Genomic DNA, 279,171 nt, shown 5'->3' with positions numbered 1-279,171 from the left:
GGTTCCTGATCCCTCAGAAACCCAGTGATCCTTCTGTGAGTCAGACACTGTACCATTCTATCTTTTTCAGTTATGGCATCCGGAATCGAGATGAGGTTTCCTTTATCAAGAAGCTTAGGCAGAAGTGAACCCCAGAGTGACCCAGCAAGATGGTGCCCTTCCCTTGTCCTAACAGGAAAAGATGTTGGGGTAGCTGCATTCCTGAATTGCCTGAGTGGGGTTGTCAGCAGGAGCCCAGAACACTTGAACATGGAAAGTTCCTCGGTCCCTCGCCTTCCTATAAATTCTGCCTGAAGATCCAATGTGGTTTTGTGCCTGGCCTCCAAAATAAACCTGTTTGCTTTGTACATGGACAAATCAAAAAGACACTCTATGTGGTTGAGCTGGATCTGTCCCATATTGGAGGGAGGTGAGGGCAGACACTGGTATTGGGAAGCGCCAAAGTCTCAGAGGCCACACCTAAGCTCTGGAACCATACTGCTACCTCTCTTGCCATGGCCTCATAGTATGGAGTGACACAGCTGAGCAGCTAGCTTTGTTTCTGCTGTGAAGAAACAGGAGCCTGCATCTCGGGGCCTGTGATAGGACCTAGCAGGTGACAAGGATGGAAGTGGAGGCCTCAGGCCTCCATCTAACAGGTTCCCTATAGCCATGTTTCTCCTGGGCTCAGTGAAAAAGACAGCATGGTGAGGAATGAGTTACAAGGGTGCAAGATGCTCCCCACTGTGGATATGCCTGTACTCCCCTAGGTCCATGTCCCAACACTGGCTACTAACCCCACTACAAGACTTCACAGAGAGGTGACAGCCAGTGATGTCTCTGACTTAGAGCAATGGTTCTCAACCTTCCTAATGCTGCAATGCTTTAATACAGTTCCTCATGTTGTAGTGACCCCCGACCATACAATTATTTTCATTGCTACTTCAAAACTGTAATTTTGCTACTGTTCTGAATCGAAATATAAATATTTTTGGAGATAGAGGTTTGACAAAGGGGTCGCAACCCATAGGTTGAGAACCGCTGACATCGGGAATTGTACGTCCAAGGTCTTTGTGGCCTCTCCCACATCCACGGCCAGAAATCAGGAAAAGAAAGAGCCCTGGTCAAGTTAGTGGCAGCTAAAACGCTCCCAGTCCATTTATTGGCCACATGAAGTGGTCGTCAAGGGGACTAGTTAGAAGGTTATCATGGGAACTCATGTAGTATAAGTGTCCAGCAGTAGAAGGGCTCAACAGGAGTGAGCAAGGCACAGAGGTCAGTCTTCAGGGAGCACCGTCTCTTCAGCCCCAGGGGGCTGGGTGTTCTGGGGTGCCTGCAGCTGCTTCAGTGGAGCTGAGCATCCAGCTCGTACTTCTCACAGAACTTGTCGGTGAAGGGGATGCAGGTGAGAAACTCACACCACTCACAGCGGACTGGGTAGACGTAGAAGAGAACCACCAGGCCAGCTAGCAGCCCCAGGAAGACGGCCTGGAAGATGATGATCTGGCAACGCTTGCGGTACAGGTCAAACTTGCCAAAGCTGATGTAAGGCAAGAAGGCAAAGGAAAGGAAGAGGCCACTGATGAAGCCTGAGATGTGGGCGAAGTTGTCGATCCAGGGCAGCAGGCCAAAGGCAAAGAGGAAAAGCACCACGGCCAAGAGCTTGAAGAAGGCACGCCAGGGTCGAGCCAGGATCTGCCAGCTCTGGAACAGCTCCACAAAGAGGCAGGCCAAGATACCAAACTGTGAGCCAGCGGGACCTACCTGATATTGGGGGTCAAAAGCTGTGAGCTAGTGGGGCTGCAGAAGCTCAGGCCCTCATCCTGCCATCCCATCTCTCCGAGCATACTTCATCTCAACACAGATGGGAGTCACACCAGCCATCGGAACACATAGAGGGTTCCCACCCTGAAGCCACCTCACCTCCGCCCGGTATGGCAGGAAGATGGCACTGGCTAGGTTGCCTGTGACACCACTCAGCAGGTAAATGATGGCTATGCGGTGCCAGCCTGCCAGCTTCTCCAGGTCCCGCAGGACTGTCATCTGGAAGCAGACGGATACCAAACAATGCAGGATCCTGTAGGCAGTGAGGGGCACTCAGCAAGAAGGTGGCTTCTCTTTCATCCCCAGTCCGCCACTCCTGGGGAATGAGGCCACCCGCCCAGCCCCCAGTCCCACTTGCCCAGCGTGCAGGAAGAGGGACAGCCACAGGCGGTAGAACTGGTCAGGCACCTCGGGATTGAGGAAAGGCAGGAGGCCACAGACGTCATCCATGCAGTGCACCTATGCAAAGTGGCCAGTCAGCCTCCACAGCAGTGGGGGGCAAAGAGGGGCATGCCCTCAAGGCCTACCTGAGAGCAGAGTGTGGCCTCCTCATGGAAGTAGCCCCTCATGAAGTCACAGTACTCCCGGGAAGTGATCTCACACCTAGAGGGTCATGCCAGGGTTTGGAGGGTGCCCAGCCTTGTAGATGAAGGCTGCTGAAGTCTACAGGCAGCTTCAGCCCCGCCCACCTTCACTGGCCTGGTCTTATTCCCTATGCTGAGACAGGTTACTGCAGGCTTCAGTGAGGGAGAACAGTACTGCCCCAGCCAGCTGCACATGCTCACTAACCTGCCTTTGGTGCCGATGCAGCAGGGCCGGCCCGTGATGACACAGTCCATATGAGGGTGGTTAGTGTGGTTCCCAGCACTGTTTTTGGTGCAGATCTAGGTAAGAAAGAAAAACAAGTGGGTTGGGGCCATTACTACACACACCCAACTCTTGGCCTAATACCCTTATTGGAGACTGAGACAAAGACAAGACTTAGAAACCAGGCCTCCCTTTGAAAGTCTGTATGAAACATGATTTCATCATCAGGAAACACCATCATCCAAGCTTGGCACATGCTTTAAGAAGGGGAAGTAGAAGACAGGGTGAGAACACCTGAATTTGGCACCAAAGTTTCCAATGATTTAATATGGAGGATCACTTTGATTCACCCTAGGAAGACTTGCCAGAAAGTAGCAGTTCCTGCTACACATTACAGTGCCTTCCAATAATGTTCTATGTGAATTGCATGCAATTTCATGTAACCCTGAAGTGTAACATGTATGTGCACGATGACCTGTCCAGAATGTGCAAAGCTAGGACTCAGCAGAAAGGGCCGAGCCCTATTGCTGACGGGTCAACAAGCTGCCAGAGTTGGACTTGTGACTTGGGCTTTCAGCCTTGGACCCCAGGGTTTGTACTAATGGCTTTGTCATCCAATCAGATCTGTCTCCCCTTTGGCTTCCTCTCCTACTTTCCTACTTTGCAGCTTTGCTGATTTTAACTGCTTCATTCTTCTGCTTCTTGGTATCTTTCTTTTGAAATAAAAAGACACAATACCCAATTCAAAAAAAAAAAAAAAAAGAAAGAAAGAAAAGAAAACCAGGCCTCCCTTGATTCAAGCAGATTAACACCCGAAGCCTGAGCTGAGCCACCTGCAAATAGAATACTATTTGGCCTCTCGAGTCTTCACCTAGTTCTCTTGCAAGCCTTGCTGGACAGGCTGGGCAAAGGCTAGGGCAGAAGACGTGGGTGATCCAACAATGAGTCTGCAGCACCATTAATGCTAGAGTGTGGCCTCCTCCCCCACTTGACAAGCATGAGACCCCAGCTCACCGGCCACTTGGTGATATCTTCTGGCCACTCATGAGGGTCCTCGGAGGAAGGCTCGTCACATACCCTGCATGAGCCCAATGGTTAGAGCCTTTGTCCCATGGTAATGTCACCCTTCTGCTCAAAACAAGGAATCCTCCACAACCCTCAGACATAGCCAAGGGTATTTGAAGAGAGTAATCAATGGTGCTCACCTGGGGTCCTGGTGGCAGACAGAACCAAACTGCCTCTTGTTGCCTGCAAGGTCTGGGGCACTGGGATGAATGGGCCACTTCACCCATACTGCCAACGTAGACTGTGGGGGACACAGGGCCAGCCCTAGTCAGATCCCATGATCTGTCTGCTCAGTTCAGAGCAATGTGCTGGCTCAGTCAGGAGTCAAAGGCAAGGCCCCATGAGTGCCTCCTGCCTCCACACAGCTGTTAGGTTAAAACCCCAGAAACCCATAGGGGAGTATTACAAAGTGCCCGATGCATAGTAGAGGCATAGAGACAGCCTCTGCCCTGAGGTAGGGAGACGGCATCAGCTATGTGTGGTGTCAAAGTTTGGGTGAGTCTTTTGCATTGTATTTTCTTTTGAGACCACGGAGTATAGTCCAGGCTGGCCTGGAACTTAAGTAGGAACATCCTCCTACTTCAGCATCTGAACTAATGTGCTTGCTGGCAGCATACACCATCAAATAAGGCAATATTCACTTAAGATATAATGCAAACAGGTGCTGAAAGAGCAGCCCAAACCAAGACCAAATTAAAGTCAAATGAGCATCTTCCACAGGAACTGAGTCAAGTGCGAGGATGAGAGGAGCCTAGTGAGGGTTCCACACACTGCCAAAAGCAGAGTAAAGAGCACTGTGGGGCCTGAATCTGGAAGTAAGAGTGGACAGCACAGGAAACCCACCGAGCACTCCTCCTTCGAAGTCTGCACACAGCCAGACCGGTCATTGCGTACACAGCAAGCTGAGTGCTTTTCACGCTCCCGGGCAGCAAGGATGAAGCTGTGCACCTGTGGGTCCTGGCGCATACAGGGTGAAAACTTGGCACCCAGGTGAATGAGGGCCTCCTGTGAAGAGGGAGACAGCAGCTATGGCCTCTGGCCCAGGACTGATGGGATACCTCCAAGCACCACCTCCAGCCCTGTCCTCACCGAGCTGGGGCCGATCCAGAAGTTCTCCTGCTGAACGTATTTGACATTCTCATAGACACCACGCTTCCGAAGTACCTAGAAATTAGGAAGTGAGATCAGATCAAGTCTCTGGGTCTAGAGCCTGGACTCCAGTTATCTGGGTGCAGGAATAGTTGCTGGGCTCACCGAGTCCACTGTCTCATGCTGCGAGAAGCCCACAGGAGCAATACCATAGATGCACACAGCCAGAATGGTGACCAGTGAGTGCACGAAGGTGAGCCAGTAAGTGAAGAAGGGCCTGTGAGACAGAGGTATGAGGAGCATCCCTGACTTGGATCCTAACCCCAGCCCAGCCTCTGTCCCAACACAACCTACCTGTGGTCATCCATGTCCTCGATCTGCCGCTTGACATAGCTGTCAATACGTTTCCGGTAGGTGCGGTTGGTGAGCCTTCCCACCATCCCCAAACCATAGGGCCGCTTTTCCCGGGCGAAGAGCTTTCGTACTGGCACAGCGATGCGCTGACCCCTCCTGGGTCCAGCCGCACTGACTACCTCCTGGCGAAGCCGCACCTTGGGCTGCGGGGCTAATGTGCTGCCCTCCTTCTGCTTCCGCCAGCCTCGCTCCAGGGGCCTAGAGGGGACCAGCATGTTCACTTCCTGCCTAGGACCTACAACTGCCTTCCCTCTTGGGCAGAATCAGAACATTGCTCTGTGTCTCTGCTGCCCTCCCAGGGGTGGAGACACCCAACAAGTCATCCCTCTTCTTTCTCCTCCTTACAGCAAGCCCCTGGTAGCTTGGGAGGCAGAGAATGGAGAGCCAAGACTGAGGCTCTACAGCTCAACAGTGTTTACTAGGCCATGACCTTCCTCCCATACAGACTCTAGCCCCTGGGCTCTGGAATTTATGTAGCTGGGCATCAAAGTCTAGGGTTGTGCCTATGCCTGGGTCCGTATACCCACAGTGGGCAGGCTATATTCCCAGTTCCCTAGTCAGTTCAAGCTATGACTACTGCAGCATCACACCCAAGGGCCCAGCTGCTCCCCATGAGGTACTCTCCCTGTGCACACACACACACACACACACACACACACACACGCCTGTACTCACAGCATCAAGTGGCTTCGTTCAAGTTCACTGCGGTCCAGGGCCCCACCCGTGAGGTCGGCCTGCTCTGGGGCTTTCTCCCAGTCCTTCAGCGCTGCCTCTGATGGGGACTCAAACACCTCATCTGGGTATGTGGACAGCTCCTCATGGAGGACACCTTCCTGAGCAAATATGTGAGGTCAGGGTGGATCCAAAGACAGAGGAGATGGGGCGACACTTCAGGCCCTTCTTACCCGGGCGAAGAAAGACGTATCCAACTCATCAGGGAAGTCCACCATGTCTTCCTCCAGGAAGCTGGCAGGCGTAAAGCTTCGACGCTGTCCCCTTCGTAAAGTGCCATCCCTAATAGACCGACCCTGAGGACAAGAAGGTGACTTTAGGACCTGGAAGTGGAAGTGAGCTCAGCTCCCACACCTCCAGCCGTGGGTCCCCTACACTTGCCTTCACCAGCGCTGCAGCAGCCCGGAAGCTCATCTTGGCCACTGATTCACGTTTGCGCCGCCTAGGGAGCCGATTAAAACCTGAGCGGGAGCTAGAGAAGGAGCAGAGGGAGGCAGCACCCGGTGTGACAGGGGTGTGGGGAGCACTCAGACCATCAGCGGTGTCATCAGCCATGCGGAAGGCCCGGCCACGGGCCAGAGGGTCTATGATCTGGGGGAGTCAAAGATGCTAGATCAGTATACAGACCCAGGCAAGCCTTCCATGAAGAGCACAGATGCTGCCTACCCACTAAGACACCTAGAGGGCCCCTCTCCCCCTTGACATTTGCTATCCAGAACCTGAGCTGGTAGAACCTTAGGACTCTTTTCCTCCTGGGAGTATCTCAGGAGCCTCTCTAAGACCGTGGCTGCTATCCCATCTGCAGGCTCGGACGAATACTCTCCCTCCCCACCCTTCCCCACCAGCTAGAGGAGCAGAATGAGGAGCCAGCGGCAATACCTTCTGCATGCCCAGCTGGCATGGCCCCACATAGAGTGGAGGTGGAGTCTCAGTGCTGGTCAGCGACACGTTGTCCTGGCTGGGCAGGTCCAGTTCCCGAATGACCTGAGGTTTTAGCTTCCCATACCGCTGGCTGCAGTGACGGATGCTCTTGCGCTGCCACTTCTGGGTGCTGTCACTGTCCTTGCTCACTCCAAACCAGTCTGCTGTCCCCCTGGCATGGGAAGGACTCAGCAAGGGGAAGCTATATCTCCTGTCCCCCTACCCCAGTCAGGGAGCCTCAAAGACTAACCCCCTGGGTAGATCTCCAGTCACTCCAAGAACTGGGTCTAGTTGACAACATCTAATTATAAGGACAAGAGTATGTTCCAACTCTGGCCACCCCAATTCCCACTACAGCATTCTGCATGCCTGTCAGCAGAAGGTTCTCATAGGCCCTCACCCAGCCCTGAGTCCAGAGACAGACCTTGGCCTCAAGCAGCCACCACCACCCCAGGCACAGTAGGAGCTATAGGGCGGCCATGGTCTTTGGACATGCAAATAAAAACACAGCCAGCCCCAGCCGTGAACAGTCAGGGAATGTCAAGTCAAGCACTCCAACAGCTCCAAGAGGCTACATAACGTGCATGTGCCAGAAAACACCAACACACTCAAGACCTGCATGAGGTACCTGAGTAAGGACCAAGAGAGAGACTGGCGCTGTGGAAGGGCCTTGCAAGCAGCCCGGGGCCCCAGGAGAGGCAGAGTGTGGACACGCCCAAAGCGTACCTGTCGGCTGTGAGGGGCCAGGCTATTAGGGTGGGGAGAAGGGAGAGTGCATGCCCAGGGAACAGAGGCAGAGGGAGTGACAGCCATAGGTCCCCAGAACAGGTAGATGATGAAGAGGTGCTGGGGTTAAGATGGAGGAGAAAGCTGAGAGAGAAGGGGCCTTTGCCCCTTTCCCATCCCCAGTACCTAAAGAGGATTCTGTATGACTATCTCTAGGCCCCCACCCTAGCCCCAGCCCGTGGAACAGCCAGGATGGTGCGGTACCTGCGGATGGTCTGTGTGATGGACGTTTGACGCTGGAGTACCAGCCGCCGAGACTCATGGTGGGGTGATGGGACACGGGCTGTCTCAGCTGGCATACTCACACTCCGCAAAAAAGCCTGACGCCGCAGAGGCTAGAAATAGAGTCATGGTGAGGAGCCTGGCGAGGGAATTCCCCAAACCCCCACTGGCTAGATAGAACCTACCTGCAAAAAGCTAGGCTCTTCTGGTGCTGGGGGCGCCACAGCTGGGATGTCCAATTTGAGCCACGGGGGCTTCTTGCGTTGCAGACTGCTAGTACTATCTCTTCGGGCCTCACTCATGGTTCCAGAGGCAGTGAGACAGGTCTGAGGTGGGAGGTTATGTTAAGTGACAACCCTGACAAGTCTCCAAGAACCCCATGGATCCAAACCCAGAAGAAGCAGTGCAAGCCCAACAGAGGTGCTCACAGCTCCTGCTATAATGCTGGCATGCTCTGTGCCTGATCTCACCACAGACAGGTCCCCCAACAATAGAAATCCATGGGACAACACTGCAGGCACTTACTATGAGCAAGACCAGATGCCTGGCACACGCCGGTAGAAAGCTCCCACACTCTTGAACTTAAAGCCTAGGTAAAAATAGCCTTATAAATGCTCGGTGTGTTGGGCAGAAAACAAACTACAGGTGCTTGGCAGGGGATAGTGAGGATTCCCTGCCAGCTGGACATGGGTGAAAACTGCACAGACAGCATGTGGAGCTGTGCACAAATGGAGCAGCAGGGCAAAGTCTGTGAGCACAGGACACCAGCCCATCTGTCCCAGGCTACCTTACCCACCATGACTTCCACTTCACACACACGGAAGACTCCCTACATTTAGACAAAGAGATGACTTCCTGGGGCTTCAGAGCAACAGCTAGGGCACCAGACTCCTGTGTGCAAAGGACTTTACAAAGAGAAGTCCCTTGGTGCTGGGTAATCTCAGTACTAAAGAGACAGCAGATCTCCATGAGTTCAAGGCCAGCCAGGGCTACACAGTGAGACCATGTCTAAAAACAAAACAAAAATCCCTTGGAGTAGAAAACACAATGAATGACCACCAGGTGGCACCAATTGCCAAAAAAGGCCATGATGTTACTAGGCAGGGACAGGTTGAGGAAAGCTCCTAGAATACCTAAGACCCTAAACCTAACACACAAGCAGGCCCTCCAGACAGCTCAGGTAAAAAAAAAAAAAAAGTTCTTGGTATGCAAGCCTGAGTTCAATCCCCAGAAACCACAAAAGAGGGAGAAGGGGATTAATCCACAAAGAAGTTGTTCTATAGCCTCTGATTTTATATACATTTTCGGGCATGGTGATACATGCCTTTAATCCCAGCCCTTGGGAGGCAGAGGCAGGCCCCTGTAAGTTGAAGGACAGCCTGGTCTACACAGTGAGTTCCAGAACAGACAGACAGAATTACATAGGAGACCCTGTCTTGAAATTGTGTATGTGTCTCTCTCTCTGTGTGTGTGTGTGTGTATTTGAGCCAGGCATACTACTGCACACCCCTAATCTTGGCACTCAGGAGGCAGAAGCAGACAGATACAGATATCTGTGATTTTGAGGCTAGCCAAGTTCCAACCAGGGCAAAAAGGCCTGCTCAAGACTGTCAGGTGAATCTTGGCCTCTGTGGGACTCTTACTTCCCCCTTTACAGGGACCATCACAGCAGATATACACCTGACCATGCTCCAAGTAAAGGGCCTCATGTGTCTGTAAAGCGAATTGGGCTCCCTGATATAGGTCTCAGGGGGCTGAGGATGCGGGCAAGGGCTCTCTGACATAGGACTCAGAGGGCAGAAGACACAAAATCCTAGACCTTCTAGTCTGCAGACCTGAACTGGCTTTGTAACCCACTTGTTGATGCTTCAATTTAGGACTCTCCCTCTCCATGCCCGGAAGAGACAGAAGCTCCACTCTCACTACACAAACGGGAAATGAGGCCTGGAAGGCAGGGAATTCCCAAAGCTGGACTGGGCCCTGTGAGACCCACTGGGTAAGGGACAGGTACCAGACAAGATGGAGAATGCCTTACATGTCCTGCCTGTGGTCCATCCTCAGGAGCCCCAGAAAGAACATGGTCAAGAGTGGTCCCAGGATCACAGAGAATGCTGAGTGCTGGGGATGGCCTTTCCAACAAGTTGGGTACCTGTGCCCGACTTTTCTAGGTGGCATTGAACTGGTGCCTTTCTCAGGAATACCAGATGCCATTTCCAACAGCTACTAATATCCATGGCTCCACCTCCCTGACCAAAGTCTGTCTTTGACCTCCATGTCTCCTACATCAAAGTCCTGCAACATGCTTTCTGCCGGCCTCCAGGGCTCTGTCCACTGGTGCTGCCTTACCTAAGCACAGGGTGGCGAGTGCCAGTTCTCCTGAGTGGAGTGTGGGGACTCTGGAAGGAGCCGATCCTTCAGCAGGACCTGGAGACAACAGCTAACCAGCTGAGCAGCTGACCAGTGCTGAGTGTGAGTGGGAAAAGCACAAGCTAAGAGGGCAGTATACAAGCACTGGGAACCTGACCCTACAACCAGCTCCTGCCCAGCATCAGGGTCTCCCGGGGCCCCCTTCTATAAACCCCCAACACTACAGTGAAAAGACCCCCACACACACAACACTAGGCCTGCAGTTTGGGGAAAGGACTCCCACCCTGCCCTAGTACTTCAGGCTACCCCAACTTGCCCCACCCTATGCTCTGTTACTAACAGGGCCTCAAGCTAGTGGGATTCACAAGTCCTGGGGGAGGGGCATACCAGGCTAGACAAAGAGTCTAGGCCAAGGAACAGCACACTGCTGGCCCACAGTGGCTCAGTGTCTAGATCTCCCCCAGGCACACAGTGGGCTCTTGTTCCCTGACAACCCTTTCTCTCTCCTCTGCTGGCCCCAGTGCAGTGGGAAACCATGGCCCATGGAGAGGCTGACTGCCTGGGGTCACACACCATGAGTCACCCCAGAAACATAAGGAGCCGCCCAAAAGGGAACTAGAGTAAGTGGGAAGTGTTGGAAAGCAAGCACTCAGTGGTTGGAGGTGGGATGGAGTCAAGTCGGGCAGCAGAACCTTGTCAGGGCTCCAAGCAGCTTGAGCGAGATTCCAGTTGAGGGTGAGGGACAGGGTGGACCAGGGAGCCTTGGAAGCGGCACACATCAGAAGCCTCTCTGTGGACACAGTGTAATGAGTAAGAGGGAGGTTGTAGAGGAGATAGGGGTCTGTCTTGCTGTGGGACAACTGGGGACCCTTCAGGCTACCCCTGTTCATCAGCACAGTTAGAGCCAGGAAGCCAGAAGGCAGGTAGAGCAATATGAGCCAAAAATCTATTCCCATACCACTGTCTCCACCACTTACAAGCATGAGTATCCCTGGACTTTTCTTGATTTTTTTTGAGACAGGGTCTCATGTAGCCCATGCTGGCCTCAGATTCACTATGTAGTTAGAGGAATGTCTTGAATTGATTCTCCTGCCTCCACTCCCTAAGTGCTGAGATTACAGATGTGCACCACCACACCTGGCAAGCCTCCATTTTCTCATCTGAAAAGGGGTGATGCAAGTGCCTGGCACACAGTAGGTACTCAGCAAGTAGCAGCTGAATCAACAGAAGGACGGGGTGCTTGCCTGAGTGGGAAGAAGGCAGTCAAAGCTGAAGTGCAGCCCCGATACGGTGTTAATACACCTGCAATCCCAGCACCCAGCTCAGGAAGGAAGACTCCGAGTTTGAAGCCTGTCCAGGCTACATTATGAAACCCTGTCTCAAACAAAAAACAAGATAGCAAAGCTGCGGGTGGGAGCTACAGGTGTGAGAGGGACCTGAGGATGCTCACTGCAAAGGAAGAGTATAGGAAGGAGCGGCTGCAGACACACATAAGGCACAGGCACTCAAGACACAGTGGCATAGGATGCTACAATGTCTCACACTCCGGCATCCCACTTGAAACCTGTTGCTTCAAACAGCTTTCTACAGCCTCTGTGCACCATCACGACATGCTACTGTGACTCCCCTGGCCTCATCTGTAAATGGCATCACTAATATTCAGTGTTTGCTGGGCCCTCTGTGGAACTCTGCGACCTCCACTCTGGCTCCTCCATTTTCAGCATGGGGCAGGGCAGGCCTTTGCAGTGCCCTCCCTCATCTCCAGGACACACTAGATTTTGTCCCCTCCCCATCACCTGCCAACATCTCAGGCAAGCATACACAAGAGCGCAGCGAACAAGGGATTCTCTGCTGCAGTCTGTGGGAAGCTACTAGGCCCTAGGGGTGCAGGAAGCCCTGGGACTCGAGAGACCAAGGGATGGTGGAGCTCATGGGAGGAAAGGGGTCATCCCTGGGGAGAGGCACCAGCCATAGCTCAAAAGCACACACAGACCCCTATCTCTGATTGCCAGCCAGTCATGAAGGGGCTTGGAGTAAAAAGTGAGCTGTAAATTAGACTCTGGATTAGTACCCACTAAGATGGACACTTCTGGTCCCAATCTTCAGTCCTGCTGAATGCCTGAATGGAAGGAGAAGGCACAGAGTTCCCCAGAATTGCTCTGACTGACTCCTGACATCCTACTGCGAAGAAATCCCTCCCAGGAACCTCAGGAAGGAGACAAAATTGGAGAGGCTTGGGGTGGGGGGTGGGGTAAACTGAGCCTGCAGCAACAGCTTCAGTCATCAAAAGCCTAGGACACCTGCCTCAGACCAGATCCTAACTAACCCTGTTTACAGTATAACCTATGGCAGGAAGGAGTCACTTATGTCCATTTTACAGATTAACTCAGCGAGGCTGTTCACAGCCTGAGGTCATGGGGCCTCAAGGGAGTTCAGCACCTCGGCCAGGTCTGCCAGGGAACTGGGAGGGAACCAGCAACTGCAGAACATCTGGGGCTAAGAGTGCTGTGACTCTCTGTATGACCCCATCTTCAGGTGAGGGAAAAGGGCGTCACCCCTAAACACAACAAACTCCAAAAAAAATGGTCAGAAGGCAGAGAATCTGATCCTATGACAGTGAGGCGAGGGAGCCTTCACATTCAGGGAAGGGGTACCTTGAGGACAGACAGAGCGCAGAGGGATGGCTGGGGCTAGGGTAATAGGAGGGAAGGGCTCTGATGGTCCTTTAACTGGAGAACCAAACCAGTGCCACTCACTACACTAGCTCCCCAGGAGAGGAGCCAAGGCTGGGTCACCCAAGTAGACCTCCCAGTAGGGCTCCTGCAGAGGAACTGGCCAGCCATGGAGGCTGCCTGGAGGTCTGTGGAGGGTGCAAGAACCTATACCTTCAGTCTAGACCTACCAGATAGACTTGCCCTCTTAGCAGATCTCTGCTAAGGACCCAGCTTGCACAGAGTGACCCTGGTAGCAGAGGACTCTGCCTCTGGAACCTCTTGAGAACCGGCCAGCTGCTGAGCCCCAGCATTCTCCAGGCTTAAGGGCGGGGGCAAGGGGCTGAGGCTCGCCCCGTGGAGGTGGGGAGCACCTAGCCTGGGACTGCCCCGACTTCTAGCTGGTCTAAACCTGAAAAGCCAGTTTCATCCTAGAATCTTCTCCTTGCTTCAACAGGAAGTGGGGAGGGGGGGCTTTCCCAGGACAGAGGGAGGGGGGCTCTAGATCCAGGCCCCGCCCACGCAGACAGGCACACTACCCCAAGAGGCTCACGGTGCAGGAACTCTGATTGGGACAAACTGAGCGGAAAGAAAGCCTAGGGAGAGTCCCCTGACAATTCTCCACCCAGCTCTACAAGCATGCTCCCAGCAGGACAGACAGGCCCTCTGCCTATCCCTGAGCACCTAGGGTCCGCGGTCACCCCACCGCGCCCAGGCCTACTCCAAGAACCCGACTGTGGCTTCGGGCTCGCCCTCGGGACCACTGCACAGGGCGGGAGCTGTCTTTGGAGGCAGTTCCCGGGTTTGCTGATGCGAGCCGGGCTGAAACGGGCCGAGCAGGCCCAGTCGAGCTCTTCAGCCCGCAGCAGCTGCTGTTACTCCCGTGAGCGGAGAGGACGCGGACCCGGTGGTCCGAAGTCGCGCGCTCTGCGCAGTTTGAGATGCCACTCTTGCGGGACCAGGGAAAGGGAGGGCATGGGGGAAGGGCTGGCAGCCGAGGCGCTGCTCCGGGAGGCTGCGGCCCTTGGACCTCCGGCCCCAAGGATCCGATGGGCCGCCCCGTCTGCCCCGCCCGCCAGGCCGCGCCGATCCGACCACGGGCTATTTCTGTGGGGCGCCGGGCTGGAATCCGGGCCGCGCCGCCTCCGCGGGCGCCCAGGAAACTCCGCGCACCGGTCTGGCAGCGATCGGCGGACACTTGCGCCAGAACGCAAGCCCCGCACCCGCCCGCCCTGAGCCCCGCGCCAAGATCCCAGCCGCCACTCACCGCCGCGGGGTTCTCGGAGGGGTCTGCACCGGCTGCCGCCGCCGGCCGGGAGGGCGCCCGCGCCTAGTCCCTGCCTGCGCCGCCCGCGCGCCGGCCCGGCCCGTCCGCCTGGGAATGCCACGGGCCGAGGGGCGTGCGCGCCGGGGGCGGGCCCGGCAAAGGGGCGGCCGCCTGACTCAGGGCTGAGGAATGCGCACCGCCCGCCGCCTGCCCCGGGCGCCTCCTCCGGGAAGACCGCCGGCTGCGCTCTGCCAGGCGTCCCGCAGAGACACCTGTGGCTGGGAGTGGGGGTCGCTGATGACCGCGATGATCAACGTCGGTCCTGGGCTCTCCTTTCCCTGACTACTAGGCTGTTCACCTTGCTCTTGTGCTGCCCCTAACTGTGCTTGGGAAGGGAGGGAAGGGAGCTCCAGAGAGCAAGAGGGTGAGGGTGGGAGGCACCTAAAAGGCCAGATTGGACGCCCCTTTGGAAGGCGCGCACTGGTAAATCTCTGAGGCTCCGGAAGCCCTCACTTCCCTCATGCACACACTCCTGATCCTTCATAGTAAACACTCATGCTTTCAACCGCTCACACACTTGTTTACACAGAAACGCGCGCGCACGTGCACTCCAAATGCACTTTCATGGGCTCATAGTCTTACCCTAACACATTTACACATGTGCACACTAACACTCATACACTGATACAGTGTCACAGGAACCCTAGCTCAGCAATTACCCCTTCCCCTACTTCTTTCCCAGCAGGTACAAGGGCCAGACTGCACCTGCCACTCCTTAAGCCATTGTGCAGAGTGACAGCAGCATTTTGTACATTGCCTCAGTGCTCAACGTCACCTTTGGTGCAGAAACTTGTTCCTCTGTAAGCTGGACACAACGTGTCCCTTTACCCTCAGCTGAGCTATGGCTGAGGGAAAAGGAGGCTGTCCTCATGCAGATGTTCTGGGCTCCTGTAGGCCACACATGCCAGGCCAGAGAAGCGGACAGTCTCCATACCTAGTATTCTTGACCCCTGCTAGGAATAGGCAGGGTCTGGATGCCCAGTCTGGGCTAGCTTGGGTGGTGTGCTATATGGAAAAAAGGGAACCAGCCAGAGCTGGGCATCTGCTATCTGTAGGTCCCTCCTCCTGCCATGGATGCTTCAGGGGTCCACCCAGATCTATGCTGAGACCTAGAAATCTTAAGAAACCCTACAGGAGATTCACAGGAAAGACATACCCTACTCCAGGCCCAGCCATCTTTTTAATACTAAAAAGAATTAGTATATATTTATTTATGTCTCTGTGCACATGGTTGCAGGTGCCTGCAGATGCACCCAGGCACTGTAGTTATAGACAGTTGTGAGTTGCCCAATGTGGGTGCTGGGAACTGAACTCCAGTCCTCCAGAAGAGCAGGCAGCAAGCACCCTTAACTGCTCCAGCCCCGGAGGCTGCCTGCACTCAGTGACAGAAAAACAAACGGCTTTCCAGGATTCATTGCTCCAGCAGCCATGCTGCTCTCACACTGCAGGGAGCCTACAGTGGCCCTCTTGCAAACCCTGCCATCTCCATCCACGTGCACAGGTGCTGTTCCCAAGAGCATGATCCCGGTGGATAAATACCCATCTCAGCACATAGGGGATCTCAAGATTCCCCAGACACAGCCCACCCTGACCTCCTGAGTGAGGGCATGAGGACAGTGTGAGCAGAGGAGTGGCCTGTATCCAGTCTCTCCAGTCCCAGTACCTTCTGCCTGCCCTATTGTCCTATGCTTTGGGTGGAAGAGACTAGTACTCAAAATCCCACCCCTGGCTTCTCTCATAATTTCATGGGCTACACAGAACAGGAAGTTGGTTGCAATTCCTTAACACTCTGGGAGCTGGTGAACACATGTCAGGTGACAGGCATCTACACTACACTACCTGGGTAGTGTAGTACTCTACCCAGCACCTGTGTGGATAGAATCCCTGAGCAGTAAGTGGACTCTCAGCAGCTGCTTCTTGAACCTTCAGCTTAGCTTCCAGGCCCTACACACAGAGAAGATGTAGGGATGCACCCAGGACCCTGGTTATTTGGGGGAAAAGGCTAGGCCAGGCTAGCCAAAGGCCTGAAGTCCCCAGCTACTTCTGAGACAACTCCCTCCCCATGGTCCTGGATTTGGCAAGGGGGGGGGTGTCTTATCTATAAGCTCCTGGCAGACTTGACAGTATACCTCCCCATGGTGTGCCTACTAGCTGCCCTTTCTGCCCAAGGAACACTCAAGGTTCTGTCCCACCCCCACTATAGAGAGCCACTGTGGCCTGTCAGGATGTCAGCCACTCTGCTGAGAAGCTGCTGGAAGGGCGCAAGTTCCCAAAACGAGGAGCCAGCTGGCTCCAACCCAGCTCCTGCTTTATCCATGTTAGAAAGGAGACTGAGCCAGTGTGTTGAGCCCCTGAGACAATGAAACTGAAGCCTGGCATCATTAGCCTATAGAGCTAGCAAGGACTGGCAGCCCATACATCCCTGCTACAAGCAACTCCAATCTTCCCACCACCTGTAGAGAATCAGAACAGCTCACATCAGTGCTAGCCCCAGCCTTGAGCCCTTTCAAAGAGTCTCCCAATGGCATCTTTGCCACCAACCAGCAGTAAGATACACTGGGAACAGAAGAAGTCTCAGGCACCTTCCTCTTGGACATTCCCTTACTCCTGGCCAGCCTGCTGGCAAAACACAGCAAGGAAACACAAACCCACACTTCCAGCCAGTAGTGGGAGTTTCACACCACAAACCAGGAAGTGGGGAGGAGGGGGCAGACATTGCGCAATGCAATCCCACAGTCAGGCCAGAACATCTGGAGAATAGGATGCTGGCAACCACTCCCATCTCCTCCTCAGGCAGAAGCCAGGCTGGCCACCAAACAGAGGAGCTTCTCATTCACCCAAAGATAGGGACGAGATAGTTCTCTAGGAGTCTTCAAAATGCCCTCTTCTTCTCCCTCCTATCGGGACAAGAACCCAACGGGGGTCTCAGTTTCCCTCCTAGATTCGGAAGGGGCATTATTCCCACAGGAAGGGAGAGTCATTGTTTGGACGGAATGGCTGTAGGGGATAAGGAGGAAGGGGGTGGGAGCCACATCCAGGCCAATCTCATTAGTTCAAATTTACAACATATTGCCCCTACCCCACCCCCGGAAACGGCACAGAGTGCCACAAACAGCTGGATGACTTCCAACAGGCAGCAGGCAGGCAGAGAGGCTGCCCCTCCCTCCCCAGGAAGTCCTGGTTGAGGCCCATGAGAGGGGATGGCTGAGTCCCAGCCTGAGCTGGCCAGAGGAGAGCATTTGGGGACCAGAATCCTGATGCATAGCCTAGCCTTGGGCTAAGTGCCTTGCTCATCTGCTGGTCACAGACACGTGGCCTGTCCCTCTGTCCTGTCTAGCATCTCCCATCCCACACCCAAGTTGCTCTTCCATGCTAGGGTCAAGGAATTCAAACACAGCTCTGACAAACCCTCAAGGGTTTTGGCAAGCAGGGGCAGAGTGTGAATGGGGAAGGTAGGATTGTGTCTGCCAAGAAACCCTTCAGACCCAGATTCCCCCCTCCCCAGATAGTAGAAGAGGGTGAGACAGTGGCTGTGCTGGGTGTGGGGGCTGCCACGGAGCTGATGCAGCAAGTTAGATCATGGAGCACCTTACTCTGTCTCAAAGACCTCCCTTCCCTTGACCATTCCTTCCTCTGGGCCAGTCATTTTCCACTGGAGGCTCAAGTGTCCTCCAGTGGTGCACAGTCTCATTTGAGAGGCAACAGATAGGGTGGGTAGCAGGCCTAGGTCCTGGAGAGGCAATCATTAGAGGTGCCGGGCAACTGTTTGGGGGATTTTTTTAACTTTGTTATTTAAATTAGAAACAATCTTATTTTACATATCAATCCCAGTTCACTCTCCCTTCCATCCTCCCCTGTCCCCCACCGACTCCCCTCCCCCCATCCACTCCCCAGGGAGAGTGAGGCCTTCCATGGGGGAATCATCAAAGTCTGTCACATCATTTGGGGCAGGGCCTAGGCCCTCCCCCGTGTATTTAAGCTGAGAGAGCATCCTTCCACGGGGAAATGGACTCCAAAAGCCCATTCGTGCTCTAGGAATAAATACTGGTTCCACCGCAAGAGGCCCCATAGACTGCCTAGGCCTCCCAACTGTCACCGAAGCTCAGGGGCCCTGGTTTGGTCCTATGCTGGTTCTCCAGCTGTCTGGGCAACTGTTATCCAGTTAGATGGGTATTCCCAGATCCCTGCAGCCTTGGTCCTGCCCTACAAGCTGGCTCAGCTTAAGTGGTGAGCCCTCTTCTCAACAATTCCAGGTGGGGGTGGGGGTGGAGGTGAAGGGTCTACTGCCAAGGCAGGATTCCCTTTCCTTTCTCGTATCAGCTGTGATGACCGAGGAGGCGCCTCCAGGTGGGGCAGACATCCACTTCCGTTCAGTTCCACCTCCCTGCCCCCCATAGGGTTGGGGAAGGAGAGTTCCAGGATCAGAGTTCGGTGTGAGGTTCCCAAGGCCTTGTTTGTTCTCCACAGCACCAACCACACCCGCTGTGACCCAGCCCGTCCCAGAGCAAGGCCTTTGGCCCGGGACCCTCGGAAATTCAGTCCAGGTTCAGGGAGGTGGGACTTGACAGCAGTAGGGACAGCAGGATAGCCCCGGACTAGGAAACGTGGGTTTCAGCCAAAGCGGTGAAAGTAAAGAAGGTTCCCTCACTAGCCTCGCCTCTCCAACTAGGCTCCGCCTCTTCGCTCCACCCCCGAGCTTCGTGCCTTCTGCGCAGGAGCAGGCTCCTGTCCCCTCCCTCCCCGCGCTTCCGGCGGCCCGGCGCATCCTGTCGGCGGCTGGATGCGCGCCCGTGGCCGGGCCGGTGTGTGTGCGCGCCTCGGCAGAGGGTCTCTAAAACCGATGTCTGTGAGCTTGCCTCCTGACACCAACCAGCCTCTATTTCCTGGACGAGCCCGCCGCCCAGGGCGTGCCAGAGCAGGATCCCGAGTGACCGGATGCCGTGAGGCGGGCCAGATGCCAGCGCCGGTGAGACGGGGCGCAGCGTCGCGGAGTCTGAGCCCACGGCGAGCTGGCACAGTGGGTCGGGCTGCAGAGACGGTCACGTCAGCATCCATTCCGGGCAGCCTGACATCCTCGGTCCAACCTGGACGTCAGCACAACAGATAAAAATAATGGGTCTTTATCCGAGCGTGGTGGCGCACGCCTGTATTTCCAGTACTTGGGAAGTGGATGGAAGCAGGAGGATCGGGAGTTCAATGCCAGCATGGTCTACATGGGACCTTGCCTTTAAAAAAAAAAAAGTAATCGCTCATTAACCAGCCACGGAGCCGTGGTTATAGCTGAAGCCCAGTTTGGGCTGAAAACAGGTCTTGGCCCTGGCCCCAGGTTCACTGCCCAGTTGTCCCTTTCATCCCCCTTCTGTTGTACCACAATAGTTGAAGGATGTAGTGAGATTTCCCTACTTTGTTTACCCGGCTTTTGATAGACTAAGGCCTGCTGTGTCTTACTGACCCATAGACTTTTTGTCCCAGTTCCTAGTTATTCTCATACCCAAGCAGTCAGGTCAGTTGGGGGCCCTAAGCACTTAGAATGGGACCAGGGAGGTGGTCGTCCCCTTGTGCACCCACTTATGTGTCAGGTCTTCTGTTCAACACTGAGAGGGCCTGGTGACCTATACTTTTGAGCAATGACAGGACAAATTCAGTCTGTTTCTCTGCTAGGCCCTGCCCAGGTTCTGACTGTCTTTTAATTCCTGGCCAGGATTAGGAGCAAAGAGCCAGGTTCCAGAAACAAGTTTTCTTGGAGATGGTGTCATATATGGGAAGCAGAAAATACTGGCTCTTATGTATCAGACTCAGGCACCCACCTCTCCTTTTGCCCATGACCCAAGTTTCTCCTATGTACAGCAGGTGTGGGCAGAGAATGCCCACCCACCCTGATACCACTAACAACCTATTATTACCCACACCATGTTCCAAGGTCCCCTGAGGCTGTATTAACTATAGCCTTCTGTTTATGTCTCTGGAATGACCCACACAATGGGCACCCCACTTTGCAGATAAAGATACTCAGGCAAGTGGGAAGACACTTGGTTTTGTTTTTTTCCTACTACAGCTTTCCCAAAAGATCGGACAAAAAAAACTGCAACTAGCAGAATCACAGCAGCAGCAGATCCCTAAAGACAGGCCACCCTCATCCCTGGGCCTACAGCGGAGCATCTACTTCTCCAGTCCAGAGGATCACCCTGCCCGGCTGGGACCAGAGTTTTTTGACCAGCCAGCGGTCACCCTGGCCCGTGCATTTCTGGGACAGGTAATATAAATGCAGGTGCAGGTTCCAGGAGCCCTAGTCCTGTCACTCACTACTTGTTCACATCTCTGATTCGCCTTTGTTGTGCTCACACAGGTAGCCATCTTGTCCACATTGGCCGCGGATAGTTTGGTTATTGTCTAGGATCACTGCAAAGAATAAGAATATTGATAGGGGTGTTCCTTGTGGCGGTAGCAGGGCCACTGGCAATAATGGTATTATGTATTGGCCCCAGCATCTCTAAGGAGCCACTTTTGCCAATGGCTGGGGCCAAGGATACCATTAAGTTGCCAGTGTCTGAATCACTTAAAAGAGCTGGTCTCCACTGCATGGCTCAGTATGGGTCCAGGATCTGGGCTGGGCCAGGCATGCCTGGCGTGGGAAGTGGGGACTACCCCAGACCCAACCTGGTGTGGCCTATAATATATGCACATGATGGAGCTGGCCGTGTTCGTTTACAGCACCCACTATTCCTAGGTGCCAGAGCTGGTTTTAGGAGGTTTCCTGGCCCACCTTTTTCTCCTAACAAGCTTCCCTTTAGGGTAGCATGGCCAAGGACATCCGGTTTCTCTAATGGAAGAACTGGTGCTAAGAGTTCCATGTTAACAGGAACAGACCCTGAACAGAAGGGACTTAATTCTGTTGTCAAGGATGTGTTCTTTCTAAAAGCCCCATAATAATCAACATCTATGATTATGACAAACAACATGGTTTTTTTTTTACGTTAGGTTTAGGTCAAGAGCCCAAGGATGGTCACCACCACCATACATCTGCCTCTGTTCAGCATCCTGGATATGTCAACGGGCTGGGCTCCCTGTCATGCCTGCTTGAGCCCATATTGGTAGACAAGATGATGTCTGGCAGGAAAAGGGGTATTTTTTAGCCTGTGCATTCCTTTGGTCAAGGAAAACCCAGGTGTGGGTCACAAGCTCAGTAAAGATTCACTGTAGTGAGTTGCTGGGACAGCAAACGGCTGTGGACTGAGGATCGTGTTGCCTTCCCAGGCCCTCCACCAGAAAAGTCCTGGGAGCTCCCTCCAGCTCAGCTGGGGTGCCCCAGTGTGCCCCTTGGAGATATGGGAGCATGCAAGTATAGTTAGTGAAGGAACACTCCCTGACCTTTTTCTCCTTCCAAAACATTCATTCCTGTCTTCAGTGTTTTGGGTTCTAGAAAGGATTTCCAGGCTTCCAAGACAAGCACTGACCCCTTCTTTTCCTCCACTCTGCCTGTTACATTGACCCTGAGGCACCATGGGTCAACCTGGACTGAGATGAAGGTGCCTTCTGACCAAATAACCCCTCAAACCTAAGGATGTGAGGTGCTGTTGACATGGCTGGATGCTGAAATCCTTCCATGAGCCCTAGTTAAGACAGCTGGCCATTCTTAGGATCATGGACCAGGCTAGGCACTACATGAGCTGGCCCCGCTGGTCCTGTTTCTCATTAAGGTCAGCACTAGTAGGCAGTCTCAGTGTAGATCCTTTGTGGCTATCCTAGTTTAACAAGCACATCACAGAATCTGAATATCCCAGGAAATGTGTAGGGACCCCTTGGGGCCACTGAACATTTAAGGCTCTCAAGGGAACGGTGGGAAGAGGATGTGGGAAAGCCAAGAACGCCACTGAGGGGAATTTGAGGTCAACCTGCACAGTGAATACAAGTAAATTCTCAAGATGTGGTCAGAACCCTTAGTGAACAACAACAACTATAGTTGGTCAAGAAGGGGTGGTGACCTTAATATCAGCATTCAGGCTCTGAGCAGGAGCAAAAGAAGAGGCAGAATGGAGGAACCAGGTGGCTGGGTCTCTCTGGGCTTGGGTTCCTGGTACATCCTGAGCTTAAGAGAGGAGGTCTAGGTGGGGATTTTTCAGCTTGGTTGACCCCCTTTCCTATGGTCTGAGCAGACTCACTGCCCACAGGTCCTTGTCCGGCGACTTGCTGATGGAACAGAACTCCGTGGACGCATTGTAGAGACTGAGGCATACTTGGGGCCAGAAGATGAAGCTGCTCACTCAAGGGGTGGCCGGCAGACTCCCCGAAACCGTGGCATGTTCATGAAACCTGGGACCCTGTATGTGTACATCATCTATGGCATGTACTTCTGCTTGAATGTCTCCAGTCAAGGTTAGTGGTGCTGGGCTTGGGGAAACAGGCAGGCTACCAGCTGGCCAACACCCTGGAAGACTGAGGTAGACAGGCGTTTGAGTAGGGAGGTGCCATTGTGGGCTAAATTGGGATTTCAGGGGTTTTGGCTGTTCTTGACAGGGCAAGCCTGGCTAAAGCAGCTGAGGCTACATAGCACGGAGGCGACAGGGCCAACCTGCATGCAGAGCAGTCAGGTTCTATGGCCAGAGTTCAGAATGATGATTTTGGTTCTGGGTTAGATTTGGAGTGGGCCAGGGGGTAGGAAAGTGGAAAGCAAGAAACTGGTTTGGGGTAAGCTGGGCTCATACAGGAACCTTGCCAAAAGTCCTATTCTGGGATCTGGTTCAGTTACTCTCATCCAGGAGCATCTCTGCTCCCTTAGGAGACATCAGGCAATGTTTGGTAGCATATCTGGTTATCATTACTGGCTAGCATCTGGCAGGTAAAGGCAGGGGTGCTGCTAGAAACCTGCAATGACCACACAGGACCTCCTGGCCCCATATAGCATTTGTGGAGGGATGTAGCTGCAGTGCTCCTGGGAGAAACTGAGTCTCCTGAGGTCCAACGCTGTCCTGACAAGCATGTAGCCTTGTGTTCTCAGTGGTTGAGCCTGACGAACCAGTACCATCCTACCAAAGCCACCACTGGTCCAAAGTGACCAACCAAATGCTCTTTGTTTGTTGGACAAATACTTGTGATGCAGGGAATTGTGGGTGCCCATAACAGAAAGCTGAGGGTGTCCAGTGCAGGGAACTTGGGAGCTGGAGGTGAGTGGACCACAAGACTGGCTCTGTGCTTACCACAAAGCTGATACTGAGTGACAGTATGGATGACTAGACATCAAAAGATCATGAGAGGCTGGAGAGGTAGTTCAATGCTTAAGAGCATTGGTTGCTCTTGCAGAGGAGCTGGGTTCCCTTCTCAGCCCCCTCAGTTTACAACCATAACTGTAACTCCAGTTCCAGGAGATCCAGTGCCCTCTTCTGGCATCTGTCAGCACCATGTGTACAAGTGGTGCAGACATACATACAGGCAAAACACCAGTATACCTCCTCTTCCTCTTCTCCTCCTCCTCCTCCTCTTCCTCATTCCCTTCTTCTCCCTTCCTCTTCTTCCTCCTCCTCCTTTTTTTTTTTTTAAATTAAAAAGAGAAGAGAGAAAGATGACAAGCCTTCCTGGACAGAACCAACCCTATTAGTATGGCTTAACTAAGGAATTAAAACCTAAGATGGTTAGTGCTGCAGTCTCTGAGGGAGAAAAACAATGCTGGTTCCTGGGGCATGGTGAGTAAGGCAGACGCAAGGATGACCAACTGAAAGGCCCCCAAGAACATCCAGGTTGGGGGCAAATTCCCACAAGGATGCACATGGTCCTGATGAGGGTCATCCATGTTGAGTAGAGGCTAAGGACATGGGTGTCACTGGCAGGCAGCCAGGTGTGACTGCTGAGAGTTTGGGAAGAGGATGAGGGTTTGAGGGCCAAGCAGGGCAGATGTCAGAATGCCAAGTTAAAGCAGATGTGTAGCAGAGTTAGGCAAGGACATGGAGGTCAAAGCTGTTTGCATGAAGATGAGAGGGAGCGAGGATAGCATGGGATGATAAAGTGGCCCTGGGAGCTGAGAGTAGGGATCATGTGCCCTACACTCACAGGACTATGTATCCTGCTTCTCTCTGAAATGACAGAAGTCCCAGGTGATGAGCTAGGTACAGCATGGGAGGAGGGATTCAAGGGACTGGACCTTCCAGGATTTCTGTATCATATTTGCATTAGGTCTGAGACTTACCATTTTCTAGTAGAGTGGCGTTCTACCCCAGAGGTGCTGGCTCTCTGGGGCTTTCTATACCATCCTTGTAGCCACTACCAGTCAAGACTAGAGGAAGCCAAAGACTCACCCACACTAGTTGATCATAGTTCTGGCTTTGAAGAGCAGTGGTGAGAGTCTGTCAGTCTTGCCTGGTAGAGGCTTCCCAAGGTTCTTAGGGAAGACTTAGCAGCCTAGTTGATGTTACAGGGAAGAGGGGGCAGAGGGGTCTGGATATCTGGATGTAATGAATACCAGTTTACATGTGCAGGAAGACAGCAGCACCCCTGCAACACTGGGTATGTGCAGGTCTGAAGTTTACTTCCAGGCTGTCTGTCTGTCCCACAGGGGCTGGGGCTTGTGTCCTGTTACGAGCACTAGAGCCCCTGGAGGGCCTGGACACCATGCGGCAGCTTCGCAGCACCCTCCGGAAAAGCACTGTCAGCCGTACCCTCAAGGACCGTGAGCTCTGTAGTGGCCCCTCCAAGCTGTGCCAGGCCCTGGCCATTGATAAGAGCTTTGACCAGCGAGACCTGACCCAAGATGAGGCTGTGTGGCTGGAGCATGGCCCCCTGGCGACAGGCAGCCCAGCTGTGGTGGCAGCAGCTCGCATAGGCATTGGTCATGCAGGGGAGTGGACCCAGAAGCCACTTCGCTTCTATGTCCAGGGCAGCCCATGGGTCAGTGTGGTAGACAGAGTGGCTGAACAGATGTGTCAGCCTCAGCAAACAGCCTGATGGGCTTTTTTATTGTTTAAAAGTAGAATAAAAATCTTATTTGTGGGGAACTGTCCAAGTCTCAGCCAGAATTTGTGTGCATGCAGTTAATTATTCATCTGGGTCAGGAAACCTGGGTACCCGATATGTATGGCACCAAAGAGGGGAGAGTCGTCAGTGTATGGGTATATACACCTAGGAGCAGGAATGAGTTAAATGAGTGTTTTGGACACTCCAGGGCAGCTGCATAAGGGGCAGGCTGGGGAAGGGATCAGAAAGACAGAACCTGTGTGTGTGTAAAGGGCTTAGACTTCAGAGACACATCTTGGAAGGCCTTCTCCACCTCAGCAATGTAAGGATGCTGTGAGGACCAGATTGAAGAGTAAGCCTAGTGGGGCTGGAGAGATGGCAATGGTTAGAAGTGCTTCCCGCTCTTCTCAAGTTCCCTTTCCCAGAGGCTCACAACCTCTGTAACTCTAGCTCCAGGGTATGCTTTCTTCTGACCTCTGAGGACACCCACACACACAAAAGCATTAATAAAAATAAATATACATATATTTTTTAAAGTAACATTGGTGGCTTATGTCTGTAATCCTAGCACATGGGGACAGAGGCAGGAAGATCAGTTCAGAGTCATCCTTGGCTACATAGAAAGTATAAGGTCTGGGCTACATAAGACTTGGTCTCAAAACAAAAAGTCCAGCAATGGTTGCACCATAGCTGTTTCTGATCAGACAGACAGCTGGAACAAGAACCGGTTCTGCCAGGCTGGGGTTGCCTATCTTCCTAAGGTCAGTCAGGAGCTCTGGGGCAGGGAGGGGGTAGGCTAGTTCCCATTCACACTGAGCATGCTGCCTGGGCTCATGTGAGCAGTGCCTGGAAGACAGCAATGACGGGGTCCTCATGGGTGGTCACCACCAGCACACTGCGGAACTTGTCAAAGAGCGTGAGCAGCTGGGAACGTCGTGTGTTCTCATTGTACATGATCTCCTCCAGATGGTGGCGGCCGCGGAAGTAGTGAAGGAGCCTGGAGGAGAGAGGGTGGCATGAGCCTAGCCCAAGGCCAGTGCTACTAAGGACTCCAACAGCCATTGGTGGGTGGATCTGTAAGCTGCCTGCAGGTTTGTGAAGAGCTGTGGGCTGGGCCAAGCATCACAGACCTTATGTCCACCAATCCCCCAGTGAGTGGTGGTAGGCCTGAAGTGAGTCCACACAGCGGCACAACTATGCAAACCTAGAGCCACTTCAGCATGCACCCTGATGAAGGGAGGAATGCTACTGGCTTCTTTCTATTCTCCCATGGCATTGGGTTCAGTCTGTGCCAGGGGGATTTCTGTAGTTGAGTCCAACACAAAGAAGGCCAGGGAACAGGAAAGGCCTGGACCAACATTTGGAAGAGTTGCAAATGGTCCTCTAGCAGTCTGCAGTGTGATTCTTAGAACACTGAACACCAACAACCTGACCTCTTCCATTATGCCCGTACAACACCTAAGTCAGGTTGGATATGACAGACATCAAGCTGCTATGACCCAGGGTCCTAAGGTTCCCCAGGACCAAGAATCTGGACATATTCCTGCCAAGCCCCCAGTGGGTCAGAACCTGAGAGCAGCTGCCTCTCAAGCAGTGGCAAGGAACACTCAGAAGTACGAGTAAGCAGCTAACTAGATCCAGGGGTGTGGCCAGAGGCCCACCTGGACAATAGCTCCTGCCCTTCACACACCAATCTTAGGAGAAGAAGAGCCCACCATGAGCTGTGGTAGTAGGTAGCTGTGCAAGGATACCAGCACTTCCCTGCAGTTATCCATATCACCTGTTATCAGTCACCTGCTCCCTACCTGGCAAACATGCGGAGGTCCTCCGGGTTTTGGGCTGCAGGTACACTGAGGATGGCAGCCCGCTCATGCTCTGAGAGGCTGGCCAGCAGATTCTCTGTCATCCTCTTGTTCAGTGGTGAGTCTCCACTGGGGAGCAGCTCTGCACTGGAGTTGTCCATACTGGGGCTGGTAAGGGTCATGTCATCACTGCTGGCTGTGGGTTGGAACAGCCAAGTGATGCCAAGTATGCCAAGATGCAGAGCATCAAAGGCACTGACAGCATCCAGATCCTGAGGTCACTGCCACACTCCCCTCTAAGCCTTCATGCAAGAACTTACTGCCATCCCACCTCCTAAGTGTGTAGTATGCCTCTTGTGTGGCTAACCTGGAACACAGGAGCTACCCTTATAAGAACAGAAGAACAGAACAGAAGAACGCTGCATGCCCACTATACCCTAAGGCAGGCACGGTGTCTTGTCCCACCTTAGCCAACATGGGGATGAAGCACATGGACCCCAACAGCAGATAGCTGTGTTCCCTGTGATGACAGTATGAGGTCCTGCTCTGAAGACGGGCTGGAGTGGGGGAAGTCTAGCTGTGCTGCAGTGGGCAAAGGCTTCTGACTACAGGCAGCTGCTTAGGGGCAAAGCCTCCCCTTCAGACCCACAGCAGCACAGGAAAGACAGGAGGAAGAGGTCTCCACAGGCAGGAACAGAGGCAGCTGAGTGTACAAACATGAAAAGACACCTCTTATCCCAACAGTGCCCAGGCTTCCTGGATGCCATCACCAAAGTCTCCCAGCCCCCCATTACCAGACAGGTGTCCTGGATGGGGATCCTACTTGGGGAGCCGAAGCTTAGGGCATTTGGTGTGCTGAGGCTGCGGCCACCAACTCGGGCAGTGAAGGGGACGTCATCCTCTCGAAGTCGGGGCTCCTCTTCACTGGGTGAGGCCATTAGGCAAACATAGGTGTGCAGTTGGATGAGGAGCCGGCGCTGCAGCATCCACACCACCATTTGGATGAGCTGGGTCTATGAATGAGCAGAGTAAGAAAGTGTGGGCTGATCCCCTGACTACAGTCTTGATCCTGTTCCTGGCCCTTAGCAGCCCCAATACCTAAGCAGGAAGGCCTCCTATCTGGAAGAAGGGACCCTCAACTGCAGGGTAGCCCTGCAAGGTCAGCTTACCCCAGGGAAAGCAATGGGGCCAGAACTCCCAGACCACATTTGTACTAGCCCCCATCACACACCTGGGCTTTTTCCCTCCTCTGAATTGACTTTCCCTACAGCCATGTGTGTTCTTGCAGCCCTCATTCCAGCCCACTGAGAACTGCTGCCATTAGACAGTCTACTGCTGGGCAAGCCCCACACTGTTAAGAGAAGCAACTGCCCTATGAGTCCTTGGCTCTACCTGAAAGTCTGCTCCAAGAACAGAAATGATTCCAGAAAGAAATGGGGAATGGATCTACTGCTCTAGTGTGGTAAGGCACAGTCAGGCCTTGCAAGCACTGGCCAGGCAGTAGCCAGCACCAATGGAAAAGCACCTCTCAGGCACAGATACCAAGCATTTGGTATGTGTAGACAATACCAATGTCCTCATCTTTGGGAGGCCCAGAAGAGCTGCTGTTCTGGTTACACATGGAAGGGGGTTGGATTACTGGGGAGGAAGATATACATACCAACCATGGTCAAAAACCAAATAAATTTCAATAGGAATTCAAGCTATTGAAACATAAAATGTAAAAAATAAAACACAAAAGCTTCATAAGCACTAGACAGTATGTCCCCGGGATGTGGCAAACCAAACAGCTCCACCCCAGTCCCCTGACAAGGCCTGAAACAGCTGCTCAGACATGGCCTGGAAGATCAGCCGTTATCCAGACAACTGGGAAGTTTCTGCTGGAATGGGAGCTCTGCCAGACCCTCCCCCAAGAACTGCCTGGGGGAGAGTAGGGAGGGTACAGATGCAAAGTGTATCTTTTCATCCCCCTGGCTCAGTTCCTGGAAACCAAGGGCTCTGTGAAAGGCAGCTTTAAACTCTGGCACACTCAGCATGTAAATGAGTTGAAAACCCAGGATCTTATTCCCATTCACAATTTGAGAAGGGGAAGTATTTGACTTTAAGGGCTGATTTTGCCCAGTGTATCTGGCACCTAACAAAACAAATACTTTGCTTTTGAAGATAAAGCATGGAGCCCACCCAGCTTGTCTCAGACACCTGTCCTTTCTCACTAGATCTCTCTTGGAGCTCAAAGCAGTTACTAGAGTGGAGGGGCAAAACCTCTCTGCTCCAAGTCACCATTTTATCCTCTCTTGAGCATGGGCCTGTGAACAGTGACTGACCCCTGTGGCCTACTGCACCTTCAAAAGCACCCCACCACAACTAGTACCCAACTGCCATCCTCTGCCCTGACCCAGGCCTACCAGGCAAGACACGGTCCTAGCCTGGTGTACTATAGATCTTAGGAAAAGGACTCTAGGCGCAGAGGCCCTAGGATTCCACACAAAGATCCCATGGTTCCTAAGCCCCCAGAGGAAGGGATACAGGAACTAAGCTGTCTTGGAAAGCAGGGCCCAGGCTTAGTGGAAACAAAGCTGTCTGCAGCCTCTGTCTGTGAGAAGCCCCTCGGTCCAGGAGGCAGCACAAGAGGATCCTGTCAGCCCAAGAATAGCCAGTAATACCCTTCTGGCAAATTTAACCCAGTCCTAGACCAGAGGATACCCATGGACCACAGGAAGCCTGCAGAATTTAACCACAAGTCTCCCCAAACCAAGGCAAAATGTCAACAGTGCTAAGGGCCTTTAAGTCAGGGGCCACCAGGCAGGAAGTTAGACCCAGTCCATCTCATAAGCCACACAGGGGCTCTAGTGACTTACCTCCTGTGCAGGGGGAGCCAGAGGGCTCCTGAACTCCGACAAAGAAACAGGCAAGGAGAACTTAGCCAGGATAGATGGCAGGTCATGGGACGGGAACTGTCGAGAGAACTGCTCAGCCAGTGGGGAGTACCTAGGGCAGACAACTGTGGTCACAGTGCAGTTTCCCAGGGTTACAGCAACCATCTGGGTAAGCATAATGACAACAGAATGAAGTATGGTGACCCAGCAGGCCTTCAGATGGACAGAGTTGCAGGCACTGTCCCTCAAGATGTGGCAGGAGCCACAGAACCCCTCTGATCTCAGCCAGGAAGAGATAGCCTTAACGTGGGCAACACCAAACCAGACTGGGATCTATACCTGAGCATGCCATTGGCAGCATCAGGATACAGTTAGAGCTGGCCTCAGGGCTTCAAAGCCTCTGGTACCTGGCCACTTCAGGTGCCACTAAGGGTCCTGCTGGGCTCTTTCTAGCTCTAGACTCTAGATTTGGCAGCCATGGTACTCACAGGCACACACTGGCATTGGGAGACAGGACATAGACGTTGTTCTCACACAATGGGTAGATGATGACGGCCTTGCCCCAGTATACCAGGTGAGCTGCGAGCTGGAAAACCTGCAGACCAAGGGGAGATGGAGGGACTGAACTTAGAAGCCATTGCCTTCCTACCTTTGGAACTCCTCCAACCTAAAGCAGCACGGTGCCACCCTGCCTCTGGGTCAGTGAGTACCACCAGCACTGTGTTGTGGAAAAATCTTTTTGTACACTAAGAGTATGTGTCACTCTGATTGCTTTAATAGAAAGCTGAATGGCCAATTGATAGGCAGGATTTTCAGGGCAGAGAGGACACTAGGAAGAAGGGAATCGCCAGCCAGAGAGAGAGAGAGAGAGAGAGAGAGAGAGAGAGCACAAGACAACAGGTAAATGCCATGAGTTACATAGCACCAGGTAGATGAACAGAAATGGGTTAATTTAAGTTATAAGAGCTAGTGGAACAAAGCATAGCTTTAGTCTTAAGCATTTATAATTAATAAGAAGTCTCTGTGTGGTTATTTGGGAGCTGGCAGGCAGATCAGAGACAGACTAGCTACAGTACTATTTCTGTATTCAGAGTTCCCTGTGCTGCTTGGGACCACTGTTTTGCTAGGCAGCAGGTGTATGAACACAGGGACACTAAATTGCTGGGGAACCTGATCAGCCTGCCTGGGCTAGATGTTCCAGCAAAAGCATAGTATTCCCATGTCGACCAGAACTCCAGCACCATTTTCTAAAGTAATGAAATATGGAGGCTCTCATTGTATTCACTCCTGCATACTCAAAGTCCCAACTCATCCCTATGCACTTTGCTTTCCCCAGAGACCATCCTGCTTCCTAGGCTCTCAAATACCAGAAAATACACAAAGACAACAGAAATCCTTTCTAGGGGTGGCCTCCATACACGCTAACTTCATGGGGGTAGCCAGACCTGAAAATACAACACCACAGCCCTTCATGAGAAGGAAGGTATGTGAAATCCCAAGCCATGATATTCTACCTAGATCACAAAGACCCCTTTCAACAGATGGGCCCATGGTGCTGAGTGCTCCTGCCTGAACACAGTGCCTGTTTCATTGCTGAGGGCAGGTATCTACCAACAACTAGCTCAAACATGGAGAAAACAGCCACCCCACTGTTACCCCCTTTGTTCTTATCCCAAGTGCCAGTGACATCAGCTCTCGGGCAAAGACATGTCCACTCTCTCTATTTTTGCTGACACTGTGATTTCCATTCCCACCCTCCCTCTACCTCTAAAACATTCTCCACTAGGCAGCCAGAATACCATTTTAGGGACTAAAAGTCCAAAATCAGCATGATAGGGCTGGAACCAAGGTGCCAGCAAATCTGTGCTCCCTTGGGGGTTCAAACAAAGAATCTGTCCTTGTCTATTCCAGTTGCTGGCATTCCTTGGCTTATAGCCTCATCAAGCCAATCTCTATTCTTACATCATCTCCTTCTCTTCTGCAGTCAACTCTCCTTCAACCCCCTTCTTAAAAATGTGTGTGTGTGTGTGTGTGTGTGTGTGTGTGTTCCTGCTAATGTACCTGCAGAAGGCTGTCAGATCCTCTGGAGTTGTTACAGGAGACAACAGGTGCTAAGAACCAAACTCAAGTCCTCTACAAGAGCAGCAAAGTGCTCTTAAACCTCTAAGGCAGTGTGGTTCTCAACTTTCCTCATGCTGTGACCCTTCAATACAATTCCTCATGTTGTGGTGACTCCCAACTATAAAATTATTTTGTCGCTACTTTCGTAACTGTAACTTTGCTACTGTTATGAATCATAACTTAAACATCTGATGTGTAGGTATCTGAAGCTTAGCAGTAGAGTGCTTGCCTAAGCAGTCATGAGGCCCTCAGTTCAATCTCTGGTACTGCCAAAAACGATGTGTGTATCTACATACACTAAAAACCTGAAGAGAACTGAGTATGATGTCACACCCAAGAGGTCAGGAGGCTGAGGCAGGAAAATTACAAGCATGAAAACAGCCAAGGCAGGCTGAGTGTTGCTGTTGCATGCCTTTAATCCCAGCACTTGGGAGATAGAGGCAGGCAGATCTCTGAGTTGAAGGTCAGCCTGGTTCTAATGAGTTTCAGGACAGCCAGGGCTATGCAGAGAAACCCTGTCTCTAAAAACCAAAAACCAAAACAGCCAAGGCTACGCAGAAGACATCCTATCTCAAAACAACAGAAGTCTGGAGAGGCTTCTATTCCAGTACTCAGGAGACAGAGACCAGCAGACCTCTCTGCTCTAGGCCAGCCAGAGCTATACACTAAGACACTGACACACTAAAACACTGACAGGATCTTCAGTGTTTATGTATGAAATATAGGATTGTGGGGACTTTCTGATCTGTAATTTATATTATATTTGAACTTTCAGTTAGTAATTTTTCTTTTATTTGTATTAATTATGTGTATATGTGTGTCTGTACAGGTGTGTACAGGTGCCCTTAGAAATCAAAGACATCAGATCCCCTCAAACTGCAGTTTCTGGGCAGGCTGCCTGATCTGGGTGCTGGGAATCCAGCTCAGGTCCTTTGCAAAAACAACACAATGAACCACCTTTCCAGCCCTATTTATTAGTAATTTTTTTAAAAGACAAAACTCCCAAAATTTTATGCTCTCTGGATTGATATGGTATGAATGCTTTTCTAATTTGTTTTGTCTTGCTTTTTGAAGACAAGGTCTTGCTTTGTAGCCCAGGCTAGCTTTGAACTCAGATCCGTCCACCTCAGCCTCCTGAGGGCTAGAATTACACATGTGCCACAAGGCCAATCAGTGTGATTATCTCATGTGTGACAATCACACCTGAGGCAGACGTTCCCCCAAAGGTCCAGTACCACCCTTGGACCACTGTACCCCACAGGGACATCTACAGGAAACAGCAGTCCCAGAGAATGGTGAGGTGAACCATCAGGGCTAGAACTCTATTTCTATCAGGTTCAGCAGGGAGTTAGTACGGAAGGAAACAACACCCTCCTCCCTGATCCCAGACAAGGCCAATGCAAGGAAATGGAGGAGACATCAAAGGTTGATCAAAGAGGACTGTGACAGTGAGGGGTCAGGCACGGTGCTAACTGACTCCATCAAAACAGCCTCTTAGTCTTTTCAAACTGTAAGTAGGAAGTGAAAATATACCACCATCCATGTAGCCCAATCTCTTTATAACAGCGGCACTGCCCCTCTGTGGTTGTTCAGGACAATGAATATATTCAAAGTTCTGTGTCTTACAGAGGGAAGCCCACCCAGGGATAGCCAGAGATAGAGAGAAGGGACGAACTTATCCTGAGAATATAAAGAGTTTTGGGAAAAGCAGCCCAATAGGCCCACAAAGCAAAAACTACCAGCAATGCCAACCCATTTCTCTGTCCACACTGAGCCAGGAGGGATCCAAGAGAGCCTGCCTCAGAACTGTGGCCACTACATCTCGCTGAGAAGTCTTGCCTTTTAGCAGAGGTACCAGGGTGGGCCTTTGCTGCCCCCTGTTGGCCACATGGTACACATCCCTACCAGATCAGGATATTGGCATTTATTTATTCATTTGGGCCTGCCCTTAGACTTGTCACCTAAAGCCCTGGCATAGGTAACCTGGTGAGTTTCTTCTGTGCTTTTCCTCCACCACACTTTAACCACAGCCACAAACAGGGTTCTACAAGAAGGTGGAACCCAGCACTGAATCTGTCCCTTTCCTGCTGCTCTGGGATACACAGTGCTACCCTTCCAGTAGAGCACAACCTGATCAGCTGTTTCCCACCTGCCTGTCTCTGCCACACCTCCTCCTTGAGAATGGGCTATTTTGATGACCCTGGGGCTGGGTTGGGAACAAAAAAGATGGGGGGGGGACAATGAAACAAAAGGAACACACATGGATCAGTAACTCATTTAGATACTAGTCCTTTGGGTATCAGAGATTGAATTAAAAATTAAACAAATTCTTGGTCCTACAGGGAAGGCTTTCTCTGATTGGACTTAACAGATCTCTCGAATAGGACTGAATCTCTGCATGTCTCACCATTAAAGACATGTATTTCATTAGAAGAAGGAAAGAAGGAAGGAGGGAGGGAGGGAGGGAGGGAGGGAGGGAGGGAGGGAGGGAGGAAGGAAGGAAGGAAGGAAGGAAGGAAGGAAGGAAGGAAGGAAGGAAGGAAGGAAGGAAGGGGTGGAAATGTGCAGGGACAGAAGCACATACAGTAGGGTAAGTTAGCAGCTCAAGTTCAAGCTCTCACTTCCCACATGCTTGTTCGTATGCCACTGTGACTGTCCTGAGCTGGTGTGTCTGCTGTGTGCTACTACCTCCCCCACCTGTCCTCCAGGCCTTTGCTGGGAACACTTCTCTCCTTTCTCTTATGGCTTGTCTCACCTCTGCTCAACAGAGACAGATTCAGACACCAGAACCCCAAGCCTCCCACCCACACTACCCTGATCTGTGGCAGGTCATGTAGTATCAACTTGTGTGCTAGACAAGGGCCCTAAACATTTAGCATGGCAGGCAGTCTGCTTTTCTCAGAATTTAGCATTTTCCCCCACAGACTACCTCCTTCTTCTTCCCACTTCCCCAGGTCCCCAGCCTACCTGCAGCAAGGCCAGGTCAGCATCCTGGGCTAGCTGCTGCAGGTTCTTCACAGCAGATGTGGTCTTGATGACCCGCACCAGAGCCGGAGAGCAGTCAATGGGAAGCTCACCCAGCAGAGACTTCTCATCACTGAGTAGTAGCAAGGCATGGTAGGGGCTGAAGGACAGAGGTACATGTCAGCAGAACATGAAGGGCCACAGGTCTTGTACCAGGTAAGTGCCTGGAACACCAAGGCACAGCCAGAGGTCATAAGCACTGCACTGTGGGCAGTAGAGGTTGAGGGAGAAATCAGAGAAAGCAGTCAGGGCTTTTACAAACTCTGCAAGGATTACTGTTGCCCTGCGGGAGGGGAAGGAGGTAGGGATTAGAACAAAACTAGGGAGCATCTGAATACCTGACTTCCCACCCCCTTCTGGGATTTTCCCAGTCCCCCCCCCCCCCGTGTGTGTGTGTGTGTGTTGTGTGTGTGTGTGTGTGTGTGTGTGTGTGTTGTGTGTGTGTGATGTGTGTGTGTGTGTGTGTGTGTGTGTGTGTGTGTGTGTAGGGAGGCTGTACGTGGGGGAACAGTTCATGAGCCTATTCAGCCCATTCATGTAAGTATGGAGGCATCAGAGGTCTTTATCACTCTCCACTTTTTTTTTTTTTTACATGTATATTGTATATGAATAAGGCACATGCATACAGTTCTCCTCTTCTACCATGTGGGTTCCATGGATTGAACTCAGGTCACATCTAGCCTGGAAGCAAGTGCCTTTACCTGCTGAGCCAGCTCATCAATCCTCAACTTTGTTTTATTTTATTTCTGAAACAGGCTCTCTCTACTTAGCTCAGGTTGTCCTGGAACTCATTCTGTAGACCAGGCTGACCTCAGACTTAGTGATCTCCTGCCTCTGCCTCCCAGGTGCTGGGATTAAAGGCGTGCACCATCATGCCGAGCTCTCTACCTTATTTTTTGCAATAGAACCTGAAGCTTGCCAATTTGGCTAGACTGGTTGGCCACCAAGCCTGTCACCTTATTCATGTGTACATACACATGCACACACACATATAAATAAATAACAGTTAAAAAAAGAGCATGGAGGTGCATGCCTTTACTCCCAACACCTGGGAGGCAGAAGCAGGTAAAGTCTTTGAGTTCAAGGCCAGCCTGGTCTTATATGGTAAGTTCCAAGACAATCAGGAAAGCAGAAAGACCCTGTCTCATGAGGGGAGAGGGGAGAAGTGTGTGTGTGTGTGTGTGTGTGTGTGTGTGTGTTATGTATGTATGTGTATGTATGTGTATGTGTACTCATGTAGTGGTAAAGTGCTTGCCTAACTTGTGCAAAGTGCTAGGTCCAACCATTAGTACCACAAAAAAGAAAAACAGGCAGGGGGAGGGGGGAGATCTTTCTAAAATAGGAAAATCAAAATATCCACTAACTATGAATAGAACTATGCAAATATGCAAGAAAGCCATTTGGCTTAGGGCACAGCTGTGGGAGGACTAGGCAATAAGTGCTCTGTTTCTGTCATTTCCAGTGTTAAGGAATGTGCCCAGGCCTTTTGTTTGTTTGTTTGTTTTCTTGAAACAGGGTTTCTCTGTGGCTTTGGAGGCTGTCCTGGAACTAGCTCTTGTAGACCACACTGGTCTCGAACTCAGAGAGATCCACCTGCCTCTGCCTCCTGAGTGCTGGGATTAAAGGCGTACGCCACCACCGCCTGGAGTACCCAGGCTTCTTTTCATCTCTTTTTTCTTCTTTGTAGTGCTGAGGCAGACCCCAGGGCCTAGAAAGTACTACACCACTGAGTTGTATTTCCAACCCAGCTTTTCCTTGCAGGAAATCAGTTAGTCTAAGAAATAACTTGGGTTCCCATGATTTCTGACTGAAATGCTGGTAATTACTGAGTGTACAGTACCATGAAGGCAATCTGCTAGAGTCCTAGCTTAGCCCCAGGCTGCCCTGCAGGCCTAGGTGGTGGGTGAGGCCCTTGGCAGGTTCTACTCACACAGACTATGCTGGGAGGGACCAGTAAAAACCTGGGATGGATCATTTCTGGGCAGAATTGGATGTAAAGTCATGTGTTTTTGCTAACAGCAAAGCCCTATCTGCCAACTTCTGTGGTGGGAGGAAGAGAATTTCTGGAACAAAGTAACCAGTAAAATAGCAGGCAGCCACTGACAGGAAAGGCATGATGGGGTTGGCTCTCACCGGATGGCTTTCAGACTCCGCTCAATAGCCTCAGGAGGGATCAGACTTGAAGCTGCATAGTGGATCTTGTGAGGCAAACAGAAGCTCACTTCCAGCCAGCTGTTAATGTGAAGCCGCACCACACCAGATGTGCAGAGGCTGTGAAGAGTGGGCTTGTTAGTTCAGCAGCCACCTGCCTATTTCCACTGGACAGCAACCTATTCACAGATGCTGGCCTCACACACTGCCCGTCTGGCTAGAGGAAAATGCAGATGGAGATCTCAGGAGTAAGAGAGCATCTCTTCCAATCTCAATATATGTAAGAACATGCGCGCACACGCGCGCGCGCACACACACACAGACACAGACACAGACACACACACACACACACAGACACACACACACACACACACACAGTTTCTTTTTCTCCGTCCCTCCCTCCCTGGAGTAGTGTATAATCCAATCAGCCTGTCAGGGCTAAAGGAAGCTGCTTCTGTCTCTCCTGGAAATTCAATGTAGCAGAGCCATTGGCTGCCTGCCTGGACCCAGCAGATAGATGCATCCTCTGTGAGAAGACCTGTCTTGAACACCTGATGCAGACCCAGGCCCAGGACAAGACCTATTCCAAAGAGAAGAGATGGATAGAAGAGGAAGCTGTCAAGTCCCACAGAACATTACTGTAAGAGGCACAAAGCTCCTACCTTCACGTACCTTGCTGGTGGTGAGTGCCACAGGCACATGTGTTGTGTAGCTTTCAATCAGAGGACACACAAGTGACTATCTGTCCCAGCCCCAACATTCTACCACAGCAAACCTTTTACCCCACATTCTCAGTGACTGACACATAGTTACAGCTTCAACATGTTCAGGTCACACATGGCACCACTGTCCCCAATCACTTATTTCATACAGCAGCTCAAACCATCAATAAATCCTATGAGTTCTACCTGCAAGGACATTAAAACTCCAGATCTCTTCAGCACTACCAGGCCAGAGCTGCCCAGATAACCAGCACCCGAGAAGGTACCCTGGTCCACTTTCCTCATAGCTTCTACCTGGGCAGTACCATCCAAGGTCTTCCAACACAGAGAACCCTGTGTCCTGCACACACTTTCTGTTCTCAATTCCTGCCCCCTCACTCAAGTCTAGCCATTCTCAGGACCCTGGCACTTAAATTTTGCCACAGACTGTCTTCCCAAATGCCTTATGGCTTTCTCATCACTTCAATCTCAACTGTCACATTCTCAGTGAGGTATTCTGACCCATGGCACCTGGTCCCACCTTCACTCTGACCCCTCACCCTGTACCCATGTACTCACGCCCACAGGATACTACCTGTCTGCTACCTAATGCTGCTGACACCATGTCCCTGCAAGGTTTGCACTGGCATACAAAGCACTCATGAGTAGCGGGGAGAACCCAGAGTCAGACAATAGTCTTCAGGTCTATATACAGTGTTGGCAAGAAGTATGTTAGCACATTGCTGCAGTTATACAAATGACACAAAGGAAGAAAAGCAACTGCGTAGGCAAAGCCCCTGCATGAGAAGGCTGCTTCTTGTCATCCGCCCCAACCCAATCAAGCTCACCAGGCAGGTAGCCTCCTTCATCCAATGTAGGAAATACAACCCAAAGCTTCATGGTAACTTCAGTTCTCAAACAAGTGCACAGGACACATCACTTGGGCTCTTTTTTTTTTTTTTTTAAGATTTATTTATGCTGGGCATGGGTGGTGCACACCTTTAATCCCAGCACTTGGGAAGCAGAGGCAGACAGATTTCTGTGAGTTAGGGGTCAACCTAGTTGGTCTACAAAGCGAGTTCCAGGACAGCCTCCAAAGCTACAGAGAAACCCTGTCTCAAAAAACCAAAAAAAAAAGAAAGATTTATTTATCTATCATGTATACAACATTCTGCCTCCATGCCAGAAGAGGGCACCAGATCTCATTATAGATGGCTGTGAGCCACCATGTAGTTGCTAGGAATTGAACTCAGGACCCCTGGAAGAGCAGTCAGTGCTCTTAACCTCTGAATTTCTATAGCACCTTCCCCCATCTTGTTTCCTTTGCAGCCTCCTACCCAGAAGATCAGCCAAGAAATACTTTCTCATCACCACCCACCCTGCTGCTATTCTCAGCTCCCAGTATGGGAAAGGCCAAGAATAGGGCAGGCCAGCAGTTCAAGAAGGTGTGGCAAGAGTTCTTCCTGCCCAGGTCAAAGGTGGAAATGTTTGGGTGGGAGAAACTGTGGGAGAAACTAGGTCCTTGCTCCAGGCCAGACAAAACACACTTTTCTTTTCTCTTTTCTCCTTATCCCCACTTGTTTTCCTGAGATAGGGTCTCTGAATGTAGCCCTGGCTGTAGGCTGGCTTCAAACTCACAGAGTCCACCCACCTGTCTCCCAAGAGCTGAAGTGAAGGTGTGCACTGCCATGCCCACTCCTTTTTTTGAGTCAAGCTGACCTCAAACATGTGATCCTCCTGCCTCTACTTCCAAAGTGCTGAGATTCTCAGCATGTATCACAATACACCTACGAGGACTATTATAGCCTCTGCCCTGAAGCCTCCAGCAATAAACCAAGAGCCCTAAGCTTCTGAATTTCCCCAGAGCGTTACCAGGAACTCTAGCCAACAGTTTCAAATGCAAAAATTAGTCTTTTCCTCCTTCAAGCAGGGACTGACTGGGCAGTAGGGAAAGGAGACATGGAAGAACACATCTGTGACTCCTCACTCCCCCAGGATCCCTGCAGCACTGACTGTTCACCATGGCTTCTAAACATCTACGTCTGCTTCTCCCAGGGCCTCAGTACCACTGAGGATAGGTGTAGGGATGGGCACCACGCTGTGGCTGAGTCTAGAGGGCAACAGTGGTTTATAGGCCCCCAGGGAGGAACAAACTAGATGGTTAATGAGTGTCAAGATGTGGGTCACAGACCCAGGCTCCCTGAGGAGGTCAACACTATTGGTCTCTTCTAGAAATGGGCCCTAACTAAGCATGTCTGAGTGCAGTTTCCAGAGCTGTACCCTTCTTTCGAATGGAAAGCTCACAACCAACCTTGAGAAACCACCTAAGGAAACACTGCATCATGATAAGCTCTCAGCATCCACACAAAGATGGGAAAAGAAGGGCAAGAGTGGAGAGGATTACAGTGTGCTGCATGGAGTCATTCCCATGCAGACACTAGCCAGGCTCCTCCAATCAGCTTAACTCATGGTCATAAAGGGAAGAAATAATAGGTCCTGTTTTTGAGCTCTCTTATTTAGGGTATAACACGGGGTAGCTGTTGGAATCAGAATTAAAAGCCAAGACTCCTATCATTTCAAACATAGCTGATTCTGCTCTACCAAGGATCTCAGTGATGCTGTGACAACCATCTATTAGGTGCAACTCTAAGTAAGTACTGTTTCAGGTTCCTAGGGTACAGCAAGAAAGGGCACAAATTACAACCTTGCACTTGGGAGAATCTTACTCTGGCTGGCACTGAGAAATACAACTTTTAGCAAATTGTATAAACCACAGAGTTATAGGGAAAGAGGCACATCAGAGACTTGTGTGACAGTATAGGCCAGGCTTAAATGCTAGCTATGGGCATGAGGGAAACTAGGGACACATTAAGGCCTCTATAATACCCTCACGGCTCAGGTGTCTCTGCCATCCACCATCCTCATGACAGCTGACTTCGAATCCCTAGCCGGTGGCTTTCCCTCTGAATACTTTATACTGAGCTGCAGCCTCTTTACAAACTAACCAAGCAATGGTGTGGAGACACTGGGCGCTGCCATTAGGAGTCCCCTGAGGACCAGATAAACTTGTGGACAAACCTCTGGAGTACACTGGGAGAATAGGTAGCATTAGAAATGTGCCTGCCCATCTTTAGCTTCTAGCTCTGGGGAAAGTCAGGTGAATCCTTCACAGCAAGAAGACAGACCAAGAAACACTAACATCTGCTAAGAGGAGGAAAGAAAAGGGACTGTCCCTACTTCTATAATCTGCATTTCAAGACAAAACCCAGGGTCTGCACCCAGAGAGGTTTCCTGCTAAGCTTGTATTTCTATTTGAAGGTATTTAACATTAATTATTTAGTCTGAAAACAGTCTGCAGACAAACACTGTCCCCAAGCTTATCCAGCCTTCACAGCACAAGAGCCCAGCCCTTTCTGCAACAGGAGATAATGCTCTGCTAGAGCCCTGCATATGCACACCATGACTGTACAGAGCACCAGGATTCTATGGTCCACACCCAAGATGAGCCCTACACAAGCTTATCTCACTCCCCCACTCCTCAGCATGAGAAAGAATGCCATCTCCTACCTTTAGCTAAGAACCTCACCTCAGCTTATCCTTTTCCTACTCTGAGACTCTGTCATGTGTGCTGTGTGTCCTCTGCCCCATGCAGTTATAGGTGGTAGGATGCTGCACAAACCAAGAGACAAGGGTGTGCTTCAAAAGTTCTACCTTGAGACTTCAAACAAAACTTTACATATAGGTTCATCTTTTATGAAATGTGGACTGTAACTCTCAGAATACTCAAGAGGCATCTACAGACTTGCTCAAACAAACTTTACATATAGGTGCATCTTTTTTGAAATATGGACTATAACTCTCAGAGTACTCAGGCAACTACAGGCTTGCTCTTGCTCTTGAGCCATCAGCAGGGCTGCCAGCACTACCTGCTTGGCCAGGCCTAAGACAGCATTGGCAAGAGCTAAGCCTCCTAGACTCTACCACGGTCCCTGTTAACTTCAGAGACTCACTCAACAAAACATTTCTTCACACCCCAAGGAATTTATACCATCATTTCTCCTACCATTACACACTCCTTTAACCATCAGTGGATGAGCTATGCAAATGGCTATGTATAGAGAGTGAAGGGACATCCTTGGCCTATTGAGGGATGTAACCCAGGGGTCACATGAGATCATGGAGTTCCATAAGGAGACACAGGTACTGAGGCAGTCAGGGTGACCTCCTAAGAGATTCCAACTTCCAGTCTATATTCACAGACACTTAGGGAACTCAACTATACCAGAACTCTGGCTTGGGTTAAAATAGTAAATCCAGAACAATTCTGTTGAAAAGATGCTCTCAAAGCTCTATACCAATTAAGCCCACAACTTCCTGTCTTTTAGGTCTTCTCTGAGAGACTTTTCTCAGGACTCTAGCAGAAACCTGCTGTCAGGAGACAGCTACCCAGCCAGCGTACACTCAGTCACACCTTTGTATTGCTGAGGAACAAGACCTCAAGGCCAACCACAGACCTTGTGGGATGAGGCTTAGGGGGAATCAGGCCAAGAGGGCTACTGGGCAATTACAGAACCGTGCCAATACTGGATAGGGGTGGGAACAGAGGAGGTTACAACTATCACATCTTGCTAGAGAACTGTGGTTCTCAGCCTCCCCAGAACAGGTTCTAGGACCCAGGACTGGCTGGTGTAGGAATTCACCTGGAGGAGTGAGACTCTGTGTACTAACAAACAGGGTATCTGGCTAGAAGAATCTTGAATAGCCTTTCTCAAATTCCTGTGCTCCAAATTGGTCCACTAGGTGGCGCTGTGATGCATCAAGCCCTGAACTCTGCCTAGCAGATGACAAAGCTATATAGTCTTACTTACTACAACTTTCCACCACAATCCCAGTCCACTCTTTTTTCTTTAGAAACCTGAAATCCCTGGTTTGTTTTTTACTTTGTTTTTTAGATGCCATGTAGCCCAGCCTTGTCTACATAAGTGAGTTGGTTCCAGACCAGCCAGGGTTATATAATGGAACCCTGTCAAAAAAAAAAAAAAAAAAAAAAAGAAAGAAAGAAAGAAAGAAAGAAAGAAAGAAAGAAAGAAAGAAAGAAAGAAAGCCAGACAGTGTCACACACATGCAATCTCAAACCAACCTAGACCATTTAGTGAGACACACACACACACACACACACACACACACACACACACACACACACGCATTTTAACAGAGTGTTCAGCCACCGATATAATCAAATCAACATGAGGCTTCCATTGTGTCCCCAATACTTGCTGACCCCATATAGTCAATGTCTCAAACTCCAGCTCTCCTGGAGCACAAACTATCACAGTCAACTCCAGTTCTACCCACTGAATCTTGATTTCCTCATATGTGAAGAGGGAGCTGTCAATGAGGCCCACCTCAATAAAGGTGACAAAGAACTTGGCAGTAGGTAAGCTCAATAAAATGTCAATTTTAATGGTTGAAAAATATTTTCGGGCTTTTGTGTATAATCTTGGGCCAAGCTTCTGTTTTTGTTGCTTTAATAATTTTATTTTTATTTTGTGTACATTGGTGTTTTCCCTGCATATATGTCTGTGTAAGGGTGCTGAATCCTGGAGTTACAGACCGTAGTGAGCCACCATATGGGTGCTGGGAATTGAACCCAGGTCCTCTGGAAGAGCAGTCAGTGCTCTTAACCACTGAGCCATATCTCCAGTCCCAAGCTTGTTTTAAAAGGAGTCTGGAGTGATGAGTCCCTGCTAAGTACACAACACTCAACGAAGGGGCTGCCATTTGAAAAATGGACACCAAGATGGTTTCCTGAAGAGTGACCACACAGCTGTCCCTTCCCTAACCTTCCTTGTCCCTGTCTCAGCAGAGCTCCACAACACACACCCCAGAGCATTACCCAGCCTATGGCAGCATTGTCTATAGAATGCTTCAGCACTGGAGGCTTAGGAAAGCTGACCCAGGAAGAAGAGATTCAACAAGCATGGCCGTCTTACCTGTCATAAGCTTCTTTGAGGTCCCTAGCCAGCTTGCACTTGGGCAGGATATGGTGGAACGGGGACTGAGGACCTTCGTTTGCTACAAGAATCACAACAGATAAGGATTTACAGCTTCCAAAGCAAGAAAACATGCACAAGCCAGAACAAGAATTATCTTTAGAACAAACTCAACATTAATAAGTAATGTTAAAGCAATGTTAAACTAACATCAAGAAACTCCTTGTAATCATCATCATCATCATCATCATCAATGTATCCCAGATTCCTGTAAAATAAAAGTGGACTCACACTGATTTGTGAAATTATTTCTATATAAGATACCTTTATTTAAACTTGTCACTGGCCTATACAACCTTGTAGTAACAGAAGCAACCCATTTCACTGCCTCCCATGGAAGGAATGTCTCTTGGCTCACTGGACTTCACCTTCTGTTGCAGTGACTGGGTAGGCCCATGCCATATCCCACTCCTCTTCCCATACTTGTATGCTAATGAGATTTGTTTTTATGACTGAATTGTCTTTTATTAATCTTCATGAATCCCTAACAAAATATGCATAATTAAATGAATGTGGGTTTTTTTAAATATTTAATTTTTTAGCAGATTATTGTTGGTTTTGGTTTGTTTCTTTCCTTTTGATATAAGGCCTCACTCTGTAGCCTTGGCTGGACTAGAACTCAGCTCTGTAGACCAGGCCTCAAACTCACAGGGATCCACCGGCCTCTTCCTCCCAAGTCCTGAGATTAAAAGTGAGTACCATCAAAGAAGAGGAAATAAAATTTCTGGATTGTTTACTATCATATTTATAATTAACTAAAATAGAAAATGTAAGTGTTTGGTTTTTTTTGTTGTCATTTTGTTTTTGGGTCCTGGAGCTGGAACCCAGAGCCTCACATGTACTAGGCAACCACTCTACAACCATTTCCAGGTCCACAATACAAGTGTTTTGTTTTGGAGACAGGGTATCTCTATATAACCCTAACTGACCTGGAACTCAGAGATCCACTGGTCTTTGCCTCTTAAGTGCCAGTATTAAAGGTACACACCATCTTAGCTGGGCAGTGATGGTATACAGCTTTAATCTCAGCACTCAGGAGGCAGAGGCAGACAGATCTCAGTGAGTTCTAGGCCAGCCTGCAGCCTGGTCTATAGAGTGAGTTCCAGGATAGCCAGAGCTACACAGCAAACTGTCTCCAAAAAAAAAAAAAAAAAAAAAAAAAAAAAAAAAAAAAAAAAAAAAAAAAGTGTATGCCACCATACCCAGCTAATTTTCAAAGAAAAAAGGTAAAATTTTTACTGAAAATATACTAGAACCAGGCGGGACTTTGTTAATTTGTTTTAACTTGATCTAACTTCTGTTCTTCATTCTTTATTCTATAGCTGCTAACCTTAGGGAAAGGAGGCCAAGGTTACCAGTTTCTCTCCTATGTTTGGTCCTTTGGGCACACTAAACACTACAGTGTCTGTCAGCAAAGATTATTTATTTCTTTTTTGTTGTTGCTGTTGTTTTGGTTTTTTTTGGTTTTTCGAGACAGGGTTTCTCTGTGGCTTTGGAGGCTGTCCTGGAACTAGCTCATGTAGACCAGGCTGATCTCGAACTCACAGAGATCCAACTGCCTCTGCCTCCCGAGTGCTGGGATTAAAGGCGTGTGCCACCACCACCCAGCAGATTATTTCTTATAACTGGTTAGGGGATAGTTAGATTCTTCTTCAATTTAAAAGCCAAGTATGGAAATCACCTATTTTACCAGCAGGATGATCTAAATACCCCTCCCTGAGTTTCCCACTCCAGGCAATCTGTCTAGCAGAACCAATGCCAGGCAGAGGCACCTGTCCTAGGTGAAAGATGATTATATAGTGTGGGGGGGCAGTATTTCCTATAGATATCATTTCAGACCCATCCATATATAAACCCCCGAGAAGAGCCTTCCTGTGACCAGCTCAATGTGAAGATCCTACAACTTCTCTGGCCAGTTTCTGCTTACTAGCTGTTGTAAAGACTTCCTCTCCAGTGTCCAGCTCACCAAATGCCAAAGCTTTGGTTAGCTTCTGACTGTTCCATTGTGATATGGGAGAGGCCCTTGGAGGCAGAAAGATTCTCTGTACTCTCAGCTTACCCCAAGTCCACAAAGAGAAATGCATGCGATCAAACCTGCAATCAGGCAGTAAGCCTGCCTTTCCTGCATAGAGGGTCTCTTTAATAGTGTCCTGAAACTAGAGGGCAAATTAGGAGCATTATCTGCAATTGCCTCAAAACAAAGCATAGTGACCAGCGGGTCCTCTGGAGAAGCCATCAGTCAGCCCAGACCCATGCTCACCAGGCTGCTTCACTTACCGTCAGCCATGGCTGACACCTCATCCTGAAGTGCTAGGATCAGCTTAGCCTCTCGAGTGAGGTACTGGCAGCGGCGCTCCTCATGCTGCAGGACAGTGGCAATGCGCCGGGACAAGTTATGTAGACAGTTTATCACTGATGGGTCAGCGTTGGCCTGCATGAGAGAGGCCAAACAGCCAAAATATGTATACAGAGACACACAATTTACAAGGAGCTAATACATGTGTACAGCAAAAGCACAGACCATGAAAAAGGCCCTCTCCATTCCTTTCCACTAGGTTCCTCCTCATAGAACTACCTTCCTGAAGTCCCTGTGTGTGTCTGCAGCCTACCTACATAAATGCTGGCTGACACCCCATCTTCCAGTCTTGGGAACAACTGTCTAGAGGGTTGCAGAGATGACGCTATGAGAGTCCTCTATAAGGGACACACATTCACATTATGCTAGGACTGTTCAGAAAAGCTAGGGACAGCTAAGGGCACAGATCCCACCCATCTGTTATGTGATCTGGGTCACAGGTCCTCATCTCAGGAAGGACAAGCAACTGAGCAGAGAAAACCAGTCAAACACATACAGCTCAGAACAGAGGCTGCCCTGAGCAAAACCTTGGAGGTATCTGTAATCATTGCTGTGCACTGACCATTTATGAACATGTCTGGTCTACAGTATAGAGGAATTCATTCACAACAGGCCATACTGTTACAGAACACATAATACAGAAGCATTGTGCTGTTTTCTAAACTTCTGTCAGGGATGAGTTCTTCCTAGCAAAGAAGACCCAAGTTAACCAGAGAGTACCAGTAGGCTCCAGGTCCATGTCCACCACTCCCCCCCCAACCCCCAGTGTCCATTGTGCACCCACAATGACTAGGTCAAAGCACCACACAGAAGGTTCTCAGGTTAGCAGTGTCCCTCATCCCTCTGGAACCTATCAGAGACCACAGTCAAACAGCAGGTGTACACACCCAGACCTAGGGTGGAGCAGGCCACTGTGGGATCTATGGAGATGCTTGAAGGAGCAGATAACTGAGCCAAACATGACTCAGTGTTCCTAGAGGCCACCAGGACTGCTGAGTAATACTTTGGGGTACAGGCTTAGAAGGGAGAGGGACAAATGGCAGTACTGATTAGGGCCTCTGATGCTGTTTTCCCATCCTGTGTATTTTCCAGGTGACCCTGTGCCTATTACCTTTAAGTTAAAATCTTACCCAGACAACACTCTGTTTACCTGGAGTTGGAGAGATTTTCTATATTCTCAGTAACTCCCATCTTTACAAAAGGAACTTGCAACTGACTCTGCAGGCCTAAGGCATCCCCTGAACATGTCCTAAATGGACTGTTTTATAGAGTATGCACAAATGCCTCAAAATAAAAATACACATTTAGAAAGAGTCTGAGTAAAAACATTTCCACTAGAAAAGAAGTGAAAAAATAATCTTAGACACAGGTTATTCCTCTGAGAAAGGACTGAAGTCACAGGTGCATCTTACCTTCTGCTGGAGGTGCCACTAGCTGAGGCATAAAAGCACCCTACATCAGCTGTTGGGGACCAACTGTTTGAGTTTCCCATTTGTGCAAAGTGGTTCTTACCTCCCCCCCTCCCCCGAATCCCTGTAAGGCTCAATGACATACACTGAAGGGATATCTGGTATCTCTTGTTTGCATGGGCTAACACCGAGGAAGCTGACACTACAACATGCCAGACTTTAATAGGAACGCTTACAAAGAGCATACTTGTAGCTAATGTGACAGTTTATCCCTATAATGCCAGCACTTGGGAGGCAGAGGTAGAAGGATCAAGTTCAAGTCTACATATGAAATTTGAGGCCAGCCCAGTCTATGTGACACTATCTCAAACAAACAAAGTGAACTTCCACAGTACAACATAGGAAGCAGCCCCAAAGTGACCATGTCATCATCACTCATGGGGCTTCCTGCCAAAAGCTTGTATTCAAATATAACACCTCCACAGTAACTTCCAGTCTGTAGGACACAGAAAGTCTACCCAATGAGACAAATCTGGATGTGGAAAATGTGATGGGACAATGGGCAGGACAGCTAAGACTAGTAGATACAGAGACACTACATACACTGAGTATGGTCTGCATCATGGCTCACACAGGCCAACTGGAAAACTATGTTCTCATTCAGGAAGTTTTAATGGACCAGGTAATGATTAATGTCAACTTATCGTGGTTAATTATTATCAGATTGAAAAAGGTATTAAGGCATAAGATAATAACCGTTACTTTATAGGTAAGTCTTGTAGTAATGGGATAATAAGTGGACATACAACAGGCATGGGCATATGCCTAAACTATAATCCTAGCATTTGTGAGGTGGAGGCAGAAGGATTAGGAGATCTAGGTCATTCTCAGATGCATAAGAGTTCATGGCCAGTCTGGGATACACAGACCATGTCTAAAAAAGAAACAAAACCAGGCAGATCTCTGGGTTCAAGCCCAGCCTTATCTACAAAGGGAGTTCTAGGACAGCAAGAACTACACAGAGAAACCCTGTCTGGGGGCAGGGCAGAAAGATGGCTCAGCAGTTAAGAGTACTTGCTGCTCTTCCAGAGGTCCTGACTTCTGTTCCTAGCATACCAGGTGGCTCACAACTGCTTGTAACTCCAGGTCCAAGGGATCTGACTCCTCTTCTGGCCTTGGACAGACACCCATGTACTCATGCACATAAATAAAAATAAATAAAAAACAAACAAATTGACATGAGGCCTAGGACTTGCTTTGAGATACAGAGGCATAAAAACTGCTACCAGGCTCCTCATGTTTCCTAATAAGAGGAATAAAATATGAATCTAGATAGCAGTGAATGACACATGGTAACATTACATTCTAAATGTATTAGGTATAATTAAATTCTGTGTCTCTATTATTTGGTAGTTTTTTGTTTGTTTGTTTGTTTTGGTTTTTTTTAAGAAAGGAAGGAAAGTAGTGTTTCTTTCCTTCTTTTTTTTTTTTTAAGATTTTATTTATTTCTAATGTATACAGTCTTCTGCCTGCAGGCCAGCAGAGGGCACAAAATCTTATTCAAGGTGGTTGTGAGCCACCATGTGGTTGCTGGGAATTGAACTCAGGACCTCTGGGAGAACAGTCAGTGCTCTTAACCTCTGAGCCATCTCTCCAGCCCCTTATTTGGTGTTTTAAGCCATGAGCTTACTATACAAAGACATGTGCCATCATGCCTGACTAAAATTGTATACTCTTTTGAGGGTTTCATTTGCCTACACTGACCTCAAACTCACTATGTAGCAGAAGCTGCTTTTCTCACCTCAGCTCCCCAAATTCTGGGATTATAGGAATGTACCTGGTCTAGCTGAATGTTCATCTGCCTGTTTTTAAACTAGGATCTCATCCTGTAACATAGGCTGGCCTCAAATTTGTGGCAATTCTGCTGCATCAACCTTACGAACACTGGGACTACAGGTGTGTGCCACCATACACTTTATTACTTTTTTTGTTAAATTTACTTAATTTTGTTTTGTGTGCATTGGTGTTTCGTGTGTGTGAGGTTGTTGGATCCCTTCGAACTGGAGTTACAGACAGTTGTGAGTTTCCATATGAGTTCTGGGAATTGAACTCTGGTCCTATGGAAGAGCAGTCAGTGCTCTTAACCTCTGAGCCATCTCTCCAGCCCAAAATTGTACATTTTAAAATGGAAAACATTCAGGACTAGGGATGTACCTTAGTAACAAGAGTGCTTGCCCAATATGCATGAGGCCCTGGATTCCATCACTACTATTAATAAAGTAAATAGTTATATGTATGTATTTTACAAAAAAGTTCAAGGAGGAAGAGAAGGAGGGAAAAACAATGAGCTATGCTCCACCTGCACATCATAAGAGTCAGTGTCATGCCCACAGTCTGAGCTCTGGGCCAATGAAAAACTCCCTGGAAACTGGCTCTCCTCCCTCAGACCCTACTTCCTGATCTGAGCACTCATACACTCATTCACTCACCCTCAGTACAAACACTCACCCTCAGTGCAAACACCACATTAAAAAGAATCATGGTGGGTGCTTCCCGCTTTGGAGATGGATCTGTTTTGGAGACCTGTAAAAGAGCATAATTCTAATAAATGAAAAGACAAGATGTCCTGTCTGTCTGTTTGTGACAGGCTATCACTAGAACTTCTTATGGATCCAAGCTGGTCTTGAACTCACAGTGATCCTACCTCAGGCTCCCAATACTGGAAATGGAGAAGTGCGATGCCACAGCCAGCAGAGAGCCATGACTTTCTAAAGAAAGTTGTTAGATCATTCTACGTCATGCATGGAGAGCTCTAGAGTGTGGTAAAATGAGAGAAAAGCATCCCCAGTCTTTGAGAAGCCATCAGTGCTTTTGCTCAGAGAAGAATCAACCATATAAACAGATGAACTGCATGTGTAGAAGGAGCAGAATGGCTGGTGCTCTGAGTTCCATGATGAAGGAATCAAGCTGACAATGTCCAAAAGTGACAGGAAAGAAAGAGATGCAAGTGGATGGAGAGCCCAGAAACCATGCCTCTGCTGCCACGGCAAGGGCTCAGAACATTTAGAGATGGGACAGTGTTTAGCAGCCCTGATGAAAAGGGACAGCCAGTCTTGCTACAAAGCCAAGTCGCTATGTCTTCCAGTTCTGGCATCTAGGCAGCTCCACTTACAAATACCAAAGCATTCAAAGGTACCACTCTGAGAGCCATCAGTTCTTTGAGCCTAAACACAAGTGTTGCCTAAAGAGGGAGTTAGAAGCTGGGCGTTGGTGTCGCACGCCTTTAATCCCAGCACTCGGGAGGCAGAGGCAGGTGGATCTCTGTGAGTTCGAGGCCAGCCTGGTCTTCAGAGCGAGTGCCAGGATAGGCTCCAAAGCTACACAGAGAAACCTGTCTTGAAAAACAAACAACAACAACAACAACAACAAAAAAAAAGACGGAGTTAGAACTCTCCCTATAACACCCAGGAAATGTACCCATCCCCATCTGTCACTGCAATTCTACAGGAAGTAACTGCCAGCTCTCCCCATCTCACCCACAGACAGGAACCCAAGCCCTGTCATTAAAGACCATTGTAAGGAGGCAGGGTATTATCAAAGGGGTAAGATATTTCCAATGACCTCAGAAGTTCCTCACGTAGATAAAGCTTGCAAGTCACAGCACAGCTCTTTATACAGGTTCTATATGGTACGGCATACTGAAACCCTTTTGAATCTAGGTGATGCTGTTTATAGATCCTGCCTGTATGCAAAGTTGACTGACTGGCTCTCGTGTACAAGTGTCTTTGGGTAATAGCACATTCCACCTAGCTAACACTCCTCAGTACCCAAATACTCATCTATCAGAAAAAAAGTATATATATATAGGTTAACACAATAATACATGCTAAAATATGCTGGCTATTACAAATCATTTAACAGGAAGTGCTTGCATCATTTTTTTTTAGAAAGTTCAGGAGTTAGACAATTAATAGTTAACTCGTTCTGTTACCTTCTCTGAAAGCAAATATTCTATATATAAGAGGAAAGGCCACCGTTAGTAGAGACACAGAATGTAGTCAGCAAAGGCTAGTAACAGAGAAGAAGCTCAGTGGGCCACCAACTGTGCAGCATGTGGAAAGCCTTGGGTTCCATCCATCACTGAATGAAAAAACAAAGCTAGTGGCAGGGACTATAGCACCTGGAGGCAAGTACCCCTGTCATCCTCTACTGGATCCCCAGGACCTATAAAGGTACACAATTCATGGCAAGTGGCTGATCAGGCCTGCTGCCCCTATGGCACACTCACCAGCATCAATGTTGGCACAGTTCTGGCCCTCAGAGCCAGAAGAGGCCATGCCCACCCACCCTAGAACATCCCTACCTGCAGAGGAGAGCCATACCTGCCCCAGAGCATGCTGCAGCAGGGTTGGGTGCCCAACAAACCGTACATTATCAATCTTCAGTTCAAATTTTTGGCCGCACATTTCAGACTTGGTTGCCAAAATTGTTGCCAGAATAACATCCGAGAACCTTAAAATTTTAAAAAGGTAGGATGGAAATACATTAACGAAAATCACAGCACCATGCCCAAGGACCCACAGGTGGGGAGTGGCTCAGGAAATGACAGTTCTGTGGAGTTACTTTGTCCCTAGTGGATGGCATTTCTATCAGTGGCTCTCTTGCAGCAATCCCAAGGTTAGGGATGTGAAATCACCAGAATTACAGGTAGAAGGAAGGAGAAGCACAGGCTGAAGGCACATGCTGTCATTTATTGCATGCTGTATGAAATTAGAAGAGAAACAGCTGCAGTTTGCATTTAAAAGGAAGATCAGCTGGGGCTGGCACTGCCCTCAGGAGCCACTCACTGAGGCTCACAGCCAGAAAGGCCTCTCCTTACTATACTTTGGTTTGTACAACTATTCCTCTCAAGCTCCATGAACCCAGGCCTTCCACAACAGGGCCACAAAAAGGACAGAGAGGACGGAGCTCAATGATGCATGCAGTATGCTAACTACATCCCTCTGGGTATAGCTGCCCAGCCCTTCCCTTATCCTGAACACTTGGACTTCTCAGTTCTTGTTGAGGGAATTTTGTACAATGCGTGCAGATGCACTGTGTTACAGGGACATGGGATGCAAAGAAACAAGTGTCATGGGAAGTGGGAATGGCTGGAGTGTGAGAGCTCACCCCTCCCAATAGGCATCTGTACATCTATCTGTCCCCCTACTGGCAAACCTAGTCCTCCCTGTCTGGAGATCTGGATAAGTGAGTTGCCTGCAGGGAGGAGAGCTCTGGGGCCTGGTATTGCCTCTTATCTCAGAGACCAGGGACTGAGGGCCTCCACTGTAGACACACACAGGCACTGTTTCTAATCTGGCCCTGAAGGGAGAGACCACCTATGCTCACCTATCTACTAAGGAAAGCTTTCTAATATCTAGGGAGGGTGGTTTTGAGATGACAGCTCCATAACTACCAGAAACATAGTCTGTCCTGGGCAGGGAGACCCTTACAGTCCTGAAAGAGACTATCTGGGGCAGACATTCCATTGACGGATGGGAGACAGACTCCCATAACTCCTCCATTACAAGATGGAAAAGGAAGGTCAACTTCAAACAGCTGGTGTGGCTCAACTCCAAAGTAGCAAATGACACTGGGATAAAAAGTATCTAGGAGGGGGCATTCATTCCAGGCCACTTTACACAAAGCAGGGTCGCAAGAAGAGTGACCTGGAGGTAGCAGGAACAGAAGCCTGGTTATAGTCAACATGTAAGACAAGCAGCTGTGCAATTCTCCCACTTCTACTCAGGCCAGCAAAAAAGCTCCAGGCTACTATGACCTGGGGGGCTTGCACTGGCTCCCTGTAGAACGAGCAGGATCCTCTAGCTGCCATGGGGCTCCTGGACCCCCAAATAAACCAGGCACAGAGAGTTGGTCAGAAAGGGCTTCCTTGACTTTGCAATAAGGATCTGGTCAAACCTTTTAACACCAGTCTTATCACTGACATTCTGGGACCTGCAGGACCCATAGCCAAGTCTTTAGTTTCTGCTTTCCTGGAACATTAATGTCTGGAGTGATTAAACAGATATGGAAGACTCCAGCATCTCAGACCAGGGCATTAGAGGTTTTCTTCAAAGTCTACATATCTCTTTCTGCCCTATTCCACCTGTCTGAAGGACACATCAGGATATTAAAACCCCATCAAACACTTGGGCTCTGATCCAGCCATCATTTCACATCACATCTAAACAGGCAAAAACCGAAATTCTACTATCCAATGATTTAATACACAAAAGTAGCAGATGGGAGAATGGCCTTAACCATTCTGCAACAATTCTTCCAAAAATCTCCATTAAAAAGCCTCGCTGTCATGAAGAGACATAGACATGCCTCAGCTCTGGCCATGGGACTCCCAGAAGCAAGAAGTGGTATCTCAGCTTCCATTCATAAATACCAAAATCCATATATGCCCTTGAAGGAACAAAATCAAATCTTTCTCCTTGTGAAGTTAATCCACAATGCCTAAAGTGGCTGTCCCGGAAGTCCCTATGTAGCTTACCATTCTGTTCATCTGAGGTCTGAGCTACAGGCAACCTCTTAACATTACACATTCATAATGAAAACATTTGCTTGGCTGTGAACTTCACATAGTGTTTAATGATATAATGTGCACAAAGATAAAGTCATCTTGAGACCAGGAAAGGGGTATAACTTATCCACAGCAAATTACAAGGGACAAGGTCTATTGTTTCCAAAATGTACAAAAACCTTTTGATGGTAAAAAACATGATAAATATAAGACAATAAAACAGGAGCTACAAAAACTAAAAATTTCTAACTTGAACATCTAAGGAAAAGCATATTTAGGAAGAGGTAACAGTCCAGTGAAAAAGCAGGCCAAGATTCTATTTTTAATCATTCTGGAGTAGGGCTACCCAAAAAGAGGGAGAGAGATTGGAAAGGACTCAACTCTACATCCTCAACCTGCCTCTTTTTTCTTTTTTAAAAATGTATATGAATGTTTTGCCTGCATGGATGTATGTGCACCAGGTGTGTCCCTGAGGCCTTTGGAGGACAGAAGAGGGTACCAGATTCCCTGAAACTGAAACTGAAGTTACAGACAGCTGTGAACTGCCATATGGATACTAGTAATTGAACCCAGGTCCTCTCAAGAGGAAGTGTTCTTAACCACTAGGCCTCTCTTCAGCCTCTCAACCTGCCTATTAATCTATTGATGGAAACTCACACATACTGTATGTATATCCACAGCCCACACAGGATGCACTGGGGGGGGGGGGCAGCCTACAAAAGCTCCATACCATCTTTATGGGGACATGTCTGTTACTTCTTGGTATAGTCAGTTCTATCTAAACCTGAGTATCTAACTAAACACTCAAATACTGTTAATAGTGTCTGTCTGTCTGTCTTTCTCTCTCTATCCCTCTCCCTCTCAAAACTAAAGGCAAAGAACAATGATCATGCGCCCCTGCTACGGCAGTAGGATAGGAGATGAGAAACCCAGACGTGTTGGCCCAACATCACAGGACTACTAGCTCCTATTTGGGGAGGAGGTTTGCACAGCACACCTGGTCCAGAAGTCTCTCTGGTACCAGTCAACCATGCTTTAGGTTCTCGGAGGGATATGAAATAGCTAAGTAATTCTGGATGCGAAAAGGGCAGAGGCTGTGGGAAAATCTGTGCTTTGAGAGGCAGGGAGGGTTCCAAGCTAGGGCCTATGCACCTCGTTAGTCATTCTTCAACATTGAGAGAAATTAGGCAGTAAGCACAATTACAAGAAGAAAAGGCAGCCGGAATCAAGTCAGAAAAAGGGTGGAGGGATCTTGGTCTTACCCTGCAACCAATTGCTCATCGGTTGGAGGACATGGCTTGCTGAAATGGGAACAGGACCATCAAGACCAAACAAAACATTGTTTCTTAAAAACCACAAAAAGTTACAAGGTTGCCTTATAAACACAGTACTAAAGTCTAGCAGAAGCACCATTATGAAGTATTAGCTGAATGAAGCCACTTACCGGATGAGAAAGAAGACATTCATACCCCAGGTGAACACTTACAAGGTATAGTTCTCACTAAAGCTCAAATACTCATAAATAAATACAGGCTAGAAGAGACTGAGAGTCACTGCTCAAAATTCAGGACACCAGAAGGACACTCATAGACCCTAGTGCCATGAGACTTAGCTGGACAGCTGGGTACAAGTATATAATCGTTCCAAGAGACCAAATAAGATGCCCAGACAGAAAAGCCTTCCGAACTGTGGTGTCATATGAGCATCTTTCAGCCCCAGTTATTGAAACACTGTGGACCACCTGCATACAGACCTCCCTGAGCCTCTACCCGAAGGTAAGGTCACGGTAGAACAAGCACGCCTTTGCCAGAAAACTGGGGTTTCTGTACTATCTGACTTAGAGTTTTAGTAATTTAGTATTTTATGTTCCTGTGAAGAGCATTTTATTCTAGAACATGGTGCTTTCCAAGCAACTATGGGAAGCTATATAAGGGCACTATCTGGACCACCCATAGCAACTCCCTGTCCAGTTTGCTCTTATCAACAAACATAATGGCTAAAGACCTGTGTAAGAGAAATACATACCAAAGGAGCCATTCCCTAGCAGCTCCAAACTTAAGCTCATCAGATTAGACAGCACTGAAGGGTGAGATGTTTAACAGACTAGCTAGCATCCTAGAAGCTCAAGCCTCACCAGCTTTATCTCCTACAACTAGACAAGTCACAATGGGCTCTCCGACAGAACTTTTTACTGTGATGGATAAATTCCAAATGTACATCTATAATTCAGTTGAGAACCTGAAGTAGGGGGGTGGTGATGACGCATGGGATGGAACACTAAAGAGCTAGATTTCTTTTTCTTAATTTCAGAGACATTTACTTATTGACTGGTTGGTTTTGTTTTTTGGTTCTATTTTGTGACAGGGTCTCCCATATCCCAAGTTAACCTCAAATCTATTACAAAGCCCAGGATGGTCTTGACCTTCTGATCTGCTTGCCTACACCTCTAAAATTCTGGGATTACAGGAATTCACCACCATGCCCAGTTTAGGAAGTGCTAGGAATCCAAGTATTTCTGTGTAAACTACCACACTGGCCAGTGCCCATGATCCTGACCGAACAGCACAGTTCTGGTCCTTGATCACAAAGGGCAGACAACACGACTCGGCTGTTTCGCCTAGAAAGCTGACAAGCAGGGATACCCTGCAGGTTCCCAAAAGGAAAGCACCTTTGGGAGCAGCTGAGGTAACAGCAGCACTGCTTCAGAAAGAAGCTCTGATCCTAGGGAGTTGGGAGAGGCCCCAAAGGGAATTAATCTGCATCTTGTAATCATGGGGCAAGGGTCAGCGGCTGCCATCAAGTATTACACCAACGAAACAATTCTCAAGTTCATTTGAAAAACTCAGACAAAAGCACTCTCCTCCCACTGTCCTTTTTATCATGCTAAATACGGATCCCTAGAAAACATCTTTGTAAATCCCAGACCTCAACTGCAGGAATTAGATGCTGCTGTCATCCCTAGGAAATGTCTCTGTCATAGTCTGTTCAAAGCCAGGCATAATAGCATGGTGTCCTTTAATCCCAGCACCCGGGAGGCAGAGGCAGGCGGATCTCTGTGAGTTCAAGACCAGCCTGGTCTACAAGAGCTAGTTCCAGGACAGCCTCCAAAGCCACAGAGAAACCCTGTCTTGAAAAAAAAAAGAAGAAAAAAAGAATAAAGAAAAAGCCTGGAAAAAAAGAAAACAAACAAACAAACAAAACAAAACAAAAACACAAAGAAGGCTGTTGAAACCTCCTTTCCAGTGAACTTGGGTGTGTGTGGGGGTGTGACAGTGAGGGCACATGGAGGTCTGTGGCATGTGTGGAAAACAAGACACACCTGTGCAGTAATGTAGAGGCAAAACAGTTTTGTTGTTTTGAAACTGTCTCATGTAGCTCAGGCTGGCCTCAAAACTTGCTAAGGATCTGAGGCTGGCCTTAAAATCTTGGTCCTCCCTGCATCCACCTTCCAAGTGCTATTATTACAGGCAAGTACCACCACAGCCAGCCAAGGCAAAAGCTATCTGTGTGCCTGTGACACATTTATTTCAAGCTACCATCCTTATAGGGGAAAAAACAAAGAAAAAACCCACAGATCTCTACATCAAGAACCTCCTCTAAAAGGATCAGCAATTTTCTACACCCCAAACCGTCCCCGTCCCCCCCCCACTCCTACGATGCTCACACTTTGGGAGCTGAGGATGTGGCTCACAGATCAATATGGTCGACTGTGGTGTTCATACCTAGCATGCATGAAGCCCTGGGTTTGATCCCCTGAACCACATAACAACTGGATATAGTAGCACATGTCTGTAATCCCAGCACTCAAGAGGTAAAGGCAGGAGAACCAGAAGGTCAAGGTCATTCTCAGTTGCACAGAGGCCAGCCTGAAACCTTGCCACAAAAACTAAAATGAAATAAAATAAAAACAAAAGCAAAGAGAAAACAGAATAAAAAACAAAACTGGCACACAGTGGTGGATTTGGTGCCTCCTCAGAGAATTGACAGGAAACATCACTGACTCACTACACAGTGAAGACCTAGTGTGGGAGTCTCAGCTCTTTCCTTGGGACAGTGGAGGTGCTATCCTTTACCCCACACAGGCTTTGTCTATGTTTCAGGGGTTCCAGTGCAAGTATATCACAATCCTCTCTCTGTTACCCAGACTTATCCTGTCTCTCACTAACCTTCAAAATGCACAGAAGAAGGCAGGAGTGGGGCTTATGACAGAGAGAAGGAACGAACATAGGGAGAAGGACTTGCCTTTCACCCAGCCTGAAGGAGTGTCAACCATGGTAGCCCCTGCTGCCACCGTCACCTGAGAAAGGATATGCCCAGGCTGCACTGTACCTGAGCACCTGCACCTGACTGGTCATGTGCTAAGGAATCAGGTCTGAGCCTCTCATTGGAGACAAATGTAGCACATGGAATATCTCATCCATCCCTTTATGAACCAACTAGCCATAGCTGGTGCATGGGCTGCATCTCTGAGCAAGTCAGGGACAGGCAGTGCAACCCCAGCTCTGCACTACCTAAAAGCACCCATTACATGGAGGAGAAGGGCACCAGGTTTCTCAGAGGGACAAACATGTGGGTCAGCAGGAGGGTAGAGCTCTGGCCAGGGCTAGGAAGAGAACCAGGCCTCCTGCCCAGAATGACTGGTGAGCCCTTACCTGGAGTCACCATCCTGGTCATCAATATGTTCGCCCGTGTTGTTGACAGCGTATCTGCTGCGTGGTTTATCTAAGTGAGGGCAAAAGAAGAATGGCTAAGAAAGTAGGACCTCTCCACATACAGGATTGTAGGGCGATTAACTAAAACCCATGGCTTCCATTGTCTACACAATTAATATACAGCTACAAAGAGGAACAAATCATACATTACATTCTGAAAATATTAGGCTGAATGAAATAAATCTGATATACAATGTCAATTACTACTTATATGAAAATGCTATAATAAGCAAATTCATAGGGATAAAAGTCAACTGGACATTAGCAAGGGCTGGGAACAAATCAATTATTACTTACCATTATAGAACTTCACTTCTGATGATGAAAGTTTTGGAAATACATAATGGTGATGGTTTCACAATGGAAAGAATGCAGCTGACAGTTAAAATGGCAGGTCTCATGTTACAATAAATGACCAGGGGTTAAGGATGCATGGAGCTCAGTGGTAGTACTCAGCTTGTGAGACTAGGTCCTATCTGGAGCAAGAAGTTATGACAACGTGGGGAAATGGTTTTGCTACTTTTTGGAGGAGGGGACTGAGATAGGATCTTACTATGTAGCCAGGGCCAGCCTCAATCTCTACATAGCTGAGTCTGAATTTGAACTCCTAATCTATCTCCTAAATGTTGGAGATTACAATGTTGGGATTATAGACATGGGCCACAAGGCCAACTATGGCTCTTAATCATCTTACGTAAAATTTTATGTATACATAATTATATGTGTATGGGACATGCCATATAAACACCCTCAATGTGAAATGGTGATCAGATAGGAAAGAGAAAAAAAATTTTAAATGTACATACTATAGCTTTCCTGCACATGAACACTTCTTTACTAGAGTACTATGGTTTAAAAACCTGTTTAAAATCCATATAATAAGCCGGGGGGTGACAGTCCATGTTTTTAATCCCAGCACTGGGGAGGCAGAGGCAGGCGAATCTCTGTGAGTTCCAGGACAGCCTGGTCTACAGTGAGTTCCAGTACAGCCAGGACTATACAGTGAGACCCTGTCTGGGCGCTAAGGAGGTGGCTCTGTGGGCAGTACCTACTATGCAAGTGTGGAAACCTGAGTTTGGATCCCCAGCATTCACATAAAAATGCCAGGTGTGACAGCATTTGGCCACAGCCTTAGTGCTGGTGGATACAGACAGATGAGTTCCAGGATCTCCAGGCAAGTTAGAACATTAACCTCCAGATTCAGTGTGAGCCCGTTTCAAAAAAAATAAATACATAAGCAAAGAAGTGACTGGGAAGCTATCCCAGTGTCACCCTCTGGGCTCTAAAAATGCCTACCTATGCACACACATGTACATGCGCATACACATACTATATATACCTTTATATATATTTTAATATACGCATATATTAAAAAACAGGCTTGGTAGAGTGTGCCTTTTTTGTTTGTTTGTTTTTCAAGACAGGGTTTCTCTGTTTAACAGTCCTAGCTGTTGTGGAACTTGCTTTGTAGACCAGGCTGGCCTCGAACTCACTGAGATCGACTTGCCTCTGCCTCCCAAGCACTGAGATAAAAGGTGTATGCCACCACCACAGTCCAGCGAATGAGCCTTTCTTTAATCTCAATTTTTAGGAGGCAGAGGCAGACAGATCTATGAGAGTCTGAAGTCAATCTGATCTACATAGTGAGTTCTAGGCCAACCAAAACATCGTGAGACACTGTCTCCAAAAATAAAAACAATAAAAACAAAACAAAACAAAAAAAGGACTGAATAGATGGCTTAGCTGTTAAGAGCACTGACTGCTCTTGCAGGGGACTTAGGTTAGAGTCCTAGCCCCTATACAGTGGCTCACAACTGTCTGTCACTCCAGTTCTAGGTGATCCAATGAACTCTTCTGGCAGAGGCAGGCGGATTTCTGAGCCCAAAGACAGCCTGGTCTATGGAATGAATAGCCAGAGAAACTCTGTCTCAAAACAAAACAAAACAAAAAAACAGTAAGTAAATAAATAAATAAATAGAATGGGACTCTAAAGAGAATACAAAATGATCATTAAGGAAAAAAGAAAATACTAGTAAGGGAGAAGAGAGAGAACAGAAGAGTTAGGATGCAGATCAGTGCTGGGCACTTAAAAGGCCGGGGTTCCATGCTCACCACTGAAAGAAAAATAGTGTGAAAGGATATAAAATTTCCTGAATGGGAATATCCAACAGAAAGATTTTTTTCTCTCCTATTAATCAGAACATTTCGAAAAGCTATTTCTGCCCTCTTTGGTCTCAGTGGCAGAAGCAAGATGATGAAAGAAACGTCATTATTTGCAAAGGGTCACAGTAGCACACATACTGCGCTGCCTTGTGAGGCCTACCTGTGGTAAACATGCCTATTTACCCTACCGAGCACAAGAGAAAGTCTAACTGGAGTGCTAACACTAAGAGACAAAATACAGCCAGGACAGGGCAATGACACACCTAAAAACGACGTTTTGCAGCCAGGCATGGTGGCCTCTGCCTTTATCCCAGCACTTGGAAGGCAGAGGCAGGCGGATCTCTGTGAATGTGAGGCCAGCCTGATGTAAAGAGATGCTTCCAGGTCAGATGCTTCCTTGTTTCAAAAAAAAAAAAAAAAAAATCTATTGCAGATTCAGGAATGAATTTTTCGAAGAAGCAACACCTTGAACCCAAGAAGGAAGCTGCTGCAGCATCCAGTTCACACTGAGAACTTCAACAGTCATATCATAAATGTTCTAGTTTTAAAAACTATGGGGAAAGAAAGCTACCTCTACCTCCACCTCCAACAAAACACCAACAGTTTGAGAGTAGAGCCTAATACATTGATACTAAGATTTCTGGTTAAAAAAAAAAAATAGTCAAAATTTCCCGGATAATACAAAGCAGGAAGAGGCAGTAAGTGATGAATCCTACCTGAAGGAAACATAACACAAAATGATGTGAGACCCACGTAGAAGCCATTAAAGAGAAAAGAAAGGGGCTGGGAGTGTAGTTCAGTTGGTACAGCACTTGCTTAGCATGTATGAAGCCTTGCTTGGTTCAATCCCAAGGACCACATAAAAGCATTTTACGGTACATGTCTGTAATCCCAGCACTCTGAAAGTGAAAGCTGGATGCATGGAGAGTTAGAGGTCATCTTCAACTACATGAGACTTTGTATTAAGGAATAAAACAAAACAAAAACAAAAAACACTGGAATTATGATAGAGGTGAGGTGAATTACTCATTAAGATCATACAGCCATATGGAAAATTGAATTATGTTGGCTTTTGAGGGCCAATATCCAAGGAAATCCAGCAACCAAATGGCCACATCCTGGCCTGTCACAACTTCCCTTCCACAGTATTCTAGAGGCAAGCAAGCAGCACACACTTAACTCTCAACAAGTACCCAGACTGTACTAGCTCTTAGGAGCCTCTCTCTACTTTATATCAAGATAAATAAACTTTAAGGTCAAGAGTGGTGGCTCACACCTTTAATCCCAGCATTCAGGAGGCAGAAGTAGGAGGATCTCTGTGAGTTCAAAACTAGTATGGTCTAACTCCAGGCAGCCAGGGATACATAGTAGGACCCTGTCTTAAGTAAATTAATTTTAAAGCAAGACAATAAATGTTCTAAAGAAAAACTCAGGAGAGTTTTCTCTTGTCAATAATATTGAAATGCTCACTTGCAATCCTAGCACTCCAAGGAAGGGTATCACCAGCTTAAGACTAGTCCAGTCTACATAGTAAATTCCAAGGCAGCCTGGAATACAGAGTTAAACCCTGCCTCAAAACAAACTGACATCATCCTCATCGTCTAGCAAAGCAGAAGGTCTTAGAGATAGCAAAACTCAGAAACCACAAGAAATTAGATTGAAAACCTGACTTCATAAAAATCAAAACAGAAAAAGCAAACTGGCTTCCTATTGTGATTTAAAAAAAAAGTTCCTTTTTGTTTTTTTGAGACAAGATCTTACCATGTAGCTCTGATTAATCAGGACCTCACTATAGAGACCAGACTGGCCTGGGACTCAAAGATACTGCCCAACTCTGCCTCTAGAGTGCTGGGATTAAAGGCATGCCCACCACTCCTGAACCAAAATTCTTACATTTTTGTTTTGTTTTTGTTTTTCAAGACAGGGTTGATCTCTCTGTAACCTTGGCTGTCCTGGAACTCACTATGTAAACCAGGCAGACCTCGAACTCACAGAAATCTGCCTGCCTCTGCCTCCCAAGTGCTGGGATTAAAGGCGTGTGCCACCAATGCCCAGAAAAATTCTTACTTTTTAACTCAATTATATAAATAATTATTTAACCTCTATAAGGAAAAATTAAGTATTCAAGAGGGAATCAGGCACAGGATAAGAATCCTCTGAAAAGTAAATTCATATGGCTAGGAAGACATGTTTGTTCTTAGTAAGACAAATGCACAGTAAAACTATCAGATACAGCCAGGTGGTGATGGCACATGCCTTTAATCCCAACACTCTGGAGGAAGAGGTTGGAGGATCTCTGTGAGTTCGAGGCCAGCCTGGTCTACAGAGTGAGTTACAGGGCAGTCAAGGTTATATAGAGAAACCCTGTCTAGAAAAACCAAAATCAAACAAAACACTACCAGAGGCAGCTTTTTATCATCAGACTAATAAAGACTGAAAATTAATCTGTTTAGAACATGACCATTAGCCCTCAGATTAAACCACATGACTCCAGATTTGTTAGCACAGATATTCTACAAAAGAAAAACATCCAGAATGGACATTGTGCAGTTTGTGGGTTTTTTTGTTGATGTCAGTGGCAATGTTGGGGCATGGGCATATGACGTATAAGCACAGGTGAAGGCCAGAGCAAAATGTCACGTGTCTTCCTTTACGGACATCTTACGGGGACTCTTAGCTGAACTAGAACATTCATTAGCCCTCCAGGCCAGGCTGGCTGTCCAGGGAGCTCTCAGGATCAGCCCATCTCTATCACACTGTAATGACATCATGCCAGGCTTTTTACACAGGTGCTGAGGATCCAAAGTGAGGTCCTCATGTTTGAAAGCAAGTGCTCTGACCCACTCAACCACCTGCCCAGCCCCCAAAGACTGAAAAACTGTAACAGAGGACTAGATGAACAATTCTTAATATGCTCATCTCATGGAATTCGCTGCAGCCATTAAATGAACAAGGCTTCTACAAAGGTTGATACTGTATTCGAGATAAAGACACAAGTACAAACAACAATGGGCAATCGGTATCTCCACTTCCACTTATCAGGAATGTGTGCTTATGCTTGTGTTTACACGAAAGGTTCTGGAAAACGGTAAAAGTGGTAGCCCCTATAGGGGATATGGAAGGGAGGGGGGTCCTGAGAGCATGATACCAACTTTGTTTTTGTAGCTTAAAAGCCTTTGTATCATCATTACCAAGCTTTAAGAATAATATTCACCCACAGAGGAAGGCTATGTTCTCACACAGCCGTGCACTACAATTAGGAGAGGATGTGTTCAGTAGATAGAAGAGGTTTCAAGGCTGATGATACAGCATAAAAAAACGTCCTGCGGTTCATTGGGGGTGTGGGGGGACAACGCAGTACTTTATTTTTCGGTGGACACACTTTTGGAGTTTATGTACTGGACAGTGGGAGCAAGAAGAATTCAAGTGCATTCAGACCTTACAGTAATTTATATTTTCTAAAATAATAAATTCGTGTCTGTGCGTAAAACCTGGTGTCTTTTTCTTTACATCTGGGGAAAAGGCAGGCCCTGAACTCATGGCAATACTCCCGCCTCGGCCTCTTGGGAGCTGGGATTACACATGTGCACCACTGCTAGCGCCTGCAATCCTTAGGTATTTTTAAACTGCTTCATAGGCTGGAGACTCCGGAGTCGTGCCGTGGCCCTCCTCCTCCTCCTCCTCTCCTCCTCCTCCTCGGCACTGTGCCCTGCGCGGCAGGGCGGGTGGCCGCCAGGCGCCACTTACTTGTCTGGGACGCGGGGTGCTCCTGGCTCCTCTGGAATGGGTACCTGAAGAGCAGCTTATTGCCCCTGCTGCCCGAGCTCACCAGGATCACGCTGATGGGGCTGGTGTTGTCCCCCATCCTGCGGGGACCTGAAGGGAACTCGCGTGGGGACCGCGGACACTTACAGTGGGAGCCAGAGCCAGGCGCCGGGCCCGCGAGGACACGGAGGAAGCCGGCGCCACGGCCCGGACACAAACGCGCGCGTCCTCACTCTCGCGAGACCTCACCAGTGCCGGGCGAAGAGCCCGAGAGCGCCACCATTCAGGGCCTCTGCGCAGGCGCGGACGGCCGGAAACGCGGGCTCGACACGTTTTCTGAGCTGTAGTGGCTCTCCAAAGGAGTGTGTCTGTAGTTTAAAGTCATACACTTGATCTGACCAGAGAGTACAAACTTAAAAATATGAGAAATATGGTCTATGCAGAGAAACTCTGAGAAAGAAAGAAAGAAAGGAAGAAAGAAAGAAAGAAAGAAAGAAAGAAAGAAAGAAAGAAAGAAAGGGAAGGAAGGGAAGGAAGGGAAGGAAGGAGAGAGAAAGAAAAGAAAAGAAAAAAAAAAGAAAGAGGTCGGGTTCATATCAGTCTGGGCATCACATAACAACAAGGAAGAATTCATAAGCATTCATTTATTTTATTTGTGTCCCAAAATTTATAAAGACAAAAAATAGTCTTATTGCATTTTTTCCCAACTATTACTCAAAGAGAAGGTATCATCTGAGTATTTGCCAGCGTCTGAGAATTGCACTTAGGTTGCCCTTTGATAGTTTGGATGTGTTACGTTAAAGGGATGGTATCCTCTTACTCATTTTGCAAGCCTTTATCCCAGTCTTGTTTAAGCGCTGCTGTATGTTACCACCAAGGTCTCCCATGTTTCCCAGCAGGGGTCCCTAGATTGGAGTCAGGGGTAGGGAGGGGAAGTGAGGCTGGGAGGGAAGCAGATGGGGATATGGACTGGGTGCCTGGGACGGGCTAGAAGAAGGTGGGGCCTTGGGCCAGGAAGGACTGTGGTCCAGGCTTTCCTCCACTAGCCAGGGCTTGGAACTCCAATGGTCATCTCTGAGATAGCAAGGGTCTAAAAGGGCCTAAATGAAGAAGCCCAGTGTTTGCCCCGTTACGATCTTTGGACCCGCTTTTCGCCAGCAACCTTCACAGGAGCAATCACAGTTTACTTTTCTATGTAATTGATAGTGGCACTCAAGCCTGGTGGTGGAGACCTGTATTTCCAGCTACTAGGGAGACCAAGGTAGGGGGAATGTTAAAGCCAGCCTGGACAACTCAGTGAGACCTTCTCAAGAAGGAAAGAGAAGTCTGCAGATGATTAGTTGTGAGCATGCAGAGCCGTAATGCATGAAACCCTGGGCGCAATCTTTTCTACCACCGCTCACTCTAAACTAGCGGTGGAAATGATGCTGCGTGCACGAAGTACCGGATCCCATTCTACAGCTGTCTGGTGTACTTTCCTCCCAGACTGCCTCACCCTGTACAGACAGCACGGATACAGAGCCCAGGACTTTAATGTGCTTCATCTCAGTCCCATCTCAGCATAATTGCTAAGAAACACCATCAGCTATTAAAGAAATCAGAACTTATGGTCACACTGTGGTCTATGGATCAGTGAACGCCACTGTGGACCCCGTTTTCCTCACCAGAAGTAGGATTTGAAACTGCTCTGTGAAGCACCAAGGCCAGACTAGCTAGCTATGCAGGGCATATCCTCAGAGACTCTGCTGTGTTAAAGTCCCATAGAAGTGAGGTTTTTTTGGTTTTTTTTTGTTTTTTTTAATGTGTGCTGGTATCTGGCCTACATGTCTCTGTGAGGTTGTCGGAACCACTGGAATTACACATAGTTGTGAGCTGCCATGTGGGTACTGGGAATTGAACTTGGGTCCTCTGGAAGAGCAGCCAATGTTCCCAACCGGTGAGCAATCCCTCCAGCCCCCGAGAGAGTGCTCATTTCAAATTTAAATAATGTGCCGGGTGTTGGTGGAGCATGTCTTTAATCCCAGCACTCGGGAGGCAGAGGCAGATAGATTTCTGTGAGTTCGAGGCCAGCCTGGTCTACAGAGCGAGTGCCAGGATAGGCTCCAAAACTACACAGAGAAACCCTGTCTCAAAAAACCAAAAAAAGAAAAAAGAAAAAAAAATTAAATAATGTGGTTGCATAACCTCCTTTATAGAAGAAATAGACTTTTGGAAACTAGAACTTTGGACCCTTGCTCCCCACCCCCAAGGGTCTCCTTTGTGTAGGAGTAGGAGACCATATGATGTCAGGCCTTATCAATCCTGTCACTTGGTCAGCCAGAGCACTGGGTGGGGCTCACAGACCCTATCTGGGAGCCACCTTCTCCACTGGGTGTTCCTGCATCTCCAAAAAAGAGCCACTTACCCTGAACAGCAAAAGGAGAGTTTTAAATGTCATGTCCTGAATGCCTGTGGCTAGTGGCGACCCTTCATAACACTGAAGTGGAAGAGATTTAAGTCACCATAGAGATTTAAATGGTGAAACTGAACTCAGAAGGAGAATCAGCCCAGCCATAGTCACCTTTCTTGGGGGGTTGTACAGATCCCCAGCCTGGTCTTCTACTTGACTGACCACACAGACATCTCAGCCTAGCTACTCAAGCTCAGAATGTGCCTGGAGCTTGCAATTCTGACTGTAGAAGAGCAGCTTCAGCATCCTAGACTCTGCACAGGTCTGGGCTCTTTGTGTCCACAGGTGGAGAAGTCAAGACTGCCTCTTCCCAGTCAGTATCCCAGCCCACACTAAACCATGCAGCTGGTTCCCTCCTCTATTGGAACCATAGGCACATTTACAATCTCCCTGAGCTTCTGTTCCTTACCTTAAAAACAAAAAACAAAACAAAACAAAAAACAGTGATGATAGAACTGCCCTTACAGAGTGGCTATGAGGGTTAAGGACTCAACACAAAGAGAGTTTGGTGCCATGTGAGGAACTTGGAAAGCAGTTGATAAAAGTCACTGATTTTATGTCATACAAAAGCAATCCAGTACAAACCCGTTGCCAAATAGACATGAGGGCATTGCAAAGCCTTTAAAAGTGTGCTTAGAATCTCTTTTAATGCTGACATTTGGACATGCCTTTATTCTTGTTTGCTTGTTTTGTTTTGAAACAGGTTCTGTCTACATAGTCTGGCTGTCCTGGAACTCACTATGTAGATCATGCTAGCCAGATGAACTCACAGATATGTGTCTCTCAAATGCTGGAATTAAAGGTGTGTGCCACCACACCCAGCAACTCTTTATTTAACCTCATTTTATATATCTTATATTCTGACTTGATCTGAGTCCAGAGAATCGGAAGTTCAAGACCATCCTTGGCTATATGGTGAGTGTGAGGCCAGTTCTAAATACACAAAATCCTGCCTGCCCAAAAATAAAAATAAAAGTGAATAAATAAAAAAAATAACATAGGCAGCAAGGCCTGGTGGCACATATCAGCAGCCCCAGCATCTCAGAGGTCCAAGCAGGAAGTAATGATTTTCAGTCCCTTGGCTTCATAGCTTGTTTGGAGCTAGTCTGGACTACATAGTGAGGATCTATCTGGAAAAAATACAAAAAGTTGGCAGGTGTGGTGGTACATGCCTATAACACTCAGGAGGCAAAGGCAGGAGGATTGCTGCAAGTTCAACACCATTGTGGGCTACATAGAAAGTTCCTGGGGAGTTAGGTTTATATAGCTAGACCTCAACTCAAAAGCCATGGGGGAAAAAACACAGAATAGGGCCAGTGAGATGGCTTAGTGGGTCAAGGAATTGCCACCAAGTCTGACAACCTGAGCTCAACCCCTGGGGACCAACACAGTGAAAAGAGCCAATTCCCACAAGTTATACTCTGATCTCCACACATTGCCAGGGTGTGCAGCAACCCCCCCATTAGTACATAAGATAAAATATATTCTTTAAATACAAAAATAATAACAACATTTTAAAGGTAAACAGCCAGAAGCATTTTGTACATTATGATAGTGTACAACTCTTACCTTTTTCTAGTTCTAGAATACTGTCATCACCCCAAAAAGCAATCTTCCTAGAAGCACCCATTCCCTCTCCCCTCTCTCCCCAGGCATGACAACTGTAATCCACTCTCTATGGATCTGCCTGTTTGGGACAGTTGCTGTACATGAAATCACAATGCATAACTTTGTGAATCGCTGGGCGGTGGTGGCTCATGCCTTTAGTGCCAGCACTAAAGCAGGTGGATCTCTGTGAGTTCCAGACAAGCCTGGTCTACAAGAGCTAGTTCCAGGACAGCCTCCAAAGCCACAGAGAACCCTGCCTCTAACCCCCCCAAAAAAGTGTCTCATTGCATAGAAATATCATAATTATAATTTGTCTGTCATACATTGATGGATATCTAAGGTGTTTCCAACCTCAGGGTATTTCAGATAGAAAGATGTGACATTTTCCAACAGGTCAACAAATCCACAAATTGACTGCATTAAAATTACAAACTTATTGCCAGGCAGTGGTGGTGCATGCCTTTAATTCCAGAACTTGGGAGGCAGAGGTTGGAGGATGTCTGTGAGTTGAAGGCCAGCCTGGCCTACAAATCGAGTTCCAGGACACCCAGGGCTGTAACAACAGAGAAACCCTATCTTGAAAAACAAAAACAAAAAAAGCTACAAACTTTTTTTTTGTCCCTTCTTTGAGAAAAGCTCTCTGTCCTAGAATATACTATAAACTTGGCCTGACCTCAAACTCACAGCAATCCTTCTGCTTCAGCCTCCACAATGCTTGGTATTACAACTGTGTGCCACTACTCATAGTTTTTAAGATTAGAAACTTGTCATCATTACTAATCAGAATGAGCAGGGTTAGGATGTATCTCAGTGTAGAGCATCTACCTTGCATGGCAAGGCCTGAGGTTTGATTGGCAGCCCTAGGAGGAGGCTACAAACTACAGAGTTGGGGGGAGATAAAAGGCAGGTAAAACTGACAAAGAAATCATATCTAAAATATTTTTTCGAATTCTGACACTTCAGTGAGACTAACACAACAGAAAAATGAACATCACATAGGTACTTCAGGAAAAGGAAATCTAGCAGCCAGTGAAGTTGTGAAAAAGGGCAAAGCCTCCCTCACCACCAGGAAACCACAAGAGAAATCACTGCACTCCTGACCAGAAAGACTAAATTAAACGAGACTAGAAGACCAACAGTGCCAGATGCTTGGGAGGGAAACTCACACCACCAGAGGAAATATAAACTGACCAGCTGTTTGGAAAAGTCCAGTGTTCCTTCTAACTTTGAAAGTACTCGTGCCAGGGCTGGGCGTGTAGCTTAGTTGGTAGAGTGCTTGCCTAGCTTGCATGAAGCCCTGGGTTCAATTCCCAGCACCACATAAACTAAGTGAGGTGGCACATGCCTATAATCCCAACACTCACCAGGTAGACAGAAGGATCAAAAAATTCAGAACTCATTCGTGGCTACCTAGGAAGTTTGAGGCTAGCCTGGGATACATAAGATCCTGTCAAGAGTTGTAAGTGGAGAAATAAGGGAGGGAGAAAAGGGACATTTGGGTTATTTCCACTTCAGATTATGATCAATACTATTGTTATGATGGCCCTGATTGGAGACCAGCACTTGATTATACTACAGCGGTTCATTTCAAGTGAGGCCTAGACAGGTGGTGGTGGTGGCACACATCTTTAAACCCAGCACTCAGGAAGCAGAAGCAGACTTCTGTGAGTTTGAGGCCAGCCTAGTCTATAGAGCTAGTTCCAGGACAGCTAGGGCTGTTACACATATTACACAGAGAAATCTTGTCTTGAAAAACCAAAAGAGAGGGAGGAGGCTAAAGAACCGTCTTCCTGTGGGCTATTGGCTGTTTTAAACTCAAAAGAGGCTGAATCCCAGCTTAGGAGGCAGAGGCAGGTGGATCTCTGAGTTCAAGGCCGGCCTGGTCACAGAGCTAGTTGTAGGACAGGTAGGGCTACACAGAGAAACCCTGTCTCAAAACAACAAAAACAAAATAAAAAACCCTATCAAAAGAGAATGACTATCACATTTGAAAGAAACAACCCACAGTTCACAAAAATGAAAAGGGATGATATTGCTATGAATAACCCCATTGTTATTTTATATGCTTCATTTCTCTTGAGCATATATGAAGTAATGAAACAGCAAGACTATATGATAACACTACCTTTAACTTTTATTTATTTATTTATCTTCAGGCTGGATCTCTCTACATAGCCCTATGTAGACCAGGATGGCCTCAAACTAGCAGAGATCTTTCTGCCTCTGATCCCAAGTGCTGGGATTAAAGGCAAGTGCCACCACTGCCCGGCTTAAATTGTGTTTTTTTTTAATGTCTGTCTATCTATATCTATATAGATATAGATATAGATATAGATACAGATATCATCTATCTATCTATCTATGTTTTTCTGAGGTAGAGTTTCTCTGTGTAGCTCTGTATGTCCTGAAACTTGCTGTGTAGACCAGGCTGACTTAGAACTCTTCAGAGATCTGCCTGCCTCTGCCTCCTGGGTGCTGGGACTGAAAAAAAGTCCTGTGACACTACCTTGGCTTTATTTTGTCATTCTAATTACAGCCATTCTAGTAACTATGAAGTGGTATATCTACAGTGTTTGTCTGTTTGTTTTTTTGTAGTTCATGCTAGCTTGAGGAACTCACTATGTGAGAATCTACAATGCCTTAGCCTCCCAAATGCTGGGATCATAGGTAATCATCATCATGCCTGGTTCTGTATATCTTCTTTGGAGAAGCAGTCAAAAACCCATTAGTGATGAAAACAAACTGTTGTACATTCGCACCAAGAAATAAAACAGGAAAAAAAAAAGAAATAAGACAGAAATAAAAGCCCGTGTCTTTAGTCCCAGCACTTAGGAGGCAGAGAGAGGCAGGCAGATCTGAGCTAGTTCCAGGACAGCCAGGGCTACACAGAGACACCCTGTCTCAAAAAAGAAATGAGAGCTGGGCGTTGGTGGCGCACGCCTTTATTACCAGCACTCGGGAGGCAGAGGCAGGTGGATCTTTGTGAGTTCGAGGCCAGTTTAGGCTCCATAGCTACATAGAGAAACCCTGCCTTGAAAAACCAAAAAGAAAAAAGAAAAAGAAAAGAAAAAAAGAAATGATAGAGAGAGAGAGAGAGAAAAGAGGAACTGAAGAGATGGCTCAGTGGTTAAGAGCACTTGCTACTCTACAAAAAGCTCCAAGTTTAGTATGTTAGGTGACTCACTTGTAACTCTAACTCCAAGGGATCTGGTGCTGCCACGCCTCTGCAGCCACCCAATACATGGCAGACAGCCACACAGATATATACATACAAATAGATAAAAATAATGAATATAAATAAAAAAGAGACAAAAAGGAACCTACTGACAGCAGCAGATGAATCTATAGAGTATTATGCTAAGTAAAATAAGCTGATTAAATTTTTATTTATTTGTGTATTTATTTTAGTTTTCTCAAGACAGGGTTTCTCTGTGTAGCTTTGGAGCCTATCCTGGCATTTGCTCTGTAGACAAGGCTGGCCTTGAACTCACCAATGCCCGGCTTAAAATTTTCCCCCTTTTAAAATTACTTGTCTCTTTCTGTTCAAATTATAATTTAAAATATATATTTTGGATAACTTTTACCAGGCAGTGGTGGCACACACCTTTAGTCCCAGCACTCGGGAGGCAGAGGCAGGAGGATTTCTGTGAGTTCAAGGCCAACCTGGTCTACAAAGCAAGTTCCAGGATAACCAGGGCTATGCAGGGAAGCTCTGTTTCAAAAGAACACACACACACACACACACACACACACACACAGAGTGGTATAGATATATAGATATACACATATACTTTTTTTGACAACTTTCAAACTATGGTTTTGCTTCAGTTTTGGTATATGGACTAAACTCATGGCCTTGTTCATGCTAAGCATGGGCTCCACTACTGAGCTATCCCCAAGTCCCTTAGTTTAGATATGTTCTTTATTAGACATATGGTTCTTTGAGGCAGGGTTTCTCTGTGTCTCTTTGGAGCCTGTCCTGGAACTAGCTCTTATAGCCCATGCTGGTCTCAAACTCACAGAGATCCACCTGCCTCTGCCTCCTGAGTGCTGGGACTAAAGGCGTACGCCACTACCGCCTGGCCAAATATTTTTTTTAACCAGACATGTGGCACACACCTGTAATCCCAGCATTTAGGATATGGAAACCGGAGGATTATAAATTCAAAATCAACCTAAACTACATAATAAGACCCTCTCCCAAAAAAGCAAAAGATACCTAGGCAGTGGTGGCGAACAACTTTAATCCCAGAACTTGGGAGGTAGAGGCAGGCAAATCACTGAGTTTTAGGCCAGCCTGATCTATAGAGCAAGTTTCTGGACAGCCAGGACTACACAGAGAAATCCTATCTTTTATTTTTTTCTTTTTTTCTTGAGACAGGGTTTCTCTGTGAAGCTTTGGAGCCTATCCTGGCACTCACTCTGGAGACCAGGCTGGCCTGGAACTCAGAGATCCACCTGCCTCTGCCTCCCAAGTGCTGGGATTAAAGGCATGTGCCACCAACGCCCGGCCTGAGAAATCCTATCTTGAAAAACCAAAAAATAAAAATTAAATTAAAAAAACTAAAAATCAATTAGTAAATAAAAATTGTTTTTCTCAATTTGTGGGATATTACCCAACTTTAAGACTTACCATAAACCTATAGTAATCAAGGCAGTGTCATTGTGGCTAAACATAGACATGTAAATCAATGGGACAGAATAGTGTCCAGAAACTGTTTTATAAAAATATGGCTAATCTGAGCCGGGAAGTGGTGGCGCACGCCTTTAATCCCAGCACTCAGGAGGCAGAGGCAGGCAGATCTCTGTGAGTTCGAGACCAGCCTGGTCTACAAGAGCTAGTTCCAGGACAGCCTCTAAAGCCACAGGGAAACCCTGTCTTGAAAAAACAAAAACAAACAAGCAAACAAACAAAAAAATATGGCTAATCTGGGCCAGCAAGATGGCTCAGTGGGTAAAGGCACTTGCTGCCAAGCCTGATGACCCAGGTTCCATCCCTAGGATACACAAGGTAGAAGACAAGAACTGACTCTCAAAGCTGTGACACATGCACACACAATAATGTAATAAAAATATGGCTAATTAATGTTTACAATCATCTTGGCCAAGACCCAGAGAAGTGATGGTTAATTAGCATGGTGTAGGGAAACATAAGCCTGAGAATTAAATCCAGGGCCTCACACAAGCTAGGCGAGCACAAATCTGCAGCCTAGCCAATTAAGTTTTTACTGATCAGTGTGAGAAGTGAATTTAATAGAGATAGAGAACCTAGAGTCTTTGCCACAATAAACTGTGGAACAAATGTCCATGGCCAAAAAAAAAAAAAAAAAAAATTAACATAGGTCTAACCCTATGTTAACAAAAATTATCTAAAAATGAATCATCTATACAAACATAAAGCAAACTATGACTTTTAGAGAAAATATAGATAAAAACCTTTCCGTTTTGTGGTTAGGCAATGAATTCTTTCTTAAGCTAAGCATGGTGGCCCACACCTTTGATTCCAGCACTAGAGTAGAGGCAGGTTGGTCTCTGTGATCCAGCCTGATCTACATAGCAAGTTCCTGGATAGCCAAGGCTATATAGTGAGACGTTGTCTCAAAAACAAAAATTCTTTCTTCCACTTAATTTAATTTTGAGATAGGGTCTCGCTATATAGCCCGGGTTGATCTGGAACTCACTATTTAGACTAGGTTGTCCTGAGGCTTACTAAGATGCACCTGCCTCTGCTTTTTGAGTGCTGAGATCAAAGGCATGCACCACTAAACCCAGCCCAAAAGAGTGAGCTCTAAAATAGAAGCTTGATAAATTAAAACTTTATTAGGATGAACTGAGGGCTGGATGAGATGTCTCACTAAGTGGGTAGAGGCTTAGCACCAAGCTTACTAATGTGAGTTAGCAGCCTCCTGACTTCCACATGTGGCACGTGCATGCTTCTGCACACAAAATAAATAAATGATCAATGGAAAAAAATTAAAGGATGAAATGAAAAAGGAAAAAAACTAATAGAAGGTATTTGTGAACAGAATATCTGACAAAAAGAAATGTATCCAGATTGTGCACAGAATAACCAGAAACCACCAGCAAGAAAACACCTCAGTTCAAAAGTGGACTAAGTACTTGGACAATGAGGCTACCAAAGATAACATATGGGTGGCAAGTAGCCAGATGGAGAGATCTTCCACATCACTGGCCATCGGAGGAACATGATTCTCAGCCACAATGTTATTATACCACTATTTACCTGTCAAAACAGCCAAGATTCAAGAACTCTGGCAATGATACTCATAGTAAAGACACTCACGAAGACAGTTTGGCATTCCTTATAAGGTTAAAATATGCATTTTGCATACGCCAGCAATTTTACTCCTAGCTATAGCTGTGTCTACAGACACGGAGATAGAGACATAGAAACCTGTGTTCATGCATAGCCTTCCCTATGAATATTCAAAGCATCTTTATTTGTAATAACCTTACACAAGAAACAGCCCAAAAGTCCTTCAGTGAATGAAAGGGTAAACTGCTGCAGTATTCATACCATAAAATAAAGAGTAGCCAACTGCTGATACTGCAGAAGAAAGAAGCCAGTCTTAAAGGACAGAGTGCTGTATGATTCCAGTTATACACATTTTTGAGAAACATGGATTAGCATGGCTTAGGTTGGGAGCAAGAGGAAGATGAGACAGCAAATGGGTGGCTGTGGGGGTTTCTGGGATGGCAGGGCTATTCTTTATCCTGATTGTAACTTGGTTACATAAATCTGTATGTGTGTCATTTCAGAAGACAATGAGCAAATCAACTTCACTACATGTTAAGATAAACTAAAAGAATCATTTGTGTTTCTCCAGACACTGGTTGCTATGGAGGGCTATGGTGCAAATGGATGATTTTCTTTTGTTAATCTGTCACCTCCTGGTGGGAGCAGTTTTCCATACTCTTGCCTCCGTGCTGAGTGATAGGGACTACTACTTCCTTGGAGGAAAACCAAGAGTCGCAGGAACTAGGGGACAGGGTGGCACAAACAATTTGTGATTCTGAAATGAAGGACAGTGCAGATCTGGACACAGGAATGGCCTCCTGACATGGCTGGGCCCCTATCTCTCCTGGTCTCTGTGCAGGACTATGACCAACACCACCCTTAGCCGAAGGGGAGTGGGCAAGAGTGATAGCAATTGACCTCGAAATCCCACTGGGTCCTGTTTCCCGTTGTGGGTCACTGTGTCTGATAACAGGCCCCACCCTACAAGCCCCCTCCTCTCTCCCAACCAGTGGCCGCAGCCTGGCAGGGCCCCTGACTTTGTGTATATAAGGGGACACTGGAGACAGCACCATCAGGCCAACCCTGAGTGCTTTCAGCTCCAGCACAGCCTGCAGTCCTCACCACCACCACCACCATGTCTCTGATGAAGAGTGAGAGAGCCATCGTCATGTCCATGTGGGACAAGATGGCTTCCCAGACCGAGGCCATCGGCACCGAGACTCTGGAGAGGTAAGTCCAGGCACAGTCACTCCAGTCGGAAGCCAGGGATCAGTAAGAAGGGGGTGACAAGGAGGAGTTAGTGGGGAGAAGCCACTGAGAAAGGGCCATGAGGAGGGGGTGGTAAGGACGGGCAGTGAGGAAAACACGGTGATGAAGAGGGACTGGCCGTGAGAGCAATGCTTGTAAGGAGGGGATCCAGGCGGGCTGATGAGAAGCTAGAGTAGGTGGATGGACATTCACAGCCCTCATCAAAGTCCTCCACATGGCTCCACAAGTCTTTGTTGAATGAATAGGAATGAATGGATGAACTCACCAGTGGATGCAATGCCTTGCCATATGGAGCCTGGTGCAATAGGAAATAGTAACATCAATCTTGGGTTTTGTTTTTTAAGATTGAGAGAGCGAGAGAGCAAGAGAGAGCGAGAGAGAGCGAGAGAGAGAGAGAGAGAGAGAGAGAGAGAGAGAGAGAGAGAGAGAGAGAGAGAGAGAGAGCGCACAGGTGCCAACGAAAGCTAGAGGCATCAGATCCCTTGCACCCTAGTTACAGGAGGTTGTAAGTTCCCTTCAAGGGCAGTCAGTGCTCTTAATCACTGAACCATCTCTCCAGCCCCTAGCTTTATTTCTTTAAACACTGTGTAAAATATTGTTTTGTTTTCTTTTTCTGTCTGGTAGGTCTTTGTGTACCCCTTAAGTTTTGAGCCCAAGGCAAGAGCCAGGGTCCTAGCCCACCACCTAATGAAACACCCACACCCACCCACCCACACACCCACCCCCACAAAAAAAAAAAAAACTAACGCTTTCTCCCGACCCCCAGGCTCTTCTGCAGCTACCCACAGACAAAGACCTACTTCCCGCACTTCGACCTGCACCACGGGTCGCAGCAATTGCGCGCCCATGGCTCCAAGATCTTGGCTGCTGTCGGCGAGGCCGTTAAGAACATCGACAACCTCTCGTGTGCTCTGACCAAGCTGAGTGAGCTGCATGCCTACATCCTGCGTGTGGACCCTGTCAACTTCAAGGTGGGTTTGTGAGAATGGAAGGGGAGATCATCAGGGAAGGACACAAAGGAGGAAATCGAGTGGGGTCTCCGCGGCACTGTGCACTGAATCTCCTCCCTTCTCGCCTCTGCAGCTCCTGTCCCACTGTCTGCTGGTCACCCTGGCCGCACGCTTCCCCGCCGACTTCACAGCTGAAGTCCACGAAGCCTGGGACAAGTTCATGACTATCCTGTCTTCCATCCTGACTGAGAAGTACCGCTAAGCCCCACCGCCACGACCCCCAAGACGGGCTACGACCCCTCTCCTCCCCTTCACTGAACCCTCCCTCGGGTCTTTTTTTGTAGCCCCCAATAAATGGTTGAAGATGGAAATAACTGGTCCTGTGTTCTCAGTCTTGGAGGGAAACCGGGATGGGGACGCTAGGGTATGGACAGGGCCTTCGCAGAAACATTGTGGGTCCTAGTGTCACACACTGCCTAGAAGACATTCCTAGGGTGGTTGGGGGAGGGTCTTGCCCTTGAGAACCCCAGAGTCAGAGCATCCCAGGGCCAGCTGGACTTCTCCTCGCCTTCCTAAATCTCTTCGAACAGAGTGGTGGGTGATCAGGAATTACCCGAAATCTGACATCACAGCTCCCTCCTCCCTAGCAGCTGGGGGAGGAGGTGTCCCTGTCTTTAAAAGAACAGAGGATTTCCTGGCCGATTCTTGCTGGCTCCATCCTGACAGAGCTGTAACTGCCTTCATAGGAGTAATTACAAGTTCCGGGAGTTCGAAACGAAGACATCCATACACAGGAGCAAGCGGAGCCTGTACCAGAAGCCCCATCCGCAGTTGTCGCTCTGGGCATATTTCTGTGCACAGGTGGAAGGGCTCTGCGTTCCTGTTGAGCTCAGCAGATCAGGGCAAGCTGGGTAGAGGAGCTCTGATGAAGAGGCCGGGCGCGTGCCCCCTTGAGTAATCCACGCCTGTGCCAAACTCAGCACCCGGGAGTGCGTCCACATTGTACCTCACCAACCACCACCAGGCACACTTTAGGGGCACAGCTGTTACTCGGGTGGAAATGGCAGGGTCTCCAGGGCCTCTAGGAAGCATCCCAGGACCAGCCCACGCACGTTTTCGGTCAGATCTTAATCCTCCACCTTACCCTGTCAGGGATGTGGGGCACAGGGCTCACCCGAGGTTTCCCCTGTTTGAACATTGTTAGGGTTAGTGGGAGCCACATGGCTGCCCTGCCTGCTCCCTAACCAGCTGAGGCAAGCTATTCACACTAAACCCCAACACCAAGATTTCATGCAACTAAATAAATGTCAGAGAGGAGCTAAGCCACAGATTGCGCATGCTCACGCTATGTACTTGGTTGTGCAGCATCTGACACTCTCTGGTGCTTCGGGTGGGCCCTACCAACTTTCCTGTGAGCTTATCCAGCCTACATAAGGATCCAGAGCACATCTGGGCAAGTTCAACAGGAGTTACTGTGGCTGAATGGCTGACACGTCCCTCTTCCTAAAACTGCTACTCCAGTGTTTCAGGGTGCTACTGGTCTCCTCCCATCTGCAGGGTGAGTTCATTGTGGAGATGCAGGCAGAGGGGGACAAGTTGTGTGGTGCTGGTTGAAAGGTACTGCTAATGTTCTGGGCTCAATCTGTGCACATCCATTAACAGAGGCTTCAAAATGGTGTTTAACATTTTGGAAAACTAGACAGGTTACATCAGTATCCCTCAGAGAGTCCCCTAGAATTCTTAAATGTCCATTCAGGTTAGTCCTCCTATGCCCCTGGAGTGCCATGGGGCAGAAAGAGAGCTTGGATGGGAGCAGGGGAGTGTATTCTTTTCCAAGTCAAATCTGACACCAGGGCGTGTCATACCATCCCCAGAGCAGATATGCATTCGTTCTCCTTTCATCTCCCTTGTTGGGACTTCCAGCAGTCAATCCCCTGGACTTTTGCAAACAAATACAGAACCAAGCCCCTGGGATCAAGTGTATAACCTGAAGCCTGATCAAGTTGGGCAGGCCCAGGCTTCACTCCTGTTCCTTCCTAGCATGCTCTTTCTGCAACAATCCTTGACCTGTTACCTCTTTCCCTGAACCTCTCAACATGGGGAGAGATGGGGATTGTTGGTGGCCACAATGTGGCAGAGATCACATTGACAAGTTGGTTGATTCTGTGCATGTCTGAGCTACCAGGCAGACAAACATGAACTCACTAGGTTTTTCCAATTATTTTGAGATCACAGTGCATGGTAGATACCGGACAGTACCTCCCCACCCCATACTAGATACTTAAACTTCAGGGTGCTTTTCCACCAGATGCCCTCATCCAAGTCCTGTCTCCATACTCCCAGATTGACTGAAGGGCAAAAACCACAGGGCTCCTGTGGTTTGTTAGCAAAGAACAAAAGCTAAAGAGAGCAAGATCCTGGGGGCTGAAGAGGTGGCTCAGAGGTTAAGAGCACTGGCTGCTCTTCCAGAGGTCCTGAGTTCAATTCCCAGCAACCACATGGTGACTCACAACCATCCATTATGAGATCTGGTGCCTTCTTCTGGTGTGCAGATATACATGGAAGCACAATGTTGTATATATAATAAATAAAATCTTTAAAAAGAGAGAGAGAGAGCAAGATCCGGAAACTTTGTAAACAGTGACTACATATGGTCTCCAGAATGACACCCCATAATACAGGGAACACTAGACCTGCTCCGGCGTAATGCCAGATCTGAAAAGGGATGCCCTATCCATGGCTCCCTAAACTACCTCAGCAGGTGCTGAGGACCTGTTACCCTGAACAGCCTGAGCACTAGCTGACCAGAGAGAGGAGGGGAAGTTAACTACCTCTCAATTGCAACATGGACACAAAACAGCCTTAGTCCTTAGGAAAACATGATAGAAAATAGCATATAAGATTGCCTTGCTGGTGAATTGGATCAGCCAGTAAAGGCACTTGCCATGAAGCCTGAGGACCTAATTAAATCCCCAAGATGGATGTGGTGGAAGGAAAGAATGACTCCTACAAGTTGTTCTCTGACTTTCACATATGTGCCATAGCACAAGTATGTCTATGTGCATGCACTTGGGCACACACACACACATAATATACAAACAAACAAATGAATGTTATTTAAATTTTTAAATGTTGTACTCCTCTGCCCAAGTCAGTCTGAGTCTGAGCCACATAAGGAAGGATTTTGTATTTAGCAGCTTCTAGAAACTGTGTAAGAACCACAAGTTTACAGCATAAAGAGCCTGGCCTCTGCCTGCACAGTACTGGGAGACTTAAAGTGGCCATGAGAGTTGTGCCCTGACTCCTCCCACCTGCACTTTCTCCATGCAGTGCCTCCCCAGATAAATGAGCTCAGCAGCACTCACACCCTACTATAGCACACTACCTCATCCGTCTCCTGAACACTGTACATAAATGCACAGTACTCCCCAGACCCAGCAGCTCCGGTTCAGACACAGACTAAGAAAGCAACTGCCATGGTTCTCTCTGTTGATGATAAGGCCAACAGTGGGGCTATCTGGAGCAAGGTTAAAAGGCATAAGCCTGATTATTATTAGGAGACCCTGGAAAGACGAAGACTGTCCTGCCCTCTCCCCTGTTCTAACTCCTGGGTTGAACAATGAAAGCCACCCCTCGGTCCTGTCTCTAGTCCCTAACTGAAGTTTCCCCAGCCTTTCCCAATCCCCCTTACCCACCACCACCACTGCTTCTCTTCATAGGCTGTTCAATAGCTTCCTCAGGACCTACTTCCCTGACTACAACCAGAACCCTGCTTCTGTCCAGGTAAAGACCCAAGGCTCAACCCATGTGCTGAGCCATGCAGTGGACCAAATGAACAACTTCCCCATTCTCCTGGCAGCTCTGAGTGAACTGAGCTGTATGTGTCCCAGGCCAACTTCAAAGTCAGCAAGCAGGCAGGGCTCAGAAAGATAAAGGGTAGGAGGTCTCAGAACATGATATCAACCTCAACGATTCCAGAAAATGAAGCTAGGAGCTCTCCACTGCCTCTATGACAAATGATCAACAAGTACCTCATTCCATGGTATCTAATGACGCCAGCCTCCACTTAGATAAAATCACCCTAGAGGTGGCTTTTTGCTCTGGACAATTTTGGAAACACTGTTAAACCAGAACTGTGGTCCTCTTAGCCCTCCTTCCATTCCACACCTACATGCCCTGGTCTAAATAAAATCTGTCTGGGTGGTAACCTATGTGTCTGTGTCACTGACATGTCAGCAGTGACCATATTTCTGTCTTGGCCCAAGAACGTTTCTGCAGCTGCAATGAGGGTCAAGAGCCAGTGTGAACATCTGGAGAGAAGAGCTCTGAACCATTCCTATAGCCTGGGAAAACACAGCCTTCCTAGAGAGATTATCTCAGGATACTGAGGAGGAAAGCTCTGAGATATGCTGCCTCCTTAAAAATGTCATTGACCCATACCAGCTAAACATACAACACAGATCACAGCAGAACATGTCTTCAGGGTAGTGGTCCCAGTTACTATGGAAACTGAGGCAGGAGAATAACTAATTCAAGGCCAGGCACAGCTTGAAAAAAAACTAAGTAGGTGATTTGTTTGTGTGGTTTGGTTTTTCAAGATGGGGTTTCTCTGTGTAACAGCCCTAGATGGTCTTGGAACTCCATCTGTAGACCAGGCTAGCCTCAAACTGACAGAGATCTGCCTGCCTCTGCCACCCACGTACTGGGACTAAAGGCGTGAGCCACCACTGTCCAGCTAAGCTAGATGATTTAGTGCAAACTGTAACCCCAAAACTTGAGAGGTAGAAGCAGGAAGGTCATAAGTTCAAAATCAGTGTAGGAACAGAAAGGTGGGGTGCTTGTCCACCCTCATCCCAAGCCAAAAAAGTTGGAACCAAGCCCAGGAGTTTCCATTGACCACTGCCTCATGCTCTGTTTCGTCACAGATTTATTTTTGCAGTGCGGGGACTGAATCCAGAACCTTCCTCTGGGTAAACATTCTGTCATCCAGTTACACCCCCAGCTTTTGTTTTGTTTTGTTTTGTTTTTTGTTTTTCGAGACAGGGTTTCTCTGTGTAGCTTTGTAGCCTATCCTGGCACTCGCTCTGGAGACCAGGCTGGTCTCAAACTCACAGAGATCCTCCTGCCTCTGCCTCCCCAGAGCTGGGATTAAAGACATGCGCCAACAACATCCAGCCCACCCCCAGCTTCTTTACTACTGTTTGCTATTATTGGCAGAGGCTGAACTTGAATTCCTGGGCTCAAGCAATCCTCCTGCCTCAGTCTGCCAGGACACGAGGTTCCCCACGTGTGACACCAAAACCAGCTCTCAGCTCTTTCCTGTTCATCCATGGGAGCAGTGGGCGGGCAGCTGGATGCCAGTCAGAGTCTGGAGACCTGCTCCTGCAGTTCTCTGCAGTTCTCTGCACTTAGAAGGCTGAGTCGGGAGGTTCACTTGAGCCAAAGAATTCCAGGCCAGCCTGGAAAACAACAAAACCCGTCCACACAAACGAGGAAAGGGGGAGAGCAGAAGAAAAGAAAGGAGGAGCCAGGAGAGGAGAGTAGACAAAGGGAAGAGAAAAGAAAACACAGGAAGAGGGGGAAAGACAGGGAGAGGGTTCCTGTGGGTCTCTAGCATCTTGTTCCCAGAAGAGTGTGGAGCCAGAGCAGGGAATGTGTGGGTTAGGAGGAAGAGCTAGAAGCTAGGACCTAGAGCAAGGTGGAGAGGGGTGGGCACTGCTCAGGTTGGTCTGAGTGACTTCCTTCTCTGCGAAAGTCACTGGGACCCTTACTTCTCCCCAAACACCCATCACTGGAGACAAACGAAGGGGATAGAAGCAAGCACACCAGCAGGTGATCAGGATTTCCTGCACCAGGTGGAGGCCAGTGGCCGCCTCGCCAACCCCGGGCGCCCCCTGCCAGCCTTGGTCTGCAGCGCACCGCCCTGGCCAGCCAATGAGGGCCGTCCCGAGGGCGTGTCTCAGGCGCCGCGGATATAAAAGTGCAACTTGCAGCCGGCTCAATACACTTCTGACTCTGACAGACTCAGGAAAGAATCACCATGGTGCTCTCTGCGGACGACAAGAACAACATCAAGGGTGCCTGGGGCAAGATTGGCGGCCACGGTGCTGAATATGGCGCGGAGGCCCTAGAGAGGTGAGGCCGGGCCTCTGCTCCGGAAGGACCACGGGATCCAAAGCAGTTCTGGTGCTCAGCCGGCAGCCCCCAACTGCGCTTTCCTGTGACCTCCTCAACTCCTCCTCCCACCTTCTTCCCGCAGGATGTTCGTTACCTACCCCACCACCAAGACCTACTTCCCTCACTTTGATGTAAGCCACGGCTCTGCCCAGGTCAAGGCCCACGGCGCAAAGGTCGCAGACGCCCTGGCCAAGGCCGCTAGCCACCTCGATGACCTGCCCGGCACCCTGTCCTCTCTGAGCGACCTGCACGCCCACGAGCTGCGTGTGGACCCTGTCAACTTCAAGGTGTGTGCTCGGGTCTGAAGGCGGCATGGGCATGGGCGTGGGTGGGGTGGGATGGTGAAGCAGGATCTGGGACCTGCAGGGAGGGAGGGCGTGGGGACCCTCGTGCCCAGGGCAGGGAACACAGTGGCTCCACAAAGAGGATTCCAGGCGACTGACTAGGTGTCTACTGCCAAGGACTGACCCTCCCTGTCTCCGCAGCTCCTGAGCCACTGCCTGCTGGTGACCCTGGCCAACCACCACCCAGCCGACTTCACCCCCGCGGTGCACGCCTCTCTGGACAAATTCCTTGCCTCTGTGAGCACCGTCCTGACCTCCAAGTACCGTTAAACTGGAGCCTCGGGGCTGACGCCTACCGGGCTTGCCATCTGGCGAGGCCCTCCTCCCTCCCTGGCACCTGTACCTCTTGGTCTTTGAATAAAGCCTAAGTAGGAAGAAGCCTGTGTGCCTGGGTTGTCTGCATCTGCAAAGGTGCCCCGACTGGTGTGGGGAAGCCTAGGAGGACACATCCTTAGACTGGGACTTAGGTCTCCTGTGCTGAAGCAGAAGGCCAGACAAAAGCAGGGAGGAAAGAAGGGGAAGTAGAGGGAAGAGAAGAGGGGCCAAACAGAGTCCTCTGCCCAGGGTTTCTGGACAAAGTCTTGTCCTGCAGTACATGGCTGGGTTCATTCATACACTGGGTTTCCCACCAGGCTGAACATAAATTTGCTGGAATAGTTTCCTTCCCTGCTGCTACCTTTCATCACACACACACACACACACACACACACACACACACACACAAACCACACAAAAAAAAAAAAAAAAAAAAAAAAAAAAAAAAAAAAAAAAAAAAAAAAAAAAAAAACCCCAAAATTTCCAGGACTCCCCAGTGGGTGGCTGATCCAGTCCTTCCTTTTCCAGATTGATACTGAATCCTCCTTCACCCTCCCCTAGACACCCTTAGCACCCCAGAAGCCCAATATGAATGAAACTGGAGGTACATGGTGCAACTGCAGGGCACCAAACACCTCAGGTACACACTTTGGACACTAATATCTGAGGGCCATCCAGATATGAAGACTCGGTCTTTGGGGCAAACTTGGTACTCATTTATCTGCCCTGTACTGCTGTCCCTCTCCACAGTAAAGACGGGATTCAGAACCAGAGAGGCATAACGGCATGCCTCCACACACAGGCATGTCTTCTCTCTGTAGAGCAGGCTCTGGGTCTGGAGCATCAGAAGACTTGGCAACAGCCCACCCCAAGCCCTCCACTGACAGTTATGTCTTTTCTCCCTCAACCAAATAACCATGTTTTGAAACTCCCTCCCACATATCCTCTCAGGAAGTGATGTCCCTAACACTGCTTGTACTCCAGTGTAGACTCCTCTAGAAATACAGGGAAAAATGAGAGACATCATGTGAGTATGTAGGAAACAAACAGGTGGAATAATCCAAAGAATCTACTGCCCCTTTCTACCTTCCCCCTTTCTTTCTTTCTTTCTTTCTTTCTTTCTTTCTTTCTTCCTTTCTTTCTTTCTTTTTTCTTTCTTCCTTTCTTTCTCATAGGATTTCATGTAGGCCAGGCTGGGATCAAACACTTTATGTAGCCAAGGATGACCTTGAGCTTCTGATCCCCTTCCTTCTAACTCCTGAGTGTGGAGATTTCAGATATGTACCTCCATGTCCAGTTTGTGCAATGCTTGGGAATTGCACTCAGGGCTGGATATATACATAATACATGCATACACATGCACTTATTAGACAAACATTCTACCTACATTCTAACTGAGCTACAGCTGTACCTCACAATAGAATACTCTTCAGCCATTGACTCAAAAGAGTAAATTTGTTATACTATGTAGCTGAGCCTTAAAAAATATGTTGAGTGGAAGAAGCCAATAAAGCAAAGACCACACAGTGTATGACTTCACGTTTGTGAAATATCAAAAATGAGCAAATTTTTAGGGACAGCAAGCAGCCTCCTGGTTGGCAGGGGCTTTAGGAGAAGGATGAATAGTTATGGCTAGTAGGTTGGAGGATCTAGTTAGGTGAGGAAAAAGTTCTGGAAATGGGTAGCAGTGATGATCTGCATAACATTGTGAATGAACATAAGGTCACTGACTTTTAGCTAACATCAAAGTTAGCTAAAATACACAGGGCTCTGTGACTGACTTGTACACCTCAAAGTTAGCTAAAATACTCAGGGCTCTGTGACTGACTTGTACACCTCAAAGTTAGCTAAAATACACAGGGCTCTGTGGCACATGCCTATAATCCCAGATCTTGGGAGGTGGAGCATACCACACACACACACACACACACACACACACACACACACACACACACACACACACACGCGCGCGCGCGCCACAGAGAGAGGAATAAAAATAAAACCTTCATTGGTTTTATTTTGTGTGTTTGGGGTGGGGGTAGAGTCGGTGTGTCGTTATGTAGCTCTGGAAGGCCTGAAATTTCCTATTTAGAATGGGATGGTCTTGAATTCACAGAGATCCCTTTGCCTCTGACTCCTGGGTACTGGGATTAACCTGTGCCTGTGCCGCCATGCCCACTTTAAAGGGATTTTTAAATGTAGATTTAAATTTCTTTAATTTTATCTTATACTTTTATCTTTTGACTGCATGAATGTCTGTGCACCACTTGCATGACTGTGGAGGAGAGAAGAGGGCTTCAGATACACTGGACCTGGAGTTACCAACAGTTGTGAGCTGCCGTGTGAGTGCTGGGAATCAAACCCGGGTCCTCTGGAAAAACAGAGAGTGCTCTTCACTGCTGAGCCATCTCTCCAGCCCCTTTAAATGTAGATGGAACTATGTGGGATTTAATGAAAAGCAACATGATCCTGGCAAAATTAAGATAGACCTAAGTATTGTTATGGGATCCTCAAAGGAGGGTTATGCCAAGAAGCAATTTTTTTTACAATCAATAGTGAGTGGGAAAGGAATGCCTATGAATATCCTAAGGACTCAGGAGGCAGGATAAATCGGCAGTGCCAAATACACACTAAAATCCATTGTAATATGGTAGTACATAATGGATACCGTTGTCCACATAGTAAATATTTAAAAATGTGAGACTCTGGGGCTCAGGGGGACCAAAGGCTGCAAGTCAATGTTGAACCAGAGAATCTGTGAACACATAGGCAACTTGGAACGCTGAAGCACCCCCTGGCGGTACCCTGGGTTTCCGGGCATTTTTGCACACAGCCAGGGGAGCCCAGAGCGAGGCCACAGCTCAGCGAAGATGGCTTTGACCCAGACGGACCGTGCGCTGGTTCTCGCGCTATGGAAGAAGATGAGCACCAACGTCGGAATCTACACGACTGAGGCCTTGGAGAGGTACGGACCCAGTCGGCCGTCCTCGAGCTCACCTTTCAATGGACGGAGGGGCAAAGGTGGGCTCTCCACACCTCCCGGTCTGTAATGCACCCAACTCAATCTTCCCACAGGACCTTCGTGGCCTTCCCCTCCACCAAAACCTACTTCGCACACTTGGACCTGAGCCCCGGCTCTAGCCAGGTTAAAGCCCATGGCCAAAAGGTGGCAGACGCACTGACTCTCGCTGCCCACCACCTGGACGACCTGCCTGATTCTCTGTCTGCTCTCAGTGATCTGCATGCTCACAAGCTCCGCGTAGACCCCGCTAACTTCCAGGTGAGTCCTGGGGTTGACTGCACTTGCAGTTGCTGCAGGTGCCGGTCCCTCCAGGTCTGGGTGCCTGGGTGTTGGAGAGAGATAAATGCAAGGCGGGTCGGTTTTCTCTTTCTTCAGTTCTTCAGCCACTGTCTGCTGGTGACTCTTGCCCGCCACTATCCTGGAGACTTCAGCCCAAAGATGCACGCCTCCCTAGACAAGTTTCTGGGTCTTGTGACTTCGGCACTGGCCTCCAAGTATCGCTGAGGATGTATCCTAGTACTCCAAAGCAATCTTCCAAGAGGCTGGGATTACAGCTAAGCTGAAGTCACAGACCACCTATGAATGTGTGCAGTTCCTTGTATTTTGCTTTGTTTCGGGTTTTTTTGTTTTTGTTTTTGTTTATGTTTTGAGATAGATTTCATGGTCTCTTCTAACCCAGCCTGGTCTCTCAGATCCATAATATAGACTAGGTTGGTCTTGATCCTTTTATTTCCATCCCCATCCCCACCCACCTTCCATCTGTCACACCCACCTACCAGTACACAGATCACACCCACCTACCAGTACACAGATCACAAGCCCCACCAGACCTGGTTCCACAAAGACTCTTATTTTTATTTAACCCTTTGTTTTCTCTGTTGGAGGTGGGAAGGAGGACTCCTGCATGCCAAAGTGCTCTAAGCTGTAGAAAGTGTAGCTGGCAGGGAAAGTATGGGCAGGTAGTGAATGAGTTCAATCTTTAGAATAGGAAGAAGGATTCCGTAGAATACACTGCAAAGGGCAAAGGGCTGGGTGGTAACAAGAGTACCACCTGCAGCTGGAGGACCTGTTCTAGTACCTCCACATGTCCCCAGGTCTCCAGGCAGCAGAGGAGCCTCAGGCCATCTCCACTGTGGACCATCTATGGCACTGAGTTGCAAATGCATACCTTTAGCCTTGGCCACATCAGTTGCAGAAAGCTAGCTTTTGTCTCTCAGAAGGGGGACAGGTGGTACAAAGGTCACAGGTCAGCATATGTGACAATGCTCAAAACAACCTTGTTCCCTAGCCAGCACCCTCCCCTGGGCTTCTGGTCTTTATCTAGACTCTGCTCAGATCCAGGTGGGTTGAGCCTGGTCCTATTGCAAAGCAGTCACCTGCCTGGAACCAACCACACATGGAGTTCACAGCTATAAATGCTGCTAAATGATGGTGTCCCTAGGACTGGGATGGTACTAAGAGACTCCCCAAATGATTGACACACATCCAGTTTACTGAATAAAATACAGTGAACTGAGATTTCTAACAAGCAGTAGGGGATTAGTAAGGAACCAAATTCATCCAAAGTCAGCAAGTGTCTGAACTCATCTACAGATAGATACAGTCCTGTGTCTTCTGCACAAACTTGGACTTAGATAATCATGTAGAGTCACAACAGCAGAAGAGGGGTTGGAGAGATGGTTTAACAGAGAAGAGCATGTATGGCTGTTGCAGAGGACCTGGGTTCAGTTCCCAGAATTGAACATCAGCTGGCCAATAACCATAAATCGAGCTTCAAAGGGATGGGTCCCATGCTTTCTTCTGGACTCTATAGACACCTGCATTCACACATACAGTTGAACACTTAGACTGATGCATATTTCTTGTAATTAGCTCTGGCTAACCTGGAACTCACTATACAGACCAGGTTGGCTTCAAACCCATAGAGACCCACCTGTCTCTGCCTCCCCAGGACTAGAATTAGAGTTGTGTACCTCTATGCCCAACTACGTCTGTCTGTCTGTCTGTCTGTCTGTCTATCTATCTATCTATCTATCTATCATGAAGAACATGTACAGCTATAGACAGATAGATATAGAGACATTAAGACAGGCAGAGAGATAGATGTTTTATTTTTACTTGTATGGATGTTTTGTATATCTACTGTATATCATGTACATGCAGTGTCGTCAGAGGCCTGAAGAGGGGGTTGGATCTCCTGAACTGGAGATACAGATGGTTGTGAGTTGCCACAAGAATTCTGGAAATCAAATCCTGGTCCTATGGAAAAGCAGGCAATGATCCTAAATGCTGAGCCATCTCTGCAGCTCTGGCTATCACAAATTTCAAAACAATAACAACAACAAACACACGGGGTGATATGTGGCAGAATTTGTCTTTTAACTTCAGCGCTCTGGAGACAGAGTCTGGTGGACTCTGCGTGTTCAGGACAAGCATATTCTACATCGTGAGCACTAGGCCAGTGAAGGTTCATGGCGAGGCCTTGCCTCAAAGTTAAAAGAAAAGGAATAAACATATAAGGCTGGAGTGATGGGTTAGAAACTCTGAGCATGTTCTGCTCCCAGCAGAACAGAGACTCTCAGCATCTTCATCAGGCAGCTCTCAAGAGCCCAAAAGCCCAGCTGGAGTGAAGTCAGATGCCTCTGGCTTCCATGGACACTTCACATAGGCACATAGAAATACATACAGAAATAAAAATAATAAAATACTTTAAATGCCAGGTGATGGTATAGCACACCTTTAATCCCAGCACTCAGGAGGCAGAGGCAGAAGAATCTGAGTTTAAGGCCAGCCTGGTCTACAGAATAAGTTCCAGGACATTCAGGGCTACACAGAGAAACCCTGTCTTGGGAAAAAAAAAAAAAAAAGAAAGAAAGAAAGTAAAGGAAAAATACTTTTAAAATATTTTAAATTTTTCTGTGTATGAATGTTTTGCCTGTATGTGTCTGTGTACCATGTTTGTGCCTGGTGACCATGGAGGTCAGAAGAGGATGTCAGATCCCTTGGAAATGGAGTTACAGATGGTTATGAGCCACCATGTAGGTGCTAGAAATTGGACCCAGGTTCTTCCCAAGAGTAACAATTGCTCTAAACAGCTGAGCCATCTACCCAACCTTGTAAATAGGTATAGGATTTCTCTCTGGCTGTCCTGGAGCTCAATTTATATACTGGGCTGGCCTTGAACTCACTGAAATCTGTTTGCCTATGTATTCCACGTGCTGGGACGTAAACCTTGCACCACAATACGCGGTATTTTTGTTAGGGTTTCTATTACTGTAAAGAGACACCATGACCACAGCAACTCTTATAAAGAAAACATTTATTTGGGGTGGCTCACTTATAGTTGAGAGGTTCAGCCCATTATTATCATGGCAGGGAGCAGGGCAGTGTGCAGGCAGACATGGTGTTGGCTATATGTTAGTCAGGCAGCAACAGTAAGTGGACTGAGACACTGGGCAGTATCCTGAGCATAGGAAAACTCAAAGCTCAGCCCCATAGTGACACACCCCCTTCAACATGGCCATGCCCAGGCCAACAAAGCCATACCTCCTAATAGTGCCACTCCCTATGAGATTATAGGGACCAATTACATTCAAATTACCACACCCAGCTATATATTTTGTAATTAAATAAATCTCTAAAAATATTAATACTACAAGAACAAATAACACAACACAAAAATCTTATCAAAAGTGAGTATGTAGGGATGGGAGTGGTGTCACATGTTTTTAATCAGAGCATCTCAGAGGCAGCAGCAGAGAGATCTCTGTCAGTTCAAGGCCAGCCTGGTCTACAGAGCAAGTTTCAGGCCAGTGAGACCCTGTGTCCTATAAAAACAAACATGAACATTGAGTATGTTTGAGCACTTCATCCTTACTGCCTGTGCAAACACAGACTGGGAGAAGGATGGCTTGTGTAGTTGCAGTCTACACTGAAGAAAGGACAGCTAAGCAGGCAGATGTAGTTGCTCTAAAGGGAGTCCGAGAACTGGTCTTACTACAGAAGTCTCCCCTTGGCTGGCGAGATGGCTCAGAGGTTAAGAGCACTGCCTGCTCTTCAAGAAGTTCTGAGTTCAATTCCCAGCATCCACATAGTGGCTCACAGCCATCTATAATGAGATCTGGTGCCCTCCTCTGGCTTGCAGAGATATATTCAAGCAAATACTGTATACATAGTAAACAAATATTTTTTAAAAAAAGAAGTCTCCCTTGAGGGATTTCCCTCTACTATCCTGACTGTTAGCAGCAGCCAGAAACTCTCCTGTCCCTGGTCTGAGGCCTTTGGCTCCAGGCTGGCATCTTTGACAGCTTACCTGGCTACTGTGCTCGGGAACTTGATCAAGGTTTCCAGGCCTTTCCCCGAAGGAGCCAGTGTATGTTGCATGGGATACAGCTTTCAGAAGGGTAGCAGGTACCACATTCCATGGTTTCTAGGCAAGGACTGCTCTTGAATACCTGTGCAGTTTTCTTCCTCTCCCCTGTGGTCTGCTTCTCCTCACAACCAACTCATTTTATTTTTAAAAAATAATTTATTTGGCCCATTCTCTATGGAGAGATACCTTGCTCAGCCTAGACACAGGGGTGTGGGGGGTGGGGAAGTGCCTTGGTCCTGCCTCAAGGAGATGATGGGATAGATTTAGTAGACTTCCCAGGGGAGGCCTTACACTATTTAAGGAGCAGATGGGAGGTGGGGAGTGGAGAGGGGGAAGAGAGGAGCGAGGGAGAACTCAGATTGGAATGTAAAAAATAAATTAACAAAAGAAAAAAGAAAAAACTGTTTGGGGATGGAGAGATGGCTCAGAGGTTAAGAGCTCTGGCTGCTCTTCCAGAGATCCCAAGTTCACTTCCCAGAAATCACATGATGACTTACAACCATCTATGATGAGATCCAGTGCTCTCTTCTGGCATGTAGGCATACATAATAAATAAATAAATCATTAAATTTTTTAAAATTTATTTTTATTTTATGTTCATTGATGTTTTGCCTGCATGTATGTCTGTGTGAGGGTGTCAGCTCTCCTGGAACTGTAGTTAACAGACAGTTGTGAGCTGCCTTGTGGGTGCTGAGAATTGAAATTAGGTCCTCTGGGAGAGCAGCCAGTGTTCTTCACTGCTGAGCCATCTCTCCATCCCCAAACAGTTTTTTCTTTTTTCTTTTATTAATTTATATTCTACATTCCAATCCAAGTTCTCCCTGCATGTTTGCATATATGCCATGTATTCAGATACCTACAGAATTCAGAAAAGGATGACAACCCCCCAGAAGCTGGAACTGCAGTTAGAGGAGGCTGTGATCCTCACATGGGTGCTGGCAACCAAACTCAGGTCTTCTGGAAGGCCAGCAAGCACTCTCCTCTGCTGAGCTGTGTCTCTGCAACCACCTTATTTTTATCTATAAGTAGGAAAACACCCAAGAAATAAGCTAGAGTCCACACACCCAAGCTTTCACACACACCCTTTGTGTTATCAATGGGAGAGTCTCTGTCCTATCTCTCCACCCAGAGAAAGGCTGAAGTGAAGTAAATAAAGTTCTTCATTAGATCTAAACAAAGACATATCTGGAGGGAAGGAGGGATGAAGAAAATGGAAGAGGAGAGAAGGGAGGAAAGGAAAGGAGAGAAGGGTGAGGAGAGGAGGAGAAGGGAGAGGAGAAGGGCAGGGGAGGAGAAAGAAAGGGGGGAGGAGAAAAGGAGAAGAGGAGAGGACAGAAGAGGCATTTGGCTGTTTTTATGCTCCCTAAGACTAAGACTAACCCTTTAAAGATCTCAGGGAGGAGAAACTGAAAACAGTATGTGGAGAGGGGTAGGCCCCAGCCAGGAGCAAGTATCCCTTATGCCTCTAAGTCCCCAGCATCATATCTTTCTTGTCCTCAGAGCCAGGATGAAGCTGCTATTGGGCTGGGGCTAAAGCAAGAAAAGGGCACAGGGTAGGAAAGTGTAGGAAGCTGGCTGCAGAGCAGTTCTGCAAGAGGCTGAACTTCTGTGCCCCAGGCAATGGGACACCAGTCTTGGGGGAGGGAGCAGGAAAGAGGAGGAAGCATCTGATTCAAGGCTGGAGTCTGTACAGCTCCACTGACAAGCTGCTGGGAGTGCAGTGCTGGCCTCAAATACTGTAACTGCATCCTTGCAGCACAGCCCTTACCCTCTTGACCTGTGCTATGCCTGCTCCTCTTGATCTGAATAAAATGTGTGTATACCTGAGTTGTCGGTGTCCCTGACATGTCAACAGAGAACGTGATTCTACTGTTTTGGCCCAGGGATTTTTCTGCAGCTGCAATGAGGAAGGACAGCAAGAGCAAAAGTTGCAGAGAGCTCACTGATCACTGCCTTGGTCCTGGGGAGGACTAGCCTTCAAGAAATCCTCTCAGGAGACAAGAAAGTCCTAATAATATATGCCACCTCTTTGGAAATATCATTTGACCCATACATAAAACAAATATCACAGCAGAACAATTGTTCACTCACACACACACACACACACACACACACACACACACACACACAATGCATGGAGGGAGTGGGGGAAGAGAGAGATATCAGAAAAAAAAAGTGAGAGAAAAAAGGAGAAAGAAGAAATGGATTTTTTTGTTTTGTTTTGTTTTGTTTTTTGAGACAGGGTTTCTCTGTGTGGCTTTGGAGCCTTTGGAGCCTATCCTGGCACTCGCTCTGGAGACCAGGCTGGCCTCAAACTCACAGATATTCGCCTGCTTCTGCCTCCCAGTGCTGGGATTAAAGACGTGCGCCATAAACGGCCCACCCCCAGCTTCTTTACTACTGTTTGCTATTTTGGCAGAGGCTGAACTTGAATTCCTGGACTCAAGCAATCCTCCTGCCTCAGTCTGCCAGGACCCGGGGTTCCCCACGTGTGACACCAAAACCAGCTCTCAGCTCTTTCCTGTTCATCCATGGGAGTACTCGGCGGGCAGCTGGATGCCAGTCAGGGTCTGGCGACCTGCTCCTGCAGTTCTCTGCAGTTCTCTGCACTTAGAAGGCTGAGTCGGGAGGTTCACTTGAGCCAAAGAATTCCAGGCCAGCCTGGAAAACAACAAAACCCGTCCACACAAACGAGGAAAGGGGAGAGCAGAAGAAAAGAAAGGAGGAGACAGGAGAGGAGAGAGTAGACAAAGGGAAGAGAGAAGAAAACACAGGAAGAGGGGGAAAGACAGGGAGAGGGTTCCTGTGGGTCTCTAGCATCTTACCCTTCTTGTTCCCAGAAGAGTGTGGAGCCAGAGCAGGGAATGTGTGGGTTAGGAAGGAGAGCTAGAAGCTAGGACCTAGAGCAAGGTGGAGAGGGGTGGGCACTGCTCAGGTTGGTCTGAGTGACTTTCTTCTCTGCGAAAGTCACTGGGACCCTTACTTCTCCCCAAACACCCATCACTGGAGACAAACGAAGGGGCGAGAAGCAAGCACACCAGCAGTTGATCAGGGTTCCCTGCAAGCGGTGGAGGCCAGTGGCCGCCTCGCCAACCCCGGGCGCCCCCTGCCAGCCTTGGTCTGCAGCGAACCGCCCTGGCCAGCCAATGAGGGCCGTCCCGAGGGCGTGTCTCAGGTGCCGCGGATATAAAAGTGCAACTTGCAGCCGGCTCAATACACTTCTGACTCTGACAAACTCAGGAAAGAATCACCATGGTGCTCTCTGCGGACGACAAGAACAACATCAAGGGTGCCTGGGGCAAGATTGGCGGCCACGGTGCTGAATATGGCGCGGAGGCCCTAGAGAGGTGAGGCCGGGCCTCTGCTCCGGAAGGACCACGGGATCCAAAGCAGTTCTGGTGCTCAGCCGGCAGCCCCCAACTGCGCTTTCCTGTGACCTCCTCAACTCCTCCTCCCACCTTCTTCCCGCAGGATGTTCGTTACCTACCCCACCACCAAGACCTACTTCCCTCACTTTGATGTAAGCCACGGCTCTGCCCAGGTCAAGGCCCACGGCGCAAAGGTCGCAGACGCCCTGGCCAAGGCCGCTAGCCACCTCGATGACCTGCCCGGCACCCTGTCCTCTCTGAGCGACCTGCACGCCCACGAGCTGCGTGTGGACCCTGTCAACTTCAAGGTGTGTGCTCGGGTCTGAAGGCGGCATGGGCATGGGCGTGGGTGGGGTGGGATGGTGAAGCAGGATCTGGGACCTGCAGGGAGGGAGGGCGTGGGGACCCTCGTGCCCAGGGCAGGGAACACAGTGGCTCCACAAAGAGGATTCCAGGCGACTGACTAGGTGTCTACTGCCAAGGACTGACCCTCCCTGTCTCCGCAGCTCCTGAGCCACTGCCTGCTGGTGACCCTGGCCAACCACCACCCAGCCGACTTCACCCCCGCGGTGCACGCCTCTCTGGACAAATTCCTTGCCTCTGTGAGCACCGTCCTGACCTCCAAGTACCGTTAAACTGGAGCCTCAGGGCTGCCGCCTACCGGGCTTGCCTTCTGGCCAGGCCCTCCTCCCTCCCTGGCACCTGTACCTCTTGGTCTTTGAATAAAGCCTAAGTAGGAAGAAGCCTTGTGTCTGCATCTGCAAAGGTGCCCCGACTGGTGTGGGGAAGCCTAGGAGGACATCCTTAGACTGGGACTTAGGTCTCCTGTGCTGAAGCAGAAGGCCAGACAAAAGCAGGGAGGAAAGAAGGGGAAGTAGAGGGAAGAGAAGAGGGGCCAAACAGAGTCCTCTGCCCAGGGTTTCTGGACAAAGTCTTGTCCTGCAGTACATGGCTGGGTTCATTCATACACTGGGTTTCCCACCAGGCTGAACATAAATTTGCTGGAATAGTTTCCTTCCCTGCTGCTACCTTTCATCACACACACACACACACACACACACACAAAAAAATCCAGGACTCCCCAGTGGGTGGCTGATCCAGTCCTTCCTTTTCCAGATTGATACCGAATCCTCCTTCACCCTCCCCTAGACACCCTTAGCACCCCAGAAGCCCAATATGAATGAAACTGGAGGTACATGGTGCAACTGCAGGGCACCAAACACCTCAGGTACACACTTTGGACACTAATATCTGAGGGCCATCCAGATAAGAAGACTCGGTCTTTGGGGCAAACTTGGCACTCATTTATCTGCCCTGTACTGCTGTCCCTCTCCACAATAAAGACAGGATTCAGAACCAGAGAGGCATAACGGCATGCCTCCACACACAGGCATGTCTTCTCTCTGTAGAGCAGGCTCTGGGTCTGGAGCATCAGAAGACTTGGCAACAGCCCACCCCAAGCCCTCCACTGACAGTTATGTCTTTTCTCCCTCAACCAAATAATCATGTTTTGAAACACCCTCCCACATATCCTCTCAGGAAGTGATGTCCCTAACACTGCTTGTACTCCAGTGTAGACTCCTCTAGAAAAACAGCTAAAAATGAGAGACATCATGTGAGCATGTAGGAAACAAACAGGTGGAATAATCCAAAGAATCTACTGACCCTTTCTACCTTCCCCCTCTTTCTTTCTTTCTTTCTTTCTTTCTTTCTTTCTTTCTTTCTTCCTTCCTTCCTTCCTTCCTTTCTTTCTTTCTTTTTTCTTTCTTCCTTTCTTTCTCATAGGATTTCATGTAGGCCAGGCTGGGATCAAACACTTTATGTAGCCAAGGATGACCTTGAGCTTCTGATCCCCTTCCTTCTAACTCCTGAGTGTGGAGATTTCAGATATGTACCTCCATGTCCAGTTTGTGCAATGCTTGGGAATTGCACTCAGGGCTGGATATGTACATAATACATACATACACATACACTTATTAGACAAACATTCTACCTACATTCTAACTGAGCTACAGCTGTACCTCACAATAGAATACTCTTCAGCCATTGACTCAAAAGAGTAAATTTGTTATACTATGTAGCTGAGCCTTAAAAAATATGTTGAGTGGAAGAAGCCAATAAAGCAAAGACCACACAGTGTATGACTCTACGTTTGTGAAATATCAAAAATGAGCAAATCTTTAGGGACAGCAAGCAGCCTCCTGGTTGGCAGGGATATAGGAGAAGTTTGAATAGTTATGGCTAGTGGGTTGGAGGATCTAGTTAGGTGAGGAAAAAGTTCTGGAAATGGGTAGCAGTGATGATCTGCATAACATTGTGAATAACACCGCATAACAGTGATGATCTGCATAACATTGTGAATGAACCTCTTGGGAGGTGAAGCATACCACACACACACACACACACACACACACACACACACACACACACACTGTGAATGAACATAAGGTCACTGACTTTTAGCTAACATCAAAGTTAGCTAAAATACACAAGGCTCTGTGACTGACTTGTACACCTCACAGTTAGCTAAAATACTCAGGGCTCTGAGACTGACTTGTACACCTCAAAGTTAGCTAAAATACACAGGGCTCTGTGGCACATGCCTATAATCCCAGATCTTGGGAGGTGGAGCATACCACACACACACACACACACACACACACACACACACACGCCACAGAGAGAGGAATAAAAATAAAACCTTCACTGTACTATGCCACATAGCACCAAGTGAGTGCATCTCTGCTTCTTGCTATTATCATTGAGATGCATTATAGACATCCATAAAGGTTATTGTCCCTAAGGAACTTATCCTGGGATCCAGGCATATAATATTTCTCATCCACTTAATTATCACAACTCTAAGAAGAATATGTTTTTGAAGCAGAGCTGGAATTTATTAAAAAGGATTTTGTGTGTTTGGGGTGGGGGTAGAGTCGGTGTGTCGTTATGTAGCTCTGGAAGGCCTGAAATTTCCTATTTAGAATGGGATGGTCTTGAATTCACAGAGATCCCTTTGCCTCTGACTCCTGGGTACTGGGATTAACCTGTGCCTGTGCCGCCATGCCCACTTTAAAGGGATTTTTAAATGTAGATTTAAATTTCTTTAATTTTATCTTATACTTTTATCTTTTGACTGCATGAATGTCTGTGCACCACTTGCATGACTGTGGAGGACAGAAGAGGGCTTCGGATTCACTGGACCTGGAGTTACCAACAATTGTGAGCTGCCGTGTGAGTGCTGGGAATCAAACCCGGGTCCTCTGGAAAAACAGAGAGTGCTCTTCACTGCTGAGCCATCTCTCCAGCCCCTTTAAATGTAGATGGAACTATGTGGGATTTAATGAAAAGCAACATGATCCTGGCAAAATTAAGATAGACCTAAGTATTGTTATGGGATCCTCAAAGGAGGGTTATGCCAAGAAGCAATTTTTTTTACAATCAATAGTGAGTGGGAAAGGAATGCCTATGAATATCCTAAGGACTCAGGAGGCAGGATAAATCGGCAGTGCCAAATACACACTAAAATCCATTGTAATATGGTAGTACATAATGGATACCGTTGTCCACATAGTAAATATTTAAAAATGTGAGACTCTGGGGCTCAGGGGGACCAAAGGCTGCAAGTCAATGTTGAACCAGAGAATCTGTGAACACATAGGCAACTTGGAACGCTGAAGCACCCCCTGGCGGTACCCTGGGTTTCCGGGCATTTTTGCACACAGCCAGGGGAGCCCAGAGCGAGGCCACAGCTCAGCGAAGATGGCTTTGACCCAGACGGACCGTGCGCTGGTTCTCGCGCTATGGAAGAAGATGAGCACCAACGTCGGAATCTACACGACTGAGGCCTTGGAGAGGTACGGACCCAGTCGGCCGTCCTCGAGCTCACCTTTCAATGGACGGAGGGGCAAAGGTGGGCTCTCCACACCTCCCGGTCTGTAATGCACCCAACTCAATCTTCCCACAGGACCTTCGTGGCCTTCCCCTCCACCAAAACCTACTTCGCACACTTGGACCTGAGCCCCGGCTCTAGCCAGGTTAAAGCCCATGGCCAAAAGGTGGCAGACGCACTGACTCTCGCTGCCCACCACCTGGACGACCTGCCTGATTCTCTGTCTGCTCTCAGTGATCTGCATGCTCACAAGCTCCGCGTAGACCCCGCTAACTTCCAGGTGAGTCCTGGGGTTGACTGCACTTGCAGTTGCTGCAGATGCCGGTCCCTCCAGGTCTGGGTGCCTGGGTGTTGGAGAGAGATAAATGCAAGGCGGGTCGGTTTTCTCTTTCTTCAGTTCTTCAGCCACTGTCTGCTGGTGACTCTTGCCCGCCACTATCCTGGAGACTTCAGCCCAAAGATGCACGCCTCCCTAGACAAGTTTCTGGGTCTTGTGACTTCGGCACTGGTCTCCAAGTATCGCTGAGGATGTATCCTAGTACTCCAAAGCAATCTTCCAAGAGGCTGGGATTACAGCTAAGCTGAAGTCACAGACCACCTATGAATGTGTGCAGTTCCTTGTATTTTGCTTTGTTTCAGGGTTTTTTGTTTTTGTTTTTGTTTATGTTTTGAGATAGATTTCATGGTCTCTTCTAACCCAGCCTGGTCTCTCAGATCCATAATATAGACTAGGTTGGTCTTGATCCTTTTATTTCCATCCCCATCCCCACCCACCTTCCATCTGTCACACCCACCTACCAGTACACAGATCACAAGCCCCACCAGACCTGGTTCCACAAAGACTCTTATTTTTATTTAACCCTTTGTTTTCTGTGTTGGAGGTTAGAGCATGCCAAAGTGCTCTAAGCTGTAGAAAGTGTAGCTGGCAGGGAAAGTATGGGCAGGTAGTGAATGAGTTCAATCTTTAGAATAGGAAGAAGGATTCCGTAGAATACACTGCAAAGGGCAAAGGGCTGGGTGGTAACAAGAGTACCACCTGCAGCTGGAGGACCTGTTCTAGTACCTCCACATGTCCCCAGGTCTCCAGGCAGCAGAGGAGCCTCAGGCCATCTCCACTGTGGACCATCTATGGCACTGAGTTGCAAATGCATACCTTTAGCCTTGGCCACATCAGTTGCAGAAAGCTAGCTTTTGTCTCTCAGAAGGGGGACAGGTGGTACAAAGGTCACAGGTCAGCATATGTGACAATGCTCAAAACAACCTTGTTCCCTAGCCAGCACCCTCCCCTGGGCTTCTGGTCTTTATCTAGACTCTGCTCAGATCCAGGTGGGTTGAGCCTGGTCCTATTGCAAAGCAGTCACCTGCCTGGAACCAACCACACATGGGGTTCACAGCTATAAATGCTGCTAAATGATGGTGTCCCTAGGACTGGGATGGTACTAAGAGACTCCCCAAATGATTGACACACATCCAGTTTACTGAATAAAATACAGTGAACTGAGATTTCTAACAAGCAGTAGGGGATTAGTAAGGAACCAAATTCATCCAAAGTCAGCAAGTGTCTGAACTCATCTACAGATAGATACAGTCCTGTGTCTTCAGCACAAACTTGGACTTAGATAATCATGTAGAGTCACAACAGCAGAAGAGGGGTTGGAGAGATGGTTTAACAGAGAAGAGCATGTATGGCTGTTGCAGAGGACCTGGGTTCAGTTCCCAGAATTGAACATCAACTGGCCAATAACCATAAATCGAGCTTCAAAGGGATGGGTCCCATGCTTTCTTCTGGACTCTATAGACACCTGCATTCACACATACAGTTGAACACTTAGACTGATGCATATTTCTTGTAATTAGCTCTGGCTAACCTGGAACTCACTATACAGACCAGGTTGGCTTCAAACCCATAGAGACCCACCTGTCTCTGCCTCCCCAGGACTAGAATTAGAGTTGTGTACCTCTATGCCCAACTACGTCTGTCTGTCTGTCTGTCTGTCTGTCTGTCTGTCTGTCTGTCTATCTATCATGAAGAACATACATGTTATAGACAGATAGATATAGAGACATTAAGACAGGCAGAGAGATAGATGTTTTATTTTTACTTGTATGGATGTTTTGTATATCTACTGTATATCATGTACATGCAGTGTCGTCAGAGGCCTGAAGAGGGGGTTGGATCTCCTGAACTGGAGATACAGATGGTTGTGAGTTGCCACAAGAATTCTAGAAATCAAATCCAGGTCCTATGGAAAAGCAGCCAATGCTCCTAAATGCTGAGCCATCTCTGCAGCTCTGGCTATCACAAATTTCAAAACAATAACAACAACAAACACACGGGGTGATATGTGGCAGAATTTGTCTTTTAACTTCAGCGCTCTGGAGACAGAGGCTGGTGGACTCTGCGTGTTCAGGACAAGCATATTCTACATCGTGAGCACTAGGCCAGTGAAGGTTCATGGCGAGGCCTTGCCTCAAAGTTAAAAGTAAAGGAATAAACAAATAAGGCTGGAGTGATGGGTTAGAAACTCTGAGCATGTTCTGCTCCCAGCAGAACAGAGACTCTCAGCATCTTCATCAGGCAGCTCTCAAGAGCCCAAAAGCCCAGCTGGAGTGAAGTCAGATGCCTCTGGCTTCCATGGACACTTCACATAGGCACATAGAAATACATACAGAAATAAAAATAATAAAATACTTTAAATGCCAGGTGATGGTATAGCACACCTTTAATCCCAGCACTCAGGAGGCAGAGGCAGAAGAATCTGAGTTTAAGGCCAGCCTGGTCTACAGAATAAGTTCCAGGACATTCAGGGCTACACAGAGAAACCCTGTCTTGGAAAAAAAAAAAAAAAAAAAAAAAAAAAAGAAAGAAAGTAAAGGAAAAATACTTTTAAAATATTTTAAATTTTTCTGTGTATGAATGTTTTGCCTGTATGTGTCTGTGTACCATGTTTGTGCCTGGTGACCATGGAGGTCAGAAGAGGATGTCAGATCCCTTGGAAATGGAGTTACAGATGGTTATGAGCCACCATGTAGGTGCTAGAAATTGGACCCAGGTTCTTCCCAAGAGTAACAATTGCTCTAAACAGCTGAGCCATCTACCCAACCTTGTAAATAGGTATAGGATTTCTCTCTGGCTGTCCTGGAGCTCAATTTATATACTGGGCTGGCCTTGAACTCACTGAAATCTGTTTGCCTATGTATTCCACGTGCTGGGACGTAAACCTTGCACCACAATACGCGGTATTTTTGTTAGGGTTTCTATTACTGTAAAGAGACACCATGACCACAGCAACTCTTATAAAGAAAACATTTATTTGGGGTGGCTCACTTATAGTTGAGAGGTTCAGCCCATTATTATCATGGCAGGGAGCAGGGCAGTGTGCAGGCAGACATGGTGTTGGCTATATGTTAGTCAGGCAGCAACAGTAAGTGGACTGAGACACTGGGCAGTATCCTGAGCATAGGAAAACTCAAAGCTCAGCCCCATAGTGACACACCCCCTTCAACATGGCCATGCCCAGGCCAACAAAGCCATACCTCCTAATAGTGCCACTCCCTATGAGATTATAGGGACCAATTACATTCAAATTACCACACCCAGCTATATATTTTGTAATTAAATAAATCTCTAAAAATATTAATACTACAAGAACAAATAACACAACACAAAAATCTTATCAAAAGTGAGTATGTAGGGATGGGAGTGGTGTCACATGTTTTTAATCAGAGCATCTCAGAGGCAGCAGCAGAGAGATCTCTGTCAGTTCAAGGCCAGCCTGGTCTACAGAGCAAGTTTCAGGCCAGTGAGACCCTGTGTCCTATAAAAACAAACATGAACATTGAGTATGTTTGAGCACTTCATCCTTACTGCCTGTGCAAACACAGACTGGGAGAAGGATGGCTTGTGTAGTTGCAGTCTACACTGCAGAAAGGACAGCTAAGCAGGCAGATGTAGTTGCTCTAAAGGGAGTCCGAGAACTGGTCTTACTACAGAAGCCTCCCCTTGGCTGGCGAGATGGCTCAGAGGTTAAGAGCACTGCCTGCTCTTCGAGAAGTTCTGAGTTCAATTCCCAGCATCCACATGGTGGCTCACAGCCATCTATAATGAGATCTGGTGCCCTCCTCTGGCTTGCAGAGATATATTCAAGCAAATACTGTACACGTAATAAACAAATATTTTTTAAAAAAAGAAGTCTCCCTTGAGGGATTTCCCTCTACTATCCTGACTGTTAGCAGCAGCCAGAAACTCTCCTGTCCCTGGTCTGAGGCCTTTGGCTCCAGGCTGGCATCTTTGACAGCTTACCTGGCTACTGTGCTCGGGAACTTGATCAAGGTTTCCAGGCCTTTCCCCGAAGGAGCCAGTGTATGTTGCATGGGATACAGCTTTCAGAAGGGTAGCAGGTACCACATTCCATGGTTTCTAGGCAAGGACTGCTCTTGAATACCTGTGCAGTTTTCTTCCTCTCCCCTGTGGTCTGCTTCTCCTCACAACCAACTCATTTTATTTTTAAAAAATAATTTATTTGGCCCATTCTCTATGGAGAGATACCTTGCTCAGCCTAGACACAGGGGTGTGGGGGGTGGGGAAGTGCCTTGGTCCTGCCTCAAGGAGATGATGGGATAGATTTAGTAGACTTCCCAGGGGAGGCCTTACACTATTTAAGGAGCAGATGGGAGGTGGGGAGTGGAGAGGGGGAAGAGAGGAGCGAGGGAGAACTCAGATTGGAATGTAAAAAATAAATTAACAAAAGAAAAAAGAAAAAACTGTTTGGGGATGGAGAGATGGCTCAGAGGTTAAGAGCTCTGGCTGCTCTTCCAGAGATCCCAAGTTCACTTCCCAGAAATCACATGATGACTTACAACCATCTATGATGAGATCCAGTGCTCTCTTCTGGCATGTAGGCATACATAATAAATAAATAAATCATTAAATTTTTTAAAATTTATTTTTATTTTATGTTCATTGATGTTTTGCCTGCATGTATGTCTGTGTGAGGGTGTCAGCTCTCCTGGAACTGTAGTTAACAGACAGTTGTGAGCTGCCTTGTGGGTGCTGAGAATTGAAATTAGGTCCTCTGGGAGAGCAGCCAGTGTTCTTCACTGCTGAGCCATCTCTCCATCCCCAAACAGTTTTTTCTTTTTTCTTTTATTAATTTATATTCTACATTCCAATCCAAGTTCTCCCTGCATGTTTGCATATATGCCATGTATTCAGATACCTACAGAATTCAGAAAAGGATGACAACCCCCCAGAAGCTGGAACTGCAGTTAGAGGAGGCTGTGATCCTCACATGGGTGCTGGCAACCAAACTCAGGTCTTCTGGAAGGCCAGCAAGCACTCTCCTCTGCTGAGCTGTGTCTCTGCAACCACCTTATTTTTATCTATAAGTAGGAAAACACCCAAGAAATAAGCTAGAGTCCACACACCCAAGCTTTCACACACACCCTTTGTGTTATCAATGGGAGAGTCTCTGTCCTATCTCTCCACCCAGAGAAAGGCTGAAGTGAAGTAAATAAAGTTCTTCATTAGATCTAAACAAAGACACATCTGGAGGGAAGGAGGGATGAAGAAAAGGGAAAAGGAGAGAAGGGAGGAAAGGAAAGGAGAGAAGGGTGAGGAGAGGAGGAGAAGGGAGAGGAGAAGAGCAGGGGAGGAGAAAGAAAGGGGGGAGGAGAAAAGGAGAAGAGGAGAGGACAGAAGAGGCATTTGGCTGTTTTTATGCTCCCTAAGACTAAGACTAACCCTTTAAAGATCTCAGGGAGGAGAAACTGAAAACAGTATGTGGAGAGGGGTAGGCCCCAGCCAGGAGCAAGTATCCCTTATGCCTCTAAGTCCCCAGCATCATATCTTTCTTGTCCTCAGAGCCAGGATGAAGCTGCTATTGGGCTGGGGCTAAAGCAAGAAAAGGGCACAGGGTAGGAAAGTGTAGGAAGCTGGCTGCAGAGCAGTTCTGCAAGAGGCTGAACTTCTGTGCCCCAGGCAATGGGACACCAGTCTTGGGGGAGGGAGCAGGAAAGAGGAGGAAGCATCTGATTCAAGGCTGGAGTCTGTACAGCTCCACTGACAAGCTGCTGGGAGTGCAGTGCTGGCCTCAAATACTGTAACTGCATCCTTGCAGCACAGCCCTTACCCTCTTGACCTGTGCTATGCCTGCTCCTCTTGATCTGAATAAAATGTGTGTATACCTGAGTTGTCGGTGTCCCTGACATGTCAACAGAGAACGTGATTCTACTGTTTTGGCCCAGGGATCTTTTTGCAGCTGCAATGAGGAAGGACAGCAAGAGCAAAAGTTGCAGAGAGCTCACTGATCACTGCCTCGGTCCTGGGGAGGACTAGCCTTCAAGAAATCCTCTCAGGAGACAAGAAAGTCCTAATAATATATGCCACCTCTTTGGAAATATCATTTGACCCATACATAAAACAAATATCACAGCAGAACAATTGTTCACTCACACACACACACACACACACACACACACACAATGCATGGAAGGAGTGGGGGAAGAGAGAGATATCAGAAAAAAAAGTGAGAGAAAAAAGGAGAAAGAAGAAATGGATTTTTTTGTTTTGTTTAGTTTTGTTTTTTTGAGACATGGTTTCTCTGTGTGGCTTTGGAGCCTTGGAGCCTATCCTGGCACTCGCTCTGGAGACTGGCCTCAAACTCACAGATATTCGCCTGCTTCTGCCTCCCAGTGCTGGGATTAAAGACGTGTGCCACCAACGGCCCACTCCCAGCTTCTTTACTACTGTTTGCTATTTTGGCAGAGGCTGAACTTGAATTCCTGGACTCAAGCAATCCTCCTGCCTCAGTCGGCCAGGACCCGATGTTCCCAATGTGTGACACCAAAACCAGCTCTCAGCTCTTTCCTGTTCATCCATGGGAGTACTCGGCGGGCAGCTGGATGCCAGTCAGGGTCTGGCGACCTGCTCCTGCAGTTCTCTGCAGTTCTCTGCACTTAGAAGGCTGAGTCGGGAGGTTCACTTGAGCCAAAGACTTCCAGGCTAGCCTGGAAAACAACAAAACCCGTCCACACAAACGAGGAAAGGGGAGAGCAGAAGAAAAGAAAGGAGGAGACAGGAGAGGAGAGTAGACAAAGGGAAGAGAGAAGAAAACACAGGAAGAGGGGGAAAGACAGGAAGAGGGTTCCTGTGGGTCTCTAGCATCTTACCCTTCTTGTTCCCAGAAGAGTGTGGAGCCAGAGCAGGGAATGTGTGGGTTAGGAAGGAGAGCTAGAAGCTAGGACCTAGAGCAAGGTGGAGAGGGGTGGGCACTGCTCAGGTTGGTCTGAGTGACTTTCTTCTCTGCGAAAGTCACTGGGATCCTTACTTCTCCCCAAACACCCATCACTGGAGACAAACGAAGGGGATAGAAGCAAGCACACCAGCAGTTGATCAGGGTTCCCTGCAACCGGTGGAGGCCAGTGGCCATCTCGCCAACCCCGGGCGCCCCCTGCCAGCCTTGGTCTGCAGCGCACCGCCCTGGCCAGCCAATGAGGGCCGTCCCGAGGGCGTGTCTCAGGCGCCGCGGATATATAAGTGCAACTTGCAGCCGGCTCAATACACTTCTGACTCTGACAGACTCAGGAAAGAATCACCATGGTGCTCTCTGCGGACGACAAGAACAACATCAAGGGTGCCTGGGGCAAGATTGGCGGCCACGGTGCTGAATATGGCGCGGAGGCCCTAGAGAGGTGAGGCCGGGCCTCTGCTCCGGAAGGACCACGGGATCCAAAGCAGTTCTGGTGCTCAGCCGGCAGCCCCCAACTGCGCTTTCCTGTGACCTCCTCAACTCCTCCTCCCACCTTCTTCCCGCAGGATGTTCGTTACCTACCCCACCACCAAGACCTACTTCCCTCACTTTGATGTAAGCCACGGCTCTGCCCAGGTCAAGGCCCACGGCGCAAAGGTCGCAGACGCCCTGGCCAAGGCCGCTAGCCACCTCGATGACCTGCCCGGCACCCTGTCCTCTCTGAGCGACCTGCACGCCCACGAGCTGCGTGTGGACCCTGTCAACTTCAAGGTGTGTGCTCGGGTCTGAAGGCGGCATGGGCATGGGCGTGGGTGGGGTGGGATGGTGAAGCAGGATCTGGGACCTGCAGGGAGGGAGGGCGTGGGGACCCTCGTACCCAGGGCAGGGAACACAGTGGCTCCACAAAGGGGATTCCAGGCGACTGACTAGGTGTCTACTGCCAAGGACTGACCCTCCCTGTCTCCGCAGCTCCTGAGCCACTGCCTGCTGGTGACCCTGGCCAACCACCACCCAGCCGACTTCACCCCCGCGGTGCACGCCTCTCTGGACAAATTCCTTGCCTCTGTGAGCACCGTCCTGACCTCCAAGTACCGTTAAACTGGAGCCTCAGGGCTGCCGCCTACCGGGCTTGCCTTCTGGCCAGGCCCTCCTCCCTCCCTGGCACCTGTACCTCTTGGTCTTTGAATAAAGCCTAAGTAGGAAGAAGCCTTGTGTCTGCATCTGCAAAGGTGCCCCGACTGGTGTGGGGAAGCCTAGGAGGACATCCTTAGACTGGGACTTAGGTCTCCTGTGCTGAAGCAGAAGGCCAGACAAAAGCAGGGAGGAAAGAAGGGGAAGTAGAGGGAAGAGAAGAGGGGCCAAACAGAGTCCTCTGCCCAGGGTTTCTGGACAAAGTCTTGTCCTGCAGTACATGGCTGGGTTCATTCATACACTGGGTTTCCCACCAGGCTGAACATAAATTTGCTGGAATAGTTTCCTTCCCTGCTGCTACCTTTCATCACACACACACACACACACACACACACACAAAAAAAAAAAAAAAAAAAAAAAAATCCAGGACTCCCCAGTGGGTGGCTGATCCAGTCCTTCCTTTTCCAGATTGATACCGAATCCTCCTTCACCCTCCCCTAGACACCCTTAGCACCCCAGAAGCCCAATATGAATGAAACTGGAGGTACATGGTGCAACTGCAGGGCACCAAACACCTCAGGTACACACTTTGGACACTAATATCTGAGGGCCATCCAGATAAGAAGACTCGGTCTTTGGGGCAAACTTGGCACTCATTTATCTGCCCTGTACTGCTGTCCCTCTCCACAATAAAGACAGGATTCAGAACCAGAGAGGCATAACGGCATGCCTCCACACACAGGCATGTCTTCTCTCTGTAGAGCAGGCTCTGGGTCTGGAGCATCAGAAGACTTGGCAACAGCCCACCCCAAGCCCTCCACTGACAGTTATGTCTTTTCTCCCTCAACCAAATAATCATGTTTTGAAACACCCTCCCACATATCCTCTCAGGAAGTGATGTCCCTAACACTGCTTGTACTCCAGTGTAGACTCCTCTAGAAAAACAGCTAAAAATGAGAGACATCATGTGAGCATGTAGGAAACAAACAGGTGGAATAATCCAAAGAATCTACTGACCCTTTCTACCTTCCCCCTCTTTCTTTCTTTCTTTCTTTCTTTCTTTCTTCCTTCCTTCCTTCCTTCCTTTCTTTCTTTCTTTTTTCTTTCTTCCTTTCTTTCTCATAGGATTTCATGTAGGCCAGGCTGGGATCAAACACTTTATGTAGCCAAGGATGACCTTGAGCTTCTGATCCCCTTCCTTCTAACTCCTGAGTGTGGAGATTTCAGATATGTACCTCCATGTCCAGTTTGTGCAATGCTTGGGAATTGCACTCAGGGCTGGATATGTACATAATACATACATACACATACACTTATTAGACAAACATTCTACCTACATTCTAACTGAGCTACAGCTGTACCTCACAATAGAATACTCTTCAGCCATTGACTCAAAAGAGTAAATTTGTTATACTATGTAGCTGAGCCTTAAAAAATATGTTGAGTGGAAGAAGCCAATAAAGCAAAGACCACACAGTGTATGACTCTACGTTTGTGAAATATCAAAAATGAGCAAATCTTTAGGGACAGCAAGCAGCCTCCTGGTTGGCAGGGATATAGGAGAAGTTTGAATAGTTATGGCTAGTGGGTTGGAGGATCTAGTTAGGTGAGGAAAAAGTTCTGGAAATGGGTAGCAGTGATGATCTGCATAACATTGTGAATAACACCGCATAACAGTGATGATCTGCATAACATTGTGAATGAACCTCTTGGGAGGTGGAGCATACCACACACACACACACACACACACACACACACACACACACACACACTGTGAATGAACATAAGGTCACTGACTTTTAGCTAACATCAAAGTTAGCTAAAATACACAAGGCTCTGTGACTGACTTGTACACCTCACAGTTAGCTAAAATACTCAGGGCTCTGAGACTGACTTGTACACCTCAAAGTTAGCTAAAATACACAGGGCTCTGTGGCACATGCCTATAATCCCAGATCTTGGGAGGTGGAGCATACCACACACACACACACACACACACACACACACACACACGCCACAGAGAGAGGAATAAAAATAAAACCTTCACTGTACTATGCCACATAGCACCAAGTGAGTGCATCTCTGCTTCTTGCTATTATCATTGAGATGCATTATAGACATCCATAAAGGTTATTGTCCCTAAGGAACTTATCCTGGGATCCAGGCATATAATATTTCTCATCCACTTAATTATCACAACTCTAAGAAGAATATGTTTTTGAAGCAGAGCTGGAATTTATTAAAAAGGATTTTGTGTGTTTGGGGTGGGGGTAGAGTCGGTGTGTCGTTATGTAGCTCTGGAAGGCCTGAAATTTCCTATTTAGAATGGGATGGTCTTGAATTCACAGAGATCCCTTTGCCTCTGACTCCTGGGTACTGGGATTAACCTGTGCCTGTGCCGCCATGCCCACTTTAAAGGGATTTTTAAATGTAGATTTAAATTTCTTTAATTTTATCTTATACTTTTATCTTTTGACTGCATGAATGTCTGTGCACCACTTGCATGACTGTGGAGGACAGAAGAGGGCTTCGGATTCACTGGACCTGGAGTTACCAACAATTGTGAGCTGCCGTGTGAGTGCTGGGAATCAAACCCGGGTCCTCTGGAAAAACAGAGAGTGCTCTTCACTGCTGAGCCATCTCTCCAGCCCCTTTAAATGTAGATGGAACTATGTGGGATTTAATGAAAAGCAACATGATCCTGGCAAAATTAAGATAGACCTAAGTATGGTTATGGGATCCTCAAAGGAGGGTTATGCCAAGAAGCAATTTTTTTTACAATCAATAGTGAGTGGGAAAGGAATGCCTATGAATATCCTAAGGACTCAGGAGGCAGGATAAATCGGCAGTGCCAAATACACACTAAAATCCATTGTAATATGGTAGTACATAATGGATACCGTTGTCCACATAGTAAATATTTAAAAATGTGAGACTCTGGGGCTCAGGGGGACCAAAGGCTGCAAGTCAATGTTGAACCAGAGAATCTGTGAACACATAGGCAACTTGGAACGCTGAAGCACCCCCTGGCGGTACCCTGGGTTTCCGGGCATTTTTGCACACAGCCAGGGGAGCCCAGAGCGAGGCCACAGCTCAGCGAAGATGGCTTTGACCCAGACGGACCGTGCGCTGGTTCTCGCGCTATGGAAGAAGATGAGCACCAACGTCGGAATCTACACGACTGAGGCCTTGGAGAGGTACGGACCCAGTCGGCCGTCCTCGAGCTCACCTTTCAATGGACGGAGGGGCAAAGGTGGGCTCTCCACACCTCCCGGTCTGTAATGCACCCAACTCAATCTTCCCACAGGACCTTCGTGGCCTTCCCCTCCACCAAAACCTACTTCGCACACTTGGACCTGAGCCCCGGCTCTAGCCAGGTTAAAGCCCATGGCCAAAAGGTGGCAGACGCACTGACTCTCGCTGCCCACCACCTGGACGACCTGCCTGATTCTCTGTCTGCTCTCAGTGATCTGCATGCTCACAAGCTCCGCGTAGACCCCGCTAACTTCCAGGTGAGTCCTGGGGTTGACTGCACTTGCAGTTGCTGCAGATGCCGGTCCCTCCAGGTCTGGGTGCCTGGGTGTTGGAGAGAGATAAATGCAAGGCGGGTCGGTTTTCTCTTTCTTCAGTTCTTCAGCCACTGTCTGCTGGTGACTCTTGCCCGCCACTATCCTGGAGACTTCAGCCCAAAGATGCACGCCTCCCTAGACAAGTTTCTGGGTCTTGTGACTTCGGCACTGGTCTCCAAGTATCGCTGAGGATGTATCCTAGTACTCCAAAGCAATCTTCCAAGAGGCTGGGATTACAGCTAAGCTGAAGTCACAGACCACCTATGAATGTGTGCAGTTCCTTGTATTTTGCTTTGTTTCAGGGTTTTTTGTTTTTGTTTTTGTTTATGTTTTGATTTAGATTTCATGGTCTCTTCTAACCCAGCCTGGTCTCTCAGATCCATAATATAGACTAGGTTGGTCTTGATCCTTTTATTTCCATCCCCATCCCCACCCACCTTCCATCTGTCACACCCACCTACCAGTACACAGATCACAAGCCCCACCAGACCTGGTTCCACAAAGACTCTTATTTTTATTTAACCCTTTGTTTTCTGTGTTGGAGGTGGGAAGGAGGACTCCTGCATGCCAAAGTGCTCTAAGCTGTAGAAATTGTAGCTGGCAGGGAAAGTATGGGCAGGTAGTGAATGAGTTCAATCTTTAGAATAGGAAGAAGGATTCCATAGAATACACTGCAAAGGGCAAAGGGCTGGGTGGTAACAAGAGTACCACCTGCAGCTGGAGGACCTGTTCTAGTACCTCCACATGTCCCCAGGTCTCCAGGCAGCAGAGGAGCCTCAGGCCATCTCCACTGTGGACCATCTATGGCACTGAGTTGCAAATGCATACCTTTAGCCTTGGCCACATCAGTTGCAGAAAGCTAGCTTTTGTCTCTCAGAAGGGGGACAGGTGGTACAAAGGTCACAGGTCAGCATATGTGACAATGCTCAAAACAACCTTGTTCCCTAGCCAGCACCCTCCCCTGGGCTTCTGGTCTTTATCTAGACTCTGCTCAGATCCAGGTGGGTTGAGCCTGGTCCTATTGCAAAGCAGTCACCTGCCTGGAACCAACCACACATGGGGTTCACAGCTATAAATGCTGCTAAATGATGGTGTCCCTAGGACTGGGATGGTACTAAGAGACTCCCCAAATGATTGACACACATCCAGTTTACTGAATAAAATACAGTGAACTGAGATTTCTAACAAGCAGTAGGGGATTAGTAAGGAACCAAATTCATCCAAAGTCAGCAAGTGTCTGAACTCATCTACAGATAGATACAGTCCTGTGTCTTCTGCACAAACTTGGACTTAGATAATCATGTAGAGTCACAACAGCAGAAGAGGGGTTGGAGAGATGGTTTAACAGAGAAGAGCATGTATGGCTGTTGCAGAAGACCTGGGTTCAGTTCCCAGAATTGAACATCAACTGGCCAATAACCATAAATCGAGCTTCAAAGGGATGGGTCCCATGCTTTCTTCTGGACTCTATAGACACCTGCATTCACACACACAGTTGAACACTTAGACTGATACATATTTCTTGTAATTAGCTCTGGCTAACCTGGAACTCACTATACAGACCAGGTTGGCTTCAAACCCATAGAGACCACCTGTCTCTGCCTCCCCAGGACTAGAATTAGAGTTGTGTACCTCTATGCCCAACTACGTCTGTCTGTCTGTCTGTCTGTCTGTCTGTCTGTCTGTCTATCTATTTATCTATCTATCTATTATGAAGAACATGTACAGCTATAGATAGATACACATAGAGACATTAAGACAGGCAGAGAGATAGATGTTTTAATTTTACTTGTATGGATGTTTTGTATATCTACTGTATATCATGTACATGCAGTGTCGTCAGAGGCCTGAAGAGGGTGTTGGATCTCCTGAACTAGAGATACAGATGGTTGTGAATTGCCACAAGTTTCAGGAAATCAAATCAAGGTCCTATGGAAAGGCAGCCAATGCTCCTAAATGCTGAGCCATCTCTGCAGCTCTGGCTATCACAAATTTCAAAACAATAACAACAAACCCACAGGGTGATATGTGGCAGAATTTGTCTTTTAACTTCAGCGCTCTGGAGACAGAGTCTGGTGGGCTCTGCGTGTTCAGGACAAGCATATTCTACATCGTGAGCACTAGGCCAGTGAAGGTTCATGGCGAGGCCTTGCCTCAAAGTTAAAAGAAAAGGAATAAACATATAAGGCTGGAGTGATGGGTTAGAAACTCTGAGCATGTTCTGCTCCCAACGAACAGAGACTCTCAGCATCTTCATCAGGCAGCTCTCAAGAGCCCAAAAGCCCAGCTGGAGTGAAGTCAGATGCCTCTGGCTTCCATGGACACTTCACATAGGCACATAGAAATACATACAGAAATAAAAATAATAAAATACTTTAAATGCCAGGTGATGGTATAGCACACCTTTAATCCCAGCACTCAGGAGGCAGAGGCAGAAGAATCTGAGTTTAAGGCCAGCCTGGTCTACAGAATAAGTTCCAGGACATTCAGGGCTACACAGAGAAACCCTGTCTTGGAAAAAAAAAAAAAAAAAGAAAGAAAGAAAGTAAAGGAAAAATACTTTTAAAATATTTTAAATTTTTCTGTGTATGAATGTTTTGCCTGTATGTGTCTGTGTACCATGTTTGTGCCTGGTGACCATGGAGGTCAGAAGAGGATGTCAGATCCCTTGGAAATGGAGTTACAGATGGTTATGAGCCACCATGTAGGTGCTAGAAATTGGACCCAGGTTCTTCCCAAGAGTAACAATTGCTCTAAACAGCTGAGCCATCTACCCAACCTTGTAAATAGGTATAGGATTTCTCTCTGGCTGTCCTGGAGCTCAATTTATATACTGGGCTGGCCTTGAACTCACTGAAATCTGTTTGCCTATGTATTCCACGTGCTGGGACGTAAACCTTGCACCACAATACGCGGTATTTTTGTTAGGGTTTCTATTACTGTAAAGAGACACCATGACCACAGCAACTCTTATAAAGAAAACATTTATTTGGGGTGGCTCACTTATAGTTGAGAGGTTCAGCCCATTATTATCATGGCAGGGAGCAGGGCAGTGTGCAGGCAGACATGGTGTTGGCTATATGTTAGTCAGGCAGCAACAGTAAGTGGACTGAGACACTGGGCAGTATCCTGAGCATAGGAAAACTCAAAGCTCAGCCCCATAGTGACACATCCCCTTCAACATGGCCATGCCCAGGCCAACAAAGCCATACCTCCTAATAGTGCCACTCCCTATGAGATTATAGGGACCAATTACATTCAAATTACCACACCCAGCTATATATTTTGTAATTAAATAAATCTCTAAAAATATTAATACTACAAGAACAAATAACACAACACAAAAATCTTATCAAAAGTGAGTATGTAGGGATGGGAGTGGTGTCACATGTTTTTAATCAGAGCATCTCAGAGGCAGCAGCAGAGAGATCTCTGTCAGTTCAAGGCCAGCCTGGTCTATAGAGCAAGTTTCAGGCCAGTGAGACCCTGTGTCCTATAAAAACAAACATGAACATTGAGTATGTTTGAGCACTTCATCCTTACTGCCTGTGCAAACACAGACTGGGAGAAGGATGGCTTGTGTAGTTGCAGTCTACACTGCAGAAAGGACAGCTAAGCAGGCAGATGTAGTTGCTCTAAAGGGAGTCCGAGAACTGGTCTTACTACAGAAGCCTCCCCTTGGCTGGCGAGATGGCTCAGAGGTTAAGAGCACTGCCTGCTCTTCGAGAAGTTCTGAGTTCAATTCCCAGCATCCACATGGTGGCTCACAGCCATCTATAATGAGATCTGGTGCCCTCCTCTGGCTTGCAGAGATATATTCAAGCAAATACTGTACACGTAATAAACAAATTTTTTTTAAAAAAAGAAGTCTCCCTTGAGGGATTTCCCTCTACTATCCTGACTGTTAGCAGCAGCCAGAAACTCTCCTGTCCCTGGTCTGAGGCCTTTGGCTCCAGGCTGGCATCTTTGATAGCTTACCTGGCTACTGTGCTCGGGAACTTGATCAAGGTTTCCAGGCCTTTCCCCGAAGGAGCCAGTGTATGTTGCATGGGATACAGCTTTCAGAAGGGTAGCAGGTACCACATTCCATGGTTTCTAGGCAAGGACTGCTCTTGAATACCTGTGCAGTTTTCTTCCTCTCCCCTGTGGTCTGCTTCTCCTCACAACCAACTCATTTTATTTTTAAAAAATAATTTATTTGGCCCATTCTCTATGGAGAGATACCTTGCTCAGCCTAGACACAGGGGTGTGGGGGGTGGGGAAGTGCCTTGGTCCTGCCTCAAGGAGATGATGGGATAGATTTAGTAGACTTCCCAGAGGAGGCCTTACACTATTTAAGGAACTGATGGGAGGTGGGGAGTGGAGAGGGGGAAGAGAGGAGCGAGGGAGAACTCAGATTGGAATGTAAAAAATAAATTAACAAAAGAAAAAAGAAAAAACTGTTTGGGGATGGAGAGATGGCTCAGAGGTTAAGAGCTCTGGCTGCTCTTCCAGAGATCCCAAGTTCACTTCCCAGAAATCACATGATGACTTACAACCATCTATGATGAGATCCAGTGCTCTCTTCTGGCATGTAGGCATACATAATAAATAAATAAATCATTAAATTTTTTAAAATTTATTTTTATTTTATGTTCATTGATGTTTTGCCTGCATGTATGTCTGTGTGAGGGTGTCAGCTCTCCTGGAACTGTAGTTAACAGACAGTTGTGAGCTGCCTTGTGGGTGCTGAGAATTGAACTTAGGTCCTCTGGGAGAGCAGCCAGTGTTCTTCACTGCTGAGCCATCTCTCCATCCCCAAACAGTTTTTTCTTTTTTCTTTTATTAATTTATTTTTTACATTCCAATCCAAGTTCTCCCTGCATGTTTGCATATATGCCATGTATTCAGATACCTACAGAATTCAGAAAAGGATGACAACCCCCCAGAAGCTGGAACTGCAGTTAGAGGAGGCTGTGATCCTCACATGGGTGCTGGCAACCAAACTCAGGTCTTCTGGAAGGCCAGCAAGCACTCTTCTCTGCTGAGCTGTGTCTCTGCAACCACCTTATTTTTATCTATAAGTAGGAAAACAACCAAGAAATAAGCTAAAGTCCACCACCCAAGCTTTCACACACACCCTTTGTGTTATCAATGGGAGAGTCTCTGTCCTATCTCTCCACTCAGAGAAAGGCTGAAGTGAAGTAAATAAAGTTCTTCATTAGATCTAAACAAAGACACATCTGGAGGGAAGGAGGGATGAAGAAAAGGGAAAAGGAGAGAAGGGAGGAAAGGAAAGGAGAGAAGGGTGAGGAGAGGAGGAGAAGGGAGAGGAGAAGAGCAGGGGAGGAGAAAGAAAGGGGGGAGGAGAAAAGGAGAAGAGGAGAGGACAGAAGAGGCATTTGGCTGTTTTTATGCTCCCTAAGACTAAGACTAACCCTTTAAAGATCTCAGGGAGGAGAAACTGAAAACAGTATGTGGAGAGGGGTAGGCCCCAGCCAGGAGCAAGTATCCCTTATGCCTCTAAGTCCCCAGCATCATATCTTTCTTGTCCTCAGAGCCAGGATGAAGCTGCTATTGGGCTGGGGCTAAAGCAAGAAAAGGGCACAGGGTAGGAAAGTGTAGGAAGCTGGCTGCAGAGCAGTTCTGCAAGAGGCTGAACTTCTGTGCCCCAGGCAATGGGACACCAGTCTTGGGGGAGGGAGCAGGAAAGAGGAGGAAGCATCTGATTCAAGGCTGGAGTCTGTACAGCTCCACTGACAAGCTGCTGGGAGTGCAGTGCTGGCCTCAAATACTGTAACTGCATCCTTGCAGCACAGCCCTTACCCTCTTGACCTGTGCTATGCCTGCTCCTCTTGATCTGAATAAAATGTGTGTATACCTGAGTTGTCGGTGTCCCTGACATGTCAACAGAGAGCGTGATTCTACTGTTTTGGCCCAGGGATCTTTTTGCAGCTGCAATGAGGAAGGACAGCAAGAGCAAAAGTTGCAGAGAGCTCACTGATCACTGCCTCGGTCCTGGGGAGGACTAGCCTTCAAGAAGTCCTCTCAGGAGACAAGAAAGTCCTAATAATATATGCCACCTCTTTGGAAATATCATTTGACCCATACATAAAACAAATATCACAGCAGAACAATTGTTCACTCACACACACACACACACACACACACACACACACACAGACACACACACACACACACACAATGCATGGAAGGAGTGGGGGAAGAGAGAGATATCAGAAAAAAAAAGTGAGAGAAAAAAGGAGAAAGAAGAAATGGATTTTTTTGTTTTGTTTTGTTTTGTTTTTTGAGACATGGTTTCTCTGTGTGGCTTTGGAGCCTTTGGAGCCTATCCTGGCACTCGCTCTGGAGACCAGGCTGGCCTCAAACTCACAGATATTCGCCTGCTTCTGCCTCCCAGTGCTGGGATTAAAGACGTGTGCCACCAACGGCCCACCCCCAGCTTCTTTACTACTGTTTGCTATTTTGGCAGAGGCTGAACTTGAATTCCTGGACTCAAGCAATCCTCCTGCCTCAGTCTGCCAGGACCCGGGGTTCCCCACGTGTGACACCCAAACCAGCTCTCAGCAGTTTCCTTTTCATCCATGGGAGCACTGGGCAGGCAACTGGATGCCAGTCAGGGTCTGGCGACCTGCTCCTGCAGTTCTCTGCAGTTCTCTGCACTTAGAAGGCTGAGTCGGGAGGTTCACTTGAGCCAAAGAATTCCAGGCCAGCCTGGAAAACAACAAAACCCGTCCACACAAACGAGGAAAGGGGGAGAGCAGAAGAAAAGAATGGAGGAGCCAGGAGAGGAGAGTAGACAAAGGGAAGAGAGAAGAAAACACAGGAAGAGGGGGAAAGACAGGGAGAGGGTTCCTGTGGGTCTCTAGCATCTTACCCTTCTTGTTCCCAGAAGAGTGTGGAGCCAGAGCAGGGAATGTGTGGGTTAGGAAGGAGAGCTAGAAGCTAGGACCTAGAGCAAGGTGGAGAGGGGTGGGCACTGCTCAGGGTGGTCTGAGTGACTTCCTTCTCTGCGAAAGTCACTGGGACCCTTACTTCTCCCCAAACACCCATCACTGGAGACAAAGGAAGGGGTGAGAAGCAAGCACCCCAGCAGGTGATCAGGATTTCCTGCACCAGGTGGAGGCCAGTGGCCGCCTCGCCAACCCCGGGCGCCCCATGCCCGGGCGCCCAAGGCTGGTCTGCAGCGCACTGCCCTGGCCAGCCAATGAGGGCTGTCCCGAGGGCGTGTCTCAGGCGCTGTGGATATATAAGTGCAACTTGCAGCCGGCTCAATACACTTCTGACTCTGACAGACTCAGGAAAGAATCACCATGGTGCTCTCTGCGGAAGACAAGAACAACATCAGGACTGTCTGGAGCAAGATTGGCGGCCACGGTGCTGAATATGGCGCGGAGGCCCTAGGGAGGTGAGGCCGGGCCTCTGCTCCGGAAGGACCACGGGATCCAAAGCAGTTCTGGTGCTCAGCCGGCAGCCCCCAACTGCGCTTTTCTGTGACCTCCTCAACTCCTCCTCCCACCTTCTTCCCGCAGGATGTTCGTTACCTACCCCACCACCAAGACCTACTTCCCTCACTTTGATGTAAGCCACGGCTCTGCCCAGGTCAAGGCCCACGGCGCAAAGGTCGCAGACGCCCTGGCCAAGGCCGCTAGCCACCTCGATGACCTGCCCGGCACCCTGTCCTCTCTGAGCGACCTGCACGCCCACGAGCTGCGTGTGGACCCTGTCAACTTCAAGGTGTGTGCTCGGGTCTGAAGGCGGCATGGGCATGGGCGTGGGTGGGGTGGGATGGTGAAGCAGGATCTGGGACCTGCAGGGAGGGAGGGCGTGGGGACCCTCGTGCCCAGGGCAGGGAACACAGTGGCTCCACAAAGGGGATTCCAGGCGACTGACTAGTTGTCTACTGCCAAGGACTGACCCTCCCTGTCTCTGCAGCTCCTGAGCCAATGCCTGCTGGTGACCCTGGCCAACCACCACCCAGCCGACTTCACCCCCGCGGTGCATGCCTCTCTGGACAAATTCCTTGCCTCTGTGAGCACTGTCCTGACCTCCAAGTATCGTTAACTGGAGCCTCGGGGCTGCAGCCTGCTGGGCTTGCCATCTGGCGAGGGCCTCCTCCCTCCCTGGCACCTGTACCTCTTGGTCTTTGAATAAAGCCTAAGTAGGAAGAAGCCTGTGTGCCTGGGTTGTCTGCAACTGCAAAGGTGTCCCGACTGGTGTGGGGAAGGGTACAGGAAACAGTGGTTCTCAACCAGATTTCTTATGCCGCGACCCCTTAATACAGCTCATGTTGTGGTGACAAAAAATTATTTCGTTGCTATTTCAGAAGTGTAATTTTTGCTGCGGTTGTGAATTCTAACGTAATTATCTATGATCTGCAAAGGGGTCACAAGCCACAGTTGCACCTCTAGGGCCTAGAAGTCAGGTACCTGTGCTGAGCCAGAAGGCCAGACAAGAGCAGGGAGGAAAAGAGAAAGGGAAGTAGAGGGAAAAGATGGGCCAAGTAAAGTCCTCTGCCCATGGTTTCTGGGCAACCTCTTGCCCCGTAGTGCCTGGCTGGGTTCAATCCTACTCCTGGGTTTCCCACCAGATCCCACATGAATTTGCTGGAATACAACTTCCTAGCTATCTTTCATTCCACACAGACACATATACACAAGAAATTGGCCCAGCTTAGCACACAGCTTGGTACAAATAGGTCAGATAGAGCTGGAAGGCATAACCAAATGCTCTCCTAGATACACATCCACCTTGCAGAGCAGATCCTGGGTTTGATTACCAATCAACACACCCCCAGCCCTCATATAAAACCCTGGCATACCTCTGATTTCAAGGGCTGCATAGTGAGATTGTCGCAAAAGAAAAAGACAAAAACAAACCTGGGTAGGAATGAATCCAGGCATGAACCACAAAGCCAGGGGTTGTTAGGAATTCTGGGCAGAAACAGCAGTCTTTCTCTGGGCTAAAGAGACATCTTTGGAAAGGTGATAGTCCTAGAACCAGCTACAGCACACTGTAAGCATTAGTAGGTGACTGGATGCTAACTCAACTTCTCATTGTTGTGACAAAATACCAGACAAGAGTAACGGAGGGAAGGAGTTTTATTTTGGTTCACAGTATAAGGGTACAGTCCTTGTGGTGGGGAAGTCACGGTTGCAGGAACTTAAGGCAGCTGGTCGCACTGCATCTGCAGTCAGGAAGCAGAGATGATGACTGGTGCTCAGCTCTTTTCCTCCTTTTTATTCAGGCTAGGACCCCAGAGTATAGGATGGTGCAGCCTACATCTGGGTGGGTCTTTTCACTGAAACCTCTGGGAACACCTTCACAGACACACTCAGGGGTGTGTTTCATGGCAATTCTAAAACCCATTGAGTTGATCAGATTAACCAATGGAGTAAGTAAATAACATGTAGCTCACACTCAGAATGGGATACTCTTGACCCATAAAAGCAATAAGATTACACTATTCCACTGAGTTTTGCAGACAAGCCAACACACCAAAGGCCATACAGTGCACGAGTACGTGTTTGTGAAATACCAAATGAGCAATCTATAGGGACAGGAAATATGTTTCTGGTTGCCAGGGGCTTCAGAAAGGAGCTGGACAATATTGGCTAGTGGGCTGGAGTTTCTGTCTGCTGTCTGGATGAAAACATCCTACAACTTGCTACGAGTGATGACTGCACAACACTGTGGCTACACAAACATCACTGACTTATACACATACATCAGAAATGGCTATAATGGCAGTTTGTTATATGAAGATTTGCTGCATTTGCTATCATCACTGGAATACATCACAAGCATTCCATATATATCACTGCTCTGAAAGGAATTTGTGTTAGGAGTCAGATACCTAGCAGCTGTCCATTTAATTATCTGAGAACTACTTTCATTTTAGCAATAAGCAGACCCAAGGATGTGTATTAACGACTCAGGAGACAGAAGATACTGACAAAGATAAAACACATACTAAAATTCAGTGTATTCTAATAATATATGCCAAATAGGAAAAATCTGAGGTTTGGGAGCTCAGGGAAACTTAAGGCTCCCAGGCCCCAGCTAACTCTGGAAACCAGAGCTCATACATCCCAGGACCAGACTGCAGATTAAAGCCCAAATTCAGGTGGCTGACAGACTGACCCTGCTGTTGCCAGAGGAGCTCCCATTACATAAGCAACCCCTCCCAGAGCTCCCTGGGCCACTGTAAGACTACTGACTTTGGCCTGGCCCTACTCTGGCTACTTCTGACCCACTATGCAGACCTTGACAGTGACATTCCTGAGCTACAATACTTAGGTACTGGCTTCCAAGCATTGCTGAACTGGAGATGGGTCCTCTAAGGGAACATCCTACATCTCTCTCTCTCATGACTTCTGAGTACTAAGGGCCTACCCTCCCACTGCATGGGTTAAGGTCCAAGAGTCACAGATCCCCAAGATAATATGATGAAGGTATAGTCTTTTACCTGTTAAAATGACCATGAAACATTAAGAGATTCAAGAGGTCTCTAAACAGGCAGGCCTAGGGTTATTCGTCACAAATATTGAGGTTAGAACTGGCCAACCTGGGCAAATACCTATAGCTTTTATCCCCCAGAAAATAATAGTATCACAAGTCCTCTAACTACAGGAGTAATCTTGGTCAAACACTCTCAAGGGATGCTTCATGTTCATCCTCCTCATTTTTTTTCAGATCCATATGGGCTGGGCCTACTTCACTGATAGGCTACCCCTCCCTGCAGCAAGATGAGGTACAGGGCTGTGGGTGTTGGTAGATAACTTAGATGCCTCTAAGAAACAGTCTTCAAAATAGTACAGTGCCACCTATTGGCACAAGTGTGACCTACAAGAAACAAGACAAAAATAACTTCTAATATCAGGAAGGCTGTGGTAAAAGCCTACATGTTGCCAGACTCTAGATCTAGGATAGGAATTCGGTCCCCCCCAACCCCCCGCCACGCCTAGTGCTGATCATGTAGACAAGGGGATCAGGGGCTAGCAAATCCTGTTTTCATCTAATTTCAGAGAGAAGGTAATGCCTTCTTCCTGCCTAAGAATCAATCATGGTCATTGCAGAAACCTGATTTTAACCTGCTGCCCCAACTGCTATGTCCCAGACACAGGAATGTATCCTGCACATCCATAGTCCTTCAGTTTCTTATTCAAATTTGTCCTGGATGTGCAAGTAGAAGAGCCTTGAGTCATCTCCTAGAGCACGTGTACAACACACATTATATGACATGGGGGAAAACACAGCATGGATTTGGGAAGCGTTAGAATCACCAGCCAGAGTTAGGACTGCCCTGCCCAATGTACTGGTATCACTTATGCACCAAGGGCCTGGAAAGAACAGGGTCTAGGAAGGGCATATCTGCTCTTCCTGAGCTGGATGTCCACCTCCTCCTGTGCCCTGGCTTGTGGGTGGTACTGGTTATTGTGCCTCACAAAGGCCCAGGATGAAAACTACCTGCTCTCCCAGTTCTCAGGCCTGGAATCTAATCAGCACCTGTCTTGGGCCCTCAGGTTGTAGAAGTTAAGATCCCATAACTTCTTGCATAATAGCCTGAGCCACTCCCCACAGACACACACAACAAATCTCTGGTTATCTGTTCTTCTAGTTCCCCTTCTCCATGAAAACTCCAATAAAGAAAACAGAGGTAGACAGATCTGAGGCCAACTGCTTCTATAGAGTGAGTGGGTTCCAGGACATTCAGGGTTACACACAGAAACCCTGTCTAGAAAAACCAAAAAGACAATAAAAGCATCCACATGTGCTGGCACAGTCATTAGTGCCAGCTACTTCGGGACAGAGATAGTAATATCTTGAGCCCTGAAGTTCAATAGTCTGTATAACAAGACAAGACTGTCCCTCAAAACCAAAACAAAAACTTGCTACACTGTCCTTGGTCCCTCCACAAAAGACTGAGCCAAGTGGCCTTTCTGCAACTCTAGGGACCCCGACTACTGTAGCCCAGTAGCTGCAGTATGCCACATGAGTTCAAGAATTAGCCTCCGGGGGTACTTTACACCCTGATAAAACAGCTGTTTCTCCACATAAAAATTTATATATAGACAGAAAAGGATCCAAACCAGACATGCTGATGCTGGCTGAGGAGGACTGTCCAGTTAAGCCCCCAAGGAGTCCAGGAAGCAAAATGTTCCTAGTATGAATACACAGCTAGTCAAAATGTTCTCCTGGGACCAAGTACAGGCTTTACTCCAGGAAGACAGCAGAGCAGATCTAAATTGAGTCCCAACTGGAGGCCAAGGGGCTAGAGAGGAAGCCTACACATGGCACCCAAGCACAAGCACTGAATCCCAGTGGGTCCTTCAGGGACATTCCACCCTACCTCCTTTCATATGGAGACAGCTGGCCAGGGAAAGCCTGTTTCACACACCAGCACAGTGGGTACCCACACACATCCTCTGTAAAAGGGAGCCTAGGGCAGCACCAGGAGACACACTACAAGACCTCAAGATCCTATGTGTTACCATCCAACTAACAGCTCAAGACAGCACCTAAACTTTTATAAGCATGGCATGGAGAGGGGGGCTTTTATATTACACAATCAACTAAAGTTCCCTCTGAAACAACTCTAAACCCCTCAGGCAAGTGAAGGGAAAAAGCTCCTATTCTATCATCCTTTCTATTTGGGCTTCATCTTGGTCTTAAGGCATTAGTCCTCTGTGAGTATCAACATATGCTAAGGGGGTAACAATAAGCCTGCTACCCAATAAACCACCCAAGATACCTGACCTAAGCTGTAAGCTTCTCCCAAGGACCTCCTGATTGGGAGATAGGGGCCATCTATGTCTTTATTCCACCTAAGTAACAAAGTGGAACTGCAATGCAGCTGACCTGAGCTAAGATTTCAATAGCATAGCTCTAAGAAAATGTGTGTAATATGGCTGCCCCCCTCCCATCCACAGAGCCTATTCTATGGTCTGCACTGAAAAGCAGAGTATGAGCTAGGCAGGGAAATCACACATCTGGCTCAGTTAAGTGTGTTGGGAGTGTCCTGGCACACAGGATGCCAAAAGTTAAAGGGGTCAGACATTTGGTCAGTTTCCTAAGGTAATGGCAGCACCAGCCTTTATTTCCCCAGGTGCAGGGTCCTAGTGAAGTGCCTCTAGAGTAGAGGACAGCAGACACCCCAACACAGCTGTCAGGAGGCAGCCGCCAAATTTATTTGTTCCTATACAACATAACCCCAAACACAGGAGCAGCTCTGAACAACTCTAGAAACTCACAGCTAGGGCCAAACAATAGAAATTTTAACTACAAAAGATGAGTTGTATCCAGCAAATATAAAGGGTAATTTAGGCTGTGCTGAACATTTGTCAGACTATTTACAGTGTTAGAGCCAGGTTCAGATCTCGCCAGCCTCCTTCTCCTCCGACCTTCTCGATGCAGTCTTGCCATTGGAGCTCTCCAGCCTCCAGTCAGTGGGCCCTCGCTCACTCCGCCCGTACTCCCAGGATTCCTCTCTCAATGAGCGCTCCCTGGAGAACCTGGGAAAGTGGAACCAGAGGCTCAGCAGAGGCTGCCATCTCCTTCTGGCTGCTGCACAGGAACCAGTAAGGTAGACCCTCAACCCTGGACTGGGGAAGGCCATGACCCCCACCACCACACACACACACACACACACACTCAAGTGCCTTTTTTGGGAAGTGAGGTGGGGTCAAGACAGGGCTTCTTTGTGTAGTCTTGGCTGTCCTGGAACTCACTCTGTAGACAGGCTTTAAGGTCAAGAGATCTGACTGCCTCTGCTTTCCAACTACTGGATTAAAGGTGTACACTACCACTGTTGCCTGGCCTCAGGTGTCTCTTAACATATCAAAAGACAGCCAGACCTGACTGATCCTGGTGCCTAACTGATGACATAGCTATCATTAAAAAGGGGGAAGGGGGCGATCCTTTGAGCTGGGGATGGTAGCTTATACCTGTAATCCTTACACTTAGAAGGGTAAGACAGGAGTGGTTGAGTCTGAGGCCAGCATAGACTAGAGAGAGAGATTTGGTCTCAAAAGTAAACGATAAAAAGTAACATCTGAAAGGTTTAAGGGGCTAGTGAGATAGGTCTTGTGGAGGACCTAGCTCATTTCCCAGCACCCATGTCAGGTGTGCTGGGAACCCAACTCCAGCTCCAGAGGATCCAAGACACTTGTCCTCCAACAGTACACACACACACAGACACACACTTACAGTAACATTTGTGACATAATACACTAACACATAATAAAAATAAATCTTTAAAAATAAATAAAAAGAAAAGATTTTTAATAAGGAAAGTTTTCAATGTAACAGAAACAAAGCAAATGGGAATACAACAAAGTTATGCATGTGGAATATGACCCAGTAGGTAAAGACAATGGAAAAGAGCAGAATGGAAAACCACATAAGTCAAGCATGGTGGCATATACGTTGCATTTCAGCACTCGGGAGGCTGAAGCAGGAGGATCTTGAGTTCAAGCCAACCTAGGTTACAAAGTGAGGGCCTGTCTTAAAACAAAACCAAAGTTACAAGAGAGGTAAGTAAGCAGGACCTGTTCAAGACAAAAACCTTAGCTGCTCTTTACCAAGTTAAAGTACATAAAGCCCAGCCAAGTGCAGTGCTACCCAGAGGGCCATGTGAGAGCTCAACAGCCTTACACTATTCCAAGCACTGGGTGCCACTCTTTATTAACCAGGGCACCAACACAGGGTTCTAAACATCCAGAGCCTGCCTCCCCACAAGCCCAACCTTGTCCCTACTAGATGTAGTAGCCAAAAGGCCAGCATGACAGACCCCAGCAGACTTGAAAACACAAGAGAAAGGGCTTGCTCCTGGCTGCAGCTACTGAGGAAGTCTGAGTAGTTACTTGTATTTTGCACTCCGGTCCCTGGAAGCCCGGCGGTGACCCCGGCTATGGCTCCGGGAACGACTGCGATGTCGCCGGTGTCTATCTCGAGACCTGGAACGGGAAAACTTTCGCCGCTCTCGGGAGGTAGATCTAGATCGCCTCCGTCGCCGATCCCGGGATCGTGACCTGTAAACCCAGATGATTGACAGGAAGACATCACTGGGGTCAACATTTCAAAGGTCTAACCCCATTCCTCTCCTCTTAGCATCTTTTGGCCTTCAGCATTCCTGGGAGTTCTCTCTTTCCTCCCACTAATGTACATTTTGTGACTAAAGACTCCCCTGAATTAATCTGATGGCCAAACCTTTCCCCTGTGCTTTCCTGTGAAAGCATAGGACTAGGCCAAGCCTGGTGGCACACACCTTTAATCCACGCACTCAGGAGGCACAGGCAGGTAGACAGGTGCCTAAAATTTAGGCCAGCCTGGTCTACAAAGCCAGTTCCAGAACAGCTAGGGCTACACAGAGAAAAACCTGTCTCAAAAGACCAAAAGACGGGGCTGGATAGCTCAGCTGTTAAGAGCACTGATTGTTCTTCCAGAGGTCCTGAGTTCAATTCCAAGCAACCACGTGGTGGCTCACAACCACCTTAAATGAGATCTGATGCCCTCTGCTAGCATGCAGGCAGAAGACTATACAAAATAAGTAAAATCTTTTAAAAAAAAAAAAACAGGACTTGGACATTCCTAGTGGGTCTGCAGGTCTGAGCAGAAGCTCCAGAAGGTCTTCCCCTTCCTTTCCCTAATGGCAGCATGTGTCTGCATGTGAAGGACTTGAGGGGGGTTCTGTTGCACTAAACCCTAACCAATTCCTATGATCTTCACAAGCCATCTTTGCTTACCAAAGTTTGTGAGGCTATAAACATAATTATTAAATGTTTCTGCATAAAAAAAAGCATTCAACCTGAAAATCCTGTGATGGATCTGGAAACCTACCTCCTGCGATCTCGGGTTCTTGATCCAGACCTAAACAGAAAAATAAAAAACACCTTTAATCCCACCACTAGGAGGCAGAGACAGATGGATCCCTGTGAGTCTGAAGCCAGCCAAAGAAACATAGTGAGAGGCTATGAAAACAAAAAGTGTCCTTCGAGAGATCATGGTTACTTCTGGCTCTGATCTCTTCTTTGAACTCAAACTAGACTCAACACATCTACCCGAGCACTTCTCAGGCATCTCACTGATTATAGACAAATTCTAACCCCTACATCTGGTTCCATCCTACCTATCCTAGTTAAGGGACAATTCCAGATTAGAAACCAAGAGACCAGCTGGGCATGGTAGTGCACATCTTTAATCTCAGCACAGTGAGGTAGAGACAGGCAGATCCCTGAGTGAGTGACAGCCAGGGACATATAGGAAAAACAAGCAAAACAAAAAAACCCTTGTCCCCCAAAATGAAAAAAGAAACCACAAGGCCAGCTTCATTTCTCCTCCTCCTCACACAACCCCAAATCCAGTCAGTTCTACCCCAGACAGCTTAGCCCAGACCCATACCTGTGTCCAAACTTCCATTAGCACCTCATGTGGGGGCTTTTTGCTTACACTTACACTCTGCTTCTCAATGGGCAGGAGCATATTCAAACTACAGGTCTTACGGGAAAGTCTGTCCAGTGGCCCCATGTGACCCTATGTGGCCCCTTCAGTCCAAAGCTAATGATTCCCCTACAGCAACATACTGCCATGAGACTGCAGCTTAGCTACCAAAAGCAAACACTTTTGCCTTCCCTATTTGCTGAAGATTCCACGCCTTTAATCCCAGTACCAAGAACGCAGAGACAGATGGATCTAGAGCTAGTTCCAGAAAATCCAAGACAACACAAAGAAACCCTGCCTTGAAAAAAAAAGAACAAAAAAGGATAAACCTCTCCAGTTTATCTTTCCCTTGTTTAAATCAGTCAATGTCATACCTCACTAGATAGTATATGTTACAGATTTAATTATTCTTTTTAAAAGCCACCCCAGAGGTCTGGAGGCAGAGGCAGGTGCACCTTGAAAATTCTAGGCAAGCCTAGATTACATAGTGAGACCCTATGTGGCATCCCCAAAGGGAGTGGCACTATTAGGAAGTATGGCTTTGTTGGAGGAAGTATGTCACTATGGGGTATCCTATGCTCAAGATTCCTCCCAGTATCTCAGACTACTACTTAGTGCCTGCAGGTTAAGATCCAACAACCCTCAAATCCTTCTCCAGCACCATGTCTGCCTGCATGCTGCCTTATATCCCACCATGACAATATGGACTAAACCTATGAACCATAAGCAAGCCACCACAAATTTTCCTTTATAAGTTACCTTGGTCATGGTATCTCTTCACAGCAATAGACACACTAGCTAAGACACCCAGTCTCAAAACAAACAAATAAGTAAATGCCAGTTCAGTGCTTGGCAAACATGACTACTCCAGTCACAGCATAGCAAAAAACAGGTTACTGAGGCTGGTCCACACTTACCTCCTGCTCAGCCGCTCCTCTCGCTCTCTCTCCTCTCTTCTCCTCAAGCGATCCTGATTTCTCTTCTCCTGCTTTTCGGCCACAGTTTTCTAAATAAATGACAAATGGAAAAATGAAGGAAAAATAACTTTTGGAAAACAATATTCATTTTTAAAACAGAACAAATTAAAAAAATTTTACAATCATTTTATACATTTGGTAACAAAGTAAAAAGGGAATTGATCACAATGCTTCAAACCAAGTCATGTATTAATTGTTCATCCTATAGCCTCTCTACAAGCATTGTAGCGAAAAAAAGAAACAAGAGCCAGACTACATACACCCTGCTGCTTGCTGAGAGTTGAACTCTAGGTAGCCAGAAGCAACTCACTTTTGATATGGTAAGTGCTATGATAACATTAGCACAATTGCGCATTCAACTCCTAAGGCTCAATCCTCAATGCAACAGAAGGCAAAAGGCTCTCATCCACTTTACCATCAAATCAGGATCCACTTGAGCTAGCTGAAAAGTATTAAGTACCTTTGTAACCCACCACTAATACTAACAAAATCTGGGCAGAGTGATTGAATACAACATCTGGGCAGAGTGAATGAAATGAAGTCCTGAATGGGGGAATGAGTCACATCCCTTGATAAAAAACTCACCAGTCTTCCCTGCTTAGAGCAGGGATAGTATGGAAAATCTCCATGCCCAGCAAGTACCCTCTAGGAGAAAGAACACAGCCAAGGCCCAGGTAAGCTGTTACATTCAGCACCTCAAACTCTACAGGGTCATCCTTCATCTGAGGTAGGCACATAGAATAGTCAGCTCCAAAGTTCCTTTTCCTGTCTCCCTACAGCAGGTTTGGCTGAGAATAGACTCCTAGGTGGGGCATCACTTCCTTCCCCACTCCTATCATTCACATCACATGACCAACAAATCAAACTCATGCTCACAAAGATATAATGTAGTACATTAAAATGCTATTGAGAAGACAGACACAAATGTTTTTGTTGAGACAAAGACTCAACATATGGACCTTAACTGTCCAGGTAGCTGAAGTTGATTTTAAAATTCTGATCTTCCGGGCGCTGGAGAGATGGCTCAGAGGTTAAGAGCACTGACTGCTCTTCCAGAGGTCCTGAGTTCAATTCCCAGCTACCACATGGTGGCTCACAACCATCCGTTATGAGATCTGGTGCCCTCTTCTGGTGTGCAGATATACATGGAAGCAGAATGTTGTATACATAATAAATAAATATAATCTAAAAAAAAAAATTATCTTCGACTGGGTGGTGGTAGTGCATGTCTTTAATTCTAGCACTTAGGAGGCAGAGGCAGACCAGCTTGGTCTATAGAGCGAGTTCTAAAGTCAGGGCTACACAAAGAAACCCTGTCTCAAAACGGGGGGGGGGGGGGGAGAGATATGTTTAAATCTAACTTAAAGAGTACAGTGGGGCTGGAGAAATGGCTCAGAGGTTAAGAGCACTGTCTGCTCAGGGGTCCTGAGTTAACTCCCAGCAACCACATGGTGGCTCACAACCTCCGTTATGAGAGCTGATACCCTCTTTTAGTCTGCAGGTAGAAAAATATACATTAAAAAATACAGATGATTGCCTGGTGGTGGTTGCTTGTGCCTTTAATCCTAGCCTTGGGAAGCAGAGACAGGAGTTCAAAGCCAGCCTGGTCTACAAAGTGAGTTCCAGGACGGCCAGAACTGTTACACAGAGTAACTGGGTTTAACTGGGTGTAACTTAAAAAACTGCAAGATAAAAAGAAAGGCTAAAGTTAACCACAAGACACAAGACTCCAAAGGCTTCTCCAGAAATAGTATATTAACATACCCTCAACTGATCAAGCTTCTCTCGGATCTGAATGAACCCCAAGTGTAACTTGCCCCCGAAGTGATCTGCAAGACGACGGTCATTGTCATGGAGACCAAGGTAAGCTGAACAAACCTCGCAGACTCGGAGCTTTTGCTGTTGAAAACTGGATGCAGGCATGGAATTTCTATATTCTTCCTATGGGGGGAGAGAGGGATAAAGATGAGGCATTTCAGAACTGTCACAATGTAGACCCCAGGAAAACCTGAAATATAATTAACATTTCACTACATGTTGAAAACTGGATTGTTCAGCTTCAATTTCATTGTTTATTTTAAAAGAACATTTAGAGGGAGGCGGTTTTCCAGGACAGCTAGAGCTACATACAGAAACCCTGTCTTGAGAGAAAACAAAACAAAACAAAAAACAAAGCATAAAAAACCTACATTTATGTGTGTCTTATCAAAAGCAACAAGGAACATTCGAAACATGGAGATAAGAATGACTGTTCTGAGACCAACAGGGAAGACAAGACTTCAAAAGTAAATAAAAACTGGGGCTGGAGAGAGATGGTTCAGCAGTTAGGAGCACTAGATGCTCTTTCAGAAGACCTGGGTTTGGTTCCCAGCATCCACAATGGAAATAACAATCATCTATGACTTCAGTTACAGGATCTCTTCTGGCTTCTGGGAGCACTAAACACACGCAGTGCATCCATATAGGCAAAGCACCCACATACATAAAATATATATATATTTTTGACACAGGGTTTCTCTGTGGCTTTGGAGGCTGTCCTAGAACTAGCTCTTGTAGACCTGGCTGTGCCTCTGCCTCCCAAGTGCTAGGATTAAAGGCCACCACTGTCTAGGCCATAAGATAATTTTCTTAACTTAAAAAAAAAAAAAAAAGTTGGAGCTGGAGAGATGGCTCAGAGGTTAAGAGCACACTGGCTGTTCTTCCAGACGTCCTGAGTTCAATTCCCAGCAACCACATGGTGGCTCACAACCATCTGTAATGAGATATGGTGCCCTCTTCTGGTGTGCAGACATACATGGAAGCAGAATGTTGTATACATAATAAATAAATAAAATCTTAAAAAAAAAAAAAAAGTTGGGCCACAGAGATGTCTCAGAGGTTAAGAGCACTGGCTGCTGTTTTAGAGGACCTGAGTTCAATTTCCAGCAACCACATGGTGGCTCATGTCCATCTACAATGATATCTGGTATCCTCTTCTGGTATGCAGGTATACACGGAGGTAAAATGTTGTATATATAATACATAAATTAATGTTAAAAAAAAAAAAAGAATGTATACTTTGCATTGGGTGGTGGCGGCACAGGCCTTTAATACTCAGGAGGCAGAGGCAGGCGGATCTCTATGAATAAATTTGAGGCCAGCCTGGTCCACAGAGTGAGTTCCAGGACAGCCTCCAAAGCTACACAGAAAAACTGTTTTGGAAAACCAAAAACCAAAAAACCAAACTGCACGAGCAGTATACATTCCCAGCATCATGTCAGGAGGCAGCTCACAACCTCCAATAATTCTAACAAGGGAGATCCATTGCCTTTAGTCCACCTCACCCAACTACACAGATGCACATAAATCCCCACACACATAATTTAAAATACTTATTTCTAAAAAGTAAACAAAAGCTAGCACAGTCACAGCAATTATATCCTGATATACAGGAAATATCTAATGCAGATCTAAAAGATACTTTGAAAGGCCAAATCATTGACACTTTACTTAAAGAAAAAAGTAGCCAATACATAATATGCATCCTTCAGGAACACTAAAATGTTTATTTAACCCGTGTCACCATATATTAAAAACAAGGTTACCAGCCAGGCAGTGGGGGTGCACATCTTTAATCCCAGCACTCCTGAGGCAGAGAGGGCAGGTGGATCTCTGTGAGTTAGAAGACAGCCTGGTCTAGGGGCTGGAGAGATGGCTCAGCCGTTAAAGGCAAAGTTCACAACCAAGAAGACAGCCTGGTCTAAAAGTGACTTCCAGAATACAGAGCTATTAAACAGAGAAACCCTGCCTCGAAAAATGAAAAAACAAACTTAAAAAAAAAAAAAAATAGGTCACCACTACAAAACGATTTAATGTGAAAACCCACCAAGAATTGAGAAACAATAAATGTTCTGTGTAGATAAAATGGAAGCCTATAGCAATTAACTGAGTAAGACCTTGTCTTAGTTACTATTACTAATTAACTAGTGTTACTACTGCTATATGAAACACCAAGACAAAAAACAAGTTGGGAGGAAAGGGTTTATTGTAATTTGGTGTACATTTCCAGAAGCGTACTTTACAGATGTTAACTCATGTGATCCTCTAACCTGTCCTGAGGGACTACAGACATGTGCAGTATAGACTATAGATCTCTTAAGGGCCGGAGATATGGGTTAAGAGCACTGGCTGGCTGCTCTATAAGAGAACCCTGGTTGAACTCCCAGCACCCCAACCATCCAGTCCCAGGGGATCCAATGCCCTTTTCATACCTCTGCAAGCACATGGTATATAAACGGACATGTAAGCAAAACATCCATACATATTAAAAAGTTAATATTCTCATTGTTTAGGCCAGGCTGGTCTGGGATGCAAGATCCTTCTGCCTCAGGCTCTCAAGCCCTGAAATATCTGTTATGGGAAACCATGCCCAGCTTATCATTTTCTTAAAATCAGTTATAGAAATGGAAAGCCAATGAGAACACCACACCTAATCACCAGAAATCAGAAGGGGTTGTGGCTACAAAAGGATCTCTGTATTACTTATTACATATTTTCTTTTAATTGGAGGTTATTAGATTTGTGAGTATGATGTGTGTATGAGTACAATAAAACCAGCAACCTATAGTTACCTCTGAATCCCTGATCCATCGAGAAGCTGCTAGTACCTGCTCCTCTACCAGGGTTTAAGGCATACTGTACGTATATACCTGTAACCAAGAAGGATGCAGAGATCCCTCCTGTCAGGATTCAGGCATTATACTGGCTTGCCCCTGTTACCAGGCAGAATTCTGGTCAGCCCAGGGTTCTATGAGTACTAAGTCTGCACAAAGGTGTATGTAAAGGACCCCTTTAAAAGACAGACCCCCCACCCACTTACACTCTCTTGCCCTCTCCTCTTGCTCTTTTTGCTCTTGCTCTCCTCTCTCTCCCCTCGTCTCTCTCTTCTCCCCCTTTAATAAACTCTATGTGTTCCATTGAGATTATGTATCAGCTAACTTAAACAAAAGAACAACACCTCCTCTCTAGCCTAGGGAGTACTTGGTACAAGAAGGTATCTGAGTCATGACTCATCACCATCACTCATCACTGCCACATTCATGGTGTTTCTATACCCCTAGGGTACAGTCCAAGCACTAGTCCCATAGTTTTTTAGGGTAATTCTATCTAGGCATCTCAGCTATGTTATGAATCTCTTTTATCTCCCCCCCATTATTTTTTTTTTACTTCATTTTACATTCTAACCACAGTTCTCCCTCCCCATCCACTGTCTTTGTCTTTTAAGCTAAGCAATTAAATAAAGGTAGATGACACAATGATGTCACCACCAAGTAGAGGTAACGGAAGTGTCCACTGAAGGTATGAGGCATTAGATCAGAACAATCCTGTTCTGCCTATTTGACCTTTGCTGCCAACTTTAATTCCAGTCACTTTTGGAGAACCACAGAAAAGCACAATCCTGATGGCCCCAACCTTCCTCTCCTGTTGCTGGGTTCAGAGAGCATTTTTCTAGCACCCAACAAAACCCTGGCACTATGCAGGTTAGCTATAAATAAGAACCAAGTGCCAGGTGTGATACCAGAAGCACAATAACATCTAAAAGTCAAGCAGGCACCGGTCATGCATATACACACTATTTTCTCATTTATTCCCCACCCCTGCACTTCCTGCTTTTAATAATCTCACTTTGTCAAAGGTCTAAGATATGGCTTTCCAGGATGCCCCCAACCTACCTACAGACCATCCCAAAGTCACCTCTCTCAAATTTCATCTCTTATGAATCTATCTTCATCAAAATCAATGGGAAGAGGAGGGTTTAGAGAGATGGTTCAGCAGTTAAAGCACTTGCTGCTTTTCCAGAAGAGCCAGATTTGATTCCCAACACCCTCTTCTAGCCTCCATGGACAATGTCCACAAGTAAAAAGTGTTTACAGTAAAAAGTGTTTACAGTTTTCACAAGTTTTGGTGTGTGTGTGTGTGTGTGTGTGTGTGTGTGTGTGTGTGTGTGTGTGTGTGTGTGTGTGTGTGTGGCACACATGTGCCCCAACAGGTGGATCAAAAAGGACTTTTAGGAACAAATATCTATGTGAGCTATATAAAAGATGGATACGGGTCCTTTTAACTTTCTCAGACCCACAGAATCTATAATACTAAAAGTAATGTAAACTGTGAGCAATGATGTCTGAACTTAGGTATACTAATGGTAACAAACATACCACTCTGGTGGGTGGATGCCGATAATGGAAGAGCTGTAGAGGATAATTTGGAAATCTCTGTCCCTACTTGTGACTACAGGCAGTCACAAAAGATTATTACTGGAATGAAAGAACATGGACATGGCTTAATATTAGTCCAAATGGTCAACGTTATTGAATTAGTATCATTTCCCTATCACCACTTTTCTTGTAGTCCAGAATGGCCTCAAACTCAGCTCATACCCATAAATGGGAGGCTCAGGTAGAGGGTTGATTTAAAATTTCAGGCCAGCTTTGGTTACACAATGAGTTCCAGGTCAGCCAGGACTATAAAGTGAGACTATGTTTAAAAACAAAACAAGTCAGGTGGTGGCGGCACACACCTTTAATCCCAGCACTCAGGAGTACAAGTAGGAGGATCTCTTGAGTTCAAGGCCAGCCTGGTCTACAGAATGAGTTCCAGGACAGCCAGGGTTGTTACACAGAAACCCTGTTTTGGGAGAGGAGAGAGAGGAGGAAGAGGAGGAGGAGGAGGAAGAAAGAAAAAAGAAAAAAGAAAGAAAGAAGGAAAGAAACAAAGGTTGCTGCTATTCCAAAGAACCTAAGTTTGGTTCCTAGCACTCAAATAGCAGCTCACAAACATGGGTAATTTCAGTTCCAGAGGAGTCAATCCCCTGTTCTGATCTCCTGGGGCATCAGACATAAATACACATACATAGTGCACATACATGTTAAGCAAAACACTGATACACATAAAATGTTGAGGGAGGGGAGGGGAGGGGAGGGGAAGGGAGGGGAAAGGATACAGCCAGGTTTGGTGATGCATGCCTTTAATCCCAGTACCTGGAAAAAGCAAGAAAATCTTTGTTTTGAGTTTAAGGACAGTGTTGTCTGCATACCAAGTTCCAGGACAATAGGGTTATACAAAGAAACCATATCTCAAAAACAACCAACAACCAACCTCTGCTTCTTTTTTCTTTGCACGAACTTTTTCCACTTCCATAAGGATCTTCTGGGACTCATCCACATTTCCTTCAGCTCCTAGTTGCTCTGCTTTAGCAAGAAGTTTTCCTATTTCTTCATTCAACTCATGTACCTTTTCAGCCTAAGGACAGAGAATCAGATAAACATCAATACTTGGAGTTACAAATAAAACAAGTATTTCTCTACTCCTTGCTGCATGCCTGGCCTATTCCTCCGAAAATAAAAAAAAATCTTAAGATCCAGACTTAGTCACTAAAAGCTCACTGAGTAGTGCTGCACGCCTTTAATCCCAGCACTTGGGAGGCAGAGACAGGTGGATCTCTGTGAGTTTGAGACCAGCCTGGTCTACAGAGAGAGAGTTCCAGGACTAGCTCCAAAGCTAGAGAAGCCCAAACAAACAACACGACACCAAAAAACCCCAAACAGTAACAAGGCAACCAGTGGCCTATAATCCAACTTTTGGATGGGGAGCTTGGGGGTGGGGATGTCAGGAGTTCAAGATCATTCTCACATACATGTGCTCCATTGCAAAACAAAAACAGCATTAAAGGAACACATGTTGTCTGGGGCCGACGTTATTTTGGGAAATATGTCCCACCTAGACACAAGTTCTGAGAGCCCAGAACTTCCATTGTCTTTTAGATGTCTGGTTACAGTCAGATGGCCTGGCCTTGATGGGGAATGGCTCCTATTCTTAATAACAAAAGACTTGGGCCAGGGCAAGTCTACATATACCCTGAGAGCTAGTGAGACTGCTGGTGTGGGGTACCTGAGGCTTTGAGTAGGTGCCACTAAGGATTGTCTCTAGAATTAAGGGAGATATTTGCTATCAGCCCTCTATACATGATAATACATGTCTTCTGCCATTCCCCCCACCTCTGGATGGTTACTTAAGATGATGGAACAATAAACTGTGGCCTTCAGTATTTACAGGGAACCCTCCTATTATGACCAGATGTCTCTGCCTCGTCTTTTAAGGCCTGTCAACACTCCTCCACTCAGGGTCGGACCAGGAGCTGTTCGGCTGATTCCAATCACAGCCCCAAAGACATCAGTCTGGAATAGATGGTCCCTGCAGCATGGGGCTAATACAGACTGGACCACGATAACATGTCACTTACTTTAGAAGTAGAAGTGACATGTTGGTCACATTCTGTATCTCTTTATGTCTTCTGGGCAGGGGTAGTAAAATGGCAAGGTTTAGCATACAAACTTGGGCTGCAAGCAAAATATCTCATTACTAGTACTCTCCAGCATACTAGCATCTTCTTTTAATTAGTAACTGCATATAGTCTAAAAAAACGCTTCTGTGCTGGGCATAGTGGTGCATGCCTTTAATCCCAGCATTCAGGAGGCAAGCAAATCTTATGAGTTCAAGGTTGGCCCTGTCTACTTATTAAGACCTTGTCTGAAAAAGGAAAGAAGGAAGGAAGGAAGGAAGGAAGGAAGGAAGGAAGGAAGGCAGGCTCCTGTGACACACAAATGATTCATCACAGACCATTTCCACTGGGTAGAAAGCACCATCTACCCAGAATCTCCAACTAGCGTCAAGGTGAGACAAAAGTGATTATACCAGTCACTTAATATACCTTTGCAGAAACTTCTGCACTGATCTCCTCCTGTGTTTCTGCCAGCCGCTTCTTGGCAAGTTCAGTTCTCCGGTCACACTCTGCAATGAAGGACTCTAAGTGATCCATTGCCTAGTTTGAGAAAAATAGAGAACTATATGATCAACACTGCACATTTTTTTTTGGGGGGGGGTCATTTTTGTGGCTTTTATTTGGGAAGAGGAGTGCTAGAGATTAAACCCAAAACCACAAGTATGCTAGGAAGGCATTCTACTGAATTACACCTGCAGACCAATTTTCCCAGGCTGGACCAAAATTTGTTATGTATTCCAGACTGGCCTTGAAACACAATCTTCTTGCCTTAGCCTCTAAAGTACTGGATGACAAATGTGCACACTATACTCTGCCAACACTTTATAGTCTTGGCACATATGTAATATGTAATAGGAACACAAGCCTACGTTTATTTCTTTGTTTTACTGTTCTGTTTTGAGAAAGGGTCATACTATATAGCCTTATGGACCTGAAATACTTCCTATGTATATTAGGCAGACACACTCACTTAATCCCACCATTCAGGAGGAAGAGATAGGCACTTTTCTGTGAGTCCAGGCCAACGAGGGTTACATATGAAACTTGGTCTCAAAATAACAAAGCAAACATTTTTTTTAGCTGGGTGTTGGAGGAGCATGTTTTAATCCCAATACTTGGGAGGTTGAGGCGGGTGGATCTCTGTGAGTACGAGGCCAGCCTGGCCTACAAAGTGAGTTCCAGGATAGCCAGGGCTGTTACACAGACAGTTAATATAATTATAATCATCTTAAACCAAATGGCTATCTGATTTACTTATTTCCAAAATTTGTAGAAGGATCTCCAACTCTCTGTAGCATTACCAAGAAAACAGATTGAGGGAATTGCTTAGTTATGTGTTAAGTCATGGAAACATAAGTAACTGAGTTCAGTCCCTCAAAAGTCTACACATAACAGTGAGCCTTTATAATCCAAGCAATGAGGAGGACATAATGGACTCAAATGTCTAAAAATCTAAAAACGTAATGGTAACATAACAAAACAAGCAACCCAGATCATGGAGTGTCTTCTAAAAGGCATGCTCTTTTAAAAAGCAAGTCTGGGGACTGGAGAGATGGCTCAGTGGTTAAGAACACTAGCTGGTCTTCCTGAGTTCAATTCCCAGCTACCACAAGGCTCACAACCATCGGTAATGAGATCTGGTGCCCTCTTCTGGCCTGAAGGGACAGCAAGTCTGTTTGCTGTCCCTTTCTCTCCTTTAAACGTTTTTTGAGTGTATATTAAACTAGAATAAATTTAAATGATAGAAAAAGATGAGTGCAAAACTCAGATTCTTTCTTTCTTTCTTTGAGGGGTATTTTCTTTTAAAGATTTTATTTTATTTATTATGTACACAACATTCTGCTTCCATGTATTATCTGCACACCAGAAGAGGGGACCAGATCTCATAACAGATGGTTGTGAGCCACCATGTGGTTGCTGGGAATTGGACTCAGGACCTCTGGAAGAGCAGTCAGTGCTCTTAACCTCTGAGCCATCTCTCCAGCCCAAGGGGTATTTTCAAGATAGGGTTTCTCTATAAAGCCCTGGCTGTCCTGGAATTCACTACGTAAACCAGGCTGTCCTGGAACTTGGAGATCTGCCTGCCTCTCCTTCCAAATGTTGGGATTAAAGGCCTGCACCACCATCACTCAGCAAAAACTCAATGTTTTAATCACAATCTACCATTTATTAGAATTTCTACAGTGGTCCCATCGTGTGGTACAATGAAACTAATTTCTAAGAGCACCCAGACATATTCAATCCAGCATGATATCCAAATAAATACATTATTTTGAGGGAGAACAAACATAGCTACACTATATATCCTGGCTAGCTCTTAACTTTGCTATGCCAGCCTTAAAAAACAAACCTTCTACCTTCGCCTCCTGAGTGCTGGAATTATAGGTGAACATTCTCAGTTTTAGTATTCTTATAGAAAAGTATCTACTTAACTTTAGGCAAATGTCTGTAATTACAGCACTTGGGAGGGAGAGTCAAATCCATAGCTACAAAGAAAGTTTGAAACTAGCCTTAGCTACATGACAACTCCCCCACCCCACCCCAGGCCACACACACAAAAAAAGTAGCTTTAAACTTTTTATGCTGACATATTCCTTAAATCTCAGTGCTCAGGGGATAGACTTGTGCAGCTCTCCTGTGAGTTTGAGGCCAGCCTGGTCTACCTAGTGAGATTCAGGACTGCCAGTGCTACATTGCAGACCTTACATCAAATAACAACAACCAAAAACAGGAAAAAGAAAAGAATTTATAGTAACAACTTATATGCAATGCTTGAATCTGTCCATGACATCAATCTAGAATACAACATCCATGCTGGTTTTATGTTTGTTTGTTGCCAGCACAGAGTCTCACAGGACATTGCTCCTTCTGGGAACTGCTCTGAAATATAGCTAAAGAAGATCAACCAAGGTATTTTTGCAGAAGATTCTTGGGCTGTCTCCAGAGGAGACACAGGGTGTCTCTGTGCCTTTGGAGGCTGTCCTGGAACTAGCTCTTGTAGACCAGGCTGGTCTCGAACTCACAGAAATCCACCTGCCTCTGCCTCTGCCTCCCGAGTGCGGGGATTAAAGGCGTGCACCACCAACGCCCAGCTTAATAAATAATTTTTAACTCTATATTTTCATGTCTGTATGTGGCTATGTAAATGAGTACAGTTATCCATGGAGTCCAGAAGAGGGCAATGGATCTCTTGGAGCTGGAGTTACAGGCAGTTGTGAGCCAACCAACATGAGTGATAGAAACCAAGCTGCAGTCTTCTGCAAGAGAAGTATGTGTTCTAATCTCTGAAACATCTTTCCAGCCCCATGAAACCGTTAAGAAGATTGTCCTTAAACCCACCTATAAATATTTTGTTTTTGCTAATTCTGTACTAATTGCAAATGACCCAGTAAACAGCTCACATAGTCTCATACTTCTCTCACACACACACACACACACAAGTATTTCTTTTGAGCAATTTCTTTCCTCCCTCTCACCCTCCCTTTCCCTTCTCTTGAAGGTGCTGGAGATCAAACCCAGGACCTTCCACAAGTTATGCAAATGGTCTACCACTAAGCATGCTCTACCTCTAAAACAAATTGAACAATTTTTAACAATTCTTTAGAAGTAACCCAAAGAATATTAACATTTTAAATTTATATAACATATGAGGAGTTCCCAAAGTCATATAAAATATCTATTCAAGGAACCTGCTTAGTGGTACATGCCTATAATCCTATTACTGAGGCCATTAGATTTTGAGTTTGACGCAAAACTGAACTACTTGGTAAAATTCATTAAAAAACAAGATGTTGGGGAAAACAGCTAAATTAAGCATGGGGACCCGAGTTTAATCCCCAGCACTCACTTTAAAAAGAGTGGTGGTGCATATTTTTAATTCCAGCACTTAGAAGGAAGAGAGGTGGGTCTCTTGTGACTTTTGAGGACAGTCTATTCTACATAGTGAGTTCCAGGAGAGCCAGCACTATTACTATGTTATATAAAAGAACCCTATTTCCAGGGGGGGGGACTTGATATAATAGCATATACCTATAATCCCTAGCTCAAAATTAAATTAAAAATTTTTTATGAATGATATTCTGCCTGCATGTATGTCTACATACCCCATGTATACAGTGCTGTCAAAGGCCAAAAGGGGGCGTCAGATCCCCTGGGATTGGAGTTATACACAGCTGTGAGCCATCCCTCAGGTGCTGGGAAACAAAGCCAGGCACTCTAGAATAACCTAGTATTCTCTACTGCTGAGCCATCTCTCTAGTGCCCAAAATAAGTAAATTTCAAAACTAATAAAACTACTGAGCCTGGTGTAACACACCTTTAATCCTAGCAGAGACAGGAGGATCTGAATTTAAGGTCAGAAAGACCTACAGTGAGGTCCTGTCTCAAAAATAAATACATTAAATATTTAAAAACTGTTCAACACCAATTGGGGAAATAGCCCAGTAGGTAGAATAGTTGCCTACTAGGCATAAAGTCTTGGGTTTGATCCCAACCATGACATAAATCTGACTTGTGGGAAGCAGAGGGAGAGGAGACCTTAGCTATCCACCAAATTTGAGGCCAGCCTGAGCTACATGAAATACTATCTCAAAAGAGAAGGACTTTTATATATAAAGGAAATTAGACCATTCCTGTACATATTTCTAATAATTTGTCTTAGTTTACAGAATTATTTTATACATCACTTATTACATATATGGTGTTCTGCCTGCATGCCAGAAGAGGGCACCAGATCTCATTACAGATGGTTGTGAGTCACCATGTGGTTGTTGGGAATTGAGCTCTTAACCTCTGAGCCATTCTCTCTTGCCCTATATATCCAAGGGTTGGGGAGGAGAGTTCTAACACGGTAAGTGCCAGAAACACAACCAATTTTTCCATTTTTCTCTTTTAAGAGATATAGGCGGGTGTGTGATAGTTCACACCTTTAAATTCAACACTCAGGAAGCAAAATTCTGAACTCAAGACCAATTAGAATCTATGAGTTTCAGGCCAAACAGAGCTACACAGTAAAATCCTGGCTAAAAATAAAGAAGATACAGCTTGTTTCCCCCCCCCCCTAAATATTTGATCCATAGTTTACAATACTTCTGTGTGAGCTGGGCAATGGTGGCACACGCCTTTAATCCCAGCACTCGGGAGGCAGAGGGAGGCGGATCTCTGTGAGTTCGAGGCCAGCCTGATCTCCAGAGCAAGTGCCAGGATAGGCTCCAAAGCTACACAGAGAAACCCTGTCTCGAAAAACCAAAACCAAAAAAAAAAAAAAAACTACTGTGTGAACAAACTACAAACTCCACAATGGTTGAATACACTCATCATATATACTAATCACATTATGTATGCTTCAGTTTCTTGCTAAGAGCTCAACCTCTGTATCATTAATGAAGTCATTTTAAAAAGGCATTGAACTGCGAGGTGGCAGTGTATGCCTTTAGTTCCAGTACTCAGGAGATTTGTCCTTTGGGCAGGCAGATCTGAGTTCCAGGCCAGCCTGGTCTGCTGAGCAAGTTCCAGGCCCACCAGGGCTACAAATCGAAAATCCTGTCTTGAAAAACCAACCTGCTGCCACCCCCAACCCAAAAAATAAAAAACAAAAAAACAAAAGGCATCAAAGCTAACATAGTGGCTCATACATATAATCCTAGAATTCAGGAGGCTGAAGCAAGAAGATCACTAAAGATCAAGCTAGGGGGCTGGAGAGATGGCTCAGCGGTTAAGAGCACTGACTGTTCTTACAGAGGCCCCAAGTTCAATTCCCAGCAACCACATGGTGGCTCACAACCGCCTTGAATGAGATCTGGTGCCCTCTGCTGGCATGCAGGCAGAAGACTGTATACATAATAAATAAAATATTTAAAAAAAGAAATCAAGCTGGGACCCGGCGTTGGTGGAGAATGCCTTTAATCCCAGCACTCGGGAGACAGAGGCAGGAGGATCTCTGTGAGTTCAAAGCCAGCCTGGTCTACGGAGCTAGGGAGCAAGTTCCAGGACAGGCTCCAAAGCAATACAGAGGGGGAAAAAAGAAATCAACTGCAACAGTGAGTTCCAGCTACTGAGCAGTTCCTGGAGTTCAACAGCCTCCATAGACTTCAGTTATACACATAGTGCACAACATATATATATATAGAGAGAGAGACAAAGCATCCAAACACACAAAATAAAAATAAATAAGCCCAATAAAAAATAAGAGGCTAGAGAGACAGTGCAAGGTTTGTTTGTTTTTGCTGCCCCACCCCCACCCCCGCAAGACAGGGTTTCTCTGTATTGCTTTGGAGCCTGTCCTGGAACTTGATCTGTAGACCAGGCTGGCCTCGACTCAAGAGATCCAGTTGCTTCTGCCTCCCGAGTGCTGGAATTAAAGGCATGCACCAACAGTTCAAAGTTAAGAACACCAGATACTCTTCCAGAGGACCCAGGTTCTATCCCTAGCACCTACATGCTAGCTCATAACCATCCCTGACTGTCCCAGGGAATCCTAAGCCCATTCTTGGCCTCTTATGGCATCAGACCCACAGACGGTACAGACATACATGCAGACAAAATGCCCATACTAAATATAAATGTGTGTATGTGTGTGCATCCGTGCCCGCACACGGACATTTTGGTTTAGCACATCCAAAAAGATATATTCCTTAAAGTGAGATTTTAATCTATCCTATCACTTTTTGAAACTTGGTATCTTTTTGTTGCTTTGTTTTTCGAGACAGGGTTTCTTTGTGTAGCCTTGGCTGTTCTGGAACTAGTTCAGTGTCTGTAGGCCAGACTGGCATAAAACTCAGAGACCTGCCTGCCTCTCTCTCTTGAGTGCTGGGATTAAAGGCATGGGCCACCACCATCTGTGGACACATGTATCTTAAGGTAACAGCCTTTTTACTAAAAATTTCCAGGGGCTGGGATATAGTATAATAGGGAGAATGTTTGCCTAACATGAGACTCTGAGTTTGATTGTTAACACTACAAAAATCTATCATGATGGCACATGGGTCTATAATCCTATCACTCAGAGGGAAGAGGCTCAGATTCTTGGCTACATAGGATATGTTAACAGCATGGGCTAAAATAAGACACATCAAGAAAAAAAGCAGCCGGGCGCTGGTGGTGCACGCCTTTAATCCCAGCACTCGGGAGGCAGAGGCAGGCTGGATCTCCGTGAGTTCGAGGCCAGCCTGGTCTCCAGAGCGAGTGCCAAGATAGGCTCCAAAGCTACAGAGAAATCCTGTTTCGAAAAATCAAAAAACAGAAAAAAAAAAAGCAAACAATGAAATAAAATTCAATATAGTAATGGTATCTGCTGTGTTCTATAACTTAAGATTTTTAGCAAGTGCTTATTTAATTATTTTGCTTTGTGACTTACAAACATTACAATAATTTCAATAGTGATTGATACTTTGCAGCACAAATAATTAAACATCCGAAAAATCTTACATCTAATTCAAAAAACAGGTCTCTTTCTTTACTTGCAATTTCATAATCTGCTCGGAGGGCCAAGTCGTGGATTTTGGTACATTCTCCTAAATCCATGCGCTGTGGGAAATAAAAAATTAAAACATTAGCACTTATTCATTCTAGAAAGCATGTAATTAATATAATTTAGCATTTCAACATTCACAAAATAAACGATATAATTTTGTAGATAATAAATTAAGAAATAGGTAAAGGGGGCTAGAGAGATGGTTCAGCAGTTAAAAGCACTGACTGCTTTTCAAGGTCCTGAGTTCAGTTCCCAGCAATCACTAAGTGGCTCACAAACACTTTTAATGAGATCTGGTGTGAAATTCTGGCCTGTAGGGACATATGCAGGCAGAATACTGTATACATAATAAGTAAATATTAAAAAAAAAAGGAAGAAATGGACCAAATATAATGGAATATGCTGATAATCTCAACAGTTTAGAGGCTAAGTGGCAACAGTATAGTAAATTCAAAGCCAATTTGAATTGGGCTACATAAGACCCTGTCTCCCAACAAAAAGAAATGAAGCCAGTTACATTGGCACATTTCTGTAATTGGAGCCCTTGGCAGGGAAAGGTAGGAGAGTCAGGACTGGAAGGTCATCTTCAGCTATATAGTAAGTTCAAGGTCAGCATGGATGACATGAGATTATATAAAAACAAAAAATAAAAAAAAAGATATAACCTAGAAATGTACTTTTATTATTCGGAGTCCAAGGTATTTATCCTGTTATGCTTTTGATTACTCACAACCATTCATAACCCTAATTCCAGGGTATCTGACACCCTCTCCTAACCTCCAAGGGCATCAGACACACGTGTTTTGCACATACACAGGCAAAACATTCATACACATAAAATAGATATAAATAAAATAAACATTCTCCTGATCTGTTAAGCAGCACAGATTTATAACTCAGGTACCCAGTTCATGAAATAAGAGGTTTTATCACTAAAAGTGGTATGTTGAAAGTAAGATTAGCCACAATGTATTATTATGTATTCTAATCATATGTATAACAATTATACTAGAGTTTGTGATGCTTATCTAAGTCCTGAGTACAGGACTGTGTAGATATCTCCTGCTCTGGTTATCTGAATAGCAACAGGAAATTTTTATTCTGAAACTCATGACATCAAGTCAGAAGGCATGCTAACAAAATTACAATGAGGTAGGAAGATCAGCAGTTCAGGCCCAGATTCAACCGCATAGTGATTTTGAGGCCAGCAAATGACCTTGACTCATACACAAAGTGGGCAGGGTTGGCCAGGGAGACGGCACAGTGGGTAGGAATACTCACTTGCTGCTCAAATATGAATGTTCAGAACCCAGCACCTATTTAATAATCTAGGCATGGGAACATATATCTGTAACCACAACACTGGGGGAAAGAGGACTTCATGCTGTTTTACTGGCTAAGCTCTAGGCTCAGTAAAACTATCAACAGGTGGTGGTGAAGCACACTTTTTTTATTATTTATTTATGTGCATTATTTATGTGCATTGGTGTTTTGTCTGCATGTATGTGGGTGTGGGATCCTCAAACTGGAGTTACAGTTGTGAGCTGTCATGTGGTTGCTAGTAATTGAACCCAGGTTCTCTGGAAGAGCAGCTAGGGTTCTTAAACACTGAGCAATCTCTCCGGCCCTCAAAGTGCATTTTTAATCCCAGTCCACAGGAGGCAGAAGCAGGCATATCTCTGTGAGTTGGAGGTTAGTTGGTCTACAGAGCAAGTCCCAGGGCATCCAGGGCTGCACAGAGAAACCCTGTCTCTAAAAAAATAAATAAATAACAAAAAGACTCTGTGTCTCAAGGAACTTGGTGACCAGTGATAAGAGGACAACACCTACTATCCTCCTCTGGCCTCTGCTTGAGTGCATAAAAACACACACATGCATAAATACAACCACACAGATTTTGTAAATCAACAATTCACCATGAAATGTTTCTTTTTCTTTTTTTGGCACACATATATTCATACAATCAGTGGTTGGTTTTACATTCCTCATAATAGCTGTAAAGTCTTAAACTGGTCCTTTGTAAAAACAAGGACACTTTCTCACTCATGTGGCTGAAATATAGGAGATGGTTTTCTCCACTGTATATAGTCTTAAATTTAACTTAATTTCAAATGAAAATACAGTCTACAAAACTAGTGTTTATCTGTACTACTCAGAGACTACAGTTATTGGACAGTATAGATTTCTTGAAAGAGTTACAAAAATATGCAATCAATGTGATCTCCGCTTGACTTTTATTTTATATTAGGGGCTGAAAAGATGACTCAGCAGGAAAAGCGACTTGACAATCTGAGTTCAGGCCCCAGGTCCAATAGGGTGGAAAGAATCACTCCTCCAAACTGTCCTGACTTCTATGTAAACACTTTGGCACCCACATAAAAAGTCAGACACGGACACACAGACACCTTAAACGGAAAACAAAACGGGGACTGAAAACATGGCTCTGACGGCTGGAGAGATGGCTCAGAGGTTAAGAGCACCGGCTGTTCTTCCAGAGGTCCTGGATTCAATTTCCAGCAACCACATCGTGGCTCACAACCATCTACAGTGGGATCTGGTGCCCTCTTCTGGCATAAAGGCATAAGTTCAGATAGAGCACTCATACATACAAAATAAATAAATCTTTAAAAAGAAAAAAGAAAACATGGCCCTGCAACTAAGAGCATTTGCTGTTCATTAGAGGATCTGGGTTCAGTTCCTGACACCGATATCAGAAGATTCATAACCACCTATAATTTCAATTCCTGAGGATCCAATGCATCTTCTGCCCTCTGTAGACATGTACTCAGGCTACATATAAATAAAAATAAGTGTGTATGTGTCTGTATGAATGAAAATATCATGCTAGAATAAAGTCTAACATACATCCATCTTGAAATTAAACAAAAACAACCTAATTAAAAAAAAACCTAACTGCTATGTAGATTTTACATTAGTGAAATGTCTCATAACTCTACCAACAATCTATAATTTGAACAATCTACAATTTGAAGATTTTAAAGGAAAATGGAATTCTGAAAAACATTCATTTCCCCCACAGCTCCCACTCCAAGTGTCCCATGAGACCCACAAAAACTTATCTAAGACTGGACAGACAAGCCAAGCAGTGGTGGTGCATGCCTTTAATCCCAACACCTGGAAGACAGAGGCAGGCAGATCTCTGTGAGGCCAGCCTGGTCTACAGATCCAGAGTTCCAAGATAGCTAGGGCTGTTACACTGACAAACCCTGTCTGGAAAAACCAAAACAAACAAACAACACAGAGAAACCCTGTCTCAAAAAAAAAAAAAAAAAAAAATTCAGGGCTGGAGAGATGGCTCAGTGGTTAAGAGCAGTCAGTAGTTGTCCTTCTAGAGAACCCAGGTTCAATGGTCTTTTAGTCCCAGGGGATATGACACCCTCTTGTGGTCTCTTTGGGTATCAGGCATTTACATGGTACACGGGCATACATGTAGGCAAAATATTCATACATCTAAAAATAAAATGAAAATGTAAACAAATTACAGGAGAATTGATGCCCATCTTTTATCTTAAAAAATAGTTCTTTGAGTATTGTATATGCACATCTGTACAAATATTTTAGTCACATTCATCCCTTCACTCTTTTAGGGGGGTTCTTGTTTTGCTTGCTTTATTTATGTATTTATTTATTTATTTAGGGTTTTGGGGGGGTTGGAGACAGGGTTTCTCTGTGTAGCTTTGGAGCCTTTCCTGGCACTTGCTCTGGAGACCAGGCTAACCTCAAACTCACAGAGATCCACCTGCCTCTGCCTCCTGAGTGCTGGGATTAAAGGCATGGGCCACCAAAGCCCGGCTTTTTTTGGGTTTTCGAGACAGGGTTTCTCTGTGGCATTGGAGGCTAACCTGGAACTAGCTCTTGTAGACCTGGCTGGTCTTGAACTCACAGAGATCCACCTGCTTCTGCCTCCTGAGTGATGGGATTAAAGGCGTGTACCACCAACACCTAACTAAGGTTTATTTTTTTATTATTTTTAAATTATGCATATATATGTGCCTTGTATGAGTATGTGCACATGTATATAGAGGTCTAGAGTAGAAGTAGGTGAAGATCTCCTGGAACTGGGGTTACAGATGTTAGTAAGCCACCACGTGGGTACTGGGAATCAAACACCGGTCTTCCACAAGAGCAACAAATGCTCTTAACTACTGAGTTACCTCTCTAGCCCCTATTATGTAATTTAAAAGAAAAATATTATTCTTTGTTGAATGAAAAATATCCCACCTACTGTTCCACCCCTTCTGAGTGATCTATAAGGCTCTAGAATGCACCTACCGTCCCAGCAAGGATGTCATGGGGGCAGCAATCCAGAAGGTGACTCTTGCAGACTCGGTCATCTGTAAACTTGACCCTCTGTCTGGTTTCATCTCCTGAAATTCATTTGTGGTTTTAAATAAAGTATTACCTCATTAACTACACAAGGCTATCTGGCACAACAATACACCTGGATGATTGGCAGACTAGCATTTCTGTATTCTCCCCAACAGATACTAAGAAACTGATCCAAAAAAAAAAAAAAAAAGAAAGAAAGAAACTGATCTAAAGATATTTATTATTGAATGGAATACATTTTAAGCTAAGACGCACACTTAATCACATCTAACTCCATGGTTATGTCAAGGAGTCAGAAGAATGAGTACCAAAAGGCATCAGCCCAAATATACACGTGGGCAATGAGACACTAAGACCCATGTAATCAGAGTGCCATGAATCTACCACGTAGGAGCTGGTAATTTCCACCAACCAAAGCTATTCATTAATCTCTTTTGTTGTAGTCAAATTAATAGAAAGTGTTTTACCAAAAACTACAAGAGGAAGAAGAAAGCTTTCAAGCTCTATCATTGACTATTAAATATCTCTAGATGTTTTCTTCTTATTCCCCGTTCATCCCCACCCTTAAAAGGGAAAGTTGGCACCTGGGAGTCACTTTTAACAAGACAATACCAAAGAAAGCAAAAAGGAATCAGGTTAGTCAATACACACTGTGAACTCCAACACATACTGTACCCATCTGCATTCTTCAAGAACTCAGCTGCAGAATTTTATGCCCGCTGTTGAAAAGTTTTAAAGGAAAAGTTTTCTTGCCCACACCTGCAGTAAGGAAGTCAGGGGGAATGATACATAAAAGTAAAGGCAAAGTGGTATGTGACAAATTTTAAGGCTAATCTGTGTATAGGACACAGTGCTGTGTAATAGTCAAGGAGGAATATATTTCAGGATCTGCAAGCATCCAGGATTAATGTAGTGTCTTTTTACTGAAAATGTTTTCTTTCTAAACTACACTTTTAAAGTTACTTGTGGAAAAAAAGCAAACACTTTTTTGTTATAACAGCTTAGAAATTGGTTGTGACTCACGGCTCGATGAACATGAGGCTTTTCTGCAACTCCCTTGCAGATTGATGTAGGCAGGCAAAGATACACTGAACCTTTATAAATAAAATAGAGGGGCCACAATTGTTCAGTTTGTATGAAATAAAAATATGGGAAGCAATTCAAAAGCAACTCAACATACAAAGAAAGCTAAAAGCACTTATTGACCTATGAAATAAGGTGCAAAGAATCTGCACAGCCCTGCGAAATGTGCCAGTGTGAAATTACAACTTCATTACTTTAGTAAAAATGAAAACACAAACCACAGCAGGGATCTAGCTTTGCTAGGATGCAACTGCTTTCTCCTGAGACACCACCATGATCTTGCACGCCTCCCTACAGAACCACCTACCTAACGAAAGCCAAGAGCTGACTAAACCAAGGCTAGTCTGTGAGGCTGGGGAATGAGGGGTGGGAAGACTAGGAAAGTACACGGAGGAACCCACGTTAGAAATGCTCATTTACGGCTCCCCTTGTAACCGTACGGAGCAAGAATGCCCGGGGTTTTCGAAACCCGTCCAGCTCCTCGGGGGTCGCCTCTCCTCCGAGGAGTATCAGAGGAATTCTGCCACCCGGCAGCCAGCGCCCGGGAGCCCGCGCTGGTTCCAGCCCTTCGCCGACGCTCCAGGAATTCGCATGACGGAAAATGGGAGGGGGACAAAGCCCCACCGTCAGATCGGACTCTCAAGGAGGAGGCCGCCCTGACGAGAAGGACGCGGCGGCCGCAGCAGCCTCGCAAGCCAAGCGGATCAGACAAAGGCCCAGCGCCTGGGGTCGGCGAGCGGGGGAAAGCAATGGCGCCACGCGCAGGCGCACACTGTCACGGCCCTCGCTTCAGGCTGCCAGGCGGCCTCGCCTTACTCCCGCCCCCGCCCAGCGCCTGGACGGCTGCTCAGACTCACCGTCCCGAGCCGTGCCCATAAGCTGGTCCAGCAGGGCCCGCATCTGCGCCTGGGCGGACATGGTGGCCAGTAGGGACTGCCGCTAAGCTCCTCACAACTCAACGGTAGCAGCGGCAACAGCGACAGGGAAAGATGGTGGTGTCGGCCTGGAGCCCGCTCGGCGCTTTCCCGCCGCGGGGAATGCTGGGAGGAAGTTCGTCGACGTTGGTGCAGGTCCTGCTGGGTAATGTAGTTTGGGACAATTAGAGTCGCTCGGGGAACCGGTCACAAATTGTCCTAGAAGCTAGATCAAAACTCCAACCCTGATTTCACTCTGGTCCCTTAATATCAGATTCTATTTCCTTTTCTTTTTTTTGGTTTTTCCAGATAGGGTTTCTCTGTGTAGCTTTGAAGCCTATCCTGGCACTCGCCCTGGAGACCAGGCTGGCCTCGAACTCAGAGATCCGCCTGCCTCTGCCTCCCGAGTGCTGGGATTAAAGGCGTGCGACACCAACGCCTGGTTCTGAGATTCTATTTTCTAATAAGACTTTAGTGGAAACAAAATATACTAAACTGGGCGGGGTGATTCATGCCTATAATCTCAGGAGGTAGGGGTTGGAGCCAAGAAGTTCAAGCTAAGGGATTTATTTGGGACAGGGATGAGATCACCCCTAGGATGGTAGATGAATTTGTGACAATGCTGCTTACCCTATATAGGCTGTAAAATTTGCCAGTATGAGACTGGATCTTTTGGAGGACTAGCTCATGTTTATTAAAAAGTTCTCTGAATGCTTATGTGGTCTCTGTTGGTTGGAGTTTTCACAACACACAGACTCATAATAGTACAATATTTGTTTTATTATATACTCCAATTCCCTTGGAACTGGAGTTACAAATGTGCTGTTAACCTCTGAGCCATTTCTCCAACATAAAACTCTCCTGTTAATGATTTCCCTTGGCTCTGCTCACTTGCTTTTGAGAAGGCTGACACAAAGGCTCTATTTGGATATTGATGTTTCTCTCTTGTCTCTCAATGAACTTTATTTTTCTCCAAAGGCATGGCTGATTAATCATTGTGTGCTCTGGCCCTTCAATGAGTTTGTCCCAGTCTGATCTTACATTAGGAGGTGATAGATGATATGAACCAGTTTCCAGAAAAAGCCCACACCTATGCTTGGGATTCTATGAGGCTGATTGACGAATTATGACTGTATGAAGGGGAAAAAAGGGAGGGGCTAAGGATGTGGCTCAATTTATAGAGTGCTTGCCTAGTGTGTCCCGGGATCCTTCCCCAGCACAGCATAAAATCAGGTATAAGGGGTATTCACATGTTATTACAATAATTGGGAAGTAGGGGCAGGAGGATCAAACATTCAACTTCATCTTCAACTACAGTGACCTTAAGACCAATCTGGACTACATGAGGATTGTCTAGAAAGGAAAAGAAAAAAAAAAGGAAGGAAGGGAGAAAGGGAGGAAGAAAAGAGCTTCCTGAATATGGAGTGTTAAAATGTTACTGATCTAGAGCCAAATTATCATGATCAATCCTTAGTCCTTTTATATTCATTACCTACATCTGAGTTTGACCTATTGGTGGGTCTCTGTGAGTTAGAAATCAGTCTGTCTTACATAGGGAGGTCCAGGCAAGCCAGAGCCACAGGCCAACCAAGGCTACATAGTGAACCATATGTGTCTCAATGTATGGCTTTATATGTTTTTGGTTAACTATAAAAATTTCATGAGCCAGGCTTGGCATCACATGCCTTTAATCCCAGGACTCAGTGGGCAGAGTCAGGCAGATCTCTGTATGTTGCAGCATATTTATTTAACTGTGCAAAGATGTGTTGCATTTGTTTAACTATGTAAAAATGTGTTGCCTAAGAGACCTGATTGGCCTAATAAAGAACTGAACTGCCAATAGTGAGGGAAGAGGTTTAGGTGGGACTTCCAGGAAAGGAGAGTAAGTAGGAAGAAGACTTTAGGCTAGAAAAAAGAAAGAAAAAGAGGGCAGAGAGATACCAGGGGCCAGACAAATAGATAAGGAGGAAGCAAGAAAGTAGTACACACAGAATGAAAGAAAGGTAAAAGCCCTTGTCAGGTGGTGGTGGCACAAACCTTTAATCCCAGCACTCAGGAGGCAGAGGCAGGAGGATCTCTGTGAGTTCAAGGCCAGCCTGGTCTCCAAACTGAGTGCAGTGCCAGGATAGGCTCCAAAGCTACACAGAGAAACCCTGTCTCGAAAAAAAAAAAAAACAGAGCTAGTTTCAGGACAGCCTACAAAGTCACAGAGAAACCCTGTCTTGAAAAACAAAACAAAACAAAACAAAAAAAGAAAGGTAAAAGCCCAAGGCAAAACTTAGATGAATAGAAATGGGTTAAATTAAGCTAAAAGAGTTAGTGGGACAAGGCTAAGCTAAGGCCAAGCATTCATAATTAATAATATGTCTCTGTGTCTTCATTTGGGTACTGGTTGGTAGCTCAAAGAAAATTCCAACTGCATCTATGAATTCAAGACCAGCCTGGTCTACAGAATGAGTTCCAGTACAGCCAGAGTTATATGAAAGAACCCTGTCCAAAATGAAAGATAAATACGAAAGGCCAAACCAGAGCCATCCTAGAGAAAAAGGGCCAAAACCAGCACTATGTGAAAACCTAACCCCATGACCTGGAAAAGTTGACAGGCAGGAAGGTGAGATAACTACAAAAGCCCCCCCCCCCAAGGGGAGGAATGGGAGACAAATGGCCCTGACCCTATGGGCGTGGAAATCAGGATGCTTGACTCCGTATGATGAAGTAGGAGAACAGAACTTACACAGGAAACAAATGGCTGTCTCGGGCTCCCACTCCAAGTATGCAGCCCCTGCCACCGGAATGCTCTCGACGGCCCGAAGGTGCCTTCGAGCCCCAACCCTATTCCTTTTAACCAGTCACATCAGCACCTATGACCATGCTTGGTCAGTGCTACAGGTGTGGGTGTGTGTGGTGGGTGGGTGCGTGTGCACAAATATATCGATACATGACCCCAGGGCAACCAACCAGAAAAGTTGAGAAACAACTTTTTTTTTTTCCTTTGAGACAGGATTTCTCTGTAGCTCTAGGAGGCTGTCCTGGAACTTGCTCTGTAGACCAGGTTGGCCTTGAATTCACAAAGATCCGAAACAACTTTTATGGGCACAAATGGTACAAGAGATAAACAAACCCCTGGAAAGTCCCCGAATCCCCCTGGACTCTGCAGCCAATCAGCTTCGAACCTGTACCCCTAACCTGTACCCTGTTCTGTGATCTTTGCCTTTATAAACCCCTTGCTTCTGAGGCTCAAGGCATTCTCCTGCAGCTGCTTCAACAGTCTGTGGAACAAGGTCCTTGCCTAGGCTTGAATTCAATAAAGAAACCTTGTGCGATTGCGGTGAGTCGGCTCAGTGGTTAAGAGCACTAACTGCTCTTTCAGAGGACCTGGGTTCAATTCCCAGCACCCACATGGCAGCTCACAACTGTCTGTAATTCCAGTTCCAGGGGACCTGACACCCACGTCAAAGTACCAATGCATATAAAATAAAAATTAATAAATTAAAAAAAGAATAAGACAACCAGTTGACCAATCAATACAAGGCAGGTCTTCCAAGACTGGAGGCACACCAATCCTGAGCCTGTGCGCACCCCTAGACACTCCCCTTACACTGCCCTATAACATCTCTGTCCTGTCGGGCTTTAATCCCAGCACTTGGGAGGCAGAGGCAGGCAGATCTCTGTGAGTTTGAGACCAGCCTGGTCTACAAGATCGAGTTCCAGGACATCCTCCAAAGCCACAGGGAAACTCTGTCTCGAAAACCCAAAAAAAAAAAAAAAAAATCTGTCCCATGGTTTCTTGGGGTCTTTCCCCAGCCATCATCCATGGTGGATGGATGAAAGGCCGGAGCTAATGGGGTTAGCTTGTTAAGCAACTGCAATAAAGACTTATTGCTTTTGCTTTTGCATGGGGGGGGAGGGGAAGAAGTCCACTAACACAATTTAAAACCAAATTTGAATTTAATTAAATACTGACCAGGTGGATGGGCTCTGGCCAGGTTCATCTGTGGGTTTCCAGAAGATGGCCCTGAATCAAGTTTTGCAGCAGCTTCCGTATTTCTCTGAGGTACCTCCAGTGTATATCCAATCAAGGACAAGCATAGATCCTGGTGTATCCTGTCTGTGAACCTTCTGGCCACATGTGGTCAAGCACATCTAATGCAGAGGGGTCAAACGAAGGAAGTGAAAACATGTGGCTTGGGGCTGGAGAGATGTCTCAGAGGTTAACAGCACAGGCTGCTCTTTCAAAGGTACTAAGTTCAATTCCCAGCAACCACATGGTGACTCACAACTATAATGAAATATGGTGCCCTCTTCTGGCATCCAGGCATACATGCAGGCAGAGCACTGCACATGTAATAAATAAAAAGGAAACATTTGGCTTTTTATCACCCATAAACAATAGCCTCTAACATTTCAGGAACTATCTGTCCTTGGGCAAGGGACTTGCAGATTAGCGAGGCATTCCTTTGTTTGTTTCATTGATCTCTAAGGCATACTAATTAAAACTTAAAATGTAGTATTGGCTCATGCACAGCCCCATTAAATGTTTTCCTTTAGAAGCGCTGCTCTGTTCATTGGTCTCTTCATAGCACTAAAACCGTAAGACAAGGAGCAACCTGATCCTATGTTCTTGTGACATGGTCACTTTTATATTTGACCCAAAAATAAACAATCTCCTATCCCCTTCCAGGCAAGAGCTGTGTCTTTTTGTTGGCAAATTACCAGTCGGTTTCAAAAACAAACAAGAGGCTGAAGGCATGGCTCTGTGGTAACTGCTCCAGTGGAGGACCAGAGTTTAGTTCCCAACACCCAGGTCCAGCAGCTCGCAACTTCCTGCAACCCTAGATCCAGGAAATTTGAGACCCTCATCTGGCTTCAGAGGCACCTGCAGTCACATACACACACATACCCTCCCATAACATACACTTAACTAAAAATAAAATACTTCAAAAAAAAAATAAAGTCAGGTAGTGGTGGTGCATGCCTTTCATCCCAGCACTCAGGAGGCAGAGGCAGGTGGATCTATGTGAATTAGAGGCCAGCCTGGTCTACAGAGTGAGTTCCAGGACAGGCTCCAAAGCTACACAGAGAAACCCTATCTCAAGAAACCAAAAGTAAAATAAAAATAAAATCAAACAACTAGGGCTGGAGAGATAGCTCAGAGGTTAAGAGCACCGGCTGCTCTTCCAGAGGTCCTGAGTTCAATTCCCAGCAACCACTTGGAGGCTCACAACCATCCGTTATGAGATCTGGTGCCCTCTTCTGGTGTGCAGATATACATGGAAGCAGAATGTTGTATACATAATAAATAAATAAAAAAATCAAACAACTAAACAAATATTTTGACAAATATGAGTGACAAGATATTTAGGAATGGTAGCACTTAGGGACATACTGCAAGAAGCCCGTATCAGCTGTTTTTGCTAAAAAACAGCTTGGGCCCACAGGGTAAATGAAAGTAGGATAAGAGCCTAGTATTTCTGCCTTCATTTTGTGTCTGTCTGTCTCCTTTATTCTAACTAAAGGTACATACTGATCATTATCCTAAACCTTTCTACTTGAACCAATCCCAGAAGGAACAAAATCTGGCAGGAACAAACAAAAAAGAAGCTAGGGTTGTATCTGAATTAGTTGAGTGCATACCTACCAAGCACAAGTCCTGGGTTAAATTAACAGCACTGCATAAAACTAGTTTAATGGCACATGCCTGTAATCGCAGTACTCAGGGGGAGTTCAGAATTAGGATTTCAACATCAAGGCCAGCCTGAGCTTTATCAGACCCTGTCTCAAAAACAATAGAAATCTGGTGAGAAGACTCAGTGGGTAAAGGTTCTTGCCAAGCAATTGTGCAAAAACTTGTAACCTTAGTTTGATCTCAGGAACCCACATAAAGGTGGGAGAACCAACTCTACAACGTTGTCCTCTGACCCTCACTCCGTGTCTGTGTGTGCGTAGAGGGAAAAAAATACCGTAGACGTAAGGGCACGGAATGATAAGCAGTCCAGAAAAAAGAACCCTCAGAGAGGTTCTCCTGCTGGCCAGGTGACAGACACCTCCATTCCCAGCTTTCTGGGATCACTATTGCAACATGAGGCCCAAGCCATCACAGTAATACCATGTCAAAACGCTCGGCTCCATCACAAGTCCTCCCTACGCTGGAAAGGAGTAACACCAGATATGGCGCTCGCGTTGCTAAGCAACTAACACCGGCTGCGGGACCGGTCGCTCTGGTACGCCCCTTCCGATGACAGGAAGTGACGCAGCGTACTGGAGGGCGGGACTAGGGCGGGGTCTGCTGCGGGGCAGGTCTAGGGCGGGTCCTGTGGGGGCGTGGCACTCTGTCCTCCAGGCCGGGGAGGGCCTGGGCGGACTGGGGAGGGGCGTTACTGTCCACCGCAGTTTGTGCTTCTCCTGCTCTTTCCCTCTCCACCAAGGCCCCCTGGGAATGTGGATCCCTTACTCCAGGAACTGCAGTTGAGCCCGCCTCGGCAGTCCCGGAACACTTACTTAGTGAGGAGCAGGATCTCGTGGACGCGTCCGAGCAGGTCAGGACTCAGCTAGGTAACTCTCACGCTTGACCTCGCTCGGGCCGAAGCCGGATGCGTTCGATCCCCGGGAGCAAGTTGGGGGCCTGGAGCGGGTACGGCCACCCGGAGAGCGGCGCACCGTTCGGGTCGGCCCCGCCTGAGGTCCCAGAGTAGCAGGGTCATTTATGGGGCCTGGCACCCTCGGGCGCGCCGAACTCGCCAAAACTAAACTGTGCTCTGTTCCCTGGAGCGTGCAGTGCTGACCCAGAGCACTAGGGGCCGTAGGTTCAGGTGGACAACTGCTAATCTCCTTAAATTCTGTGGTTCGCTCTTTGGGCCCCGCGAATGAAGTGAGAATCAGTTCACATTCTTCAATTTCAGGGCCGAGGCACTGAAGTGGTGGTGATGGGGATGTCTCCGTCCCCCACCCTCACAGCTCTTCTACCTGATGTTTGTGCTTTTAACGCTATCACCGCCTGCCTCCTCCTGATGCCTTGAACTGGAAGCAATCTTCCTGCTTCAGCCTCTCAAGTGCTAGACTGTTGTTTCTTCTGCACTGACATTTTTCTCACTCCTCCTTCCATTGCCTTCTTGTGTTGCTTATCTCCTGCTTTGTAACAAAGAAACACAAAATTTAATTAATTAAAGCAATCTCTATGCTAGATTGGGTGGTGCATACCTGTAATCCAGAAGTTGAGACTGAGACATAAGAATTTTAAGTTTGAGGTCAGCCACAACTTGAGGTCTTCTCCAAATAAATGCACAAAATAAAACAACCCCTATGATTCAGCACTTTCTGTGGGTTGGGAATCAGATGTCATCTCTCCACCTAGGTGATGAAGGTCCAGTATCTCTCACTAGGGTGGGGGATCTAAATCCAAGATAGCTGACTGAAAAGACCAGTTGCAGGGGTGTTCCATGCCTCCTGAATTGTTCTTGTTTTCTATTGGCAGCTGTCTTCCCTCATAAGGAGTTTTCTGTAAGGGAAGTGGGGTGATAGAAACCACTGTACTTTTTATGACCTGGTTTTGGAAGTCTAACAACCCCTCCACATTCTTTTTGTATTACTAAGTGCAAAGGGAGTAGACACAGCAAAGAGTTTGTGAAATTTGTGTGAGTGCTCGTGCAAGTGTGAGTGCAGGTAGGTGTTCATGTATCAGAGAAGACAACTTGTAGGAGTAGTCTCCACCATATGGATTCCAGGGGGAAATCCTCTTGTCTCCAGTCCTCCAGGAGTGCCAGAGTTGTGTGTCACTAAATGAACTATCACCCCAGTAACCCAACTCTTTTTGGGGGGGAATGGACTTGCTTTTGTTTTGTTTTGTTTTGTTTTTTGTTTTTCAAGATGGTGTTTCTCTGTGTGAATCTCTGGCTGTCCTGTAGTTTGCTCTGTAGACCAGACTGGCCTTGAACTCACAGAGATCCGCCTGCCTCTGCCTCCTGAGTGCTGGGATTAAAGGCATGCACCACCACTGCCCAGAGGGAATGGAGTTTTTTGAGACAAGTTTGCTTTATAATTCCTAGCTGGCCTAGAATTTATGATGTAATGCATGTTGGCTACAAACTTGGGGTGAGACTCTTTGTTCTTTAAAATGCCGGGATTTCAGAAATGTACTACCACGTCCAGCTTGTGAATATATGTTTTTGTTTTTTTTAAGAATTAGTTTTATCTGCATTCATGTTTGTGCACCATGAGCATGCTTGGTGCCTGTGGAGGCCAGAAGAGGGTGTTGGATTGTCCAGAAGAGGAGTTACAAGTGTTTATTGAACAACCATGTGGGTTCTGGGGATCGAACCTGGGTCCTCTGCAAGAGCAGCAAATGCTCTTTACCTCTGAGCCAATTCTCAAGTCCCTTGTGATTGTATTTTAAAACTATGCTGTTAATCACACCTGTAGGAAAGAGTATCTACTAATTCCTCTTAACTGCAGCTGAAGTTCTACAGCCAGCATTCACAAGAGCATCAGTGTCTGTGAGAATGACCAGTCAGTCGGTCTTGGAATGGGGCTTTTCCGAGGGACGGGAAGTGTTCAGCCCCCAGTATGATGTTGAGCACTTGGGAAAGCAAATTCTCTGTAGAAAATTGAAGTGGTCTTACTAGAGAAAAGCACAGTCATAGTAGTAGAAAGAAGGTACAGGTGTTGTCACATCTGATTGACATCCTCTGTTTAATGTTAGCATTTAAAGTCACCTGGTCCTGCAAGCTATAGATTTCTTTTAAAAGAAATGGTTAATGAACACACATGTTAGTAAATGACTCTCCCAAGAGAGGCTGATGATCATATTAAGGACTAGACACTTATTCAGACATGTTCATGCTTATGACTATTTTCTGCCGGCTACCACTCCACTTTGTCCTTGGGTGGGGTGGGAGGAAGCAGTAACAGTGAATGTCGAGCATCATGGAAAGTGCCCCAGTGGGTTGTTGGCACATCTGGGTTTTACATACAGTAGGAGCAAGTAAAGGAAGAAGGACAGATGAAGGGGCAAGTGCACAACAACAGTATGATGGGGACAAATGGTAGGTATGAGACATGGGGCTGGGATGACAGGCAGCAGGAACCAGGGATGGAAAGACCTGGAGTTAACCAAGGTGTTGACTTTGTTCTGAAGTGGTGATGAGTCATTCTAGAATTGTAACATGACCAGGAGATATTTTTGGAACATTTGAGAGGGCTCCAGAAATCACTGTGAGAAGTTTTAAAATACAACATAAGTGATCGCCATGAGGAGGACCTAGGGCTGTTGAGATGGCTCAGCCCATAAAGACATCTGCCACCAAGCCTAATGGTCTGAGTTTGATTCCCTAGGTTTCACATGGTATAAGGAGAGAACCAATTCCTGCAAGTTGTCCTCCGATTTCCACATATGATGTCTTGTCTATGGCATGCATGTGCCCATACACATATACACACACATTAAATAAAATGAAATAAAAAGATTAAAAGGAGGGGCTAGATTGACAGCATAGATGAGTTAGAATCTACAGGATTTATTAAGTGTCCCAAAATTTACCATGTATCTCTCTCAAAATTGATCTTGAAACCCACACACTTGGTGTGATGTGTTCCCAATCTCACTTGTAAACTCCTTCGTGGAACTTAGATTGTTAGGCTATAACATACAAAAAAAAAAAAAAAAAAAAATGCTGACTCCTAACTAAACCAGAAAGTAGATGCTGATAGTTCATGTGATTTATCTCTGAAGTGGAGTAAATTTTAGAGTAATCATAGGTTGAACATGCAGGAGAAGTGTGTTAGTTCATAGGTGAAAATTACTGGTTATCTTTGACCTCACTCAGTCTTGGTAGTTCATTCACAGAGCCGGTTTGTCTACTTTTATGAATGTATAGATGTATGCATTATGAAAGCTTTAAAAAGTGATGGGGCAACAGGCATGGGGCACAAAACAGTCTTAGCACTTGGGAGGTGGCGCATGCCTTTAATCCCAGCACTCGGGAGGCAGAGGCAGGCAGATCTCTCTGAGTTCGAGACCAGCCTGGTCTACAAGAGCTAGTTCCAGGACAGCCTCCAAAGCCACAGAGAAACCCGGTCTCGAAAAACAAAACAAAACAAAACAAAAAAAGCAAACAAACCCAGAAAAAAAAACAACAAAAAATAATAAGTAAATTGATACAAAGCTTCAAGTAAATTAATGCAAAATTAGACTTATAATTTATCTTAATAATCCCCCTACTAAAAAGAAATAACACCAATTTATAGGGGAATTTCAGAAATAAATGTAATCTAGACTTCAGGGAAGAAAAGTTTATTCCTTGGGCAAATCTATAAGACTATCCAGGAGGGTTTTTCTTCCCAGGTCAGTATGGTCTCTGTGTGCTGTGATATTTGTCTTAGTCAAGGAACCATGACCTTAAAATTTGTTCTCCTCTGAGAAATTATTGTGGCTCTGTTCTTTGTGTTGAGATTGTGCTTTGTAGAGGGAGCCAATAGTTGTTCCCTGTAAACAACTGAACACTATAACTATCTTTGTCTCACATCTGCTTGGCTCAGCTAGAAAACCCAGTGTTGCCTGGTTGGTTGTTGTGGGCATCTGTCTCCAACATCTCATATTTGAATGCACTTAGAACACAGGGACCAGTCTTGGAGGTGGTGCAGGCCATGCAGGGTAAAAGATATTCTTTTGTTCTTTTTTTTGGAAAGGGGGGTTGGTTTTTGAAACAGGTTTTTCTCTATGTAGCCCTTAGTTGTTCTAGAACTCTCTGAGTTTGAGGCCAGCCTTGAACTCAGATATCCACCTGTCTCTGCCTCTTGAGTGCTGGGATTAAATGCGTGTGCCACCACCACCCAGCTTGTTTTTATAAGACAGAATCTTGCTATATAGCCCAGGCTAAATTTCAGCTCCCTGTGATCTCCCTGCCTAAGCATCCTGAGTCCTTTAGTTACTGGTGTGTACGGTCATACCCGGGTGTAAATATATATTTTTAATTATTTGTGTATATGACATTTAGCTTAGGCAAGCATTTGGTCACTCTTGCTGTAAGACTGGTTGGTGATGATAGATTAGGAATCTGTGAAAACTTAGGCTCTGGAACAAGGAGACTGAGATATCTTGGCATCTTTTGTCCAGGACATGCTCCTTAAAATCTTGTGCCCATTTCGATTATATTCAACTGTTCCCTGTGTGTGGCCTGATGGGACACTGCAGACATCTTTCTGCCATAAAATAGCAGTTGATCTGGCAGAAGATGAATATGCAAAGTATGCTTTGAGATGGATGTATACCACAGCACGTGTGAGTTTTAAAAGAAATATACTGAGTTCCCTGGGGCAGGAAGAGGTTAACCAGGGTGTGTGAGTCAAAGCAAACTAATTATAAGACTTAATACTCCTTGAGCTGAGACTTGACAAATGAAATAGAGGGGTAAATCCAGTCTCTCTCTCTCTCTCCCTCTGTCTCTGTCTCTGTCTCTCTCTCTCTCTCTCTCTCTCTCTCGTCTGTGTGTGTGTGTGTGTGTGTGTGTGTGTGTGTAAATAGTAGATAATGAGTGATCAAAGGAAATTCCCAGGAAGGACACAAACTAAACACATGACAAGATAGAAACTAGAACCAAGTAGTGGTTATGCACTGCTTTAAACCCAGCACTCAGGACATATGTAGAGGCAGATGGATCTCTGAATTCAAGGCCAGCGTGGTCTACAGAGTAAGTTTCAGGCCAGCCAAAACTACACAGAGAAACCCTGTGTCAAAAAACAAAAAAGACTCTGGAGATCATGGCTCATGGATCAGATGGCTCAGCAGTTAAGAGTACAGGCTGCTCTTGCAAGGACCCAGTTTGATTCCTGTCACCTATATGGCAACTCATGGCAGTCTGTAACTCCAGTAACAGAGGGTCTAGTTAATATTCTTTTCTGGTTTCTGTGGGCACCAGGCATGAATGAATGTGGTACACAAACATACATTTATCAACTGTGTTTCAGATTAAAGTGCTTAATTTTGAATATTAGATCTTTTTGGCTGACCTCCTTTATTCATTGAAATTTTGGTTAAAAGAATGTTTGAGTTTAGCATGGTGGTATAGGCCTGTAATTCCAGCACTTGAGAGGTAGAAGCAAGAAGATCAAGAATTCAGGGTAAGTTCCAAGCCAGCCCGGGCAAAAAAGGAAGAGGGGACTTGGGAGGTCACTTAGACAGCAAATTACTTACTGTAAAAGCATGAGAACTTGAGTTTGGATCCCCAGAAGGTGGACTCCAGTGTAGACCTCTAGCCTCCACATGCATGTATACACATGCACAATACCACACACACACACACACACACACACCATAGCACTTAGATTTTTACTCAGGTTCTGTGTGTGTGTGTGTGTGTGTGTGTGTGTGTGTGTGTGTGTGTGTAGATAGATAGATAGATAATGTATATATCACCCTTTACTTTTAGACATCAGTGGAATTGCCATTGTTGCTTATTTGCTCTGTCTGTCCTGGGGATTTCAAACCTCCCATAAATATGAAGCAAACGGAATCAGGTTAATTTTTATTTTCAGTTGTCCCTGACTCAGAAGCTCAGAGCCCTTGGGGAATGGGAAGCATATTTTATTTCCTTTCTGTATTCACTGTGTTTATGTGCTACACAAGTTGTTGCACAATTTTATTGCTCTTCCCCACAATCAACATTTTACTCGAGTCATGATAGCCTTCGTACTACTGGATGACAGGTGTGGCAGCCCCATGGACTTGATAGGAACAGTGACTGAGTGTCTGGCTTCCTGATAGTCTGTGGTGCCACGGGATCATCTGCTTGAAAACCTTCATAGGAATTATCTGCTTCAAACTATCATGTTTTGTTCCCCCCTTAAATGATAAATATCTTGGGCCAAGCTCCTGGAGTACAGTCAAAGTGAGGGAGGAGTGATAATATGAACAGAGGAGTCAAGACCATGATGGGGAAACCCACAGAATCATCTGACCTGAGCTAGTGAGAGATCACTGACTTGGGTCTGACAAATAAGGAACCTGCATAAGACCGAACTAGACTCCCTTAATGTAGGTGACAGTGGTACAGCTAGGGCAATATATGAGGCCACTGGCAATGGGTCTAAGATCTAACTCTAATGCACAAACTGACTTAATGGAGCTCATTCTATATGGAGAGATACCTTGCCCAGCCTAGACACAGGGGTGTGGGGGTGGAGAGGTGCCTAGGTCCTTCCTCAAGTAGATGATGGGACAGACTTAGTAGACTTCCTAGGGGAGGCCACACCCTCTCTGAGGAGCAGATGGGAGGTAGGGGAGTGGCAGAGTGGGAGGAGAGGAAGGAAGGGGAACAGGGATTGGAATGTAAAAGATAAATTAATAATATATATATATTGAAAAAATGATATATATCATAGGGTTGGGATGTAGTCTATTAGATGCTTGCTTGTCTGGCATACATAAAGCCCTAGTTTCAACCCCCAATCCCTAATGTGCTGCAAAACGTGTGTGTGTGTGTTTGTACATGTTCACTAGTGTGCATTGGGAGGCTAATTGGCATCAGGTATCTTTCTCAGTTCTCCAACTTATTTTTTAGATTTATTTATTATATGTTTATGAGGGCTTTTTCTGTGTGTATATCTGTGCACCACAAGAGTTCCTGGTGCTCATGGAGGTCAGAACAGAGTGTTGGATCCCTTGGAACTGGAATTACAGATTTGTGTAGCTGTCATGTGGAAGCTGGTAATAGAACCTGGGTCCTCTGGAATAGCAACAGTGCTCTTAACTGTTGAGCCCCCTCTCCATTCCTGACAATAAATTACTAAGAAATTTATTTTAAAACAAGTTTTTGGTTTCATGTAATTTTATCACTTATAAAAAGGAAGGCAGATTTGCAAGCTAGTAAAATTGATATGTTTGTTTATCTTTACCAAGGATTAAAGTTAGGCTGATCTTGGGTGTTGTGCCACACACCTTTAATCCCAGTGCTTGGGAGGCAGAGGCGGTGGGATCTCTATGACATCAAGGCCAGCCTGGTCTACATAGTGAGTTGAAGGCCAGCCAGGACTACACAGTGAGACACTGTCTCAAAAATAAATCAGTAGATAGGTGTAGTGGTACACGCCTCTGCTTGGGAGGTAGAGGAAGAAGGGTCTCTGAGTTTGAGGCCAGCCTGGTATGCAGAGTGAGTTCCAGGAGAGTCAGAGTAATGTAGAGATGGTCTCAATAAATAAAGTTAGGTTGAACATTCAATACTACACCAAAAAGTATCTTCAGAACTATCTGAATTAGATGATCTTTTGATTTTGTAACTGCTGCTTTGCATAAATGCATTATTAAAAGTTCCAGAAGTATGTTTAGGGCCATTTAAGAAATTCTTAGAAATTTGGTTCCAGTCCCAGACTGGAATTCTTTTGGGGTTGTTTTATTTTTTAATGCAGGGTCTTATGTAGTTCTCTGTCTAGCCCTGAACTTGCTATGTAGCCAAGGTAACCATGATCCTTGGTGCTTCTTGCCTCTATCTACCAGGTTCTGGGATTGCAAGTGTTTACCACTATGCCTGGTCTTGTTTTCCTAGTAACCAAAAGTCCTGATTCTGGTTGTTGGTGTAGATGCTGTAGTGCTTCAGGGACAATGCCTGACTCAGTTTCCCTGGCCTGGCATCCATAACAGGTTTTCTTGACAGCCAGGCCTTGTGAAGCTTTGTCTGTTCCAGGTATTTTTAATCACCACAGCAAAGGAAAACATTAATACCTTTCTGGCAGTGATAAGCAAATCTTTGAAACAGTCTCATGCTGCCTGTTAGCAAACTGAGTGAAGTGTGAACTGCCTGGCTTTGGTCTGTTGCTCTTGGGGCCTTTAATAACTACCTTTATTTGTTGATGTCTGAGTAGAATCCCTAGAATGTCCTTCCTAGGGATTCTGTGGGTGCTGTGAAGGAATTTCTCAAAGGTCCTTTTAATTTTTCAAAGACTTTCCTTTCCAACTTAAGCCTGAATTAAACCCTGTGTGGACGGTGCTTAACAATAAAAGAATGGACCATCTGTCCCTTTGGTGTTTAGGCTGTCACCGTGGTCTGACCTAAGTGATCCTTGCTGAACTGTGGCCTTTGCTGTCTGCTCTGAGCATTTGGTGATCTCATTATTGATGAGTTAGGCTGGATGATTTTTATCCACTCTGAAAAGGGAAGTTATTGCAGAGGGTGGCTTTTAAGAAGCCAGTCATTATTCTGAAACAGAGTTGCAGCAGGCTAGTGGGTAGGCTGTTCTTGGAGTATGTCTCCACATTGCTGAAAAACTCCTCCAATAATGATACTCTTCCATCCACAAGCAAAGCAAAACAAAAGGTTCTTGTCTTTGGAGCAAAACAGCTTCATAGACTGGGGACTTGGAGGCATTGGCTAAGGCGCCCAGGGAGCTGGCTCTTCCTCCTGAACTTGTTTGAACCTCTGACTCCACCTCCTTTTGTTAAGGGGTTTCTTTACTTTTTTATTTTGTGTTTTATTTGGAACTGATGATTCATTCAAAAGATACTATAAAAATAGTGTAGTGTTGCCTTGACTCCCCTGTGCTTGGGTGGTAATATCTCACAAGACTGGACATTTTATCTTATACAGGAAGTTGTTTGTTGAGCAGTGTGTGTAGTTGGGGGCCAACTTTGTTTCCTCAGCCTGCCAGCCTTTACATGCCCTGTCTTTGTGCATGTCTGACTGCATAAACTGCCCAGCCTTGAAATCAGGATACCAGTTTGGACCTCAGAAGACAGATACTCCCTGCCCTGCTATATCCACTCCTTAACCCAGACTGAAAAGGAAAAATTGTCACTGACCATTTCTCTGCATCAGCAGATGTCCCAGTGGAGCTGTGTTGTTTGCTCGTAGAGACGTAGCGCAGGCTGTGATTCCTGGGGAAATGAGTGCCGAGCATAGAACATTGTCTTTTACTGAGGGAGATGGAAGCTATCATCTTTCCCTCTGTCTGGCTCGGGTGCATGTTAGGGATAAATGATATTGTTTTATTGGATTTGGGCTCACAGTCTTCCCCAATGCTTGGTTCTTCAGTGTTCTGTCAGAACAGAAATCTACAAAGAAAGAGCACAGTGGGACTGGACAGATGACTCAGTGATGAAGAAGACTTACTGTTCTTGCCGAGGACCTGGGTTCAGTTCCTAGCACCCACATAGCAGCTCATAGCCATTGTATCTCCAGTTCCAGGGATCCAATACCTTCTTCTAATCTCTGTGGGTATTAAGCAAGTATGTGGCATATGTCTATACATGCAGGCAAAATACGTGTACACATAAAATTTAAAAGATATTTTTAAAAAATCACAGTTTTTCATTGCTGTGGTAAATCCAGGTTTGTTGTCACATGTCTTTAACCCCAGCAGGGGCAGGCAGATCTCTGTGAGTTCAAAGCCAGCCAGGTCTACAGAGCAAATTACAGGACAGCCAGATCTACATAGTGAGACCCTGTCTCAAACAAATAAACTTGAGCACTTGTTCTTACAGAGGACCCAGGTTCACTTCCCAGAACTCACAACTATCTGTAACTCCAGTTCCTAAGAATCTGACACCCTTCTTCTGATCTCCATGGGTTCCTGTTCCATGGTACACATACATTCATCCAGACAGATAAAATAAAAAAATCTTTTTTTTTTTTTTTTGGTTTTTTTGAGACAGGGTTTCTCTGTGTAGCTTTGGAGCCTATCCTGGCACTCGCTCTGGAGACCAGGCTGGCCTCGAACTCACAGAGATCCACCTGCTTCTGCCTCCCGAGTGCTGGCATTAAACGAGTACGCCACCAACGCCCAGCTAAAACAATCTTTTAAAAAGACCTTTAAGCCTTGGAAATCTGTTAATAATTATAAGGCAGGGCTGGAGAGATGGCTCAGGGCTAAGAGTACTAGCTGCTCTTACAAAGGATCCAGGTTCAATTCCCAGCACCCACATGGCATCTCACAACTATTAATAACTCCTATTCCAGGTGATCCAACACTCTCACACAGACATACATGCAGGTAAAACACCGATGTACATAAAATACAAATAAATAAATTTAAAAATAATTAGAAGGCAAACTAGTTAAGATCTTGTTGTTGTTGTTGGTGTGTGTGTGTGTGTGTGTGTGTGTGTGTGTGTGTGTGTGTGTAGGGGGAGCATTTGTGCCATGGCTCACACATAGAGGTCAGAAAACAAGTTTTGTGAAGTCAGTTCATTCCTTCCAGGGATCAAACTCAGTTTTCCAAGTATATGGTCTGCACAGCAAGTGCCTTTACCCAATTGGCCATCCTACTCAACTCTGAAGTTCTTTTACTTTACCCTTGATGACATCCCAAGATTTCTGTCTACTGGCTACTTTCTGTGGGAAGCCTTTACATTTCCAAAGACATCCCAGGTAAAGTTTAATATCTCCTTTCTGTGAATCATTTGTTATAGACTCCAATATAAAAACAGCCCTGTGAAGTTAGCCTTTGTCTGGGATGAAGATTGTATGAGCATGGCCAATGGTGAGATGTCAAGAGGCCTGTGACCAGGTGGTTAGTTCCTCAAAAACCCAGGGTTGATGTGTTTATTTATACTGTGATTTCATTTGTAATAGCTTAAAGTAGACACAACTAACTTATCCTTCAGTGCATGTCTAAGCAGAGCACAGTATCCACACCATGGGCTACTCAGCTCTAAGAAGGAAGAGATTGCTAATACCTGTGACAACTTGGATGGGCTTCCTTATACTGAGTGGAAAAAAAACAACTTCAGAGTTCACACACTGTGATCCACTTATACAACGTTCTCCGAAGACAGTATTTAGAAATGGAAAGTTCAGCCAGGCAGAGTGGCTGTGCTTTTAATCACAACTCTTAGGAGGATTAGGAATTTAAGGTCACCCTTGACTATATAGGCAAGTCCATCCTTGACTATAAAGGCAATTACAGAAATGCCTTTATTTTATTTATTTTTATTTTGGTTTTTTGATACAGGGTTTCTTTGTGTAACTTTGGCTGTCCTGGAACTTGATCTGTAGGCCAGGCTGACTTCAAACTCATAGATCTGCCTGCCTCTGCCTCCCAAGTGCTACGATTAAAGGCGTGTGCCACCAACGCCCAGCTCTGTTTTTTTTTTTTTAATTAGACAAAAAGTAGGACTGGAGAGATGGCTCAGTGATTCAAAGCACCAGATGCTCTTTCAGAGGACACAGGTTGGATTCCCAACACCCTCTGTAACTCTAGTTCCAAGGAATTCGGCACCATCTTCTGGCCTCCGAGGGTACGTGATGCACATACTGCATGCAGGCAAAACACTCATACACATAAAATATAATTTTAAATGTTTAAAAAAGTACGTGTATGAATGAATGTTTTGCCTGCATGTATGTCTCTGACCCACATGCATGCAGTGCCCAAGGAGGCCAGAAGAGGTATTAGATCCCCTGGAATTAGAGATATAGTTGCTAGGTGCTATATGGTGCTGGGAACTGAACTCCAGTGCTCTACAAGAGCATCAAGTGCCCCTAACCACTAAGCCATCTCTTAAAAGTTGTTTTCTGGCCCAGTGGTAGTTTTTCGAGACAGGGTTTCAAAGGGAAAAAAAGGTGGGGCGGGGGAGGGGGGGCGGAGAGAAGGAACCATTCCTACACAACTTCCTACAGTCATTTTATCCCATAATCCTGGCTACAGCGACTCTCTAATCCTCTTTCTTCCTGTTGAATCGGGGTTTTGGGGGAAAGCTGCTTATCATATTTTCAGCAGCCTTGCTGATGCTTTCATGCCAGATGCCTTGCAGAGTGCTCTGATAACTGATGATGAAATATCTAGGTAAATTTCTTTGTTTTTGTTTACAAGGCTGTTCCCAAATAGTTTTCATGTCTGCCAGTATTCCAAAGTCTTGACCACTCCAGCAGGACGTTCGTGTTTCTGTGACTGCTCAGATTCACCTCAGCCTCCAGATGGAAGCTGAGTAACACAGAATCATCACTCTTTCTTTTTGGGGGTCACAACAGGATTAAAACAGGCACTTGCTTGATTAAGTGAGGTGTCTGCATTGCTTTGCTTCTTACCATGAAGGCTGGCTTTTTGAATCACTGGTCTGCTATCATTCTTCCCTGTGCATAACAGCACAAGCCAGGGACTGGAGAGTTGACTCAGAAGGTAAAGAATCTACTGGCTTAATGACCCAAGTTTAATCCCCTCAACCTACAAGATGGATGACCTGACTAGCCTGGTAATCAGGAACATTCAGACTGTCCACTTGCCACTTCTAAGTCTTGTGGCAGAGATGGGAGTCTTTGTGCAGCAGAGGGTTTGTGTTTGTTTGTTTGTTTGTTTGTTTGTTTTTTCCTTTCATTGGGCTCCAAATCAAAAGACAGAGAACTTGCAAGTGGAGTGATGCACACTTGGAATCCTGGTGCTTGGGAGGCAGAGGCAGGAAGATCACAAGTTGAAGCCAGCCCAGGCTGGCTGCATAGTGAGATCTTGCATTGCCAGTGAACTTGTGATGATGTCCACACCCTATGGGCGAGGCCTCAGGTGTGCAGACATAAGCCTTTATAAGGTAGAGGAGGGGTTGGCTCACTCTCTTGGGTTGTGGCGAGAGCATTGGAAGGGCAGAGACTGCGTCTTCTAGAGCAGGAAGACCACGAGGTTACTTACTATTATTTATGTAAGTGCTTCCCTAATAAATACCTAATTATCATTTATCTTGGGTCTGGTGGACTCACTTAAACTCCACCCGCAATGATATGTGGCTCCAGGGGCCTTGGTGGATCTAGGCAGCTAGCTGAGAGACAAATAGGTCCTATGGGCAGAACTTACTGGGAAGTTTTTTTGTTTGTTTTTATCAAAACAAGTGGCCTGGGACTATTTCTGGCCATGACATTTAAGTATTTTAGCCTTCATTTTACTTTTAACTGGGCAGTTTTATTGGGGGAAGGGAAGGGAGTAGGAAAAGAGAGGGGAAAGAGAAAGGAGACAGACAGACAGACAGACACCTGCTTGCCTCTTCAGAGAAACTGTGGAAAAAGAGAGAGGGAGTAGGTGGAGCTTGTCTTTTTTTTTTTTTTTTTTTTTTTTTTTTTTTGGTTTTTCGAGCAGGGTTTCTCTGTGTAGCTTTGGAGCCTATCCTGGCACTCTCTCTGGAGACCAGGCTAGCCTCGAACTCATAGAGAGTGCTGGGATTTAAGGCGTGCGCCACCAACGCCCGGCCAAGGTTGCTTACAGAGACAGGGTTATTGACTGCCATGTGCGCAGGGATGAAGCACTCTGCCGGGTCCCCAAGGCGCAAGGCCAAGGTGTGCCTGGATGCTAACACCTGTCTCAATCCAAACCCAAGCAAGCAACATAAAATTCCCAGGCAAGTGGTGTACACCTGTACTCCCAATTGCTAAGTTCCGAATCTGCAGTTATTGGAAATCTGCCGCTGTTGATGTAATAAGCCAATCAAACCGAATTATTAAATCCAGGGTTAATGAACAGAGCAAAGCAACTCCTGGGTGACCTTCCGAAGGGCAGGAGAGGAATCGCGTGGCAAATATGGCTACCAGGTCTTAAGTAGCCTATAGGTGTGGTCTTCAGGGCTCAGAGGAGGAGCTGACTCTTCCCGGGCTTTCTGAGGGGAGCGGCTGCTGCTTGACGGCCTTTTTTGAGGGGGTGGGGTTTGGAATGGGAGGAGTGAGACCAGAGCATCGAATGGGGCCCCTAACTGGAGATCCCCAACCTTATTGGGTGTATATGACGCCACCTAAACAAAGGGCTTCCACCTAATCATCTCAGACTCCTTTCGTAAAGGAGAGCCGGTTTTAAGTCTGTCTACTTCTTGCAGGCATGGGGCAATATAGGGAAGGAGAATCCGGAGTTGGTGGGGTCAGGCTCCGCAGGAAGTGGAGACCTCAGGCATCTGTTTCTTGAGGAGGCAGAAAAGGCAGGTTGCTAGGAGAAAAAGCAGATTATTAACACCTGCCTTATGAATGGGGTTAGCCATGGGAAAAAGAATGAAATGGGATGTGCCCTGGTTGTACAGAAGAGGCAAGGGTGAATAAGTGAGACACAAGAGCAGATACTCCATTATTGGGACATCTTGGAAAGCCAGGTTCCAGTTCCTGGGTGGGTGCCTGCTTGAGCCTATAGACAGGTACCAATGGTGAAGTCCCAGGAGCTGGTGCTGGTGCCTTACCTGGAGGACCCTCTGTGGGTTGGCCTTAGCCCAGGCAGGAGGAGTGAACCTGCAAGGTATGCTCAAAAATGGGCTCTGGAAATTGATATTAGCTTCCATCAGGCAGATTTCTTGACACAGTAGCAGAGCTCTTTTCCCCGGAACCTGCATGTGTCTGTAAAACAACTGGAACATATTTACATCTTGGTGTAATATGTAAATATGTTTTATGTAAAGCATATGTAAATATGTTTTACATAGCAAAAGGCTATGGGTTAAAAGGCATGAACATTTTTAGAAGACAACCAGAGGAAATTTAAAACTGAAATCTGTTAATTTTGGATTATGAAGCCTATGAATGAGACATGCCTGTCTGTACTTTTAGCAGGAAACTTAACTAATGAACTGATGAGCTACCAGTACCCTAGTCGTCAAATGCCATCAAATAAATCTGAGAGGGATAAGTAAATGAGAAGAAGTGAGACAGCTTTTCCAGCTACCTAGGCAATCCCAAGTCTCTCCGTAGTCTTTGGGGTACACAAGTCCCAGAAGCAATACTTGCATTTAACTGTCAGCTTTTCTGTGGAGCAGGAATTTGGGATCTCGGCTTACTTGTCTTGGCAGTATGGGACAATCAGTCCCCCATCCTGTTGTCCAGTCCAAGCAGGGTCTAGGCAGCTGAAGTGAAAGACAAGCTTTTAGGTGGAAGTTCTTCTGCGACCATCATCTTCTTGGAGGATACAGGATGCTGCAGGAGCTGGCATGTCTCTTTATCATAAGCTTTTTTTAATTAAATGCCATACTCTCAGATCTGTAAAGGTGCCTGGGGATCAGGGTATCGTTACCTGTTAGGTATATTTAAATTATGCAAATGCAAATTTTGTGTAGGCTTAGTTTTGAGAGCCTGTAAGTTAAATTTGGACACACAGTCTACCCAGTTACAGTTTACCAATGTTAACAAAGGCAAGAAGAGTAGGAGCTGGGTGTTTGTTGGTGGTGCACGACTTTAATCCCAGCACTCAGGAAGCAGAGGCAGGCAGATCTAAGGAGTGAGTTCCAGGACAGCCTCCAAAGCAAAAAAAAAAAAAAGAGAGAGAGAGTGAGTAGAAGGAATAGTTCAGTCTCTAGAGTTCAAGTAGAAGGAATAGTTCAGTGTCTAGAGTTCAAGGCCATCTTTGATCACATAGTGAGTTTGAGCTTATCCTGGGCTATATGAAACCATGTCTCAAAACAGCAACAAAGCCAGCCACAGAAAATGGTAGTGCTCCATTTCTGCCACAGATGTCCCATTTGGTATGATTTTATACAATAAATCATGATGTATATTAACTGTTTGTCATTCCCAGGTTGATGAAATGGCTGTTAGGAAAGGCTTTCTTTGCTTCTCAGCTTGTTGACCTGAGTTCAGTCCTGATAGTAACCAGCATGATAGAAGGAGAACCAACTCCTGCAAATTGTCCTTTGAACTCACACACAGGCACAACACGCACACGCACATGCACATGAAGTGAATGAATGAATAACTACGAGTTATAATAGTTTACCATTCCTTTAATTTTGAGAGACCACCTTTATCGTTTAGCTACTGTATTCATTTTTACGTTTACTTGTGCCACCAGGCCAGCTTCTGTTTCCCTAGCTGTATTTATAGAGCACCCTTTCTGGAGGCATGCTTGCTGGTGCACAGGCCGTTTCTGAAAGGAAAGTAAGAAACTGATAACATGCTTCTGCTCCTAAGATTTGATATGTGCTTATTACTAGGGTTTTTGTTTTTGTTTTTGTTTTTTTGAGGGGGAGGCAGGGTGCATGTTACCTAGCCTGGCCTCAAACCTAACATGACCTTGAGTTCTGATCTTCTTTCCTCCACCTCTAAAGTGCTAGGTTACAAGAGTGTGCTGCCATGTCCACATAACCACTGACTTTTGCAAAGATTTATTTCTGTACGTGTGTCTGTGTACATGTATCTATGAATGTATGAACCTGTGTGTGTGTGTGTGTGTGTAGGCAGGTGGAGGCCAGGAGAGTCAAACCCGTGGAGCTGAACTTTGGGTGCTCAGATCCAAATTCAGTCCATACCATTGAATAGCAGCACTTTTAAATGCTGAGCCAATTATGCCAATGTCAAAAATTCAAATAAATAAATAATAAATATAAAGCCAAACTACACTGGTAGTGTTTTGCATGGTCCTTTGTTCTCAGTTTGAGGTGTCCACATGTTTAGGAATGCAAGCATGATTAACAAAAAGAGGACAGGAGCCCTGGATGTAACTCACATGATAGAGCACACACCTAGCTGCTGTGGAACAATCTTCTTGTACACTGAAAAGATTTGTCACTCAAATTGGTTTAAGAAAATGCTGATTGGCCAGTAGCCAAGCAGGGAGTATAGGTGGGGTGGCCAAACTAAGAATGATGGGAAGGAGAAGGTCAGGAGTTGCCAGCAGACGCAGAGGGAACAGGAGATGAATGTGCCATGCTATAAAGGTACCGACACTTGGCAGCGTATAAGTTAGGAATATGGGTTAACATAAAATGTAAGAGCTAGTTTGTAATAAGCCTGAGCTATTGCCCAAGCATTTATAATTTATATAAGCCTCTGTGTGGTAATTTGGGAAGTGGCTGCCAGGTATTTGGGACCAGGCGGACGGGACAGAAACTTCCACTTACACCTAGTAAACATGAATCCTGGGCTGGATCTCTAACTGCATAGACTGGGCATGGTAGCCCACTTCTTTGTTCCCAGCACTTGGTGAGTGGATGCAAGAAGATGAGTTCAAGGTCATGTCTGGCTACATAGTGAGTTAAAGACCACCCTTGGTTATATGGGATTTTGTCTCAAAATAAAACAAAGGAATGCCAGATGTGATGGCACTTGTCTTTAACCTAGCACTTGGCAGGCAATGGCAGATGAATCTCTGTGAGTTTGAGGCCAGCCTGGTCTATATAATGATGTTCAGGAGCTGGAGGGATGGCTCAGCCATTAAAGGCTAGGCTCACAAGCAAAAATAATGATATTCAGGCCAGTCAGGATTTTATAGTGAGACCCTGTCTCAAAACTACCACCAACTCCAAAAAAATAAAAAATAAAAAACAAAAGGGAAAGAAGGATGATGTTGTAGCTCAGTGTTTGAGTGCTATGGCTAGTGTATGCAAGGTCTTGGGTCCCATCCCTAGAAACACACACACACACACACACACACACACACACACACACACACACACACGGGAACAATATGCTTTAGTAGCTTGAGATTTGCACTTAGATCAACTAAATTTCCTGAGAATTGCCAAACCTGTATACACATTTAGTGAGCTGATTCAAGGGAGGGCATTGTACTCTCTTTCTCCGTGCACCTCTTCTGGTTGGCAGTAAGATGAGTCTCCACTTTAGAGTGAGAACTGTAGCCATGCTGTGATTGGATGAACTATGGTAGCTAAATTAGTGGTGGCTAATGGGATGGACAAACAAGGGCAGGATCTCCACGGTCCTTCTGCACCTGGCTGCTCTGGGAGTCTCCGGAACATTAATCATCCTGACTCAGACCCCAGCCCCCAGCCTGAGGGGCCATTATTAGATAGTATGGGATCAGGATTGTACAAGTACCCTGGTGGCTCTAGTGCGGATAGCTGTGGCAGGACTAGAGTAGTCATGGGTGACCTGAAATACATTTACTGAAGGCTTTACAACCCCTTAGGTCTGCCTGGGCTTATGGAGACGAAGACCCTTCAGGACCTGAATGATCAGATGCCCCAGCAGCCCACCAGGAGCTTCTATTGAACAGGACCTCAGGTGCCCCCACTACCAGGTAGGTCTGGGAAATATGGACCTTGAGGAGAGATGGGCCATGTTTTCAAACTCCTAGGACCCTGCCTGATGCCCAGTGTGTGAAGGTTTCTGTTGTTTTAGAGACAGGGTCTTGTTCTATAGCTCAGTCTAGCCTCCTACTAGGACAGTCCTCCTTCCTCAGCCTACCAAATGCCAGTATTACAGGTGTGAGCCACCATGCCTGACTTGAAACATGAAGCTTAGGGGCACTTGCTTGCCTGCATACACCAAAAGGTGATGATGGCTGCCAGGCTCAGGCTGGAGTTCCCTGCCTGGAGTATAAGACTTCCAGAGCTTTAAAGATAGAATCCAAAACATTAGCAGGTGTGCGGGGATATATTATTTATGATTTAATAAAGCTTGCCTGAGGGTTCAGAATGCAAAGCCAACCAGAAGATACAGACGTCTTGCGGTTATGGTACACACCTTTAATCCTAGGAGTCAGGATTAAGAGGTAGACAGATCTCAGTTAGTTCAAGGCCACACTGACAACATGAAATTGACCCAGTCCTAAAAGAAACAGCTCACACAAAGGTGATCTTAGCACCTGGGATCATACAGCTTTAATCCCAGGACTAGGGAGGTGGAGACAGGAGTGATATGGCTGGGCAGAGAGAGGAATAAAAGGCAGGAAGAGACAGGAACTGAGAGCTTTTGCCTCTGAAGATTAGTGGAAACAGAATTGCTATTTCAGCTGGGTAGAGATAAAATATACTGATTTGGCTGCTTTACTTTTCTGATCTTCAGTTTGAACCTTAAACCCCAATGTCTGTGCCTGGGTCTTTTACTCTTCAAGCTACGCAGGCCGTGCTGCACAGGTGGCTTCTCATTTGGTTCTCTTTGCTTTGCCACAGACGAGATGCTTTAAACATTTCAGATGTCCCTTCCTGTGTGTGTGGTGCTGGACTTGCTGAAGAGGTGCTTTCTTCTAGACCCTGACCTCACCCTGGCCCTTGCCATTGACCCCCTGCCAGGTGCATTTGCTGACTTTTCCCCTGGTTATCTTTTCCATACAGCCCTGCTGTACTGCCCCACCCATCTCAGGTGCTTGGGCTTAATGAGGTGCCCGGCATGACTCAGTGTTTGATTTTCCTTGTGTCCAACTCATTACCTTTGATAGGAATACCTCATCTGACCTTCAAGAAGTGAGAACTCATGGCTCAATACTCTGTGGTAAAAGATATAACATGAGAGTATATGACTGTAACCCTGAACCTAGGAGATTGTGAGGTTGAGGCCAGCCTGGATTGCATAGTTAAACCCTACCTCAAAAAACAACAACAACAACAAAAACATGGGCTGGAGAGGTGTCTTGGCAGTTAAGAGTACTTGTGGTTCTTCCAGAGGAGCTAGGTTCAATTCCCAAGCACCCACGTGGCAGCTCCCCATCATATGGAACTCCAGTTCCAAAGGATTCTATGCCCTCTTCTGGTCTCCTTGGGCATTAGGTTGATATATGTGGCATAGACATACATGCAGGCAAAATACCTATACACATAAAAAATAATACAAAATTTAAATCTTTCACATTAGTAGATTGAGTAATATAAAATATTTAGTAGTATAGATATTTTATATTATTTAGTATCATTTATATTATTTAGTAGTAATAGTAGCAGTAAGCTAGTGTTACTGTGCTAGGTTCTGTGGCATGTACTTTATATGCCTGATAAATTTAATCTTCAGTCTTCTAAGATACATATCTGACACATATCTGTTATCCTGGCACTGGCAGGTAGACAGGAAATCAAAGTCAGCCTTTATAATCTTCTAAGGTAGATGTGCCTCTTTTACCAGTAAGGAAACTGACCAATTCCTTGTCCCAGGTCACACATACTTTGGAGCAAGGCCCTGCCTCTAGAACCTACCTTCACTTAAGGTTTTATTTGTTTGTTTGAGGCAGTTTCTCTGTGTAGCTCTAGCTGTCCTTTAACTAGTTCTGTAGATCAGGCTGGCCCTGAACTCAGACATCCACCTGCCTCTGTCTCCTGAGCCCTGGGATTAAAAGCATTCGCCAGCACCCCTGGCTCATTTAAGATTATTTTAAATTGGCACTGGGGAGTGGGGGCACAGGCAGGTGGATCTCTATGAGTTCAAGGTAAACCTAGTCTCCCATAGTGAGTTCCCAGCCAGCCAGAGCATATAAGAACTTGTCTCAAAGAAAGAAAGAAAGAAAGAAAGAAAGAAAGAAAGAAAGAAAGAAAGAAAGAAAGAAAGAAAGAAAGAAAGAAAGAAAGGAAGGAAGAAAAAAAGGAAGAAAAAAAGAAGAAAAGGAGTTTCTTTGAAATTGTAGTCTAGATGATCTTACGTGGCAGATTTTTCCTGGGGAGACATCGACTTATCCCAGAATGAGAACCCAGGACAGAACAAAGTCCTACCTGGTGAACTGATGAATTTTTATGGCGTTGCTAACAAGAATAGGATGAGAGGTCACTTACAGGAACAGAGGAGACCCAAAAGCCACTGAAAGCACCCTAACTCAGGTGACGACTCATAGAAGCTGCACTGCTGGCAGGCAGCCCTCCAGGTCTGATTTCTCCTGAGCTGGTTACAGTCTCCCTCCCAGGAGCCGTTTCCTCTGTCTGTAAAGCTGGGAAGGGTCCTTCCAGAATCTTTCAGATTTCCACTTGCCTTCCATTGTCTCCTGGAGAGAATGTTTCAATTCAGAGAAAACTGCTTTCCCACAGAGCTTTTGGGAGTCTGTTTGTGAGAATGTTGGCGGAATCAGGCTGTCACACATCCCCTTTCCCATATGTGCTCGACATATGAGCAGGTGTGGCTTAGTTAATGAATAGTAGTGTGTGGGCTTGTTGTCATCAGTTCTGGTCACCATGTGCCCTGGTGAAACACTGGTGTGTTAGAGGAAGAATGTACTGGCTAATTATTTTGTGCAACCAACTTGCCTTTCCCTGTTGCTTAGAAGTCTTCTTCCTCTTCTTCTTTTTCTTCTTCTTCTTCTTCTTCTTCTTCTTCTTCTTCTTCTTCTTCTTCTTCTTCTCCTCCTCCTCCTCCTCCTCCTCCTCCTCCTCCTCATCCTTCTCCTCCTCCTCCTCCATCTCTTCCTCCTCCTTCTCCTCCTCATCCTCCTTCTCTTTCTCCTCCTCCTCCTCCTACTCCTCTTTAGATTTGTTTCTTCATTATGTATATAGTGTTCTGCCTGCATATGAGATCTCATTGTAGATGATTGTGAGCCACCACGTGGTTGCTGGGAATTGAACTCAGGACCTCTAGAAGAGTAGCAGTGCTCTTAACCTTTGAGCCATCTCTCCAGCCCTGTTTAGAAATCTTCTTAAGCAGCATGTGTTGATGGACACTCCCAACATTAATGTTTTATTTCTTGGGCTGGTGGTCCACAGTGACAACTGTAACCAAATGCCTAAGAATCAGAACACAAACTGAGCATGATGGTGAATGCCTGTAATCCCAGCATTTGGGAGGCTGAGACAAGCAGCACTGCTCCATGGCCTGTGCATCAGCTCCTGCATCCAAGTGCTGACCCTGTTTGAGTTCCTGTCTTAACTTCTTTCAATGGTGGACTAAGCCAAATAAACCCTTTTCTCCCTAAGCAGCTTTGGTCATGGTGTTTCCTCACAGCAATAGAAACCCCAAGGCAGAGGCCTTATCTTAGAACAAATAAAAAACAAGGCAGGAAAGATGAGGTGCTTGGAGGGTAGAGAGCTTGCTATGCAAGCCTGACCACCTAAGTTTGATCTCCTGAACCCACATTAAGGTAGAAGAAGAGAACTGACTCCACAGTTGTTCTCTGACCCCACAATAATGATAGTTAATAAAGAATTTGTTTTATATTATCAAAAAGAAAGAAAGGCTGAGCAGCAGTGGCACACACCTTTAGTTCCAACACTCAGGAGGCAGAGACAGGAGATCTCTGAGTTCAAGACTAGCCTAGTCTACAGAGCAAGTCTAGGACAGGCTCCAAAAGCTACACAGAGCTACACCCTGTCTTGAAAAACAAAAACAAAACAAACAAACATAACAAAAAAAAAAGGAAAGAAGAAAAGGAAACAGTGGGATTTGCCATGTGCAGCAGCTCACTGCTGACCGTACCCAATTCTTACTGTATGCAGGGACTACAGCTAAGCTCTGGAATGCGCTCAGAATGACCGATAACAAGGATTTAGAAGCTGAGATCCACCCCTTGAAGAATGAGGACAGAAAATCACAGGAAAACCTGGGAAACCAATCGAAAAACGAGGAGAACTTGAAGAGCAAGCCTCTGCAGTCCCGACTATCCCGATGCCGCACAGTGGCATTTTTCCTTTCCTTGTTTATCTGTTTCTTTGTGGTGTTTGTCATCTCTTTCATAATCCCATGTCCAGACCGACCTTCATCTCAGGGAACATGGAGGCTTGACTACAACTCTGCAGGTGAGCCTGCCAGGGACCTCTTTCCCCCAGCAGGGGGGAGCAGCACTGGTGGTATTTGACAGTCAGCTCTGAGTGGCTGCTGGGTTTACTTCTGAACTTGGAGATGTTAGGAGCCTTTATTCAAACTGGAAGCACTACCCTGGTCAGGTAAGTAAGCAAAAGCAAACTTGCAGGCTGCTTAATGGAAACAGTTCAGTGAAACACAACTGGCTGAGAGGTTAGAGAAGGCGCCAACTGAGGAGAGCTGTACCACAGATGTGGAGGCCTCTTGAGGTGCTCCTGGTGGGAAAGCTAAACCAAATCACAATTTTATTTCTGTCCCATGAAATTCGCCTTATGAAAAGCAACTTTTCATAAGGAAAAACCTTTCCATTTTTAGTTTTATTTATTTATTTAGAGGTAAGTTCTCACTTACCTCAGGATGGCTTCAGACATACTGTGTAGCTGGGTTGGTCTTGAAACCCTGCCTCACATCCCAACTGTCAGGAGTCTGCCACCATACCTGGTTTCATGTGGTAGAGGAGACTGAACTCAGGGCTGCATGGATGCTAGGAAATCACTCTACCACCTGAGCTACACCCCCATTCCCCATGTCTTGGTTTGTTGGTTTTTTTTGTTTGTTTTTTGTTAAGATTTATTTATGCATATGAGTACTCTTTCTTCCATTAAGTCTGCAGGCCAGAAGAGGGCACCATATCCCATTATAGATGGCTGGGAGCCACCACATGGTTGTTGGGAATTGAACTCAGGACCTCTGGAAGAGCAGCCAGTGCTGCTCTTAACCACTGAGCCATCTCCCTGCCCCACATGTCTTGTTCTTTTAATAAATGTATTTCTTTTTTTCTTTTTCTTTTTTTTTTTTAAGGCAGGGTTTCTCTGTGTAGCCTTGGATACCCCAGAACTTGCTCTGTAGACCAGGCTAGCCTCAAACTCACAGAGCTCCACCTACCTTTACTTCCTGAGTGCAGGGATTAAAGGTGTGTGCCACCACAGCAGGCCTGTGTTTTACAGCTTTAGTTCTGTCTAGGAGTCCGACCCATTTTGAAGTTTTGAGTATAATAAATGTCCAGCTTCATCCTTTCATGGTTTAGTTTTAAGCGTAGAGCTGGTTGTTTGATCCCTTCATGGAAGGAGATACTGGGCCTTACAAGGGTGGAGTATGGTTGTCTGAATCCCATGCTGCTCTTAGAGGAGTCTCTTCTGAACAGATGTTCAGAATTATTTTACTTTATTTATCTATTTATTTATTTGTTTGTTTGTTTATTGAGGCAAGGTCTTTCTTTGTAGCCTTGGCTGTCTTGGAACTCTCTATGTAGATCAGGCTAGCCTCCAACTCACAGAGAGCTACCTGCCTCTGAAGAAACTGCTTGTCCTAGTGAGGAAGAATTTGCTCTCCTTTGGGGTGGGGGACACCTCACAGTGGCAAGTTGTACAGTAAGAACACCAAACCACTCAGAGCATTCAACTTGATCTTCCCAAAGACAGGCATGGCCTGTGGAGCATTGTCTGTGACTTTCTTTTTCAGTCCCGTATCACTTTCTGGCTATGGGAGACGTAAACAGGGACAAGATCCAGGACGTTCTCTTTCTTTATAAAAACACCAATAGCAGTAACAATTTCACCAGATCCTGTGCCGATGAAGGTAAATCCTGTTCTGTCTAACAAGGTGGGCCCCCCATGAGAAGAGGACTCTTTGTCAGGCTCACTTTCTCATTTGGGACATATGAATGGAGGGGTTTCAGGGAACCAGCCCATCATTTTTTTCCTTCTAATAGAATAGGCTACACAATGCTCTCAGTTCCCTCACTCCACCTGGTGCCAACACCTACCAGTGCTGCATGAGACTTGTGGCTCAGTAATGTGGCTGAGGCACAGAACAAGGAAGACAGGAGTGGCAGAGGCTGACCAAGTGGCTGCCACCTCTTCCCTCCAGGCTTTTCCACTCCCTGTGCCTTTGTGGCTGCTGTGTCAGGGGCCAATGGCAGTGTGCTCTGGGAGAGGCCTGTGGCCCAAGATGTCGCCCTTGTAAAGTGTGCCATGCCACAACCATCAGACAGCGAAGTGTCTTCTGCCTGTATCCTTGTGGGAAGACTAGGTTCTTTCATCGCAGTCAACTTATTCACAGGTCAGCCATCTGGTAAAGGTTGATGGTTCTCGCTGGAGGGGTCAGCCCTGGCTCTGCCCTGGGGTTGCTGATTGGGTAGGAACCTTCCAGATGAGGGTGTGGCCACTCAGAAGCCAACAGTCTCAACTCTTTCAGCTGCTCTGCCATGTTACAGTTGTAGCTTTGCAACCGCAGTTTACATCTTGCTATGGATGCTAACAGACAACTAGTGTCTCCTGCTATGAGGAAATAGTGATCAGCCGTGGCTCCTGGTAGCTTGAAGGGCCGGACTGAGCCAAATGATGCTCCTCTACTCCTAGAACGAGTCTCTGAGCCTTAATATAACAGGCCAGAGGAAGAAAGGCACACCCACCCAACTTTTGTGTGAGTTTCTAGGGATCTGGCCTTTATCCTTGTATGGTAAATGCTTTAACCACTGAGCCATCTCCCTGCTCTCACTGATGTTTTAGTTTTTTTGCAAGGTTATACTATGTAACCCAGAATGACCTGGAACTTAGGTAGCTCAGGCTGGCCTTCAACTTACAGAAAGCCTCCTGTGTCAGCCTCCAAATGCTGAGATTACAGACAGGAGCCATTGTACCCAGCTGTTTTTCCAAGAGGCTGTCTAGGGTCTTCTCACTTGGGCGTGTTGTGCTTGTTCTCCAACATTTCAGGCCACTTGCACACACTCCTGTATCTAGGTGGCCTACAGGTCCCAAGGATGGGTGCCCTCATGTGAATCTACCATTTGTCTGTCAAGAAGGGGATTTGGAGCCACTGTGTGTTTGGTTTTAGGGCAAACTCTGTGGAACCACTCCAGCAGTTTGGGTGGGAACGCTTCCATCTTGAGCCCCTTGATCCAGGTGCCTGACGTGGATGGTGATGGTGCCCCAGACCTACTGATCCTCACCCGGGAGGGGCAGGAGGTGATCAGCATCGTTCTCAAGTCCCCCAGGCCTGCTTACCTCCTAGCCCCCCTTTTCTCCTTCCTCATCCACTTCTCCCTAGAGAGAATTTGTGTGACCGTCCGGGGGGTGGGGGGGGGACTCTCCCAGGGCTCTATATCCTGAGGTCCACACATACAACATCTTTGGAGCCCCATATCTATAGGAACTTGCTGGCCTTTCCCATAAGTGGCAGGATACACAAGGCTTTTGTGTGGGTTGGCGTGTACCTGCAGCTACCATGGCCTATAGCTACCATGATGTCTCCCAGGCAAGCTGTATAACACAGTCACTCATGCTCCCTGTTGACTGCTCTCCTCAAAGTACATTTTCCCCAGCCCCAAAGAGTGCTGACCACCTTCTCCTCTGCAGCTCCCTACAGCTCCCTTGCCCTCCCATGGAGCTGGTTCTCTCTCTTCCCTACTGCCCTTTGTTACTACAGGTCAGTGGGGCTATCTATTCAGGCAGCACCGGGTACCAGATTGGCCACAGAGGCAGTCTGGGTGTGGATGGAAACGGTGGCGCCCTCCTCCATGTGACCAGAACGGGTGCTCATTATATTCTCCTGCCCTGTGGTATGTTGGATGTCACATTCTTGGGATGGGCTTCTCTCCTGAAGTGATGTTGGGCAGAACACTGAGTTCTGGGCTAGAGAAAGAAACATGAAAATTGGTGCCATTCCTGCCCATGATCTGACACTTAATCAGAAAGCCCGAGGGCTAGTCCAGGTGTGGCACAGCATGGTTCCAGAAGTAGGACTGATGGATTCACCTGGTCCCCATGGTGACTGTGTCCTTCTGTGTTTTGAATAGCAAGTGCGCTTTGTGGCTTCTCTGTGAAGGGTCTCTATGAGAGAGTTACTGGGAAAGATGGCCAGCTTAAGGAAGACTCCTACTGGGAGAACATGCTCAATAGCTCTGCCCACCGGAGGCTTCTGCACAGGTTTGTCTGACACACAGGCCTCAGTTAGGGACAACCTTGTGTGGAGCACAGGACTGCCAGACTAGGGCCATCGTGTCTTTGGAAATGAGAAATGGGCAAGCAGAAGCGGAGTGAGAATTGAGAAGGCTGGAGGTGGCTCAGTGACAGAGTGCTTGGCCAGCATGTATGAGTCCCAGGCTTTTACCCCCCAGTAGTAGAGAAATATATCATGTGGGGAGATCATCCTTGTCCCACAAATAGCATCTCATTTATACATTCAAGCTAGGGAACTGAGAAACATGGGGGTTTACCATGGTGGCCTGAGGGAAGCAGCCCCAACAGGCCTGTCTTGGTGAGTGGCTCATCTCAAAGACCCAGATACTCCCCCTGACCACTCTCCTTGTCTAGCTCTGGAGCAGTTCGCTACCTGATGAATGTCCCAGGGAAATCTGGCCAGGATGTGCTCCTTGTGAGCTCTGAGGCCTGTATGTTGCTGGATGGACAAGATCTGATGCCCAGGTGGACCCTTGGTGCAACTCAGGTTCTGAGGTATGTACAGTTGCTGCTGAGTTTGAGTGAAGATACATGCCTGCTCAGGACCTCAGCCTGTCCCACTGGCTGGCAGAGAGGATGGCCAATGGACTGGAAAGCCTGTGAGTTTCTGCTGGAGGCCTCTTACCTACCCTTGAATCTGTCCTTTGTCCCTGGAGGGGCTGCTGAAGCTACTGGTCACAGGTACCAGCCCCTCATCCTGGGTCCAGATGTGGGTAGCCACATCCAATCCAGGAGCATGGGGCCATGGAAACTTCATCTCAGATCCCTGTACCAAGACCTTCTGTGAGGTTTTCTTCCTTAATCCTTCCAGAAAACCCATCCTTGGCCACTACAAACCAGACACCTTGGCTGTGGTCATTGAAAATGGAACCAGCATTGATAGACAGGTAGGCTGGCTTCCTGTGTGAATTGGGAGTCTCTGCCTTGTTTGTGGCTGATGACAAACTGTGAAAGCAGTCAGTGCTGAGCCCGACACTGCTGTTCTCAGATGGGAGATGGTTCAGAGAGCAGCCTTTGTGGCTGGCATGGCTGAGCTACACATTCCTGTGCAAGCCAAGGCTGTCTGACAATGTTGTCCCCCCACCCCCAGATCCTACTTCTGGACCTCAGTACGGGGTCTATGCTGTGGAGCCAGTCCCTCCCAAGCCTGCCTGGGGGCCCACCATCCACAAGCCTGATGACTGCAGACCACCGCTCTGCTTTCTTCTTCTGGGGCCTCCATGAGCTTGTCGGCACCAATGAGATGGTATGGAGTCACATGTTCAGGGAATACCCCTTGTTGGGATCTGGGTCTCAGATCCCCCTGGAAGCTGGCAGGGGATGGACCACCAGAAATCCACTGAGGGGAGTGCAGACCTGTAGGGAGTGGGGACAGGCCAAAGGGAAAGTATCCAGAAGGGATAGGAGAAGGATCTTAGAGGTGGGAGCAGACATGTAATAAGGAGGGCAGGTGCTGATGAACGCTAGGAAGGACCATGTCCAGGTTGGGGAGGCAGAGGCTGGCAGGTATTTGTTCATGGAACAGGAAGTAGCTTTCTGGGGGACCGTGGTAGATACAGTTCTAAACAAGGTATTTATTTGGGTAACAACAGCTGAAGGCTGCCCAGGAAGGTTCTAGGGCCCACTGAGATGTGGCTGTGACCCCAGGGCAACGGGTGAGTGAGGCTCATTGCTGTTCTCCCTTTAGGATCCCCAAGACATGCAGCTCAGCCTGTACATGTTCCACCCCACCCTGCCTGGCATCCTGCTGGAGCTAGCCAACGTGTCTGCCAACATCGTGGCCTTCGATGGTGAGCATGGGCTCAGGCACTGGGTCCAGGTCTTCCCCAGCTTAGTTTGCTCTGGCTAGTCCTGAGCAGCATTGACTGTCTCCACAGCGATCCTGTTTGAGCCAAGCCGCCATGCTGCCTATGTGCTCCTGACGGGCCCAGCAAGTGCAGACATGCCTGGCCTGGTGTCTGTGATCAAACACAAAGTGCGAGACCTTGTCCCAGGCAGTAGAGTGGTCCACCTGGGTGAAGGCAGCTCAGACAGCGACCAAGCCATCCGGGACCGGTTCTCCCGACTACGGTACCGGAGTGAGGTTTAGGTGGGCGCAGCTGGAGCACATGGAGAGACTCCAACGGTGAAAACACAGCCTCCAGGAAAGTTGGACTACCCTCAGCCTCCATGCTGACCTCACTACTTGCCCTGGTGATTCTGCCCCTCTGGGATCTATGTCCTTACCAGCTATACCCAAGGATTTGGGGGGGGGCACCTCCAATCTCCTGCCTGTACCATGTATTCTCTCAAAGGTCTCACTGTGCAGTCCATATGATCTGGTCAAGGCCAGTAGGTCTCCCTGAGGCCTACTTCAGAGCCAGCCCTTCAGGAAGCCCCCCACTTAGTGCCTCCGTACCCTCTCACTCTTCACTGAAAAAGCCACTGCTATGGGGTGTGTTGTTCCCTAAGCCCTGCCTGTGATGTCTGTCCCTCTCCTTCCAGCCTGGCTCTTCCCTTATGTGCACTGTCTCAGGAGTCATGGAGCTCAGAGGGTAGTGGGCCCTGGGCAGCTTCAGGGCTGCAGCTGGGACCTGAAACTCTGAACCTGATTTTCCAAGGCAGCGGGGACCATGTCTCCTGGAAAGTGAGCAAGAGTTTTACCAGCAAGTTTTTCAGAAGGAGGCCTGTACTGGAGCCTATAGGGTGCATTTGAGGGACTTATAGAATACACATTGAGTTTGTCTCTTCCACCAGTACACCGGACCTGCTGTCTGCACAGAAGTCCCCACACCCCTGAGCACAGCAGGCATGTCCCTTCTCCTACTCTCTGGTGCTTACCTGATGCAGGTCTCACCTTGTGCCTTGTTGCTCCTGAGGCCCAAGGGCAATAAAGTGGCTCTGCCCAGACCAGATCCCTAGCTCTGTAGCCAAAGCAGTCCCATGACCCTAGCCACCATGGAAAACAACATAATAAATGATTTGCACTGATTGGAAAAAGCCCCAGGAGCCCAGTGTGAGCCTGCAATCTGTTTTGATATCTCTCTGCTTGCAATAAACAGAGCGGGGAGTTTCTAAGTCATTACCAGGAATTGCCAGGCCTCAAGCCAAAGTTAAGAGGGCAGTTGAGGAGATGAGAGCTCTACACAGACCTGCCTGATAGGAACAAGCCTGTGGTCTTCTCACAGCCTCTAGGATGGTCACCAGGACAGAGGCTCCTGTCGTGGCAGGCATCATGTTCTCTGTGTTGTTATGCAATGCAATGTAATGGGTAGTCAGGTGAGCCCTGGCTGTCACTGTATAGGGGAACCTGGGAGGGCTTCAGGACCTGCCCTGGGAGTATCCATCCTTCTGAGGACCCTTTGGAGTTTGCTCAACATAAACTTGTTCTCATAACTGTACATGGACAAAACTCTTGCGTGTGTACAACATGAGGGCTGAGGTTGATGGGTAGGTGTTTTCAAGGCAGGAAGTGGGTCCCTCAACTCTGGGGACTAAAGGTAACTCAGCACACACATCACCTTGAGGAGAAAGGGCGATGGGGGAGAAGGGTGTAACTCCAGATTCCAGGAGCTGGCTCTTCACTGAACAGGATCAGGGGCAGGGTCCAAGGGCAGCCACCCCTCTGGGGGCCAGGCTGGGTTGTGTGCCCCGCCCTACTCCCCAGAGGCCCCCTAGTGGCTGCTGAGGACAGTGACCTGTTTATGGTCATTAAGAGGCCAGGCAGTTTCCCCTTTAGCATGCCCAAAGTTTCTTAGGGTTCCAGGACTCGCTTTGGGTCTTGTGTCCTGCAGCTGGGAACATCTGCGCACATCTGCTCCAGGGGACATGGGACAGATGGCAGCATCCTGTCTGCTCACAGCTTCTTTTCTTTTCTTTTTTTTAAAGATTTTATTTATTATGTATACAATGTTCTGTCTGCATGTTGCCTGCAGGCTGGAAAGAGGGCACCATATCTCATTATAGATGGTTGTGAGCCACCATGTGGTGGCTGGAAATTCAACTCAGGACCTCTGGAAGAGCAGTCAGTGCTCTTAACCTCTGAGCCATCTCTCCAGACCCCTGCTCACAGCTTCTTTTTTTGTTTTGTTTTGCTTATTTGTTTGTTTTTGTTTTGTTTTTCAAGACAGGGTTTCTCTGTGTAGCTTTGGAGCCTGATGCTCTGGAGACCAGGCTGGCCTTGAACTCACAGAGATCAGCCTGCCTCTGCCTCTGCCTCCCGAGGCAGAGGGATTAAAGGCGTGCGCCACCAATGCCCGGCTGCTCACAGCTTCTTTAACAAGTTTCTGGATCTCTGTTGTACTCAAGCACCCCTCTTTTTCCTCCAAAGACCAAGGGTCTCAGGTCTGCAGACTGAGGCCACTTTAAGTAGCCACTTAAAAAAATACATTTATTTTTTGGGGGGGGAGTAGAGGTATGTATGGAAGTCAGAAGACAATTTGTGGGAATCAGTTCTCTCCTTTCTGCCCTGTAGGTCCTGGGGATTGAACTCAGGTCATCAGGCTTGACAGCAAGCATCTTTATCCACCGAATCATCCTGCCAGACCCACAGTGGCTACTTTTTATACCAGAACCACACCCTTGATCTTCCTTTCCCAGGCTCTTTACACACACCAATATACTACATATTCACACCGCAGATGCCTCATATCACATGCGGCATGCACACATGGCACTCACACTACAGGCCACCTCCTATGCGTTGTGTCACAGACACTCAAGCCATGGGCTTAGGCCAAGATGGACACACAGGAGAACGGACTAAGCAAGGGTCTGAATCTTTTATTTCTATAGAAATGAGGTGTGAGGGGAGACTGGAGAACAGCCCTGCTGTATGACAGGAGATGGTATCTTTATTTCTACCTTTGGGGCAGAGGTGGCAGAGCTAGCAGCACAGAGGACAACCTGGACAGGGAGACTGTTCCTTGCCAAAGACCTGTCCTACAGGATCTGGGAGCACCACAGTCAGGACAACAGCATGGAGTTGACATCCTACAGATCTGGTAAGACAGGCAGAAGAGATGCCGTGTATAGTGGTGAATATGATACCTACAGATACAGTCTACCAAGAAGCCGCTGGGTTTAGCTTCAGCAGAATACAGTGGTGGAGCCCTCCTGAATAGGATGGCATGGCCAGAGACCAGTATCTCCATGTGTCACTGACTTGACATTCTAGAGATGAGATGGCCACCTAGTCCTGAACCTAAGATTACAGAATGCCAAGAACTCTTGAGGATCTTGATTTTACCTTCTAGGAACAAGTCTTGGCCTGGTAAAGCTCAGCCAATGAAATCTCTTTGCTAGGAATCAGTGGCTGGGCCAGTCCCTTCTAGGCAGAGGAGGATTTCCTTAGTGGAGGCTCAGGGGCCTCATAGCAAGGCTGGGCTTTCTACACAGGGAGATACAAGTGCTGGGGGCCCAGTATCCAGGAAAGCATGTCCCCACAGGGTATCAGGCAGGTGAGATGACAGGCAAGATCCATCTACTCCTCTCCATTGCCACCTGCAGGGGTGCTGGACACTGCAGCCTCCCCAGGAGTAGGTGGAAGAGCAGGCCTGGGGCTTGATTGTAGAGGCTTCCGCAAGAATGGAAATGCCCTGGGGACAAGAAAGTGCTAAGGTCCTTGGTCTTCTCTCTTGCAGGGTCTTCCCTGCTCAGTGGGTATGGGGCACTGGGGTGGCTCACCGGCGCTTAGTCTCCAGCGGGGTCACAGCTTCCTCCAACAGGCCCTTGTATATGTCAGACTTCAGGAACCTTGGGTAGGAGTCCTGCAGGAGACAGTGTCCAGTCTGACCCTTCCACTTCCTAGCCAGGTCCAGTCAGGCATTGATGGGGCCACCTTCTGCTCAAAGGCCATGCAGAACAGGGTGCTGGGGTGGGGGGTCAACTAACACTACCCCAAAACAAGACCTAGAGAGACCTGGCACCCATTTGGTGGGGCCACCAGATCGCAAAACATGGGCAAGAGGCACTATGTTCACACATAGAGGGATGAGCCAAGCACCTCCAGCCAGGGATGAGGAGCCAGAGTACCTCCACCTCTATAGAGGCAGGGCAACGATGATTCACACCTGTAATCCCAGCACTCAGGAGGCAAAGGGAGGAGGGGCATGAACTCATGGATAGCCTGGGCTACATAGTGAGATTATAAATAAGTAGCCATCCTTTAAAGGGCAGAGCACTCTGTAGAAAAATAGAGAAAGCCTACAAAAACCCACACTATGGCAGGTATAGTGGTGCACACCTTTAATCCCAGCACTCGGGAGGCAGAAGCAGGCAGATCTCTGTGAGTTTGAGGCCAGCCTGGTCTGCAGAGCGAGTGCCAGGATAGGCTCCAAAGCTACACAGAGAAACCCTGTCTCGAAACCCACCCCCCCCAAAAAAAATTAAATCAGGAGGATCATCTACAAGTCAAAGGCCAGCCTGGGCATTTATGCGTACTTAGAGACTGTGACTCAGACAAACTAAAAAACCTCACCAACCGCTCTGAACAAATACTGAGATTCCAGCTAATTGTAGTGCTGGGCATTGGTGGCGCACTCCTTTAATCCCAGCATTTGGGAAACAGAGACAGAGGCAGGCAGATCTTTGTAAGTTCCAGGCCAGCCTGGTCTACAAAGCAAATCCAAAACAATACAGAGAAACCCTGTCTCGAAAAACCAAGAAAAAACAAACAAACAAACAAACAAAAAACAACTGATAGTAGTGTAAAGAATCAAGCTTTGACTCCATCTATACCACTAGATGACCAGAGCATTCACTCAAGGGTGGGGTGGGGAAGGGACAGCCCAGTCAAGAGATAGTAAATAATGCTGGGGTCTGAACACCACCATACTAGTTTACTGAAACCAGGGCAGTGAGTGGCAGAGGCTGTGCTCATTCCTTATGAAGCCAAATAGACAAAACAAAACAAAACAAAAAAAACCACTGAAAGCAGAGTAGGAAGGACTATGATGGCGGGTACACTGGATGTACCCACCTTCTTCATGAGCATGTAGATATGCAATTGTGCTGCATCGAGGACATAGCGGTGTGGCTGGCGCAGCCCCTCCAGGGTGCACTCCATTGTCCGGCTGTCAATGTTGATCCAGCGAGCAGCTCCAGGGGCCAGGAACTGTCTGGGATATAGATGATACAGAGTAGACCCATGCTGGGCCTGAGCGATGGCCAACTAGTTTCCACTTACACACACTTACTGATAGACGGCATCCACCAGGGCGGGGACCTGGGCCTGCCCGCCAAAGCGCAGCTCCTCACATGCCTCCCAGAAGCTGAGGTTTTCCGCTGAGGACAGGGCAACAATCGGGTTTGGGGGTTCTCACTGAGCAGGCTTGAGAACGCCTGGAGCAGGGTCCCGGGTAGTGGCCTCCTTCCCTTGGGAGTGCCAATAGCAGGACGGTAGGCTTCTCACCACTGAACTCTTTCTGGAGAAAATCCATGAAGTGGCCACGCCCCATGGGGTCATCCAGGAGCTCTCGGAAGCTGAAGCTCCATCTCTCAACACGGAGCTTTGTGGGGGCTGTCACCCTGGGATGGGAGTGGTGAGAATGAGAGACAGGAGGCTGCTGATCCTGCTACTGGGAGCATTTGACAGTGCCACCAGAATACCCAGGGCTTACATGGGTGCATTCATGGTCCAGTAGGTGACATCGTCTGTGATCCAAGGGTTGCTGGGCAGGCATCCTGACATGATGGGATCGTGTGGGCCATGCTGGCTACTGAACTTCAGGTACCTGGGGGTTCCAGGGGCCGGTGCAGGGTAGCCTTAGGGACAAAAGGATCTATAAAGGTTCTGGGTTGGGAAGGGTCTCTTGTTGCCCCTCACTCACGCCTCGAGGCAGACAGAGGACTTCACCCGGTTCCTGCCCAACGCCTTCCTGAAGCACTGGATCTAGGACATCAGAGCTGAATCAGGACCTGTGAGGTAAGGTAGGGGAAGGGGGGTGGGCATCCCTATCCCCCAAGTTTCTCAGACCTACCTCACACTTATAGAAATCCGAGCTCTAGGTCTGGAAGACACAGATGGTTTGAGTTACAAAGCAGCCTTCTGGGTTCAGAAATCCTTTCAAGCCACCACCCAGAGCTGAGACCTTGTCCCACCAGGATGTAGCAAAGAATGGCTCAGACCTGCAGCCCAACTTTTGGAGCTTCTTCCTCCTAGCCCTATAGGAGGCCTTTGACAGCCTTTATCTGGAGACTCTGAAGATGTTCTACAAAACTCTAAGGTTCCCCAGGCTACCTAGAAATTCTTCACTTGTTATTTACCTGCCATATTTTCTGACAACTTCAACTATTTTCGTTGTTGAGACAAGGTTTTCTTTAGTTTATTCTGGCCTTGAACTCACAGTGTAGTTGAGGATACCCTTACAGTTGTGAGCCTTCTGCTTTCACCTCCCAAGTAACCACGATTAGAGGTGTCTGCCATCATAAGTGACATTTAAAGTATTTCTGTTTGTTTGTTGTTTGCTTTGGTTTGGGTTTTCAAGACAAGGTTTCTCTGTATAACAACCCTGGCTAGCTTGACTGTCCTGGAACTTGCTCTGTATACCAGGTTGGCCTTGAACACAGAGATCTGCCTGCCTCTGCCTCTGCCTCTGCCTCTGCCTCTGCAAGGAATAAAGGTGTGAGCCACCACACCTGGCTGTTTTGAGACAGTCTATGTAGCCCTTGCTATCTTGGAACTTGCTATATAGACCAGGAGGATGTCCTTGAACTCACAGAGATCCACCTGCCTCCACTTCTCAAGTGCTGGAATTAACAGCACATGCCACCATGCCTGGCCTTTAAAGTCTTTTGAAAAACATGTATACTGAGAAATCCTTGTCTGGGGAGCTGGCTTCAACTTAGTCACAAAGCATCTAGGCATCTCTGTATGGCTGGACTGCAGGAGCCATCCAGTAGACTGACTGACTGTCCCAACTGCTTAGCCACACTGGGCATGGAGCTGAGGTGAATGGTGCCTGTGGCTTCTAACATTTCATCCTAGTCTGCTTTTATATGCAAAAAAGTTAGGGGCTGAAGTTAGCAAGATGCTGTGAGACAACAGGACCTGTTCTAGAGCGTGGGTTTTGGTGGGAGGGACTGATGGCATTGTCACCTGCTAGATTAGTTAGGACCTGACTGGACTGGGTCCTACCTTCTCCAGTTTTCATGTGACCAGAGGCTTTTGGGGGGGTCCCTATGGGCCCAGGTCCCCCAGGCCATATAGCCTTGCTTGTCATCATTTCACATCTCTGGGAATTCTGATACTGTTTCAGCCTGGAGGAAGAGCCTCCCACGCTCCCCCAGGACCACCACTTACTTGCATCCAAGGCAGCAGGTGTGAGAAAAGAGAAAGACAAGAGTTACTAGGGGAGCCTGGGGTAGAGTTCGAGAGGTACTGAGACCAGACACAGCTCAAAAGAGGGAACTTGGAGAGGGCGCATCAGGTACAGTTCGGTGGACCAAAGGGTAACTGGATAAATGAGCAGTCCAATGAACTCTGAAGTGGGTTGAGTTAAAGCAGCAGGCAGTGGGGTGCTGGGGCTGAATGTGAGATGCTTACCATCTGTACTCGACTGGAATTGTAAGAGCCTCTTTCAGGACCCTGCTCCAGAATGTTAGGTGCTCCAGGCTGCAGGAGGATGGTAAGATGTGGTGCTAAGCCCTCCGCCCGCAACAGACTTAAAAACACTTGACTCTTTGGTGTGGGGACTGAGTCTGGACCTGGCCTTGAACACCATCTCTCTACCCACCCTGACTCAGGGTGATCACCTCAGATAGTAAGCAGACCTCAAGCCATGTGCTAGGACCTCAGTTTTCCACGCACTGCTCCCAGCAACCCAGTCCCTCTGCTATAACTGTGCTCAGCCCCCACCTTGCCTCCTGGGACCCTCAAGTCCAACATTAGCTCTTGTGTCTCCCATAGATAGAGTGAAGCTGGTTTGTTCAATGGTCTAGGACTAGAGACAGCCTCAGGCCTGACCATGTCACCTATACATTCTCAATCGAGAAACAAAACAAATTTCCAGTCACCCACCCAGACCCTGAGATGCACCACAACCTTAAGGGGTGTTTTGAGACAGTCTTTTAGCAAAGCACACAGACCCCTTTTGATGGCCAGGCAAACATGAGGACTCACAGGGGGTTTGTTCACCAGCCAGTATGTCTGCTCCTGACACGAAATGACCAGCCTGTCTCCCTTCCGGCGCTGCTTAGCTGCCCTGGGAGGAGTAGGCAGAGGTGAGTGGAAGCTGGTCCTACAACAGCACTGTCCATCCTGAACATTCTGAGCTCAATGTCCAACTAGCTTTGGTTTGGTGTCTCACCGCAGCTGCTCTCGAGCCTGCATCACTACTAGATCCCATGCATGGTTGATCTTCTTGTGCAGCTGGGCATAATGCTCCTGGAGGGCAACAGGATATCCAGTGGGTGAAGTGGGTAACCCCGCACAGGCCTAGCTCTGGAACATGGGCCCCAGCTCTCAGGGACACTGCAGGGAGCTTGTGTGTGTGTGTGTGTGTGTGTGTGTGTAAAGAAACCAGCTCAGCTTGCCCCATGGGATCATAAACAGGGGCTGCCTCCTCTTCTGGGAACCCTGGAGGTACGAAGGCCTTCCCAGTGAGACTTCAGGGACTGAGTAGGGGGCCTAGGCTGTATGCCATGGGCTCAAGGGTTGAGTTTGTGCAGGATTTAGCCTGCTGGAGATCCCACCTTCTCGTAGTCTACCAGGACCCCTTGTTTTTGGATGTTCTTCTTAGCCAGGTAGATGGCTGGAAGGATAGGAACATAATGCAGAGAACCATCACTTTCCAAACCCCATGGCATTGCCCCGGGACCACCAATTCCCAGATTAGATTTATATCCTTCCTACTCACCATAGTCCAGCTCAGAAGCTGGCCACAGAGTGCTTGTCCAGAAGTAGGGTGTCTTGTGTTGTGTAGGGAAAATGCTGTCCAAGACCTTCTTGTCTCTCCAGTTACACCACCACCACCACCACCACCACCACCACCTAATGGCTCCTAGCTAAGGCTAGTCAGAAGGTACATCCTTATCTGGACCAACTGACCATTGTCCATTCTTTCTACCTGGCACTGAGGCCAGTTTGTCCCTTGGGGTCCTGTAAAGGGACTACCTCCACAACTCTGAATGCCTGTACAGCTGACTGGGGAAGTGGAGCCTGATCATGCAAGGTTGTGGTCACAGTCAGAGCTTGGGGTGGACTGGACTCACACACTGAGGTTCTGGGCTTCTATCACCAAATCCAGCAGATAATCTTTCAGAGTTGGGACCTGCTGCTGGACTCAATGCTCAATACTCCACACATTGCCCTTTGCATGACTGCTGCAGCCTTCACAGAAAATTGAAGCTCTCTTGACTTGCCCCTGTCCCAATCTTTTGGGGAGGGTGCAGGTTCAGTCTAGTACATCACTAAGTCCCGCTCCAACCCCAGTAAGCTCCACCCCTCCCCTGGTGGGAGTGCACCCTGCTACCCTGGGCCTGACCTGAAATCTGTAGGGCGTCTCATCAGGCCGGAGCGTCAAGTCTCTAGACTCACGCAGTGGATAGATATAGCCATACTGCGCTAGGAGTGTGCCCAGGTGCAGGGCCTCTGAGGAGAAGGAAAAGTGAGCGCTCCACCAGCGCCCCACCCCCGCACCGCCCCAAGCCGTGGTTTGCAGACTCTCACCCTCCTCCGAGATGCAGAACTTCTGGACCAGCCATTCCACGACGTCTTTGCCTGCAAGGGAAAGGCAAAGTGGGCGGAGACCCCAGCGCCCTGCTCCCCCAGGGTATCCACGAGCCTCACCTGCTACCGCGTGGGGAATGACGGTTATCAAAAGGCGCTGGCTCCGCATCTTCACGCCCTGGTCGGGGTCCTGCATACTCATGACCATCCGCTCCATCTGAGAGTGAGCGCGGGTGGTGGGGGTGGGGAGCAACTCAGATCGCGCGCACTTGTCCCCAGGTTCCCCAGGCTACCGTGCAGGGATAACAAACTGGGGCAGCAAAGGCCCGAACCAGGGCCACCCAGTGCTGTTTTTCTGAACTCTCAGTTCTTTCCCGATGCTGTTCACCCCGCTCACCTGCCACGTTCCACTCCCCCTCTCCTGCCCAAACCCTTTGCCCACAGGCCGAGGGCCCACCTTGCTGAGATGTGACCACTGCGTGCGGGAGCACCCGCCATGGGGTGTGCAGCCCGCAGCCGTGGCCATGGCGGATGTCCGAGAGGAGACGCCCCGCCCCTTGCCGGCCCCTCCCGCCAAGGTTAACCGTGTGAGCACAGGTTCCCGCACAGCCAAGTCACGGGAGCTCTCTCACACGCTGTGACTTGGGATAGCCTGCCGTGGGGGCAGCCTGAAACCTCAGATGCCTGCCAAGCAGAGGAGCCTGCCTTGGTCTGGTGGCTGGCTACCTACCTCAAGGCTTGGTCTTGGAGATGGGACATATCACCAAAGCTCTGGAAAATGACAGGTTTTCATCAGGGTGGAAACAGTAAGAAAGGATAAAGTCTAGAAAGGATGGAGGACTCTATCAGAGGAGCCTGTGGCCAGGTGGACCAGGTTGGGAGCATTAGTTTAGAGTCTTGGCAGCCACTACTCCATCCGTGGGCCCTTAAGGAGTGCAGGGGCCAGCAGAGTCAGGGGTTTGGGGTCAAGACTTTAGTTTGACTGGCCTGAAGAGTATCCTTTCAAACATGTGGCACCATGTATGGCCTGTGTGGAGCCACAGGGAGGCATGATGTAGGCCACACCTGGCAGGATTGCTAAAAGCATTTATTTATAAAAGCATGAATGAGTCGTTTCTTCTTTCCTGAGGATAGGGTGCCCTCTTTCTCTTCCTAAGGAATGCTGGGAGGGAGCCAAAGGAGGGGGAATTGGCCTTACTGAGACCAGGAAACTTCAAACTGCTATTTGATTGATTCCAATGGATCAGGGGCTGGAACAGTGAGTGTTCTGCCTAGGTAGGTTACATCACCCATAGCTCCCAGCCTACTCATGCCCCCCCCCCACTTTACCTACACACAATGTCAGGCTCACCACAGGCCTGCTGTTCTTCCTGCATGAGTAGGCATCTATGGAGGTTTCAGGCTGCTGGCAGCTGAAGCTATCCCAGCTAAGGACAAGTAATTTTACATACTTCCTGTAGGGCAGGGGTGGGTCTCCCTGGCATCCTGTGCCTCCTTGCAGGATCTTGCTTTGGAAAGGTAGTGGTCAGTGTGGTCACTAGCCCAATGCCTCAGCATTAATCGTTGCCTGCAAAGGTGGGTCTGATCCCCGGTTATGCCTAGAAATGTAAGACACTATTTTACACAACTTCCTTACTCAGATCCAAACCTTTGGTCCTGCCGTCCTCAGCTGAAGGCCCAGCTCACCAGCCACCTGCCTTGGCTAATCGACATCCCCTCCCATCCGTAGGTTTCCACTAGATGTCAAGATTAAGAAATCTCTCAGCATCCACTTTCTGTTTCTTCAGTGTCCTTTCTTTTCCCAGTCATAGGAACCTGCAGAATTGTCTGGGTCCCCGGGTCCCCACAGACCCCCCCCCACACACACACATACACACACACATTCACAGTCTGCACCAATAAGCTTTAAGGGACCCTTGAGTCTATGTGGCCCAGACTGCACTTCACAGTGTGTGCCCAGAACCAACAGGGTGTGGCCCAGCTGGAGGCTGATAGGCCCCAGGAGACCCTTTTGCCCAAACAAGAGGGAGGGAGCAGGTGGAGGGTTGCGGGGGGCTCCAGGTGTGCTCTGCGCCGTCTGCTGATAATGGGAGTCCAGGGACGTGGGGGAGTAGCACCTGTTCCACTTGGCGTCCGTGGCCAGCACGCCCCGCCTAGGGGATCCCAGGGGACCCGATTCCCCGTGGGGGTGGGGCGGCCCTGGGTCCCTGACAACGCGTCCCGGCGCGGGGCGCGGCAGGGACGACGGGGTTCCGGCGCGGTGCGGACGACACGCGCGTCTCTGCGGGCTGCGCGGGGTCCGCGGAGCGGCTGGGGGGCGCGGCGCGGCGCGGCGCTGGGCGCGGGGGCGCTCCCGGCCGGGATGAGCTCACCGCAGTCGCGCCGGGGCTGAGCCGAGCGGGCGGCGGCTCCGCGGCGGGCCGCGGCTACCATGCTGGGCCTGGACGCGTGCGAGCTGGGGGCGCAGCTGCTGGAGCTGCTCCGGCTAGCGCTGTGCGCCAGAGGTGAGTGGCCCGGCCGGGAGGCGGCCACGTGCGCCGGGGGCAGCAAGGGAGCGGCGTGGTTGGGGGTCAGTCCCCGAGGCAACTTTGGGGGCTTGTGGGGACCTCGTGGCGTGGATTCTGGCCGGGTGTGGGACTTCAGTCCATACAGACCCTTCTGGGGAAGGGAGCCAGGAGGAAAGGAGTGTGTCCAGCCGGGAGGCTGCGGCCTCTCCCGTAGGTGGGGCTGGGGCTCCTTCCGGTGAGAGGCAATCCTAAGGTTGGAGGACAGTGGGCAGCATCTCAGTGAGACCCCTGCGCAAGACACCCAAAGGGGCTATGGAGAACCCTAGTTTGGGGCACCACCAGAGGGGCTGAGGATATCATGGGAAAAGCTCAGAGCTGGGGAACCCCTGGAGTACCTCAGGGCCACTACTCTTAAGCAGTGGCCTGTAAGCTGACCAGAAACAAATTGGTCTCTCCAGGGTCTCTTAGGAATCTCTTCCAGTCACCAGAGCCCCTTCTGAAGAGACCAAACCTAGGGACTTCTAGGGACTTAGGGGCCACTGTATGTCTGTGACAGCTCCTCTGGCTTCTTTAGCTCCACTGGGCAGTGGGAGATACAACTGGTGAGAGTGTGGATCCCAGCTCAGCACTTGAATGCCAGGGTCAGCAGGTGGCAGGTACTTACCTGCCTTCCCCTACTTCCAGTCCTCTTGGCTGACAAGGACGGGGAGCCAATCCCTTCAGATGAGGTGCTGGATGAAACTGTACCAGAGTACCAGGCCCCTAGGAAGAAGAGCATGCTGGCAATCTGGCAGCTGGACCCTGAGGACGTGAGCCTGGTCAAATACAAGCAGGCGCTGCTGGGGCCCCTGCCACCCATTATGGGTATGGCCTGGGGCCTGGATGTGGAGGGCTGCAAGCAGGGGGGCGGGAGGTGGGGTTTGCAGGGCACCCTGTGGATGCTGTTTCTCCTCAGACCCCAGCCTGCCCAACGTGCAGGTGACTAGGCTGACACTGCTGTCGGATCAGGCTCCAGGGCCTATCGTCATGGACCTTACAGGTAACCCCCTCTCAGACCGCAGCCCATCTTTGGATGAAGATGATCCTAGGACCCCGTGCTGAATCCTAGTTCCTTGGGTGCATTGCCACAGACTCCATGGGCACCACCAGTCCCTACATAGCTATTCCTGGGGCAGGGTCTTATACACCCTGGAAATTTAGAGTGTATCTGTCATTTCTTTAACAGGGGACCTGGCTGCACTGAAAAACCAGGTGTTTATCCTGAAGGAGGGCATTGAATACAAGGTGAAGATCACCTTCAAGGTGAGGGTAGCTGCAGTAGGGGACCAGCCATGTCCCAGCCTTCCAGAGAAGGCCCTCAACATTCTCCTTCCCCCAGGTCAACAAGGAGATTGTCAGTGGCCTCAAATGTCTGCATCACACCTACCGTCGGGGGTTACGTGGTGAGATACTGTGGAGGGCAGCCTGGGGCTGGGAGAGGTGGACAGAGGGGTGGCTCTTAATGCACTTCCTTCCCACAGTGGACAAGGCCATCTTCATGGTGGGCAGCTATGGCCCCAGGGCCCACGAGTATGAATTTGTGACGACAGTGGAGGAAGCACCAAGGGGCGCACTGGCACGTGGCCTCTACGTGGTCAGGTCCCTCTTCACTGATGATGACAGGCTTGACCACCTGTCCTGGGAGTGGTGCCTTCACGTCTGCCAGGACTGGAAGGACTGAACCTACTTGGGGCCTGCTTTCCCAATTTCTGTCAGTTGCAGAAGGACCTGCAAGCATTCCCTAGACCTCCCAGTTGGTGACCAGATGTCCCCCACTCTGCTGTGTCCTGCCCCCCTGCCTGGTGCCCATTAAATGTTACCCTGTCTCGCTGGCCTTGTGTTGCCTCTTTCTGCCTATCTCCACCCTCTGGGGCCTTTCAGGCTTTATCTTCCCTGAGACCCAGCCAGGTGCCACGTGGCTGTTGCTGCTTGGTCCCCAATCCCTTTATCTACTCCAGCCTTCAGGGCCCAGCACACCATGGATGATCGGCTCCTGACAGTGTTGCTGCTCCTGCTGGGTGTCTCGGGCCCATGGGGACAGGGACAGGAACCTGAGGGTCCCTCAGAGGTGCTCCCTGAGGAGTCCTCTGGGGAAGAAGTCCCCAAGGAGGATGGGATCTTGGTCCTGAGCCACCACACCCTGAGCCTGGCACTACAGGAGCATCCAGCCCTGATGGTGGAGTTTTGTGAGTGCTTGGGCCAGAAGTTTGGGGACCATGGTGATAGCCTAGGGGTTCAGGCTTTTACTTCCTAGACTTGGCCTTTCTTGTGGGTACCCTGTGTCCCAGGATCCCTGAAAGGGTACCTGATATTGAGCTGGACGTGGTGGTGGTTTAGCATGGGTAGGAAGGAGTGGTAGTAGAGCAGTGGGCAGCTGGAGGACATGTGGATGCCCATAACCCCCTGTTCTGTCAGCCATGGCCACATACTGATGTTACTACCTTTGTGGACTCATTCCAAATGGCTGGTCACCAGTCCTTCTGTGAAGGCAGTGTCCAGATTGGGTGGTCCATTCAGAGTCCTATGGCATATGTGTCCGTGGTTCCTCACAACCCTTTACAAATGTCAAAACCATTCTTAGCTGGTAGACTTCAGAAAGAAGCTACATGTGGCCCTGGAGAGAGGAAGCAGGATTTTTCTCAAACTCCCAAACCTCACTGTGCCTGGGCCCCAAGGGTTCTCTGGAGTCTGGCACCCAGGTGTGGTTGTGATCAATGTCTAGGGTGGACCTGAGGGAGGGTATGAACAGAATGTGCTTCCTGTTGGACCTGGGCTGTAGCTGGGGCTGTTGAGGACTGCTGTACTCACAGCCTCATCCCCCAGATGCCCCATGGTGTGGTCACTGCAAGGCACTAGCTCCTGAGTACAGCAAGGCAGCTGCCCTGCTGGCAGCTGAGTCAGCTTCGGTCACCTTGGCCAAGGTGGATGGGCCTGCGGAACCAGAGCTGACCAAGGAGTTTGGCGTGGTAGGGTACCCTACACTCAAGTTCTTCCAGAACGGGAACCGCACAAACCCTGAAGAATACACAGGTATGAGGTGGGTATGTCTAGGGGTGGGCAAGCGTGCAGGTGTGGAGTGAGTGTGGCCTAGGGATGGGGCCGAAGTGCAGTCTGAAAAAGGGGATCTCTTTGCAGGGCCCCAGAAAGCTGAGGGCATTGCTGAGTGGCTGAGGCGGAGAGTGGGGCCCAGTGCCAAACGTCTAGAAGATGAGGAAGATGTCCAGGCACTGACAGACAAGTGGGAGGTGGTGGTCATTGGCTTCTTTCAGGTAAACTGGGAGGGGTAGACAGGCTGTGGCAACAGTGCTGGTAGCACCCACCATTCTCACAGGGTTCGGTCTATAGGACCTACAGGGCGAGGATGTGGCCACCTTCCTGGCTTTGGCCAGGGATGCCCTGGACATAACCTTTGGCTTCACTGACCAGCCACAGCTCTTTCAGAAGTTTGGCCTCACCAAGGACACTGTGATCCTTTTCAAGAAGGTGGGTTGGGGCTAAGGACAGGGTTGGGGTCATGGCCGTAGCTCCTGCTAATTTTGCTGGTGTCCAGTTTGATGAGGGTCGAGCCGACTTCCCAGTAGACAAGGACACAGGCCTGGACCTGGGGGACCTGTCCCGCTTCCTCGTCACCCACAGCATGCACTTGGTCACAGAGTTCAACAGCCAGGCAAGTAATGCTATAGGTCACAGTGAGGCAGGGTAGAGGGACCTTTAGAAGTGGGAGGCTTGGCAAGAGTGGAGGGGCCTTGGGCTGCCCTCCAACAGAGACCCAGTGTTAAGTCATGAGTTTCCCACCCCTCCAGACGTCACCTAAGATCTTTGCAGCCAAGATCCTCAACCACCTGCTGCTGTTTGTGAACAAGACACTAGCTCAGCACAGGGAACTGCTGACAGACTTCAGGGAGGCAGCTCCCCCATTCCGGGGGCAGGTACTGGGGGAGGGCAGGAGGGAGGAGCAGTAGGGCTAAGGGAGATCCCAACTTGGTATGGCTTTTGGTAGGTGTTGTTCGTGATGGTGGATGTGGCTGCTGACAACGACCATGTGCTGAACTATTTTGGCCTCAAGGCTGAGGAAGCCCCGACTCTGCGCCTGATCAATGTTGAGACCACCAAGAAGTATGCACCTACAGGTCTGGTGCCCATCACTGCAGCTTCTGTGGCTGCCTTCTGCCAGGCAGTCCTTCATGGGCAAGTCAAGGTCTGTAGCTCTTAGAGGAAGGAAGGAACAGCAGTCCTAGGACCCTGGCCCTACACAAGACCCCAGTGAAGGCCTGCTTGCTTTCCCAGCCCTATCTCCTGAGCCAGGAGATACCCCCAGACTGGGATGAGCGGCCAGTCAAGACTCTCGTGGGCAAGAATTTTGAGCAGGTGGCTTTTGATGAAACCAAGAATGTGTTTGTCAAGTTCTGTGAGTTTTGAAGAGGGAAAAGGTGGCAGGCTGGTGGGGGTGGGGTAGGGTGTGAGTCAACTAGCCAAGCTTGATTCCTCCCTAGATGCCCCATGGTGCAGCCACTGCAAGGAGATGGCTCCAGCCTGGGAGGCACTGGCAGAGAAGTACAGGGATCGTGAGGACATTGTCATCGCTGAGTTGGATGCTACAGCTAATGAGCTGGAGGCCTTTTCTGTGCACGGCTATCCCACCCTTAAGTTCTTCCCTGCAGGGCCAGACAGGAAGGTGAAGGGATGGATGGGGCAGGAGTGGACTATTTACTACTCCATAGCTGACTTGGTTAACATTAGGCAGGCTGTGGCTGGGGAGTGTACCCTCAGATCCTTCTCCTTCTCCTCAGGTGATAGAATACAAAAGCACCAGGGACCTAGAGACATTCTCCAAGTTCCTGGACAGTGGAGGTAACCTGCCAGAGGAGGAGCCCAAGGAGCCTGCAATCTCCACCCCAGTGGGTATTCCATTCAGGATACCAGCCCCCCCTCAATAAGTTCTCTCCCAGGCAGGTCTGAGATGGGCTTCTGTAATCCTTTCTAGGAAATACAAGACAATTCCACCGTGGGACCCAAGGAGGAGCTGTAGCCATATGGACACAGCATTCCAGGGAGTGGTGTCGTCAGGTGCTGGAGGGAGATATGCACTATGAATAAAACTGTTTACCCAGACTTTGTGTGGTTCATGAGCAGGGCTGGCTGCTGGTCTGCCTAGCTTGGCCCCTGGTGCTTGCCTCTAACTCAGCACCTCCTGACTTTGGGGCTTGCCTGGGCAAGAACAGGTAACACACAGACAGGCCAGCTTGCCTTCTTTACTGCTTGGCTGAAAGGCAGCATAAGCCCCTGCCCCTGCCTCACTGGCAACAGACAGTATATTACACATCCAAGGCAGGTTCAAAAACTGTTTTATTTCATTATTATCCAAGTACCTTTGAAAAGATAATTGTACAAGTCATCGCATGAAAAATGGGCTCAGGGTACCCCCTGCTGGCCCTGGCCTGAGAAATATACATATTTACATGGACACTTAGAAGGGACCAGACCCCCACTCTGCTGAATCAAGCTGGTGGCTGGAGACAGGCAAAGGGGCCTGAGTTACTCAGCCGCCACACTCACACAGTGGCAGGCAAGAGACAGCTATGTTGAAGGCACTCAGTGACATGTACAATATACAGAGGCCCCCCACAGGATCCCCTGCTACTGGGCCTGAACCCAACCAGGTGCAGTGGACAGGTCCCAGAGGGAGAAGAGGACACTGGGATAAAAGTCCAGGTAAAGGTATCCCTGGGTCAGTCTGCATTCAGAAGCAAGAGCTGTTGAGGGTCATGAGATGGCTCATGGTATTGCTTCAGGGGGTGATGTAGGAGAAGGTGAGGCTTTTCTTTTGAAAAGCAAAACAGAGAAACCCATGGAGCCACTCAGTAGGAACACTCCCCCTTTCCCAGAGGGACAGAGGTATGGCAAACACCTGAGACCCCCACCCCTATCCCAGGAGCTTGTGACACACAATCTTGTGCTGTTGCCCACATGAGGCTCCTGAGGACAAGACTGCTCACTGGCTGATGACTGCACTTTAGTGATGGTGTACCCTGGGTATGTTGCCCAGTGCTCAGTCCACTTTTTCCACCTTGCCAATGATCTTCTCTTCAAAGACAGGCAAGACTGCCTCGTCCTCCCGTACTTCTTCAAATACCACACCACAGTCAAACTCGTCACTCACTTTCTTAAAGTAGTATCTAGGGGCAGAAAATTGGAGACAGTGAGAAAAGCCAGCTCCAGCAAGGGAATGCCTGCCCTTGAACCCCAGGAATTCCTACCTCCCTGCAATGCAGGCTTGTCCCAGCCAGTGAGCTGGGATCTTGGCTGTTGCCTGTTGGGCAGTGGCCACACTTGGGGTAGAACTGGGACCACTGAAAGGGCTGAGTTAACAGTATGTTGAAAATTGCTATAAAACCCCTGGGAATCCCAATCCTGGCTTCTGGTGGGTATGGAGGTTGCTGATAGCCTTCTGAATCAGGAAGAGCAGAGGTCTTGGGTCCCCAGCTCTGCCATCCACATGGGCTGACACCAGGAGGGCTGACAGGCTCCCATGTCACTCAGGTATCAGTAACCTTACTACTGGAGTTTTTGAGCTGGCTGACAAGGAGTGAGAGAGAGGTCTGCGGCTAGAAAAGAGGGCCAGTCCTGATGCTATCCAACCCTGATGTGCCCCAAATAAGAGCAGAAAGCAGCAGCCATGGCTGAGGGAAGTAGGGTGAAGGGGAAGAGAAAAGAGCAGTGGAACAGAAAACCAAATTGCATGCTGGGCAAGTATGCCCTATGGCTGCAGCTTCTCCTCTCACCTGTAGCTCCCCTTCTTGGTTAGCAGCTCCTTGAACTGGCCCAGCGTGACAGCACGGCCCCTCACCAGGGTCCGGTAGGGGATGGGTTCCCCACAGAAATAGTAGGCCACAACAATGCTGTCACATGGGGGTGCACTCCCGCCACCTGCCTTTCTCTGTGATTTTGTCCTGGGACAGAAACAGAGTGGTAAGTAGTGGGCTCAGGCCAAGGTCACACAGAGTACCTCAAAGGTACCATCTACCAATAGAGGACAAGACATCCCAGGGTCAGCATCTCACTCAGCAATGTGGTGTTCACAGGCCCAGCCACCCACCTACCCAAAATCTGGGTGCCAGTCCTGTGTAAACCACTCACTAGAAAATAAGCTAGAGGTCTAGCTCTAAAAGAAGCACTTCACCATCCAGACCACGTAAAGTGGACACAGATACCCACAATAACCAGACCAGGCCTTCGGCTCACAAAGTCCTATCTCCAAAGTTGTAAGGGGGCTGGTCTCAAAACACTGACAAGTCCCAACCTCTCCAAACTTCCATAAGTCTTGAGGAGGGACCAATCAGAGCTGCACAGATCTGGAAAGGAAGTGTCCCTAGGACCAGGATTTCCAAAGCAGATTGGAGGCCTGAGCTGTTTCTTACTCAGGTCCTCAAAGGGCTGTGTAGCTGCTCTGAGTCTGCTCCTGTATTCCTGTACTTTTTAATCACTCCAGAAGCTTCCATAGCTGGCCTCAACCATGGCCACATGGCTGCTTTTTCTTGGCCAAGTAAAATACACGGGGCATTCTGGATGTGTAATTTTCCAGGTTTTCAGACCTTCTTCCAGCAATGGGCTTTTGAAGCTTTCTGGCGGTTAAACCTGGGGAGACCTACTTCTCCAGAACAACTGGAGGGCCATCTGCAGAGGCCCCAAGGCCCAAGGGGGATCCTCATCTTCCTGTCTTGAGTAAGAGCAGGAAGGGCATAGTCAGAAATGCCCCTGACCTAAATGTGGCTATGGCAGGCGGAGGTGCAGAGCCTAAGTCCTGGCTGTAGTCACACCATCCAGATGCTACTATAAAGTTGCCGCAAGTTCCTAGTGCTATTTCAAGGGGACTAGAAATGTGGACCTGATCCTGTGTAGAATGGTAGTGGACCCACCAGTCCCCAGAGCTAGCTCAGAAGCTCAGGAGAATAAAGATGAGATGAAAGGCAAGCTGTGATGCCTGCATGAACCACTTATAGGCCTACTGATCATGTCTACACTGAACAGGCATGATCTCCTCTATTGGGAGACATGAGAGAGAAGCCACAGCAGGCCTTTCTCCAGCCCTGATGCTTCCTAGCTCAGTGACAAAGCCTATCAAATAGGTGCTCCACTTTGGGATTTGGCCTGGGCTGGGCAGAACCAGGAGGACCCACAGGGCGCACGTACTCTGTCTCGGAGAGTTCCAAGTCCGACACGGCTGGTACCACACTCAGCACCGGTGCACATGCTGGCCTGACACAGGTGCGTCCCCGCTGCATGACTGCCTGCACATACCTAGGGAACAACCCGCATCAAAGAAGATGGGGCTCAGCCAGTGTTGTGGACAGTGTGCCCAGATAGGGTGAGCAGCAGGAACTAGCTGCCAACAACTCCCACTCACATATCATCAGAGGCCCTGCCCTAAGTGTCTAGACACAGGGTCAATGCCAGTCTGCTCTTTGGAATACACCCTGGAGAACGGCTGGTCTTGGTGCTACAGGCTCTCTTCACCTCCTGCTCAGATGACTTCTCCAGCTAGAGGTTCTTGGAGAAGGCCTTCCAAGACACCTCCCAGGAATGTGGCTCTTTCTACACAGATTCATCATGACCTCCTGAAGATGATGTGGATACTAGACATGGACAGAAGCAGTGACACTGTTTCTTGGGGAGCTGCTGCCAGCATGACAGAGCCTTTCCAAGAGAACCCTCTACCTGGGTATGCCACTATTGTCCCTAATAGTGACTTTATCTGATATAGTTTAACAGGGCCTGCCAAGGCCTGGGCCTTTCACTGCATACATCTAGACTTGCTTATAAAGTTCCAGACAAATAGACTCAATACATTCAATTTCTTCACACATGAAGATTTTGGAGGCACCAGCTAAGACGTGGTGTGTGTGTGTGTGTGTGTGGGGGCACCAGCTAAGACGTGGTGTGTGTGTGTGTGTGTGTGTTGATGGTATGGGGTGTATGTGTGTGGTGATGGTATTCTCATACCCCAAAACACAAACAAGAAGGGTTTAGCTGATGCTACAGGCCAGGAGAAAACCACAGCTGTTGCCATATGGGGTTTGCCAGGTAATGGTAGGATGAACAGATGCAACCTCTGCATCACAAGAGAATCCTAACTCCCAAAATACCCTACTCCACAAAATAATCCTGCATCCTAGGAACACTGGCTTCTGAGCACACCCTGCCCAGGCCTCTGAGGGCATCATTCCTAGAAGATCCCACATGACACCCTACTCCACTGACTCAGACCCTTGCCAGATACATGCAATGTGTCAGCACCAGAAGGAACACTTCCTGCACAGAACAGGTAGCACAAGTGTATACCATAGCTTACAACAGGTGGCAAAGTGGTCCCTTGTATTTAAGGCAGCTGTGACTTCTTTTGGAGCTCAGAGCCTGGTGTGGGTCCAGGAGACTTTAAGTGACCAGGAAGATGTCTAAGCTCCTGGGGCAATTACAGCCTGACTCTATTAGAGACCATAAGTGCAGAGTCTGCCAGTCAAGAGTTGTAGCATCCCAGGGAAAGAGGACTCTTAGAAGTGAGGTCAGACCCCAGAATGTACACAACCCAAGCTGAATAAAGGAGGTGATAGTTTCAAAGGGCAATAATGGCCTTTGTGTGACCATGGTTCCAGGGACTGGGTAAGAAACAGATCCTAAGCCCTCATGGAGACTATTACCCACTTGGGAATTCCAATAAGCCAGAATGTCCAGGCAAGTGATTCAAAGCCAAAATAAAAGGGTCAGAGAAGGCCTTTTCTGCCTCCAAGAATACTGCTTCCTAAAGAGAGGTCTTTTGAGTTTGGGCAAGGACAGAATAAGCTTGCTGAACTGTGGTGGTGAAGGAGCTGATGTTGATGTTCTTGAGGTTGAGAAGACAGGGAGAGTGGTTGGAGTTGTGGTCACTCCTATAACTGCCTGTGCTTCAGAGTTGTCTATCATCTCCCTGTGGCTGTGCTTTATATGGCTGTCATCAGAAATGGCCAGGATATCTACCAATAGGCCGGGCATGCCCAAAAGCTGTTGGCCATCTGGCCACGTGCTGGTGAGAACATTTAATGGCATAGCCCTCTGTCCTGCAGCAGGGCTACCCAGAATGGCTGTCTTCCCCCTAGGGCCTTCTTCAGGCCTTAAGGCCATATAAGGTCACCCATACCACATGAGCCTACCTCTGCTTGGAGGGCAGCTTGTTGGCTCTCTTCTCCTCTTCCTCCAAGCGCCTGCGGGCCTCTTCCAGCTGGGTCAGGGGGTTAGGGGCTGGATTGGGTGGCATTGTGGGATCTTGGATGAAAAGATGAGAAGGCTGGACAGAGTTTCGGAGCTGAGCACTGACCCAGGGGTGCACAGCCCCAGGACGCTCAATGGACAAGGGCCTGGAGCTTTCATGGGCCTGCTGCTTCCTCATCCCAGAAGACCTTATGGAACAAAGACAATGCATGAGCAGTGGAAGCAGCCAAGTGTGCCCACACTCACCTACAGGAGTCATGTGGGCCTCCTCTATCCCACACAGGCACACCCTTCCCTTCTTAAAGACTGTTCTTTTTGTGTCTGTGATTTGAGACTGAACCAGGGGTTTGCTCATGCTTTGCTGTCACTGAGCTGCATTCTAGACCTTTCTTACTTTTTTTTTTTTTTTTTTTTTTTTTGGTTTTTTGAGATAGGGTTTCTCTGTGTAGTTTTGGAGCCTGTCCTGGCACTTGCTCTGGAGACCAGGCTGGCCTTTACTCACAAAGATCTGCCTGCCTCTGCCTCCCGAGTGCTGGGATTAAAGGCGTGAGCCACTAACACCTGGCTCTTTCTTACTTTTTGAAAACCAGATTATTTTTAAAGATGTATTTATTATATATACAATGTTTCTGCCTGCATGTATGCCTGCAGGCCAGAAGAGGGAACTAGATCTCATTACAGATGGCTGTGAGCTACCATGTGGTTGCTGGGAATTTTACCATGCTCTTGCCACTGAGCCATCTCTCCAACCACACTCTTTGAAAATTTTATTACATTATATTTATTCTGTGTGTGAGCATGAACACACATGTACCACAGACTGTGTAAGAATGTCAGAGGACAACATTAGAGTTCTCTCTTTCTATCATGTGTGTCCCAGAGTATGCTGAGGGCAGGTAGTGAGCAGGCAGAATATTAAGGTAATTTGGAATTGAGGAAATGAACCTGCCTCAGTCCTAGACTCCCCTAATATTTTCAGAAATGGGTCATGCCAAGGATTACAGGGATGGCACCTGCTCCCTGTGGAGCCAGGAATGTATGTAAACACATAGCAATATGAGACAAGACGGATGAGAGATATCCAGAGAGGCCACATTGGGGCTGAGCAGCCTCAAACCCTTGGGATTGAAAAAAAAGTAGGCGTAAGACAGAAGTCTCTCCCACAGCTGCCACTTATGTAGGTTCATAGGTGACAGGGACTTAGATGGAGTCATTTGACCTTGAAGCCAGAAATAAACTCCACAAAGCAAGGGTGCTGGCAACAAGAGGACAGGTGGTTAGCTGCTCCGGGACAGGCCCCTGCAGCACACTTACCCATGGCCTGCCTTCCTGTGTCTGCTGATCTCCTTCTCACCCTCAATGATCCACTGCATGATCTTCTGGTTCTTCTCTGCATCCTCTGTGGTACTGGGTACCTCAGCACTGGCATTCTTCGCAGATTCAGCCTTCTTGGTGTTTCTTTTGGAGGGTGCACTAGCTTTACCACTGTGAGATCAAGACATATGAGGTCAATCTGGCCTTCCTTGCTATTTCCTAAACCCTCAAACACAATAAGAGGGCCTGTAACCCACTGTGAAGGCAGTGGTTTCTTTGAAGGTCAGCTGTCTGGGGTTTGTTTTATTTTTATTTTTTTGGGGGGTTTGTTTTAATATGGTGAGAGAGTCATGCTGACCAGAGCCTAAGACAACTCTACAGCCTCTCCTCACCCAGTCATAGCAATGCCTGGAGCTGTCTGGCTCCTGGCCCCATTGTTGTATGACTTTTATTGGGGGGGGGGGATCAGGTCACCATAGGGGCATGGCCCTTGTGAACCACAACTTGTATAAAAGCACATACTGGAAACATGTGGGAAGGCTGGATCAAGACTCACCCAAAGGCCAAGTCCCCAGAACTGGGGGTGGTGCCTGTGCTCTCTGAATAGCTGCGGGGCTTGGCATGCCCATGTGTTTCTGGGCCCCATGAGAAGCTGCTCTGGACCCTTCGGGCAGCTTCAGCCTCCATTTGCTCCTTGGGTCTAGCTGAATTATGGTGGACATGGTGGTGGACGTGCCTATGGTGGTGCAGGCCAGCTGTATCCAGCTTCAACCCCAACTTAGGAACATGCTTCCCATGCCCGGAGGTTACACCCCCTAGTACTGCAGTCTTGGCTACATGCCCACTGTCGGGAGAGCGGTGGCCTGGACCAGGTGACTGGCAGCCAGGTGTCCTCATGACCCTTTGCACATGCTCATCCAGAATGCTCTCAGGATTCTCCTCATGAGCATCCCGCAGTCCGGAGCAGCCCATATCCACATAGCGGGGTGGGAAATGGTGCCAGGCTGGGCCAGAAGGCAGCTTGTGACTTGTCATGGGGCCAGAAGGCAGTTCACCATCCTCCCCTTCTTCTTCCTGTGGAGAAACAGCAGCACTGTTAGAACAAGGAGGAGGACAGACCTGGAAGTGAGCCACAGTCCTGACAGTCAAGCCAAGAACTTTCCTGATTGCAGTGTAGCCAAGTCAGGGAGAGGTGCTGTGCTGACTCCTGGATACCCTGTGCTTGAATCTCAAAAGGCCCAGGGAACCTGAACTGATTCTCATTCTCCCTCCCTCCCTTCCTCCCTCCCCGAGCCCTCCAGTTTTTCTTTCTTTCTTTTCTTGGGGGGGGGGGGAGTTCGAGACAGGATTTCTCTGTACTGTTTTGGAGGCTGTCCTGGAACCCCCTCTGTAGACCAGGCTGGCCTCAAACTCATAGAGATCTGCCTGCCTCTGCCTCCCGAGTGCTGGGATTAAAGGCGTGTGCCACCACCACCTGGCTCCAGTTTTTCAAGACAGGATTTCTTTGTGTAGTCCTAGCTATCCTGGAACTTACTGTGTAGACCAGACTGGACTCAACTCACAGAGATCCATCTGCCTCTGCCTGGGATCTCTGCTGGGATAAAAGGCGTGCACTACCACTGCCCACCATGTTCTTTTAGTTAATATTCTCATTCTTGATTTTCTGAAAATTACATTATTTATTTACTCATTCGTCTGTTTATTTTATATGTGTGGTTAACACCACCCAGCCTCAGTTTTGTAATAAAAATAATTTTTAAAATGGGTGATTAATCCTGTACAAAACGAGTAAAATCTACAGTAAATGTATCAATGTCTGCAAGCCACAAAATTCTATGTCTGTAGTTACATGTCCATCCACCCAACAGGAGACAGCTCAGGACAGGCCGGCTAAAGAACAAAAAAGGCTAGAGCATACATGACAGCTTATCTGAGCCAGAGGCCCTCTGGCCACAGACTATTTTCTGAGCTGATATAGGAGAATCACTCAGGGCTTTTCATTAGTATTTTCTACTAGGTCAAAAAACAATACCACTGTTCTTAGCCTTGACACTGACCTAGTCTCTTCTCTCTTCTTGAGAGCTGTGGTGTTCACTCTAGGGACACTACTTTATACCTGTTGCCCTCCTTGCCACTAAGGACTGAGTCATCCTATCTGGCCACAGCTGGCACTCCACAGAGCTAAGGCATAGACATCAGGAAATTACTAACACCTAGTCACCTCTGTCTTGAATTAGTGTTAGTCCCTTTGGAAATGGACCAGGAAATGGATTCAGGTGAACAGGACAGGATGTGCATGCCAGCCTTGGGACAAACAAGGTTCCTTGAGGAACCTGCTTTTCAGAGTCATCTGTGACCTCCATAGGGTCACCTCCATAAGGGTATCCTCACAGAAGAGAAGCAGTATCTGTGAAGTGTTCTGCTACTCAAATGAAGATGGTGATTTGGATCACAACAGGCAAATAAATTAGGACTTAGCACCTCAGAAAGGTTCTGTGTTTCATGTCAATATGGCCTCACATTTCTTTTTACAGACACCATCAGAATGCTAAAACTGTGTGGCCTAGAAGATGATTGGCTTCTGTCTGTATAGTTTCACTACCCACCAGATGCCTGACTAAACATCATAGGATTACCTATGCAATAAGGTGCCACTCTAGCTTACAGTGGGTCCATAGTGTAATGTCTCACTGTAGTCTATCAGTGTTGCATGGTGGGTAATGCTGCAATGCTGGCCATCACACAACAGCTAGCAGGTGGATGGCCATCCCAACACAGGAAAGGCTGCCTGCCAGTTTAATGAACATTTCTCCAGCTACCAAAAGGAACAGGAGAGAATGCTGGCATCAGTGACAAAATAATTTAAGAGAGAAAGAATGTGTGCATGCGTGTGGATAAGAAACAATTCATCTTAAAATATTTTCATATGAGGGCTGGAGACATAGCTCAGTGGTTAAGAAAATTAGCTGGTCTTCCCAAGTTCAATCCCCAGCAACCACATAATGGCTCATAACCATCTGTAATGAGATCTGGTGCCCTCTGCTGGTCTGCAGGGACACATGCAAACAGAACAGTATACATAATTTCTGCACAAATAAATAAATCTTAAAAAAAAAAAAAAGCCTTTTATAATAGCACAAGAAAAAAAAAAAGTACAAAAACAATGGTGTCTCAGCCAGGCAGTGATGGTGGTATACTCCTTTAATCCCAGCACTTGGGAGGCAGAGGCAGGCAAACCTCTGAGGCCAGCCTGGTCTACAGAGTGAGATCCAGGACAGCCAGGGATACAAAGAGAAACTGTCTAAAAAACAGCAAACAAAACAGTGGTTTCTCAATGAACCAAAATGAGCTCTAAGAATGCCATTACAGCTACTATAGTTTGTAGTGTCCCCTAAGTTGAGTAGGAGCCTGCACTTCCCCAACCTTCCTACCATGGTCCCATTGTGTCTTAGTTCAGTTCCGACCACCTGCCAAGGCTAGGCACACAGCCTTTTTTTTTTTTTTTTTCAAAGATTTATTTATTATTTATACAGTCTTCTTGTCTGCAGATACACCTGTAGGTAAGAAGAGGGCACCAGATCTCATTACAGATAGTTGTGAGCCATCATGTGGTTGCTGGGAATTGAACTCAAGATCTCTGGAAGAACAGCGAGTGCTCTTAAACTCTGAGCCATCTCTCCAACCGGCACACAGCCATTTTTTTAGCTTCCTGTCTTCTTCAAAAGTTGGGAGCCTAGGGAGCTTCCTCCCAGACATCTGGCAGGAAAAGGGATTGCTGGAGGGAGCACTAGGCTCAGTTAGTGGCAAAACAGAGAGGAACAAGGTGCTGAAACACAGTGACAAGAAGTCTGAGTAGGACATCTCAGAATGTCGCTGCACTAAATGCAGGACTTCCAGGCTACAGGAAACAGTGGCCTGGATATGGTCCCAGCATATAGTTCACTCACCATTCGTACACGCTTCAGCCGTTCCTCCAGCTTCTCTTCAGCTTCTCGAGTGCGCTGAACAGCTTCTAGCCGGTGAATAAGCTCTTCAGCAAACTTCTGTGGTTCTACCCGGATCTCCTTTGGCATTCGGTAAGTGCGCTGAAGAAAGACACAGCAGTCAGGAGGGCTGCCTTCACAGGGCAGTTCTGCACTTTTTACAGAGCAACACAGTGACAACCTTCTAGCAAGAGCATGTGTACAGGAATACATTTATTTCTTTGAGTGTGTGTGCAAGGACATGGTGGATATGTGCAGCATGGCACACACGTAGAGGTCAAAGCACAGGAATTTGGTTGTTTTCCCCTTCCAGGTAGGTTCTAAAGACAGAATACATGTCATCAAGTGTGGAGGCAGGTGTATTTATTCACTAAGTAAGCTTGCTAATTACATCTATTTTAAAGCAGGTGTTTATGGTTCCCTTTTACTGGGACACTAGCATCCTCATTGGCTCTCTTTTCTCCTTCACTGAGCACTGACCTAAGATGTGGACGTCTCTCTAGCCACTCATAACTATATTACTGGAGGCCTGGGCAGGGTCCTGGTAGCACAGGCTGTGGCACCTGAGTGAGCATGTGTACATGCACCCAGACAGATGGTGTTCAGTACCTTGGCCAACATGCTCTACACTGAAACTCCCAACTTGTCACAGAGAAACATTCATGACATACAGTGGGGAATGCCTGAGGCTCAATGCAAACAGCAAGAGAAACACAGGATCAAGATGAGTAAGCATAGCACTAGGAGCTCCTAGGGTAGACTTGTGGTCTTGAAGTAGCCTAATCCACAGCATTCCCAGGGCGTACGCCCGTTTGAAGGAAATCCTAGATGGCAGTGCCTGGTCCTGATGCATGGATGAGTTTAGTAATCAGGGTAGGACTGCCCTCAGGAGGGTTGGGACTCTAGGATCTGTTACAGCAATGGGAGACATAAATGCGCAATATACAGAATAAACATCATTTTCCAACCACAAACATAACTTTCCAAACTTGGGAGATGAAGGTTCAACTAAAGAGCTGAAAGACTCCAACTAAGAAATTCTGGCCTGGTGGTAGTAGTTCACGCCTTTAGTCCCAGCACTCAGGAGGCAGACAGAGGCAGGCAGATCTCTGTGAGTTCGAGGCCAGCCTGGTCTACAAAGCAAGTTCCAGGACAGCAGCCAAGACTTTCATAGAGAGAAACCTTGTCTTGGAAAACAAAAAGAAAAGAAATTCTGATGAGGCTGGGTGTGATAGTGCATTCCTTTAATCCCAGCACCCAGAAGGCAGACAGGTGGATCTCTGTGAGTTCAAGGTCACTCTGGTCTACACAGACCTACAAAGTAAGCCAGAGCTACATAGTTGCTGTCTCAAAATGACAAGAAAATCAATCAAAAGAAATGCTGATGCTCTGAAGCACCCACCCTCCCTACACAGGCATGGGTGGAGGATATTGCCACAAGCCCCCCAAGCTCTCCTAGAAGTCTTTCTGGCCAACACCTGTGTGCCAGGAACAATAATTATTCTGTGTGTCATCAATGGTCAGTGTAAGTAGAGAGAGAGAGAGAGATATGAATGCTGGCTCAAACACAGAGTCAACAACACCTTGTATTCCAGGCTCAGGAAAAGTTATTGTTATTACCCAAAAGGCAAAGCTGAGGCATCTTCTGAGCCAAGATGCTCACATGGCAGCACCCACTGCTCAGCCACAAAAAAGACAAGTTCCTTGAATTTCTTGAGTAGTAAAGCATGTGGATGGATATCTAACCATACCCTGGGGTCAGGTGACTTGCAGTGTCCAGGGCTGGGTCCCAAGTCGAAATCCATCATTTCAGAACTACTTTCCAGGAGGGAGAGCATCTCACTCTACAGGGAAATCATACAGTGAAAGGAGGGTGCGACCTGGAGGACACTTCCTGATACTGAGCATAGGAAGCCTTTTAGGCTTTAGGAGCTATCTTAGACTATCTACTGTGATGGTATCCCTTACCCCAACATCACTCAGACTGTCTGCTGTGCCCAGTGCTAAGGTGTGGTCCTAGGAAGCCAAGTGCCTCTCCCATTGATTGGTGCCTTGGTGGCCAACTCTGTGTAGGAAAACAGTTAGGCACCTGGTGAAAAGGCACAGAGCTGCTGAATATGTGGTACTTACAGGAATGTGAGGTAGAGGCACCCGCCCATTGACTTGGACACTCTCTTGCATCTCCCTTCGGTGCTGCTTACGAATCCTGTATGGGGGGATTCCATCCCTGAATAGACAAAAGACATAGCCATTAGCTCAAGGAGAAAATAAGGTACAGCAGAACACCATATACTTACCAGACCATGGTGGTCATTACTGATAGCAATGATATCCACATTATAACACCCGAAGTACATGCATACATGGGACTATATATGCACAGATACAGATTACTTACATGCATTTCATCACACACACACACACACACACACACACACACACACACACACACACACACACACACACACACCCCTCATATATGATAACAAAGCCCAGGAGCTCAGCCATGGAGTGTTCTTCCAGCTACTATTTATTCAATATTTCAATAAAGATCAACTGCCTTTACTTTATGTATCTGCATCTACAAAGTCTGAAAATTTGATAGCTAACAATCTTTTTCACATTACAAGAATTTTTATTACACACACACACACACACACACACACACACAGCATGTATATAGTTTGTGTATGTGTATGGGTGAGTACATAAGCCACAGCACATGTGTGGAGGTCAGAGAACAATTTCCACCATGTAGATTCTAGGGACCGAACACAGGTCACTGTGATTGCTTTAGAAGAGTGAAACAAACATGTAAGGCAAACTATAAACAGCCCCTTTGGTTGCTATAAACCTAAGGACTAAGGTCACTAAAAGGCCATGCTCTTGCTTGCTCATTCAAGATAGATGCTATATCCAACACCTTGTGAAATGCCCAGCCTCTGTCCCATGGTTCTGGAAGCTGCTCTAAGAATCAGTCATAGCAGCATATGGAACTAGCAACTCAGTAAAGACAAACTGACTAATGAAAGTGCTGGGTCCTCTCACTACAGCTCTCTGGTTACATGAAAACAGGTGGTGGGGGGACTGCAATCTCCATGTTGAATGGGATGGGTTTTTAAACCATCTGGCTAATCAGAGCCCACAGGGAAGTTAAGGTACGTGGTCTGTGTACCCTGTCCCCCTTGAGGAAGCGGGAACGATCAACAGCAACAGAACCCCAACAGTACTACCCTTGGCAGCAGGAAAAAGACACAGCCCCAATCAGGGGAGGGTTGCCCTGGCAACCTGCCCAGGTGCTTGGTGTGCCTGGGCAAGAGGGTTGTATTACAGTGTTTTTCCTTTTACAAATGCAAAGGGGACATAGAGGATGGAGGAATGGGAGTTTAAAATTCATATGACTTGGATTCCCAGGGACTCAATATAGTAGGTGGCCTAAAGCCAACAGCTGAAACCTGTTTCTTCTATACTTAGACACAACACTTTAAAATCCCCAGCCTCTGGGGCTTAGGCTTGTCCTCAAAATCTACATCTAAGGATGGGTGGCATACTAAGAAACACCTTGTTGAACAGTTGTGTGATCCAACTGTGGCTCCTACATGAGAAACTCATGAGCTATCCCAGCAGATATAGTGAGAAGCAGCATTTCTTTTTTTTTTTTTTTTGCCTCAGATTTATTTTCAAGCATAGGTGGCAATTTGTACCCCAAATTATTAAGTCTCCCAATAAAATCCAAGATGAATAGATTGTCATAGAAAAATTGCCTATGCTTGGGGCTGTGGACATAGCTCAGCTGACAGAGTGGCTGCCTAGCATGAATGAAGACATGGGGTCTAACCCTAGCACTCCATTAACCAGATAGAATGGTACATCCCTATAACCTTGGCACCTGGCAGGTGGAAGCCTGCCTTGTTTACATGAGGCGCTATTATTTTTTTATTTTTGACTGTGCTATGCATTTTTCTCCACTCCCTGTCCCTCTCCCCATCCACTCTCTACACCCCCCCCCACACACACTTCCAATTTACTCAGTAGGTCTTGTCATTTCCCCTTCCTAGGCAGATCCATGGATGTCTCTCTTAGGGTCACGAGGCTCTGTCCTACCCCTGAAACAAAAATCATCTACATGTATTTTAAGTTTCTCCATTTGGGTAATGTGTTCTTTTCTTAAGAAAATATTCAGAGGTTGCAGAAAAACTATGCTAGAGGTGAAGTCTCATCAATCCCATGGGATGGGGAGGACCAGGTGCTACAGTCACAGCTTGCTGTCTTCTTCTGATAGGGCCATGCCTGGCAACCACTCTGAATGTGAGAGGTCATAAAAAACTCTAGGAACTTCAAAAAAGTGTTGAAAATGCCAACATTCAAAGATTCAAATGAAAACACAGACAAGTGTGGTAGTGCACACCTTTAATCCCAGCACTAAGGAGGCAGAAGCAGGTGGATCTCTAAATTCAAAGCCAGTCTGGTCTATATACTGAGTTCCAGGCCAGGAAGGGCTATAGACTAAGACCCTGTCTCACAATTAATTAATTGAAAGAGAATAAAACAAGACATTCCTCAGATATAACAAAAATCAAAGAGACAGAGGCCATGTTGGTGTCACTACCACATGGTTATTTTGAATAGAAAAATGAAACAGCCCAATATATGTCACACAGCACTGGCCAAATTGGGTTCTGAGAAGAAGATGGCATGCTCTTATTTTTAAGTCAGGTGTTGGGAGAATGTCTAAGGGCAGGCAGATGAAAAGAACCAATCACAAAACTGGTATAAGCCGAGGGTGGTGGTGAATGTCTTTAATCCCATAACTCAGGAGGCAGAGGAAGGCTGATCTTGGTGAGCTGAGGCCAGCCTGGTCTACATAGTGATTTCCAGAATAGCCAAGGCCACAGAGAAAGACCTTGTCTCCAAACAAAACAAAACAAACAATAAAAAAAAACAAACAATTGTCTAATATGACTGTAACAAATACTTCAGGAATATAAAGGGGAAGCATCCTTCAAAACTACATCCAGTAGATGGAGGTGAGTGCCTGACAAGTGGCCCAGCTATGCTGGGGACAGAGAAGCTGGTGTGGAGATGGAAGAAGGGAACAGAATCAAGATGAAGTATCTCAGTCCTGGACAACTGGGCTTCCCAAACACTCCTCCTGGGTCTCTGGCTCTGTCCTTTTGACCTGCTGACTGGTCTGGCTGAGATGTTAATTTGGCTTCTAGAGCCAAACTACTACTACTTCCTAAAAACTACTCCAGAATTTTGAATAAAGACAGCAAAATTTCAAACTTTTAGCCTTCTTCTTTTTTTTTTTCAATTTACTTACTTTTATTTTATGTGCATTGGTGTTTTGCCTGTATGAGGATGAAGGATCCCCTGAAACTAGAGTTACAGATAGTTGTGAGCTGCCATATGGGATCTGGGAATTGAACCTGGGTCCTCTGGAAGAGCAGTCAGTGCTCTTAATTGCTGAGCCATCTCTCCAGCCCCAGCCTTGTTTTCTTGTAATGCTTTACCATCATAAATAGTATTATGTGTTTCAAACTTGTGATTTTTTTTTTCTCCCAAGACATGGTTTCTTTGTGTAGCCCTGCCTCTGCCTCCCAACTATTGGGATTAAAGGTATGCACTACCACTGCACCAGCTCAAACTTGTTTTTATTTGTTGAGTTAATTATGAATTAATATGACTGTAACAAATACTTCAGCAAAATCAGTGTGGAATGTATTCATTGAACAAGTATTAGGCCCCTCAAGCCTAACTAGGCATGGCTTTGGACACAGCAGTGAACAATAGCAAAAACATTATTTGATAAGCTTACTTGAAAAAATATTCCTGCTTTAAAAATACACTACTTTAAAAAATTTACATTCTAGGGCTGGAAAGATGGCTCAGAGGTTAAGAGCACTGGCTGCTCTTCCAGAGGTCCTGAGTTCAATTCCCAGCAACCACTAGATGGCTCACAACCATCCGTTATGAGATCTGGTGCCCTCTTCTGGTGTGCAGATATACATGGAAGCAGAATGTTGTATACATAATAAAATAAATAAAATCTTAAAAAAAAATTTACATTCTAGGCACTCGGTAGGCAGATGCAGGAGGATCTCTATGAGTCTGAGACCAGCATGGTCTACAAGAGCTAGTTCCAGGACAGCCTCCAAAGCCACAAAGAAACTCTGTCTGGGGGGGGGATGGGATTACATTCTAGGGTTGGGCAGCTAGCATGTAATTAGAAAGGCCATAGTAAGGAGGGTGGTGGTGGCACATATCTTTAATCCCAACACTTGGGAGGCAGAGGCATGAGGATCTTTGTGAGTTTGAGGCCAGCCTGGTCTACAGAGTGAGTTCCAGGACAGTCAACCAGAAAGTCTGTCTTGGGGGGGGGAGGGAGAGAGCGAGAGAGGGAGGGAGAGAGGGAGGGAGGAAGGGAGGGAGGGAGGAGAAAAGAAGAGGAGGAAGAGGAGGAGGAGGGGGAGGAGGAGGAGGAGGAGGAGGAGGAAGGTCACAGTCCCAAAGCAGTTATACTAAATACTTTGAAAGCTATTACTTGTATCCCTAAGACTTTTATATAATGAGTAATTAGAAACTGGCTCCAACTGGGCAGTGGTGGCGCACGCCTTTAGTCCCAACACTCAGGAGGTACAGGCAAGCAGATCTCTGAGAGGCCAGACTGGTCTACAGAGTGAGCGCCAAGACAGCCAGGGCTAATACACAAAAACCCTATCTTGGGAAGAGGAAGGAAGAAAGGAAGAAGGAAGGAAGGAGGGAAGGAGGGAGGGAGGGAAGGAGGGAAGGAAGAAAGGAAGGGGCTTCTGCTGGTATCAGTGTTATTCAATATATGTGAATCGTCTACAATATTTAGGGAATATTCTCCTTTATCATTAGGCCATTAGATTTGGTATACTGCCAAGAGTTGTGTCTTCATGATAGTGCTGCATTTATTTAAATAATTTTTTGGGGGGTGAAAGTGAAGCATATAGATTAGAACATAGGAATGAGATGACACTATAACCAGATTATGTGACCTGCTGTGCTGCTAAGTTTCTCTAAGAAATGCTTACTTAATGAAAACAAAAATAAAACTATACAACTACACACACACTAAACAGTGGTTTAGATCCATCAATGCAAAGTGGGGAGCTGGCTCAGTTGTAAAGTGCTTGCTACAACAACATGATTCCCTAGCATCTACTTTAAAAATGAAACAAAAGTGGACATGTAGTGTATGCCTATAATACTAGCATCAGAAGGTCCCTGGTACTCCCTGGTCAGCTAGTTTTACTGAATCAGTGACCTCTGGCTTAGTGTCAACAAGATTACTCAGTGGATAAAGGCCCTTTGGAGTGCAATAGGTGTGCAGGCTTGATGATCTAAATTCAATCCCTGGATCCCACAAGGTAATAGGAGAGAACCAACTCCCTATAGTTGCCCTCTGACCTCCACATGTGCTACAGCACATGCACACCTACATTCTCTTTTCACACTCAGAAAATGATAACTTTTTAAGAGTTTTAGGGGTCTGTGGAGTCAGCCCTGTGGTTGAGAGCACTTGTTCTTCCAGAGGATCTAGCATCCACATGGTGGCTCAAAATCATCTGTCCAGGGCACCAGACATACAAAACATACATGCAAGCCAAGTGGTGGCACACGCCTTTAATCCCAGCATTCAGGAGGCAGAGACAGGTGGATCTCTGTGAGTTCAAGGCCAGCCTGGTCTATAAATCAAATTCCAGGACAGCCAGAGATGTTATACAGAAAAATTCTTTCTTGAAAAAAAAAAAAAAACAAAAAACAAAACCAAAACCAAAAACAACCTCCCACAAAACCAAAACATATAAAACAATGTTAACTGTGTGTGTGTGTGTGTGTGTGTGTGTGTGTGTGTGTGTGTGTGTGTGTGTGTGTGTGTGTCTGCCCACCCCTTTAAAGACAGGATCTTACTATGTAGCTCTGGCTGTCCTGGAACTCACTCTGTAAACCAGGCTGGCCTCAAACTCACAGAGCTCTACCTGCCTCTACCTCCCAGGTGCTGGGATTAAAGGAATGTGGCACTACACCTGGCTGAGATAGATAGATAAGATAGATAGATAGATAGATAGATAGATAGATAGATAGATAGACAGACAGACTGACTGATTTTAATTTTAAATAAGGAGGAGAGCAACAATAAAAAACACCCAATATTGACCTCTGGCTTTTACATATACACAATTCACACATACATACCAGATCCACCAGCGGACAACACTCTTCTCATTTACACCCACCAATTTCCCAACTTTTCATACAAAAAGACACCAGGCAGGGCAGAACTTCTGAGGTGGGCCAAGAACCCTGTTGAGGACCCTATGCAGTCATGAAATAAGAGATGTCTAGTGGCCATTAGAAGACTTGCTCCTGGTCACTGGTAATGAGCAAAGACTTACTCTAACACTAGGGTGTTTTTGGAGGAAGCCCCAGGCATAGGGGCAAACTCAGACTAAGCATGACTAAGTCAAAACCCCAAGAAACGAAAAAAATGTGTTATACCATTCAATTACTTATTTAATTAATACACACCCGATTCCCAAAAAGCCACCGGCAGAAGATGGTTCATAGATAGGTCCATTCCTACAAGGGCTTCTGGAAACGTGACCACACCAGACAAAACAAGTTCCTAATTGTGACCACCGTATCAGGGAAGTGGAGGCTCAGATTTGTCTCCATGGCTTGGAACTCGGGCACTCAGAGAACTGGGAACTGGTCTTAGCACAGTCCAGCTCCCCAGGACTACTCATGATACACAAGATTCCATATTACGGGGTGGTGGCAGCACAGGACTTTAATCCCAGCACTTGGGAGGCAGAGGCAGGTGGACCTCTGTGAGTTTGAGGCCAGCCTGGTCTACAGAGACAGTTTTAGGACAGCCAAGGCTACACAGAGAAACCCTGTCTCAGGAAACAAAACAAAACAAGATTTCATATTATAAAATGGTATGGGGGCAGAACAACATGGGCAAAAAACACATTTATGCAGTCTGCTGGATTCCAGGACTGTCCCCTGCCCTGCCCTGGAGAGAAGACTGCCTGTCTGACTGTTCCCTGGGCCTGTCTTCCCAGTGAAACTTATCCTTTGTGGCTAGGAGAAAATGAACCTCCAGTTTCTAGCTGGCAGCTCTAAATCTTGAGACCTCTGGTCTCAAAAGCTACAAGTAGCCTTGGCCTCCAAGAGAGGAAGCTAATACAAACTTCAACTCTAGCTTGAATTCTGTTCCAGGATTTTTAAACAATTTTGCTGTTGTGCTGGAGACTAAACCCAGGGCCTCCATGAATTACCCCTTGGCCCTGGGGCTAGGTTTTGAAGAATACTCATAGGGCAGTCTGTCCTCTTTCTTTAGGGTTTTTATTTTGACAGTCTCATTCTATAGATCAGGTTGGCAAATCTCCTGCTTCAGCGTCCCAAGTGTTGGGCTTACAAATATATGCTACCATGGCCAGCTTTTTGTTTGTTTCTTAGGGATAATGAAGTAAAGCTTCAAGAGAATCAATCAGTAAGAATCAGCTAGCGGGGTCAGAAAAGAGCACTGAAGAATACAGGCAGCAAGCATGGGACTTACACACTACTGTCCGTAAGGGATAGGGTGTCAGCATCACTGGACAGGCTCTGCTGTTCACTGTCATTGGCGCTGGTGGCTGGGGCCAGGGCATAGCCAGAGTTGACATAGTAGGGGTTGACAGGCTCCCTCCAAGATCCATACCTGTGAATAAGAAAGGCATATGAGTGGCAGCAGAGCAAATATTCTCCTATTTTAATATACACTGTTGGTTATCTGGATAACCGCATGAGAAATTCAGAGAAAAACAGCAGAAAAGTCATGTGTCACCATCTCCTTGCTCCTCTCATCATTCCATTCTTCCCAATTTGAAGAGAAAGGATTAAAGAGGGTCTAAGCCCTGGCATCTTTCCAGATGTTTACTATTTTTTGAAAGGGATTTAAGTATACACACAGAATCTCATCTGGGTAACAGACAATACTCCATCTTTCTCCTGAAGAGCACAAACAGAAAGGATCCATGTTCCTTGTTACAGTATAAAGTAACCCACTTCTGGCCCAACCCAATAGGTACTTCTGGAGCAGCCATCCAGAGCCACCAGGGCTCTAACTCATGTCCTTGAGCTCTGGACATCAATGATACTGAAGACAAAACACACTGATGAAATCTGCTGCTGGGTAGGTTTGGGGAGGTAGGTCAAAGCCCCACTACTAGGAGTAGCAGAACCCAGCTGCAGCTACACAATTGGCCAAAAAACCCAAGATACTTAATCTTCATTTTTTTCTAAGGACAATTTTGGGTACCTGTCGTTTGTTTTTCTCTTCATCTCTTTATAGCATCTGGTCCTTGCCTACTACTAAGTGATTTGTAAATTTGTAAGTTTTCAAATTAAAAAAAATTATTTTAGCTGGGTATTGTGGCATGTGCCTTTAAGCTCAGAACTCACACGGCAGAGGCAGGTTGATTTCTTGTGAGGTTTTTTTTTTTTTTTAGATTTTATTTATTTATTATGCATACAACATTCTGCTTCCATGTGTATCTGCACACCAGAAGAGGGCACCAGTTCTCATTACGGATGGTTGTGAGCCACCATGTGGTTGCTGGGAATTGAACTCAGGACCTCTGAAAGAACAGTCAGTGCTCTTAACCTCTGAGCCATCTCTCCAGCCCCTCTTGTGAGTTTTAAACCAGCTTGGTCTTTTACATAGCACGTTTCTTGCCAGTCAGGGCTACAAAGAAAGACTGTCTCAAAAATAATAAAGATTGCCAAGTGGTGGTTGCACAGGCCTTTTATCCCAGCACTAGGGAGGCAGAGACAGGTGGATCTCTATGAGTTTAAGGCCAGCCAGGTCTACAGAGCTAGTTCCAGAATAGCCAGGCTACACAAAGAAATAGTTTCAAAAAAAAAAATAGAAGCAAATAAAAAATATTTTATGTGTAGAGTGTTTGGCCTATATGCATGTAAGTGTACTACCAGCATGTCTGGTGCCCACAGAAGCTAGAAGAAGGCACTGGATCTCCTGGAGCTAGAGTTATAGACAGTTGTGAGTTGATATTTAGGTGCTCCAAAGCTACATGGAGAAACCCTGTCTCAAAAAACAAAAACCAAAAACCAAAAAAAAAAAAAAAAAAAAAAAAAAAGTATGCTGGGCAGTGGTAGTGCATGCCTTTAGTCCCAGCATTCAGGAGGCAGAGGCAGACAGATCTCTGTGTGTTTGAGGTCAGTCTGGTCTACAGAACGAGACACAGGAAAGGCTCAAAAGCTACAGAGAGAAACCCTGTCTCGAAAAACAAAAAAGATTAAATTTTAAACTTGTTAGCTTTCTGATTTGATCTCTGCCCTCCAGACTGTCAACACTTTCCTATTCAATAATAGCAACATACCACAGTCCAGCAGGGTAGAAAATTCCTTGAGCATACTCAACTGCCTCCCATCCCACAGCCTGGTGCACACCCTCTCTACCTTCCTTCCTTTTCCAGTCCCAGGTATATAATTCATATGTGTGGTAAATCTGTGTTCCATGAAGAGCATATCTGCTATATATATTCAATCCCTAAGATCCAAAGAGATGGAAAGAAAAGAACAACTCAGATGAGAGAGAACAAAAGAGGAGGGGAGCTACCAATTGCCCACACCATCTACAATTTCCATACATCAGCACTGGCTCTGAGGAATCACTCTGCCAGCCATCTAGCCCACTCTTGATGGGGGATGTCCTTCTGTATATATGTTTCTTTTATTGGTTGATGAATAAAACACTGTTTGGCCAATAGCCAGTAGAGGCAGGAAGGCAGGCGGGGCTAGGAGACAAGGAGGATGCTGGGGAGAGAGACAGAGAGGCACAGGAGAGGATGCCATGTAGCCGCCAAAGGAGTAACAGGTCCGAGCCTTTTCTGGTAACACAAGATCACATAGAAATACATAGTTTATAGAAATGGGTTAATAATTAAGGCAGGGCCAGCCAATAAGAAGCCCTAGCTGTCGGCCAATAGTTTAATAATTAATATAGCATCTGTGTGCTTATTTGGGGCTGACGGGGTGGCAGGAGCTGGTGGGACAAGAAAACTACTGCAACAACTCTACTGAAAACAGACACACCATTTGGCTCATGTGATAAGGAGTGCTCTGTCAATGATGTGCAAGAATGTCACAGAGAGGTGGAAGGACCATCCCTACAACAGCTGGGAACCAGAAAGAGGACTGGGTATGCCTGAAAACAATGTGTGTGCACCTGTGCATCTGCACAAGGACACACAAGACACATGAGGCTCCTCAAATTCCTCTTTCAAAGTTCTGTAGCTTTTATTCTTCCTATTTATTTATTTATTTTGTTGTTGTTTCTTTTTTCCCTCAAGACAGGGTTTTTCTGCGTAGCCCTGGCTGTCTTGGAACTCACTCTGTAGACCAGGCTGGCCTTGAACTCACAGACAACTGCCTGCCTCTGCCTCCTGAATGCTGGGATTAAAGGGAATTAAAGGCATTCACCACCACTACCCTGGTATTGGGGGGAGTGTGGGTGAGACAGGATTTTTATGTAGTCCAGGCTGACCTCAAATTTGCTTTGTCGCAAAGGATGACCTTTAAATTCCTAACCCACCTACAAGTGTGTGTGTGTGTGTGGTGGGAGGAGGAGTTGTAGGTGTGTATCACCATAGTCAGCTCTCTGCACGTTTCAATGTTCTCAAAATAAAAACCTAATGGGATCCTGAAAACATGCCCAATTTATTCCTGACAAAAGTACAAAAACAAATTTATGGAGAAAAGGTAGTCTTTTCAATAAATAATGCTATGGCACCTACACATGCAGAAACACAAAGAATGCACTTTGATTCGCATCTCACATTTCACACCAATTCAACCTCTGTAGCTTCTGGATATTTTCAGCCTGAGCCACAAGGATGCTCCAATATGTGTATTCCTGGTGCCTACAGAGGCCGGAAGAGAGTATTGTATCTCCTGAAATCGAAGGTACGGGCGGTTAAGAACTACTGCCTGATGCAGGTGCTGGGAACCAAACCCACATTTGGTACTTCTATGGCATCTCAACCCCTGGTTCATTTGTCTCCCAGCTAGAAGCTACTTGGTGTCTAAATGCCCTTCAGGGTTCCTAGGACATTTTCTAACATGGGTCAATGAAAATACTTATCTTGGGGCTAGGGAGATAGCTCAATTATAAAATGACTGCTGTGTAAGCATGAGGACCTGAATTTAATCACCCACTGCACATACATAAAGAGCCAGGGATGAAACTGGGCATGGTGGCGTATGTCTTTAATCACAGCACTCAGGAGGCACAGACGGGAGGCCAGCCTGGCCTACATAATGAATTCCTGGGTAGCCAGGACTACAAAGAGAGACCCTATATCCAAAAATGGGGGGGGGGGGCTGAGATGTGGCTCAGTGCCAGAGGACTTAGACATATGAAGAGATGCATATATTTTAATTAATTATTTATAATTATATGGTGGGTGTTTTGCCTGCATGCAAGCATGTGAACCACATGAATGCCTGGTGTCTGTACTAGTCGAAAAGGGGTGTCAATTCCCTAGAACTGCAGTTATAAATGGTTATAAGTTGCTATGTAGGCACTAGGAATTGAACCCAGGTCCTCTACAATACCAGTTAATACTCTTCTTTAACAGCTGGGCCATCTCTCCAGCTTAATTTTTGGTTTTGAGACAAGGCTTTACTATGCAGCCCAAACTGACCTCAAACTCACATTTATCCTTCTGCCTCAGTCTCCTAAGAGGTATGTACTACCAAGCCCAGCTTGAAGCACTAGTTTCTGTTGTTGGATTGTTTTGTTCTTTCTTTCTTCTCTCCAGTGTTGAAAGCAACCACTTAATTCCATCCCAGTCTCCTGAAGAAGCAACCTAATACCCACATGTAGGGGCAAGGGTTGTACCAGCTTTAATTTGTTGTGGCAGATGATGGAATACTCCTCAAAGTCAGAGACTTTGAAGTCCTCTCCTGATAGCTGATGGGGAATGTACTATGTATGTTTATCTTTTTGATTGTTAAATAAAATACTGTTTGGCCAATGAGACAGCAAGTAGACAGGACTAGGAGTCAAAGAGGATTCTGGGAAATGTAGTAGAGACGTGATGATCCAGACAGGAAATGACATAACAAGGAGACTCATATTTAAGTGAAGGAGAAACAGGAAGGGCCCTTTTTCCCGTTCGCCTCCTCCAGTGGCAGGATATGAGCCACCGGCAAGGAGGGACGCCAATAAGGCGTCCGATAAGTCAAGTCTTATAAAATATATAGATTTATGATAATTAAGACTGAGCTAACAGATGAAAAATCCTAGTCATTGGCCAAGCAGCTTTAAACCTAATACAAGTTTCTATGTATTTATTTGGGCCTAACTTGGGCAGGCGGCTAGCGCAGAGCACACACGTGGCGGTGGGGCGCAGCAGCTTTTGGCAGAAAGATTTATCATAACAGATAGCCTTGGCCAGAATCCTGCTTCAGTTGAGTCCTGCTAGACTAACCTTGTTGCCCAAAATGGGCAGAGGTCAAGAGCCAGCAAATGTATTCTCTCAAAGAGCGCGTTCCTACTGTCCCAGCTCCTTACCCGGGTGCCTAGGGGCAAATCTGTATTAAACCAGGTGGGTCATACTGGGTTGAACAGATAACTGTGGGCTGGAGAAGATGATCTAACTCTTAGGACCCCACTCCAACTCCCACCCCCAGTCCTTTATCTTTGGCCATCTATGTCCAAGAGACCCAACTCAAACTGTATGAGTTGCTCCAATAATTGTTGGCTCTTTGTGACATCCATTGAGTGTAGACATCATTGGTGAGGAGATGTCTTAGCACGGTACAGAAACCAGCGGTGAAGCCAAATAGGGAACAGGCAAGTAGACTGACCATGCCCCACTACCTAAAGGCCACTGTCTCCAGACTTGTTCCTGAATTTCATCATTTATCCTTCCTAACTTTGGTAAGAGACTAACTACCCTCAGCTGCATTCCCAACCTCAACACCAGTTTGCATCTTGCCCTGAGAACAGCAAACAGCACATATAAGGTGCACATTCAGAAATAATGAGCACTCTTCTCCCAGGTGCAGAATCACTAATCCCAGGGCTGGAGAGATGGCTCAGAGGTTAAGAGCACTGACTGCTCTTCTAGAGGCCCTGAGTTCAATTCCCAGCAACCACATGATGGCTTACAACCATCCATTATGAGATCTGGTGCCCTCTTCTAGTGTGCAGATAAACATGGAAGCAAAATGTTGTATATGTATACATAATAAATAAAATCTTTTAAAAAAAATAACTAATCCCATAGAGCTTCACTCCTTTCCCAGAGGCAGTGACAGGAGCCCACCCTGATGATATCCATACAATGACTCAGACAATCTGTGGCCCCACCACAATGAAGAGATAGATGAAGGCAACTGACGTACAAGAACAGAAGGCATTACAGCATATCATTAATGTTTCAACACTGTCCACTCATGAATAATAGCATCCCACCAATGCTCAAAGGTATATCCACTCACAGACAAGAACATGTTGTTGCTAGGGGTGTTGGTGCACACCTTTAATCTCAGCACTTGGGAAGAAGAGGCAGGTGGATCTCTATGAGTTCGAGGCCAGCCTGGTCTACAAAACAAGTTCCAGGACAGCCAGGGCTACACAGAGAAACTCTGTCTCAAGAAAACCAAAAAGGAAGTCAGGCCATGGTGGTGCATGCCTTTACTTTTGGCACTCAGGAGTTCGAAACCAGCCTGGTCTACAGAGCGAGTTCCATGACAGGCTCCCAAAGCTACAGAGAAACCCTGTCTCGATAAACCAAAAAAAAAAAAAAAAAGAGCAAGTTGTGATATTCTGATCTTGTCTACCCATGAATGACAACTGCCATCTACCCATGTCATGATGCATACCCACTCATTGACGGCAGTGACATGTCTGGGTTCTGATTATGTCCATCTCATTAGATCACCATGACAGTGACACCAATGTATCTTTCACTCCACATTCCCTTTGGAGAAAGAGACTAGTTTCCCAAGATAACTCCTCTTCCAAGAGTTGTTATCTTCTCACACTAGGCTTCAGAACTACAGAAGAATCAGTGAAGATGGTACTAAAAGGGTGAGTGGGAACATCTCACTCTAAATTACTGTCTTTATAAAATGCAAAACACCGGCCCACAAACAAGATCATCTTGGACATATCTGCACTGTGTAAATACAGCTACTTACAGAACAAGCATCTCATCTCTGCTCCTAAAGGAAAAAGAATAGCCCGTGAAATGCAATACACACCAGCCTCCAACTGTCACAATCTCTTCATCTCCTATATGTAAAATCAGGAATTCAGCCTCTACCTCCACCTGTGAGGATTACAGTCACCAGTACCTACACCAGTAATACATAAGTCTGTCAGATGTCAGAACCCTTGGAGGCAGATGCAGGTGACATTAGAAGCTAGAGCAGCCTGCCATTCACTGTGGACCCACTTTGCAGCTTGATTGAGCTAGACACCACCTAACCGAAGCTCTATGAATCCCACAGGATATTAAGACATGAAAAGGGGCTGGAGAGATGGCTTAGAGGTTAAGAGTACCGACTGCTCTTCCAAAGATCCTGAGTTCAATTCCCAGCAACCACATGGTGGCTCACAACCATCCGTTATGAGATCTGGTGCCCTCTTCTGGTGTGCAGATATACATGGAAGCAGAATGATGTATACATAATAAATAAATAAAATCTTAAAAAAAAAAGACATGAAAAGATGAAAGAGTAAGTCATCAAGTGGAAAGGATGGGCCCTTATGGACTACTTAGGAGGTTGCCACATGGGTTTACTCCCAGGCAGGCATTATGTTTATTCTTACGATTTGCTGATGCACCCACTCTGAACTACACAACATATCAAATGTTCTTTATAGTTGAAATCAAGGAGTAAGAGCAAAGAGGGTACATGACCCACATACTCTGCAAATGCAGCAAATGGAATGATTACACTTCCACAACAGAAGTGCCCTTTAAGAATTCTAACCAAACCTCTTGTTACCACCAAATCACCATTTGCTCATTGTAAAGCAGAAACAGCAATGGTTAGCCAGGTGTGGTAGTGCAGGCCTTTAACGCCAGCACTTGGGAGGCAGAGGCAGATGTAGAGGCAGGATGACCTCTGTGGGCCAATGCCAACCTGGTCTACATAGTGAGTTCCAGGCCAGCTACAGTTACAAACTCTATCTAAAATTTAAAAGGGAAAGGAAGGAAAGAGGGACAATAGTAGATTCACTGTAGGATTTCTGAGCATCTTAATGAACAATACTCACAACGTTTGAGGATGGGTTCAGCATGCAATGCAGAAGAACCTCAATGTAGACTACACTGTCTCTGGCCCAGTATCCCACACATCAGTTGGAAGGAGAAAAGGGTGAGGTTGGCTACTGGTCACAGCTAAATAACACAAATGTGCAAAAGATTCTTAAGTCGGGGGCTGGAGAGATGGCTCAGAGGTTAAAATCTTAAAAAAAAAAAAAAAAAAGATTCTTAGCCAGGCGGGGGGTGGTGTATGCCTTTAATCCCAGCACTTGGGAGGCAGAGGCAGGCCTGGTCTACAGCCTGGTCTACAAGAGCTAGTTCCAGGACAGCCTCCAAAGCCACAGAGAAACCCTGTCTCGAAAAACCAAAGGGGGAAAAAAAAAAAAAAAAAAGATTCTTAAGTCAGAACAACAGACCCACAGGGCCCAAGGACTAGTGATTTTATCAGGGCTCTACAAAAGAGAAAGTAAAGTGGGCAAGTGAGGGCCATGTCTGACATTATGTCCTCTCCACCCCAATTTCTACACATTCCAGTGTTAACCAAATCAGCAAATATTTAAAGTAACAGCTAAAGAGTAAGCAAGATAGCATAGATGTTAAAAGTGCCTGCTGCCAAATCTGTTCAATCATCGGACACACGTGGGAGGAAAGAACTGACTAGTGCAAGTTGTTCTCTGATGACACATGTGGACCATGCATGACGTGCACACGCACGAACACATGCACACACACACAAATGCACAAAAACATATGTAGTGAATAATACAGATCTTAATCTCACTGTTGAATTAAAAACTAGACTACGTATGTATTAAGAAAATTCTAGAGGAATCCAGGCTATACATTGTTCTCTCTGGGTGCTAAGGATAGACACCTCGTTTACCTTTGCTCTTTCTTTTCTGCAGCAAAACTATGTCTCCGTGTAGCTCTTAATATCAAAGAAAAAAAAACTATGGTCTAATGTATACAAAGAGGAATTTGAAATGAGAAAGCTCTGCAAACCACACATAGGACTTTCCAGTCAGGGCTCAAGAGCTGTGAAGTCCTAGAACTAGAGAGTCCCTTCCTTTCTGCTTGCACCTGAGTGACTGCACATCTTCCATCAGATGTCCTCAAGGTCCTTACTTGCAAGCCTGGACTCATATAAATAGTTTCAGAATACTTCTATAGATGTACACAAATCTGATAAAGAAACACTCTAAAAGTGGAATGTCTGAGTATTGATGTAAAATTGTAATCTCACCACACAGGAGGCTGAGGTAGGTAATAAGACCCTGTCTTAAGAGGCAAAAGGTGTCATGTGATAAACAATGTTGTGTGGAAATGTCAGCCCCTCACTTTAGCCATGACCTAATAAGCAGGTATCTCAGTGGACTGTTAGATGCAGACTTATGTCAATTCTTCACAAACTCAAGATAGTCAAATAAGCACTATAAAGTAGCATTACTAAAGAGCTTCAACTTTGGGGTACATGTAAATGCTATGTTCATCCCTTTTGCTTTTATTATTATCATTGTTGTTATTTATTTTTGTTTTGTTTTTAAGACTGGATTTCTCTGTGTAGCCCTGGCTGTCCTGGAACTCACAGAGATCTGCCTCCCAAGTTCTGGGATTAAAGGTGTGTGTTACCACACCCAGACTGTATCCACCATTAACTCAAAGACAGCCATGATGTGGTACCTTCATTCAGATCATTGACCTTAAAGAAACCAGTGTGTATGTATGTGTAGCAGAACTTGTGAAAATTGTAAATACTTTGCATTTATGAACTTTGTCAAGGTCAAAATGTACTTATAGGCACTAAGGAGCCAGCTCAATGTAAAGTGCTTGGCATTTAAGGAACTAAGTTCAGATCCCTACCTGAGAAGAAAACAAACAAATCAGGACTGGAGAGATGGCTTAGTGGTTAAAAGTATTCACTGTTCTTATAGAGAACCTGGGTTTGGTTTCCATCATCCATATGACAGTTCACAACACTCACTTTCCAGAAGATCCAACACCCTTTTCTGACCTCAAAGGGCTCTTTTATAATGTGGTACACATACATACACTCAAAATTGTCTGGAGCCAGCTTTGGTTCAGATACTGATAAAAAACACCAGATCCTTTCTGATAATTTAGCTGCACCCTTTCACCCATCTGCTGGTTTAGTTTACCTCGCATCTAAACTAGAAGTTTAAAGTAGAAAACTATTAACAGCTAAGTTTGCCTACAGATGTGACAAAGTCATGTGTCTGTTAAACTTTAAAATAAAATAAACAGGATGGCTGGGCATGGTGGCACATGCCTTTAATCCTAGCACTTGAGAGGCAGATGCAAATGAATCTCTGTGAATTTGAGGCCAGCCTGGTCTTCAGAGAGAGTTCCAGAACAGCCATGGTCACACAAAGTAACCCTGTCTTGAAAAACCCAAACAAACAAACAAACAAACCAAAAACAGAATGTAAAACATAGAGATGAATGCATCCATGATCTCTGTTGAAAATTAGACAAATGTTGATGTCAAATGGCACATGACATTAAGAAGTACTCTTTTGATTATTTGGAAAAAGAGGAAGGAGCCTCTTTTTAGAGTTTTAGAGTATGTTTAGAGTTATAAAAACTGTTCTCTGCACCCAATCAACTCACCCTCTACTCTGAGCTATCCTGACATCTAACTTTGCACGATTTTTTTTTTTTAAAGATTTTATTTATTCATTATGTATACAGTCTTCTGCCTGCATGCCAGCAGAGGGCACCAGATCTCATTCAAGGCAGTTGTGAGCCAGTATGTAGTTGCTGGGAATTGAACTCAGGACCTCTGGAAGAACAGTTAGTGCTCTTAACCGCTGAGCCATCTCTCCAGTCCAATTTGCAAGGTTATAAAACTGTTTTCACTACTGAGTCTGTGGTGCTCTTATTAAAGTAGGGGGTCTTTGGTCCTCACACCTAATAGTCATGTTAATGTCAGGTGGATGGAGTGTCCCCCCTATAATCCTAGTGCTAGTGGAATCAGCAAATGATGGGTTCAAGTGGGAAACCCTGTCTCAATATATGTAGAAGAAAGAAGACATCTGACAATCTCTGATCCCACAGACACACCTGAACATATACACAAATCATGCATGCACACATACAGTGTACACATATACATACACACAATAAAGAAATAACATTTTTAAATGGACAGCTATATGGGCTCAATGTGCTCTACCCTGAGTTTCTGCTTTTCTGAGGCCATGTGTATTGTTTACCTTGGCCTCTAGTGGCCAGAAAATAGTCTACTGCCAGGAAAGAAAATAATTTTCTTTCTTTCTTTCTTTCCTTCCTTCTCATGCAGCGTTGGCTGGCCTGGAACTTGCTATGCACACCAGAATAGCCTCAAACTATGGAGACTGGCTGCGTCTGCCTCCCCACTGCTGGAATTTGTGCAACACTATGGCCAGGCCCAATTTTCTTATGATGAGCAAAGGTCCTCAGGAGGATCACATAAGAAATCCTGAGTTGTACAAAAAAAGAAGCACACACATACAAACCAAGACTTCATCTGTGTCTCATGTAGGAAAACCTGCTACACAGAACATGATGTTCCTGAGAGAGATGCATTCATTCACAGGCACCTTATAATGAATTTCTATGACAAATGACCTTCCACCACCAACTTCATGTTCCATGGGGGTCATCACACCTGACCTTCTCTAACTAGCTAGTCCACATGTCTTTTCCTTTGAATTCTCATGTCAAAAAAAATAAAAATAAAATGTTTTAAAGCCCAGATGTGATGGTGTACACTTGTAATTCCAGTTTTCAAGAGGCAGAGAGATGGGACAATTGATAGAAGCCCAAGGACAGCCTAGGGAACAGGGCCACATAATAAGGCACTACCTCAAAAAAGAAAAAAAAAAGGGGGGGGAGGGTGAAAGGCATCACTTCATTTGGTCCAAGATCTATAATTCACAGACTTTCTAAATTGAAAAAATAGTGAAGATGAAAAGGAACAAAAGTATCAAAAAATGACATCAAAGAGAAGAAATTATCAAAACAACCCACAGGGAAAAGCCTGCAATATTATGAGAGAACACTAACAACAAAGAACACATTCAAAGACATCTTAAGGGTAAGGTAGGCATGTAGTTCAGCGGAAGAGTGCCTACTTGGTATGTATACAGCCCCAGCTTCAATACCAGAACCTTAAAGGAAAACAAGAAAACCAAGTGTGGTATCTGTGTTTTCTTTTGTTTGGTTGATTTTTTTTGTTTTTGTTTTTGTTTTTTTTTTTCCGAGACAGGGTTTCTCTGTGTACCTTTGGAGCCTATCCTGGCACTCGCTCTGGAGACCAGGCTGGCTTCGAACTCACAGAGATCAGCCTGCCTCTGCCTCCCTAGTGCTGGGATTAAAAGCTTGCAGTCACCAACTGGCTCTTCAGGTGTGGTATCTGACAACTGCAATACCATCAGCACTAAGGAGGTAGATGCAAGAGAATCTCTGTTGAGTTTGAGGCCAGCCTGATCACATCTTGAGTCCCAGGCTAAGCTGGGCTACACAGCAAGACTCTGTCTCAAATAAAAGCCATCCTGGGAAAGAAGTCATATCCACAGAACAGGTTACCAGTTTAGATCAACTCCAGCATAAAGGCATTAAGTACCAAACTTGAAAGACTCTACAATGAATGTTTGGTAACTGTCCACAGAACATCAACAATATCACACATACTACTAACCCAACAAACACCCAGTAGTACCACAGCATTGAGCACAACACACCATAACAGCATCTCAGAAGCACAGCATCCAGGACCACCCAAATTGCTGACACTGTGAACCCAGTACCACAATAGTGAACATCACACACATTACCACAAAAATCAAGGCAACACAGCACCTAGTACTACACCATTCAGAAAAAAAAAAAAGAAAAGAAAAAGAAAAAAAGAACTGAGGTTTGATTCCCAGCATCCACATGGCAATTAAAAACAGTCTGTAACTCCAGTTCCTAGGGAATCTGATACTCTTAGGCTTCCAAAGCACCAGGTACTCACAGATTGTATGTGCATACATACATACAGGCAAAACATAGGCACATATTAAATTAAATTTAAAAATGGGGGAGAGGCGCTGGGAAGATGGTTGAACAGTGAAGAGCTTTTTACTGCTCTTGCAGGACTGGAGTCTAGACTCAGAACCCATATCAAGTGGCTCAAAACCACCTGTAACTCCAGCTCCAGCAATCTGAAACCTTGGACCTCCTCAGGTCTGCAAACATATACACACACAAGTTTAAATAAATAAATAAATAAAAACTTAAAATCTCAGGGCCTGGAGAAATGGTTCAGAGGTTAAAGCACTGGCTACTCTTCTAGAGACCATGGGGTTAGAATTCCAGCATCCACATGGTTACTAACAATCATCTGTTAACTCCAGCTCAGGGGATCTAATGTCCTCTTCTAGCTTCTGCAGGCACCAGGCATGTATATGGTGTACAAACATACATGTAGGCAAAATACCCATACACATAAAATAATATTTTTTTTAATTAAAAAAAAAAAAAAAACTAGTCAGGTGGTGTTGGCCCATGCCTTTAATCCTAACACTTGAGAGGTAGGGGCAGGTCAATCTCTGTGAGTTCAAGGCCATCCTGTCTACAGAGTGAGTTCCAGGATGGCCAGGCTGTTACAAACAGAGAAACCCTGTCTTAAAAAACCAAAATAAAAATCTAAGATCAGAGCTGCATATGCAGTCTCAGAAACGGTGGAGACTCCCAGTGATTTGAGCATTAGGGGTGGGATTGCAAATGTAGAGGATTTCTTTCACATTGACCATAAGGCAACTATACGGCATGCCAACTCCAGTCTGAATAAAGAAGTTCTTATGGGATTTCAAGCAATCGAAAGAGAATCCACCTGTTAGGGGTCAGTGATGCCCTAACTAAAAATATCACTCAGTGGAGTGGAGTTATACTTGGAACAGAAAAGACACCCTGTAAGGCAACACTTTGTAAAGTAATAGTAGAATTTCTAAAGAATGTCCAAATAGGCGGACAGTGGTGGCTCATGCCTTAATCCCGGCACTCGGGAGGAAGAGGCAGGCAGACCTCTGTGAGTTTGAAGCTACTGAGTGAGTTCCATGACTACAGAGCTACAGAGAAACCCTGTCTCAAAAAACCAAATGAATGAATGAATGAATGAATGAATGAATGAATGAGCAAGCAGCTATTAGATAGGTTTTGTTTCTTTTTTTTCAAGACAGGGTTTCACTATACTCTGACTGTCCTGGAACTCACTCTGTAGACCAGGCTACCTCAAACTCACAGAGATCCTCCTGCTTCTGCCTCCCCAATGCTGAGACTAAAGGTGTGTGTCAACACCACTCAGCTGAACTACTAGGTTTTTTTTTTTTATCCAAAATGTTTTATCCTATTATGTATTCCCATGGTAGCATGTTTACATATTCTTCAGAGCTGATGGATTCCAACATATAATACATCTTCTATCTTAATTTAGTCTCTGAAGGCTGAAGCAAATACAAACAGTCCAGCCAATAGCCAGGCAACACAGTTTTATTAAGAAAACAAGAACATGAGAAGAGTTTTAGCCACTGTTGAACAAAGTTAGAATGATTTATAATTAAAGAATTGGTCAGTTAATCTTTGTTATCATTTCTGTAATATAGCTTACCGCCCAATAGAAAGGCTAGCAAATTTTAAGTGTCACAGGCTTGAAGGATTCTAAAGAGAAATAAAAAGAAAATATCCTTCACTTTAGGACCTACAAAAGCTTGTGTATCTTGATTAATGTACTGCTTTTTACATGGTGTGAACTAAAGTTATTGCCATGTATATGTATAATATATCCTGTTTGTATTTTTTCTAAGAATATAATGTTGATGTATTTTATTGTTTTATTCTATAAAATATGCATAGGTGTTCTGCCTCCATGCATGTTGTGTACTACTAGAGAGCCTGGTGCCAATGGAGACCAGAAAAGGGAATTATATACCCTGGGACCAAAGTACAGAGGTTGTGAGCTACTATTCCGATGATAGGAAGGAACTTGGATCCTCTATAAGAATAGCCAGTGCTCTCCAACAATTAATAAAATGGGACCTACTAAAACTGAGAAGCTTCTGTAAAGCAAAGGACATGGTCAACAAAACAAAATGGCAGCATACAGAATGGGAAAAGATCTTTACCAACCCCACATCTGACAGAGGACTGATCTCCAAAATATACAAAGAAGTCAAGAAACTGGACTTCAAAAAGACCAAATAATCCAATTAAAAAAACGGGGTACAGATCTAAACAGAGAACTATGAACAGAGGAATCTCAAATGGCGGAAAGACATTTGAGGAAATGTTCAACATCCATAGCCATCAGAAAAATGCAAATCAAAACAACTCTTACACCTGTCAGATGGCCAAGATAAAAAACACTGATGACAGTTTATGCTGGAGAGGATGTGGACTAAGGGGAACACTCCTCCATTGCTGGTGGGAGTGCAAACTTGTACGGCCACTTTGGATGCACACTCACACCATAAGGATATTTGCAGTTATATTCATAGCAGCATTATTTGTAATAGTCAGAACCTGGAAACAACCTAGATGCTCCTTAACTGAAGAATGGATAGAGAAAATGTGGTACATTTACACAATGGAGTACTACTCAGCAGTAAAAAAACAATGACATCTTGAAATTTGCAGGCACTGGCTGGAACTAGAAAAAAACATCCTGAGTGAGGTAACTCAGACCCAGAAAGACAATATAATATGCACTCACTTGTAAGTAGAATATTAGACATAAAGCAAAGACAACCAGTCCACAACTGCAGAAAACCTAGGTAACAAAGGGGGTCCTAAGAGACATATGTGGATTCGCCTAGGATAGGGGAGGGTGGAAGGGAAGAGGGGAGGAGGGAAGGGGAGTGGGGTAAAAAAGTAGCCAGTGTTGTCACTCACTGAGTCACCACTCCAGACTCATGACCCAAGCTCGATTCCCAGCACCCACATTAGATAGTTCACAACTGACTATAACTCTAGCTCCAAAGGATCTGATGCTCTCTCTGGTCTCAACAGGCACCTGTACTCATGTATCTCATGTATCATTCACTGACATAGACACACACACACACACACACACACACACACACAAATAAAACTAAATCATACACACACACACACACACACACACACACACACACACACACACACACACACATTTGTGTGGGTACTTTTTTCAAGTACTGAATGCCTTACTTTTAAATTCTTTATTTAGAGACAGGTCTCACTATGTACACTAGGATGGCCTTAAATTCAAAGATCCAAATGCCTCTGCTTCCCCAGGGCTGAGATTAAAGGCATATACTACTCACTACCTTTAAATTTTTGTTTTGTATTTTGATAATCTTGGCTACCCTGGAATTCTCTGTAGATCAGGCTGGCCTGGAACTCAGAGATCTACCTACTTCTGCTACAAAGTGTTGGGATTAAAGGCATGCACCACCACATCTGGCTTATTCTTTTAATTTTTAAAGGTAAAAAGGTACTTAAGTTTTTTATACATAAATATTATATCAATTCTGTTAAAATATGTAACTTCAAGCCAGGTGGTGTGGTGTATACCTTTAATCCCAGCACTCAGGAAGCAGAGGTAGGAGGATTTCTGTAAATTTAAGGCCAGCCTGATCTACTTACCAAATTCCAGGACAGCCAAAAGTAAATAAAGAACCTGTCTCAAAAAACTGAGTGGTAGTGGTGTACACCCAGAACTCAGGAAGCAGAGGTAAAATAATCTCTAAATTCAAGGCCAGCCTGATCTACAGAATGAGTTCCATGACAGTCAAGGCTACACAGAGAAACCTGTGGTGGGAGTGTGGGGTAATCTACATAAAATGTAGAGGGTGGGTACATGTGCAAAACAAAGTAAATGATTGAATAGATAAATATAATAAAATACAGGCCTTTTGTAAATTTTTATTGGTTTGTTTATTGTTTATTTTTGCATTTTAAAAATTATTTATTTATTTATTTATTTATTTATTATATATTCTGTGTTCTGTTCTGACTGCATGTATCCCTACACACCAGATATCATTATAGATAGTTGTGAGCCACTATGTGGTTGCTGGGAATTGAACTCAGGATCTCTGGAAGAGCAGCCAGTGCTCTTAACCTCTGAGCCATCTCTCCAGGCCCATTTTTGCCTTTCTGAGACAGGATCTCACTCCATTGACCCCACTGGTCTTGAACAGAAGGAATATTCCTGCCTCAGCCTCCCAAGTACTAGAATGGCATTAAAGTTATGAACTACCATGCCAAGCTAAGTCAATACCCATTATTTTATTTCATATATATGAGTATTTTGCCTGCAGAGAAGTCTGAATACCATGTGCATGCCTGGTTCTCACAGAGGCCAGAAAAGGGCATCAGATCCCCCAGAATTGGAGTTACATATATTGTATAAGTTGTGGGAGCTGGGAATTGATCCCAGGTTCTTTGAAAGAGTGCGAACAACCACTGAACCATCTATAGTTTTGTCAATTTTTTAAAAAAATAATGTACTTTCTGGACTGGAGAAATGGCTCAAAAGTTAAAGCATTTGCTCACAAAAGTGAGGAACTGGGTTCAGATCCCCAGAGCCCATGTAAATGTCAAGTGCTTGTAACAGACTGTCTATAATCTTAGTGCTTAGAAGGCAGAGACAGGGGATTCCTGGAGTAAGCTGGCTAGCCAGACTGGCCATTTTGGCAAACTCTGGGCTGAGCTGAGAGATTGTGCCTCAATGAACAAGGTTAAAATAAAAAGCAATCAAGACTCTCAGTATCAATCTCAGGACTCTATATGCTTGCAAACACATGTAAACATACATAAACAGAAGGAAAGAAACCTACTTTCTAATCATAAACACATATTGTTTCATGAACCCCAGAATTAGAGAAAGAAGAAATAATCCTGACAAAGGAGAGCAGAGGAAAACTTAGCACTCTATAGAGATGCCTGAACATCTGCCTGAGAAAAATATGCCCAGCAGACTAGACCTGTATTAGTAACAATTTGGAGAAAATCAATACCCCTGCCTGAAAAAAATAAAAACCCATTTATACAGCCGAGTGTTGGTGGCGCATGCCTTTAGTCCCAGAACTCGGGAGGCAGAGGCCAGCCTGGTCTCCAGAGCGAGTGCCAGGATAGGCTCCAAAGCTACAGAGAAACCCTGTCTGGAAACAAAACAAAACAAAACAAAAAAACAAAAAACATTTATACTACATACTACTCAAAAGAGCACAGAGCTCAGAGACCCACCATAATCAGTTTCCCTGGCTAGCAGGAGATGAGGACAGCACCCACCCAGGCAGAGACATGCAGTACGGGCTGACCACCACCCACCCAACCAACAACTGAATTCATTTTCTAGACTTATCAATGACCTATAGAAGGCTGGAACCACGGTGTAGGGATGGGTAAGACTAGGGCTCCAACCCATGCACTAAGTTTCTAGCTCCACAGAAAGATGCTTAAGTAGGAGGCTATCTATATTTAAGGTCAGAAAGCTGCCTGCCCCACAGAAGTGACTGAAGAGACACACCCTAAATGTTTCTGTAGAGCACATACTTTTGAGAAATCATAACTCTAAAGGGGTTATATGACTCACAAAGTGGTGTGTTCTTTTTCTTTTAAGATTTTATTTATTTATTATGTATACACATTCTGCTTCCAGGTATATCTGCACATCAGAAGAGGGCACCAGATCTCATAACGGATGGTTGTTAGCCACCATGTGGTTGCTGAGACTTGAACTCAGGACCTCTGGAAGAGCAGTCAGTGCTCTTAGCCTCTGAGCCATCTCTCCAGCCCCAAAGTGGTGTGTTCTTACCGGTGAGAAACAGTGGGAAAAGCAAAACTGATTTGTTCCCACCCACACAGGGCACAGAGCCTTAGACTGGACAGGCTGAAGGAAGAAGAACTGTCAGGATCAGACTAATTTGCTTCCTACTAACTCCCACAACTCAGACACAACCCCAAGAGCTGCAGGGTAAACTAACATATGAAATCCAGATTGTAGAAAGATTGATATAGCCAGAGAGCACAGACCAAACTTGAAATTTTTTTTTTTTTTCTTTTTCAAAACAGGTTTCTCTGTATAGCCCTGGCTGTCCTGGAACTCACTCTTTAGACCAGGATGGCCTCAAACTCACATAGATCCACCTGCCTCTGTCTCCCAAGTGCTAGGATTAAAGGCATGTATCACCACGCCCAGCCCAAACTTCAATTTTCTTTTTTCTTTTTGGTTTTGGTTTTGTTTTTCAAGAAAGGTTTCTCTGTAGCTTTGGAGGCTGTCCTGGAACTCGCTTAGTAGATCAGGCTGGCCTTGAACTCACAGAGATCTGCCTGCCTCTGCCTCCCAAGTGCTGGGATTACAGGCGTGCATCACCACCACCTGGCTCCAAACTTGAATTTTCATGTCTGATTTGCACACTGACACAATGACAGGCAGAGTCATCAGGCATCTGGCCTACAGGTACAGCATAATTCCAGAAGAGACCATACTGATGATGAAGTGTACACATGCTGGCACCTGTGCCAAATACATAAACCTTGCTCTCTTCAAACACTCCTGTGGGTAACAGCCAAGCTAGCATGGTCCACACAGACAGCTTCCATAAAGAGTTCAGTCCTGTGTTGTTTAGTCAGTACTTCCCATTCATAAACCCACCAAAACAGTACCAGGTACCAGCACCACTAGGCCTGGGAGCTAAGGACTGGGGTTGATCCCCATCTCTCTGTCTGACTTCATGGATGCCATGGAGTTCTGTCAGACTTCTGTCAGACTGTGGAGCTTTTCATGACTAAAGCAGGGAAGGTCACCTGTTGACAGGCATGTATATGTACAGATAGTATGGTGGATACATGGGAAGGGCTCATGGGAAGTCTCTGCAGCATTGGTAGAAAGAATGGTATCTTTATTAACTGCTCTGTCAACCAGGCAGTGAGGGTGCACACCTTTAATCTTAGCAATTCAGAGGCAGAGACAGGTAGATCTCAGAGTTCAGGTCAACCTGGTCAAGGCCAACCCTGGTCTACAAAGTGAGTTCCAGGAGAGCCAAGGCAGCACAGAGAAACTGTCTCAAGAAAAAGAAATTGCTCCAAAACTGGAAAGTCAGGAGGTTCCTGTGGTGATCTAGCAGGAGAACAATGAGAAGGGCAAATAGAGATGTGGATCAAACATCATTCTACATAGAAGTAGGACCATGGCTGCTGCTGACCTGATGTGGGTGGGTGAGCAGGGTTTGGGCTGAGGAATTGATGGTCCTGCCACTTCTGATACAAGAAAGCTTAAAAGAACAAGTTGGGGCAGACGAAGACCTAGTGTTAGAATCCTCAAGGTATCATCCTCCATCACGTGCAATCAATCATGTGCAACCCAGATGTATCTACAGTATCTAACAGAAGCTTTGTTCAGGAGGCTAAATGCCTAAGTAGGGGCTGAAACCCACAGGCATTTGGTGGCAATCTCAGCACCTCCCATTCATTATCTATGGCTTCTATATGACACCGCATTCTTCAGGTCTTTATTTCATCACTCCATTTAACAAAAAACACAGAAAAGTACTGCAAATTCTCCACTGTCACAACAGAGTAGGAAGGTAGTCAATTCCACAAAATATAGACTGTGAGCTTAAGCTAGAGCTTCCTTGCTTTTCCTTTTTTTTCCCTCCCGATTTGTAGACCAGGCTGGTCTCACAATTGTGTGTAATTGTGTATATGGATGGAAGGAGAGAATGGACTTCACAAAGTTCTCTGATATACACAATTACACACACCATGGTATGCATGTATGCACACACAAATAATAGTACACAAATTGATGGAGATGGAGTGAAGGGATAACTTAGCAGCTAAGAGAATATACTGTCAGTCAGGTGTGGTGGCGCACGCCTTTAATCCCAGCTCTCAGGAGGTAGAGGCAAGCAGATCTCTGTGAGTTTGAGACCAGCCTGGTCTACAGAGTGAGTTCCAGGACAGCCAGGGCTACACAAAGAAACCCTGGGTGGGAGGGGGAGAGTTCACTTCATAGAACCAGCCAGGCATCTGGAAAATAGTAGGAACAGCAAAGGGCACTTGCTCTTCCCCATAGCCCTATGCCTAAAAGCAACAGCAGAGAATACAGGAGGGCTGCAAGGAGGCCAGACTAAAGCATGAACTGTCTTTCCTCACAAATGGCCATAAGAGATGTACCACAGACCAAGTCAGTCTAAGACATCCTGTGCTGTGTCTTCAAACTCAGGCTCAGCGGCAGACTATACCTTCCTCTAAAACTAGATAGATGTTCTCTCATACCTTCTTGGCCTTTGGCTAAGATCAAGTTAAACTAGATGTTCTCAATGGAACCTCTAACTCCTTCAAATCATGACCCAAAGATAACCTTCAGAACTATGCACCTATTGGGTGCTTCCTCTTACAATTTATTTTCTTTTTCTTTCTTTTTGTGTTTTGTTTTGTTTTTGTTGTTGTTGACTTCTTAAGCCACCACCAGAAACAGTCAATAAACTGATGGGTCGAACAGTTCCTCAAGCAAACACCAAGGGAGCTGTACAGCAAGAGCTGATCGTCATGTCTAAAAGATCTCTTTATTGTTTTCTGAGTAGAGAGGGCTGTGGGATAAGAACCCAGCCAAGCCACCACATCGCTCCTGCTGTGAATGGCATTCAAAGACCAATCAATATCAGTGCAGCAGCAACCAAGCCTGACCAGGAGTATGCTACTGGGCTAGCCCCAGAAAAACATTAGGAAAAGATCCAGGAGACTATATAAGGAAGGACACAGCTAACAAGAATGGTAAGGGTAGCAAACATAAACGAAAGAGAGCATTTGGGAAGTTGAGGGTTAAAACCAGCAGCCAAATGGCAGGGCTTACTTCAGACCTGCTCATTAAGACCTGCCTGGAAACCCAGAGCAGTATCAAATGACACTTGTGGGTCAGGCTCACCTACCAAGGAGAGTAATACCCATGCCTGCCAGTTAAGTGTGTCACAATCCTAGGGCCTGAGTGCCAAACCATTCAGCAAACTGTCAGCATCCAAATTCATACCTGTTAAAACTATGGGGCTATAGAGATGGTACATCAGGCTTATAACCATCTATGATACTAGTTCCAGGAAATCCAATACCTTCTTCTGACCTCTAAAGGTACCTTCCTACATGTAGTACACATGCATAAACTTATGCCCACACACAAACAAATAAAACAGTAAGTCTAAAAAATGGAAATCAACAACCAAAGAAAATACACTGTGGATGTCAAGCCTTTGAGAAACAGACTAATGGGTAAAGGAGCTAGCTTAGCTGCCAAGGCTGCCAATCTGAGTTCAATCCCCAGGACCCATGTGGTGGAAGGAGACAACAGACTCTTGCAATTCGTCCCCTGACATTCATGCTACATGCACATATATACAAACACAAAGACATATAAATAAAATGAAACAACAACAAACGTTAAGTGGATATGGAGATACTCTTATAATCCCAGTACTTAGAAGGTTGCAATAGACTGCTGAGTTCAAGACCACTTGGCTAAAAGTAAGAACCTGGAGGGCTTGAGAGATGGCAGGAGGCTCAAGAGATGGTTCAGTGGTTAAGAGCACTGACTGCCTTCCAGAGGACCCAGGTTTAACTCCCAGCACCCACACAGCAGCTCACAACTATCTGTAACTCAAGTTCCAGGGGACCAAACACCCTCATACAGACATACATACACTCAAAATGCCAATGCACATAAAATAAAAATTAAAAAAAAAAAGAGTAAAACCCTGTCTCCAAAAGAATACCGGGATCCAATGTGATGGCGCATACCTTTAATCCCAGCACTAGAGAAGCAGAGGCAGGTGGATCTCTGTGAGTTTGAGGCCAGCCTGGTCTACATAATGAGTTCTGGATTGGCCAGACATACAGGTGAGACCCTATGAAAGAAAGGGAGAGAGGAAGGGAGAAGAAAGAAAAAGGAGACTGGGAAGATGACTCCAGGATTAAGAGCCCATACTGTTCTTGCAGACTGAAGTTCAGTTCCCAACACCCAAGTAAGGTGGCTCACAAAACTTCCTCTAACTCCATATTCCAGAATATCCAACTCCCTCTTCTGGCTTTGTAGTTACTGCACCACCACACACACCTTAAAATTTTTAAAAAGCAATAAAAACAAGTAACAAGAGAAAAAGAGGCCAGGCATGGTGGCACATAAGTGAAATCTCAAGATTTAGAAGGTGAAGACAAGAAAGAAAGAAGACCAAGACCAGCCTTGGCTATACACAAAGTTCTAGGCCAGCCTAGACTACATGAGAAACCCTGTCTTCAAAAAGACAAAAATAGCCGGGCATTGGTGGCGCACGCCTTTAATCCCAGCACTTGGGAGGCTGAGGCAGTTGGATCTCTGTGAGTTCGAGGCTAGCTTGGTCTACAGAACTAGTTCCAGGACAGGCTCCAAAACAATACAGAGAAACCCTGCCTCGAAAAACCAAAATAAATAAATAAATAAATACATAAATAAATAATAAAATTATGGGTTTTTCCAGGAGGTGGTGGTGCATGCCTTTAATCCCAGCACTCAGGATGCAGAGGCAGGCAGCCTGGTCCAATGAGCATGGAGTTCCAGGACAGTTAGGGCTACACAGAGAATCCCTGTCTAAAAAAAAAAAACAAACAAACAAAAAAAAAAACAAAACAAACAAAAAAAACAAAAACAAAAACAAAAGAACCTATCCCAAAAAAATTTAAGCTAAGAATGTATGTAGATCAGTGGCAAAGCATCAGCCTATCATGCCTGATTCCTCGGAAGGGAGGGAGAGAGGGAGAGGGAGGGAGGGAAGGAGAGGGGGTGGTCGATGAACCAATGTAAATTAGACCCAAAGTTCACACACAAAGGCAATAAACAGAAAGGTCTTCTCCAAGAATGAACAAAGAGCTGGGCTGTGGTGGCATTTGCCTTTAATCCCAGCACTCATGAGGCAGAGGCAGGCAGATCTCAGTGAGTTTGAGGCCAGCCTGGTCTACAGAGTGAGTTCCAGGACAGCCAAGACAGAGAAACCCTGTCTAGAAAAACCAATGAACAAAGGACCTGGTGGTCCAAACCTATAATCTCAGCTGCTCAAGAGACTAAGGGAAAAGAATTACAAATTCAAGGTCAGCCTGGGCTAAGAGAGAGTTTAAGGTTAGTCTGAGCAATTTAGTGACACCGTCTCAAATTTATTCTGGTCTTTACATTTTATTTATTTATTATTATTGGGAAGGGGCTGTGTACACCATGTGTGTAGAGGTCAAAGGACAACTTTTGTTGTCAGTTCTCTCCAACCAGCTTTACATAGGTCCCAGGAATCAAACTCAGGTGCCAGGATGTGTGGCAAGTGCCTTTACCTACTGAATCATCTTTTTGTACCCCATCTCAAAAAAAAAAAAAGTCTGAGTACATAGCTCAGTGGTTTAAGTTCAATCTCCAATACAGAGAGGGATAAATCAGAAAGGAAAAAAATTAAGAAGCAAAGCAAATGCCAAGAGTATTCTATGACATCTAGGCCCAAGCCAAAAAAGTGTTCTGGGACACTCAGGTTCAAGAGCTAACAGTGCCTTTGTGAGTATAATAAACTCAAAACCCAATCTAGAGTAGTGTTCAATTCCCAGCAACCACATGGTGGCTCACAACCATCTGTAACAAGATCTGGTGCCCTCTTCTGGCCTGCAGGGATACATGCAAACAGAACACTGCATACATAAATCTTAAATAAAGAGAGAGAGAGAGAGAGAGAGAGAGAAGAGAGAGAGAGAGAGAGAGAGAGAGAGAGAAGTGTGTCTTCTTGGTTTCAGCTGAGAGTATTATGCCTTCTCAGTTTTGAAAGAATCAAGCCTCAAATCATCTATATGAAAATCTCTATGCACACGTACTGACAGAGGAATAAACTCCTGTCAAAACAAAAGCACAGCAGAACACCAAATCAGAGACACAAAGCAAAGAGGCTAGTGACCCAAGTCTGTTGGTATCATGCTATACTACACCTGGCCCTTTGCATCTCATTAACTTGTTATCCATAGTCAAGTTATCACCCAGAAAGATTTAGTCCCAGGGCTTCCTTCTCTAGTGAACACTTGCTAGCATCAACTTTTCCTAATTCCCATCACCAGTAATATCAGGCTTAGCCAGTGGCTCTCAACCTTCCTAATGCTGAGATCCTTTAATACAGTTCTTCATGTTATGGTGACCCCACAACCATAGAATTATTTTCGTTGCTACTTCATAACTGGTTGCTACTGTTATGTGATCCCTATAAAAGTGACAACCTCTAAGAGGTTGTGACCTACAGGTTTAGAACCACTGCTCTAAGAATTCATGGACCAGCAGGATGACATAGTAGCATCAATGTTCCTCACTACAAGCCAGTGAATAGCCTTTCTGTGCTGTGGGAAACACTAGTAAACAAGGGTAGCCACAGCACAAGTTCACAGAGGCAGACACCTCAATCAGAAAGGATCCAACCAAGTGGGCTGTCAAGAAAGCAGGTTTGCCGGGCAGTGGGCACACATGCCTTTAATCACAGCACTTGGGAGGCCGAGGGAAGGAGGATCTCTGTGAGTCTAAGGTCAGCCTGGTCTACAAAGCAAGTTCCAGGACAGCCAGGGCTGTTACAAGAGAAACCTTGTCTTAAAAACAAAAACACAACAGGTACATTGAACTGTAGCACTAGAAAAGTGCTAGTCAGGTGTGGTGGCACATGCTTTTAGTTTTAGTACCAGCACTGAAGAGGCAGAAGCAGGAGGATCTCTGAGAGTTTGAAGCCAACATGGTTTATAGAGTTCTAAACTTTCTAGGGCTACATAGTGAGACCCTTTCTCAAGGTGGGGGGGGAGGGAGGGAGAGGGAGGGAGGGAGGGAAGGAGGGAGGGATGGAGGGAGGGAGGGGTTGAATTTCTGTTCAAAGCACATGAAACAGTAGCCAATTCAGTCAAAATTTAATCCCACTGGATTGGGTTTTCTTATTCCCAGCCTGGTGCTTCCTAACTACAGCCCCTTGCATGACAAGCAGACTGTATCCAATTTACATTATTGACAAGCACTTGCCTCTAATGCATGAGTACTTGAATTAGATCCTTAACACTGCAAACAAAAAACATGAACAAATACCACAGTCAACAACAACAACAACAAAAAAACATGTTGGAAACGAGGTGTGGTGAGCTCGCCAGTAATCTCTGCACTTGAAAGGTGGAGGTTAAATAATTCAAAGTCATTTGAGGGCTATAAGAGATCTTGTCTCAAAAAATAAATCAAGTGCTAAAAATTGGTCAAATGTCTGTCAACACCCACAGCCTCAGGTTCAACCTTCAGCACTACATAAACTGACAGGAAGCTCAAGTCATTCTCAGCTACACAGGGAATGTTTTAAGGCCAACCTGGGATGCATGAAACCCTGTCTCAAACAAACAAACAAATAAAAAAACAAAAACAAAAAAAAGTGCTTTAAAGTCTTGCTAAATAGCTGGGCTGTGGTGGTACACATCTTTAATCCCAGCATTTGTAAGGCAGAGACAGATGGATCTCTAAGTTTGAGGCTAGCCTGGTCTACAGAACAAGTTCCAGGACAGTCAGGACTACAACCCTATGGGGAGGGGGGAGGATCTTGCTAAGTAAATAGCACTTGACTAATGACAATGAATAAAATATAGTCCAACAGTCTACTTTGAACTTACACTAAAGAAGTGTTAGTTCTGTAGCTTTGTCAGTGACCAATTTTGATTCTCCCTCTGTAGACCAGGCTGGCCTCGAACTCAGATCCACCAGCCTTCGACTCCTGGTAGCTGGGATCAAAGGTAGTCACCACCACTACCCAGCAATAGCCATAATTTTTATTGTTTTTGTCTTTTTGAAGACAAGGTCTCTCATGTAGCTTTTCTTTATAGTTCGATGAACCTGCTTTCTTGACAACCTACTTGATTGGATCCCGGAGTCACCATGCTGGCTCAGTATGGGTTCTAAACACCAACCATCTCAGCACCTGGGAAAGGTTTTCATGTTGAGATTAATGGTAAGGTAAGTCTCTAGTCATCAGCTCTAGGGAAATAAGCAGGAAACAAACTCTGCCCACAAGTAAAACAAGCACCAAGGTAGCCAAACAAGCTTCCTGTAACCAAGATACTAAATTTTAAAAAACAATAAAGCTTGGGCTGACAAGACAGGTTATCAGGTAAAGGAGGCTGTCACCAATCCTAATGACTGAGTTCAACCCCTAGAACTCACAAGAAGAGAAGTGATTCCTGAAAGTAGTTCTCTTACCACATATGCACACACATGCCACATGAGCCTGAGGGCAGTGCCTCCCCCACCCCCCATACTTGAGGTGCAGGCGCGCACGCACACACACTCACACAGCGGAATAAATGTAAAAATATATATACATTAAAACAGAAAAGTGAAGAAACAACTTTCAAAGCTACAGTCACTTGAGAGCACTGTTGTCCTCCAGTTGCACCCTTGGACTACACCCTTACTGACCACACCATGGAGGGAAAATGTCCAATTCTGGAATTCCAAGCACAGACATCAGTAGTTTCTGAATCTCTGAACCTCCCAACAACTAATGACACAGAAACTGCCCCACTACTGTCTCATCCTTCAGGAAAAATCCAAAAGATTGATTAAAATAGTAAGGTGTGGGAGGTGGGTTTTGGAGAGATGGCTTGGCAGTTAAGAGCACTTGTTGCTCTTCTAGAGGGCCAGGGTTTGAATCCCAGCACCACATGGTGGCTTGCAAGTGTTTGTTAACTCCAGCCAGTCTCAAGAGATCTGAAACCCTCTTCTGACAGAAATTCTGTGGGTACCAGAAACACATGTGGTATACATACAAGGCTATAAAACGGCCATACACATAAAATAAATAAGTCTAAAGTTAAAAATAAATAAATTAGGATTTTCTATGCATTTGAATGCATTCCCCTCCCATTATTAAGGGTTAGGGTGTCTGTCTCCAATCAGGTCCCTCTTTTATGAAAGATGACATGAATTTTGTGCTCAAACGTAAAGCTTAAACATTATGACTTCTAAGAATTTCCATGTTTCTAATAATTCACAAAGACCTATCTTTAGTAGTACATGTGTTACTAAAGAGGGAACTAAAGGAGGGTTTCCAGCATGCTATGCAGGAACTCTGATAAGCCTCCACGACTTTTCATTTTGAATCTCTACAAGTTGCCCAGACTGACAAACAATTTTTGATCCTCCGTCCTCAGTTTCCCAAGTAGGTGGGATTACATCTAAGTCTTGTTCGATGCATTCTCAACTCTGCAAATATAAAAAGGTATAATGACAAGCATGAAGACATCTAAGTAGGAAATAGAACCACACGTAATTCAACAAGAGCAGCAGTAGAGATTTCAGCTGGGATTGAACACAAGGCCACCTGTTACCATCTTTCCCTTGCTCCTTTGCCAGTTCTCCAAGGTGTGTATAGAAAATGGACACCTTGTGCCGAACTCACCTGAGCTCTCTGCCTTCGCTGTACCGTCTACTTGAGGGGGCCCTCGGGGCAGCAGTCTCCAATAGCAGCTTCTGGGTGAGCCTGCTGGGGGGGACAGAGTCTCGGCCATCATCTTCATCTGCATCTTGGTCACATTTCCATTCTTCATCTTCATTCAAAGTAGGCAGGTATCCAGACATGCCTTTCCCTGTCCCAGACCCTGAGCTCTGGTCACTGCAAACCTTCGGACTCTCTGAGCCTGTCCTTGTGTATTCCAAATAAATGTCAGACTTAAGGAAAGAAGGGTAGGTATTCTCCTCCATGGTGGACTGGATTTCTGTCTGTGCCTGGTCAAACATGGCAGGATCGATCTGCTGCTTCATGACACAGTCCTTTATGAAGCTCTTAGTGGCTGGCTTGGTTTGTCTGGACACAATGCCATTGCTATCCAGGATATACTTTCGATAGATGGCTCTTGCCAGCTTCAGCCTCTTCTCCTCATTTGAGTCACAAGGCTCAAGCTTCCTGAAGCCACTGCAGGCAAACCAGAAGTCCAGGAGGTCAGCACAGCCCTCCTGCTTCAGGAAAGTCCTGAACAGGCTGATCCCATCTTGGTCATCCAATAAGGAATGCAGTGACTCAGCCCACCTCAAGTATGGTGGGGTGGGGGAGGCACTGCCCTCAGGCTCATATCCCAGATCCAGATCTGAACGTCTTGGGGTAGCTGTTGAGGTCTCACTTTTAGTGCTGGCACCTTTCCCAGAGCAGAAACTGTGGTTAACAGGCCTTGAATCAGTAGATACCAGTTCTCCCTCTTCTCCAGGCACTGGGGGCCGGGGGGCATCTTCGGTGAAACTTGTTCCGAGGTCCAAGGGGAAACCCTGCTCCTGGACATTCATTTTGGGACTCTGCGTCAGTGAACAATGAGCGCTGCACCCTAATACCTCAGTACTTACAGCTCCCAAGGGAATCAATCTGTCCTGTTGAAACCATTAAGAGGACAAGGATTAGGAAAGGTGGTCCATGGAAACACCAGAGGTTCTCTTGAGATGTGCAGTGATGCCCCCCCACTCCCACTTGGAGCAGAGACTCATTGCAGACTTCCAGCAGAGACATATCTGGGCCAGAAGTTTTGTTCTATCATTAAGACAATTTCTGGAAACTTTTACAAGAATGTCTCTCAGACCAGCCTGGTCTAAAAGAGCCAGTTCCAGGACAGCCTCCAAAGCCACAGAGAAACCCTGTCTCAAAAAAAAAAAAAAAAAAAAAAAAAAAAAAAAAAAGAATGTATGTCTCTCCTACTAAGTGAAAGACTAGATCTTGGAGGGCATCTCTCTTTCAGGGGATGTTTTCAGTGATGAGGCCTGAAGATCACCCATCCTGACACTAAAGAAATGACTGTCTGGTGGACAGGAAAGCTAAAGAAGGGAAGGTGCCTCTGTAGCCATTTGCTAGCATCAGTGACCTAGATGGTCCCTCACACATAAAGACAACCATATCACTTGCCCAAGTGACACTCAGAAACAAAGAGGCACACTACAGATCCTAAGGTGGATAGGCACATTCCAAGTTTAACAGTCTCTGTACTAACCTGTCTGCTCTATCACTTTTCATACTTGATATGCCTCATAATATAAGCAACCACATAGCAAGATGTGCTTCCAGCTCTCAACAGCTAAGAGATCAACTGTTCATGTGCCACCTTCCACATGATGAAAAGTGATGGAAGGACACAGTCCATATGTAGAGGCATCTGTGCATCAACATAAACAACCTCAGAGATGCAGAAAGCTATACTTACTTGGCTGCCAATTTCTCTTAGAAGAAGAGTCCCTTCTGATAGCAAATGGTAACTAGAAACTTAGGCAAAAAAGGTATAGGGAAAAATGAATTACAAATACTTTAGCTTTTTAGCTAAAGAAGCATACAGGAAATATGGTTTAGCTCCACCAGATGAAAACCATACCACCTACACTCTTAGAGATTAGGGAAATAGTTTTTGCTGCTGTGTACAGTGTTCAAAAGGAAGCAAACCTGTTCATATTTGGATAGGAACCTCTACTATGATCTTTGGTCCTTTCTACTACATCCCATGAGAGCCTAGAGAGCCCCTGAGCTCCAGCAATGCCTCTCAACCTATTCAAAGGGGGAGATAACACAGCATGCCTTGTCCCAAATGGACCCACTAAAAGTGAGCTGGAAAGAGGCTTATGGCAGGATTGGATGTCTGGAACACTAAACAAGCCAGAAGGTACAAAACAGATCCTTAATACAAAAGCCAAGCATGGCGGTTCATGCCTGTAATCCCAGCATTCAAAAGGCTGAAGCAGAAGGATCATCCTGAGTCAACACTCGCCTGGGCTGCAAAATGAGAACCTGTCTCAATATAAATAAAGCCAGTGTACTGGCACACATCTGTAATCCTGTGACTTGGCAAGGTGAAGAGTCAAGACCTTGATCAAGAGTTCAAGGTCAAGGGCTAGGGATGCAGCTCAGATGGTAGAATGTTGCCTTAGCAAGCTTAAGGCCAGAGTTCCATCACCAGGTCCCAGATAATGCATGAAACTGAGTGGTAGTGTACACCTTTGAACAGAGGCAAAGGCGGGAGATCAGGAATTCAAGGTTATTCTTGGCTACATAAGAGTTGGAGATCAGTCTGGGCTACAAGAGACCCTGTCACAAAACAAAACAGCACAGCCCGGGCTTTGGTGGCGCACACCTTTAATCCCAGCACTCTGAGGCAGAGGCAGGTGGATCTCTGTGAGTTCGAGGCCAGCCTTGTCTACAAAGTGAGTTCCAGGACAGCCTCCAAACCAATACAGAGAAACCCTCCTGAAAAACAAAAACAAAAAACAAAAACAAAAACAAAAAAAACAGCACAATGTACATCTATAACAAAAAATAAGGGAGTGGCTCTCCCTCGTCACCACTCCACAGTGCTGAGCCCTGGCTTCCATGAAATCCATCCTGTGCTCATCTCACACAATATACACTTTACCTGCTAATAATGCTGATGGCTAGATTACTAATGGCTAGAAGGAAGAGGCATGTACAAATAAAAGGTGGGTCACAATTATGATATTTCTGCAGCTAATGACTTCTTAGGTAGGTTATAATCTCAGCCTCAGCAGGACCAGCCTGTTTCTTAAGGTCACACAGCCCCTATGACTGAGGTCTCAACTGCTCATAGACCTCCCCACACCTCTCTTTAACCTCAGTCACTTTCTGGGGGCTCTGTTTCCATGCAGTAAGCACCTTAGATGTTTGAAGCACCACACCAGCCCATCATGTCTACCATGCTCTTATCTAGGATATCACCACAGGAAAAAGGGCCTGCACCCCTGGCCACCTATTCCTAGAAGTACATGAACATTCCCACAAATTACTAACGCTGAAACATCGCAATTTCCAATAATCCCTGGACTCCCACAGAGGACACCTAGCACTTAAGGCACATACAGAAATACCACACATAAAGCAGTTATGAAAATTCAATAAGAGTCCAATGCCCATAGCACCAAATCTGGCCTCAAATCTGTAACTACCACCTATAAAGTGACTCCATAAAGGTAATATACAAGTATGATATCATATTTAAAATCCCCTTTGACACTGTCAAAACACACAGCCCTGGATATGTGTGCATATATTATACTCAAGCATAACTTCCAAACTTATGAGTTCGATTGAATGTAGAAGTAATAACATGACTAGCATTTTACCAACTATCTCTTGATTAAAATCTTGAAAGGTCAGGGCTATAATTTCCTATCTATTCCAGTCCCCCATCACATAAAGTCTTAACAGCCAATATAACTCTACTTTGTTTCTCGGAAAGATATAGGACAAGTCAACACCTGCTGAAAAAAATCAAACAAAATCCCTATGCTTTGTACACTTTCTCATCTTGAAGCTAAGTTCTAAAACTGAAAACAGCTAGTACTGCCCTGATGTTCTCCATCAGTCTGAGAGTAAAAGGGAGGAGTACACACGTAATGAGAACCCTTCTTAAGTTATCCTGGAGATGAGTTGAGAAAAATCTGAGGCTGGTGGATTCTTTTTTCCCTCTTATTGTCTTCATGACTAACTAAAAGTGTGCAGCTCTGGGTTTTGGTTTTGGGGGATTTTGGTTGTTTTTCTTTCGGGGGGGGGTAAGTAAGGCATGAAATGAACACCTGGTCAACTCGGTGGTGGTTTTGGCAAGCCGAACGAACCACAGCATCGCCAGAGTGCCCTTCTTGCTCTCACTCATCCCTACTTTCCTTAACTTTTTCACAGGGGTTGGGGGATGAGGCAAAGGAAGGACACACACACACACACACACACACACACACACACACAGCTCAGAGGACACACACAGTCTGGCACCAACACCTCCTCAGCACCCACATCCTGAGTGTGTCGCAGACCGTGAACAACCGCAAGCACACCACACTCAGCAAACATACATCCAACCGAAGATCATTCCTAGAAATCCTTGGTCTTCCTTACTCCCTTGTCCTTTCACATAGGCCTTTACCTTCCCCATGCGCTACTATCACCCCTTGCCTGGCCTCTAAAGTCCTTCACTCCATATACCTAGCATACCACGCAGCCCCCATGCCTCTACACGTACTGCGGAGCCCGCACCTCTCCTGCTCAGTTTCCCCTAGGAGCTCTGGTCTCCCCGCGCAGTGCACAACCGCGCACATCGCGGGCCGCGCTCCGACACGCCTCCCGCCCGCAACCCGCGCGCCCCTCTCTTCCGGGTCCGGGTCCGCCGGCCTAGCGCGGCCTACTCCCGCAGTCCCGGGCATCAGGCCTCCGCGCCACAGGAGCGCGCCCGCCGGCTCCCACTACTCACCAGCGCGCGGCGGCTGTGGAGGCGCGGCCCGGGGCCTGACTCCCGGCCCGGCGAGGCCCATGCGCTCAGCGGCGGCTCGGCGGGCGGGCCACGGCGGGGGCGCGGCCCTGGGGACCCCCATCGCGGCTACGGCGGCGGCTAGGCGACCCGTGGCCCGGAGGAGTCGCGGGCCGCCGCCGACCCGCTGCTCACTCTCACCAGCCTCTGGACGGAGGCTCCAGCCCGACCCCAGCGGGCTCCTGCGGCGGCAGCGGCGGCGGCCGCAACGGCCGCAAGCGCTTCCCTGAGCCGGGAGCCTAAGCCCAGAGCGCTGAAGCCCAGGCCCGAGCGCCCCCGCCGGCGCCGCCCGGAAGTGCGGGGGCGGGGCCGCGGTGTGGGGCGGGGAGGCTTGTGGGCGGGGCCTCTTGTGGAGGCAGGGTCGCGGTGTGGGGCGGGGCTTCTAACATGGGACGGGGTGGGAGGCAGAGGACAAGAAGAGTAATGGCAGGATTTTGAGCAGGAGGCGGGGCTGCGGCCGTGGTCAGAGTCGGAAACCGGAGCCAGGCAAAGTCTTGCCGAGGTGGAGGCGTGGCGTGGGTTAGTAGCGCTCCTGGGACTTAGTCGGGGAGGACGCCCAATGGAGCGGCGACTTCAGTAGGTCCCGAAAGGTGGCATGGGAAACTTAGCCCTGGGCGCGTTCAACAGCTACTGCCACCACCAAGCCCCTGAGCCAGTGCACCAAGGACAGAGCGCCCAAGTCTGGACTGACACACCTGGTGGTAGGCACTATCCTGAGAGTGCTTCTGGGTATCCAGACGCCACACACACACACACACACACACACACACACACACACACACACACACGAACGAGACCTACTGTCTCCAAACACACACACACACACACACACACACACACACACACGAACGAACGAGACCTACTGTCTCCAAAGGCTTGCTTCTCTTGCTGAGGTTACAGACCTGAGTCTGCAAGCTCAACAAGCCAACTCCATGTTGCCTCACCACAGGCTTCAGGACACAAACAGCACCAGGCACATAGATCTCCATTTGGCAGCAGCCCCTACACCTGCTCTGGGGTAATACCCTGTCAGAACCATCACAATTGAAAGGCATTGATCAGGCCTCAACCTTCTGTCAGCCATTGCCCAAGGAGAAGGATGTGAACACAAGGAATTACTGCTCTTGTGAATATCATCTACCATGCTGATCAGGACTCCGCAGCACAGCCCCTGACACCTCTCAGGTAGCCAGTACACTTTGCCGACAAGAGGTTGCAACTTAGGCTCAGCATACACCCTGGCCCAAGGACTCCTGGTACCCACATCCATCAGAACCTCTCCTTCTGTTGTCACCCCATAGCACCCTATCATGGCTGTATCTTCAGTTGCCATCTACATTCTTCAATATGTATGATGCTGTTCCTAATGCTACTACCATGCTTTCTCCTGGACATTGTTCACCCTCGCTGCCTGGCCCTTTATCCTTCATGGCTCCCAGGCAAAAGCAGTGTATTTGCTTAGGACTTCTGAACCCACAGACCATCTTTCCCCCAGCTGCCTGAAGTGATCCTACACCTGCCACCTGCCTCTGGGAGGACATAGCATAGTGCTGGTGCTCAGGGTTGCTATGTATAGAGAAGGGACCACTTCAACAATAGCTAGTAATTAGGGTGACTAGCCTGCCAAATTCCTCTCCTAGACTCATTACTGAACCTCGGGGCAGGGGCTGGGCTATAGACAATGCTGTACTGCTAAGCCAACATAGCCCCATTCAAATCCCAGCAGCAGGTTTCATGTGCACACATGCCCAACTAAAACAGTCCCAGGGCCTAGGGTCCCTGGGCACTGAAGACGCCCTCGAAGCCCCTGTCCCAGACCATTCAGCCTCATATCATTAGAAGAAACAATTATGGCCACTGATTGAGCATAGATAGCCTTGACATCGGAGTGCCTCCCCACTCCCAAACCGGGGCCCCAGCGCTTGCCTTGATTCTGTAGAGCTGCTGCTGCGGCCAGGCCAGGCTCTTGGGATCAAGTCCACGTCCATCCTCCTGCTAGCCCACGGTGGTGGGTATCCCCAAGCCCTGGGACCAGAATAGGACCCTCGGGCCTCCAGCTCCTCTTGGCCCCTGCCCTGCAGGGACAGGAAGGGAATCAGGAAGCCTGGAGGAAAGCAACAGCCTGCTAAGGTGGGCTGTGGGGTGTCCATGGGGGAAGAATTCCAAATAAGGGGTAGAAATTGGGGAGGATAAACCAGAGGAGGGAACTCCAACAAGGGCTAAATTATGGAGACCTTGAGGAAATTCCTACAGTGAGGAGGAGAAAGAGGACAGCACTTGGAAACCTTGCTTCTGAGAGACAGGTACACAGGGGCCTTAAAATACAAATGCAATGCCCTTTGCCCCACCCAGAATTGCCACTAACAGCTTTAACAACTTCCATGGCATTTTTCAGGCCTTTGGTCCCAGGAATGAAAGAAGGTTTAAAACAAACTCATGAGCAGAAATTATTTTCTTCAATGTAGACATAGAAATACTTTAAAATACGTTTGTTGAAGCCTTTATTTGTCCCTATGACTGAGGACGACCCTTCTTGAAAACTGATAAAGTCATCTAGCACCACCTGCCATGTGTGTTGCAGAGGTTCTGGCCCAGTGATACATGGCAAGAAAACCCACAGCAGAAGGTCAACTACAGAAATGATGGTTGGTGGCATCTGAGTTCCCAGCAGAGAGTGAAGATTTGTAGTCTTAAATGGCTCATTTACAGTTTTGGGATAAGGCAGCCATCTATACCCAAAGTGGCTCAGAATGCTGGCTCAGAGGACTTGGATGTCCCAGTTCTCTTCTCGTTGGCCAGCTGCTTTTCTGCCATAAACCCAATCCCAGCCTCTGCCTCATCCCACACATCTTCTTTTTCCACCATTTCTACAATTGGGGTTGAGGGACTGGGAGTGGAGGTGCGGTGTCCAGGGAAGACTGGACTCACTGTCCTAATGGAGGACAAGGAGTTTGAGACACAACAGTGAGGAGAAAAGCCACAATGCCACAAACACAAGATGCTAATTTTTGTGTCACAAAGCATGTATCCACTAAGGCAAGAAGAATAAGAACCTGTCAAAGAGGGCTCATACAGAACTATCAAAGGGTTCCTCTCACACCCACTCCAAAACAGAGACTCACTGTATAGCTCAGGCTAGCCTTAAACTTGGGATCTTCCTGCCCAAGCTTTCCAAGTGTTAGAAATACAGGAGTGAAGGTGCCAGTATGCTCAGTATGTTTTACTTTATTCTTTATTCTTCATGAACGTGGTATAATAACATTACCATTATAATTACTTGGAAGCCTCAACAACTCTGCAGTGGCTGCCACCTTCCAGTTGACATCAATAAGTCACATGAACAACATGAAGTCAAGTGAGCCTCTGGAGGACCCAACTGCTCATGGGCAGCGTTAGCTGTGTGTTCCTGTGCTCACTCCAGTCTAGTGCCTCAGGGTGCCCTAACTTTGTATCAGAAGCCACCTTAGCCCTGGCATGATCCTTGACATATTTATTTATTTGTTTGTTTGTTTATAATGTGTATGGGCATAAGATAGTCAGGGCCCACGGAGCATTGGTAGTACATGCCTTTAATCCCAGCACTTGGGAGGCAGAGGCAGGTGGATCTCTGTGAGTTCAAGGCCAGCCTGGTCTACAGAGCAAGTGCTAGGATAGGGTTCAAAGCTACAGAGAAACCCTGTCTCAAAAATCCAAGGGGGTGGGGGGGAGATGGTCCGGGCCCATATGTAGAAGTCAAAGTACAATTTCTGGAACTTGGTCCTCGTCTTCAACATGTGGGTCCTGGGAATTGAACTCAGGCCATCAGTCTCAGCAGCAAGCTCCTTTACCTGCTGAGCCACACTTTGCTGGCCCCATGTTCTTCCTCTTGCATCATTCCTGGTGATGTATATTCTGAGCTGGCATGTTGCCTTACTTTTTTGTTGTTTGTATTTTGCCCAACAAGAGCACAACTGTCCTAAATGATATGGTTAGGTATGGCTTCAGTGTTAACCACTGTTGACGCTTCTAAATAATGGGTTATATGCCAGCCACAATTGCAATGGAGGGTTCTGATGGCTCCTGCTTCAGAATGCTGTTTCAGCTCAGTATCTGCCTTCCCCTCCCAGGTAAGGAGCACCCATCCCCAAAGGAGTAGAGAAAGAATCACTCTGCCTTCCAGCATGGATGGTCTCTTCAGAGATGGATACTGTGGTAAATGTTATTATACTCTGTGTTATTACATGTTCCAGGCCCAGTCAGGTGGTACCATGCTTATCCCCTGGGTTAGACTCCAGAGGTACTCACAGCCATGTCCTCCTCCATCCAGAAGACCCTGGTAGCCTCCAGGAGTCAAGAGCCAGTACACAGGAAAGTAGGCATGGGTATGGTGCTGGGCCAGCTCACCATGTAAGTGGACCCCAAGGAGTAAACCCTTCCAGAATACTATCCACACCTTCTTACTGGGATCTGACTCCCTACTGTCGTGAGAGGAATCATCCACACTGCTGTTCTGAAGGGCTCTAGCCCTCAGGACTTGTCTGGGAGCAACTGGGAGAAAGGGGAATGTAGACACCGAGGTAACAGGCAAGTAGATCAGGGTCAGAATGTAGGCATGGAGGTTAAAAATCTAAGTTATCTTTTGATATCTCAGCCCTAGGACCCAGTAGGGGAAGGCAGCCTGCTACCAAGCCCAACACCTCCCCCAGCTAGGGAACTTCAGGAACATAAGAGAATGACACCAGCCCATTCTGGAGACTTGAGTACCTGCTGTGTCTGAGTAGAATGTCCTTGACAAAGTGAGGACCCCTCAGTGTTCCATGCACAACCCTGCATGGACAAAACTAGGCAGCAGGAGAAAGTCCATTGCTATGACCTAGTATACATCTTAGAGGAACGGGCGTGGTGCTCCCTAACCTCAGCACCATTTTCCCAGAATAGGTAGGGTTCCCTTGTGAGTGTGCCAGGCCCTGAAGATACTCTGCAGGTGTTCGTTCATACTTCCCCACACAGCCTCAGGCCACTTCCTCTTCCTATACTGGACACACCTGGCGTCCTGCTGCCCCCTATCACCTTCCTCCTTCTGTTCCTTCCCCCGATGTCATGTGTCATCCTTCCCAGCTTCCCATCATATCTTCACAAATCTGTGTCCCAGGCACTCTTGCACCCTGTATTGGGTATTGGTTTTTCTTCTGTCTCAGCTCAGTTGCCCCCACACACTTACACAATGCCAGTGACTGACAGCCACACACCCAGCAGGTGGCTGGGGCCATCCTGACAGGTGAAAAGGTATCACCTAGGGAGGCTAGTGACCCATACCTTCAGCCCACTTAGGCCCCTCCTTCAACCACCCACCCTCTACACTGCTGTCCTGAGATGTCTCTCTCTGCTGCCTAGGAACCCTGTGGGCAGCCGCGGCCAAGTTCTAAGTATGTGATTATGTATGCTGGGGTCCCTCCAGCCCCTTTGTTGCTGCAGAATCTGTCTTGGCAAACAAAAGTGCACTGGATTAGCCACAGTGGATTAAAAGATTTGCTTCTCAGAGTTTACCTAACAACCTACCAATCACATCGACAGCAGCTTTCAACCCCCAGGATGCATTTACCAGGCCAGCTGAGAGCTCATGGCCTATGGGCAGCAGAACCTGGTTGCAGTAGTTATACACCCAGATATAGCCCATCCTCACACCCAGCATTTCCCATGACCCAGGATGCCTTTCCAGCCTACGGGCTCCTTGAGGTAGATTTGGGGGAAGGAATGGGATTCAAATAAAAGGTTGAGGACCAGAAATAGAGACTAGGTCTAGACAGGACTGCCTTCCGGAGGATGTATTGGGAACAAGGCCTCTCCTGTGCCTAGCTTGGCCCCCAATGCATTCACGCATGTCATACATAGCAGCAAGGACAGAAGCAACATGGAGGGTGGCCACAGGAGGCAGGTGACACACCAGGCTCTTCCGCGCTGTGGCACATGGCCCCTCCACTGTCACCCCACAGCATGTACTCCTGCACACACATGCACACACATGTACACACACACACACACACACACACACACACACACACACACACACTCACAGGCATGCCCCTTTGATCTCTGAAGGGGACTCCATTGACAAGCTCTTAATCACAGCTGCCTGTGCAGGGCTGTGCTCTGAAGTCCCGAGTAATGGGATTTGGCGCTTCTGATCTATCTGGGCTGGCTGCTCCCCCTGTTATAGGTGGACATTTTTTTTCTGTTGCTTCTTTTTTCCCCTTATTGAAAGAAAAATGCTCCTTAAACCACGCCGATATTGAGGCGGCTTGTCGCCGAGCCCAAGCGTGGTGGTCAGGACACCAAGGGCCTGGGCTAGTCAGGGGGTCTTTGAAGCCGCCTCTGTGTGGAATCTGACATGAGACACCAACCAAAGCGGTTTTCGGGCCCGTGGTGGTGTGGTGTGGCTCTATTCTGCTCATAGTCTTTCTTTTGTCTCCTCCCTTGACCCTTCTACGGACCATGTGGGGTGAGGATCCAAAGTGAAGATTCAGTGGGAGTGTGTGTGTGTGCTGAGGGTGGGGTGGGCTGAGGGAAGGGCCACAACCACAAGAACAATGGGCTATAAGAACCACCTACATCCACCTGTCCACCCATTCTTCCATCCATCTGTCCACCCACCTGGCTTACCTCACCTGCCTGGCTCCAAGTGCCTGATCGCGCCCCACTGTCCCGCTGTCCGCCATGATGGGCTTGGCTGTCCGTCCGAGCACTTTCAGCCACTCCAGGAAGCAGGTCCCTGCTCTTGGCCACTGTGTGGCTGGGAGGCAGAAGCGTGACTCTAGGCTGCAGCTCAGGCTCCTGCCGCCTATTGGCTGAGGCAGGGACCAGATGACGGGCCTCAGAACCCTATGGTAGCCATGGCAACCAGCCCCTTTAGACACCGCCACCCCCCAAGCCACTCCTATCTGCAGAGGGAAAAGGCAGTTCTGCCAGTGGCCCCATGCCAGTGCCCCTTCAGAGGGGCACTGGGAGTGACTACATAGTAACTGTCCCCACACTAGCTATTAAGCATTTTTGTTATATGTTTCATACATGTACCATGTTAGGGGGCTCTGTCCACCTTATGGCCTTTCCTAAGATGTAACATGTACCTACTTGATTTCCTGGTTGAGGTAGAAATAATGATCTTTGGAGCCTCTCCTGAAAAAAGGACTTCAGGTCAGGCTTGCCCCAGGGGCTGAAGGCCAGGCCTACACTGGTGAAAAAACAGTGAGAAGGGGGAAATAGAGGGCAGTAGGAGAAACCCCACCCAACCCCAGGTCAGAAGACCCAAGTGTTCAGCCTACCTCAGATGGAAGCCTGTCAACAACCACTCTACATTCTTACTGTAATGTCACTGCTTGTTGAACAAATATGCCCATGGCCCTGAGTATGGCCCTGCTCTCTGTGAACCTTGGGTCCCCAACTTGGCAAAATTCTGGAACCTTTCTCTGGGTACAGAGCCTTCTGGAAAACAATGTACCCCCAGAGCCAATTAATGTTAGTTCCCAGCAAGACATTCCAGGGTACCCCAGGAACAGATTCTCAGCAAGAGTACGTGTCATTCCTCCATGGACTGCCCATCCCTGTTACAGATCCTTGAGCAACCTTGAAAGCGCCAACACCCCAGTTTTGTGACATTCACTTCTGTGACATTCAGAAACGGCCCAGTCTGTTCAAACACTGGGAACGGCACTGTCTGGTCAAGAGCCAGCAAAGGCCTCTTGAGAACTCTCAGACTACATCTCACTTCCTAGGTAAAGCCCAGACCACACCTGCTGGCCATGTTTTGATAAACACCTTCAGGACTTCCAGGAACAGATATGATTCTCTAGGTCCTAAGGGAAGGCCAAAGCATGGCAGGTCCCAGGAACCTAGGAACCTAAGTGGCCAATGAAGAGTGCCCTGCTAAGACTAGAGGGACCAAAGAGCTAAGAGAACCTGAAACATGTGTCCAGGGGTTCTTACATCCAAAGAATCCAGGTTGGACTTAGGGATCCAAATGTGGAATGGTGACTCAGTGACCGGCCCAGCATGGCTTATGGCTCAACTGCTTCATACTAGTCAGGCCTAGCTGCTGACACAGGATAGCACCTGAACTTGAAGGGTCTCCTTACCATGTTGGAGACCACCAGTAGACAAGTCTCATCCAAGGGCAGGTGGGAATGGGTGGGAATGGCAGCCTGGGCCAGCTGGTTGTGGGAAAGCGTCCATTCTACAGCACAGTGTGAACCTAGGGAGGTTGCAGTGAGCTGCAGCAGGTGTGTTGGGGCGATGTGGAATTCCTCTTCGGGCACAGGGATCCAGCATAGGATGGCTCAGAATGGATAGAAGATCTGGGTAGCACACAACCTGACCTGTGTTTGTAGGAAGGATTCAAGTTGCCAGCAAACCATGGTGTTAGCACAGACCAAGGCAGGTAGACTGCCATGCACAAGCAGGGGTGAAATGAGAATGGACCTCCAGTGACTCCCTGGGTTTAGGGTTCAGAGTGCTAATAGGGCACGGAACAGGGTCAAAGGTGCCTAAGCAACCCCTCAGGGCCTGCCCACCTACCCCTACCACCTCTGTGGAATTCAGTCTGAGACTCTCAGACAAGTCAGGTAGAGCTCTGGGCTGGGCCCACAAGCCACCTGTTATCTCACCTGTGAGAGGTAGAGACCCTTTCTGGCTTTGGTCTCATTTCTAAATGGAATGATGAAATAACAACTTCTCAGGTCTCCACAGCCCAGCCCCAGCGTGCAGGAATAACAGCAGTGAGGAATCAGAGCAGCAATGATAAAGCCCCTACCCTTGGCACCACAGTCAACTACAGGCCTTTTAACATTAAAATTGACCTCAGACTGTTGTCACAAAAACATAGCGGGAGTTGTGTTTGCCTTTTGCAGGCTCTGAGATACACAGCAGATGGACAGGTTGCTTCAAAGGGCACAGAAAGAACTAGGGAAGAGTGGCTAAGGCAGTTGGAGTGGAGGCTTATGCTCACGGCAGTCGAGGAAAGAGGCAGAGAGCTATTTTCCAGACAGTTCCCATAGCTTGCATATCAGTTCCTATTACATGTGTGGTGTGGATTATTAACACAGGCATGCCTCATTGTGTATGTACATGCATTTGTGAGCAGGAACATTCAATGTTACCCCACCCCACTCTGCAAGCTGCCCCCCACACACACACCCAAAAGGCAGCACAGTGTATAGATGGTCTGTTTGGGACCTACCTCTGACTTGATTCATTTTACTGAGAAAGGAGATAAACTAATCACTTACTACAGAGCATCACAGTTTCTGACTCAAAATGTTTCTGAAGTTGGGCATAGCTCACATCTATAAGGCCAGAACTCAAGAGGGTAAGACATTACGCTTGCCTCAAGTTCAAAGCCTTTCTGGACTAAAGTGAGACGCTGTCTCAAAAAAAAAAAAAAAAAAAAAAAAAAAAAAAAAAAATTATGAGGCTATAATGAAGAAACAAACACCACATTCCATTAGATCTAGGATTCAAGGCCAGGACCACACCAGAGTACACTTCAGTACTGCCTGGCCTTCTATTAGGAAAATGAAACAGCCTCAGACTTCAGCAGTGATGACTAGCAGTGACTAGAAGTGACTTGCTCAGGCCACACCAATGGCCAGCCTGAACCATTTCTCAGTAACCCCTAATCCCTGGTCCAGAACCACAACCCCAGGAGTCAATGCAGGTAGCATATGGACACTTGCCTGGAACATAATTCCCAACAAGCAGACAGAGGCCAGAGTTAAGTCTGGCCCCTGACCTGTTCTGACTGTACTCCTCAAGGCAGCCACATGCCTCTTGAGGCCCCAAGAAACTGACACAAGAAATGCTACAGGACCTAGCCAAGCCTAAGGGTGTAACATCTATAACTCCAGCCCTTGGGAGAGACAGGACATGAGGATCTGGAGTTCAAAGCCAGCCAAGGCTACAAAGTGGGACCTTGTCTCCAAAAGAATAAGCAACAACAATAAAAAAAAAAAAAAAAAAAAAAGACCTCAACACAGGTCCTGCTTGACACAGCCTTGGCAGTGAGAGAGGAAATAGATAATCAGACAGGCAGCTAGCTGAACCAAGTCAAACAGTGAGGACTATTACAATCTCAACAAGCACCTAGCCCTAGCTTGAAGAGATCAGTTTAAATTTAGGACTCAAATTTAAAGCCAGTATTGTGGGAACCATACTAATGATTTAAACTATTAGGCAAAGCCCTGTGGGTCCAACACAGCAATAGGTAGCCAAGTACTGTTTACTTTAAGTTAAGAAAAAAAAAAGTTGTTTTTGAGACAAGGTTTCCTTGTGTAGCCCTGACTGTCCTGGAGCTAGCTCTGTAGACCGGCTGGCTCTGCCTCCCAAGTGCTGGGATTAAAGTCATGCACCACCACTGCCCAGGTGGTAAAAACTTTTTAAATTAAAGTCAGCAAGATGGCTGAGCCAGTAAAGACACTTGCCATCAAGCCTAATGTCCTGACATTAATCCCTGGAACCCACATGGTAGAAGGAAAAGAATAAACTCCCACAAGTTGTCCTCTGACCTCCACATGCATGCCATGGCATGTGCAAGCACACATGCACACTAAATAGATATAATTTTAAAATTTTAACCTAAGAATTATACAAAGCAGGCTAGTGAAACCCACAGAAACAGCTGACCTGAACATTGGGGAGCTCTTGGTCCCCAACCTGATAGCTGGGATACCAGCATGGGACTGATCCAGACCCCAGGAACACAGGTTTCAGTGAGGAGACCTCGGAAATCTGCGGGACCTCCTGTAGTAGATCAGTACTTATCCCTATCATAGGTGTGGACTTTGGGAGCCTATTCCATATAGAGGAATACTCCCTGAGCCAAGATACACGGGGGTGGCCTAGGCCCTACCCCAAAGGATATGACAGACTCTGATGACACCCTATGGAAGGCCTCACCATCCAGAGGGAACAGAAAGGATATGTGATAGGTAGGGTTTTAGTTGGGGGGGGGGGTAGGGGAGGAGGGGAGGGAGAAGGAAACTGGGATTGACATGTAAAACAATCCTGTTTCTAATTCAAATAAAAAAATAAAGAGTTAAAAAAAAAAAAGAATTATACAGAGGGAAAGTATTACATGCTATACAGTGGCAGAGAGGCCAGAATAGACAGAGTAAGAACTGAAGTACAACCCTTGGGCTCTGACCCCAAGACAAGCCCTGATCCTCATGGATCTCTATGTGGGCACTCTTACACTGGCAGAAAGGTTCCACACCAGCTTTGGACTTGGCATCATGAACACAACCAAGCACAGGCACTCCTATTGCTCCCCCTCCGAGGATCCCACTGTCCTACAGTCAGTGGCCAGGCCCAAGTCAGTGACCAGGCTCCCTTTTATACCAGCCAGGTGTGAGGCTCTGGGAATTCAGCTCGCACTACCACCTCATCTTCCTCCACATGCAGCTAGGGAGACCCTCCCTGTCCTCCCCAAAGAAAGGAATAGGTGTCAGTGGTGATGCCTCTGAGCCACTAGCTCTCAGGGTAAAAGAGGCCTGACTTCCTACCTCAAGCCACAGCCCCCAACCACAAGGTAGAGGGGAGCAGTTAAGGAAGGGGGTGCTGAAGTCATGGCCATTAAGTCCACGTGGCCCCATTTCCTGTGTCATTGAAGGGTAGATGTTGGCAGAAGCTGTAGACCCAGGAAGCTTTCCCCTTTTAGCTCTGCAGGGCATACTGCAGAGACCTGAACCAGGCCCCAGGCTCCATTCCTGAGCCCTGGACAACATTGCAGAGCAGGCAGGGATGTACACTGGCAGAGAAGAATGCCTCAACCATTAGGGACTTCTCTAAGGAAGTTAAGCAACAAGGGGGACCTCAGTCTCCACAACACAGCAGGGCCAGTAGCTACAGCTGAACAGTGCAAATAGTCCAACTGGGTTTCTGTGACAAGGAATTGACCAGGACAAGAATGCACACGACTGCAGACTTCCAAGCAAACCAGAACACTTTACGGTGGCTCCACTGTCTGAGACTTTACTTATTCCAGTCCAACAACTATAATGCTGTAAGTACTTGACCAGCTTGGACAAGCATCTGCTCCACTCCAGGTCTCCAAGAGTCCTAGCACAGAAAGGTTCTCTGAAAAGTCTACTACAGGAGCTGTGTGGTTAGCACATACCAAGCAGGGCTCACCCATTGCCCACAGGTGGTCCTTGTGCCCACCCCAAGTGTGTCCATGGTGCTAAAAACCCACAGGGAAGGCTGAGCTCAGTGGTCAGGCGTGGTCACCAGCTCTCTTCTGCACCACTGCTGGCCTGGACAGAACCTGCTCCTGAAGCCGCTGGACCAGCTCCTCTACGTAGACCTTGAACAGGGGTACAGGATCCTGAAGGGGAGAGGTCATGGTAAGGCTCAATGTAGCCCAGAGATGGAGCTCTAGGGAGGTTAGCAGCCAACTGCCTCTAGCTAAACATGGAGAGAAAACAGGGCATGGAAGAGCCAGGGATGGGCCGTCACATAAGACTGCATTCTAGGACAGCTGGGCTACACAGAGAAACCCAGTCTTGGAAAAACAAAACCAAAAAGACTGCCTGCCATCCTGGAGGGCAGAGTCTAATGCCAGAACAGGACTGCTTTTCTCTTGGACACCAAGTGTCACACCCTTCCCCTGGTTTCCCTGTCCTGGCAGCCACCACTGGCTCTAGACTATACTGGGAAAGACACAAAAGAAAAATCCTAGGGACGCTGAGTGGCCAAGCAAATACCCAGTGCCAAAGGTCCCTAAGCATTCAGGGGAAGAGCGGGAAGGACTTCAAGAGAGGAAGCATGCCATGCTTTGTCTAAGTGGCAGGAACCAAATAGCAGCATTCAGGTGTGGCAGCCCCCAAATGGGAGTCTCTCTCCAAAGCAGCCCCCCATTACTCAACCTCAGTGGCCAGTTCACAGGTGCTCACCTTTTCCTCCAGGAGCCTCTGTTTCTCTACAGCTTCCTCCAGAGTCAGGCCAACCCACTCTGCCTCTGCCTCTGGGATGACAAAACCCTGAGCAAGCAGAAGAAAGACTCAGTGAGGTATAGGGCCAGGTCAGAAGTCTCAGGCAGCAAGCAGGATGGGGAAATTCTCACCTTGTATTTGTCATAGATGGCTTGTCTCCGTTCAGGGTCATCAGGGTGTAGCTGGGGGTCCTGGCGAGCAAGCCTCAGCAGCATCCCTCGCTTCAGGTCCATGCCAAACTTGGAACACAGGTCCTCCTTTGGGGTCTGGCAGAAGGTTTACATAGGGCCAGGTGCTATAGCAGGGTCCCACCCACCCCATCAGCTGACCCTGTGGGTTCCTCTTGAGCTAGTAACCAACCATAAGCTAGACTAGAGCATATCAGGGATGGGGATCAGCACCAGCATGCAAGCCTGTATAGGTCAAGGCAATCCCAAGAAAAGGGTAAGCGGTGACCACGACCATTCACAAGTGACCTTCCTGAAGGCAGAAAACTTCCCCTGGGCTGCACCAAAGAGGACGAAGTCCTACTGTATTTTACTAAGACTTGTAACGGCTAGTCTGGGTGCCTTGTCCGCCTCTCCCCCACCCCCACGCAGTGCTGCTCTGCATCTCCCTTTATTCTAACAAGACCCTGTAGCGCACTAACCCCTGCTTGCCTTGAGAATATAGAAGTCGAACCCATAGGCCTCATCAATGAGATCTAGGGTCCTCATGGTCACAGTCACGGTGAACTTCTTGTCCAGGATCTCACTGTAAAGTTCCCGAGTGAACAGCTGAGGCTTCCACACCTTCTTTACCCTCGTTGAAAGCTGAGTGTTTAAGAGAGACTAGTTGACTGTTGGGGTGCTTCCCTACAGATCAAGTGGGCCCCAAAGCACCTTTCTGGGAGCTGGGCTATGTGAGGCTTGCCCTCTCTCCTCCTCAGAGGCTCCACAGAACCACTGCTGCTAGACAGGGCTCCTGGGACTGGACCTAAATACCTACATAGATGTCTACTTCTCTCAGGCTAGCCCTCATGCTGCTGGTATATGTTCCAGATGCTGGCACAACTGAAACCCAGCAGCCACAGGCAAGCAAGTGGCATTCTGAAAGGCCTGAAAGGTACACTCTCCTCCCACAACGCTTGACTAGGAGCAGAATTCCACCAGAATGATCGATCCCAGGCTCTGCACCTTGTTAGCTGCCTGACTCCAAGCATCTCACTCTTTATCATGTTTATGTGGGAGAAGCAAAGGTATCCTGTCACAAAAATTAGGCAAATGCTCATAGAAATTGGCAAGTGACAACCAGATTTCACCTCTCCCTCCTCTTCAGCACAAGCCTCAAATCTATCCTTCCTTTCTTTTCTCTGTGGTGCTAGGGATTTGAACCCAAGACCTTAAATATAAGCAAGGAAAGCACTCTATCACCCTGCTCCACCGCAACCCCACTCCACCCTTACTTTTGATGTCTACCTGATCAGGACCACTTCACTTCAGGACCCCACTAGACCTTTACAATTAGAGTATTCCAAATCCTCCCCGCTCCACTTGTTAGCATACTCCCTGAAACAGAGCGCTTGTGTCAGCCAAGCAGACGGTCCGCAGCGACCACGGCAGAATCTGACCAACAAAGCATGCAGAACCGCCGATGTGGCCCGCACCCACCTTGTCGTTGTTGGCATATCTGTAGCCCAAAATCACGCCCTCTCCGCCCCAAAGCCCCTGCTGGGACTCTGGAGGGTAGTAAATTGGAATGGGTACGTCCTCAACGCGTTCGCGCTGCCCGTTCTTGGGGTTGATCTTGAACTTGGCCCCGTGAGGCTTGTAGTGCACTGGAGTCGGCGTTCGTTCTTCCTCCAGCGAGCGCAAGAAGTGAGCGGGCAAACGCGCGTAGATGCCTTGCCGCAGCCGCAGCTTCTGCCACAGGTGTACAGGATACTTATGCAGAGGCATTGCGTTCCCCCCTAAAACTGAGTCGCGCGCCCGCGTCTGCCGGAACCGGAACCGGAATTGCGTCATTGAATGTGTGCCTTTGCTCACTGCCGATTGGTAGCGACGCCCAACCATCTAAAACAATCCCTTTGTCTCCGCCTTCTTTAGGGACCGTGGAAAATTATCTGAGACTGTAATGATTCAAGGCACCGTCTACCAAGTGCAGCCCAGGGGTTCCCCAACAGCTTTGGCAGGCCTGTTAGGTCCAGCCTTCCTTTCTCTCCAAGGACGCAAGAAAAAAAATTATAAGACACTTGTTTGGTTTGAAAAATCATTGTAGAATATTAAATTCATCAATTACATAAAAATACACCTTCATAGAACAGTTTAATATTTTACCACCACCCCAACAATATATACATGTTTCCCCTTTCAAGGGATGAAGTGTGCTTTGGTGGCCAAACAAAGGATGTCAGTAGCAAGGGGAGCGGCCCACATCCCATACAAAACCAGGAAAAAAAGCTCCACTGCCACACAGCAGTTGGGCCTCACAGCGGGACAGAGCACCACTGCACCAATCAACTCAGAGCTCCCAGGAGGCACCAGAAGGATTGGGCCAGGGCTCTAGAACCCACTCAAGCCTCAGCTGATCCAGTAGGGGGGTCAGCTTCCTAGGGCCTAGGGCTAACACAAAAGAATGCTCACAAGGCTAGGGCCTAGGGCTTTTAGGATGAGGAGGGCACACCAGTAGGGCAGTGTGTACCTTCTGGGGCCACACCTCATAAAGCTGAGCAGCCTACTTGCCAGGATCTTTGGCTCCAACAGAGAATGAGGGACAGTGCATGGCACCCCAGGGTCTTATCAGCTCTTTGACTATACCACAGCAACTGCAGCAATAGGGCATCCCCATGCCAAGGCAGGGTGGTACATGCTGTCAGAGACAGTGGCCTCTGTGGACTCAGGCTTCCTTGCCTTGTAGGTCTCATATCACAGCTTCACAAAGGAATAAGACAATAGGATCTCTCCCTTAGCTGCATCTTCAACTAATACATAGTGATTTGCCCACACACACACAGGTACCGGTGGTCTCCAGGTACAAGCAGCTGAGACCTACAGAGGACATTGGCAGGAGCCACAAAGATTTTGGGGTGGAGGAGTCCTCTCCTCTGGAGAAAGAAGCCAAGGAGCGCAGGACAATTTTATTCAGATGGAAACCTGGTTGGGGATAGATAGGCACCTCTCTTGTTCCCATCCTAGCTGAAGAGGTCATCAGAGTATCAGGTGTCCTTGAGCCAGCCATATCATGTCACTGTGTACAACTCATCCCGATCATTCCTGCAGATCTGGTAGTGACAGGGGAACGTCTGCAAGCAAGCCCAGGACTCAGCCTGCTCCTCTCGTGGTGGCAGAAGGAAAGCTGCACAACCAGCCAATAGGATATGCCAAATGCTATGGGTGTAGTAGTAATTTTCACTGGTCATCATGGAAGTGTAGATGGCAATGCCTACAGAGGCCATGGAGATGCCAGGCAGGATGTAGAAGACCCAGCGCTGCCACGAGGTAGGATAGCACTGTCGCCGGTGCCCACAGCGGTACATCTGGAGTAAGCAGCCATATGAATGTCAGTGCAGGCTGAGTGCAACTACAGTTCCCAGGGGTTATGAGGTCTATCTAGATCTAGGCAGCAGAACTGCATACAGACTCATGGCTGGTGGTCCTCAGGCCAAGACCTCAGGCACATGGCCATACTGGGGCTCAATGGATGGCTGCTATTGGCTCTAAGTAGATGTGGAGTTTTGGAGCCCTTGCAGCAAAACTGGAATTATAACCAGAATTAAGGGCCTGGTTCTCTTCTCTGAGTCTAAACAGGAAAACCTATGTGCCCTATTCCTTACCCACATGGAGGCCATGATCACAAAGGCAAAGAGGCAGGGTCCCATCAAGTTCCAGATGCCCCTGCGATCCATCTGCAAGGACATGGCCATGACCAGTATACCTAGTACAAACAGGACCTGGGAGAGACACAGGGATGGTTTGTGGAATCATGGGAGCCTTTAGCTAGAATCACCTGTGATGGTACAAGACACAACAGGTGCTAGTGTCATGGGTACCCATTATCAGTTTCTTATCATTCTGGTACATCTGCCAGCTCCTCTTGGAGTTAGCGGATTTTGACCCATTCCAGCTCAGCCACCTGGGAGGGAAGTGTCCTTCCTCTAGCCCCTTGACTGTGTCCAAGGGTGAACACAGAAGAACCTTTTGAGGACTAGGTGGTGATGCCCACTCCTAATGGGCAGTCTTGTACACACTTGCATGATCCTGCATACCAAGCCTTCCAGGGTCTCCCACCATGATGGCCTTAGATGGTCCGTTGGAGGGGATCCCATACCTAAGTCTCCATCAACACATCTGCCACAGCCTGCAAGTTCAAACACTTAAACTCATCTCACAGGATTCTTCAGAATTTTCCTTGCCCAGTTTTTTATATGATCATGGAGCTCCTAAGCATGCCCCTGATGAGCTATACCCAGCCTGTAGACAGAGGGCATAGTTCACAAACACCAAAGAGTCATCTCCACTGTCCAGCTGCTGCAGAGAGTCGCCAGAGTGCCCTAAGACAAGGGACCCAGGAGCATGGTTGAGGCTTCTCAGAGAAGCCTGGCCTGGCTCCTCTTTGAGATTAGGGTCCTGGACCCCCATCTCCCTTCCTGAAGTCCTCTGATGGCCACACCTTTCCTTCATATCTTACTATGACTTTCTCCAAGAGTGTGAGAGTTGACACCCAGCCCTTTCTGTTTTATACCTCTTGGCCACTCCACATACTGTATGTGAGGGCCTCTGCTTCCCTGGAGCCCAGGCTTGGCATCAGAGGCCACTCACCTGTTTCAGGATTGTCTTCAGACGGGCCATGCAAAGAATGGTCACCCAGGTGGCTGCCCCAGAGCCCAGAAAGTCGCAGTACTGAAGTGTGTCATAGCTGAGGATGCACAGCACTGCATCCCCCGGCTGGTCACAGGCATGGTAGAACTGTGAGGTAAAGCAGTGAGCAGCAGCCCTGACATTCCCCACCCAAGGTTCCCCAAGGGATTATGGCCAACCCTACCGTGGAGAAGAACATGGTATAAAAGTAGACAGAGGCCTCAACCAGGAAGGAACGGTGCACTGACACAGCAATGGGGGCCAGGAACATGAGGTTGCTGAGTGTAAGCAGAAGCGCTGCTGCCCTCTGCTGGCCCACAGTCTGGGCTGTGCTGTTGTCTGTGCAGCTCCACCCACGCCAACCTAGGGGGCCACATAACACCTAGGTATGTCCTGGAAGCGGATAGGAGGCTTCTGAACTTTCAGGCCCCTTCTCACCCAGAGAGAGCTGTGTAGTAAGCCTAATGGAATCCACAGGTGTGGTAGGAGGGAATTGGTACTGATAGAAACTGGCATAGATAAATGTGGGCAGGCATGGACAAGTGGGGACAGCTGTGGGCAGGTTGGGACAAATGTGGAAAACGCATGTAGACATGGGGAGGACAAGTTATGTGCACATACAGCAGACATGAGCAGGTGTGGAGAAGCAAGGATTAAGCATGGCTGGTACAGGCAGTCATGGGCAGTGGGAAACATGTATGGGCAGATGTGTGTAGATATAGGCGAGTGTGGGCAAGAATGACCTTCTGGGAGGAGGCATGAGCTTGGAGAAAGATGTGTGAACAGGTGTGTGTAGGTAGGGGCAGGTATGAATAGATATGAATTAGTGGGGACAGATATAAATATATGTAGCCATGTAGGGATAAATGTGACAAGTATGGACAGATGGGAACACTTGTGAATATGTAGAAACTGCCATGAAAAAAAGCATTAGTCACAATAAAAGTGTGAGCAGCTGGACATAGGCATGGACAGGTATGGGCAAGAGAAATGGTTGTAGGCACGGTGTGGGTTTGGGCAGTCAAGGGCAGGCAACACCTCCCCTGCAAATGCCTCAGTGCCCATATGCCTGTAGCAGTGGGGGGTGAGGTGGGGGAAGGGGAAGCATGGGAAGCATGGGGAGGAGTGGGAGGGAGTTTTGTCCCTGCTTTGCTCTGCAGGGTCACTCTCACCTGCTTTGCAGCTGCAGCCTGCATACAAATAGCCGTGTCTACGTAGCAGGAGGCACTGGCCATATGGCCCACAATCTTTGAAACAGGGCACCAGATACAAGGTGGTCTCCACACGAGCACTGGCCTGTTCACAATCCCTGCAAAGGAGCAGCTTGAGAGGGCTGGTTGTAGTGCTCTGCAGGTCACTCCACCACGACTTCCAAGCTCAGAGCTGAGTCCTCCAGACTCCAACAGCTAAGGCACTCAATTCCCCTGTTAGTGCTATTGTGGGGTAGGGGCAGGTAGAAAAGAAGAACCCCTCCTAACACAGAGATGCTTCCCTTCATTGCTACCAGCCCATGTCAAGTTGCCCAGGCCCAGATTCACATACTCAGAACTCTCAGGGCACACAAGCTGCAAGGAGAGGTACCAGTTGTCTGTCTCCGGGTAGGGAATGATGAGGTTGGCCGTGTGAGATGAGGCACTCAGAAACATGGGATGGCCCTGGAAAAAGGCTGCATGGGGTGGGTGTGGGGGGAGCTGTCAGAGGTGGCTAGAGGGGCCAGTCAGTCTCTCCACCAAAACTTCCTGCCCAGAATACCTGTGGTGCAGTTGAATGAAGTGTTGAAGCTGAGGAACGGCGAGGCAGCATTCACACAAGCTGCTACCACGGTGTCATTTGTGACCTCTGTCTAGAAGGGAAAAAAGTACAGGTTAGCCATTCATTGTCACCCCCTAAAAAAGGTATCTTGCCTGCCCACCTTGCATTTTAGCTCAGTCATGCTGGGTATTTGGGGGGTAGGGGAGGATCCTGCTAGCCCAAGGTTCATCAAGACCCGAGTTCCCTTCAGCTGTCTCTGGTTCTAGTGATTCCCCTGCCCATTTGTACAGGTACAATTATGGTAACTTCTGACAGGGACAGGGCTGCACCTAGAGGAAATCTGTCCTCAGATGGATCCCCTTTGGCCCATGCTGCTGGTGTCACTCTATGGCCTAAAAGGCCACCCCACCCCAGTCTCAATGCTGAAGTTACTCTGTATCCTGAGTTAAACCCAGGTCACAAGCAACTGTGGACTACTTCAGTGGGCTTCCAGAGATACCTGGTTAGTCTTCAAGATGATGATGAGAGAGCCCCCGCTGTCCATGCCTGTGTCAAGACGGAGCTGCATTACAGAAGGCACATTTGAATGCACCATCACGAAGGCCCCGTTAAGTGGTTGGAAGTGGACAGACAACACGTCTGTGTCTTCTCTCATGACGGGATAGTTCAGGAGACAGAAGGGGACACTGCCTACTCTGCCACTCCTGCCCAGTTCCCAGTGGGTAGGGTCTTGGGACAGCCGGCCCACAGAGGTGTCAGAGCTCTGGTTTGGGTTGTTTTTCATAAGATGATGGAAGGTCACACTCCATGGCCTGCACACTGTCAAGAGGATAAGGGGCTCAGCCAGAGAAATGCCTGGAGTTTTGGGGGAGGTAGGCAGAGCCAGTCCACCCCTCCCTCCCATGTAGCCCACCTGTAAAGGCAGCTTTAGCAGTGAAGACCACTGACATGTGAGGTCCTGCCAGGTTCTCAATTGTCATTTGTAGCCACTGGCCCCAGGGTGGTGAGGACAGCAGCAAAAGGCAGGATGGAGTGAGGCCAGTGCAACTCAGCACCTTTTGGAAGTTTCTAGGCAGGGTAGATCCACCCACTGTGAGACGCACTGGGCAGCCAGAGCTCACACTGGACACACAGTCCTGCAGTTCCAAGCGAAGCTCCTGGGTGTATTCAGGGACAAAGATCCTGTGGCAAGGTGGTGGCGACTCAGACTCACTAGCTCCTACTGTGAACTTCCTCTAATCTGTCTAGGGAGGGTATCTGGCCTCTCTTCCCAGCATGTCTCTAAGGTACAGCCTTCTCACCTGCAGGATGAGATAATGGTACCACCTGTTCTAAACTCAAAGGTTGGGGCTACAGGACAGACTTGACCTCCCCAACTCCACTCACTTGAGGTAGCTGGGATGGGAGAGCAGCGTCTGTGGGAGGGGAACATCAGGCTCCAGGATGGAGACTTCAACCACCCTCATGGCCAGCATATCAGGCTGGAACATATAGGCACAGGTAGGAACAGAGCCCTGGGAGAGAACAAGGCAGGGAGTGATAGGGGTCAGAGAACGCAGGATAGAGGACAAAGGAGATCTTTGAGGGGGAAGAGTTGAATCCAGAGTCTGACAGCTGAGATTATCATAAGGTCTGTCCCAGAGGTGGACAAGAAGCTGGTGGTATCCCATGCATCAAGGGGTTTGGCCTTCATCCCAGGAGGTCACCCCCCTCACCTTCACCTCGATCTTCTGGGATGAAGGAGGGAGGTGAGCAACCACAAACCAGTCACCAGCAGCTGGGTGGGAGATGCTGACAGAGGTGTTGCCCAGTAGCATGGTACTCAGCAATGTCCTGATATGGAAGGAGACCTGCTTCAAGGTGTTGTCAGGGAATCTAGAGCCCAACGGGTTGATGACAGGAGGGGCGCCATAGCGGAAATGCCTGGAAGAGATCAGGTCAAGGGTCAGGGACAGGGTTTCAGCCAGGCATGGATGCTAGGGACAGAATACTGGGTACGTACACTGTGATTTCTACGTTGGTGCATGAGGGACCGCTCTGGGACGCATGTAGCAGCCAGCGAAGCAGCACTGTGTCTGGGGGCACTCGAAAGTGGAAGAGCTGGGTGCTGCCATACCAGCTGTAGAAGGACAGCTTCTGTGGGGCCTGCGAGAAGTGCTCAGACACCAGCCCAGACTCTAGAGGGAAAAGGCAACAGTCAGGTGGGTGGGGCAGACAGGAAGAATGAGAAGATCCACTCTGGACTTCGTCACTCAGACTTTGATCTTAGCCAAGGCAAAAAATGCCTCCTGGCACCTAGATGTTGTCTGCAGGAACCAGAAGTTTCTCCTAGAAATGAGCAGTTATTCCTGTCTCCTCTCCCTAGATGACCACTGCCAACTCACCAAGGATTTGCCTTCTCACACTACAGCAACTTGCAAACAATGAAGCCAGTAGCCCCTAGCACCCACCACCTTTAGATGGACCCACTCAGAGCCAGTCAGCTCTCTGTTAATTAGTTAGTTCCACTCCTTGCATTATATCCTGGGGCATCCAGGCCAAGAGATGGAGACTAAAAGACAACAGGAGGTAGTCAGGAAGGAGATCCCATCCCTGCTGATCTCTGCCTTGATCACTGGACCATAGCAAAGGCTCCTTCCTCCCACCACACCATCTCTGAACCTCTCCTAACTACATGGGCAGGTAGAGAGACTTGGTCCAGAAGGTAGCTGCCTCTCATACCTGTTATGACTTAGGACACAGCCAGATGCTTACCCAGAAAAAGACCATGATGAGGGAGGGACTTCTGTCCAGAAGTCTAGAAAGCTATAAGAACCATGGGACAGCCTGGGCAGAGGTGGAGCAGGCCTTTAATCCCAGAACTTGGGAGGCAGATGCAGGTGGACCCTTGTGAGTTTGAGGCCAGCCTGGCCTACAAAACAAGTTCCAGGACATTAGGGCTGTTACAGAGAAACTCTGTCCACCCCCCAAAAAAAATAGAACCAAGGGGCAGGTGGCCTCTCTGTTCCAAATGGGTGAGACCTCCAATTGCCCTCAGGGCACACACCCATGAATGGTGGTACAAAGACAAAACGAGGACCAGGCAGATAAACTACCCAAGGCCCCCAGGACTAGGACACCATGTGGCCTCAGGCCCTGACTCAGCTTACAGGCTCCTACCCCATACCTAGTGCCAGCTCAGGCTTTGTGCCTGTATGATTTTGGTGTCCCCTGTCTCTCTAGATCCCTGTATCCCTATGGATAGGCTAAGGTAGACTGCTTGTCCCTTTAAGGTTAATGAGTGATTAAGTGCTTTCAGAAAAACACATAACTGTTGCCATCCTTCCCACTCAGGAAGCCTTCCTTTGCCCCACTGTGAAAGTGGTGCCTGCCTGGTTCCCCCAGGGGAAGGGAAAAGGAGTCAGGTGAGCAGCTGGCTTTCTTGCCAGTCATGTGACTCCTCCCAACAGAGGCACCTGGAGAAAAGATAGCA

General features: G+C 47.2%; 20 protein-coding genes and 2 long non-coding RNA genes across 36 annotated transcripts in view; 15 read left to right on the top strand and 7 right to left on the bottom strand.

Annotated features, from left to right (window-relative positions):
* Snrnp25 (small nuclear ribonucleoprotein U11/U12 subunit 25) overlaps nt 1-368 on the top strand; it is a 3,007-nt gene extending 2,639 nt beyond the window's left edge. Inside the window, exon 5 of the mRNA XM_027425164.2 lies at nt 71-368. Within this exon, the coding sequence (XP_027280965.1) occupies nt 71-128 (58 nt within the window). The 3' untranslated portion in view covers nt 129-368. The remainder of the gene's footprint in view (nt 1-70) is intronic.
* Nucleotides 369-1,103: 735 nt separating this feature from the next.
* Nucleotides 1,104-14,337, bottom strand: Rhbdf1 (rhomboid 5 homolog 1). Of its 5 annotated transcripts, XM_027425160.1 has the most exons (20): nt 10,899-10,996; nt 10,186-10,302; nt 8,365-8,428; nt 8,025-8,165; nt 7,822-7,952; nt 6,790-7,003; nt 6,292-6,501; nt 6,084-6,206; nt 5,854-6,011; nt 5,119-5,376; nt 4,930-5,041; nt 4,765-4,839; nt 4,519-4,680; nt 3,816-3,916; nt 3,625-3,688; nt 2,593-2,687; nt 2,331-2,406; nt 2,162-2,262; nt 1,903-2,056; nt 1,104-1,743 (listed from the first exon to the last, which is right to left on the bottom strand). In XM_027425160.1, exons 4-20 carry the CDS (start codon nt 8,139-8,141, stop codon nt 1,324-1,326), a joined length of 2,571 nt encoding a protein of 856 aa, XP_027280961.1. In that variant the 5' UTR covers nt 8,142-8,165; nt 8,365-8,428; nt 10,186-10,302; nt 10,899-10,996; the 3' UTR covers nt 1,104-1,323. The 5 variants fall into 5 exon arrangements, with proteins under 5 accessions (XP_027280961.1, XP_027280963.1, XP_027280962.1 ...); XM_027425162.2 differs by lacking the exons at nt 10,186-10,302; nt 10,899-10,996 and adding an exon at nt 14,185-14,257; XM_027425161.1 differs by lacking the exon at nt 8,365-8,428.
* A 4,630-nt stretch (nt 14,338-18,967) lies between these two features.
* Nucleotides 18,968-25,247, top strand: Mpg (N-methylpurine DNA glycosylase). The gene is made up of 4 exons (XM_027425157.2): nt 18,968-19,210; nt 20,300-20,497; nt 22,413-22,617; nt 24,788-25,247. Exons 1-4 carry the CDS (start codon nt 19,025-19,027, stop codon nt 25,174-25,176), a joined length of 978 nt encoding a protein of 325 aa, XP_027280958.1. The 5' UTR covers nt 18,968-19,024; the 3' UTR covers nt 25,177-25,247.
* A 530-nt stretch (nt 25,248-25,777) lies between these two features.
* Nucleotides 25,778-65,124, bottom strand: Nprl3 (NPR3 like, GATOR1 complex subunit). Of its 5 annotated transcripts, XM_027425152.2 has the most exons (14): nt 64,869-65,121; nt 58,899-58,968; nt 55,509-55,547; nt 52,061-52,190; nt 50,187-50,261; nt 46,191-46,344; nt 43,854-43,935; nt 37,142-37,279; nt 34,952-35,108; nt 30,352-30,458; nt 29,846-29,975; nt 27,811-28,000; nt 26,991-27,183; nt 25,778-26,182 (listed from the first exon to the last, which is right to left on the bottom strand). In XM_027425152.2, exons 1-14 carry the CDS (start codon nt 64,984-64,986, stop codon nt 26,017-26,019), a joined length of 1,749 nt encoding a protein of 582 aa, XP_027280953.1. In that variant the 5' UTR covers nt 64,987-65,121; the 3' UTR covers nt 25,778-26,016. The 5 variants fall into 5 exon arrangements, with proteins under 5 accessions (XP_027280953.1, XP_027280954.1, XP_027280956.1 ...); XM_027425153.2 differs by lacking the exon at nt 55,509-55,547 and having other exon boundaries at nt 64,869-65,120; XM_027425154.2 differs by lacking the exon at nt 25,778-26,182 and having other exon boundaries at nt 27,026-27,183; nt 27,782-28,000; nt 64,869-65,124.
* LOC118237757 lies at nt 39,068-44,145 on the top strand. Its single transcript, XR_004770738.1, has 2 exons — nt 39,068-40,510; nt 43,727-44,145. It is a non-coding gene; the product is annotated as an uncharacterized LOC118237757 (long non-coding RNA).
* Nucleotides 65,125-76,337: 11,213 nt separating the features above from the next.
* On the top strand, nt 76,338-77,683 carry Hbz (hemoglobin subunit zeta). The gene is made up of 3 exons (XM_027424836.1): nt 76,338-76,432; nt 77,238-77,442; nt 77,555-77,683. The coding sequence occupies exons 1-3, from the start codon at nt 76,338-76,340 to the stop codon at nt 77,681-77,683; spliced, it is 429 nt and encodes a 142-aa protein (XP_027280637.1).
* A 5,778-nt stretch (nt 77,684-83,461) lies between these two features.
* LOC113836650 (hemoglobin subunit alpha) lies at nt 83,462-84,212 on the top strand. Its single transcript, XM_027425151.2, has 3 exons — nt 83,462-83,556; nt 83,681-83,885; nt 84,084-84,212. Exons 1-3 carry the CDS (start codon nt 83,462-83,464, stop codon nt 84,210-84,212), a joined length of 429 nt encoding a protein of 142 aa, XP_027280952.1.
* Nucleotides 84,213-87,127: 2,915 nt separating this feature from the next.
* LOC100757644 (hemoglobin subunit alpha) lies at nt 87,128-87,783 on the top strand. Its single transcript, XM_027425149.2, has 3 exons — nt 87,128-87,222; nt 87,333-87,537; nt 87,655-87,783. The coding sequence occupies exons 1-3, from the start codon at nt 87,128-87,130 to the stop codon at nt 87,781-87,783; spliced, it is 429 nt and encodes a 142-aa protein (XP_027280950.1).
* A 7,120-nt stretch (nt 87,784-94,903) lies between these two features.
* Nucleotides 94,904-95,654, top strand: LOC113836649 (hemoglobin subunit alpha). The gene is made up of 3 exons (XM_027425148.2): nt 94,904-94,998; nt 95,123-95,327; nt 95,526-95,654. The coding sequence occupies exons 1-3, from the start codon at nt 94,904-94,906 to the stop codon at nt 95,652-95,654; spliced, it is 429 nt and encodes a 142-aa protein (XP_027280949.1).
* A 3,127-nt stretch (nt 95,655-98,781) lies between these two features.
* On the top strand, nt 98,782-99,437 carry LOC113836648 (hemoglobin subunit theta-1-like). The gene is made up of 3 exons (XM_027425147.2): nt 98,782-98,876; nt 98,987-99,191; nt 99,309-99,437. The coding sequence occupies exons 1-3, from the start codon at nt 98,782-98,784 to the stop codon at nt 99,435-99,437; spliced, it is 429 nt and encodes a 142-aa protein (XP_027280948.1).
* Nucleotides 99,438-106,508: 7,071 nt separating this feature from the next.
* Nucleotides 106,509-107,259, top strand: LOC100772835 (hemoglobin subunit alpha). Its single transcript, XM_027425146.2, has 3 exons — nt 106,509-106,603; nt 106,728-106,932; nt 107,131-107,259. The coding sequence occupies exons 1-3, from the start codon at nt 106,509-106,511 to the stop codon at nt 107,257-107,259; spliced, it is 429 nt and encodes a 142-aa protein (XP_027280947.1).
* A 3,135-nt stretch (nt 107,260-110,394) lies between these two features.
* LOC100764041 (hemoglobin subunit theta-1-like) lies at nt 110,395-111,050 on the top strand. Its single transcript, XM_027425145.2, has 3 exons — nt 110,395-110,489; nt 110,600-110,804; nt 110,922-111,050. The coding sequence occupies exons 1-3, from the start codon at nt 110,395-110,397 to the stop codon at nt 111,048-111,050; spliced, it is 429 nt and encodes a 142-aa protein (XP_027280946.1).
* Nucleotides 111,051-118,174: 7,124 nt separating this feature from the next.
* On the top strand, nt 118,175-118,925 carry LOC100757644 (hemoglobin subunit alpha). The gene is made up of 3 exons (XM_027425144.2): nt 118,175-118,269; nt 118,394-118,598; nt 118,797-118,925. The coding sequence occupies exons 1-3, from the start codon at nt 118,175-118,177 to the stop codon at nt 118,923-118,925; spliced, it is 429 nt and encodes a 142-aa protein (XP_027280945.2).
* Nucleotides 118,926-119,944: 1,019 nt separating this feature from the next.
* Nucleotides 119,945-150,535, bottom strand: Luc7l (LUC7 like). Of its 4 annotated transcripts, none has more exons than XM_027425140.2 (11): nt 150,357-150,535; nt 148,360-148,454; nt 144,021-144,119; nt 137,025-137,135; nt 135,413-135,556; nt 130,043-130,219; nt 128,219-128,307; nt 126,702-126,731; nt 125,726-125,893; nt 124,218-124,375; nt 119,945-121,706 (listed from the first exon to the last, which is right to left on the bottom strand). In XM_027425140.2, exons 1-10 carry the CDS (start codon nt 150,415-150,417, stop codon nt 124,234-124,236), a joined length of 1,116 nt encoding a protein of 371 aa, XP_027280941.1. In that variant the 5' UTR covers nt 150,418-150,535; the 3' UTR covers nt 119,945-121,706; nt 124,218-124,233. The 4 variants fall into 4 exon arrangements, with proteins under 4 accessions (XP_027280941.1, XP_027280944.1, XP_035303134.1 ...); XM_027425143.2 differs by adding an exon at nt 149,440-149,510 and having other exon boundaries at nt 119,945-124,375; nt 150,357-150,510; XM_035447243.1 differs by lacking the exon at nt 150,357-150,535 and adding exons at nt 149,440-149,510; nt 149,901-150,229 and having other exon boundaries at nt 119,945-124,375.
* A 6,204-nt stretch (nt 150,536-156,739) lies between these two features.
* Nucleotides 156,740-186,732, top strand: Fam234a (family with sequence similarity 234 member A). 2 transcript variants are annotated; one of them, XM_027425137.2, is made up of 13 exons: nt 156,740-156,949; nt 175,206-175,316; nt 179,422-179,721; nt 181,247-181,363; nt 181,655-181,846; nt 182,621-182,751; nt 183,212-183,344; nt 183,582-183,711; nt 184,099-184,239; nt 184,556-184,631; nt 184,835-184,990; nt 185,432-185,534; nt 185,622-186,732. In XM_027425137.2, exons 3-13 carry the CDS (start codon nt 179,454-179,456, stop codon nt 185,831-185,833), a joined length of 1,659 nt encoding a protein of 552 aa, XP_027280938.1. In that variant the 5' UTR covers nt 156,740-156,949; nt 175,206-175,316; nt 179,422-179,453; the 3' UTR covers nt 185,834-186,732. The 2 variants fall into 2 exon arrangements, with proteins under 2 accessions (XP_027280938.1, XP_027280939.1); XM_027425138.2 differs by having other exon boundaries at nt 156,740-156,965.
* Nucleotides 186,733-188,657: 1,925 nt separating this feature from the next.
* LOC118239207 lies at nt 188,658-192,237 on the top strand. Its single transcript, XR_004770874.1, has 3 exons — nt 188,658-188,726; nt 191,364-191,452; nt 191,529-192,237. It is a non-coding gene; the product is annotated as an uncharacterized LOC118239207 (long non-coding RNA).
* Rgs11 (regulator of G protein signaling 11) lies at nt 188,706-195,917 on the bottom strand. Its single transcript, XM_035448183.1, has 16 exons — nt 195,512-195,917; nt 195,392-195,442; nt 195,207-195,313; nt 194,580-194,631; nt 194,416-194,474; nt 194,031-194,107; nt 193,844-193,925; nt 193,268-193,336; nt 191,703-191,726; nt 191,553-191,614; nt 191,343-191,456; nt 191,135-191,250; nt 190,920-191,007; nt 190,703-190,841; nt 189,409-189,491; nt 188,706-189,320 (listed from the first exon to the last, which is right to left on the bottom strand). The coding sequence occupies exons 1-16, from the start codon at nt 195,606-195,608 to the stop codon at nt 189,206-189,208; spliced, it is 1,335 nt and encodes a 444-aa protein (XP_035304074.1). The 5' UTR covers nt 195,609-195,917; the 3' UTR covers nt 188,706-189,205.
* A 2,030-nt stretch (nt 195,918-197,947) lies between these two features.
* Arhgdig (Rho GDP dissociation inhibitor gamma) lies at nt 197,948-199,860 on the top strand. Its single transcript, XM_035447517.1, has 4 exons — nt 197,948-198,937; nt 199,124-199,200; nt 199,277-199,340; nt 199,419-199,860. Exons 1-4 carry the CDS (start codon nt 198,781-198,783, stop codon nt 199,616-199,618), a joined length of 498 nt encoding a protein of 165 aa, XP_035303408.1. The 5' UTR covers nt 197,948-198,780; the 3' UTR covers nt 199,619-199,860.
* A 55-nt stretch (nt 199,861-199,915) lies between these two features.
* Nucleotides 199,916-203,040, top strand: Pdia2 (protein disulfide isomerase family A member 2). The gene is made up of 11 exons (XM_027425133.2): nt 199,916-200,123; nt 200,761-200,967; nt 201,073-201,206; nt 201,283-201,420; nt 201,488-201,604; nt 201,741-201,866; nt 201,938-202,135; nt 202,225-202,345; nt 202,431-202,612; nt 202,728-202,835; nt 202,922-203,040. The coding sequence occupies exons 1-11, from the start codon at nt 199,916-199,918 to the stop codon at nt 202,964-202,966; spliced, it is 1,584 nt and encodes a 527-aa protein (XP_027280934.1). The 3' UTR covers nt 202,967-203,040.
* A 225-nt stretch (nt 203,041-203,265) lies between these two features.
* On the bottom strand, nt 203,266-256,264 carry Axin1 (axin 1). 2 transcript variants are annotated; one of them, XM_027425130.2, is made up of 11 exons: nt 256,100-256,264; nt 251,278-252,236; nt 223,069-223,209; nt 215,607-215,703; nt 213,441-213,578; nt 210,050-210,567; nt 209,494-209,664; nt 208,122-208,367; nt 206,128-206,235; nt 204,720-204,887; nt 203,266-204,113 (listed from the first exon to the last, which is right to left on the bottom strand). In XM_027425130.2, the coding sequence occupies exons 2-11, from the start codon at nt 252,153-252,155 to the stop codon at nt 203,987-203,989; spliced, it is 2,592 nt and encodes an 863-aa protein (XP_027280931.1). In that variant the 5' UTR covers nt 252,156-252,236; nt 256,100-256,264; the 3' UTR covers nt 203,266-203,986. The 2 variants fall into 2 exon arrangements, with proteins under 2 accessions (XP_027280931.1, XP_027280932.1); XM_027425131.2 differs by lacking the exon at nt 206,128-206,235 and having other exon boundaries at nt 256,100-256,236.
* An 11,862-nt stretch (nt 256,265-268,126) lies between these two features.
* On the bottom strand, nt 268,127-271,111 carry Mrpl28 (mitochondrial ribosomal protein L28). 2 transcript variants are annotated; one of them, XM_027425128.2, is made up of 5 exons: nt 270,762-271,108; nt 269,772-269,924; nt 269,244-269,378; nt 269,074-269,160; nt 268,127-268,505 (listed from the first exon to the last, which is right to left on the bottom strand). In XM_027425128.2, the coding sequence occupies exons 1-5, from the start codon at nt 271,047-271,049 to the stop codon at nt 268,395-268,397; spliced, it is 774 nt and encodes a 257-aa protein (XP_027280929.1). In that variant the 5' UTR covers nt 271,050-271,108; the 3' UTR covers nt 268,127-268,394. The 2 variants fall into 2 exon arrangements, with proteins under 2 accessions (XP_027280929.1, XP_027280930.2); XM_027425129.2 differs by lacking the exon at nt 269,772-269,924 and having other exon boundaries at nt 270,762-271,111.
* Nucleotides 271,112-271,345: 234 nt separating this feature from the next.
* Pgap6 (post-glycosylphosphatidylinositol attachment to proteins 6) lies at nt 271,346-277,876 on the bottom strand (the record flags this gene model as incomplete). The annotated part of the gene is given in 12 exon segments (XM_027425127.2): nt 271,346-272,626; nt 272,924-273,040; nt 273,909-274,055; nt 274,132-274,310; nt 275,120-275,256; nt 275,490-275,613; nt 275,700-275,790; nt 276,199-276,518; nt 276,613-276,881; nt 277,086-277,213; nt 277,415-277,622; nt 277,702-277,876. Coding segments are annotated over 12 exon segments (2,192 nt in total), but the record flags the coding sequence as incomplete, so codon positions are not given.
* Between the last annotated feature and the right edge of the window lie 1,295 nt (nt 277,877-279,171).

The sequence above is a fragment of the Cricetulus griseus genome, chromosome 7 (assembly GCF_003668045.3).
Source record: "Cricetulus griseus strain 17A/GY chromosome 7, alternate assembly CriGri-PICRH-1.0, whole genome shotgun sequence".
In the NCBI taxonomy this organism is placed as follows: Eukaryota; Metazoa; Chordata; class Mammalia; order Rodentia; family Cricetidae; genus Cricetulus; species Cricetulus griseus.
The sequence above is the reverse complement of the archived record's forward strand: the minus strand, read 5'-3'. Positions and strand labels throughout refer to the sequence as shown.

Coding starts and splice junctions, on each gene's coding strand:
- Rhbdf1 (XM_027425158.2), bottom strand. CDS start 8,141: ATGAGTGAGGCCCGAAGAGATAGTACTAGCAGTCTGCAACGCAAGAAG. Junction 7,953..8,024: donor AAGAGCCTAGCTTTTTGCAG/GTAGGTTCTATC, acceptor CTCTATTTCTAG/CCTCTGCGGCGTCAGGCTTT. Junction 1,744..1,902: donor TCCTGCCATACCGGGCGGAG/GTGAGGTGGCTT, acceptor CCCCAATATCAG/GTAGGTCCCGCTGGCTCACA.
- Mpg (XM_027425157.2), top strand. CDS start 19,025: ATGCGCGCCCGTGGCCGGGCCGGTGTGTGTGCGCGCCTCGGCAGAGGG. Junction 19,211..20,299: donor CGGGCCAGATGCCAGCGCCG/GTGAGACGGGGC, acceptor TTCCTACTACAG/CTTTCCCAAAAGATCGGACA. Junction 22,618..24,787: donor CTTGAATGTCTCCAGTCAAG/GTTAGTGGTGCT, acceptor TCTGTCCCACAG/GGGCTGGGGCTTGTGTCCTG.
- Nprl3 (XM_027425152.2), bottom strand. CDS start 64,986: ATGGGGGACAACACCAGCCCCATCAGCGTGATCCTGGTGAGCTCGGGC. Junction 55,548..58,898: donor GACCAGGATGGTGACTCCAG/GTAAGGGCTCAC, acceptor TTCCCATTTCAG/CAAGCCATGTCCTCCAACCG. Junction 52,191..55,508: donor GATGAGCAATTGGTTGCAGG/GTAAGACCAAGA, acceptor TAAAATTTTAAG/GTTCTCGGATGTTATTCTGG.
- Hbz (XM_027424836.1), top strand. CDS start 76,338: ATGTCTCTGATGAAGAGTGAGAGAGCCATCGTCATGTCCATGTGGGAC. Junction 76,433..77,237: donor GGCACCGAGACTCTGGAGAG/GTAAGTCCAGGC, acceptor CCCGACCCCCAG/GCTCTTCTGCAGCTACCCAC. Junction 77,443..77,554: donor TGGACCCTGTCAACTTCAAG/GTGGGTTTGTGA, acceptor TCGCCTCTGCAG/CTCCTGTCCCACTGTCTGCT.
- LOC113836650 (XM_027425151.2), top strand. CDS start 83,462: ATGGTGCTCTCTGCGGACGACAAGAACAACATCAAGGGTGCCTGGGGC. Junction 83,557..83,680: donor GGCGCGGAGGCCCTAGAGAG/GTGAGGCCGGGC, acceptor TTCTTCCCGCAG/GATGTTCGTTACCTACCCCA. Junction 83,886..84,083: donor TGGACCCTGTCAACTTCAAG/GTGTGTGCTCGG, acceptor CTGTCTCCGCAG/CTCCTGAGCCACTGCCTGCT.
- LOC100757644 (XM_027425149.2), top strand. CDS start 87,128: ATGGCTTTGACCCAGACGGACCGTGCGCTGGTTCTCGCGCTATGGAAG. Junction 87,223..87,332: donor ACGACTGAGGCCTTGGAGAG/GTACGGACCCAG, acceptor ATCTTCCCACAG/GACCTTCGTGGCCTTCCCCT. Junction 87,538..87,654: donor TAGACCCCGCTAACTTCCAG/GTGAGTCCTGGG, acceptor CTCTTTCTTCAG/TTCTTCAGCCACTGTCTGCT.
- LOC113836649 (XM_027425148.2), top strand. CDS start 94,904: ATGGTGCTCTCTGCGGACGACAAGAACAACATCAAGGGTGCCTGGGGC. Junction 94,999..95,122: donor GGCGCGGAGGCCCTAGAGAG/GTGAGGCCGGGC, acceptor TTCTTCCCGCAG/GATGTTCGTTACCTACCCCA. Junction 95,328..95,525: donor TGGACCCTGTCAACTTCAAG/GTGTGTGCTCGG, acceptor CTGTCTCCGCAG/CTCCTGAGCCACTGCCTGCT.
- LOC113836648 (XM_027425147.2), top strand. CDS start 98,782: ATGGCTTTGACCCAGACGGACCGTGCGCTGGTTCTCGCGCTATGGAAG. Junction 98,877..98,986: donor ACGACTGAGGCCTTGGAGAG/GTACGGACCCAG, acceptor ATCTTCCCACAG/GACCTTCGTGGCCTTCCCCT. Junction 99,192..99,308: donor TAGACCCCGCTAACTTCCAG/GTGAGTCCTGGG, acceptor CTCTTTCTTCAG/TTCTTCAGCCACTGTCTGCT.
- LOC100772835 (XM_027425146.2), top strand. CDS start 106,509: ATGGTGCTCTCTGCGGACGACAAGAACAACATCAAGGGTGCCTGGGGC. Junction 106,604..106,727: donor GGCGCGGAGGCCCTAGAGAG/GTGAGGCCGGGC, acceptor TTCTTCCCGCAG/GATGTTCGTTACCTACCCCA. Junction 106,933..107,130: donor TGGACCCTGTCAACTTCAAG/GTGTGTGCTCGG, acceptor CTGTCTCCGCAG/CTCCTGAGCCACTGCCTGCT.
- LOC100764041 (XM_027425145.2), top strand. CDS start 110,395: ATGGCTTTGACCCAGACGGACCGTGCGCTGGTTCTCGCGCTATGGAAG. Junction 110,490..110,599: donor ACGACTGAGGCCTTGGAGAG/GTACGGACCCAG, acceptor ATCTTCCCACAG/GACCTTCGTGGCCTTCCCCT. Junction 110,805..110,921: donor TAGACCCCGCTAACTTCCAG/GTGAGTCCTGGG, acceptor CTCTTTCTTCAG/TTCTTCAGCCACTGTCTGCT.
- LOC100757644 (XM_027425144.2), top strand. CDS start 118,175: ATGGTGCTCTCTGCGGAAGACAAGAACAACATCAGGACTGTCTGGAGC. Junction 118,270..118,393: donor GGCGCGGAGGCCCTAGGGAG/GTGAGGCCGGGC, acceptor TTCTTCCCGCAG/GATGTTCGTTACCTACCCCA. Junction 118,599..118,796: donor TGGACCCTGTCAACTTCAAG/GTGTGTGCTCGG, acceptor CTGTCTCTGCAG/CTCCTGAGCCAATGCCTGCT.
- Luc7l (XM_027425139.2), bottom strand. CDS start 150,417: ATGTCCGCCCAGGCGCAGATGCGGGCCCTGCTGGACCAGCTTATGGGC. Junction 144,120..148,359: donor ATGACATCCTTGCTGGGACG/GTAGGTGCATTC, acceptor TATTTCCCACAG/CGCATGGATTTAGGAGAATG. Junction 128,308..130,042: donor AGAAGCTTGATCAGTTGAGG/GTATGTTAATAT, acceptor TCATTTATTTAG/AAAACTGTGGCCGAAAAGCA.
- Fam234a (XM_027425137.2), top strand. CDS start 179,454: ATGACCGATAACAAGGATTTAGAAGCTGAGATCCACCCCTTGAAGAAT. Junction 183,712..184,098: donor CACCGGAGGCTTCTGCACAG/GTTTGTCTGACA, acceptor CTCCTTGTCTAG/CTCTGGAGCAGTTCGCTACC. Junction 184,240..184,555: donor GGTGCAACTCAGGTTCTGAG/GTATGTACAGTT, acceptor TAATCCTTCCAG/AAAACCCATCCTTGGCCACT.
- Rgs11 (XM_035448183.1), bottom strand. CDS start 195,608: ATGGAGCGGATGGTCATGAGTATGCAGGACCCCGACCAGGGCGTGAAG. Junction 190,842..190,919: donor CTGGTGGATGCCGTCTATCA/GTAAGTGTGTGT, acceptor TCTATATCCCAG/ACAGTTCCTGGCCCCTGGAG. Junction 189,492..190,702: donor TCTACATGCTCATGAAGAAG/GTGGGTACATCC, acceptor TGTCTCCTGCAG/GACTCCTACCCAAGGTTCCT.
- Arhgdig (XM_035447517.1), top strand. CDS start 198,781: ATGTGGAGGGCTGCAAGCAGGGGGGCGGGAGGTGGGGTTTGCAGGGCA. Junction 198,938..199,123: donor TATCGTCATGGACCTTACAG/GTAACCCCCTCT, acceptor TTTCTTTAACAG/GGGACCTGGCTGCACTGAAA. Junction 199,341..199,418: donor CTACCGTCGGGGGTTACGTG/GTGAGATACTGT, acceptor TCCTTCCCACAG/TGGACAAGGCCATCTTCATG.
- Pdia2 (XM_027425133.2), top strand. CDS start 199,916: ATGGATGATCGGCTCCTGACAGTGTTGCTGCTCCTGCTGGGTGTCTCG. Junction 201,207..201,282: donor TGGTCATTGGCTTCTTTCAG/GTAAACTGGGAG, acceptor TTCGGTCTATAG/GACCTACAGGGCGAGGATGT. Junction 201,421..201,487: donor CTGTGATCCTTTTCAAGAAG/GTGGGTTGGGGC, acceptor GCTGGTGTCCAG/TTTGATGAGGGTCGAGCCGA.
- Axin1 (XM_027425130.2), bottom strand. CDS start 252,155: ATGAATGTCCAGGAGCAGGGTTTCCCCTTGGACCTCGGAACAAGTTTC. Junction 208,368..209,493: donor CACAGGAAGGCAGGCCATGG/GTAAGTGTGCTG, acceptor TTGTTCCATAAG/GTCTTCTGGGATGAGGAAGC. Junction 204,888..206,127: donor TTGGAACTCTCCGAGACAGA/GTACGTGCGCCC, acceptor TTTCTGTCCCAG/GACAAAATCACAGAGAAAGG.
- Mrpl28 (XM_027425128.2), bottom strand. CDS start 271,049: ATGCCTCTGCATAAGTATCCTGTACACCTGTGGCAGAAGCTGCGGCTG. Junction 269,925..270,761: donor GATATGCCAACAACGACAAG/GTGGGTGCGGGC, acceptor TTAAACACTCAG/CTTTCAACGAGGGTAAAGAA. Junction 269,379..269,771: donor TCGACTTCTATATTCTCAAG/GCAAGCAGGGGT, acceptor ACCTTCTGCCAG/ACCCCAAAGGAGGACCTGTG.